The sequence below is a fragment of the Trachypithecus francoisi genome, unplaced genomic scaffold, assembly GCF_009764315.1.
Source record: "Trachypithecus francoisi isolate TF-2019V2 unplaced genomic scaffold, Tfra_2.0 Lachesis_group8, whole genome shotgun sequence".
Lineage (NCBI taxonomy): Eukaryota > Metazoa > Chordata > Mammalia > Primates > Cercopithecidae > Trachypithecus > Trachypithecus francoisi.
The window spans coordinates 79,168,862-79,457,219 of NW_022681473.1; the positions used below are offsets into that span (position 1 = coordinate 79,168,862).

Sequence of the window (288,358 nt, forward strand, 5' to 3'; positions counted from 1 at the left end):
CTGCCAGTTGTTTTTGTAAATGAAGCTTTATTGAAAAACAACCAAACTCATTCATTTACATTACTTATCATCTATTGAGGTTTTAATGCTACAATGGTAGAGCTAAGTAGTTGCAATAGCAACCATATGGCCCAAAGCCTACAGTATTTACTAACTTGCCTTTGATTGAAAATGTCTGCTGACCCCTGGCATAAACCAAATCAGAAAAATTCAGATTAGGTGAAGACAGATCAATGTAGGTAAAAAATCATGAAAGAGAACTTCACCTTAACAATTGAGACAACAATAGTTGATTCGGGTTTTATTATTCTATTGATTTGCTGGTTTATTTTAAAGATATAAAGTGCTTTGGTGCAGATATGTAGATACAGATATGGTAACAGATATACATACACACACAGACACACACTGAATTATATGAAAAAGGCATATGGTTTTTTTTTTTTTTTTTTTTTTTTTTTGAGACGGAGTCTTGCTCTGTCGCCCAGGCTGGAGTGCAGTGGCCGGATCTCAGCTCACTGCAAGCTCCGCCTCCCGGGTTTACGCCATTCTCCTGCCTCAGCCTCCCGAGTAGCTGGGACTACAGGCGCCCGCCACCTCGCCCGGCTAGTATTTTTTGTATTTTTTTTTAGTATAGACGGGGTTTCACCACGTTAGCCAGGATGGTCTCGATCTCCTGACCTCGTGATCCGCCCGCCTTGGCCTCCCAAAGTGCTGGGATTACAGGCTTGAGGCACCGCGCCCGGCCGGCATATGGGATTTTAAACATTTTTCTGCCAGCAAATCTACACACTTCCGAGATGTTTGTTTTATTCATCTTCTTTTTATTCCCTACTGTATTAGTCAATTTTCACACTTCTGATAAAGACATACCAGAGAGTTGGCAATTTAAAAAGAAAGAGGTTTAATTGGACTCACAGTTGCATGTGGCTGGGGAGGCCTCACAATCTTGGAGGAAGGCAGGGAGGAACAAATCACATCTTACATGGATGGTGGCAGGAAGAGAGAATTCGTGCAGGGGATCTCCACCACATGAAGCCATCAGATCTCATGAGACTTATTCACTATCACGAGAACAGCATGGGAAAGACCTGCCCCCATGATTCAATTGCCTCCCACCAGTCCCTCCCACAACACGTGGGAATTCAAGATGCGATTTGGGTGGGGACACAGCCAAACCATATCACTCATTGTTGCCATTAAGTGTCCTTCCTATGGAGTACCTGTCTCTTTGTAAGCTTAGGAACCCAACCCTTCTGAAATTCTTGAGTTTTTATTTCATTAGTTTTCCTCGTTCTTTCCCGTGTCTTCAACCCTTCCCATACTGTAGGGTCCTTAACACTTCAGCATTCAGATATGCTTAACTTAAAAAAGAAAATCACTCTCCATTAATAGCACATGAGCTAAAATGAGTTATGCACAGGTGAGAGTTTCTTTGACCAAGAAATGCCAAAATTAAAAAAGCTGAGTTTTCACTCAGCTTTTGCCCTATTTCTTTCGATAGCCAAGCTTCTTAATAAGGCTATTTGTATTTGTGGTATTTACTGCTTTGTCTCTTACTGACTACTTAACATACTTCAATTTGTTTTCTGTTCTGCCTCTCTATGGAAACTTTCCTTACCATGGTCACCAAAGCTGTCCATATTGACAAATTAGATGACATTTTTGGTACTCATTTAACTTGATTCTCTCTTCTACTTAAACACTCTTTCCTTATGGTTTCTGAGCAGTAACTCACCTGTAGGTGTTTTCTTCCTTTCCGCTTTTTCCTTCTTGGCATTTCCAAAAGATTCAACTCTTCTGCCTCTAGACGTTGAAGTTTTCTTAGTTGGGGTTCTCTAAGGCAGATGTTTGCATGGAGGTGGTATTTAGAAAGTGTAAAATTTGTTCTCACTCATAAGTAGGAGCTAAATAACGTGTACATATGGACGCAGAGTTTGGAATGATGAACAATGAGGAATCCACGGGTTGAGGAGTGGGAGGGGGTGGATAATGGCAGGTTTCTTGGTGGGTACAGTGCACATTGCTCCAGTGATGGATGCGATGAAGGCTCTGACTTCACAATGAAATATGTCAATGTAGCAAAAATTGCACTTGTATCCCATGATTATAAATAAATAAAAATTCAAATAAAAAAGGAAATAATAAAAGAAGAAAAGGTAAAATGCTTACAGAACTAATATCTCTAATGGATTAAGAGAAGTATGGAGTGGAAGGAAGAGAAAAAGCAATGTAATAGAGACTTCAGCCAACCCTTCAGGGAGCTCTGCAGCTAGGAGAAATATGAATATATATACAAACATATAAACATATATATAAGCATGTGTATAAACTTTTTATAAGAAATTTGCCTCACACAATTATAGGGGTTGACTAAACTAGTCTGAATTTTGTAGGACAAATAGGAAGGGAAGATAAGCTGACTGAAACTGGAACCTCAAGAACATGAGCTAATGCACAGGTGAGAATTTCTTTGGCAAAGAAAGGCCAAACCCCTTTTTAAAAGACTTTCCAATGGATTAAGCTCCAGATTTCAGCTTAAATTGTAGATCCCTTGGTTTAGAATTCATTTTAGTGATCCCTAAACTTTCATTGTCATTTTTCAGCATCAATATATCAATAGCACTCAACAAGAGCCACTTCCTTTGAACTTCCCAAACCCCTAAATATGCTTTAGTTACAGGTGCATTCAATTCTTCTATAAGCTCATTCCAGTTAATACTGTAAAGTTTTTAACAATTGCCCACTATAGCATGCTAGGAGCTATCCATATTCCAACTACTACTAGTGATGGAGTTTTCATTGCCAATTAACTGGTGGATTATCCAGCAGCAAAATCCTATTTTAGAGACTTCTTTGTAAGACTACTTTTGGCACCAGTAGTCTTCAGGTTCCCCAGAAGACTCAGGTGATCTGACAGTTATCTGCAGCTGGGATGGTCTTTTAGGACTGTCCCACATCAAAGCAGGAAGCTTCAGTATTTGTTTTCCCACATTGTCTAGTCATTGCATATAAGCTGCCCCAGACAAGAGACTCAGGCAAGAGACTGCCTTCTGTGAACACAGTTCCTGAAGAGGTACTCAGCTATGAGCAATCAGCAGCCAACACTAATAGTAGCTGGGGGAAATGAATGCTGTTGTCCTTAAGGAACAATCTGTTCAATACAGCAGAGCATCCACTACACGTGGATGATTTTATCACTCTCATCTTTTCATTCTACTCCCTGCTTAAGTCTCCTTTTCTAAAATTCCAGAATTGTTGACAACTCCCAAGCTTACATCTCTAGTCCAAGCTTCACCTTAGAGCTTCTGATTGATATATCCAATTGCTCATTTTAAAATTTACTTAAATATTTTACAAGAATTAAAATTGAATGCATCTAAAAGTGAACTCTTACTATCATTCTAAAAATCAGTTCCCAGTGAAATAATGTCTTCTGTAGAAAATGGATGGAGGTTATTATCTTAAATGAAATAACTCAGGAACAAACCAGATACCTTATGCTCTCACTAATAAATGAGAGCTAAGCCATATGCTATGCAAAAGCATATAGAGTGGTATAATGGACATTGGAGACTCAGAAGGTGGGAGGATGGGAATAGGGTGAGGGATAACAAAGTTACCTGTTGGGTATAATGTATACTATTTAGGTGAGGGGTACACTTAAAACCCAGACTTCACCATTATACAATTTATCCATGTAACCAAAAACTACTGTACCCCTAAAATTATTGAAAAAAAAGTTTCCTCTCCAAACTTCCACAACTTAATAAATGGCACCTGTACCCAGGTTATTTCTCACGAAATAAACTTGGAAGTCTTCTCTGATACAGTTTCCCCCACATCTAATCTATTTGCAGTAGTCCTATTTCTGCCTAAAATATGCAATGACTTTGGCATGTCTCCACTTCATTCTAACATGCCCTCACTGTCACATCACAGCAATCTCTCTATTTCAGTTCTAGACTGTCATAATCTTCTGTTGTTGAAACTACTGCAATAGCCACTTGACTTAATTCTAACCCCCTCACTTGCCTTCTTCTAATCCACATAGCAATTAAAGTGACCATTTAAAAGGATGCTTATAACACTTCAGAAGCTTAACATTTCTCTCCAGTTAAATTCTAAATCCTCAACGAAGACCTCCTTTTTTAGCCCCTGACTGCCTTTCCAGTTTATTTCATGCTATTCTGCACCTTAACTTCAGTACTTTGGCAAGTAAATTCAATGCATCCGTTTCCACTAGATAATAAATTTCATGAAGACAAATTCTGCATTAATTTTGAGAAATTATATTCCCAATGTCTGATCCCTAGTAAGAATAGGATAAATATTAAATGGAAGAATGAAAGTGAAACTCATCAAAAATTAAGCAAATAGAGAAAAGTAAAAACAGAATAAACATACTTTATGCTTAAAAAACAGTAAGATCTAGCCCTCACTTCAGTATTCAAAGACTTCCAAAAAGTGAAGATTGTTTATAGTTCTGAAAGAAGTCCAGGTTGCATTAAACTAGGTAATACTTCAACTAAAAGGAAATAGAGAACCCAAACTGGTAAACATAGTGACACTGAGAAGTGGGAGCTACTTATAGAAAAATCCTCAGTATGAGTTGAAGGCATTCTGATGTGGTAAATCTTCCAGTGACTCTAAAAGACAATGTTCTTAGATGCAGATGGTGAACATTTCCATCAGAGTTTCCATAGCATGATAGATCATAAAGAAAAGTTATTAATAATAGGCAATACTGGAATAATTCATAAAAATAGCTTGGTTCAAACAAAATCTTTTCAGGTATCAATGGATGAACATGAGTTGAAATTAGAATACCAGGCTATGTGGGGCTACAGAAGTAGCTAGAAAGAAGCTCTGCCCTTAAGATGGTTTCAGCCCAGGAAGAATATAATAAATATTTATACTCCCAAGCTATAAAAATATGATAGATTTGGCTTAGGGCTATAGAAGAAGAGTTATGGAAGATGAAAGATTTTATAGACTTAATACTTTGGGAGGATTTTGTAATATATGTCAAGATCTGGGTATTTTACAAATTTGATCTCATTGCATTGTCACTAAAATTTTGTGAATTTATTATTATCATCACTTGCAAGATAAGGAAACTGATGCGCTAAGAGGCTTAGTAGCATGCCCAAAGTCATGCTGCCACAATGAAATTGAGATCCAAACCTAAGGCTTAACTCAAAGTTGATAAATTTTCCAACATACTATGTTGGTATAGCTTACTGCCAGGTGTGTGTGATTGTTTGATGTGTGTATACATACCTGGTAGTAGCATCAAGGAAAAACCAAGGAAGTAATTACATTTAAACTGATCTTTCTGGTTATTCAAATGGCTGGTGCATCTTAAATCAAGGTTTGAAGACCAGTACCAAAAGTGTGTGTTGAGAATTTTAAGTTCGTGTCCTTTAGTAAAAATGTAGTTTTTCTAGGAAAAAAAAAAAAAAAACCGCTCTCCTGCCCTTCAAACAACTACAGGTCACCGGGGTGTGCATCTTCTAAAACTTCATTTTGGTACAACTTAGTTGATGTCTAAAAAATTTTTGAGTGCAGGCACAGACATTAAGTAAAAAAGAAGACTATGAGCTATAGATACTAAAATTTTTATGAAAACCTTTTTCAAGTACACACGGAAAAAAACATTTTTTATTGCTAGTAGCCTAATGTTAGTAGTCTTGAATTTAATGTTACTCTATATTAGAAAATGAATTAACTAGCTGGTGTTAAACTATCTCTAAAACTAGGATGGTGGCCATGGAAGGAGAAAAGGACAGATGTGAGAGCCTCAAAATGAGAAGATTAAGAGGACTTAGTAACATAAATAATACAGAGGAAAAATCAAAATTCACATTCAACTGAAAGTCTGTTTTTTCCCTAACTTTTCCTTTTTTTCTAACTAGACTAATAACTAATGTTCTTTCTCTAACTAGACTAATACCTAAATTCTAAGTACTAAAAAGTAATGTGTTGATCATATACATAATTGTTTCCTTTTAGTTTTTCTTTATAATATTTTCAAGGAAAACTATTAATATTATTTTTATGGTCCTAAGTACCCCTAACAATACTCAATATTTCCTATTAGACGTGGCTTTTAGGTATAACAACACAATGAGAATTAAATTTAATTTACCAGTTGCTGAGAACTTATTGAAAATCAGAAATTTTGCTAGGACCCAGGGGTGAGAAGATGATTAAGACTATAAAACCATGTACTACTTTGAAGAAATGCACACTTACTGGAGGTGACAGGCAAGCTGATAAATACCCATTAAATTATAATGAAAATGTAATCACTTCTGAAAAATATTTTAAAAACACACTTTTGTAAATAAGTTTATAATATAGAAAAAATAACAAACTATCCATAGTTCACTACCTTATTTCTTCCAGTTGGTCCAATTTCTTTCATAATTACTATAATAGATTCCTTTCTATCTTTTCTATGTTAGACATGATTCAAACACTATTACTATATAATTGCCATATAGTTGTCATATACACCCTGGACATGAGTATGTCATTTCAATTTTAATGAGGAGGACACTTGAAGAACAGAGAACTTCCCAAAGTCACACAACTAGTAAAATAGAGAGACCAGGACTTTTATTCATACATTCCTGATTTTACAACCTCATCCTTCCTGCTATCCATACTATGTCCTTAACTTTCAAATTCATCTTTGTCTAATTAGTAAAATTATCATTGTTATTAATAGCATTTAGAATTTACTTTGTGACCCTAGACACCTTACATATTATTGACTCATGTAACCCTCATTCTATAGATAAAAATACTAAAGCTGATAATCATTTTTAAAACATCGTGCAAGGTAACAGAGCTCACATTGGTGGAGGCAGGATTTTAATTCAAGCAGTACGACTTTAAATTTTAGAGAGTTTGTCTCAGAAGAAATTGTAACCACCACATTATATGATCAGTTCTGGAATTCAATAGGTCCGGAAAGATACGAATCTATAAAGTCAATTGAAAGAAATCATCAGCCGTCATTTTGACAGAAACATAAAAGCTCCTGGACAAGCAATTGAATCAGCATCACTGTGTCATGTATTGACCTTAAAATTGCTGTCTCAGGTAAACTGTTTATTCTGAATTAAAAAAAAATAAAGATAGGAATAAAAACTGGTCACTGGTAGTGTATAAAACCATCATAAAGAACAGTTGATGAGGTATATTCTGTTTTTCCTAGGAATATAACCTGTTGTTTAGGTTAAGGTTGGAATTATGACATTCAATGAAATGAGATAGGTTGGAGAATGCAAGAAAGATTACTAAGAGAAGAAAGAAGACTTTGGAGCTAATTCTACCAACACAGATGACATCTACCACAAGCCACTTTGGAAAAAGGCAGGAAGAGATGGGTTGAGTAGAAAAAGGAGGAGATAGACATTTGGGTTGATTAAATGATGAGTTAATGGGTGCAGCACACCAACATGGCACATGTATACATATATAACAAACCTGCACGTTGTGCACATGTACTCTAGAACTTAAAGTATAATAATAATTAAAAAAAAAAAGAAAAAGGAAGAGATAAAAAAGCAAGGAATATTAGGGCTTTGGTGATATTATAATGTTTTGATTCTGCCCTGCCAATCACCTCTGTTTTGTGTTAGGGAACTGACAGAGGAATATACAGTAAACGATATGCAAAGGGGAGAGAAGGATCTATTAACAGTGATGTCAGTGACTAACTCCAGTTTGGGGTTCTCTGCTAAAGCTAGGTTGGTGCACAAGACTTAAGTAATAGTCTCAAGTGAAACTTTCAATGGTTAGAAAAAAATGACTCCAAATCTGGGACACTTACCACCCTTAGTCTATCAAATTGAGAAAGGAAGGCAAGGAGAGAAAAGAAGCACAACAAAGATGACAGCAACATCACTGACATTCTAGCATATGTATGGCATAGAAGAAATGGAAGAGAGAATGAGAATGTGGGATAAGGTCCTGTATCCACTTTTCTCCCAGGAACAAAAGACAATGAGAGATCAAAGTACTAAGGGGCATGCAAATCGTGTCAGGGGTGCCCAGTATCACCTAGGTTTATTAATTCTCTAAGGATACTCAAGGTCTCAGTGTCTTACTCACAGCAATAATTTACTACAATGAAAGAATACAAAGCAAAATCAGCAAAGGGATAAAGTGTATGGGGTGAAGTCCAGGGGAAATCAGGCACAAGCTTCCAAAAGTCCTCTTCAGTGGAATAGCACAGGATACACTTAATTCCTCCAGCAACAAGTTGTGACTTGCATGAAGTGTTGTCTACAAAGGAAGTTTTTTAGATACTCAGTGCCCAAGGTTTGTATTGTAGGTTGATCACATAGGCATCTTGCCTAGCACTTATCGCAATTCCAGAGTCCCAGAAAAAAAGCAGGTGTTCAGTATAAACCTTATTGCTTGCACAAAAGTGTTGTAACATTCAGTCATTGTTATCAATTAGGACAGTGAGAATAGTCCTAAAATTTCAAGTTCCCAAATGCCAGCCAAGAGACAAGCTTGCAACCATACTTTTCTAAGAAGGATATCAGTCTCAGGCCTGGTATATTAACTTTTTTTCTGCACACAGATATATGCATAATCCTTTACACTCAAGAATCATAGCCCTTAATAAATGTGGACCAATAAAAATTTCACACCCTGTCCAAATTATCTTCCTCTCCTCTCTATTCTTGAAGGCAGAAGAAAGAAAAGGATGATAATAAAAGCCGACCAATCAAAATAGAAAAGCATCTCTGTCTCCTACAGAAATGCCCAAGTTGGTTCAAAACCAGTAAGTGAAGAATAAAAACTAAAAATATAAAAAGTCACAGAATTTTCCTTCCCATTTACCACACCCAGAAAAAATAGATATTGTCAAGCCTCATTATATGCAGATTCCATATTTGCAAATCATCTGCTTGCTAAAAAGTTTTGTGACCCCCAAATTAATACCTCCTGCACTTTCATAGTTATTTGCAGTCATGAGCAGAGCAGTCAAACATTTGCCTCTCCAGGTTGACATTCCCAGCTGAGTCCCAAGTGTAGTGAAGTTTTGTTTAGTGTTCCTAAGGACCTCCAATTAAAGTCTTTTGTCAGAATAAAACAAAAAATCTGTCTTCTTATCTTGTGGATTATATTTAGATATAGATATAGATAAAGATGTATATAGTAGATAAGCTTTGTTCAAGGATGAGTTCAATGTTAATGAATCGACAATATATATTAAATAAGGTGTCTTTAAAAAGAAACACACATATATAATGTTATATATTAAAAGGTTGATGGAAATTTGATCAGAGGCTCATGGGAACCTATCTGAGAGTAATGGTTTGCTATTCACTAATTCAGTCTGTGTGGCAACTTTATAGAACAAAACTATCATAAATAATGAGAATTGACTCCCCTTCAAACATCACTTCATACACAAAGAACCTCTGTCTACCATAAAGTCACCGGGTTCTGCAGCACATTGTGTATGTCAGGGAGCTATAGCAACCATGGGCACAGAAGGGGCTGTGATTGGGAAGGGCCAGTGCCTCAATGACTCCTCTGAGCCCTGGGGCAGAGAAAAACTCAGAATCAAGAATAATAGGCTAATTCAAGCACTGAACTGGGAACAGACAAACTCAGAGCTTGGATTAATCCAAAAACCCAAACAAATAAATTTTTGCCAAGTGTGGCATTGAACTTTGGGTCTTAAAGTCTGTAGGTGGGTTATTAACCAACAGCGAAAAACAAGGTTCAAGTTTAAAGTTAGGTTCAAGGAAATAGGTGAGGAAAAGAGTTTATATTAGAAAACAAAAGAAAAGATGTAATCATAGTACAACTTCAGGGTATAACTGTGGCTCTCAGGGCTCTCTGGCTGTCTGTTGGCTCTAATTTGACTCACTTTTCTTGTGACTGGCAGATATGGGTTAGAGGGAAGGGGCAACCACCCCAAAAGACAGGGCTTAACAATGCCCACATGGTTATAATATATATTACTAGATATTTTGTTTCAATCTGCTCTGGAACACAGGTACAAGGTAACTATGCCCTCAGTATTTCCCAAGTGTCCCATTAGATATTTAAAATAAATAACTAAACTAATCACTTCCTACCATCTCTATAAGAGAAAATCAAGGCACAGGGACTGCTATTTAAAAATCTTGAAATCTGAGTTTATTTACCAGTCAAAACCTCCATTTATCTTTTATCAAAATAAAACACAAATTTAATTTCAGAAATCACCTTGTCAAAATGCATGTGCATTTGAAATCTGTCATAATTAGTAGCTACTCTAAGTGTATTTTTTCACACAATACGTTGGGTCTATATCTGAAATGCAAAGCCAGTTCTGGCATGTATGCTTACATCTCCCAGTTGATTACACATTTATCAGCAAGTTACAAATTTGGCCTCTGCAACACAAGCTACTCGAATAGATTTCTCAGAGATTTTCTTGCCTAATAAAAAGTCTGATGAGAAACTTTTACTGTCACATATTTTCATATTTTTTAGCCCTAGCAAACACATTCTGATAGGTGAATCAATATGAATAAGGGAAGACATTTCATAGAAACTTTTAGTCTTCAGAACTGAGATTTGCATCAATGACTCACTGATTTGTGCATCCTTCAAATATTTTTTTCCCCAATTATCTTTTGTGTTCTTCTCTCGCTGGCTACTGCTGATGAGTAATTTTACACTAGTGCTATTAAAGCATGCACTCATGACCCCATTGTGACACAAAGCAAATAGTGCACATAGCAAATGCAAGCACACGACTGTTAATCTTGCCTTTTAAATGCATTTGAACTTGACCTGTTGAAATGCCCATTACAGAATGTATGACAGCTTGGAGAAATACAGGGGGCAAGACACCGTCTCAGGAAAGCAGACTCTTTGAAAATAAATCACTTAAAGGACTGCAATGTGGTAGGAATTGATTGAGAAAAATGCAGTACCACATAGTGAAATAACCTGCTTAAACCCTACAAAACTCACTACTTCTAAAAGCTATATAAGTTAGAGCTCAGTGGCATCTAATTTAATCCATGAATGACTCTTAAAGAAAATAATGACTAATAATTTAACGTAAAGAGCATAGATTTAGAAACAGCAATAATATAATGTCTTGTATTCTGAAGCAAATATATTTTCTTTTTCTTTTCTTTTTTTTTTTTTTCAGACGGAGTTTTGCTCTTGTCGCCCAGGCTGGAGTGCAATGGCACAGTCTCAGCTCACTGCAACCTCCACCTCCCAGGTTCAGTGATTCTCCTGCCTCAGCCTCCTGAGTAGCTGGGATTACAAGCGTGAACCACCACGCCTGGCTAATTTTTGTATTTTTAATAGAGGTGGGGTTTCACAATGTTGGCCAGGCTGGTCTTGAATGCTGACCTTAGGTGATCCATCCATCTCGGCCTCCCAAAGTGCTGAGATTACAGTCATGAACCACCATGCCCAGTCAGCAAATACATTTTCATACTGCTGATGCAGGAACGCATTTCAACTTGGTATAGCCTAGGCATATCTTAGGACCTAAAAGTGACCACAGTCATATATACTGAAGCATTTTTACTCATCCTATCCACTATAAAATTACCAATTCTACTGAGAGTCAAAGTCAACATAGAAACACAAGACATAATGATTCTCAGAGAGCATTTTTAGAAAAAAGTCTGATCTGCATTTTACTGGAAAGGCAGTTTTCAGATGGTATCAGAATACTGGTCTCTAGGACAGGGCTAATGGCAAATGGCTTATCTCCTACCTTGGTAAATGTCAGGCACACCTGACAGTAACTTTACTATTATTCTTTATTTTACATAATTTGAAGATTTCAAAAAAGGGAGATTGTGATGTGCTGGATAAAATAAACAAAAATCTGTAAGCAGGAGTTTTTACATGTATGTAAATATGTACAGTATACTCAATGTTTAGGTAAAATTGACTCCTCAATGATCAAACATAAAAACTCAACACTTAAACTTCATAATGAACATACTATGTTTTATTAATTTTCTGTGCAAATAGATGATTTTAATATTTTAAAACTATATGAATATTTAATGTTCCAATCTTACTGGGCACAATTACGAGATTTAAAAATAATAACAAAAAACAAACCAAAAATAAAACCCAAATCCCAAATCCAGCATGTTAAATTTAAAATATCAGAATTCTATCATTCCTAATTACATGTCCTGCTGTAAGGAAAATCACAAAGGTGTTGAATGGCTTGGAAATTGGAATATTTTCAAAGTGTTTCAAAGGAGCACTTCTTAAATACTACTTTTTTTATTATCTTCACATGTAAGACTGGTCCTTCTTTAGGATGAAAACAACACTATGCTGTTCTCAAAATCCTAGAGAAAATTCTTGATTATTATTGCCAAAACTGCATAATTCCCAATGAAAAGAGATTTTAAGTATGTTTGAACAAATTTTATTTTTTTCAATTGTAAGCACTGTGTCATGTTCCAAAACAATAAAGGTTTTCCTACATACTATGACTTTATAGCAATAAAATTATATATAAATGTATGTATATTTTCAATTATTTATGAATATTGAATTTGATTTAGTGCTCTCTCTTCAGCATTGTATCATGCCACACTTTCATTTAACTAGATAACAAGGATCAAATGCCAAACTTCGATTGCTGAGCATCTCACACTTGGATGGGAGGACTACACTTTCTCTAATTGCAAACCTGAAATTGTTGAATGCTCTGAAAGCTGGAGGGTGTTGCTACACATTATTCTAGAATTTCATTTTCACTCAAGAGATTTTTTTTATAATCCACCATAAAAATACACACATGCACATACACACATTATTTAAATATAAAAATCTAGAAAATACCACGAGCTTTGAGGAAAACCCATAATATAAAATATCTCCAGTAAGAGTAAGAAAACTATACATTTGCTTTATTCCCATCTTAAAAAAAAAGCAGATAAAATGTCTTGCATTTTTTGTAAATAGAAGGATTTCTAGTGCTAAGACATAGGTCTTGAATTTAATTCAGTAGAATATCTCACAAACACTGAAAGTTTCCTCCATCAAATATTAAATAAGTGGGATAACTCATGCTACCCTCCAAAATTCCTAACTTAATTTTCATAAGTCAATACAGCTATCTCTAGCCACACTGGGCCTGCCCAAAACTAGCTAAGAGGAATTCAGAAAACATATACTAGATTTCACAAAAGACTTTCTTTGTGGAGAGCGGAACAAAGACAGATAGTGGTGCTGGTTTGCTGTGGGTGTTTCCCTACTTGTCCAGAAAATAAAATTAAATAATCAATCTTTCAGGTACAATGGACTGCAACTCATAAAAGTCTGAGTTTTACTTTCTTACAACAGTGTTTGATATTTACTCTGTTATCAAAAGCCTACTAAGGGAGATTTGCCTAGGAAATCTCTCTCTTCACCACACTTCTCTTCCTCTCTTCCACATTTTTGCCACACTATATCCCTGTCAGTTAAGCAGAGGTAGATATTATTCCCATTTTTACGTAAGTGGTCTAATATATTTCATGGATGAAGGTTCCAAATTTTCTGATTTCTCTCTCAGAAGCCTATTTACTTCATAACCATTGAATGTGGCTGAACACAATGGTAACACTGGCACACTCTCAGGGTAGAACAGCATGTCATCCAATTGTATGCTTAATTTTTGAAGTGATTTCTACTTTTCTCACCTCTAATTTATTTTTTATTTTTTATTTTATTTTATTTTTTTTGAGACCAAGTCTCACTCCTGTCCCCCAGGCTGGAGTGCAACAGCACAATCTTGGCTCACCGCAACCTCTGCTTCCCAGGTTCAAGGGATTCTCTTGCGTCAGCCTCCCGAATAGCTGAGATTACAGGTGCCCGCCAACATGCCTGGCTGACTTTTGTGTTTTTAGTAGAGACAGGGTTTCACCATGTTGGCCAGGCTGGTCTCAAACTCCTGACCTCAGGTGATCTGCCTGCCTTGGCCTCCCAAAGTGCTGGGATTACAGGTGTGAGCCACCTTGCCCGGCCTTAAAACAAATTTTAATGAAAAGAGAAAAAACATATAATCGCCTGCTAATGCCTTTCGGTAAACAGATAATTGTTTTATTTAAACAAAGGTGTAATTGCACCTGGTGGGCACCCAGTTCTGCCATTAAAGATGCCATGCTGACTCAAGAGATTGTATTTTCCTAAACCTGTTAGTCTCTGGGAACCTAAAGAATAAACTGTGCAGCACATCTAATCACAGAGTGTAGGGTATGTCCCAGGCCATGTTCCAACATACGTGCAATAAGGTATTTTACATTTCTTTGAGGTTCAGCTGCAGACAAAAGCCTAGAAAATTTAATGGCTTCGTCTTTAGCCAATGTGTTGGCTGAAGTAAATTTTTAAGCAAGTAAGCAAAGCTCCTGTTTGATGCACTGTGGATATTTCTCACCACTAAAATGAATTACATAGTCATACAAAATTGATGCTAGGTTCAAGTGAATATGCTGATATAAGTAAATATATATACTTTTATGTTACAACAGAGATAATGTATATTTCTCAATGTCTGCAATTGTTAAGAAGGTTTTCATTCCCTGGGTGGAAGGATAAGGGTTGTGAAATATGACCTTGCAATGACAGAATCTTAATGCATTGTGTATGTGACTAAAGCAGTGCATGGCATCCTGGCCTTCTTTATTGCTGTATATATTAAAGTATTTTGCAGTGCTGGCTCTCATCTAAGTATCGGGGTCTTCTCTAGGTCAAACAGCAGCTCATCAATGCTTTATTTCTTAAAGAACCTAGATATAATTTTAATCTAAGATAAAGCTTCTTGCTAAAAATCTAATGTCAGTGAAAATGTGAAAGGTTCCCTAAAATCTAGCCAAACATCACATTCTTTTACATTCTTCCAAACCAGAGAAATAGCCAGTTTACCAAGTATTTGAGCATCTTTTGAGTTATAAAAGGAAAAACATTATTATGTCCTGATGTATTAAATGATTTTGCTTTCTCTGACAAGTTTTATTCCTCCTATGAGACATTTCTTGACCTTCCTAGTTCTGAAATGTGAATTTTAACACTTTGCATCAGGTTGTTGGTCTCTGTTCTAAAGCAACATTAAACTTCCTGTTAATTTTTATAAAAGATCCACATGGCCTTTTTTTCTCTTATAATAAACCCCTATTTGCTAATTATTAGATGTTTTCTGCTTTTTCTCTTTAGAAAACTTAGTTTAACTAGTCTCTGCAATTGTGTCCTTTGAGAATAAAGAATACAATAGTATAGAATAGAATAAAGAGTCTTACAGAATAGAATAATAAAGTTAGCACAATAGAGAGGATATTTAGAAGAGAAATAACAGTGAGTTCTCATTGTCCTGAGGTGGCTGAAGTAAATGTCAATCTCATTACGTTTGATTTCATTTATTTCCTGTCTCACTAGTTTACAAAATGCTGACTCTTTTCTCCTGGACAAAAAGTGAGTTATGAGCATGTGAGTAGTGAACAATAGTCATTTGTTTTGACACCAGCTTTTCCTGGGTGGTTAGAAACCTGGTGAAGTTATGATTTTCATCTATGAACTTGAATTTAAAATTATAGTGTTAGCATTTCCTAGAAACTACATTACAGATTTCTCCAATGCAAAACTCTGGAGAACACAATCCCTTTACCACAATTATCATACTTAAAAACAGGTATATGAAAATGTTTTTTAATAGGCAAAACATATAAGACTAACACATTTAGAATAAGAAGATAGATTCAGAAGATAGATTTTCTGAATCTGAATCTGGAATTAACACTTAGTATCTTATTTTCCACATGACACTAAATAGGGTTTAACAGGGAGATTCAAACTCACAGTGCAAGATATTTTTATTAGATGAAGATTTCATGGGGAAGTGAAGAGCCTTTCAGTAGAAGAGATTTAAAAAATTGAACTCCAGGCCGGGTGCAGTGGCTCACGCCTGTAATCCCAAAACTTTGGGAGGCCAAGGTGGGTGGATCACAAGGTCAGCAGATTCAGACCATCCTGGCTAACACAGTGAAACCCTGTCTCTACTAAAAAAAAAAAAAAAAATACAAAAAATTAGCCAGGCGTGGTGGTGGGCACCTGTAGTCCCAGCTTCTCAGGAGGCTGAAGAAGGAGAATGGCGTGGATCTGAAAGGCGGATCTTGCATGAGCTGAGATCACACCACTGCACTCCAGCCTGGGCGACAGTGTGAGATTCCATCTCAAAAAAAAAAAAAAAAATTGAATTCCAGGCTCAGCTCTGCTACAAACTCAATAGATGACTTGTAGCAATTTTGGTCCTCAGTTTTCCCAATTGTAAAATAAGACTACTTCTACCTTCAGCATTTTATTTTCAGTAATATAACTGTGTATGGAAAAAGTCCTAGTTAGCACAAGAAAAGGAAACTTCTTAAAGTGAATAGCAACTTAAAAATTTTCCCCTTGGTTTGTTTAGAAAACTCACTTTTTGGCTAGTATAACCATCCTTAAGAAACAGAACATTTTTTCTTAAAATTTATTCTCTTTTATATAATGAATATTCTTCATCACTAGCATTATCTGTTAATGACAACAGTCCATTTGCCGCCAGTGAATCTCTTTAACAATGGCTCATAATTTAAATCCATCACCCGCTGCGAATGCTCCAAGTAAACACTGATTTGTGGGTTTATAAATCACATGGCTGTGTAGATTAAATTGATTCAGATTGTTCCTTGTCTACATTGCTTTTATGCTGTTGTTTTAAATGCCTAGACTACCATAGTCACCCAATTGGCATTTTAAAGTCACTGAATGAAGAACTATCAAGCATTTCACTTTTAACTTGAAATTTTTAAAAAAGCAAATGAAGTCCCAAATGTGTGTATGTATATGTATGGATTTATGTAGTATATATGTATGAGTGTGTGTGTGTATGAATCATAGATTTTTAGAATTATTTATATGTAAAAATGATAGCTTTCCCTTGCATAAATCAGGTGGTACAGCAAAATTAAAAACCGATGGAAAGTCCTACTGAATTATTTGTTTGGTAACATATAAAGAGAACGCCCTTGTCCACAAAATAAGTGTCTTGGTATAATCCTATAGAAATTGGTAGTTTGGGCCAGGAGTGGTGGCTCATACCTGTAATCCCAGCACTTTGAGAGGCCAAGGTGGGAAGATCACTTAAGCCCAGTAGTTTGAGACCAGCCTGGTCAACATTGTGAAAACCATGTCTCTACTAAAAATACAAATATTGGCTAGGTGTGGTGGCCTGTGCCTGTAGTCCCAGTTACTTGGTAGGCTGAGATGGGAGGATCACTTGAGTTCAGGAGGTGGAGGTTGCAGTGAACTGAGATTGCATCACTGCATCCCAGTGTGGCTGGAAGACCCTGTCTCAGGAAAAAAATTAAAAAAACAGACAAGAAAAAGAAAAGAGGTGTATGAGTAGAAAGACCTATAGCAATAGCCATTTTGTTTAGAGGTTCTTAAACAGGTGTGCTTCTTTTTGGAGTGTGTTTCTAAGTTCCCCAAAATTGTAGGGATGTGCTGTATGTCATACTAAGCATTTTAATCAGATTCTCAAAAGGATACACTGTCCAAAAATTAACAAAATGATACATTTTAGTCTATGTATGAGAAGTAATTTGACTTAGTCACACCATTAGCCTGCAACAACATTGATAGTTCCAGAATTCAAATTCCTAAGGCTTCTCATGCTAGTGTACACTCAAATGCTAATTCTTTTTTTTTTTTTTTTTTTTTTAAGTCAGAGTCTCACTCTATTGCCAGGGTTGGAATGCACTGGTGCGATCTCGGCTCATTGCAATCTCCGTCTCGCCTCCCCGGTTCAAGTGATTCTCGTGCCTCAGCCTCTCGAGTAGTTGGGACTACAGGCACCCGCCACCATGTCTGGCTAATTTTTGTATTTTTAGTAGAGATGGGGTTTCACCATGTTGGCCAGGTGGGTCTTAAACTCCTGACCTCAAGTGATCCGCCTGCCTTGGCCTCTCAAAGTGCTGGGATTACAGGTGTGAGCCACCACAGCCACAGCCGGCGCAAATGCTAATTCCTGAAAAGCAGAGTGTGTTTCTTAAACTTGCATCATCTTGTGAACAAATGTTGCTGCTTTATTTGTTCCAAAGTTATAGTGAGCTTATAGAAATTTCAAGGACACCATTTCAATTTTAACATTTATTGCTACCAAAATTAGTGATTTAAGGCTTATATTTTAAGAATGATCCGCAGAGAATTAATCCCTCAGAATAAAGCAAAGTTCTCTTAAACATGCAAGATGAAACCCTGAAGAAGGAAAGATGACCTATGTTTAACATTTAACATTTGAACACCTACTGGAACTTAAATAAGCAAGGAGGCTCATCTGGAATGGCAGATCAACTTTGAAACATCATCTTTCTTTTGAAAAATCTTCTACCTGTTTTATTGAAATTAGGTGCCTTAATATAATCACATAAATAAATTATGATCAGTATAAAGTCAGTATTGCACATTAAGCCTGGATTAACCGAAAGTTTCTTTTTACTAGTTCTTTCTGTTCAATGTTTTCATGAAAATTCTTTTTAATCTAAAATTGTTGTCAAGACATACTAGTTATTAAATATACCTTCAGAGCTAAATCTGCATGAGCATTCCACATTTCGCATCCTTTTCTTGGATTCATCTGCTTTCCACAGAAAGGAGAATTTCAAGGAGAGGAAGAAATATCTACAAGTAATATCATTCGATATGGGTTAACATGCTTGATTGTTATTGGTGAATTACAGCAAAAAAATGACAGTAGCATCTATCATGTTGTTTTGTGTAACATTTTAACAATGGTAAGGTAAGTCACACTGCTGACTTCAGCAATGTGTTATATTTGAAAGCAATTGATAGCTGACTACTAAATAAAATCACTAAATTGTATGAATACCTTAATTCTTTTTTTTTTTTTTTTTTTTTGAGACAGAATCTTGCTCTATCACCCAGGCTGGAATGCAGCAGTGCAATCTTGGCTCACTGCAACCTTTGCCCCCCGTGTTCAAGCAATTGTCTGCCTCAGTCTCCCGAGTAGCTGGGATTACAGGCACCCACCACCGCACCCACCTAATTTTTGTATTTTTAGTAGAGACGGGGTTTCACCAACTTGGTCTGGCTGGTCTTGAACTCTGACCTCGTGATCCACCCGTCCTGGCCTCCCAAAGTGTTGGGATTACAGGCGTGAGCCATGAATGCCTTAATTCTTAAGATAGTAATGGGGAATATTGTTCTGAGCCAGGAATGTGATAGCCAGGGAACATAAGTTTATAAGATCACACAGTGTAGTTCCAACAGTGACTTTAAACCCAATAGCTTCCTATGGAAACTCAGGATACCAAAAAGTGCAACAGTAATATTCTGGATCCTAAACAAGTTTGAATAAGGATATCATATTTCCTCTTACTTAGAAGGTAAAATACAGGTTTTACTAATCAACAATGTGACTAGACTTTCAGTATCTCCATCATAAACCAATGTGTGACAAAGGAGATAAATCTTATATTCAGTCCCTACTGACAGACATGATGTCCTTTGGTCTCAAAGTGCAAATTAACTAAGTATCCCAAGAGGCTACAGCCTAAGACAAACTCTACCTGGGAAAAACAAAACAAAACAAAATAATAATAATAATAATAGAGACAAAAATACTGAAAAAAGCAAAAAGGTATTAGTATGTATATCCCTTTATAATTTATAGTAGGAATATTTTCATTACCATGCAATAGTGTTAAATTAAATAAAGATGAAAGGGACCTATTAAATCATTATGTCTAATGCATGCTAAAGGAAGGCATATTTCCCTGGAGAGAGGAATAAAAAGAAAAAATATATATAAAAACAGATACTATAATAACATTTGAGGAAGGTTCAGTTAGCATATAGTCTTCAGATATCAAATAGAGGTATTAGCATAAGTAGTGGAGACAATTAGATATTGACACAAAGTACCCGTATCAATACAGAGTCTTGTGCTGTGTTTTCAAACATCTAATATATTTGCCAGGAGTGCTTGCAAATTAAAGCTACTCTGTTTATACACAACATAGAAAATGGAATTTGAGCTTCAATGAATTTTTAATTTTGTTCAATCTTGCATTTGTTCAACCAAAAACAATTTAAAGAGGAACACGACGATCAGCCTTAGATTGAGCAAGTTCAGCTCCTCACTAGGGAGTTCTTGAATCCACCATAAAAATCAACAGTGTGCATCTAATAGTTTTCTTTTAATTTGAGAACTGAAAAGTGAATCATCACATCAAATATTCTTCAGGGTCTCTTTTGTTTCCAGATTAAACATGTAATGTGACCTGTCATCTTGCCACATTCTCACATTTCCATTTTAAATAATCATAAATAAGAAAACCTTACTATTCTTTGGCATAACACAGCTGTTTGATTCTGCTGAGTTCAAAGTCTTAGAAATTGCACTCATTCCTTCTTTAGAGTCCTGCTTCATGGCAAAAGTTTTCAGCTGAAAGACTCTTTATTGTATTCAAATCTTGTCCCATACGAGTTGTTCTGGTTACTTAGTTTATGAAGAGTCTTGGATAGTGAATTGGGTCCACAACAGAAAACACCAACTGTTTTCCTAGAACAAGAGAGGAGGAAATAGAAAATCAGGTGTAAAATTAGGCAGAACGTAACAAGAAATATGCTTTATTAGCATGGTTTAAAGTATTAACAAAGTCAATTTCTTGCTGTTTTACATATGGAAAACAATTTTCTAATTATTTCCAAATGTAAATGTCAACCAGGAAAATATTTCATTTACCTCATACTTTTCATTCAAGAATTTAGGGTAATTCAAAGAATGTACCTATGAGCACAAATATGCTTATTATCAGGCAGAGATTGATTAGTTTGCCTTAGTCTTTTCATGACTTGTCATTGGTGAAACCAGCAACCTCATTAAGAGCAACAATTGATAGATGTCAATTGCCAAACAGCTGACCTCTGAATAGATGTTCAGTTCACACTGGACAACGTAAATTCTTCTTTTATTGTACACTTTACACATAGTTATCTAAAATTCCTACATGGATTTGCAAAAACAGTGATGAATAAGGAAGGAAAGAAAAAAGATATTACCAATTTGAAATAGTATTTTTAACAACTAATTTATATTCACAGTAAAACAAAAAACATATTCATCTAGTTCTTTTTTATTTATGCACTGCAATAATGGTAACAAATGCCAAGCAGTTTTTATTATTCTCACACATAAAATTTTAGTACTTAAATAATACATATCTCTAACAGATAGACTAAATATATACCAGGAAATAAATAATATTTCAAATTGACCTTCTTCCCAAGTTTGATTTGCATTTGATTCTTCCTAGGATGTCAAAATGATTAATATTTCATCTCATATCTTGGGAAAATCCAGTATGTCTTAATTATCTCAGAATAACTCATGCTGAACAAAAGACACTGAATCCATCAAAATTGGTACCAAAAATTAATAGTAAATACTGAAAAAAAAAGTTATTAAAACTTTTTACCTTGAAAAGTGAAACTAAAATCTGTGAAAACAGAATTTTACTTGGAGCCATGATGGGGTAATAGGGATCAGATCTACCCTCTTACATTAAAAGTCTATAAAAAAGCAAACCAAATAGATGAAATAAGTATTTTCAGACACTGAATAATAGGTATATTATTATATACCTATTATACAGCTATATCTATTATTATACATTATATATATATATATATTATATATATTATATATATAGTTATATACTTATTATATGCTATTATTATATAGCATGGAACTATGATCCCTGAGAAAAGGGAAGAAAACATACTAAGACTAAGCACAGTCACTGTCTTTGCTTATTGCCTGGAGGCAATCTACTGGCTGCAGCACAGAGAGGGGAAACTCCAGCAAAGATTGGTGATTACACTGAGGAGACAAAGAGCGGAGTTCATTGAGGCCAAACAGTTGGAATTTGTGGAACAGAATATGGAAGGGAAGGGAGATCCACAGAAAGACGCCTTGGAGATCAGGAGACAAGAGTCCTCAAGTCTTTGTTTGATTAATAATCTCTTCATATATGAGAAGAAACTTCATGAATGTGGGTAAAGAGCTATCAGAGATCAACAGGACAAATAATTGCCAGAGTTTACACAGGACTGCAAATAATTTGCATTCACACACACCAGATAATTTGCATTCACACACACGAGAATAGAAAGTCCTATAAATACAGGGCAATGGGTTGTATTCTCAGAAAGGTTATCACCTTATTTGCAAGGAGTGGAGGGGATATTGGTAAAATTAAGCTTGGACCGAAGGCTGCTCTGGACCTCCACTAACAAATCTTAAAAGTGAGCCTTGTAAAGATTCAACTGAACCTGAGTAACTTAACTGCATGTCAGAACAAGTCCAAAACTATTAAAATAAATAAATCAAAATTTGGCACCAAACATTTAAACTTTAAAATGTACAGATATCAATAAAAAAGTACCAGGAATTCAAAAAGAAAAAAAGTATGAACTATAACTAAGAGTGTTATGGGCTGAAGTGTACCCCTCCAAAACCCGTAGGTTGAAGTCCTAGCCCTCAGTGCTTCAGGATATGACTGCATTTGGAGACAAGGCTTTTAAGGAGGCAATTTAAGTTAAAATGAGGGTACTAGGGTAGGCCCTAATCCAATCTGAATGGTGTACTTATAAGAAGTAATTTGAACATAAATAGAGACACCAGGGAAGTGCATGCACAGAGAAAAAGCCATGTGAAGAGGCATCAAGAACGTAGCCATCTGCAAGTCAAGGAGAGAGATCTCAGGAAACCAGTCCTGCCTGCATCTTGATCTTAAACTTCCAGCCCCCAGAACTATGAGAAAATAAATTGCTGCTGTTTAAACCACCCAGTCTGTGGTATATTGCTATGGTAGCCCTAGCAAACTAATTCAAGGAGAAAGAGCATTCAACAGAAACAGACCCAGAATGATAGACATGGTCATTGAAACAGTGATGATATACAGGCTTCATATATTCAAAGAAAAGCATAATCACGATGAGACAATAGATGGAATATTTTTAAAGGCCCAAACATAAATTCTCGAGATGGAATGCAATATTTGAAATGATAAATACACTAGATGAGTTAATAAAAGAATAGGCATTGCTGAAGAAAAAGTAAACTTGAAGAAACAGCATTAGAATCTATCCAAATTGCAACCCACAGAGAACAAAAACTGAAAAAAAAAAAAAAAAAGAAAGAAAGAAGAAGCACAGAGCATCAGTGGTCCGTGGGATAATACCAACTAGTCAAAAATACATGTAACTGCAGTCCAACATGAGAGAAGCCCAAGGGAGAAGAAATAAATAAATAAATAAAAATCTCATAAATCTCAAGGAGAATAAACACAAAGGAAACTATACTAAGGCAATTGATAATAAAATGTTAAAAACAAGTGACAAAAAGAAAAACACAAAACCAAACAGACTGGGGGAAAAGACACATTACAAATCATCAACAGAAAATATAAGAATGAAATATAAAAATGAAAGTGAACTTCTTGTCATAAACTATGCAAGTCAGAAGGCAATGAAGTGATATCTTCAAAGTACTAACATATAAAACATCAACTATTATGTATCAAGCAAATTTTATGCCAAACAAAAATGATTTTTCAGAAATTGAGATGGAATAAAACCTTTTTATACAGACAAAAGCTGAAAGAATTTATTGTCAGCAAACCAGCACTATAAAGTACACTAAAGAAAACTACTCAAGAAGTAGGAAAACAAAATTAGATGGAAATTTGAATCTAACCAAAAGAATGAAGAACAGCAAAATAGTAAAATCTGTAAGTAAATATAAAATATGTATTTTGTCTAATTTCTAATCTTTTTAATATGTGCTTGATGTTTAAAACAAAAAATACTAATAATGAGAATTATAACATTTGTATATGTAAGGTGAATGCAACAATAGCAAAAAGGATGGAAGAAATGGAAATACATGAAGTGTTATAATATTATTCAAAGTACCAGCCTGGCCAACAGAGTGAGATCCCATTCCTACAAAAAATTTTAAAACTTAGCTGAGCATGGTGGTAAGCAACTGTAGTGCCAGTTACTCAGGAGACTGAGGTTGGAAGAGCTCTTGAGCCCAGGAATTCAAGATTGCAGTGAGCCGAGATCATGTCACTGTACTATGGCCTGGGCAACAGAGCAATACTCTGTCTCTAAAAAATAAACATAAACATAAACATAAAAAATAAAATAGACTGTGATAAGCTAATGATGTATACTGTAAACTTAGAACAATGTTTCTTTAATTTTGGCTTCATCAGAATCATTTCAGAGACTTCATAGAACACAAATAGCTAGGTCTTCCCATCCCTACAGTTTCTGATTTGGCAGATCTTGGATAGGGCTCAAGAATTTGCTTTTCTAACAAGATTCCAATTGATGCTGGTCTGCGGAATCCAGTTTGGGAACCAACGACCTGAAGCAATTACTAAAAAGAAAAAAAAAAAAAATACAGAGGTATAGCTAACATTAGAGAAAAAACGTGGAATAATAAAAAATACTCAACTCAAATCAAGGTAAAAAAAGAAAATAAAACAAAGAAAGAACAAATAGGTAAGTGCAAAGCAATGGTGAACCGCTAGATTTAAACCCAACCATATTTTCATTAAATTGAATGTAAATGATTTAAACACTGAAACTAAAAACTTTCAACATAAAGCAAAAACTGATGGAACCACAAAGACAGATAAATTCATAATTATAGTTAATTATTTCAATACTCTCCTCTCAGTAATTAATATAAGCAGACAGAAATTCAGCAAGCATATTGAAAACTTGAATACCACTATCAACCTATTGGAACTAATTGGCATTTATAGAACACTTTATCTAACAATAATGGAATACAAATTATTTTTAAGTGCATATGGAACATTCACCAAGACTGAACATATTCTGGGCAATAAAACAGGTGTCAATACATTTTAAAGGATTAGAATCAAAAGGAGTTCATTTTTAGATCAAATAACAATTTAAGTAGAAATTAGGAACAAAAAGATACCTGGAAAATTTCCGCATATTTGGAAATAAAACATTTCTAAATAACCCATGGGTCAAAGAAAAAATAATATAAAAATAGAACATACTTGAATAAGATGAAACTGAAAACAAACAAGTCAAAATGTATATGAGTTAGCAGAAGTGATGTTTAGAGGAAAATGTATAGCATTAAACACTTTTATTTAAAAAAAAAGTCTGAAATCAATGACCTATGTTTCCATTTTAAGAAACTAGTAAAAATAAAAATAAAAAAGCTAATTAAACCCAAAGTGGGCAAAAGAAATAAAAACATATGAAACGAAATGATTTTATACTTAATGAAATTTAAATTACTATTCAACCATAATGTAGCTTCCATTAAAATAAAAAGAGAATTGAGTCATTTTGTTTCTTTGTGTAAACTTTCTGTCAACACGGTATGATGGCAATAAGATACCATTGTTTTCTTGCTTGGCTTTGACAGGGCAATTATAGAACTAGTTTGGCAAGTTTTTCAGATTTCCTAAAGGTACTTCTTAAATACTTGATAATAAAATCAAGTATTAATTATAAAATAAATAATAATAAAAATCATTATTTTTAAATCGCCCAGGATATTATGATCTTTGTGGGTTTTTTTTTTAACATTTTCTTTTGCAATTATTAACTAGCTTAACTCTGATAGCCTTTGTGTGTATGTGATTTGAGGAATTCCCTAATGTCACTCTCACTAACTTAATGAAATCTTACTTTTTTTTTTTTCGAATTCTACAAGCAATCTTTGCAATTCATTTGTACTAAATTTGCATTAGAGTGCTGCAATCCAACAATTATCTAGAGACCTCTCTACATAACCTTTGATGGAATGGGTGGAGGTAGATTAGGGTACTAAGTAGAAAATATGGTTTGGGGGTAGACATTAGAAACTAGTTCTACAAATGTTCATACTTGTTTTTTCATGTAGATTTGTAAACATAGAATCTTACATAATGAGAACTTAATCACTCCAGAGAGCTTATTCACTCGTTGCATTACAGATTCAGGAGAACTGAGTCACTTGACTCAGGGTCACAGGAGTAAATGTGATAGATTAAACCTAGTCTATTTATACTCTAGAATACTTTGAGGTACAATTACACAGAAATTGTCCATGACCAAAAGAAATACATCATTAAAAAGTTAGTTGGTTCTTCCTAGCAAAGCCAAGAAAAAATAAATAAATAAATAAATAACAAAGTAAGCTGAATAATTACTTGTCATAGATTCAATTTTTGTTAGAAAACTAAAGTTTAAATTTTAAATATATATAGCACACACACGCACAAACATATGTTTACATATACTTTCATAAATAGACACACATACTCTCACACAAACTTACAAAAGCTTCTGTGAGAATACATAGCAAAGAGTTACCAATCATTACCTCTGGCCCAGGAGTGTTTAATCCAATTTAAATTTGTATTCTACATAGTATACTAAACTAATGCCTACTGGTTTAATAAATAATCACTTTTTGAAAGTTAAAAAGTATTGCCCAAGGATATGAACAGACACTTCTCAAAAGAAGACATTCATACAGCCAACAGACATATGAAAAAATGCTCATCATCACTGGCCATCAGAGAGATGCAAATCAAAATCACAATCAGATACCATCTCACACCAGTTTGAATGGCAATCATTAAAAAATCAGGAAACAACAGGTGCTGGAGAGGATGTGGAGAAATAGGAACACTTTTACACTGTTGGTGGGACTGTAAACTAGTTCAAACATTGTGGAAACCAGTGAGGTGATTCCTCAAGGATCTAGAACATAAATACCATTTGACCCAGCCATCCCATTACTTGGGATACACCCAAAGGATTATAAGTCATGCTGCTATAAAAACACATGCACACGTATGTTTACTGCGGCACTATTCACAATAGCAAAGACTTGGAATCAACCCAAATGTCCACCAGTGACAGGCTGGATTAAGAAAATGTGGTACATATACACCATGGAATACTATGCAGCCATAAGAAAGGATGAGTTCATGTCCTTTGTAGGGACATGGATGCAGCTGGAAACCATCATTCTCAGCAAACTATTGCAAGAGCAGAAAACCAAATACCGCATGTTATCACTCATAGGTGGGAACTGAACAATGAGATCACTTGGACACAGGAAGGGGAACATCACACACTGGGTCCTATTGTGGGGAGGTGGGAGAGGAGAGGGATAGCATTAGGAGATATACCTAATGTAAATGACGAGTTAATGGGTTCAGCACACCAACATAGCACATGTATACACATGTAACAAACCTGCACGTTGTGCACATGTACCCTAGAACTTAAAGTATAATAATAAAAATATATATATTAAATACAAAAAAAGTATTGCCCAACATATGATATTTAAAAAGCTTAACGTATATGTCTGTCTTTCCTACTGTTATCTCTATATGTTTTCAGCAATTTATGTGCATGAGGTTAATCAAAATGTTACATCTTAAATGAAATCATTCATTTACGCAGTGCCTTTGTCCAGTTAAAGAGACCTTAAGAATGTTGAACCATTCTTTCCCTAAGCATGCTACATAAAAATCCTTCAAAAAAAGATGTTTAACACATTTCAGGCACCCGCCTGAGAACCAATACACAAAGTCAAAGTGTTGTACAAAATGTCAACAGCAGATGGTGCACATTTGCTCTTCTTAAATCAGTTTTCCATTTTTTCCAGAAAAAGAACAAACTACCAAATACACATACACACACACACACACCACACACACACACACACACACGCACACACACACAAATCGCTCTAAAACACAAACAGCCTAATGAATCAGACTTCTTGAGAACTAACTGTAGGAACCAACAGCGTCGATCTATTTCAATCTGTAAATAATGGGCTCTTTAGGGATTTGGTTTCTGAATTCAGCCAAAGAAACTATCAGTTTTCAGCAATATACAGTGAAAAATTGACAAAAGTTTCTTGTCAGAAGTCAGTAAATGGTATTAAAGAGGAACATGTTTGCAAAGCATAGCAAGAGACAGAGGAGTATGACAAGATTATCACATCTAAGATGGGTGATACTGGAGAAAGATGGGAAAGGAAGATAACCAAAAATGGGTTGATCAATTTTTCTAAATTTCAACTCTGAATATTACAAAGAACTTCTGCTTTGTAAATCATGCTTACATCTTATGCCAAAACTACTTCATCAAGAGAAGGGTAATACTACAAAAGTTTAAATATGGCTGTAATCTGAGTCACATGGGTAACTTTATTCCTTCTTATATTTTGCTTACCAGGCTCCATTCTATAATTTCTAAAACAAAATCTCTGAAGGTAGAGATAGGGATCATCTTGAACCAGTGATTTCTTCAATAAATAATATTCATCCATGAATTCCTAACTTGGATTTTTAAAAAAATATCCATTTAATAAGCTGGCCTGTGCATTTATAGTCATATATCCTTTTCATGTTTTTAAAAATATATTTTAAAAATTACGGAGTGTTCAACTATATAAAGTAATTGTAATGATAAGCCAGAAGTAAAAATTAACACCGGAGTCTTATGATTACAGGAAATTTTAAAATGAAATATTTAATTTATGTACATTCTTGTTGCAGAAGTATGATTAGGATTAGGTTAGCAATAAACATATGATTAGTTCAAATGTAAAAATATATTGAATTTTGATAAAATTATATGGGTTAATGGGACAGAAATATAACTTAAATGTAAGAAAAAGAATGATGTAAAACATCCAACTGCTAAAAGAAGAGTTTATGTATTTTTATAATAAATGATGGTATCATCTAGCTATATTTATATTCCAGTGGATATGTTTGAAGAAATTACATTAATTACAAAATGTCAATATCTGCAATATGTTAGAAATCACATCTTTTACAACCATGTAAACTCATGATGAAACTGTTTAGATGTAAACCTAAAAATATGTGAGTGGTTATATAGTTTTCAGTATCTTCTTAGAATTCTTATAGATCAGTGCTCTGCACTATGATAAATTTACAAAAGACAAATGGGCTGACTGGTCTGTGCCCTAAAATGAAAGCTTTCCTTCTATAATAATTTCTTCAAATCATAGACACATAGTCTATAAGAACAAGATTATTTATAAAATTATAGTTTCTAAATAATATGTTTGGAAATATTCCCGGTTTAAAGACTGCATATTACAAAGCAGAGCTTTTTTAAAAAACAAGCAAACAAACAAAAAACATATTCATTCTGGTAAAAAAAAGGTACAAAAATGTGATTTTTAAATGAATTCACTGTTAGAACTAATTGTAAATTTCTTTGTTTGCAAACATGCTTTTGAAAACTTTTCCTAGGATCACCTGATATATGCTGTGGGAGAGAATACCCATTTTTAATATAGGTCTTTACAAATTTATAATCAGGTAGGAAAGTTTATTCATAAATACATTATAGACTATTTCTAAGCCAAACTTTAATTATTTGGAATTACAAAAATGTAGGACGACACTTGCCTTACTTCCTCCGCTGATAGTGAAAGAGTGTTTCAGTGAATTTGTCATTTGTAAACTCATTGCCAATTCATTTTTAAACCTCACGTAATTATTTGAAAATATTTTAATTAATTGATTAGCCACATGTCAAATTTTTGAGGTATAGTACTTACCCTTTGTTATACTTTGCTATTTCATCAAACAAAAGTTTCCACCGAGGACGTCCAATAAACAGTCTTGAATTCAGTGCATGATATTTTTCTCCAATTATCTTCTGCCAAAAAGAAAGCACCACATTATTCGAGATTTAGTTAAGTAACCTAGTTCTCTAACATCATTTCTGCTGGTGCTGTGACTTCCCACTAAATTGCTGTGATATAAAGAATATAAGTATCAAATGGCAACCTATTATGTACAATTATTTCAAAATATCATTTCCTTTCTCCTTTCTTTTAAAATCCATTATCTCCTTGAATTCCATTTGTTTGTTTTTAAACAAACAAACAAAATCCATTCTGGTAAAAAGGTACAAAAATTTGATTTTCAATTGAATTAATTGTTAGAACTAATCTCCTTGAATGCCATTCTGACAAATGGCTAATTTTCCTGGACTTCAGTTAGTTGTTTCATCTTTAAAGAACTGCAATGTAAGACAAAGAATGAATTCTAATTGGTCACCCTCAAAAAGGCTCAGCACATACACTTCATTGAAGTATTTTTGCACCATAAATACAGTTGTCATATTTGGCTCATTATATAAGTAAAATACTACAAATTATCATCATACATTTGGGAAATGATCCTAGACAAGACAGCTCAAGACAGCAGAACTCCAAAATGGGGTTTATCAATAAATGGCTGTGAATGGGCTCCTGTTTGCAATTAACAGAGCATTAGATCTAAATCAATATGAAGAGTCAGAGTGAATTGCAGAGAAAGGAGGAAGTATCTGAGTACCAGGCAGGCAAACTGAGAACCAAATGCAAATCATGCTTCATACCTTCATTATAGCAATACCAGGAGGAAAAGTGATATTTACTTACTTCGTGAGAGTAGTAAAATGAAATACTTTTTACATACCAGATAGGGTAGAAATATGACTGGAAAAATTAGGGTTAGATTAGATTTGAGGTAACTGATAAACATTCAAATTTTGTATTCGAAGTATTGTGAAAATGTATGACAAAAAGTACTAAAATAAAATTTGTTAATACATTCATGCCTAGATTTATACACCAGTCCAGCTCTTCAATGTTGTCTTCAAATATCAGTTTCATCATTTGCAAAATGGGAATATCATTTACTGCTTGACTCTGTTTTAAACTAATAAACTAATATATGTGAAATTCTTAGCACAGTGCCTAGAAGAGTAAATAAATAATGCATGATGGTTGTCATCATGTTTTAATTTCCCTTGTCTAGAAATAAGCTTAATTGTATATGAACTCATCTTCTCTCTCCACATAAAACATCCCCTCAATAAAAAGAAATCACAAGGCTGTTCATGTGTAGTCTGAATTTTAGAAGAACTTAAGGCGATAGTGAAGAGGGGAGGGGTAGACTCAGACCTTTTGAGTCTGCCCCAGCTCCCTGTGAGGACAAATGGAAGGCATAATATGGTTGACTTCAAGGACAAGCTATGACTTTTCTGGACATATTCCAAAGGAGGCCTTCCTCTAGGAAACTTCTGTTCAAACCACCTGCAGGAATTTTCTTCCACCACAGCTCCTACAGTAAATCTATTATCAAGAGGCTTGTTTAATTTACGATAACATCAACCACATACCTGTATCCCATCTGTTTGACTGAGGTACAGCTGGATGTTGACATAGTCAGGTCTGTTCTCTTGCCAAAACTGGGAGGACAGAAAAAGGAATAGACTTATTAAAATTCTGTGAGTATACTCAGATTTTCTCCTATTCTAACATATGTGATTGAGAATTTAACATAACCTAGCTTATCATAATCAATATCTATAAGAAAATGAATACACACACACACACATACACACAAATATATATATAACAGATTCTAACAATAATCTGGCCTCTTGGTATGAATGAGGTCTGATGGTGCTAGTGGTAGGGAATAATTTTCTGTTATCTTCATAGATACAAAATTTAACATGCTAAATGCTATACAAATATTCTCAAATATTAGTCCTTCTGAAATATTCCTTATTTTATTCCTTAAGAGTCTCAAAATTGTACCAGTTTACTCATCAAGAACATGATTTTCTTGAGAAAAAAAGACAATAGTGATTTAACTTATGCATGCTAGCAAATACAAAACAAAACAGACGCTTTTTCCTGTTTCTGCCTTCTGCTTATTCAGCAATGGGCTCTGGTTTCTCTTGTGCAAAAATGCAAGACGCAAAAATATACCTGCAAAAATAAATAGTCTACAAAAAAATATGGAACAACAACTCCTCATTTCCCCCTTCCCAAAGGCTTTGGCAACCTGAGAGGATTTTACTGTACCTGAATTGTTGGAAATATTTTTAGCAAGGATGCATATGTAGAGACTATTCTACTTCCAGTCTTTACAAATTAAACTACTCTAGGGACCTCCTATAAGTGACAGCATAATATATTTGTGCTTTTTTGTCTGGCTTATTTCATTTAGCGTTATGTCTTCAAAGTTCATCCACATAGTATATGTCGTAATTTCCTTCCTTTTTAGAGCTGAATAGTATTACATTGTGTGCGTATATCATAATCTGTTTATCCAGTCATCTATTGATGAATATTTGGGTTGTTTCCATCCTTTAGCTATTGTGAATAATGTTTCTATGGGCATCTGTCCAATTCCCTGCTTTTAATTCTTCTAGGTACATACCCAGAACCAATCTTTTTATTTATTTAATTTTTATTTATTTATTTATTTATTTATTATTTATTTTGCAAATGTTTGGAGGCCTTATGTAATCCACCTCTTCCCCGAAAAGCACAGCCACCATCTCTCTAATTTCATCTCCTACTATTCTTTCCCTTGCTTACTGTGCTTCATCCACACAGATCTCCTTTCTCTTCTTTCATACTACTGCCTCAGAGCTCTTGCCTATGAAGTTAGGTTTCTCTATCTTGATTTTTTTTCTCCATAATATGTGTTTAGTCTGCTCATTCACTTCAGCCAAGTCTGCCCAAATGGCATTATAACATTTTGTTTGATGGGTGTTCCTGAACATGCAATATAAATTAACACACCCTCTACTGTTCACGCTTCTTTACTCCTACTTTCCCTTCCTTCTTTGTCCTAACCCGAATCTCAGAACCTGATGCTCGATGTATTTATTGGTTGTTGTCTATCTTGCCCCCTTAGAATATAAACCACGTGAGATCAGAAACTTGGTTTTATTTTTCCACCTGATGACTTTTCAGATCCCAGAATAGTTTCAGATTGATAGTAATCAGTTAATAAATAAATATACACTGAATGATAGAATGACTGAATGAGTGAACACATGCACAAAGAGGTATATATAATGATATCCATTTCAGCGTTCTTTGCGTTCTTTGTAATAAAAAAGTATCTAACATTAGAGAATTGTTCAGCAAACTAGATATATCCATACAACGAAATCCTCTAAAATAATCAGGTAGGTCCACCATCTCTAATTGTTGGCACCAGGGAAAACAATAAGGTAGCTCTATATGCACTAATATCAAAAAATAGTCAAGACATAGTAATCAATTAATAAAGGAATTTGCATAAACAATGTAAATAGTACGATAGGATTTATAGAACACTTAAGAGTTATCTCCGTTTACATAGATTAGGTAGGGAAGGTAGTAAAAGAGGATTTTACTTTATCAGAATTGTTTCAAATATTTGTAGCAAGGACACATATGTGTATCACTTGTATAATCTGAATAAAGATAAATAGGTCAAATGTTACAGATTGGATAGGAAAAGATGCCTGCTTTATCTCTGCAAAAAATAAAACACAGAATTTGGGGATTGTTGAGATTTTGTATCGTATACCAAAAAGTCTGGTGATTTGAAGTATTAAAGATGGCAAATCAAGGATAAGAGCTATCAGAACAAAGGATGGAAGGTGTTACAGCAGGTGCCTTCCGGTATTTCCCTCATTGTCTTCCCTCATCACCTTCAGCCATATGCATACATTTTCATGTGAAACACCATATGTTAAAACATAGAAATGAGGCCGGGCGCGGTGGCTCAAGCCTGTAATCCCAGCACTTTGGGAGGCCGAGACGGGCGGATCACGAGGTCAGGAGATCGTGACCATCCTGGCTAACACGGTGAAACCCCGTCTCTACTAAAAAATACAAAAAAACTAGCCTGGCGAGGTGGCGGGCGCCTGTGGTCCCAGCTACTGGGGAGGCTGAGGCAGGAGAATGGCGTAAACCCGGGAGGCGGAGCTTGCAGTGAGCTGAGATCCGGCCACTGCACTCCAGCCTGGGCGACAGAGCAAGACTCCGTCTCAAAAAACAAAACAAAACAAAAACCCCAAAAAACAAACAAACAAACAAACAAAAAACATAGAAATGAATGTTCCTATGTTAAAATATATTAGATATATATGCATACTCACAAATATCCATATCTGAAAAGATGTGTGCCTAATTGCTAACAGATATTATCTCTGTTTTTTTATGTTTAAGAGACTTATTTATTTCCTTGCTACTTATCTGCATAATTTCTATGATTTAATCTGTGGCAAGTATTTATTGCTTTTGTAATATAAAAGATATAACTATTTTAATTTGAAAAATTGCAAAACTAGAAACAACCCTAATGTTACCTTGTTATGCAACATACAGAGTAAGTCTGCAAACCAACGGAAAGACTGGATATCTCTGCACACCCAAATAAAGTACAGTCTTCTAAGCTTGTATGGTTTCCAGTCATCCCTTTAAAAGTAAAATAACATGATAGTGATTAGGATGGCAAACGCAAATATTAAGGAATTCCTATATTTTTGAAAATTTACTTTTCATTAGTAAGCAACCAATAGAAAAATCAGTCATTTACATTCTAGCATCTGATATAGCACTTACCATGAGACCTAAATGAATTTAATATGTAATATACTGACTCAAGGATATGACATACTTCATGAATTTAGGTGTTTAAGTGTTAAATGAATTTAAGTGTGAATAATATTCACAAGTATGCATATCATTCATTTCCAGTTGAAGGCCATAACTAAATTGGACCAGAATAACATCGGGCCTTGCATCTCAGAAAAAAAAAAAAAATTCAATTTTCAGTGAATTCTATCACAGACTGAGTAGGGTTCCAAAGGTCATCCAGTCTTGCCCTGGTTTTTTGGCAAAATGAGCCAAACCATTCCAGAAAGTTGGTTGTTTATCCCCTCTTAAAAATCATTAAAGAAAGAGATTTCACAATCCTGTACGACGTAATGCATTCCAGCAACTCATAATTCCAAGTTTGGATCCCCATTTATAAAAAGTAGGCTTGAGGTTAAGAAAATATTCTTCCTTTTTCATAACATTAGGTAACCAAATAACTTGTAATGTGTTGTCAGAAACAAATTATTTCTAGCTTAGAGCATGATCATTTTTGTAAGAACCACCAGAAAGTACCAAATTTACATCTAGTATTTAAAACTGAAATAAAATATCATTCAAACACATCACTTAAATTTATTATTTCTTTTTTGGTTCTGCAAAAAAAAAAAAAGTAAATGGAATAGATTTGAGAATAACTTTCTACGTTTATTTTGCTTTGTGTTTTCATAAGAATATCGATCAATCAACTTTTGCTTATAATCCTGAAACTAAAATAAGTTTTAGTTTAGTATTTCCTGGTCAGACAATTTCATTTCACCTTTCTTTTTTTTTTTTTTTTTTTGTCAGAGTCTCGCTCTGTCACCCAGGCTGGAGTGCAGTGGTGTCATCTCTACTCACTGCAACCTCCTCCTCCCAGGTTCAGGAGATTCTCATGCCTCGACCTCCGGAGTAGCTGGGATTACAGGCGTGCACAACCACGCCCGGTTGATTTTTGTGTTGTTAGTAGAGACAGGGTTTCACCATGTTGGCCAGGCTGGTCTTGAACTCCTGGCCTCAAGCAATCCACCCACCTCAGCCTCTCAAAGTGCTGGGATTACAGGCATAAGCCAATGTGCCCAGCCACAATTTCACCTTTGAACTTACTTTTCCTTAGTCTGTTGTAAATTTGCTAAGTGATAAATGAAGGAATGATGTGTTCAGCTGTGATCTCAGAAAATCCAGCCCTTTATTTCCATATCCATTAATGTCTACTTTTTGTCATAATTGTAATATTTTCTGAAACAATTTTATTTATATTTCTCATTGTTTTCTTTTTTACTTGCCCCATTTGAATGTAAGCTTTTTAAAGGCAGGGACTCTGTTTTCATTAATTGCTATCTTCCCAATACCTGTAAGATCTATTGGCAGATGGGTGCACAAAAATATTTGTTGACTGAATGAATGAGTAGAACCACTTACCACTGATGAGGATATAGAGAAATGAAGGATGGAGGCGAATTACTTTTAACAGAGGAAAAGGACAGAGGAGTGCACAACTGTGATATGACATCTTTCTACAAGAGAATATGCTGGGAATCACAGACCACATGTTGAGAATCACTGAATTATTCCCCTCCTCAATCAGTAAATGGAGGTCCTTGATCAACAAGTAGAATAATTCAAGAAGGAATTATTTTATACTAAAAAGAGATATATCTGAAATATTGACAGTTCTCTATTTGGATTAATAAATAGATCAAAATGACATACAGCAGGGTGTTGAGTATTGATGCAAATGGAGTTACTCCAATGCCTCCAGCCACACAGAGGCTGACCTCATAGTTCAGTGATTCCTCAAACGGACTTCCAAAAGGACCATCAATATACAGCCTGTGGAGCAGTCATACAAAGGTGGGAAAAAATGAAAATAAGTTAAATTAATTTTCTGTACCATATAATAAACACGTTGAATACAATCTCTACACTTTGTGATAGGACAGGCCTTATTTCACTGATTCTCATAATGATCAGCCTAAAGGAATAACAAATGTTGTTTATGAATTGTCAAGATTAAAACAAGTGCATCTGTTTCTCAGTATGCCTTTTATTGAGGAACCATTAATTAAAAGTATAGAATATTATAAATATGATCATGCCAGATAGCTAAGGACAAGTTAAAGGTCTGATCATATTAGATTACTATATGGGACTAAAATAAAATAACAATTGCTTTACTGTGTCTAAATTCAAAAAATATTTTTTTCCAATGGCAGTAGTAGAAATACTTATTTAAACATTTACTATGTGAACAGAAAAATAATAGGAGTAAGGAAAAGAATTTGGCACTGTTCTTCCTCTTGGCCTGGTTGTTCATAAGTATAGAACTTTACTTATAAACTGATAGTTCTTTACCTGTAAAGAACAGTCACAAAGGAAGCTCTGAAGTTCTAATTAGTCTGCTCATGTTTATATATTCAAGTATGTGTGTGTGTGGCGGGGGGGGGGGGGGGGGGGAGTGTGAGCATAGCAAAATCCTTCTTAATGCAATAGAAATGCTAATTGTTCATATAATAATTCATCCTCCCATTCTTTCTTAGTAACAGACAATTAATTTTATTCAGGGAAGCAAAATGTCCAGCCAAAACACTACATTTCTCAAATTCCCTGCATCTGTTTTGGCTGTGTGAATATATTTTGGCCACTGCCACCTCCTTCCTACTTGTCTGCTTTCTGAGCTACACACCCACACACACACCCTCCCCACTCCCCACAAAGCTACTCTTCGGTGTTGCAAATAAATCTGGACAGGACAACTAGAACTCAGTGTTCTAGTCATTTACTAGGGCTGGGATACCAGACAAGTTACTTGTCCTCTCTAAATTGGATTTCCTTCATCCATAAAAGAGTCAATAAGATGTGATACTACAGAAAAAAAAGTGTGCTAAGAATTGTAGAGGCCCACACAAATATCAGAAATATATTTTGTTCATGGCATCAATCAGTGCCTACAGTATACTGACAGGCCTTCTGGGAGGCCCAGCATTGATGCAAGAAATGGGCTAAGTCCAGTATGAGCTGGGAAATGTAGGTGGGAATTTGATTTTAAGGCCCCTAGAGAATCAGTTGTTTTTCATTTGAAATATTTTTTTTTTTGTACCAGGAGAGAGAAAACTTTGCTTTTCTTGGAGAAAATAAGAAGATAAAATTACTAGTAATTTATTATTTCGTGACATCCAGTTTTTTGAGGGAGATGGAAACTGAAACTGCTTAAATCACTTTTTTTTACATATTTAATCTGATTAATGTGTGAAATATACTGCCTTTCATTTATGAGCAGTGGCTTTCTCCCTATCAGTACACGGTCTTTAAAAGAATGCTATGTTGTTATTATCATAATATATGTAACCAGATTGTAGAAATTACAGGCAACTCTTTAAAGTCTTGCTATAACATAGTAGAGAGGAAATCAATTTGACACATTTTTAAACTTCAGTTGATAACTAATGAAAATAACATTTATGAAGGATTGTGGATCTAAGATAATTCTAAGAATAAGAGATATCTTCTTCCCTGACCCCCTCAGAAATATATAAACATTTTTGACATTTAAATTTTTCCCTTGAAAGCAGTATTTACACTTTAAAAAACTGATTTAATTCTTTCATTAAGATTAATGAGTTTCAAGCTACATTTCTATTTTATGTGGCTGAATGTAAATATACTTGTTAAAGCTTTTAACATGGTGCCTGAACATAGTGAGAACCTGATAAATATTAGATATTTAAGAATAATATAATAAATACTATATTATTATTAAAAGTAAAGGTTTGTAATTTATAACATTTAATGTTCATATAAGTGTAAAGTTTTGAAAAATATTTGCCTTTTAAAATCTTTTCTGATCAGCTGTCACTTTAAACAGTTCTTTTAATTAACAAAATAATTTCAAGGGTCTCGTGCAGTGGCTCACACCTGTAATCCCAGCACTTTTGGAGGCTGAGGTAGGACAATTGCTTAGGGCCAGAATTTTGAGACCAGCCTGAGCAACATAATGAGACCCTTGTCTTAAGTATTAGCTGGGCATGGTGGCAAGTGTTTGTAATCCCAGGTACTAGGGAGGCTGAGGCAGGAGGATGGCTTAAGTCCAGGATGTTGAGACTGCAGTGAGCTATGATCACACCACTGCACTCCTGCCTGGGTGACAGAGTAAAACTCAGTGTCCAAAAAAAATTTTCTTTTTCAAGAAATGCCTGAGCCTCTTACCACAGAAACCTAAAATAAGTTATAATAACAATGGATACTCTTCACCGAACATTTAATCCAGGGTTGGTACTGAATGTTCTATGTATACCTTCACTGTTAATTCACACAACAAATTTCATAGGAAAGTATAATGCCTATTTTATTACATTGGGAACTAAAACTCAAAAAGGCTAAATAATTTTCTTAAGGTCACACTTATATTAAGGAGGGAGGACTTTTACTAAATTCATTCTGAATCTAACTCCAAAGTTAGAGTCAAAGTTATTATTTTTTTTAATAATCAGATAATAATTATTACAATTATCAATTATTTGGGGGAGGGGTATTATATAAAGGTAAAAACAAAAAAAGGTTCCAGGACAATTACCATCTAACAATTCTCTCTTCATGTGGGAAAAAAGTGAGTGTGATTAACGATTCCTCCGGAGAGGATGGTATTGCAGTTTTAGACCATTCTAGTCTCAGGAGATAATCATATCAATAGAAACAACCAACAAAAGGAGTGAGTTTAAAGTGTGTGATGGTTCTCCCTTGATGGTTTTCAAATTTTACTGTGTAGCAGAATTTCCTGTAGGACTTGTTAAAACACAGAATGCTAGGCCCTACTCCAAGACTTACTGACTCAGAAGTCTGAGCATTTGTAGTTTCCACCATTCCCTCAGGAGATACTGATGTTGCTGACAGAGCAGGTAAGGAGGGTAAGGAGTGAGCTAGTGCAGGTGGTGATTTTACAGATGGTCCCTGACTTAGGATAGTTCGATTTAAAATTTTTTGACTTTATGATGGAGTGAAAACAATATGTACTCAGTAGAAACTGTACTCAAAATTTTGAATTTTGACCCTTTTCTGGACTAGTGGTATTTGGTACAATAGTCTCTCATGATGCCAGGCAGCTGCCATAGCTTCCAGTCAGACACATGATCATGAGCTTAATCAACCAATACTGTACTCTACAGTGTACAGCAGCATTCAATACAGGTAGGTAATTTTTCAATCCCTGCCCCTCTCCCTCCCCAGTGTCTATTGTTCCCATCTTCATGTCTCTGTGTCCCAATGTTTAATTTTCTGTTTTTGCACGTAAACAGAAATAAAAACAAATAACTTATTTTCATCTCAATAGATGCAAGAAAAGTTTTCGATAAAATCCAACATCCATTTATGATAAAAAAAAAAACCCTCAATAAACTAGGCATATAAGGAACATGTCTGAAAATAGTAACAGCCATCTGTGACAAACCTACAACCAACACCATCCTGAAATGGCAAAAGATGGGTGCATTTCCCTTGAGAACCAGAACAAGATAAGGATGCCCATTCTCACCACTCTTATTCAACATAGAACTGGAAGTTCTAGCCAGAGCAGTCAAGCAGGAGAAAGAAAGAAAAAGCATCCAAATAGGAAAAGAAGCCATACTGTCTCTCTTTGATGATGATTTGCTTCTATACCTAGAAAACCCTAAAGACTCTGCCAAGAGAACTGATAAATGACTTCAGTAGTTTCAGTATACAAAGTCAATGTACAAAAATTAGCAGCATTTCTGTATACCAATAACATTCAAGCTGAGAGACAAATCAAGAACCCAATCCCACTTACAATAATTTGTAATTATTATCTAATGCAATCTCATGTTAAAATAAAAACAACATTGTTTGAAAAAGCAAAAAACTCTGATATTTATCTCTTGGAATTCTGAATGATTCAGTTCAGTCAAGGCCTTACAAATTAATTAATTTAAAGTCTGCAAGGATAAAAATTCTTTGGCAAGGAGTCCCCATAAAATAATCATGCTATCAAAATTATTCTCTCATAACCATTATGAATTGTTACATTTAATATAAGATTTTTAACAAAGGAAGGACTTCAGGCTACTTTGTCGACTGACAATTTCTGCTTAAAAATAAAAAAAACAAACCCCAAATAAACAACAAAAATTTCTCAAACCTAAAAACTAAAGAGTGAAAACATGTATGGCAGCTGAATACAGGATGGGGTAACAAAGAAAGTAAACAGCTCTCAAAGGCACTAGATGGAGACTTACCTGTGCTTAATCTATCTCCAGAAAGTGGCTACTTCTCCAACTTGTTCTGTGATTTTGGCCACCTAACCTCCAGTTTTAGACATAGCTTGGCCCTATTCTTCAACCAATTCTTATCTGAGTCAGGAATGAGTTGTGCTCTCAGTCAGCACTAAGGCTTGTTCACTGCTTGCTCATTAGCCTTGCACTAACACAGCTTCTTGACTTACATCTCTGGGCCAAAATCTTTACAATTTAAGCAGTGCCTCAGTTTTACAGTCCTGATGACAGGGTTTTGCCTCGTGAATCCTAGCCCAGGGGTTGGGATCCACTACTTGCTGACAGACCAGCATTCTTTGGACATCCTACTTGCCTAGTTTTGCAAATATCAATAGCATTTGGCATTCTTATAACTACATTCCACACTCTAGTCAGAATACTACCTTTTAGATCTCTTGCCATCCAAGTATGGGAATTTCACATACTATATAAAAGAAAGTCTAAATGTAAGGATTAGAAGATGAAAGATAGTAATTCTTTTATGAAAGACAATATGCATACTGCGGAAAATCTTATGAATTATTGTGCTTGTGGAAACTGTACCGGAATAACCACTACCACAAATAGGCAGACACACAAGGGAAAGGGCTCCTTCCTGACTAATCCAAGCAGAGCATGTCACCCAGAGCCACCTCTACCAGACAGGACAATGCATCCCTTCTGACAGGATTTAGAATGGATTGAATATATAAAAGCAGCCCACATGACAGAGCCTTTCCCCCTGCCCTGAGGCAAGCAATCGCTTTGAGAAATGGCAGAACAGAGCTGACAATGAGAATGGTGATGAGAATTCAGTTTTGCAAGAGGCCAGGTGCTTTCTGATTTTATTTAAATATCACAAAGACTTACAAGAAACAATTATGTCATGCATTGGGCATTCCTCAAAGCAACATTAGAAGGAAGGTATCTCCATTATCATCATTTGTAATATAGAACAAAAAGTCAACATAAAGATGCTCAGATTGCCACTCTCCCTCAATCAAGAGGACTTAAACCAGAACGTGACTCAAGTGAAAAAGCCTGAAGTCACCCAAAGCTCTTTCCTTCTCCCTCTCTCTCCTCTTCTCCTTCTTGCATAATAGTCATCACATTCTGTTAATTATGCCTCCTAACACCCTTAGACATCTATCTGATCTTCCATATTACTATTACCACAGTACGAATCCATTATCATTTCCTGCCTGAATATGAAATTGCCAACAAGCTAGCGTGCTGGCCCCATATCACACCTCATGTACCTCTCTAGTTTCATGAGAATCTATAAAAATGTAAGTCTAATTATCTTTCTGCTTGGCTTAAAATACTTTCATGGTCTTCATTGTCTTTACAACAAAGTTCAAGGTCATTTAAGTGGCAGTCCAGGCCAGATGCAGTGGCTCATATCTGTATTCCCAGTACTTTGGGAGGCTTAGGTGGGATGATTGCTTGAGGCTAGGAGTTCAAGACCAGCCTGTGCAACAAAGACAAGGCCTGTGACAACAATGTGATAAGACCTATGTCTCCGGCCGGGTGTGGTGGCTCATGCCTGTAATCCCAGCACTTTGGGAGGTCAAGGCAGGTGGATTGCCTGAAACAGGAGTTCAAGACTAGCCCGGGCAATATGGTGAAACTTTGTCTCTACTAAAAATACAAAAATTAGCTGGGCGTGGTAGCACGCACCTGTAATCTCAGCTACTTGGGAGGCTGAGGCAGGAGAATCGCTTGAATCTAGGAGGCAGAAGTTGCAGTGAGTAGAGATCGTGCCATTGCACTCCAACCTGGGTAAGAGTAAGACTCCATCTCAAAAAAAAAAAAAAAAAAAAAAAGAAATCTATGTCTCTAAAAAAAAAAAAAATTATATCTATATATATATGCCAGGCCTGGTGGCACACACCTGTGGTCCCAGCTACACTGGAAGCCAAGGCAGGAGGTTCACTTAAGCCCAGGATGTTGAGGCTGCAGTGGGCTGTGCTTGCACCACTGCACTACAGCCTGGGTGACACAATGAGACCTTGCCTCAGAAAACAGAAGGTATTCTAGGCCCTGTCCATATTTCTACTTATACTTTGACTCCAAGTGTGTGTATGTGTGTTGCACATGCATGCACACACATGCTCCACACATACACAGTTTTCAGCCACCTGGAAGTAATCCCTCAATGACCCACCCACTTCTAAGTTAAGTATTATTTGAGGGGCCAAAAAAATGTGGATTGGAGACCCAGCTCTGCCATGTGACTTTGGGTAGGGCATTTACGTCTTGGAATCTCAGTCCTCTTATCTGTAAAATTAGGGAAATAGTACTACATAACTTAGAGAGGAATAGTAAGAATTAAATTAATAATGCATATAAAGCACAATTCCTGGCATGTGTAGCGTTCATTATGTGTTACTATTATAAATGAAAATAACTTGGGCCAGTCACAGTGGCTCACACCTGTAATCCCAGCATTTTGGGAGACCAAGGTGAGCAGATCACCAGGTCAGGAGTTCGAGACCAGCCACTATGGTGAAACTTTGTCTCTACTGAAAATACAAAAATTAGCCCGGTGTGATGGCTCACATCTGTAAACCCTTCTACTCAGAAGGCTGAGGCAGAAGAATCACTTGAACATGGGAGGCAGAGCTTGCAGTGAGCCGAGATCTCACCCCTGCACTCCAGCCTAGGCGACAGAGTGAGACTCCGTCTAAAAAAGAAAAGAAAAGAACTTGGCTCAGGCTCAGATGACAAGTACATTACAGACATGCAGATTGAACAGAAATTATTAAAGATGGATGATGTATTGAAGAGGAACTCAAAACGTGGCTAGGAAAGAGAAAGGAGGCTAAGCTGGAGAACAGACTGTTGAAAGGTCATCTGAGGCTTTGCATTTAAGGGTATTACCCAAAATCACCATTTGAAGTCATTTTTACGTAGCCCATTAGAAATGAGATTGAGTTAGGACATTGCTTTTATTGTCCAAACAATCAAGGTTGTTCTTTGGCAGCAAACCAAGTCAAAAAAGAACAGCTCTAAAATTTGTCATAAATGATATTCCTCTCTAAACAGTTCAGATATTAGGAAGCTCAGAGAACTTGATCTTTATGAGAACCTAGTAAAAATAGTTTATTCTTGTATTTTCACAATATTTTTACATACATTGTGGTTAAAACTTCCAGAGCCACTGGGTCATGTTTTGCTGGTTTAATTGCCAAAATGGTTGCAAGTAATTTGTGGATAAAATTAAACCAGATGCACTTAACCATTTTACATGTCCAAGCTGTATTTACAAGGATAAAAATAGATTATAACTACTCTCTAGTCTACATATGTCATGAACCTAAGTCCTTCAGAGTTAATTAGCAATAAAACTTGTTTCTTTATCTCCATTTGTTTCCTCCAACCTATAAATCAACAATATGCATTTTGTATTAGATGCACATTCTTTTTAAAATTCCTTTCCATTCATCTATCTCTTTCTGACAACTGTCACACCTCTTCATGCTCAGAGAATTTTCACGGAGCAATGTCTACAATTATATCCTGATGAGAATGGATGCCCTGGCTTTGGCAATGGGTCAAATAAGAGCTCACAAACATAGAAATTGATTAATGAACATTCTTGTATTTTAGAAGAGTGTTTCCAAGCACCATTGCAGGTGATATTTTTTAAATGCCTTTCCCTTAAACATATATATATACACCCATATACATTTCAGAACTAGTCAGTTCTCTTCATGAATATTTTTCACCTAAATAAAGGATACACATTTCCATATTTCATTATTTGTTAGATGTCTCTTGGTAACAGGAAGTTAAAGATTATAGGGACACTATGTTGACTAAATAGAAACCCCAGACCAAATCCAAAATACCACAGCTTACACTAACCAGTGCACAATGACTCCATGCTAGTGATGTTATGATCTATGTGGATTATGCCATGATCTGTAAATATCACTCTGTGACACGCTGTAATTTTATAGGGCAAGGAAGTTGCTTTGTAACCCATATTTTAGGTCTTAAATCACATTTCAACCAGAAAAATGAGGGGAAAATCTCAGTGTAGATATACATAACAGTGGTTGTGAATAAAATACATTCTAATTGTTTGACTTGTTTTTCAACTTTACAGAATTTTTTTAAGTTACAAAGATACAAATTCTTTGACTTTCAGTTATCTGCAATGATGAACAAATGTGTGTGTTCTGAGTACACCTACCAAACATTTCTCCTTCTCATTCCCTTACCTGGGACTATCCTATTCCCTGAGACAAAACAATATTGAATTTAGGCCAATTAACAACTCTAAAATGACCTCTTAGTTTCATGTGAAAGGAAGAGTTGCATGTCTCTCACTTCAATCAAAAACTAGACATGATTAAACTTAGTGAGGAAGGCATGTTGAAAGCTGAGATAGGCATAAAATTAGGCTTCTTGTGCCAAACAGTGAGCCAAACTGCTAATGCAAGGGAAAAAGTTTTTGAAGAAAATTTAAAGTGCTACTTCAGTGAACATATGGATAATAAGAAAGCAAAACAGCCTTATTGCTGATATGGAGAAAGTTTTAGTGGTCTGGATGATTAAACCAGCCACAACACAACATTCCCTTAAGCCAAAGACTAATCCAGAACAAGGCCCTAACTCTTTTCTATTCCATGAAGGCTGACAGAGATGTGGAAGCTGCAAAAGAAAAGTCTGAAGCTAGAATAGGTTGGTTCATGAGGCTTAAGAAAAGAAGCCATCTCTATAATATAAAAGTTCAAAGCAAAGCAGCAAGTGTTGATGGAGAAGTTGCAGCATATTATCCAGAAGATCTAGCTGAGATGATAGATAAAGGTGACTACACTAAACAACAGATTTTCAATGTAGACAAGACAGCCATCAAGTGGTAGATGCCATCTAAGGTGTTCACAGCTGGAAAGGAGCAGTCAATGCCTGGCTTCAAAGCTTCAAAGGATAGGCTGACTCTTGTCTATGGACTAATGTAGCTGGTCACTTTAAGTTGAAGCAGTGTTCATTTACCATTCTGAAAAACTTAAGGCCCATAAGAATTATGCTAAATCTACTCTGTTTGTACTCTATAAATAAAAGAACAAAGTCCAGATGAAAACACATCTGTTTATAGATAGCATAGTTTACTGAATATTTTAATCCCACCAGAAAAAAAAAAAAAGATTCTATCCAAAATGTTACTACTCACATAGGCAGTGAGCAAAGCTCACACCAGAACAATAAAAATGAAATGAATTCAACCTAAGTGTCCATCAATGGATGACTGGATAAAGAAAATACTGTATATATACATAATCAAATACTATTCAGGAACAAAAAAGAACAAAATAATGACTTTTGCAGCAATATGGATAAAACAGGAGACATTACCCTGAATGAAATCACTCAGACACAGAAAGTCAAAAACTTAATATTTTCACTTAAAAGAGGGAGCTAGATGATGTGTACACATGGGCATAAAGTATGGAATGATAGACAGTGGAGACTTGAAAGGTTGCAAGGGGGCTAGGAAGTAGGTGAATAATGAGAAATTACTTAATGGATACAATGTATGTTATTCCAGTGATGGATACCCTAAAAGCCCTGACTTGGCTACTATACAATCTCTCCATGGATCAAAATTACATATGTACCACATAAATTTATACAAATAAATTTTTAAAATTACTGCTCATTGACAATGCACCTAGTCAACCAAGAGCTATGATGTAGATGTACATGAAGATGAATGTTCTTTGCAGGCGTGCTAACATTACATCCATCTTGGAATCCATGGATCAAAGAGAAATTCTGACTTTCAATTGTTATTATTTAAGAAATACTTTTCATAAGGCTATAGCTAACATAGACAGTGATGCCTCTGGTAGATCTGGGCAATGTACATTTAAAAACATCCTGAAAATTATTCACCTTCTAGGTGCTATTAAGAACATCGTGACTCATGGGAGGAAGTCATATTACCAAAATTAATAGGAGTTTAGAAGAAGTTTATTTGAGCCCTCATGGTTAACTTTGAGGGGTCCATGACTTCAGTGGAGGAAGCAACTACAGACATAGTGTAAATAGAGAACTAGAATTACAAGTGGAGCCTGAATATATGATTGAATTGCTGCCATCTCATGATATAATTTGAATAAATGAAAAGTTGCTTATTATGGATGAGCAAAAAAAAAAAAGTAGTTTTTTTTTTTTGTTTATTGTTTGTTTGTCTGTTTTTGGAGTTTCACTCTGTTGCCCAGGCTGGAGTGCAGTGGCACAATCTCAGCTCACTGCAACCTCCACCTCCTGGGTTCAAGCAATTCTCCCACCTCAGCCTCCCAAATAGCTGGAAATACAGGCGGGGGCCATCACACTTGGCTAATTTTTGTACTTTTAGTAGAGATGGGGTTTCACCATGTTGGCCAGGCTGGTCTCGAACTCCTGCCCTCAGGTGATACACCTGCCTCAGCTTCCCAAAGTACTGGGATTACAGGAAGAAAGTAGTTTTTTTTTTTTTTTAGATAAAATCTACTCCTGGTAAAGAAGCTATGAAAATGCTGAAATGCCGGGCGCGGTGGCTCAAGCCTGTAATCTCAGCACTTTGGGAGGCCGAGACGGGCGGATCACGAGGTCAGGAGATCGAGACCATCCTGGCTAATACGGTGAAACCCCGTCTCTACTTAAAAATACAAAAAAAACTAGCCGGGCGACGAGGCAGGCGTCTGTAGTCCCAGCTACTCGGGAGGCTGAGGCAGGAGAATGGCGTAAACCCGGGAGGCGGAGCTTGCAGTGAGCTGAGATCCGGCCACTGCACTCCAGCCTGGGTGGCAGAGCGAGACTCCATCTCAAAAAAAAAAAAAAAAAAAAAAAAAAAAAAAAAAAGAAAGAAAATGCTGAAATGACAACAAAAGATTTAGGATATCATATAAATTTTCTTGATAACACAACAGCAGGGTTTGAGAGGATTGAGTTCAATTTTTAGAGAAGTTATGCTGTGGGTAAAATGCTATCAAACAGCATCACATACTAAAGAGAAATCTTTTGTAAAAGGAAGAGCCAATTGATGCAATAAACTTCATGGTTTTATTCTAAGAAATTGCCGCAGGTGCCCCAACCTTTAACAACCACCTTCCTAATCAGTCGGCAACCATCAACATCGAGGAAAGATCCCCTCCCAGCAAAAAGTTTGACTTGCTGAAGGCACAGATGATTGTAAGCATTTTTAACAATAAAGTATATTTTAATTAACGGATGTACCTAGTATTTCTAGACATATCTAGGCTACTGCAAACTTAAAAGGCTATAGAATACTGTTAAATTCACTTTTATATGCACTGAGAAACTAAAAGAAAGTGTGACAGCTTTATTGCAGTATTGACTTTATTGCGGTGGCCTAGAATGAAACCCATAATATCTCTGAGGTATTCCTGTAGCTGCAAATAGATAACCACCTGGGAAGCTACTTTGACTACCCTATCAAGCAAAGGCATTAGGCAAACTGTAAGCCTAAGAGTCAGAAAAGCAGGCATCATCAGCCTCTGCCAACAGCCACTGTAAGTAAAAATACAAATAGGCGTGCATCAATTCTTTTGGGCACATTCATGCTCCTGGTCAACATGTACATATAGACCAAAATATGCATTCAAGGCTGTATAGGCACATGTATGTCTTTGTGTGTGTTATCAGGGGATTGCAAGTTTATTGCTGAAAATTAAGCCTGGATTAAAAGTTGAAACAATGCACAAGCAATATAATTAGGATTCTATATTTATTTTTGTGATCATAATTAAGTGAGTATTACCAAAGGTAAGTATTAGAGGGAAAATAATTTCCCCAGAAAGCAAAGTTTATGAATACTTGAAAAAACTCTCAAAGAAATCAAAGAATTTGGCATAGTGATTAGATGAAATATGTATAAACCAAATTCTACTCCTTTAAGTTGATGGCGTTTGTTTTCTATTTCACTAACTATTAAAGAGAGCTAAACACTCACAGATGAGGCCCCAAGATGCCACAGGAATGATCAAGATTCAGCATGCATCAGTCTTTAGGGAAGGAAATGTGTTATAAGAGGCCTGGTATTTCCTTAACCTTCAGGAAGATGAAGGCATATTCCTTCAACAAGTACATATGCTTGGGGCATCTATGAGAAGGAAAGGTCTGCTTCATATAACAAAGCATTAGAAGATTTCACTTCCTCAGTTTTCAATATGATAAATAAGAATATATAGAGATTGTTAAAAATCGTATCTAGCCCGTGGCTATTTTGAAAATGACTTGCTACAATATAAATGAATCCTTGCATTTAAAGGATAGTAATAGTAAATCAGATGAAGTATCACCGACAAAATACTGTCCCTGTTGATACAGCATCAAGCAAAAAGAACCAGACATAGATGGACACAGCCTATTGTCTGCCCTGTGCAGTATCTCTTCAGTCAAAGTTGGGTTGCAATTACAAGTAAGTCTTTCTTCTATGACCCAGCTTCAAGGAGACTGAGACATTATACTGCAGAAGATGTCTTAGTTAGTTAGGGTAAGTTATTCAGGATTTTCAGAAATCTTAAGAAAGATTACATTTTGTTTTTGCCTGCCCAAATCTCTCCCAGCACTACGCCCACTGCCTTATCAAAATCCAGGGAACCCCTTTTGCTTACTTGGGATAATTTCTAGATTGAATGAAGGGCAGAATTTCGGAGTCTCGACTAGATGGAGGCAGTAGTAAATCTCGAAATCGCTCTGTCAAAAGAAAAATAAACATCAAGCTGTGAAAAGATAAAAGTCATGAAAATAATTTCGAAATGGAAGTATTTCCTATTGGGTTGTTAGCCATTTTGACTGTATATCCATCCTTTATTAGAAATTTACCCACCATTTTATGTATTACTAATATATATATATAGTGTATGTGTGCGTGTGTATATATCTATATATGGATGGATTATAATATTTTAATCATAAATATATATGTAGCCATTAAGGATAAATAGGTATAGATATAAATAATATATATTCCTATATTTATTTTAAATATATAAAATTAAGCCTGGATTAATATTTGAAATAGTTATATTTATCCTATAAATATATATAATATATACATTTCACACATACATATTTCTCATATATAAATATAAAAATATATATATTTTTCCTTAATGGCAACATATATCTTTATGATCAAATCTTATCATTGAAAGGTTAGGGAAAACATATGTGACCAATCAACATACTAAGAGATGCACAGTCTCATTAGTAACCTGTGCCATGTGAATCAAAACCAGACATCATTAACTAGCATTTATGTCATGTAGCATTCAACTGACAGAAATTAGTCTCCCAAAACCAAGTGTTGGAGAGGATGTTGATCAACCTAAGCTCTTATCTGCTGCTGGTGGGAGTCCAAATTGGTACAATAGCTTTTGAAGACAATTTGGCATTATCATTGAAGTTTTACTTTTGTATAGTCTGTGGCCCAATATTTCCCCTTTCAGGGATACACCCTGCAGAAACTTTCACATGTGTCTTAGCAAGTATGAGAATGTTCACAGTAGCACCACCCGTAGAACAACATAAAAGGAAGCAGCTCAGTTGCTCACTGACATGACAGAATGGACGTTTGTGCTTATTCACAAAATGAAGTATTAACTGAAGTGAAACTGAATGATTTCAGTTACAAATAAAAACATAATGAATCATATTAATATAATGTTGAGTGAAATAAAATCTCAGATTACATATAACAGAATAGAATTTTTATTGAGTTAAAAAAAAACTAAGCAATGTATTATTTAAGTATGATATATATGAAATAAATCAAACCAATTAAAAAAGAAGGACATGCACAATTCAGAATAATGATTATCTTTTAGGAAAGAGAGGGGGATGAAATACGAAAGAAGCAAAAGGGTAAACCTAAGTAACTGTTGGTGTTTCATATGTATTAATTGTCATATCATAAATGAATAAATGAATGAAGGAATAACAGCCAGGAAAAGACCAATAATGACTGCATGTCCTGAGCTAAGAATTGATTTAGTAAACTTCAGTGCATATGAATTCATAATGAAGAAAAGAGAGAAAATGGGGTGGGGGGAAGAGGAAGGGAGAAAGAAAAGGAAAAAAACAAAGAAGGACAAAGGAAAGAATCCTACATGTTACCTTGGAAATAGTTACATTGCATAGCTATCTGCATGGCACAGAGTATGCACATTTTCAGGAATAGATATGCATTACCTCCAGAGTCATACCTATGGAAAGGCTTCCTTGATCCCTCCATGACTTTTTTGTTCTCTCCTCCTGCCCTATTTGGAATAGGCTGGACCGACTGTGTACTCCCAGTACACCTTGTGATTCCACTTTCACAGAATTTATCACACTATGTTTTATTGTTATATGTATTTATCTCTCTATCCCTCTTTCTTCTAGTAGATAAGTATTGTGCCACCAAGGTACAGAACATTATCTGACACATAATTAAGGCGCTGGATAAATACTTGTTGAAGAAATATTTCCAACATCTATTTTTCCTGGACAGAGAAAACTGTTTGTTAAGGTTAATCATAATAACTCCCAGAGGAAACCAAATGGTCATACATCAACCATGAACAGCAAATGGATCCATACTCCCATCTTGACGAAGTCGCACAATCAGGCTCAGATAGTATGCAAAGCTAACACTCCCCTGCTGCAGTAAATCCATCACTAACTGAAGGTGAGCATTTCCACAAAATAATGAAAATATACACCTGATGACCATTGCCATTTCCTAGTTTATGGATAGTTAGATGTTAAATTATTTGGAATATGGCAGACACAAAGTGGCTTTTGCTTACTGAGAAGCAGAATGTATATTTTATCTTCATATTTATTAAAACATACTGAATCAGAGATACATAACTGGCTTCTACTGTTTTTTTCTTCCCCCTCTCAAAATTCTGACATTTCTTGCAATATAGGTGAGAAGGAACTAATGAGACCCAAATACAGATGTGCTTATACTCTGAAGTCTAGAAATCCCAAAAAAACTATGTGTTTTTCTCCAATTATACTCTTTAATATCAGTGTATATTTTCAAATATTAAATTATATTATTGGCTGGTATTTTGGGCTGATGTTACTATTTTTAATTTTTAAAATTAACATTTCTTTCAATCAAATTACTAGTAAACTTTCTGATAATAACTCTTGGTTTTCAGTCTACTTGCCAATTTATGGGGTACTCATTAAATGAGTAATGTGTAATGCTTTATCTTTTCAATTTTTTTCCCACTGAGCCTTTTCCTAAAACGGGTCTTGAAAAATCAAGCCAAAACCCAACAGCAAATAAGAACTTTACATATAAAGTAAAGAACTGTTAAATCAAACAACTATATGTGTTATGATATTCATTGAAAACCAATGGTATAAATTAAAATTTAGTGAATTTCTCCCAAACTTGTTAAAAGGAAACAAAAATCAGATATCTTAGTGCACACAACTATAATATAAGACATCCTTTTCACAGCAATAAGTTTTTCTCTTTTTACATAATCGTAAGGACATATGACTATAATTCTGGAGGAAAGAATCTCTGCAGATGACATATTGACAGGACTAAAAACACATACACAGATGCACACGTGTGCGTGCATACACACACACACAGAGCAAAAGCAGTATAAAAGACGTCACTTAAAAAGCTACAAGGAAATCTATAACTAATGTTCCTATATTTGGAACATCCTTTAATCAGATTATCATAAATACAAAGAATATCAAACAAACATATCTTGAATAGCTATCCTGGTTGTCAAAAAGAGTTCATAGGCAGGGCATGGTGGCTCACGCCTATAATCCCAGCACTTTGGGAGGCTGAGGCAGGTGGATCACCCGAGGTCAGGAGTTTGAGACCAGCCTGACCAACATGATGAAACTCTGTTTCTAATAAAAATACAAAAAGTTAGCCAGGCGTAGTGGTGGGTGCCTGTAATCCCAGCTACTCAGGAGACTGAGACAGGCAAATCACTTGAACCTGGGAGGCAGATGTTGCAGTGAGTTGAGGTCATGCCATTGCACTCCAGCCTGGGCAAGGAGAATGTAACTTAATGTCAAAAAGAAAAAGAAAAGAAAGGGTTCATATATACATAAACAGAAAACATATGCAGTACTTTAAAAGCATGTCTTTAAAAAATTTAATTTTTATCATATTAATAAATTATTAAATGTGAACAATTAATTTTATCTCATAAAAGCATATTGATTATTCACTTATTTCTTTATAAAAATAGATAAATGATAAAATATATCCTTAGCAAAGTTCAAGTAAATGGAAAAATTATTTATAATTATTTAGTCCTTTAATCTCACAGATTTTTGCCTATCGATTATTTAATTAGCATCCTATTATCTATTTGATTCTGAGGAAAAGGCCAAAATAATTTGATGCTTTATTTGTTAAGTAAAAAAAAAAAAAAAAAAGATATATTAATGCTACTTCTTTTGCAGCAAAATATCAAGCCAGATGATCTACTTTCTCAGCAGGCTCAAATGGTTTAAGAAAATGGCACAGTTATCCAAATACTACAGCTCAGGCATTTCACAGGACTTCTTAGAAGAAATTCATTAAAGCCACTGGAAAAAAAAAAACTTTTCTGCAAAGTGGTACTGTGATGAGCTGACTAACGATGTGATAATGTCTGAATATGATTTTCTACCAGTAGGTGATACACCTTAATTAACACAAGCTTTTGTAGACTTTCACCCACTCTTCCTTTCTCCCATTCAATCAATAAAAAGATTATGAGGCTGTTAGACCTGGATAACATACTGCACACAGTTACATTACTTTGCATTTTCTGGCTAATCAACTGTAACACAATATGGGTAATTATTTGAAAACAAAAATGAGAAAAATAAAATACTCTTTCCAATTCTAATTGAAGCTTTTTTGTACAGCTTTTTGTGGCCAAGGTGTTTCATGTTCTCCTTTGCAGAAAATGACCAATCTCTAAGCCACCCCAATATGCAGAATATACCAAATGCAATAAGGATTTACATAACAATAAAAAGCAGTAGGCTTTTTTTTTTTTTTTTTTTTGAGATGGAGTCTTGTTCTGTCACCCTGGCTGGAGTGCAGTGGCATGATTTCAGCTCACAGCAATTTAGCATTATGCAAATCTATTCCTGGGATGAGAAGAAAATAAAACCTCTTACCACTACAAAAAAAAAAAAAAGAAAGAAAAAAATATATAAAAGACGAAAGTAACACTGATTAATGCTATTCTTGTATAATCTAAAGATCCTTTGCATCTAGAGATGTGATCACTGTCATCTGTTTTTTGTTTTTGTTTTTGTTTTCAACAGTAACCTAAGAAAGAGCTATTGATTGCTAGAGGGACCCAGACAGGTTTTATCAATTTCAAATCATTGTTTTCCTTTAGGTAACCCCTCTTCCCTAACTGCCTCTCTATTACCTCCTCTATAAAAATGAATATTTTAACTGTTTTGAGTATTAGATTTTCAGGGCAATAAAAGAAGTCATATAAAATACTTCTAAGGGAGACAGTATTGCCCTAAAGAAAAGGTACTTGAATAAAAGTTCTTCACATTTTTATTAATAGGTAATTTTTTTATCTTTCTCTTAATGCTCACATTACACTAATTTGCCAGTTTTAATTTTTTTTAAATGGCACCAAAATGAAATCCTTAAGAATCATTAAAGATTAAGATTCTATTAAGTGTTTACCTTAGTTTTAAAAACACCTAGTATATTGTAACCTATTAATAGTATTAGAAGTCATATTGCAAGGAACCAGACAGTACCTCGTACCCCTCGTACCCCAAAAAGGGTCAATAAGATGATTGCATCATAATATTGATATTATTTCACATTTTTTGGCAATATAGGCTGAGGATTACTTCTTAATGTAGGACATATTATCAGAGAGTATACACGATAAAGGATATACCAAGGGACAAATCTTTCTTCACTCATACAGTTTTCATTATTTAGCAGCAACAAGTCATAAGAGAAAAGACACTGTTGCCAAGTAAATCTTAAGTATTCTTACCACACACAACAAAGGTAACTATTTGAGGTGATGAATATGTTAACTAGCTTGAGTGTGGTAATCACTTCACAATGCATATGTATACAAGAGATATGTACTCCCTGAAAATACACAATTTTACTTGTCAATTATACCTAAATAAAGCAGAAAAAAATTTATCTTGGAAAATGAAAAAATAAAATAAACAACACTCAACTGGTTGTCAGAGAGCCTGAGTTCTTGACCTATGTCTGCCTCTATTCTTAATTCCTTTTCTGAACTGACAACTGAGTCAGATGGGTTCAGTGATCTTTAAGCCATCTTTCAACTTTTAGTTGCTTAAAAAATATTTGCCTATTTTCTCAAGCTTTGCATCTGATAAAGGACTAGTTTCCAGAATCTACATGGAATTCAAGCAAATCAGCAACAAAAAACAAATAATTCCATCAAAAAGTGGACAAAAGACATGAATAGACATTTCTCAAAAGAAGACATGCAACCGCTAACAAACATGAAAAAGTGGTCAACATCACTAATCATCAGGGAAATGCAAATTAAAATCACAATGAAATGGTACCTTACTACTGCAAGAATGGCCGTAATTAAAAAGTCTAAAAACAATAGATGCTGGTGTGGATGTGGTGAAAAGGGAACACTTTTACACTGCTGATGGGAATGTAAATTAGCATAATGACTATGGACAATACATGGAGATGCTTTAAAGAACTAAAAATAAAACAACCATTCAATCCAGCAATCCCACTACTAGGTATCTACCCAAAGGAAAGTAAGTCATTACATGAAAAAGACACATGCACATGTATGTTTATAGCAGCACAATTCACAACAATAAAGATATGGAACCAACCTAAGTGCCCATCGACTAACAAATAGATAAAGAAAATATGGTATATATACAACATGGAATACTACTCAGCCATAAAAAGGAACAAAATAATGTCTTTGGCAGCAACTTGGAGGGAGCTGGAGGCCACCATTATAAGTGAAGTAACTCAGGAATGGAAAACCAAGTATCCTGTGTTCTCACTTATAAGTGAGAGCTAAGCTAACCTTTGCAGACTCAAAGACATAAGGAAGATATAATCAACTTTGAGAACTCCAGAGAGGGACTGTTGGAAGTGGGTTGAGGGATAAAAAACTACATATTGAGTACAGTCTACACTGCTTGGGTGATGGGTGCACTAAAATCTCAAAAATCACCACTAAAGAATTTATCCATGTAACCAAAAACGACCTCTACCTCAGAAACTATTGAAACAAAACAAAACAAAAAAGAATATTTGTTCAAGGAATGAAAAGAAATCTTATTAAAGTCACTGAAAGGGAGCAGGGCCACATGTCTTTGTTTGACTGGGACTATTCTGGTTTATGCCTGCTGTCCTAGCATCCTGCTCTATTTCATATTCACATGAGATTTTATTTTTAATTAAATATTAATAAGAAAATAAGCTAGGGGTCATGTAGTTGATACAGAGAAGTATCCCCAAAGTGCCTCTTCAGTGAAGAACTCGTTGCCCAGCTGTGGAGAGTGCAGTTCAATCTCCAGCTGTCAGTTCCATCAGGGTCGGCCTCAGATGCAAAGTAAGTACCTCTAACAGAGCAGCTCACATCCAGTGACTGAACAAGGCAAGGATATTTCAGCCCTACGCAGGCAACTCTGTTCGGCAATATTTGCTCTAGATCTTCCCACCTATTTGGCTGGACTTTGTTGAACCTGCCTTGTTTCAAATTCTTCCTTCACCTAAACCCTCTTTGTTCTCTTTCTTTGTTCTCTTTCTTGTCATGGGTATTGATCCCTAACAAGCATTTTACGTTATACACACACACACACACACACACACACACACACAGAGCTTCTAGCTAATCCAACCTGCAACAGAAGTGCTTCATAGATCTCCACTTCGTACTGAGAACTTCTACCAAGTTGTCAACTACAATGGGATGTGATGCATGTGCATGTGTTTAAGTAGAACAAAGATCAGCAATAAATCATTTCTCTTTTTCCAGAACTTTCCAGATGTTACATAAATAACACCTCTGTGGTATGTAAAGGTGGTCACTGTCAATCCATTTTGACTACTCTTTTAGCCACGCTGTCCAGCGTCTTGATCATGCCCATCTTGACTCTATCAGTTAAGTATTGCCTGATGGCTCTTAATCATATATAATAGTTTTTTATTTTATCTATATCTTGTTTGAATTTTTAATTTTTAGATTTGTTTGAGTTGTAATTTTTAGTACTTATCTAAAAGAAATCTACCAATCATCTATCTATACGTGTGTGTATATATATATATATATAAATATTTAAAGAGTAGATGTAGATGTATATATATGTGTGTGTGTGTGTGTGTGTGTGTTTAAAGAGTAGATGTAAGGCATGGATGTGCACATAACCACACATGAACATATCTTTAACAGTAGTTGTCATTCATACTCCCCATATTATAGATCTTGGAGTATTATCCCCTCCTCCACCTCCCAAGGAAAAGACCAAACCAATGCAGACACACAATACACACAAACAGACACATATGCTGCTTGAAATAGATGGTACAAATGATTTTTCTCACAACATTTAGGAATTACTATTTAAATATATAAACACAAAATGTGAACATCTAAAATAAGTAATTTCTCAGTAACATTTCTGAGCATGCACTGTAAGTCAGGCACCAAGTGAGGTTCTTAGTGGGCTAAAGGTCTAGTAGAGAAGAGGTCTAAATAATGTGCTTCTTTCCCTTTTTAAATAATTTTGTAATTACATTCTAAATTTTTTATCAAAAGATGTAAACACCACAAGTAAATAAGTGCTAAAGATATGCTCTGAGAGTTTGGAACAGAACGGTCTACTTAGCCTGGATATCCTGGTAATAAAAAGCAAAAGAAGTGGAGAGATTGTATAAAAAATAAACAAACCAACAAAGGAAGCCCTTTTGAGCCATCATACTAAATAAGCTGAATATTTTTGCTCTGTTACGTATATATCAATAATCTATAACGACAGAAAATTTAGAATTGAAAGTAAAATCAATATTTTGTATAATCAGAACTTCATCAGTTAAATAATGTTTTATTCACTTTTTCACTCATCTAACAAATTTTATTGAGTACCTATTATTTGTCACAGACTATGAATAAAACAAATTATTATCATCAAGGCAGCTCTATTTATTAAACGCACATACAAAAAAATGCCAAGACAACAAAAGAACTTCAATGCCATTATAGCTACTTGAAAATAATTTAGAATGTAATTACAAAAGTATTTAAAAAGGGAAAGAAGCACATTATTTCTAGGGATTTAAAGAAATTAATGGTTTGTCAAAATTTGGTGTTTTAGTTTCCTTAGAAATATGCATATTAATCTTAGAAAAACAAATTACTTCTAAAAAGAAGAATTAAAGAGGAGACTTCGAGTACATCCATACCAACTAGAAAGATATGGAGTATACATCTCCCTACTGAAAAGTTTGTTTAAATCAAGGGAATGTTCTTTATTACCATGGTAACTCAATAATAATACTTCGTAATACATAGTAATACATGGTAACTCAATAGTAACAATATTTATAATAGTAACAATAGTTGCTATTTAAACTATTGGTTTCAAATCAACATGAGAGGCACTCAGATTAGTACTACTTTACATAAACCAGGAAATCAAGTTGCAACTTATTAAAGATATAGGCAGGCCAGGTGTGGTGGCTCATGGCTACATTTCCAATATATGAAAGCTTGAGGCCAGGGATTTGAGACCAGCCTGAGCAACATAGCAAGACCCTGGCTCTTCAAGAAAGTTTAAAAAGTTAGCCAGTTGTGGTGGTGTACACCTGTAGTCCTCGCTACTTGGGAAGCTGAGGCAAGAGAATTGCTCAAGCCCAGGATTTTGAGGCTTCAGTGAGCATGATTATGCTACTGCACACCAGCCTAGGTGACACAGTGAGACCCTGTCTCTCTCTCTCTTTCTTTCTCTCTCTCCTATGTATATATATGCTTACATATATATATACACACACATACATATATACACACACATACATATTTGCCTATATATATTACATATGTAGGCAAATCTTGTGTCATAAGGTTCTAGGATTCAAATGAAAATGATTTATAATTCTAGAAGAAAATAAAATGATTTATAATTCTAGAAGAAAAAACCCTATCAGTTGCATGCTCTGGTTATATAAAACTATCTTTTTTTTTTTTTTTTTTGCAAATATTAAGGCCATGTCAAGGTAATACAAAAAACATAATTTTATATTGTCTTACATAAGGGGAAAAAAATCCCTAAACTCATACATGTAATTTTCAGATGAGATGTATGTACAACCAGAGCTAATGAATGAATAAGAACACCAATAGGAAAACAAAATAAGCAACATAAAAATCCTCTACTTGACATGTATTCTCCACAGTATTCCTGTATATTTTCTGAACTATACCAAAATTTATCTACTATCATTCACACGTTATGTGGAATTGAATTATCTGTACCTTTTAATTTATTTCTTTCAAAATAATTATACCATTTTACAGCAATAATGAACTGAGAAATTAGGAAACAACTCGCTCAGTTTGGTATGTTGTAGACAAGGAAACTGAAAACCAACCAGCTGACTGATAGTCTCAAGGTCACATGGCTAGAAAGAGGCAAAGATACTTAAACAAAAGACAAAAACAAAACAAAAACACTCACAGTCCAGGGTTCTTTCCACTGCCATCATACTGCCTGAATCTCTCCTGAGAATATATTGTACTCCCTTTTCTCCCCTCCCTCCTTTTACTTTCTTCTTGCCTAAGGATTACAGGATAAGAGAAAGTTTAGCAGGGTCATATGCCATCTGCATGCCTCAACACCTGGTACTTTTAAATATTGTAAGGTCTGAAGGTAGACAATGCAGTATTAAACAAAGGAAAATTATTTAATGAATCCTTTTATTTTCAGGGGAGCAGAGTGATAAAAGTCTATTTCTGTGATACTCATTATTTTGCTTCTTATTTGTTAAATGAACTATTTTAAAAAAATCAAAAGCAGTTTTTGAAAGAACTACAGATAGACTTCTTGGCCTCTAAATACATCAATGAATCAATGCCTAGAACTGGATTTATTACAAAATAGAAATTCTCTTTTATTGCCACAGAGGCTAAACTATAACAAAAAAATGAAAGAAGGTAGAAAAAAAAAAAAAACACTTTCAAAGAAAGTGAAGGCAAATAACAGAGATATTTTTGGATAAACACATTATTGCTACTAAGCTTTCTACAATCCACCTTTTAAGAAAACTGTTATATTTTCATTTGTCATATCAACTGTATTTTTTTAAATAGTGTTGGCTTTCATCAGAAGAAACACCTCAAACTGATCAAGACACAGCTCGATACTAATTCAGTTCCTAGTTTCTGCACAAACTGGATACCTCTTAGGTGTATATGCAAGAAAAAACAGGCCATTTTATCCAAGACCAAGAACCTCCCTGCGCCCCCCCCCCCCCCAAATAACAAGCAGGAGACTTTCTTTTATGTTTTATGAAGTTCAAATCTAAAGATCCGAGCAAATAAAATCAATGCCATGCAATATACGGGCCTTTAAAGCCCATAGAATACAGCCATGTTGTGAGTCTTCTCTGTTCTTAAATAGAGGATGTCTTGACCAAAGACCAAGACTATGAATCAGGGAAAAACAACAAACAAATACATAAAATTATTAGCAAGTGTATCAAGAAAATGAATACTTTAAAATGTTCCTGATAATAACTATAATGGCACAAAACCCTCGTCATTTTGCTTCCTTTGAAATGACTTAGTCCATTAACACTAGACTCATTTCGTAAACTGACACATGCCTTCTTAGCCATTCAGTACATTATGTCATGTTTTTTGACATTGATTAATAAATTATGTTACCAAGAAAATCCCTCATAATTCTTATTTTCTTGCATGTTACATAGTAAAATAAAGTAGAAAATACTGGATAACAGAAACTCTAAACAACTTTTACGAACAGAACAATTCTAATAAAAATATAGCAACCCATAAAAACAAACCACTTCACTATAATAACTCTACTTCCAGGTCAGCAATTGTATAATTTATTTTCAAAACTAAAAAGTAACATTTTGGCCAGGCACAGTAGATCACTCTGGTAGTCACAGCACTTTCGGAGGCTGAGGTGGGCTGATCGCTTGAGCCAAGGAGTTCCAGATTAGCCTGGGCAACATGGCAAAACCCTGCCTCTGCAAAAAAATATAAAAGTTAGCCAGGCATGGCGGTCTGAGCCTGTGGTCCCAGTTATTCAGGAGGCTGACATGTGAGGATCCATAGATCCTTCCATAGACCCTGGAAGGTCAAGGCTGCAGTGAGCCACGACCACATCAACTCCAGCCTGGGAGACAGGGCAAGACCTGTCTCCAAAAACCGAAAACAAACAAAAAAAAAGTAACATTGTGAAAATTGAATAGAAAACAAAAATTTGATATTTACTTCTATGCTTGGGTTTGTAAAATGGCTAGAATGAATAAAACTTAATGACTAGTGAATTCTTTATTTACTAAGCAATTTTTATATTTCTGTGGCATTTTAAGTGAGCTGTCCCCTACTAAAAACATGACAGCATATATTTAATGTTCATAAAATGAGAAACCAAGGGAAAAAAATGTATCCTCTTTCCTGAGAACAGATAGGCATTTAAATTGTAGTACACATGCAACGTGCTTCTCATTTTCCTGATAAAAAAGTTTCCTTGATGTCTGAGGCTGTAGAATTTATGCCCAGTTCACATACATTGAATGATTTATTATATTATGATAGCAAATAAGCCATGCTAAGTTTCATCATTATCTTAAATGATTTCCACATAGACTCACATGAGGCTAGAACTACAGTATTTCATTATACAAAGTATATATACTTTAAGCTATAAAAGGTTTATCCTCATCCTGACACAGATCCATCTAGATATATACATAGGTAGTTGCATCTGTATTTGCCATTTATCTTCCACTGCTAATCACAAGTCAGATCATTATAAAATCAATCATTCTCATAGTTCTGGGGAAATGTAGAAACAGGAAGAATTTAGAAATAGGCCCATTTGCTATGTGCCTCTTTTTGTACACTAACTCTCTCCACTTACTGGTCTCCAATGCACTCAGTAATTCACAGCAATATGTACCATCTCCAAACCTTTCCTTTGCATCTTCCTAATGACATGATTTTTATGAAGCTAACAGTATATTGTTTAGTCCTATTTATTTATTTATTTATTTATTGGCTTCTTGCAGCAACCATAGATCACTCCTCTCCCAAAACTCAAAAGATAAAGTCTTCCATTTGCTTGACATTAAAAAATCTTTAATGTGATGTATTTGCCTCCAGCCTAGTCCTCTTCCTTTTTATTTGATATAACACTGGCAGGGTGACCCATATAAAGGGCAAATTTGATTTCAGTTACTGTTTAAAACTCCTCAATATTTTACCAGCATCTTTTGGGAAAAGACCAAGTTTCATAGCAAGATCTACAAGCTCCTCCTTGGCCTAATATTTGGATGCCACCCCAGCCAGGCCACCAATAGCATGGCATTTTCCTGACATTCCAAGATATTTCACCCTTCTGAGCCACTCAAACTATTTTTTGTTCCTGGAATAATCCCCCACTCTAGGCAAGTTCCATGTATCTCTGACACTCAGTTTGGCCCAGAAAGCCTCCGAAGTTTTCCTCCCAGAAACTTGGACATCTTCTATTTGCCCCTGGAACTATATCCCACATCTCTCCAGCAATATAAAACTTCCTCTCTCCATTTCATTCTCATCATTCAAATACGTGTATAAATATATTATAATTAGTATATTGTTATAATTATTATAAAATAATCATATACCTTTAATTTATATCATCCTTGTCCTTATTTCCTCCTTTCAGCTGCTGACTTACTTCTTTATTTTGCTTTACATACAAACTTCTTAGAATTTGTCCATTGGTATTCTGGCAAATGTTTAATAGCCAGGTCTAATAATAGATAAATATATAAGGCCTACTTTATGGTTGCCTTTGTTAGAGAGCTGCTATAACAAAATACCACAGATTAGGTAATTTATAAACAACAGAAATGTATTTATCACAGTTCTAAAGGCTGGGAAGTACAAGATCAAGCCATCAGCAGCTGTGAGGCCTGGTAAAGGCTGCTCTCTGCTTCTAAGATAGTGTCTTATTGCTGTGTCCTTATATAACAGAATAGCAAAAGAACAAAAGGGGAGGAACACACATGGTAGAAGAGCAGAGGAGAGTGAATCAAATCCCTCAAGCCCTTTCAGAAGGCACTAATCTCATCCATGAGGGCTTTATTCTCATGACTTAATCATCTCCTAAAAGTCTCACCTCTTAATATTATCAAATTGGTGATTAAATTTCAACATACGAATTATAGGGGACATATTCACACCATGGGAATGATGTTGGTCAATTTCTGCGGAATAACTACGTCACTGTGAGTGATGGGAAGCTATCAGACATGACCTCACTGACCATAGAGGTGGGAAGACAAGTACCTCTCAAGCCCTGGGAGCTAACCCAAGCACACTGCCAGATTGATCTATATTTATCAGCTCCACATCCTCTCTTACTTTTATTATCTCTTAAATTTTTTAAAGATATATTTTTATAGATATAAAATACTCTCTTTCTTTTATTATCTCTTAAACTTTTTAAAGACATATATTTTTAAAATATCTCATTTATGGAGCTATTTTAAACCTGTTCTTTAGTCCCTGTACACTGCAACTGCAATCCCCCTATATATTTCTCCTCTTTATTCAGGGTTCTGTTCAGAGAGCTTTTCTAAACTTGTGTAACAGTGCAGATCCAGGCAGAAACATGACTGCATAATTTAAGCGGACGAAGTTCATTAGAGGGAACTAATGACTCAAGTGAGGGAAGAAGTGAGAAGCCAAATTGAGGATGGTGAAAAATTTCAGAGAGTAGAAGAAAACTACTACCATCCACAGGGGCTGGTAGGACATAGGGTACTACTCTAGTAGCACTATATCCTATACTATACTATAGTAGTACCCTATAGGTAGCAGTGAGGCTACTACAACCTATAAACCATGGCCAAATGGCAGGAGATAGAGTCACGCCAAAACATCTCCAAAAAAATGATAAACTCCCCATGGACTAAAACACAATCTCCATAAGAGCGGAGACTTAGTCACTTTTGTTCAATGCTGTATCTCCAGTGACTAATAAACAGTCTGGAACATAGTAGTTGTTTAACATACATTTGATTATTAGCCAAAGTTAATAGTTGAAATATTATCTTCCACAAATGACTAATCATTGTAATTCACTAGTCATGGCAACAGTAACAACAAAAAGAGTACTTCCAGGCACTACTTTGAGTATGTAGCAGTTGATAATGAATATTATAACCTTAAAGTTTACATTGTATTAATATGAATTATGTAAAATCTGTGAGATTCTATATATCCAAATAAGTTTTATTTATTTATTTATTGGCTTTTTGCAGCAACCAAAAGCCATTCACAGTGATATCTAGTGTAAGGCAGTTGATGTAATTGGCCTAAAATATGTTGTCAAAATAAAGTAATAACATTAATATAATTTTGCGTGGTCATAATTTGACTTTCAAGGAGTTTCCAAAAAAAAATACTTTAAACACATAACACATATTCTGTTTTAATCTTTTCATGAGAAATCTGAATAAAGCCTGAAACATGACTGGCTTCTACAGTGATATAGAAACAAATAAGAGAGTTATTAACTCTTTTGTGGCCCAGTCCTTAACTAAACCTATATTTAAGATTACCTTCACTGTGAGTAGTCAATATATTATGTGACTGAGGCAAATCCATAATAATATATGACCCTGTCTTCTCATTTTTAATCCTCAAAGATAACCATATCTTCTCACTGTAGAAAGCTTTTCCAGAAGACAATACAGGAATTTATACCCAAGATTCATAGAAACATCATGTGATACATGCTACAAGTCCTTTATTGAATATTTACTCACAATTATTGCTAATTCATTAACTGCTGAAGGGATCAATGGCAGAAAGTTTACATTAATTACACGTGGATGTTATGTATTTAATTCTGTTGTAGCACAACACAAACATCTGTGGAATAAGTGGCTATTTAGACCACCAAAATAAGCAAGAGTATAGCATTATCTCAGACATTAATCAATACTAATCATATGTAATGAAGAAATTAACAAAACATTTCTGTACACTTAAAATGATAATCAAGGCAATAATCTCTGACCATATGTTTGAAACTGGAAAGAATGGCTGCTTCTAGAAGAGTAATGGGGTATTAATTCAATTAAAAGAGAAATCTACTTGGGTTATCCACCCCATCTACTCTACTACAATCATTTCAAGAAAAAACGCTGAATCGTGTCTAAAATGTTTTAAGGGTCTTCTAAACTTAACAGGTCTTCCACATATTTAGGAGATGCAACTAGAGGTCTGGTGAAAATGAAAATCTAGACAAGAAATATGAGACTTTGGTGCTTCTTTGTCTTGTGCTGCATAGTTGCTTCCCTTGCTCCTCCGGCACTCTATAGTTGGTATAGTTTATTAGTCTTGGAGAGATCATTTATGGAGCTATTTTAAACCTGTTCTTTAGTCTCTGTATGCTGCCAATGCAGAACATATTTCAGCAACTAAAAAGTCATATTAAATATCTCTCAGTCAGTTTTTAAAAATAAACCTTTGATATTCAATCTCTTAGGTATCTCTTTGGTATTTCCTATACCTACTCCTCTTAATACCAAGTTTTAATCAATTCTTTTAGAATAAAAACCAATGATTCTTGATTTCAAAGGTAATGCTCCTACTTTTCCTTCAATAATTGTAATCTCATTGTAAGGCAGCTAAATCTCTTTGAACTAAAGTGTCCGACAGTGACATGATTATTTAGGTGTTCTCTGCATGACTGCTTACGTTTTTTTCCAAGTCAACAAATATTTCAAGTCAACAACAAAGAAGGTCTATTAATTGAAAAGCATCTGACTGGAACTGAACTCTCTGAATAGAATGATCTTGTTTCTCTCGGTGGCATAGTACATTAAAAAAAAGAGGATAAAATTAACACTACTAAGTGTTCATAATAGAGATGATTAAAATAGTGAGACATCATTTATTTTAATGAGCTACTGGTAATAGAAAATAACTGTGAAAAAACTCGGTAACAATAGCTAATAACAAACCATCAGGAGTTCTGCTTAATCTTATGAATTAAATTATGTTTTCATTGTATGTTTTCTTTCAGATATAGAATTCTATCAATTTACCATTCATGACTGAACTTAATTCCTACTATATTGGGATTCTCATCAGAAAATAACTTTCCTTATTCTTTATTTCCAGAACAGTGCAGAAAAAAAAACCACTGTGATTATATCAACTGATATCGAGCATATCGTGATTATTCATATGTTCATACTCCACCAGTGTATATCTATCAGAGGATGACCATGATCTTTTCAATGCTACCATCTGAAAATTATCCTTGTAAGCCTAGTTTTTCATTACTTTAAATGAGTCATTACTGCTCAAAGATCATTTTAATTCATTTAGATGTTTGCCCATTAAATCCTATGTTGCAGATTTCCTTCCTTTTTTTTTTTTTTAAGTCTCCAATTCTAAACTGGCTACCCTTTCTAAAGACATTACATTTTATACATACCTCTATTATTTTTTAACTATATGAAATAACCTCCTTATATCAACTACTGTTCTCCTCATTTCAAAACATGTCTTTCTTATTATCTTATCCTTCCCTGGTTTTTACAGAAATTAGGTTCTTCCTTCTAACGCTACCTTCTCAACTTGTGTTCACAAATTCACTACTTCGAGTTTCCATCCCCACCTCTCCACGGCCTCCTTCCCCTCTGCTTTTAAGTACCTTCAAGTCTTCCCTTGATTTTAATCTGTCCAACTAGCAACCTAATTAATACCATTTTCATCATAGCGCTTCAAATGCTTCAAAAATTCCCTAAAGTCCCTTGGTTGGTTACTCTAACATTTTGCTGAGGCATTCATAATCTTCACCAAGCTGGCCCTAAATGGCTTTTCTATACTACTACCCAGAACAAAGTCTTTGCTTTTGTTTGATTGACTTTGTTTTTGCTTCATTTTGTTTGACTGACTTTGCTTTTGTTTAATTGATTAAACAATTGGATTCATCCTTTCCAAAGAGAGTTTAATCATTGCCTTTCCTGATTTTTGACAACACTGTGACTTTCACTTAAATTACCTATATCTTTCTTCATTTACCTGACTTCTAAGCTTCATTTCAATTTCTGTCTTTTCTGTGAAGCTTCTCTTACAGCCCTAGACCACATTTAATCTACATTTTTCTGGTTCCCTACAGATTTTACATACGAACTCCTTGTTTAGCACCTAAGAATATTTAAATTTAGTTTTGCATTCATGTTTACATCTGCATTCTTTCCTGCAACAACAACATAACCAACCAACAAGCCAACATTTACTGAGTACTCACTTGTCAATTATTCTGGTGGGTCAAGGAAATATTAATATAAGAGTGAATAATGTTTATTTTATTTACTCAGAGCTCTTACTACAATGCATCTCTCAGGTAATAAAAGGTATTTGCTGAAGACAAGTAAAGTATCACCAATAGGCCTGCTGTCAAAATTATCTATTCCAAAGATACTGCTACATATACAGGAACACCACAAAAAATGTCATGCAAGAACTGGAAGATTTGTGTGATCTCAATATCAGGTGTTGATTACTTTGACTTATGTTTTCTAAAAACACATTTCAGCATTCTCACTATTGCCAGCACGTCTGACAAGTAGGTAGAAGCCTATGATTTGCAAGCACACTGAACAGTATATTATTAATAATTATTGATATCAAAGGTATTCTGATTGCAAAAAAAATGCATCCTAAAAGAGAAAACATAGATGTCAAAACTGTACAAGCCAAAAATAAATAAATAAATAAAACAGAACAGCTTGAAACACATACACATCTCTATACATGCTGGTAGTTATACTAAAACACATTCAAATTATTACATTCCATGATTTTCAAAGACCGTATCTTAAAACTGTATGTTCTACATACCTGTCCAGTCTCCTACTATTTTAAGATGAACCCCAAATGTTGCTTTGGTTTCAGTTGGACACTAAAAAAAAAAATACTAGAATCAATGGTGATTAATAATTACATAATATGAAACTATAATTCAATTACAACTTTTATCCTGATGGCAAATCCCCCAAATCAATATATAATAGGAAGGAACAGACCAAAATCTATATAGATCCTTATTAGTGGAAGAAAAAGAATCAATGTCAACAGGTCAATGAGACAATCTACATTCCTCTAAAACCCCAAAATACTTACATAAAACAATAAATTACACATGTTGACATTGCTAGTGTATTTTATTTAACCACAAATCTTGCTAAAACATCTTCTAAGTTAAAATATATATAAGAAACACCAGTTTTTAATCACAAAGGAAGAAACAAAAACTAATGCTTTTTTGTATCCTTTTCTCCCTAGATATTATATACTTATCCTAAGAAATTCCAAGGAGAAAAAATTTTTAATATGACACGGATTTTCCATGCCCAACAATTATGCTGCTACTGAAATAACTCTATTTCATTCCCTCCCTTAATTCTCAGAAGAAATCTGGAGTGGTGAGGGTATCTGGGGAAGGGAATGAGTTGTGGAAGTGTAAGTAAAAAAAGTGCTTGTAGTCCCATATTTAGGAAACCTAGAAAATATCCAGGTAGTCAAAATGAAAGAATAAAATTTAGTTTACATTAAGAAAAATGAAAAATTTCTTCTCGTTTTCTGGATTCCTACTCACTTATCCTCAATTCCAAAATTTGAATAATGGTTTTTTCATAACTCATTTGGTAACAATATCTGACTTGAATTAATGGGAGGCTAATATTTCTGTGTAAAAACTCATACATAAATATTGTCCTACAGAATTATCAACTTGTTTGAGCATGCTGACTAACATCCTGTTGGAGATATTAAGTACGATATGAAATATGCATACCTTTTAAAGTCCATAAAATCTGAATTCTAATAATGCACCTAAACTAAGGGCTATGGTTAAGGGACCATCTATCTGCCTGTGACTACCCAGCTTTTATCAAGTACCATGTGCCACGGGAAGTGTTAAGTGATTTATTTTCAAAATCTGCAATAAATTTACAGAATTGTCTTTTATAGATAAGAAAATTGAGTAATTGAGGCTTAAAATATTGACTTGCCCAATAAAAAGACAAGACAAAATTTGGATCCAGGTCTGTTAATCATTAATTATTGCAGGTCCCTGTCTCTATAAAGCAAAGATACATAAAATGGGTGAGAGTTGTGTAAGAAATCAAATGAAATAGGAGGAAAAAAGGCATGTGTTGATCATTAGTAGAATCGGTATGCCACAATATGAATTAAAAGGAAATACAGGCTGAAGTTATAGCACAGGTGAAAGAAAACAGCAGTGGAAGGGCCTTGTGATTAGTGATTGGGTTACATAGAGCAAGTCCAAGACTTCAGAGCTCACTGTGTTGACTAGTTAATGCAGGTCATTTAGGGATGGTATAAGAAGAGAAATAAATGAAGATAAGGTACCATATCTTATGTTAACAACTCATTAGGCAAAAAGGAAAGGTAGCCTGAAAAATCCGTGAAAACACTAAATATAAAGGTAGGTATTTGTCATTGATTCATAATAAATTATGAACAAACTAAAAGCACATAATCTATGTCCAAGGATTGGAATTAACGTACCATGGAATGTCCAAACTACTACTTTACAATCAGTGTTCCTTATAGGATTATTCCTGCTAACAGTAGTATAAAATATTAAAGTAAATTGAAATATTTTTAAATGACATTGTTTAAACATATTTATTATTAAAATTATATTGTTTTATTTATGTGTGATTCTGTACTTAATTGTTTTATTTAGATTATAACTTTTGTTGTTGTTGTTGATATGGAGCCTCACTCTGTCACCCAGGCTGGAGTGCAGTGGCTCGATCTCGGCTCACTGCAACCTCTGCCTCCCTGGTTCAAACAGTTCTCCTGCTTCAGCCTCCCAAACAGTTGGGATTACAGGCGTATGCCACCATGCCCAGCTATTTTTCTTGTGTTTTTAGTAGAGTTGGGGTTTCACTATATTGCCCAGGCTGAGCTCAAACTCTTGGCCTCATGTGATCCATCCACCTCACCCTCCCAAAGTGCTGAGACTACAGGCATGAGCTACCACACCCAGCCCACAATATGATTTTTAATAACTCTGAAAGCAAACAGTTTTGTCATCAGCAAACCTCCAAATAAAATATTATCTGCAAAAACAACCCACGATGTTACTATGTACTACTGAAGGCTGGCCAGAGTCTCTGTATAATAAAAGTTGTAGCTCTCAGAATGCAAGATACCCAACAGAGATCTGAGCTACCAATCTGATTGTCCACATGTCACTGGATGTCCTTCACTGTAAACTATATCTGAAATTATGAAAAGATGACTTATAGCCAAGAAGATCTCAGAATGGAAGGCAAAGAATGTTTGTCCTTGTGTGCCTGAGGGTACATGTGGCTTGAGTTAATCTCATAATGCATTATAAAATAAAATACATATTTTGTCAAACATTCATGTCTCTATTCAATTTTTTCAAAGCAGATATTGTAAAAGGTAATTACACACAATGTTTAACATCTCATTGGGTATCATAGGAGACTGTAAACTTCTCTTTTCTAAGTACCAGTCCAAGATATCAAAATATCTTTGAATGCCAGTCTGGTTTTGAATGGATAAAACAAAATATTGTTTCTCTCAACCTCTTGGAAATGAGGTCTTTGTAAGTCACTGATACTTCTCCAAGCTACGACAGACTGTAACAGTCTTTAAGCATGTGACCTCATATTTGCAAGGAGGCTTCAAAGAATAACATAAAGAATGAATTCATTGTATGTGGTTTGAAAACGTGAATGAAGATCTTGGAATCACATTTTAGTATCTTTGCATAAAAAATATCCAGATTCACTAATATTGGCTAGATCACATTGTGGTGATTCATTGTTTTCTCACTGTCTTTTTGTTTTAGAAAACGATGCAAAGGGAAGAAATAATACAAGTATTGATATCTATAGCTCTATTGCTTGTCCTAAAACATGAATAAAAATATATGCTTATGGCAATTTTTCAGTTAAAAAAGTTATAGAATAATATGTGTAGTTAAGCACATATTAATATTAAAATAAAAAGATGGCTGGGCGGGGTGGCTCACGTCTGTAATCCCAGCACTTTGGGAGGCCGGGGCTGGTGAATCACGAGGTCAGGAGTTCAAGACCAGCCTGACCAAGATGGTGAAACCCTGTCTCTATTAAAAATACAAAAAATTAGCCGGGTGTGGTGGCGGGCACCTGTGGTCCCAGCTACTCAGGAGGCTGAGGCAGGAGAATGGTGTGAAACCGGGAAGTGGAGGTTGCAGTGAGCTGAGATCACGCTACTGTACTCCAGCCTGGGCGACAGAGCGAGACTCTGTCTCAAAAAAAGTAATAATAATATTAATATTAATAATAATTAGCTAGGCACAGTGGCAGGTGCCAGTAATCCCAGCTACTTGGGAGGCTAAGGCAGGAGAATTGCTTGAACTCGGGTGGCAGAGGTTGCAGTAAGCTGAGATCACACCACTGCACTCCAGCCTGGGTGACAGAGTGAGATTCTGTCTCAAAATAAATAAATAAATAAATAAATAAATAAATAATAAAAAGACAGACATTTGTGCTTTTCTCATTGAAGAGATTATATAATCAAATTTTCGGAATACTAACTTGAGAAGTATAATTGAAGACAGAGAAAACAAGAACTCTCATAATCATTTCATACACAGCTATGCTTTAAAATTTATCACAAGGCTTTGCTATGATAATAATTTTAGGTATTTTGAAGTTTTAATTTAATTGTAAACATTAAAATGTTGCTGATTCTCTTTAGTTTCTTTGACATAAAAATAAAGCTTGGATCAGGTCGTCCTTAATATAAATTCTAGAATACACATTCACCTAAGTCTAAGGATAAGAAAAATAAAAAGTGACAATTTGACTGTAACAACAGATCTGGAGAAATGTGTGTTTTAATATCCTGGAGAAAGTATAATCTTTACCTTCCAATTATTTATTCAATATGGCATTGGGTTTTTAATGTGCAAAAATGACTAGTAATTTTATAACAGTCCCACAGTATATAAAAAGATGTTTGTAACTTATATGTTTGGGAATTAAATGTAAAAATGATGTCACTGCACATTATTTTTAAATAAATATGAATTTATTCAATATAAAACAAATAAGCTACATTTTTTGTTTATAAATCAAGAGCCTTTTAATAAAAATTAAAAATGATTCCAAAATAGCAACTTTTCAATAACTAAATGTGTTAAACCTGAGAAAGTGATCGCATAATATGATATTCTTTAATCATTTTTGTCAAGTCTTTCTTTTAACCCTTTCTTCCCAAGTTCTTGGCTTCATATTTTCTACTGCCTGTTAGACATTTATACCTGAAATTCACTCTAAATTTACTGTACCTAAAATTACTATTATCCTATTCATATTTCCAAAACTATCTTCTCCTTCTAATTCCCATGTGTTTGGAAATAGAACCTATATCCTTCTCAGAGTCTCAAATCTCTCTGAGTGATAGCACTTATTTCTCTTGCCAGCATTCAATCACCTGTCGTTTCCTTTCAAACAGGCTTCCCAAAGAAAACGTCTGATCACAGTGATCTCCTTTTGATTAACCTTTTGTATTCCCCTGTGTAAAAACACCTATATTCTTTCTGTCCTATTGCCTATGGCCAAACACATCTGTTTCAAATTCTTTCTGGCTTTATATTCCAGGTTTCTCCTTTATTTACTCTAATCGAGCTAAACGAATACTTACCAACTAACACATTTTCTCATTCCTTCATCTTCACACATACTAGCCTACTCATTTAGAGTGACTTCTTTTCCATTTCTTATGTTGAATCCCAGCAACTTTTCAAGGCTTATCTTAAAGCCATCACTTCATAAAGATATCCTGATTTTTCCTGCCAAGAAAATTCTCACTTCCCTGAACCCTTAGATTATTAGTATGACTCTTATACTCCTTATTACAGTCTAGCTCTTTATTTTTACATTATTTTTTCTGTATTAATAAACTGTAAATGTCTTGAGATCAAGAACTCTTTCTAAATCATTATTACATATTACCTTACACATAGAGGGTATCAGTTGAATAAATATTATAATATCAATTGAATAGTAAATAGTAGATGAAAAATATAGGAGAATTAACCTGAGAATGAATAAAAACGTCAAAGTGGGCAGCTCTTCGAGAATTAATTTATTCACTCAAGAAATATTTATTTAGTGTCCAAAATACTCCAGAGAGTATTATGCTAGGAGCTCATGCAATTTCACAACTGAAACTTGTTCTAAATGTCTGAGAGGAGATAACGTGGAGTATCGAATCTTCCACAATTAATGCAACATCATGACAGTAAACATTTTGACAAATTAAAACTTTAATGTTTTTGCATTTATATGAAAGAAAAAAGTGTTCAATTGTATATTTGAATGAAAAATACATTCAATATTAAAAAGAAAGTTTCTGGAAGAATATGTAAGTGGAATTGTTATTAACTTGGATTGAACATGTGCATTTATCTCAGGTCCCTTAGGCAAACAGAATACTAAAATAACAATTTAGAGATATAAAAACAGATGCCACAATGGCAAAAATAACATGGGGAGTGATAAGAACAATAAAGAGATGTCAACACATTTTTGAAAAGTGACAAGTGGATGAGGTGGCCGTTTAGGAACTGATTAAACAAAACATATGAAGCCAAAGTCCCACTGCCTTCAAACAGAGATTACCTTGAGAAGTAAACCCATCTTTTGATCACAACACTGGAAAAACCCAGGTATCAGTGTAATAGGAGGAAGTTAGAGTCAGGGTTCATCATTTAAAAGAAAAAATCTGTTTGTGCCTGTATATGGGGTAATTTTATACCCAGATTCACTTTGCTCTGATCACAAGCCATGCAACGACTACTCCACAAACCCAAAGACAAGGAGGGGTGAAATACAAAGGCTCTATGTATAGAAATAACTGATCATGGAAGGCAGGGCTGAGATGCCAGTCATTCACTGAATACATATTTAATGAAAGCACTCTAAGTGTCATCTCAAAATAACACTTCCTAAGTGGAGTTGCACAAATTTCCATCAGAACCTCCTCTCCAACCCCAACCTTCCCTATCTCAATTAATGAAATTCCAGTTGCTCAGACCAAAAACTCTAGAGTCAGCCTTGACTTCACTTCCCTTCACATTACATATACAATCCATGGAATACATTTTGTGAACTCTAATTTTAAAGTATATTCAGAATATGACCACTTCTCACCACTTCCACTATCACCACCCTGGTCAAAAAAATCATCATACCTCAACTGGATGACTGCAACAGCTCCTAACTGGACCCCCTGCTTCTGCACTTGCTTCCCCTCATCTACTCTTAACACAGCAGCCATAGTGACCCTGTTGAAAAGCAAGCCATATCATGTCATTTCTCCACTCACACTCTCCCACGACTCCTTTACCAATCAAAGTAAAAGCCAAAGGCCTAAATGTTCTGGATACATGAACCTGAATTACAGAGTTAAAATCTGGGCTAGGAATATAAACCTGGGACAGGAAAGCATATGGATGCATCAATAAGATGAGAGAGACTACCAGAGAAATGTGTACAGCTAGAGAGGAAAAGAGGCTGAAGAAATGGACACTGGTATATTCTAATACTTAGAACTTGTGGGGATGACAAAGAACAACAAAAATAGACTGAGCGAAAATAGCCAGAAAATGTGGAGAAAAACAGATAAGTAGAAAAAGTGTTTCAGTAAAGTGAATGATCAGCTGTACTAAGAACTGCTTGTTGGTCAAGCCCATTGAAGAGTGAGAACTGAACAATAACATCATCACTGCTGAACCTGGAAATGGTTTAGTGGTGTGCTGTAGGCAAACGTTGGTTGATTTAAGAGAATAAGAGGAAAGGAACTGGATTGCTGAGACAGGGAGCAGTAGCTAGAAGGGATGTGAGTCAGGAAAGAAACTTTTATTCATCATTTCCTTTTGGTACTTAGGTAAAAAGAGGCACCCAAAAATAAGGATTGAATAAATTAAGCTCGATATTCAACAGATTTACTCTAAATACATTAACCTTCTAAAGTTCATACTTATCATGCAGACTCTCATTAGACACTAAGGGAATATTTTCATTTCCCCTGGAAAAAAACTCAAACTAGAGCAATTAGATGATGTTTAAGTCTCAAGAAACTCAGATGTCCTATTAATTTTTCATGAACCTTAATCATCTTCTCTGGAAATTTTCACCACTCTGCTTCATCTATGGTTAAAATACATTGTTGCCATGCTAACCTATCATGTATCCCAGCTGATTTTTGACAAGCAATAAAATTATGAAACCATAGAGCAAAGCAATTTTAAAGATTTAAATAGATGAGAGCAAGACCAGAGATCAAAACTGCTGCAAACTTCCTGGTTTCATTTAAACCCATGAAATTAAATAAACAATAGCAATAAAATTTTGCCAGTCTTGGTGAGATCCATAGCAATTCTTGCCTGGTTTTCACTGAAAACTGGAAAAACTATTCCCATAGTGACCGGTTAAAAGATTAAAAACACAAAGTAGAAAAATGATGGCTAGTGCAGGCATGCTATGTAAAAGTACAGACAATAACAAACTAACAGCTAGACATGCCTCTGACTCACGGAAAAATATGTGAAATCAGGTTATTCAAGCTTAAAAACAATGAATCACACAACTTAGAATACAGATGTCAGGAAAGCATGTTTGTGTCAGGTCTTTGAGTCCAAGCCTCCATGCTAATGTCAGGCCTCTTAGCCTAAGCCTGCACATATACATCTAGATGGCCTGAAGTAACTGAAGAATCACAAAAGAAGTGAAAATGGCAGATTCCTGCTTTAACTGATGATATTACCTTGTGAAATTCCTTCTCCTGGCTCAAAAGCTCCCCCCACTGAGCACGTTGTGACCCCCCACCCCTGCCTGCCAGAGAACAACCTCCTTTGACTGTAATTTTCCATTACCTACCCAAATCCTATAAAACGGCCCCACCCCTATCTCCTTTCCTTGACTCTCTTTTCAGACTCAGCCCACACCCAGGTGATTAAAAAGCCTTATTGCTCACTCAAAGCCTGTTTGGTGGTCTCTTCACATGGGCACACATGACATTTGGTGCCATGACTCAGATTGGGGGAACCCCACCTTGGGAGATCAATACCCTGTCCTCCTGCTCTTTGCTCCATGAGAAAGATCCACCTACGACCTCGGGTCCTCAGACCTACCAGTCCAAGGAACATCTCACCAATTTTAAATCGGGTAAGCAGCCTCTTTTTACTCTCTTCTCCACCCTCTCTCACTATCCCTCAACCTCTTTCTCCTTTCAATCTTGGTGCCACCCTTGAATCTCTCCCTTCTCTCAATTTCAGTTCTTTTCCTTTTCTGGTAGAGACAGAGGAGACACGTTTTATCCATGAACCCAAAGCTCCAGCGCCGGTCACTGACTCAGGAAGACAATCTTCCCTTGGTGTTTAATCACTGTGAGGACGCCTGCCTGATTATTCACCCACATTTCAGAGGTGTCTGATCACCACAGGGATGCCTGCCTTGATCCTTCACCTTAGTGGCAAGTACCACTTTCCTGGGGGGCAAGTACCCGCAACCCCTTCTCTCCATGTCTCTACCTTCTCTTTTCTCTAGGCTTGCCTTCTTCACTATAGGCAACTTTCCACCCTTCATTCTTCCTTATTCTCTCTTAGCCTGTGTTCTCAAGAACTTTAAACCTCTTCAACTCACACTTGACCTAAAACCTAAATGCCTTATTTTCTTCTGTAATGCCACCTGACCCCAATACAAACTCAACAATGATTCCAAATAGCCAGAAAATGGCACTTTAAATTTCTCCATCAAACAAGATTTAGATAATTCTTGTTGTAAAATGAGCAAATGGTCTGAGGTGCCTGACATCCAGGCATTCTTTTACATATCAGTCCCTCCCTAGTCTCTGTTCCCAGTGTGACTCACCCCCAAATCCTTTTTTCCCTCCCACCTGTCCCCTCAGTCCCAACCTCAAGCATCACTGAATCTTTTCAATCTTCCTTTTCTACTGACCCATTTGACCTCTCCCCTGCTCCCCAGACTGCTCCTCCTCAGGTTGCTCCCCACCAGGCTGAATCAGGCTTCAATTCTTCCTCAGTCTCCACTCCCCCACCCTATAATTCTTCTATCACCTCCCCTCCTCATACCCAGTGTGGCTTACAGTTTCATTCCATGACTAGCCCTCCCCCACCTGCCCAGTAATTTCCTCTTAAAGAGCTGGCTGGAGCTAAAAGCATAGTCAAGGTTAATGCTCCTTTTTCTTTATCCAACCTCTCCCAAATCAGTTAGCATTTAGGCTCTTCATCATCAAATATAAAAACCCAGCTCAGTTCATGACCTGTTTGTCAACAACCCTTAGACACTTTACTGCCCTAGACCCAGAGGGGCCAGAAGGCCGTCTTATTCTCAATATGCATTTTGTCACCTAGTCAGCTCCTGACCTTAAAAAAAGCTTCAAAATTAGTATCAGGCCCTCAAACTCTACAATAGGAATTAATTCACCTCACCTTCAAGGTATACGATAATAGAGAAGAGTTGCAATTACTTGCCTCTGTTATAAGAGAAACCCCAGCCACATTTCCCAGCACACAAGAACTTCAAAATGCCTAAGCCACAGCAGTCAGGCATTCCTTCAGGACCTCCTCCCCCAGGATCTTGCTTCAAGGGCCAGAAATCTGGCCACTGGGCTAAGGAATGCCTGCAGCCCATGATTCCTCCTAAGCCATGTCCCATCTGTGTGGGACCCACTGGAAATCAGACTGTCCAACTTGCCCAGCAGCCACTTCCAGAGCCCCTGGAACTCTGGCCCAAGGCCCTCTGCCTGACTCCTTTCCAGGTCTTCTCAGCTTAGTGGCTGAAGACTGACACTGCCTGATTTTCTCTGAAGCCTCCTGGACCATCACAGATGCCTTGGGTAACTCTTACAGTGGAAAGTAAGTCCGTCCCCTTCTTGATCAATATGGAGGCTACCCACTCCACATTACCTTCTTTACAAGGGCATGTTTCCCTTGCCTCCGTAAGTGTTGTGGGTACTGACAGCTAGGCTTCTAAACTTCTTAAAATTCCCCAACTCTGATGCCAACTTGGACAACATTCTTTTATGCACTCCTTTTAGTTATCCCCACCTGCCCGGCTCCTTTATTAGGTTGAGACATTTTAACTAAATGATCTGCTTCCCTGACTAGTCCTAGGCTATAGCCACACCTCACTGCCACCCTTTTCCCCAGTTCAAAGCCTCTTTCACATCCTCCCCTATTATCTCCCCACCTTAATCCACAAGTATAGGATACCACTACTCCCTCCTTGGCAACCGATCATGCACCCCTTACCATCCCATAAAAACCTAATCACTCTTAACCCGTTCAACACCAATATCCCATCCAACAGCACACTTTAAAAGGATGAAAGCCTGTAATCACTTGCCTGTTACAGCATGGCCTTTTAAAGCCTATAAACTTTCCTTACAATTCTCTATTTTACCCGTCCAAAAAACCGGATGAGTCTTACAAGTTAGTTCAGGATCTGTGCCTTATCAACCAAATTGTTTTGCCTATCCACTCCATGGTGCCAAATCCACATACTCTCCTATTCTCAATACCTCCCTCCACAACCCCTCCACAACCCATTATCCTGTTCTGGACCTCAAACATGCTTTCTTTACTATTCCTTTGCACCCTTCATCCCAGCCTCTCTTAGCTTACACTTGGACTGACCCCGACATCCATCAGGCTCAGCAAATTACCTGGGTTGTACTGCCACAAGGCTTCACAGACAGCCCCCATTACTTCAGTCAAGCCCAAATTTCTTCCTCATCCATTACCTATCTCGGCATAATTCTTCATGAAAACATACATACTCTCCCTGCTGATCGTGCCCGGCTAATCTCCCAAACCCCAACCCCTTCTACTAAACAACAACTCTTTTCCTTCCTATGCATGGTTAGGTACTTCTGCCTTTGGATACCTAGTTTTACATCCTGACTAAATCATTATATAAACTTACAAAAGCAAACCTAGGTGACCCCATAGATCCGAAATCCTTTCCCCACTTCCCTTTCCATGCCTTAAAAAATAGCCCTAAAGCTGCTCCCACACTAGCTCTCCCTAACTCATTCCAACCCTTTTTCATTACATACAGTCAAATTACAGGGCTGTGCAGTCAGAATTCTTACACAAGAGCCAGGACCACACCTTGCAGCCTTTCTGTCCAAACTACTTGACCTTAACTGATTTAGGCTGGCCCCTACATTATTCCAGATACCACACCTGATCCCCATGACTGTATCTCTCTGATCCACCTGCCATTCACTCCATTTTGCCATATTTCTTCTTTCCTGTTCCTCACCCTGATCACACTTGGCTTATCAATGGCAGTTCCACCGGGCCTAATTGCCACTCGTTAGCAATGGCAGGCTATGCCATAGTATCTTCCACATCTATCCTGGAGGCTACTGCTCTGCCCCCCTCCACTATGTCTCAGCAAGCCGAACTCATTACCTTAACTCGAGCCCTCACTCTTGCAAAGTGACTATATGTTAATATCTATACTGACTCTAAATATGTCTTCCATATCCTGCACCACCATGCTGTTATATGGGCAGAAAGAATTTTCCTTATTAAACAAGGGTCCTCCATCATTAATGCCTCTTTTATAAAAATTCTTCTCAAGGCCGCTTTACTTCCAAAGGAAGTTGGAGTCATTCACTGCAAGGGCCATCAAAAGGCATCAGATCCCATCACTCAGGGTAATGCTTAAGCTGTTAAGGTAGCTTAAAAAGCAGCTAGCATTCCAATTTCTGTCTCTCATGGAAGTTTTTCTCCTTCTCATTGGTCACTCCCACCTTCTCCCCAACTGAAACTTCCACCTATCGATCTCTTCCCACACAAGGCAAATGGTTCTTGGACCAAGGATCTCCTTCCAGCCTCATAGGTCCATTCTATTCTGTCATCATTTCATAACCTCTTCCATGTAAGTTACAAGCTGCTAGCCCACCTCTTAGAATCTCTCATTTCCTTTCCATCATGGAAATCTATCCTCAAGGAAATCACTTCTCAATGTTCTATCTGCTATTTGACTACTCCTCAGGGATTGTTCAGGCCCTCTCCCTTCCCTACACATCAAGCTCAGGGATTTGTCCCTTCCCAGGACTGGCAAATTGACTTTACTCACATGCCCTGAGTCAGGAAACTAAAATACCTCTTGGTCTGTGTAGACACTTTCACTGGATGGGTAGAGGCCTTTCCCACAGGGTCTAAGAAGGCCACCGTGGTCATGTCTTCCCTTCTGTCAGATGTAATTCCTTGGTTTGGCCTTCCCACCTCTATACAGTCTGATAATGGACTGGCCTTTATTAGTCAAATCACCCAAGCAGTTTATCAGGCTCTTGGTATTCAGTGGAACCTTCATACCCTTTACTGTCCTCAGTCTTCAGGAAAGGTAAAATGGACTAATGGTCTTTTTAAAACACACCTCACTTAAAAAGGACTGGACAATACTTTTACCACTTGCCCTTCTCAGAATTCTGGTCTGTCCTTGGGATGCTACAGCATACAGCCCATTTGAGCTCCTGCAAGGATGCTCCTTTTTATTAGGCCCCAGTCTCATTCCAGACACCAGCCCAATTTGAACTGCACCCCAAAAACTTGTCATCCCTACTATCTTCTGACTAGTCATACTCCTATTCACCATTCTCAACTACTCAGAAATATTCTGCCCTTGTTTACACTGCCAGTTTACACTTTTCCTTCAAACCATCATAACTGATATCTCCTGGTTTTACCTCAAACCGCCACCCTTAAGTCTCTCTAAAAGTGGATAGATGATCTTTGCTGACAGGGTACACTCAAATAATAATAAAGTGGATAGATTATCTTTGTTGACAGGGTACACTTCACCTTGATGAAGTCCTATTCTTTATTTTTATATGCAATCTTAGTGTCGTTCCCTTCTTATGCCACCCTCTACCTCTCCCCAGCTATCTCCACGACACTATCAATCTCACTCACTTTCTCCTAGCCATTTCTAATCCTTCTTTAACAAACCATTGCTGGCTTTGCATTTCTCTTTCATACCAAATCGCCAAGGACTTGACTTACTCACTACTAAAAAAAAAAGAAGACTCTGTATTTTTAAATGAAGAGTGTTGTTTTTACCTAAATCAATCTGGCCTGCTGTATGATAACATAAAAAACAAAACAAAACTCAAGGATAGAGCCCAAAAAACTCACCAACCAAGCAAATAATTATGCTGAACCCCCTTGGGCACTCTAATTGGATGTTCTGGGTCCTCTCAATTCTTAGTCCTTTAATACTTGTTTTTCTCCTTCTCTTATTTGCATCTTGTGTCTTCCATTTAGTTTCTCAATTCATACAAAACCATATCCAGGCCATCACCAATCATTCTATATGACAAATGTTTCTTCTAACAACCCCACAATATCACCTCTTACCACAAAATCTTCCTTTAGCTTAATCTCTCCCACTCTAGGTTCTCATGCCATCCCTAATCCCGTACGAAGCAGCTCTGAGAAACATTGTCCATTATCTCTCCATACCACCCAAAAACTGTCACTGCCCAAACACTTTACCACTATTTCATTTGGTTTTTCTTATTAATACAAGAAGACAAGAATGGCAGGCCTCTGAGCCCAAAGCCTGCATGTATACATCCAGATGACCTGAAGTAACTGAAGAGTCACAAAAGAAGTTAAAATGATTGGTTCCTGCCTTAACTGATGACATTATCTTGTGAAATTCCTTCTCCTGGCTCAAAAGCTCCCTCACTGGGCACCTGTGACTCCAGCCCCTGCCCGCCAGAGAACAACCCCCTTTGACTGTAATTTTCTACTACCTATCCAAATCCTATAAAACAGCCCCATCCCTGTCTCCCTTTGCTGACTCTCTTTTCAGACTCAGCCTGCCTGCACCCAGGTGATTAAAAAGCTTTATTGCTCACACAAAGTCTGTTTGGTGGTCTTTTCACATGGACGCTCATGACAGTTTGTTCCTGAATAAAAATAATAACAGAAGAATAAAGAGGTATTCATGTAAACATCGATTAATTACTACTATTTAAAAGGCAGATTCTGCATTATTTCCATAATTGAGAATCTATGAAATTAATGTCTACCTCAGCTAAATATGAAGATACGCTACATTTTGTAGTAAGCACTAGGTTTCATGCTCTCTTAAGTTAGGACTTTTTCCAATCATTTGTAATTTATACAGGTAAATTAGGTGAGCATAAACCTTAATAAAGGATTTGATTTGGTAGATAGTCTTAAATTTGGTAATCACAGAGCACAGCTGGAAAATACTTGCAGACATCCATTGCATAGTTGAAGAACAAAATGTTACATTCTATACAGACTTCAAATCAATAAAGGTGTAAAGTGGGAGAAGAGTCAACAAATGGGTTCCGGCTATTGATTGTATTATTTTGGTTACTTTGGTCACTTCAACACTCTATGCTTTAGACTTCTCAAATGTAAATAAATTTGTAGTTTGGACAACAGATTTTTAAAGTTTAATTAGTGTAGATAAACTAGAATTTAGATGTACATCACATTTAATTTCTAGTTTTAAAAATGGAGAATTATCTCATAAAACATCCATGTTTTTAAAAGCTACTTAATGGACACTGTGTTGCACTGCTCAGACACTTTCCTTTCACACCCTCTGCCCAACTTCCAGAATCAACATACTCATTCACCATTCTTCCAGGTTCTGAAAAGGTTGCCTGGGAGGGCTCACTACTGAGACCTGCCCCAGGAATAGCTATCCACAGAACAAAGTTTCCTTGGTGTGTCTAAGTGCCTCACCCTGGAGGTATCTCAAATCCAATGACTGGTCAATTGGGGGTTACAAAGTTTGGCCCCCTGACTTCAAGACAGAACCGCTGTAAGGTATCATTTCATCAGCAGAACTCCCATCAGATCTTCTGGGACCTCTATGGACTTGTATCACATAGTTCAAGTACTGCCTTGCGTTTTTAGTTAATCGTTATTGATTGCTGTCCTAACCATACTTCCCAACAAATCTGCTGTATGCAATATGCCTGCCAGCCTGTTTCCAAGGAAACCTAACCTAAAACATCATTCATCCTTAAGGCTAGAAGACCATAAAAGGCAAATAAGTCATCAGTCCCCCCAAATGACTGTTTCTAAACCAATCTGTGGCCAAAGCTTAGTCAGTTACTACATACTGAAAAATGAGACAAAAAATCTTAATTTAATCCATGTCTTTGGTCCCTCAGTCATTATCTGAAACAACTATAACTAAATCCATTTATGGAGAGTTTACTATATTCCAAGCACCACACATACAACTTAATTATATGTTTTTGATTAATATTCAGAGTAACTCCATGGAAAAGTTGCTATCATTAACTACATTTTCATAAAGAAGTAAACCAAAGATTAAGTATGTTAATTTTCATCTCCACAGTCATAATATTAGAAAGTAGAGCATACAGGTATCCATCCCAAGTTATAGTATTCCAGAATCCACAATCTGATACTACACAAGGTCCTGTAATTTTCATCAATCTTGGCAGCAAACGTGTGTGAGGTTTTACCATGAGAAAATATGGGTGTACCACAGCAAGAAACAATCACAATTTTCTTGGAAAACTCATCAAATTAGGATATTGTTCTTGTGTAGGGAAGTCAATGTCATGTATGAAAAATAGTGAAGCATTTTAAATAATCAAAACTCCAACCTTTGCCTTCCTAATAATTCAGTGCTTCAAGCTCAGCTTTACCTTGACAGAAATAGTATTTCTGTGTCCTGTCTTTGGTACTTTGAACTTGTACTTTCAGTGTGAAAAGCTTAATCTCCATCTTAAAAAGTGAGCTAAAACTCAAACTACTGAATTTGTAATAGCTGTATATATTATCAGTTTGATTCTTTCTAACTGGCACAGTATATGAAAATAAGTATTAGACTTTTTAAAACAGGAGGATTTATTCAAATGTCACCACTTCACAATATTAGAAGAGTTTAGTAGTATGGACAATCCAAAGCTTTCACATTACTATAGAAAAAACATATATGTGTTTTCAATAAACCTCAGTTCTAAATGGTAATTTTAGACTTATTTTTGTTTTCTTACACCAGCAACATAGATGTCCAAAAGTAAGAAAAGTGTTAGAAATATGAAAGTCCTCAGCATGGACGGATAGTGTGGCAGAACAGAGACAGTGCAGACCAGTTAATAACACGCCTTCAGCCAGACAGGTCTGTGTTTGTATCTCATCTCTACCTCAACTAAATGTTTGACTTTGGGCATGCTATTCAGTCTCTCTGAGCCACATTCTTTTCTGCATCACCGAGTTAACAATACATGTCTCATAGGCATACAGTAAGAATTAAATAATATAATATTTGCAAAAGCTGTGAAAGAACCTCTTAGGCACTTAATTAGTAGGTGCTATTATCTTTGACAAAGATGTGATACTCACTTTTTAGTGGGAAACACCATATGGGAAATTGCTTTGTTTTACTTCAAGGGAACTCTTAAGACAACTGTGCAGTGAAAATGTTTGAAAGCATGCATTTTACATTTCTAAGTGCCAAATAGAAGTAATTGGACAAAGAAGGAAATGGCAGGAAAAGACTGTAAATTACCATGATAGCATAATGTAAAATTTAGCTTAGAAATATTTGCCTTACTCAAATTCATGTCTAGGCAGCAGCAAGGTTTGCCTATTTTCCACTTATGAAAACAAAAACTCCCTTGGGGGATAGTACAAATGAGCGAGTTTGTAAACTCCCAAATCTGGGAAAGCTATAAACCATTTCCTAAGCGTACATGATAAACAGATGGTCTGATAAAAATAATTTCTTTGCTTTAAAATTTTATTTAAAGTCAACTATTGTAACAATTTAAAATATCTATGAGATAGAGTGGTTTTAAGAAAACAGTATTTAGAATTGAGATTTAATAAGGCATAAGTAAAACATACAGAAACTGATGTTTACAATATGAATGAATGTGAATGCAAAACCTAACCTTGTAAAGTCAAGGTCTATTTCAATCTACAAGGTGATAGGTGAATCTAAGAAACATTGATAGCATTTGTCAGATATGCACAGAATTAGGAATAAGTAATTTTCTGTTATTGTTTGTGCTGAGAATAAGGGAGGTGAGGTGAAAAATGATTTTCTCATAGACCAGATATAATCCACTAATTGTGTCTATTTGTCTTTGGTGGTTCTTTCTAAAGACCTTTGCCATAGATACATTTTCCCCTCCGCTTTTGTTAGAGAGAAATAAGCACCATGACCTCAAAGATTAGACTTTAATTAAATACTCTATTCTGACTCAGTCTACTCCAAATGAGAGCCACTTTGGAAATAAGTATTCTGCTTTCTTCTTTATCCCTTCAAATTTCCTTTTCTGTAGTTGCACCCTCTAAGGAAGAGTGTGCTATAAAGAGATGAGGGAAGGAGGATCTATCCACAAAGCATCTCTCAAGCTAGGTCCTGAACTCTATATTAGGTGCTTTTTACTCTTTCAACAGATATTCATTGACTATGTGCCAGATACTGTGCTATGAATTCATCTTTCAAAGGGCTTTCAAAGGGCTCATGGAGGTTATGGTCTATGGTCTAAACAGATAATAATTAAACAAATAATTTAATGATTGATGTTGAAGAGGGCACATGGGTTGCTCATAAAAGGAAAGGTCAGGAAACTTAATCTAATAGGGAGGGTCAGCGAAGGCTGCTCAGCAGAAGTGATATGAAGATGAGATGTGAAGGATGAGTAAGAGTTTCCAGAGAACTCAAAGAGAATAGGTGGAGTTTAAGGTGTGAATATGTGGAATAAAATGAGGTTGGTTCCCAGGGTGAGACCCAAAAGTGGGAAGATGAGAAAGCATTAACTTAATGAGTGAACAAAATTTAATGGGATTGGTGGCATGGGGTGGCTCATGACTGTAATCTCAGCACTTTGGGAGGCTGAGGCAGGAGGATGGCTTGAGGCTAGGAGTTTGAGATTAGCCTGGGCAACATAGAGAGGCCCTATCACTATAATTTTTTTTTAAAATTTAGCCAGACATGGTGACATGTGCCTGTAGTCCCAACTACTCAGGAAGCTAAGCCCGGGGGTCCAAGCTGCAGTGAATCATGATCACACCACTGCGCTCCAGCTTGGGTGACAGATGCAGGCCTTGTCTCAAAAAAAAAAAAAAAAAGGAAGAAAAAAATTAATGAGATTATATATAAAGAACTCTTCAAAACCACTAATACATTAGTAGGCACTATGCATATTAAACTATATATTAAGCAGCATTTCCCACTGAAAAATTCCTTTCCTTCCCTTCCCCTTCCCTTCCCCTTCCCCTTCCCTTCCCCTTCCCTTCCCCTCCCTTCCCCTTCCTTCCCCTTCCTTCCCCTTCCCTTCCTCCCATGACCCCTCCCCTCTATCTGTGATAATTTTCAGAGAACAATCTTTTTTTGAAAGAATGGAAGAAGTGGTCTCCAATAACCTGCTTTACTACAATTATCCCTTTTTCTCCTCTGTCATTTTGGTAAAATATTCTTACAGAACCAGAAGAAATAAGACAATTTTTTTCTTTTTTTTTTTTTTTTTTTTTTGAGACGGAGTCTGGCTCTATCGCCCAGGCTGGAGTGCGGTGGCCGGATCTCAGCTCACTGCAAGCTCCGCCTCCCGGGTTTACGCCATTCTCCTGCCTCCGCCTCCCAAGTAGCTGGGACTACAGGCGCCCGCCTCGTCGCCCGGCTAGTTTTTTGTATTGTTTAGTAGAGACGGGGTTTCACCGTATTAGCCAGGGTGGTCTCGATCTCCTGACCTCGTGATCCACCCGTCTCGGCCTCCCAAAGTGCTGGGATTACAGGCTTGAGCCACCGCGCCCGGCCGACAATTTTTTTCTTAAATGAAAAAGTAAGAAAAGAAAAACTATGATGGATATAGACTGTAGACATTCAACTTCTTTATCTTCATCTCTTGCACTTCTGAACCTGAATCTTATGAAACAAGCCTGCAGTGGACTCAGAGCCTTCGTACTGAGGGCTCCCCGTGCCACCTCAAGAGTCAAGGCCCAGGGTGAGATGTCCTTTCCTGTAGGAGGCAACCCACAGGGAGGCTCCAGAGCCTCGTGTAACTAATGGAGCTTCCTTGAGGTGAGGAAAAGCTCTCTTGTCTTTTCCATCAACCCAAACATTATTATTTCCCGAAGTGGTCACTAAATCAATATTTGTTCTCCAAGAACAATGTACTGTTCTTATTTCCACACTTTGAGATTCCACAGGGGAAGAAAACAAACCTTTCATTTATATGACAAAAATATCAAGTACATGAGGGTATCTTCATGTCATTTTAATTATTGACGAACTTGTTAGATCTTTATACTGCTATCCCACTTTTCCTTTTGATTCATATCCAACTGTTATTTGGGCACTGATGACAGTGAATGTGAAAAAAAAAAAAAGAATTCTGAATTTTAAAAGTAATCAAATTCTCTTTCAAAGGTCTACATCACATGAAAGATTCAGGAGCTCGTGGTAACCAAAATAATTTTCATGGAATTCTAAAAAGGATTCTAGTTGAGTAAGCAAAATATGTTTTTAGATAATGATGTTTATATGAGTACTTTAGCAGAATCCTCATAACAGAGACCATTTGAAAATGAGCTGTTCTCACTGATATGATTGGTCAGAACACAAGCTAAGCACTCCCATCCCTCAAATTCTCTATTGTGTTTAAATTCTCCTTTCTCACAGTGGCTGCTAAAACAACATCCTGAAGCCCTTTAGAACTGGACCCTATTTTGGACAACTATTGATCTAATGTGGTGGTTGACAACTGTAGGTAATTTTGCCCCTCAAAAGGCATCTGGCTACATTTGGAGACACTTTTGGCAGTCACAGTGGGGACTATTGGTTGCTAGTGGGTTAAGGCTAAAGATGCTGCAAAACATCCTATAATACACAGGACAAAATCCCATCAAAGAATTATCTGATCCAAAATGTCAATACTGCCATGATTGAAAAATCCTGATCTAGCACAAAAATCCTTGCAAACACTTTTGTGAGATAGCTCTTCATAATTTCTAGACTGGTCTCATTGTTATAAATGTCTTTATTATGTTAAATAAAAATGTATTCTCCTAAAACTTTCTGCCTATTGGGATCCCAAAGGAAAACAAAACATCAAATCCTTCACCCACATGACAGATTTTCAGATAACTGAGACTGCTTTCATATTCCCAGTTTCTTATTTTCAAGTTGAAAAGCCACATGCTCATGTCTTGTACTTGCTTCTCAAAAAAAAGTGTAATTTCAGAAATAAAAGCAATAACCAAGTTAAAACCAGGTCTTTTAAGATTATGAATGTAGTAATAATATCTGTATTACCAAGTATTGACCACTAATGATGTGCCAAGGGTTTTATACCTATTATTTTATAAACTAATATTGACAATATCAAAGATGCCCCTCCAGGTAAGAATCACTAGCACTGTTTTGCAGATGATCAAACTGAGCCTTAGTAAGGTTGAGAGATACACTCACAGACACAGAAGTAACAAGTGAGGGAGCTGGAACTGAATTCTAAAGTTCTTGCCCTTTGTGTGAATAGTTATGACTACTTTATTTCACATAAAATTCAGTTTCCCTTTCTTAACTGTCTCCTACCACCAGTTCATTTTCTCTTGTCTGTACCTACATTCCCTTCTCTCCTTTTACTTTCTTCCCATCTTTGCCTCAAGCTGGCCACAGGGCTATCACATCTGTTAACATAAACACCTCTTAAGAAGCAGGCCAGGCCGCAGAAGGGACTTACTTAAAGCTCTTCCAGCTCTACACACTACTTCTTTTGTATTTTCCTTTTGCCTTGTGAAAAGGGCCTGGGCCTGCTGAAAGAAATTAGATCTAGAAGCCTCTCTTCAGTGTGAACATAGGTGAAAAATTATTTGATATACTGTTTTCAGGTGGCAAAAAGTTTTCAGTGATTGAGTATACACTAAAAAGTAAACTAACCTCTATATTTTTTATGAATACATAAGAGTTCATTATACTATTTTTCTACTTTTTTTTTTGAAAAATAGTTTAAAAAACAACAACAAAAAACCTCTTGCTGCTCTGTACTTGCATTCAGCAACTAATTTCTTTTCTTATTCCATATTTTCTATTTAATGCTATGGTGAAGAAATGATTTTCAGAATAAAGTTGCCAACACAAGGGAAGGTTAATTCCTAAAGTAAAATTTTTTTATTATTATACTTTAAGTTTAGGGTACACGTGCACAACGTGCAGGTTTGTTACATATGTATACATGTGCCATGTTGGTTTGCTGAACTGATTAACTTGTCATTTACATTAGGTATTTCTCCTAATGCTATCCCTCCCCCATCCCCCCACCCCACGACAGGCCCTGGTGTGTGATGTTCCCCACCCTGTGTCCAAGGGTTCTCATTGTTCAATTCCCACCTATGAGTGAGAACATGTGGTGTTTGCTTTTCTGTCTTGTGATAGTTTGCTCAGAATGATGGTTTCCAGCTTCATCCATGTCCCTACAAAGGACAGGAACTCATCCTTTTTTATGGCTGCATAGTATTCCATGGTATATATGTGCCACATTTTCTTAATCCAGTCTATCATTAATGGACATTTGGACTGGTTCCAAGTCTTTGCTATTGTGAATAGTGCCACAATAAACATATGTGTTCATGTGTCTTTAGAGTAGCATGATTTGTAATCCTTTGGGTATATACCCAGTAATGGGATTGCTGGGTCAAATGGTATTTCTAGTTCTAGATCCTTGAGGAATCGCCACACTGTCTCCCACAATGGTTGAAGTAGTTTACACTTCCACCAACAGTGTAAAAGTGTTCCTATTTCTCCACATCCTCTCCAGCATCTGTTGTTTCCTGACTTTTTAATTATCATCATTCTAACTGGTGTGAGATGCTGTCTCACTGTGGTTTTGATTTGCATTTCTCTGATGACCACTGATGATGAGCATTTTTTCATGTGTCAGTTGGCTGCATAAATGTCTTCTTTTGAGAAGTGTCTGTTCATATGCTTTGCCCACTTGGGGTTGCTTGATTTTTTTCCTGTAAATTTGTTTAAGTTCTTTGTAGATTCTGGATATTAGCCTTTTGTCAGATGGGTAGATTGCAAAAATTTTCTTCCATTCTGTAGGTTGCCTGTTCACTCTGATGGTGACTTCTTTTGCCATGCAGAAGCTCTTTACTTTAATTAGATCCCATTTGTCAATTTTGGCTTTTGTTGCCATTGCTTTTGGTGTTTTAGTAATGAAGTCCTTGCTCATGCCTATGGCTTGAATGGCATTGCCTAGGTTTTCTTCTAGGGTTTTTATGGTTTTAGGTCTAACATTTAAGCCTGTAATACATCCTGAATTAATTTTTATATAAGGTGTAAGGAAGGGATTCAGTTTCAGCTTTCTACATATTACTAGCCAGTTTTCCCAGCACCATTTATTAAACAGGGAATCCTTTCTCCATTTCTTGTTTTTGTCCGGTTTGTCAAAGATCAGATGGTTGTAGATGTGTGGTGTTATTTCTGAGAGCTCTGTTCTGTTCCATTGGTCTATATCTCTGTTTTGGTACCAGTACCATGCTGTTTTGGTTACTGTAGCCTGGTAGTATAGTTTGAAGTTAGGTACCGTGATGCCTCCAGCTTTGTTCTTTTTGCTTACGATTGTCTTGGCAATACAGGCTCTTTTATGGTTCCATATGAACTTTAAAGTAGTTTTTTTCAATTCTGTGAAGAAAGTCATAGTTAGCTTGATGGGGATGGCATTGAATCTATAAATTACCTTGGGAAGTATGGTCATTTTCATGATATTGATTCTTCCTATCCATGAGCATGGAATGTTCTTCCATTTGTGTCCTCTCTTATTTCATTGAGCAGTGGTTTTGTAGTTCTCTTTGAAGAGGTCCTTCACATCCGTTGTAAGTTGGATTCCTAGGTATTTGATTTTCTTTGTACCAATTGTGAATGGGAGTTCACTCATGATTCGGCTTGCTATTTGTCTGTAATTGGTGTATAGGAATGCTTGTGATTTTTGCACATGGATTCTGTATCCTGAGACTTTTCTGGAGTTGCTTATCAGCCTAAGGCGATTTTGAGCTGAGATGATGGGGTTTTCTCAATATACAGTCATGTCATCTGCAAAAAGGGACAACTTGACTTTCTCTTTTCCTAATTGAATACCTGTAAATGCCCCAATTAAAAGACACAGACTGGTAAATTGGATAAAGAGTCAAGACCTATCAGTGTGCTGTATTCAGGAGACCCATCTCATGTGCAGATATGCACATGGGCTCAAAACAAAGGGATGGAGGAAGATCTACCAAGCAAATGGAAAGAAAAAAAAAAAAAGAAAGAAAGAAAGCAGCGGTTGCAATCCTAGTCTCTGATAAAACAAACTTCAAACAAACAAAGATCAAGTGTGACAAAGTAGGCCATTACATAATGGTGAAGGGATCAATTCAACAAGAAGAGCCAATTATTCTAAATATATATGCACCCAATACAAGAGCACCCAGATTCATAAAGCAAGTCCTTAGAGACCTACATAGAGACTTAGACTCCCACATGATAATAGTGGGAGACTTTAATACCCCACTGTCAATATTAGAGAGATCAATGAGACAGGAGGTTAACAAGGATATTCTGGAATTGAACTCAGCTCTGCACTAAGTGGACCTAATAGGTATCTACAGATGTCCGCACCCCAAATCAAAAGAATATACATTCTTCTCACACCACATCACACTTATTCCAAAGTGGACCACATATTTGGAAGTAAAGCACTCCTCAGCAAATATATAAGAACAGAAATCACAACAAACTGTCTCTCAGACCACAGTGCAATCAAGCTACAATTCAGGATTTAAAAACTCACTCAAAACTGCACAACTACATGGAAACTGAATAACCTGCTCCTGGATGACTTCTGGGTAAATAATGAAATGAAGGCAGAAATAAAGATGTTCTTTGAAACCAATGAGAACAAAGACACAACATACCAGAATCTCTGGGACACATTTAAAGTAGTGTGTAGAGGGAAATTTATAGCACTAAATGCCCACAAGAGAAAGCAGGAAAGATCTAAAATTGACACCCTAACATCACAATTAAAAGAACTAGAGAAGCAAGAGCAAACAAATTCAAAAACTAGCAGAAGGCAAGAAATAACTAAGATCAGAGCAGAACTGAAGGAGACAGAGATACAAAAAACCCTTCAAAAAATCAATGAATGCAGGAGCTGTTTTTTTTTTTTTTTTAAAGATCAACAAAATTGATGGATTGCTAGCAAGACTAATAAAGAAGAAAAGAAGAAGAATCAAATAGATGCAATAAAAAATGATAAAGGGGGTATCACCACCGATCCCACAGAAATACAAACCACCATCAGAGACTACTATAAACACCTCTATGCAAATAAACTAGAAAATCTAGAAGAAATGGATAAATTCCTGGACACATACACCCTCCCAAGACTAAACCAGGAAGAAGTTGAATCTCTGAATAGACCAATAACAGGCTCTGAAATTGAGGCAATAATTAATAGCTTACCAACCAAAAAAAGTCCAGGACCAGATGGATTCACAACCAAATTCTACCAGAGGTACAAAGAGGAGCTGGTACCATTCCTTCTGAAACTATTCTAATCAATAGAAAAAGAGGGAATCCCCCCTAACTCATTTTATAAGGCCAGCATCATCCTGATACCAAAGCCTGGCAGAGACACAACAAAAAAGAGAATTTTAGACCAATACCCCTGATGAACATTGATGCGAAAATCTTCAATAAATTACTGGCAAACTGAATCTAGCAGCACATCAAAAAGCTTATCCACCAAGATCAAGTCGGCTTAATCCCTGGGATGCACGGCTGGTTCTACATATGCAAATCAGGAAACATAATCCATCACATAAACAGAACCAAAGACAAAAACCACTTGATTATCTCAATAGATACAGAAAAGGCCTTTGACAAAATTCAACAGCCCTTCATGCTAAAAACTCTCAATAAACTAGGTATTGATGGAACATATCTCAAAATAATAAAAGCTATTTATGACAAAACCACAGCCAATATCATACTGAATGGGCAAAAACTGGAAGTATTTCCTTTGAAAACTGGCACAAGACAGTGATGCCCTCTCTCACCACTCCTATTCAACATAGTGTTGGAAGTTCTGGCCAGGGCAATCTGAAGTAAATTTCTTATGAACCCAGGATTAGGCCAAATTTCTTAAATTATTTAAGTAAAGACAAACTTACTTGTATATTTTCTACCTTTTCAATTATTCCCTTCTATTTTCATGTTACCAATTTCATATATATGGGATGTATAGATGCAGACAGATGGGAACATGTTTTACAACATATATATATAATAGTTTTGCTATCTTTCTTAGGTATACATTTAAACATGCAGTCTCTGTTCTCTATTATCTTTCTTAGAAATTGAATAAAGTCCAAATATCCATCATCAATGAGAATATTAAATAAATTACAGTACTTTCCTACTGTGGAATATTATACAGTCATTAACATGAATAAGACACGTACAGTAATATGGGAAGATGTCCATCATATGTCGTCAAGTGCAAGGAGCCAGTTACAAAACAATATGATCCAGCAAACAAATGTTAGAAACTCATGTATGCAGAAGCATATGGGAAAATATCTGGAAAGATATATGTCAAACTGTAGAGAAAAGGATTGGGAAGTGGGGAACATTTTTTTTAAGTCTCTATATTATTTTATATCTGTGAATTTTCTAAATATTTATAATGAGTTCATGTTATTTTTATAATAATATTAAATGATATGCTGATTAGCTAATCATATTTGATGGTCTCCATTATTTAGCTAGATGCTCCCCACCCACATGCCATTATTTACTCTATTTGATTTTTCTAATTTTACTTCCCATTCTCTCTCCCATTACACTAGATTTACCTTTTCTAAACACTGCCTGTTTTGTTTAATGCTTCCACCTCAACCCAGAGTATCTGTATTTCCCCTAAATTGCATCTCTAAAGAAAACTGTGCAAATATTAGATTTCCATATACATTAAAATACTCCATAAAAGGAGAAAAGTAAATATTCAAGAAATTATATATATCTATATATAGACACACACATATATATAGACAGATATATATATTTCTTTTTTGAGACAAGGTCTCACTGTCTTGCCCAGGCTAGAGAGCAGTGGTGTGATCAAGGCTCAGTGAAACCTCAAACATGGGGGATCAAGCAATCCTCCTGCCTCAGCCTTCCTAGTAGCTGGGACTACAGGTGTGTACCACCACACCTGGCTTTTTTTTTTTTTTTTTAATTTACTGTAGAAATGGAGTCTCCCCTTATGTTGCTCAAGCTGATCTTGAAATCCTGGGCTCAAGCTGTCTTCCTGCCTTGACCTCCCAAAGTGCTGGGATTACAGGCATGAGTCACTGTGCTTGGCCTACATTTTGAATCAACAAGCTTTAATATGCTTTAATTCATTACTTCCTGAAACGTAAGGTGCCAAAAAATAATAAAGAATAGTTACCAAGTTCTTGAGCAGATAACTATTTTCCTTGTAAAAAGATGGCTTACTTAAACATCAAGAATACTATGATAGCCTTGAATACATTTTAGAATGAGATAGGACCCACAAAAAAAGAAAAAGATGCATAGCACCCTACAAATGTGAAAAAGCAAGAGATACATTTCTTACCATTGTGAGGGTAAATGGATGATTTTCTAATGCAGATACACTGGGACAATGTAGAATAATATACTAAAAAGCAACAAACAGATAAGTTTTAAATGACCAGTTAAGAATTTCAACTATCTCAATGATGCTATGTTTGCTAAATTTCAAAAATTACATAAGGATAAAGGCTATTTAAAAAGTTACTGACCACTGACTCACCTGACCAGGTCTTGCTTTAAAATTTTCTTTGACCATTCGGATTTCCATGACATCTGAGGGATGACTTATGACCGAAATGATGGTGACTGGCTTATTGCTCCGGATATACCTGTAAAGTCTTTCGGCACAGTACAGGCACAAAGGTCCAGAAATCCAAAGCCAAGTCTAAGATAAATTTTTGAAAATAGACTTCAAGAAATACTCATATTGTAGAAATCTACACCCCGCCAATTGTTTATTGCATACATTACAGTAGTAGTATTTTAATTTGTATTTTAAATAAGAAAACATAATAAATGAATAAAAAATAATAGATACTCACTATCATTCAAACAAACAAAAGTATAAAACAAAACAGAAAGTAATATCAAGACCTTACCCTCAATGTCATGCTCTGGATATAACTACCATGAACAAATAAGTGTATATTCTTTCCTATACCTTTCCATGCCTACAGATATGCAATATATCTGTAGGCATAGAAACAATATATTTAATAAAAGAATAAAGGGGAGTTAACAATCTCAGATAAACCTGGGGATAATTTTAGAAATAAAGTAACTGTCTAAAGTTTATTAAATAAGAAAACCCTAGATTTTTAATGTACATAAAATACATGCATAATATACATACATATAATATGTATACATATAGCACACGTGTTTAAAAATGCACTATTCTAGGCATGTTGTTTACCACTTACTTCTATATAATAAGAACATAAAATAATATTTATAATTTGGAAACCATGACAATTTTGAATATGTGCTGCATGGTTAACCCTGATCCCAGGATATGTGCAAACTTTGGGAAGTGCAGAAGCCTGTGGGGCTTACCGTTCTCCTAAAATTACACACTTTATCTCTCACATCCCTTTGATGCCTCCAATTAAAACTTGTCTTAATGGTCACTTTTTAAAGTCTCGCTTTAGTTGTTTCAAATCTTCCTTCTTTCATGCAGACAGATCATGCCTCTTCTGCATATAATAACATTTAGCCCCACACTGTTATGAGTAGCATTGCAAGACGAAGTCTGCAATGTAGCAGCCTCATACCTTTGAGACAATCACTTACCCTTTGAGTATTAGGTCCTACGTGAGCAAAACGGGAGTCACCATCCCTGCCCTGTCTAATATTTGTGAATATTATGTGAAACTCAGAAAAGTTCTGAAAATTATAGAGGCTAATAGGGATCTAGAGGATTATTATTAATAATAACAAACACAAGACTAATACACTATTCCAAAGTCATCTACAAATTCATTCTACCTTTTGACTTCTCTTTCTTCTCTTCCTAATAGAGACATTTGACATCACTGTTTCCTACTTCCACTTTTTATGAAGAATAAATGGTGTAATTTGCATGGGGGCAGTTCCCACAGGCACAGAGGAAGATAAGGGCCCTGTATTGAACTAACTGCTGAATACTTATGGACATTTACCAGGAGCAAGCATATTTGTCAAAGACCTGGGTTTACATGCTTGCTCTGCCACTTACTAGTTTGGAGACTTTGATCAAGGTAAACACAATTTCTTCATCAGAAAATCGAAGATGATATTAATTATTTCAAATAGTCATTGTGAATATTGTAAGAAACATTCTGTATGTCTAATAAATGTTCTGTATTAAGCATACAGGACATTTTAGCACAATGCCTAGCAGATAATATTAAGCATTCAATAAATTGATTTTGCTGTTTACTATTTACAATACTATACACAATATTATAATACAATTAAATAATAATTTGTGGTAGTAGTGGTAGTTTTTTTTTACTACTATTTTTATTATTCAATCAGCTTCTCTCAACTGATGGGAAAAATATTTGTCATCTCTTGACTGCAAGCACCAATGCTGTTGTATGCAAAGGTCATATGGTCAGTTAAGTAGAAATGTTATATATCCTCTAATATCATAGATCTTTTGCATTGAACTGTCAGGTACCTGTAATGGAATAATAGATACTAACTTACTATTGAAACATCCTGAAATATCCTATTATGAATGAACATATAGCTTGAAAAACACGTTTATATGTGATGTTGATCAGTCAAATGGAAATAAACTTTGTGGAGATCAAACACAAAATTAATCTGACCTGTGGAAAATTAGCTTGGAATCTGGGCTCTTCCATACAAATCTTCACAAATGTGTTCTGGGTAAACTCTTCTGGTTTTGAAAATTCTTCAGGGAAAGGTTCATGAAAATGTTCTGAGAAATATTCTGGTAAGGAAATATTCTGAGAGCTGGTTCGGTTAAGATTGATGCAGCCGGGAGGGTGGGTATCTAAATTAGTTTGATACTTCAGCAGCCCTCTAAAATTAAATTTAAAACAAACAAACAGAGAAATGAAAAGATTTGAGATCAGGGGACACAGTAAAAGAAAATAATGTTTTTTTTTTTTTTTTTTTTTTTCCGAACTTTACACAGCTTTTATCTAAAAAGTGTTGCTTATATTTTATGTTAAGGAGAAATTGAAAAATCTTAAAACATTTTAAGAAATTCTTTTCTATAGGACTAAAACAAAAATGTTGGCCCTCCAAACAAATGCTATAAATATATGGTAGAGAAGAATACATGCAGTCTCAACAAGCATTACTGAATTTGACGGCCTTTACTTCAAGACTACTAGGCATGCATACAATTGCAGACAAGCTTTCACTTCAATAAACAGTGTAATGATGAATTTTTTGCTAGATCTCCAAACATAAGGGAAAAATACAGGGATCATATTTAGCTTGGCCAAGCCTGGATAAAACAAGACTTGCTGATTTGCAGAGAAATGTTAAACAGAAATAACTGGAACTGGAAGTTTGTCTCTCTTGTGGTCTGAAAACAATGTATATACAGCAATCAGTCCCTAAATCTGCTCACTTTTCAATTTCTCTATAGACAGAACCACATAAAAAGTTCAAACTGATAAATCATGCAGGAGAACCCACACCATAAAAATCTTATTCTGATTGCTTATTATTTTGTTAGAAACCAAGACAAACCATTCAACTTTCTGTGTTCTGCTTCTCTTATTAAGAACTGGTTAGCATCTACCTCATAGGGATAATCCATAAAATGACAGATTGTACAGAGCATCAACAAGATCACTGCTGCACAAGCAAATATTGTATGACAAAGTAAGATTTGGAAATGCTTGAAATTTTTGCAGTGTATTTTATTATTTTAAAGAATACTGAGGAAAAATTTATTTCCAAGATTATCTGTTCTTGGTTGGCTTACAGTGCGTGATTTTTAAATTATCCTTCACGCTCCCAAATACTTAATTTTAGTAGCTTAATCACTGGAGGTCAGGAGTTCGAGACCAGCCTGACCAACATGGAGAAACCCTGTTTCTACTAAAAAACATACACAATTAGCTGAGTATGGTGGTGCATGCCTGTAATCCCAGCTACTTGGGAGGCTGAGGCAGGAGAATTGCTTGAACCCAGGAGGTGGAGATTGTGGTGAGCCCGAGATTGCACCATTGCATTCCAGTTTGGGCAACAAGAGCAAAACTCTGCCTCAAAAAAAAAAAAGAAAGAAAGAAAGAAAAAAGTATATTTTAGCTATGATGCTTTTACAAAAATAGTATTTTTAAACAAAAACTACATAATTATACTAACAGATCCATATATGAAGGTTAGGAAAGCAATGACCAAGCCAGTCCCTGGTGGTATTCACTATCTCCTCATCTTGATTACTTTCCTTTCTTCCCTCTTTGCTTATGCTCACTTCCTTTTTTAAATTTTATTTTCTTCCTTAAAATTAGTCATCATGAAGTCATTAGGGAGCATTCAGTACATGTCAGGGGCATGCATTACATGACACAATAGTAGACCACACACACACATACTTTTTTAAAAAAGCAATACAGTAGATATTGCCTATGTATGAGATAAATTGATAAATATTATACAAATATGAGACAAATTTTTGTCACTAATCATTTACAAGTTTCTAGTCACACAATACAGTTGCTGGGATATTATACTTAGACAGCCTATGAATTTGATTCAGCTTTCTTTACATTAATAATTTAGCCAAACCTTTTGTTCCTACTGACCATCTGAATGATAGTGACTGACAGTTAAGTAGGTAAAAAACCCCAAGCATTTATTCTACTGGCCAAAAGTTGAACAGACATGAGCATAATGCACTTAGCACTACGCCAATGGTTCTTCAGAATTCAACAAAGTCAAATCTGGTTCCTAACACTCCAGAAACTCATGATCTAGTTTGGAAGATATCTTCGAAGAAGCTGAACATAAGTGAAACTACAGATAGTAACTGGAGCAGTGTTTTAATACAGTTTAAAACACCAGGTCTAGCCCAGAGAAATTTGTATACATTTTACATTATCCTCACAAAAACTGCATGAACTAGGGTTATTATTCCCATTTTAAAATTTAAAAATTAAAGTATTTTAAAAGATGAAATAATACCCCAGGGTCACACAGCTGATAAGTAGCAGGTCAAGATTTGAATTCAGATCTGATTCAAATTCTACGCTCTTCACCTCTCATGATATATGACATTAGTTCACTGAATCCTCATAACATAACTCTGAGAAAGGTAAGGAAGGGGGAAGATTAATACTTGCTAAGAAAGCATCACATCAGTAATCTTTAGAACATCTGCTTCTCATTTAAACTTCAAAACAAAATAATCATACAAGGTAAGTATTTTTATTTCTATTACACAGATGAGAAAACTAATGCTTTCATTTAGGTAACAGATTAACTAAGTATAGTCAAAGCATAGGATTCAGAAACCTACCTAGCTCACTCCATGCCCCTATGTCACGCAAAGCAAATCAGATGGTTAAAGAGGTAGACATCGTAAAGGGGTTCAAAATAAACAAAAGTCAGTTTGTGTGTGTGTGTGTGTGTGTGTGTGTGCGCGCGCGCGCGCGCGTTGGAATGGGGATGCTTATAATTTAGGGTCCTAACACCAGGCAAATAAATGTCGTTAATCCCTTCTCCTGTCATAATAACATTCCAGTGGACATAACTCTACCATGTTCTAGGTCCTTAGAGTAGTGAATGTTGTTACTATACAGTAAAGTTCTTCAGGTCAGCCCAATCAAACAGTGGTGCTGTTCTTGGCACATAAAGTGGCACGTATTATTCTAAAATTCCTTTTAATTTTGAGAGCTTTGTGTTATTTTAAGCTACACTCAAGTTAAATAGCATAGGCTATCTCTGTCTTTAAAACCCATTAAAATTGTCCTTACTTTGTCTTCTTTTTTTACGTTCAGATTTCAAACTTTATTTCAAGACTATAGTAATAAAAACAATATGGTATATGCATAAAAACACAAACAACAAACAGAATAGAGAGCTCAGATTACTTTGGCTTAGTTGTAATTGTTGCCACCAAAGAAATATGGATAAGATCCAAAGACAGACAATGATAAAAAAAAAAAAAAATCATTCATCAAAAATCTCAAGTATGACATCCCAGGTCATTTGGCTCTAATTAGGTGGTGAGGGTACTGAAAGCTCACTGGAAGGCAGGTTTTTAACTCAGTATTGAAAGGCCATATACCAGTAAAAAAATTGTATGGTAAAGTTCAGTGGCCTCAGATTGGGAGTGCTTAAATATCTCCCAACACAATAATGTCAGTCAGTGGCAGAGCTGGGACTAAAAGCCCAGTTAGTCTGAATCCAAAGTCTATGCTCCTTCCTCTGTACCAGGCCTATTCCCCTTGCAGAATATCTATATTACTTTATGGACAATCTTTAAATTGAAGACCAATGTATATATTGAGTACAATTGAATGGCTTTATATGGCTATAGACTTAGAAAAGGAGGGAGTATATTTTATCAAACCAACAATTTTATGTGTCATTTTCAAGCTCAATTGAATGCAGCAACTTAATTTTTCATTGCATGAGTAAAGAATAAAAGTGCTTATTTCTTTGATATTAGTGCCGAATTTCTTAGAATTCTTACATTTGAAGGCCATTACAACAATCTTTTTCTAAAGAATATTGAAAAGGAATGTAGACTAGATATTATGGATATTTGGATTGATAGAAAAAATCTGATATTATCTCTCTAATGCATTTACTTCACTGTGGCCACACAGTGGAGTAATTCAAATTTATTTATTTATTAAAATTTGAGGCACGTGTTCTATATGATTTTTACGGTGTTTTAAATTCCTGATATCTTTATTTATTTTAGATGCATGCCTTTCTTTAAAATAGAATGCAATCTTCTCAAATGTAACAGAACCCACCTAAGATAACACAAAGCTCTGTGTCTATTTGCCAAACAATCTTGATCCTGCTTCTTGTCCAACACCACCACTGTAATATACCTTTCTAGACATATTATTTTATTAATTTTGGAACCTTATTAGTTTCAATATTATGGTCACTGTCTTCAAAGGCATGTACAATCTAGAGTAGCACTGTTCAATAGAGCTTTCTGGGATAGTGAAAATGGTCTAAGTTTCTGATCACCAACATAGTAACTATTAGAGAAATGTGGGCTATTGAGCAATTGAAATGGGGCTAGTACAGGTGAAGAACTGAACTCTTAATACTATTTCACTTTAGTTTAAATTGAATAGCCACAGCACAGATATAATGAGTCAAATCAAACATAAAACCAAAAACAATAATTAAAAAGGGCAAAATGATTAATGCCATATAAACATATGATAACCTCTTGAGAGTACAGATGGGTAATTAACTTTGATTATAAAATTCCAGAAAGACTTCAGAGAGAAGAAGGCAACTGAAGGATGTGGAGATTCCAGGGGTTAGAGAATAGGAGAATGGCATTCCAATATGAGGAAGACAGATGCACAAAGGTACTTGGTTTATTCCTGAATTAGTAGAAGGGATATATTTTATGCATTTATCCCTTATACATTCACACTCACTGCCAAACCTCAGCATCACTCTAATACCTTTCTTGCACATAATAGATCTCTAATGCATTTCTAGTGAATTGATTTTAAAAGCAAACAATAAACACATAATTTGTTTTAATACAGCAAGTGCATGTAGGAATCAAAAAGAGAGCATTCTTGTATGTATTGTTGCAGCTTTCATAAATAAATGCTAAATAATTTTAAAGCAAAAAACAAGAAGGGAAAAAGACATTCGTGAATGGTAAACTGAGAGTCTTGCCAAGTTATAACGACAGGGCGAGGGATGAGGAAAGGAGGTGCACAGACTATGTGGAAATATAAGTGTTTATTATTAATTTTTTAAGTTTCATTGTATGATGTTCCAAGGAGAAATTTTGAAGTATCTGTGAAATGTCTAGTGTTCTCCTATCATGAGAAATAAAGGATTTTATGGGGTTCCAAAATTGTTTCTGCATTCATAAGGATCTTAACATGTGGTATCAATATTCAACCATGTTTCAAAGTTATGGGTTTCTTTTTTTCCCCTTGTTTCCCTCAAGAGGCATTAGAGTTATCCTATCTGGGATTTTTGTTTGTTTGTTTTGCTTTCTGTTTGTTTCTTTGTTTTTAATATCCAGCTGTGACAAAGTTACATAAAATAATACAATACATTAAATGAATCCTACTAAGTAACAACATGATTTTATGACAATCAAAACATGATTTTATGGCAAAAGATAAATATTACAAAATACCACACCTGACAAAAGGACAATCACAGAATCATCCCTACTTTAATTTCATGTTAAAAATATTCCACAAATGCAGCATCACTTACGTGACCTTTATATTTGTGGTATTTTAATCTATTTTTAAGGAGGAGAAAAAAATTCTTGTCCCCTAGGGACCTACTTTTTTCCTAATATTCTACCACATGATTTTTTTTCTTTATGGTAAAAATATATATTGATTCTGGCAGCTATTTTTACTTTGCTTCAAGTACAAAGAAAGAGTTTAATTCAAAAAAATGAAACCAAGTTGTATATTTTAAAATTTATTGCAGTTCTCTAACTTCTGTGGACTCCACTAGAATGCACACTTCTTAAAGTCAAGGGTTTATCCTGCTCCCTTGTTATTTTGCTAGTGCCTAAAACAGTGTTTATAACTTACAATAAGTGCTAAATAAATATTCGTTGATTAACTTAGTGACCAGAAGTGTATAAACAACTTTTGTCGTGATTGTTGTTGAAATACGTGATTGGGGAGTCATCTGGTTTTAACAGATATTTGAGCTCATTTTCAACCTTGACAGTTATTAAGTAACAGACAGTAACATTAAGTAACAGACAATGATCAAGAGAGTCAAGTCTACTTGTTAGGTGCATTTAGAAGTAGAGTGCTTTCCTAAACTAAAAATCCAGTGTGCTTCAGGAAATCCTAACCATCTGGGTACCCACCCTACCAAAGATTTTACTCCCACCCCCATTTTGTTTATCTGGCCTAACAGAGTTCTTGCCTCTGCCTTCTTTCCTGGCTCTTGCCTCTGATAGCTAAGATAACTGCTATCTGCAGCTTAACCACAGCAGGAATTGTGTCTGGCTCTTACTGGTGGGCTTGTCCAAGCTTACAAGATAGGGATAAGATCATGTGTTTGTAATCTGTGCAGGTGCACTGGACCTTGCTCTTTAGAAAGACCCTACTACTGGTTTACTGCTCTGTTGTCATCATCTCCAAATGCTTAATAATTTTTTGATCAAGGAATCCCACATTTCATTTTGCAGTGGGTGTCGCAAATTAAGAGACTGATTCTGCCACAATATCTCTGCAGCTGACTAATGCATAGCCTAGGGTCTTAAGGGCTTAGGATCAACATTTATAACTTCCTTGAGTACCTGAAGTAAAATAGGTCATTCCCCTAAGTTTCCTTAACTGAAAGAGAAATTGTACCTGTTCCTCTCTACTTCCCAGGTATATAAAGGGAAGAGCTTTGACCCCTTGCAAAGAAAAAAAAAAAAAAAAAAAGTAAGCATCCATTACTTCTTAGTATTTCCTCAGCTTTCATGCTTTACTAAAATGACAGTGGAGGATAAAATAATTATTTCATGTTTCAGAAAAACAGTACTGTACTGAAAATATTTCTTAAAATAAATACAGTCCTTTTCCTTCTCCTTTCCCCCAACTTTCTCACCTTATAATTCCAGCTGTAAACACTTGCTAATATAAAAAAATTCCCTGGAGAAAAACTGAGATAAAAATTATTTGAAAAAGTATTTGGTCTAAGGTTCAATATGTCTGTCTCCAAAATTGGGGAAAAAATAAACTCGCAGTTTGGAAGTTTAAAAAAATCCATTAATATATACAACTTATAGCATAAATGACTTCATGTACATAAAAATGCTCTCTATATGCTATATCTAAGTATATAAGTAGACATATATGCATATAAACTATAGAACTATAAGGCATCTTTAATGGGAGAAAATATCACATGACCTCGATCCCTACTACCGACTGGCTTACAGCATAAAATATCAGCAAATGTGAATAAACCATAAGATCTTAGGCCATAATTACTATAGAGAAATACTACTTTTTACATAAAATTAAGAAATCCAATGAACAAAAAATTGGAAGTTGGCAAACAAAACTGGAAGTTAGCAAACAAAACTGGAAGTTGGTAAACAAAGGATATAAAAGTAAAAAAAAACTTTATATAGGACATTGTATTTATTAACATATTGAAAATATATAAATACCATGGAGGAGAAGAATTTGGATTCCATCTAAGAGACATCTAATTATTCAATAATATTTTTCACCTCATATATTTAAGTGAAAAATTGAAGAACTAAAAAGTGAAATAAAACAAATCAGGAGAGCTGAGGCTGAGCATGCTGGCTCATGCCTGTAAACCGAGCACTTAGAGGTTGAGGTGGGAGGATCACTTGAGGCCTGACTTTTGAGACCAGCCTGAGCAATACAGAAAGACCATGTCTCAAATAATAATAATAATAATAATAATAATAATAATAACAATAATAGGCATGGATCTTTTGTTCTTTCAGAATTTTTAGCTGCAGAGATACACAAAGACCCCCAACAAAACTGTGCCAGTCTATAGTATAATCAAAATAGTCAAGATTTAAAAGCTAATTCCTCTGACATGGGAATCAATATACTAATTGTCATAATAACTAATTACCTAGATAAGACTAAATATAAACGGTAGTTACAAAATGACAGTCCATGTTATAGTTAAACAAGTTTAGAGATTATCCTTTATTGTCATCTGTAATGCTTTGATACTTAAGGAAAATTGGAGGAGCCTAGAAGGACAACACATTCCTAGCTTAAACTAATTAATGCAATTCAGCTTCATCCAGTAAATATTGAGTGAGTGATATATGAAAGGGATTCCCTGCATAAAGATGGATAATAAACACTCCTATCTCCAAAACCACTATAGTTTACCTAGGATATGGCACAATGTTCTATTTTCTTTTTCTTTTTGGGGTTGGAACTCACAGATACATAAGGAGGTTAGGGAGAAGAGAACTCAGTGTTGCCCTACCACAATGAAAAGCAACACCAGGAAGAACTCAGCCAGAGCCCACAGAGGGAGCATTTAGACCCAGTTCTAGCCTAAAAGGAATTGCCCATTCCGGTAGTCAAAACCTAAGTCCCAGCAAGCCTTGTCATTTTGGGTTAAAGTGCTCTGGGACTGTAAATAAACTTGAAAGGCAGTCTAGGTCTAAAGGACAAAAATTCCTTGCAAGTCCTGCTGCTCTGCAGGGCTCACAGCCAGTGATGTGGGGGGGCACACATCCCAATGAGACTCTAGCCAGAGCAGCCAAGAGAGTGCTTGCACCACCTCTCTACCAAGCCCAAACAACACAGCTCACAGCTCTGGGAGAGACCTCTTCCTTCTGCTTGAAGAGAGGAGAGGGACGAATAAAGAGGACTTTGTCCTGCCTCTTAGATACCAGCTCAGCCACAGTAGGATAGGGCACTCAGCAGAGGCCTGAGGCCCTGATTCCGGGCCCTAACTGTTGAATGACATTTCTAGACACACCCTGGGCGAGAAAGAAACTTGCTGCCTTGAAGAGAGGAACCCAGTCCTGGCAAGATTAATCATCTTCTGACTAAAGAGCCATTGGCCCTTGAATAACCAGCAATGGTACCTAGGCAGTACTTGCCATGGGCCTTGGGTGAGATTCAGAGATGTTCTGGCTTTAGGTGTGACCCAGCAAATTCCCAGCTGTGATTGCTATGGAGAGGGACTCCTTCTGCTTGAGAAAAGGAGAGGGAAGAGTGAAGGGGACTTGTCTTGCAGGTTACATACCAATTCAGCCACAGTGGGGTAGAGCACCAAACAGGGTTTCCTGATTCCAGGCCTTGGCTCTCAGATGACATTTCTTGACCCTCCCTATGCAAGAGGGGAATGCATTATCCTGAAGTAAAAGTCCCAGGCTGGGAAGCATTCACTACAAGCTGACTGAGGAGCCCTTGGGCCTTGAATGAACATAAGTGGTAGCTACGCAGTACCTCACTGTGGGCCTGAGGTGGGTTATATTAGTTACAAGCCTCATTGTAACCACAAATCAGAAAACATACAACAGATACACAAAAAATAGAAAAAGAAGAAATTAAGACATACCCCCAGAGAAAATCACCTTCACCAAAAGGAAGACAGGATGGAAGAAAAGAAGAAAGAGAAGACCACAAAACAATCAGAAAGCAAACAAGAATATGGCATGAGAAAGGCCATACTTATCAGCAATGACATAGAATGTCAATAAACTAAACTGTCCAATCAGAAGACATACAATGGTTGAACGGAGAAACAAAAAGACCCAACGATCTGCTGGTTACAAGAAACACACTTCACCTATGAAGATACACATAGACTGAAAATAAACAGATGGAAAAACATATTCCATGCCAATGGAAACCAAAAAGGAAGAGGAGAAGCTATACTTAATATCAGACAAAATAGATTGCAAGACAAAAACTGTAAGAAGAGACAAAAAAAATCATATTGTGATAAAGGGGTCAATTCAGCAAGATGATATAACAACTGTAAATATTTTACACCCAAAAGTGGAGCACACAAAAATGTAAAGCAAATATTATTAGAGCTAAAGAGAGAGACAGACTTCAATATAACAACAATTGGAGATTTCAACATCCCACTTTTAGCATGGGGCCAATCTTTCAGACAGAAAATCAATAAATAAACATCAGACTTAATCTGCACTATAGACCAAATGGACCTAATAAATATTTACAGAACATTTTATCCAGTGGCTGCAGAACACATATTCTTCTCCTTCGCACATGGGTCATTCTCAAGAATCATGTTAGGTCACAAAAAAGTCTCAAAATGTTCAAAAAATTGAAATAATATCAAGCATCTTTCCTGACCACCATGGAATGGAACTAGAAATCAATAAGAGGAATTTTGGAAACTATACAAATACACAGAAATTTTACAATATGTTCCCGATAACCAGTGAGTCAATGATGAAATTACTGAGGAAATGTTAAAACTTTTTGAAATGCATAAAGGAAATACAATATAGCAGAAGAATTAAACTAGATCTCTATCTCTTCCTAAATTAAAAAAACTAAAATTGATTGAAGACTTACTCTAAGATCTGAAACTATGAAACCTCTAAAAGAAAACACTGGGGAAACTCTCCAAGAGACTGGACTGGGCAAAGATTTCTTGAGTAATATCCCAGAAGCACAGACAATCAAAGCAAAAATGAACAAATGGAATTACATCAAGTTAAAGAGCTTCTGCACAGCAAAGGATACAAGCAACAAAGTAAAGATCTAACCCAAAGAATGGAGGAAAATATTTCCAAACTATCCATCTGACAAGGGATTAATAACCAAAATATATAAATAACTCAAACAGCTCTATAAGAAAAAAATCTAATAATTGGATTTAAAATAGGCACAATACCTAAACTGACATTTTTCAAAAGACATACAAATGGCAAACAGGTATATGAAAAGCTGCTTAACAACACATCATCAGATAAATGCAAAGTAAAACTACAATGTGATATTATCTCACCACAGTTAAAATGACTTATATTAAAAACACAGGCAACAACAAATACTGATGAGAATGTGGGGAAAAGGGAACCCTCATACACTGTTGGTGGGAATGTAAGTTAGTATAACCCTTATGGAGAAAAGTTTGGAAGTTCCTCAAAAAACTAAAAACAGAACTCATATACGACCCAGCAATCCCATTGCTAGGTATATACCCAAAAGAAAAGAAATCAGTATTTGAAGAGATATCTGCAATTGCACATTTATTGTAGCACTATTCACAATAGCCACGATTTTGAAGTAATCTAAGTGTCCATCAACAGATGAATGGATAAAGAAAACGTGCTACATATAGCAATGGTGTACTATTCAGCCACAAAAAGAAGGAGATCCTCTCATTTTCAACGATGTGGGTGGAAATGGAGGTCATTGTGTTAAGTGAAATAATCAAGGCACAGAAAGACAAACTTCACATGTTCTCACTTATTGGTGGGAGCTAAAAATGAAAACTGAACACATGAAGATAGAGAGTAGAATGATGATTACCAGAGGTTGAGAATGAGATGGGGAGAAGTGGGGATGGTTATTGGTTACAAAAATATAATTAGATGACTACAGTCAATGATAATATATTGTACATTTAAAAATAATGAAAACAGTACAATTCGATTGTATGTAACACAAAGAGAAGATAAATGAGATTATGAATATTTCATTTATGCAAATGTTATCATTACGCATTGTATGGCTGTATCAAAATATCTCATGTATCCCATAAACATACACACCTACTATGTATTCACAAAAATTAAAAATAGAAAAGTTTTTTAAATGGAGAACATTATATAGACAACAATAAAAATATATGTGTGTATATATATATGTGTGTGTACATAGTGTCAATTTTATGTACAATAGCTAATATTTTTCGTCTAATAGGTCTGGGAAATACAATTATTTTTCTTTATTTCTAGAAAACTGATTTGTCCAAGATTATATTAGTGATTTTCTAGGAATCAATCCTGTTTCTTCACTATTATAACACAGGGCATTTGTTTCACTATATTTAAAGTCAAAATATCAAAATGTGTGGGATAGCAAAACTACAGTAATTCACAAATTGCATGCTTACTCGAGTTTGTTTATGTATTTACTTTGGAATTCCATTATGAAATTCATCCCTCATATTTGAATAATAACTTGACGGGTAATCTAATATTTAGAGAAAATTCATGGCAAAATTCTAAAAGGTATAGGTTTTTGAAATCTGTGGACTTAATGGATTTTTCTATATGATGAATAATGTCTTTTCCCCATTGCCTTCTTTGCTATGTTTTGACTTAATCCTTTTATAAAGACACTCTGGCAATAAAATACTGATAAGAATATCTCTTTCACAGCATTTTTATCTGCTCCAGTCTAAATCCTAGTTTTCTTCATTGTTATTTTCAGGTTACATGGAAGAATTCTGGCAAGTAAAGTATCACATAAATATAACTTTATTATTAGATTTATTATAAAGTGATTACATTATATTGTAAAGTTATTATATTATTATGTATCTTAACAAGGTCAAACATTTTAGGAAACATTTATAAGGCAGCACCATAAAGAAGGCATGTTCTTCTTACTCCATTTTCTCGGAGCTAGTTAGATTTCACCTTCAAAACTAAATAACCTGAATCAAAACTGAACTTTATATTCAAAACAGGCAAACATATATGTATATATACCCACCAACTTACATAGATAAATAGAAAAGGCCGGGCGCGGTGGCTCAAGCCTGTAATCCCAGCACTTTGGGAGGCCGAGACGGGCGGATCACGAGGTCAGGAGATCGAGACCATCCTGGCGAACACAGTGAAACCCCGTCTCTACTAAAAATACAAAAAACTAGCCGGGCGAGGTGGCGGGCGCCTGTAGTCCCAGCTACTCGGGAGGCTGAGTCAGGAGAATGGCGTAAACCCGGGAGGCGGAGCTTGCAGTGAGCTGAGATCCGGCCACTGCACTCCAGCCTGGGCGACAGAGCAAGACTCCGTCTCAACAACAACAACAAAAAAAAAAAAAAAAAAAAAAAAAAAAAAACTTTGAACTCTATATAACCTGAATCAAAACTGAACTTTATATTCAAAACAGGCAAACATATATGTATATATACCCACCAACTTACATAGATAAATAGAAAAATATATCCTAGATTTTTACATGACATAAATATTTTTCATTCATAAGCAGGGGTACCTTCTAAATGATGAATAAAGAATTCAATAATTCAAGAAAAGGGTAGAAGTTAAATTCAGGGGTCAAACTTCATGGGCTCAATCTTAGTTTTTTCAGGTATTACCTGTGTGGCTTTGGACAATTACTTTAATTTAATATTTTATGTTTTAACTCCCCATCTGTAAAATAGAAATGATAGAAGAACTTATAATACTGTGTGTATTAAAAACAAAAAACGAATGTCTGTGTGTTCACGTGCACGCGTGTGTGTGTGTGTGTGTGTATAAAGTGCTAAGAATAGTCCCTTTCACATATTCAACATGTCTCAAACTAGGGAATTGTTATGAATAGTATAATTATTATCCTCTAAAATGATAATGCAATTATTAAGTTGTTCATTATATTTGTCAAGTTCTCTTTCCAGTAGCCTTCATGGGAGAAAAAAAATGACCCAGTGGCTTTTATTTTCCCCATAATCCAGTGGTTTTAACTCTAAATAAAACTTAAGCAGGCTATATAAAATGTGTCAATGTGATATTAGCTATTATAGCTCTTTGGTTAAAATCTAGCTTTAAAAACTTCAGTTCCAAATTTTTAAAAACTTTTTTTTACCACACAAACTTTAGGGTGTCTAATGAAAGTTGAGAAACCTTCTTTTATACAAAACTGTACATATGTGTCTCAAAATTAAACATATACTTAAATACGCAGATATATGTGTGTATATATTTCAGGAATTAATGAATCCCTGAATCCATTCAATGATTCCTAGGGATTATGTAGCCACGTTAAAAACTCCTATCCTACGGAAGGAGAAGTAGAATTTTATGGTAAAAATAATGGGCACCAAACTGATAACGAGTATGCTAGAATCATTAGAAACTAGGCATCTAGGAAGTATTAGAACAGGTCATCTATATCAGTGACAGAGAGTTTATAAAAGATTTTAACCACTGTCCTGAACACCCAAATCCTCAGCCTTCTAATGACCATGATAATGAACATCTAATTACAATTTCTAAAGTAAGACAAAGCTAGGCAAACCTATAGTGTGTATTATTTGAAGGTTCTGTTTCTCAAATACACATGCAGAGCCCCTATTCAAGGTAAGGACTCCTTTTGTGGCTCTAGCTCAAACTCTACATTAAAACAGTGCATTAGCCTCTCTTAAAACTTCTCCCACTGCCTCAGAATAGGTAGGATGCCTATATGACCTGGTCTTTATATAGCCAATGCTGAATTATCAATAGCATCCCCATTCATTCTCAAAAGTATCTGGTTTGCACAACGAATTACATAGTCACTGCAAATGTACAGGCAAGAAATGAGAAACTGAAAAGAATGTAGAGGAAAGTAAAAATTTTCTCCCTCAGTGCTAGAACAGGATTGTTTAAAATACAACTAGGGGGCCTTCCATTCGAAATGTAATGTGAGTTTCTAAGAGGAGCAAGTGCCTCCCACCAGTAGTAAGATGACCAAACCTTTTCCTGTACCACATCAGTGCAAGTGAAGGGAGACTTCCGTGAAAGTGGCTTCTAAAAGAGAAGATACTTGGGAATCAGCAATTCTTAATGCTTCATTACATTGCATAAATATCTCTATCCCCTAACAGTATTTCCTTAATATCCTCCTCCTGAGGCCCGAGGCCATAATAGAGGGAGGTAATTTCCCAGTCAGCACAATAAGCCAACCCCCACAATATCTTTCTAACCCTGGTTAACGTCTTGAGTCTAAACTCCTGTAGTGCTCCCTGTTAAACTACCTGCCTGTGACACTGCCTGGGGTTCATTAATGCCACTGTTGATAAAGCCTGCCCACTGTGTTCCCCTGGCATAAAGAATAAATGTTTTTAAAAACATGCACATAAAAATACTCCTTTTAGATTTCCTAGGGAAAAAAATGATTCAAGTAGAATATAAATCATGCTCTATGATTAACTCTTGCTAACAAGTAGTACCAAATGGTAAGAGCTCTGCTTAAAAGAATACTTCAGGTATCATTCACATAATAAAAATGATCTGAGAAGAGCAGCAGAGCTAGCACAACAAATATTTACACTATTAATATGCTGTCATTGCCATCCAAACATTTGAGGAGGACCTTCCCCTATATCATTTCCAGAATTATCACATTATCGTCTCTCTCCCTCACTTAAATAAAGACATAAAATACAATCACCACCCACACAGCACTCTCCAAGCTAAAGCCAGTGGGAGTGTTGACTATGGTAAGATTGCAGACATTAAGGTGCCAAATCTCATTTACAATGCATTCTCTCCACATTTCTTTGAAAGGAGCTGGGTTAGGCTCTTAAGCAGAGGCTCTGTGACATTCATAGTTTATTTTCCCTCCAATATCCTTTTTATCAGTAAGCGAGAATAGCAGTATGCATCTCCTTCTAATGAGTTTTTCAAAAGAAAATGAGGAAAGAAATAGCCAGTTCTATACATTTGGAAAGAGGAAATGGTTTTGTTTTGTTTTGTTTTCACCAGGTATCTTAGGAATTGAATATCTTCAATGCAGCACACCAACAGCAACCTCCTAAAAAGGTATATTAAAAATTAAAGCAAAAAATTCCTCAGGAGGAAGGCTTGTTTTGCAAAGATAAACCCTTATTTCTAAAAATCAATAGAATTTTAGAGATCTTAGAATATTATAATTGTTGCCATATCAAGGAATATTCCTTTGAGCTGCTAAGCAGTTTTCACTATATGTTCATCAAATTACTTTGCTGATAAGAAAATCTGGACTTTTCAAAAGTGTTGTGTCTTTATCAAAAAATCTGGTTTTTCAAAGTTAAATGTGGAGTGTCATTCTTACAAAGCTATTAGTATTGGTACTGGTATAATTTGTTCTTGCTAAAATTTATTGCATATGTCTATATTCTACCTACTTTGCTGCATTACCTTATTTAAACCCAAGACAACACTATGATATAAGTGATTTTATTAATCTCATTTCATTGTTAACAAAAAGCAAGGACAAATTATCTGCCAAGTTCATATGGGTATTAAGTGATGTATCCCCTTTTAATCTCTATGTTATACTAACATCTTGGAGAAGAAAATTAATGTATTTTAAAGATGTATTTTAACACTAAAAAGAAACATCTGAGTTTGGTGTACATGAAATGTCATCTTTTCAGGGTGGCATGCAACAGATTTATTTATAAAAAATGAAGAGAATTGCTAAAATATACAACAAAAATGAAAACCAGGTTAAGACAAGGACACAGATAATCATGCAACAAAAAATTTTGATCCTAAATAATACTGATTACAATATTTGTAGCCAAGAAAGAGAGACTTTCACTCTGCCGAAATCAGATCACATACTCCAAGAACATTTAGTTTGGTTTACAGTTTTAAAGGGGATACAGAGAAGTGTTGCCAAACGGGGGCCACATAACTTAGTGGTTAAGAATATCAGTTTTGGTATCTGATACCTGGATTCAAACTAGAAATCTACTTACTAGCCACGACCCTCATCAACTCATCTCTCACTGCTCCTATTCTCTCAGCTGAACATTGAGAATAATAGTAATAATAATCATCATCATCATAATCATAATAAATTTACAGGGTTGTTAGGAGGATTTAATGAGAGCAAATGTTAGTAAGATAAAAGAGAAGCATTCAATTAATATTAATTGTTAATATATTCAGAGTTCAGAAAATTAAGATCTGAAATACCACAATGTAAGAAACAGATGAATCGAATTTAGGAAAGTGGGCAACTTAAATTCCATGGCCTCCAGAATCAGACTTTTAAATAGCTAGACAGAAATTACAGTAAAATAATTCCAACCAAAAAGAAAGAACATTGTGAGAATTAGAACTTTCCCTAAGACAGAATGGACATCTTCAAAATTAGGTATTGACTTAGTAGACATTATTGTAGAGGAGCTTAAAAGAGGTTTGATCAAGATATCTTTTAAACTTCCCTAAAATTTAAGATTCTATGAAAAAAATGACCTTAGAAAATCATATGAAGCAATTTCTCTTACTGTAAAAGTCTGCTTAGGTAGAAAAACCAGTCAACAACATCTAATCACCTCATCTTTTAAGCCTATTATTTTCTAAAATTTCTAGCCCACACTGGTAATTCTCTGAATTGCTAGCATTCATGTAAATAACATATGAAAGTTTACATTTTAAAAATACGCAGTTTTATAATATTTCTAGCTTTTCCAATTGATTTTTCAAAATTCCAAGTCAATGATCAATGCTGGATGAATAGAAATCATGCAATATATTGCTCTTCTTTACCTTATGGTACTTACCACATTGATGGACAGAGAAGTTAATGGTAAGCAAACAGTGATTTTCTGTTCAGACCTAAAGCATACTGTTGAACAGAAATTTCAATACAAATCCAAGAAATTTACTTTGAACAACTGTACTTTATTTGGATAACCAAAAGTTGAAGAACAAAGTTATCTAGGTATTTCAGAAGTAAAGATATGTCTGTTTCCAACATTTGCACAAATAAATAGACTTGATTACAAGCCAATCCTTCATCAATATAGAGTATTTTTTTGAGAAAATTGTAAACTGTTATCAGTAGTAACATTTCTCATACCAGAAGCATATCTATGTTGCTTTTTTAAAAATTAAATTTCCTGGAAAAATGTGCACTGTAGAATGCTTATTGTATTATGCATGGGTTATACGACATGATTCAAAATTAGAATAAATGCTTTCTTCATTACTACCTATAATAAATAAATATCTATTAATTTAGTTTAATGATTGATTATATATAATTAGTCCTATAGATACCTACTATTTTTCTATATAAATTAAAGTCACCTTCTATGACCCTTGTTCTACAAAAGTAAAATCGAAATTTAAATATGCATTCCTTTTACTTCCAAAGAAGTAAAGAACTCTCAATGTAATCCTCCTCTTTAAAAAGAAGTCTGTTTGAACTGCTGATCCTTTAAAAAAATTGACACTATTTTGATTAACAAAGAAATAGATTTTTTTCAGAGTTTTAATTTAGTAAAACATGAAGGCAAATATAATTATACTAATAAATGACTGCATTTTTTTCTGTATCTATCTGATATAGATACATAGATGAATAGACAGACCACAATCTCAAAGAAGTCAAGATAAAGGTATTTAAACAAATATTAAGATCAAATTCTCAGAAGTACCGACCTCGCAAAAAAAATAGAGCCTTGTCGTAAAAACTTAGGAGTTTCTGAATCAGAATGCCTAGGTTTGAATCTAGGATCCATCAGTTAAGGAAACTTCAACAAGCTACTTAATCTTTCTAAACATTAGTGTTCCCACCTCTGAAAGAGGTTTAACAATATTATTCTCATAAAATTCTGAGCATTTAATAACATAAAGTATCTGAAGCATTTTGAATTTATACTTAGCATATAGTAAGCATTATGTAACTATTTTAGATTACTGTTATTTTATCATGAGTAGTATCTGGTTATTCATACTGCTCTTAAGGAGCGTAGCCCTGGACAGGTAACCAATTCCATTTAAAGAGCAGAATGTAAAGCAGACTTTTCTCTACCAAGGGCCTTCTTGGTGCCCTGAGGCTCCAGAGAATTAATTATAATGTGTGGCTATTTTTCCAGTGCTCTACAACTATGTATTCTAGAACCTTGGGACTGAACAAAGCTAACCAGGACATATGGGATAAATCCATTTGATACTGCTGTCTTAACCAGCAGTCTCCAAAATCAGGGGAAAAAAACCAAAGCAACATTTTGAATATGTATCCTGAAATGAACATCTGATCAATGTAAATGACCCACTGTACTGATAAATTACATTATAAAACATTCTGAAGAAAGAACTAAACAAAGGTCTGAACCTTTCTTCAAACTGTTTCCCTGGAAATATTTCAGGTTAAGAAAAACAGGGAATGTCAGCTGTGTTACCAGCAACATTGTTTATTATCAGTGAAATGCATCTGGACGGAAAGGACTGTGATTGAACTATGAAACCATTTTGGGCCTCACGGACCTCAGCCTCCTTGTGTATGTTGTGTTCTTGATCCCAAGGGCATCCCTTGAGGGGACCTATGCTGTTCCCAAGATACAGCTTCCTGTGGAGTAGGAATGAGCCTTACCCAATGCAAGGTAGACTATGCCTACCCACACGGGTTCCTCATCTTAAAACAGAGTTGCTACATGAAGGAGTGGGGTAAATGCTTCCTGAGCAACTATAGGGACTCCTATTGAATAAGCACCTGACATTATCCTGTTGACATTCTGTGTGTCCTGCCCTGTATCCTGCTAAACCAAGTATACCTGCTGCCAGACCTATTATGTCATGCAAGTGTGAATGTCACACCAAAGCCACCAAGTTCACTGCTGGTGGCCATACAGACTTACACATGTACAAAAATACATTATTTTCTTCATCTATCTTCATGTATTGTTTTAAGCACCATGCTTTTGAGTATACTGCTTGGATACACATACTTTCAGAATATGTTATATATACTCTTTGTAATAAGCTTCAGATACATTATTTTTTCACTTTATGAATATTTTTTCCTTTGGTGATTTTGACAGATCCTTTTCTTTGGTTACTTTAAATCTTTGACTCTCTCTGCAAGTATTACTTCCTGTAGAACTTTTAAAATGAAAAACTGGAAATTCCATTGTTATAAATCTTGCTTTAGCAGGACAGTTTCAGGAAATACAAATACTAAAATATATTCCTGATGTTCTCCATTCTTAAATTTTTTCCTTTAGAAGATATTAAGATATATCCATAGGAAGATTTAGAAACTAAAAGGTTGTAGGAGAGGTAACTCTAGCTTTTAAATGTAATATACTTTGTATTGGTTTCATTACAATATGCTATGCTAAAAATAGAATTATGTCTTCCATTCTTGACACTATTCTCAGTTCCACTATTGACACTATCCCCAATAGTGGAGAAACTATTTCTTCCACTCTTGACATTTTTACACTTCCTATGAAATTTCCTATAGAGTTGTCTTTTATTACCCCATTTTGGGGTACAAATGGTTTTAAATACATATATTTGTAAACTTACCCTGAAACATGCAACATCAGCAGCATGTAGAAGACAAAGAAGAGGTTATGAGTATACCAGAAGATATCATAGTTAGAAACTCTGCAAAACAAATACATTCATTTTAATGCTACTTTACATTCCATCTTACTAAAAATATCAAAATATCATGTATCATTTCAAACATATCTCACAATTTAAGAAAGCTAAAATATGAGTACGTCTGATTTTCATCTACTAATACCAAAGTATTAACACACCTTATAGAAAGAACTGACAAAAAATATGAGTAAGAATTTATCATTTTGTAAGTTATTTGTATTTCAAATAAAGACACATGGAAATAATAAAAAAATAAGTTGTTTATTTTCAAGATATTACGATATAAGGCTAAGAAGCAGATAGCAGTCTGCTAATATGTACTTTGGCTATTATTTTATCAATATTGTCAATTTTCAGATAATTTCCAAAACAGCCAATGCTCCTCTTTCAATACATATTTTGAGAGTAGTTCAAGGGAAACTCAAAAAGAGAGAAATTAAAATAAATCATGGCCAAAGTGTTATATTCTTTTCCTGGACAGTGTAACCAGAATGATACCTCGATGTTATTCCTCTGAGGGAGGACAAAGACACTGAAAAGACAGGGAAGGTCAAGCATAATCTACAGAACACTTGAGAGAAGTAAAAGAATAACAGTTATTTTATTTCATATGTCCAGGGTGGATTTTACGTATTAGAATCTTGGAAGTAGAGGGCAGATATTTACAAAAGCTTCCTAGATGAATTTGATGTTTCCCATAGACTCCTAGAGAAACCCTTATTTAAGCAGCAGGCAATTGCTTGACATTTACTCCACTCATAGTATGTGCTATCATAAACAATATCATTACCATGCCTTGTAACATATACAAAGTTCTGTTTTTTTTTTCCAAGATGCAGTCTTGCTCTGTTGCCCAAGGTGGAGTGCAGTGGTACAATCTCAGCTCACTGCAACCTCCACTTTCCAGTTTCAAGCAATTTTCCTGCCTCAGCCTCCTGAGTAGCTGGGATTACAGGCGCTCGCCACCACGCCCAGCTAATATTTGTATTTTTAGTAGAGATAAGGTTTCACTATGTCGGCCAGACTGGTCTCGAACTCCTGACCTCGTGATCCACCTGCCTCAGCCTCCCAAAGTGCTGGGATTACAGGTATGAGCCACCATGCTTGGCCCTCTGATCCTTTTTTAAATCAAAACAATTATAATGTGAATTGCAAGATTAAGGGATACACTTTTCTAATGCTTTTAATACACACTACCCATTGCCCTCTAAAAATACATTTATTAATTACAAACCCAACCGTAGGCTACGAGTGCCTGTTTCCCAAAAAGACCAAATTTTGTAAGTTTTCATTATTTATTATAAGTAGGATGGGGTATTATTTCATATGTGTGTTACTCACTTTTAATTCTTCCGTGACCTTTCTGTTCATAATCATTAGCCATTTATATAGAGTATTTTAAATTAATATGTGTAATTTGTTACACATATAAGACCTACATTAAACTTGACTTTCCTCATAAACTTGTAATGCCACCTTTATTGTCTAGCAGGTTCTTAAATATAGCAAGGTCATTTTCAGAGCTTTTTACTGACTTTCTCCCTTGGTTCAATGTTTTGGTCATTTCTGCAAGTAAGTCCCATTCTCTTTTAAGTTACTGAAGTTTAATCATTTTAATGTTCAGTAAGGCACATCCCTCCTTTTACTCCTCTTTTGAAATATGTACTTGGATGTGCCCCAGACAAACTTTGGAATCACTTTGCTAAATTAAAAAAACAAACAAAATACCCTGTCTGAGAATGTTATTGAAATTGCAACATCCCTAAAAAAAAAAAAAAAAAATCGAGGGGTCAGGCATGGTGGCTAATGCCTGTAATCCAACACTTTAAGAGGCAGAGGTGGAAGCAGTGCTTGAGCCTAGGTGTTCGAGACCAGCCTGGACAACATACTGAGATCTTGTCTTTACAAAAAAAAGTAAAATAAAATAAAAATAAAATTAGGCATGGTGGTGTGTGCCCGTGATCCTGACTACCAAGGAGGCTGAAGTGGGAGGATCACTTGAGCCTAGGAAGTCAAGGTTGGGGCTGCAGTGAGCTTACCACAGTATTCCAGCCTAGATGAGAGAGAAAGATCCTGTCTCAAAAAAATAATAACAATATAATAAGGAAGAACTATATCTTTATAGTATACAGGCTTTATTTAAATCTCTATGTATTTGTCTCAGTGAACATACTTCTTTTGTCTCCAGATATTATGTGTTTTGCTGCAATTGTGAGTAGTTTATTTTTATTTTATTCAATTTTTCAAACTAATTATAGTTAACAGACAGAAGGATTTTTTTATATTTGTTTTATATTTAATTACCTTTTTCAACTCTTTTACTTGGTGTTAACACCAAATTTTTCCATAATTCTCTTCAATTCTCTTAGAAACCTAATAATTACCAAAATAATTACCAAACGTAGATATTATATCTACTTTTCTGGAAATAAAGAAAATAATTTATTGTTGCATTTTTTCTAATAATTCCAAATGTTTCATTTTTTACTCTATGTAAATATTGGTAGAATTAAAAATACTTTTGGTTTTTTCCTGATTTTCTTAGGAATACATCTAGTATTTCACTGTTGAGTATAACCATAATTCTGGCTTTTATATTTTTTAATTCTACAATGGAAATAATTTTAATTTTTAGTTTATTTACTCTGAGTATTTGAAGTCAAAATTTGAGTATTTTAAGTCAAAATTTGAGTTCATATTAGTAACTGCCATTTTAAAATCAATTGAGATGAGAAAATGTATTCCTGTCATCTGATAATAGGATACATTAATTATTTTAATAGATTGACCCATATTGAACTCTCCTTGAATTAGGAGGTTACATTTCACTATCAGACATCAAACATTGCGGGCTTATTTATTCACTTGATTTGTCTAATGCTTTAGTTTCTTACTGGTAAAAAGAAAAGGTAAAATAAAAGAGATATCTGTCTCCATGATTCATTTAAGAATTTCATGATTCTAACAATAATATTTACAGAAAAGCAAACTAGGTGTTATAATCTTGTTTAAACAAGTTTTAAACAAAGCATAAAACCACTGAAGATTAAGAAGTGCTTAAATTGCTTATGAGAGCAAATGCAAAAGCTCAGTTTACAATAGAAGCTGATCTTTTCATTCCATTTGATAAAATTGCATCTCAAAGATTTTAAAATAAATATGTCAGATGCTCTAATTTTCCTTCAAGAACTCCTAAAATTGAAAAAAAATAGTTTTTTTTAATGATTCCTCTATCTAAATAAAATAAAATTGCTCCCCACAAAATTGGCACCCTCACATACTAATGTTAGTGAGTTACCTTTCTGTAAACCAAGTTTTCATTCTTATGAAAAGCTTTAAAAGTGTTCTTACAATTTGACTCAGCTATTCTACATCTAAGAATTTTTCCTTAAGAAATCATTGAAAAAGGATGCAAAGACATATGGATGGGGGTGTTTGTTTCAAAATTGAAATACAAAAAAAAGAAAAACCCAAATCTACCCAAAACATTTAGTAATATGGATCTGGGAAAATAATGTATAAAGACCTATTTGGCAATGTGCTGTGCCATCAGTAAAGAGAATAATAACAAAATATTTATTAATGTAAAAAATGTTCATAATATAAATTTAGGTCAAAAGTAAATTTAAATCAATATTCTAATATGGTCCTGTTTTGGTAAAATACATAGGTATATAAGAAAGAAAAAATGATTTGGGGGTTGGAGGAGGGGAATTAGTGAACAAGAGCAAGAAGGATTTAATCTATAAAAATATACTACATATGTACAGTATTAATCTTTGGGTAGCAAGTAGACTTGTGAAATTTTGGGGTGTGTGTATGTGTGTGCACAAATGTTAAAAAGTATAAGGACAGATTCATTTAAGTTTATTGTTTGGCAATGATTTTCAAAGCTTACATACATATATATAGATATATTTCTGTGTTTCTATTGAATTTCACATCTCAACAAGTAGAACAATTGGAGATTTTTGAAGATTAGAGGAAATACATGTTATATGCCTTTTTTTTGCTTTCTTTAACTAAAAAGTTTATTCAGAAACATCGACACTATAAATATTCCGAAAAATTAAATGTGTCCATCAGAAATGACATGTGAAAGTGCTCCTGATAATGTACATCTGATTTTGCTCAAAATCTCTTAACTATAAGAATCAATATGAATGCAGATAATTTGTTATTTTAGCAGATACAAACCAACAATTTCTCCAAAGTTTTGTATAGAACATCATGTTAATTTACAGCAAGACAAACTCACATCAGGAAAATAGCTTTAAAATAATTTTAAGTCACATATTCCTAGGAATTCCTAAGGTCCCTGTATGTACACATTGCTTTCAATCCCATGCCCCATAGAGGTACACTACCCTTCAGAAAGATACTCAAATTCTGAAGAACTGTAATTCTTTTGGTCATCAAATGCAATCTCCATACACAATTTCTTACCAATCCAGAAAATCTGCTAATACAAAGAGAATTTTCAGAAGCAAGAAGTCATGTATAGAAACAGCTATACTTCACTCTTACTTACCCAGAACAGTCCATTAACCAGGACACTACAATGGTTAAACACTTTGATTACTCAAGACTTTTTCTAAATAACCTGACAGATAAACATCAAAACAATTGACTCTGACACTTACCTTATTGCATATGTAGAGGCTGTGATCATGAGGAATAGCACCACTACCATGCAGACCCCTGTCAGGCCAGGAACTATAAAAATGTACACAAGTACGTTTTTACTTAAATCATAGTGAGATAAAAGTATAAAACATGATTACATTAGAATCTAAAATACTATGCTGTTCTGAGGGAAGCCTAATTCAAACCCCATATCTACATGTATGTTCTACCTCAAACAAGCCTTTTACTTTTTTATTTTTTAAATTAATTTTTAATTGACAGATAATAAATGTACATATTTATGCAGTACATGGTGATGTTTCCATACATATAAAGTAAAAGTGATCAGATCAGAGTAATTAGCTCTCATCCATCATCTCAAACATTTATTATTATTTTGTGTTGGGAACATTCAATACCCTTCTTCTAGCTATTTGAAAGTATATAATACATTATTGTTTACTATAGTCATTCTACAGTGGTATAGAACAGAACACCAGAACTTACTAAAATCAGCACAGTTTCAAAGTCTTTCAGACAAATCAGGGTCTTTTATCTATTTTACAGATGATTCCGTTTTTTATTTCCCAAATATTCTACTCAGAATGGCAAATATGTACTTATTTCTAGAGGTATATACTAAATATCAGCAATTAATGCAACAGGACAGGGTTTTAGCCACCATAGTACTAAATCTCCCTTATGCTCTCCTTCCTCTTATGAAACTAAGTAGTGCCTTCAGTTTCAATTTCAATTAACTGCTTTTAGATTTCACTACCTAGCATAATTGTAAACAAAAAATAAAGCCTAAAGTGTTTTCAAAACCACAAAACACAGAACAAAAATTGTAGATTTTTAGAATAAACTATAATGTTGCTGTTTTAAAAATACTTGCAGACATGTTTCTTCTTAGTATGAAAATATGTTGAAATCAGTGCTTCAGCTATGGCATAAAGTTTCTTTTTTTTAAAGAAGAAAATGTGCAAAGATATTGTCAAAATTATAATGGCAGGATAGATTGCTACAAATCCAGCATTAGCATATATAGCATGTCCAAAATGAATAGCTAACTGGAAAACAATATCCTAAACAGCTAAAGTATCAATGGTTTCCTTTAGTATTGTATTATTATAAAATTAAATATACTGTTAATAAGTTACATTTGTTTACTCTCATAAGCAACAGTAAGTCCTGAATACCCATCTGAGATAATCTTAAATCTGACTACAAAGAAAAGCTATTGGGACAATTCCATCTGGAAAAGTGACATTCCTCCGCTTATTTTCTTGTCAAGAAACCTACTATGAAATAGAAGGGCTGTCATGGACTATTAGCCACCAGCAGAAGCAGACACCTTGAGTACAATGCAAGAGCAACACAGGTGTGTGTAATTAGGATTCCAGAGTTAGAATCACTGGAAAATAACAACATTCGAAATCTCAGTACAATACAAACAAATTTCACTTATAAAGCACTACATGAAAAATAAGAAAATTAGTCTACGGGTTCTTAGCACTTGAGTACTCGCACCTCCTCACTTTCCCAGTAGACAGTTTTAGAAACCTAATAAAAGGTGCCCTTCCCTAATGTACCTAATCCAAATCATTTCTTCTCTGCACTTCCTTCCCAGAGTACTTCCTTTCCCATTGATTTTTCCATTTCCTACTGTGAGTGCTTACTTCCCAGTTGTAAGAGATGAGCAAGATAACTAGTCTAGTTCACTCTAAAGAGCTAGCAGCATGAAAAATACACTATTTTGGAAAAATAGCATGCCTTCAAATTAACCCAGCCATTGCACTTCCAAATGTTTACTCAAAAGAAACAGACATACATCCATGCGAAGACTTGTTTAAGAATGTTCATAGTTATTTATTTTTAACAGTCAAAGTCTATAAACAACTCTGATCTTCATCAACAGATTAATGGATAAACAATTGTGATACTTATCCATACCTGGAAAATTAATCAGCAATAAAAAAACATAAACTGTTGATAGATAAGCAACAATATACATGAACCACAAAATTGTTAGACTGAATAAAAGAAGTTAAATCATCCCAGCCCTGAAAAAGTACAAACTCTATGATTCTTTGTATATAACATTCCAGAAAATTTATACTATTCTTCAGTGACAGAAAGCAGATCAGTTATTAGGAGGGGTAGAGGGCAAGATGCATTATAAAAGAGCACAAAAGTTTTCTGTGATAATAAAAATATTTATCATTTAACTTTTGATGATGGTTCCACTATTGTGTATGTGTGTATATGTGTATATATCAAAACCAATCAAATTGTATACATGTGTATAATTAGTGTACTTCAATTATAATTTCATAAATTTGAGAGAAAAAAGAAGAGGTTGATCTCACTGTTTTCAAGTATTAAAAAAGAAAACCTTCATTTGACCAAATGAATAACTAAATGATAGAATCCCAGATGGCTACAGAGTATGAAATTATAGTTAGAGGGGCTTTTCCAATATTTTATTGGGCCTTTACTAGTGTTCTTCTATGTCTGCATACAGTTTCCTATATAGTTCTGAACATGCCAAGATTAGTCATGGAATATCTGCGAATTACTTCATCGAAAGAACACCTGGAAAAATGGAGTATGTTTAGAATAGAGCCACAATTTCCAAAGTGTATTATTTGAAAATTAATTCCTTGAAATATTAATGTCTATTACCAAAAAATACTATAACCATCCCTTAAAAAGCAACAGGGTACATTAATGTATAAAAGTCCCTGAGAAATATTACATTTAAAAATCCTGATTAAACTTAAATATTTCCTTAAACTTATTAGACCAGAATATTCCTTTTAGGTCAGAACATGAAAACATATTGGAAAGACTTAGAGGAGGTCAAATAGTTTACTTCAGTCATTTGAGGATAAAGTAGAAGGCCCAGAAGACCCAGCCAATGATGTATATGGTCTGGGATTACACTCTTGTTACTGTCCCTCAGACAAAACTCCAATTTCACTGAATCTCATCTGCAAACTAAAGAGAATAAATCTGATGATTTTCTATGTTCCTTCAGATTTATAAAGTTATCTCTTTTATCTAAAGAATTTGTTTTTCCTTCTTATTTCCCAAAAGTAAAAAAGACCAAAGTGCATAATTTATAAAGTAATAGATTTCAGATCAATGAAGAAGAACTTAAAATTAGCAAGGGCAAAAAAATATACTATAACCAGAATTGTCAAAAAGTCAGGGGTAACTACCTTAAGAAGCCCACTGGAAGCAAACAAGCAGAGGCTGGCTAACCTATTATCTGGGATGTTGCAAGAAGATCTATGCATCAAATAAAAGAGTTAAACAAATGACTTATATTCATTCAGTGAACGGTTTGTAGGCACATACAATGTACTGTTAAATGCTAGAGATAAAATAAATTCTGCTCTACAAAAAATCCCAGTCCACTGGTGGAGACAGACAAGTTAAGCAGGCAATTACAACACAGGTCACTAAGTGCTGTAAAGAGAGCTAAGCACTGAGTGCTCTCGGGGCACAATAAAGGGCACCTGAAGCTAGGGTTGGTTGACAGCTCAGCTAAGTCCCAATACATTAGCCTTATTACAACACATTCCGAGAGTCTGAAAACACTGGCTGGAAATCATTGGGCTAATCTAATCTCACTGGGCAAAGTTAGGAAGCCAAACCTATGCATGTTTCCTTAGCAAAATACATGTTTACATGTTTATTCTTATTGCTTTATAATTATGCATATTAAATTTATTAGTCGCTTTTAAAATGAATAATTGCATGACATTGTAATTTCTAGAAGAAGCTGAGTGATTATTTTCATCCATACCCAGGTGTGGTCAGAAATATACCATTATCTATTCATTACCCTATTTTCCTAACATAATTGGAAACATAATTATATTTGTTTATGAGAGCTTTTAAAATTAAAATTAGACACTATCCATTTTATTCTCACCATGAAAGGTGCTAGCAAATTTGGAGATATGTAGCAAGCATTTTTAAATGAATGTTTGAATAATTCAATCTATTAGTCTTACCTTAGAAATCCATAATTGGAATGTTTTTAACATTTCTTATGTAGTAAGTAAGTTTAGCCACTATATTTTACATCACTTGTATAGCCAAAGACTTTATTTTCTACAAGACATTCTTAATTTGTCAGTACTAGATTCCAATGAAAAAAATTTCAACACACAGAGATAGAAGACTCTACATAACATTAAAAAAAATAAACTCCATGAAATCTATTAACTAATAAATATATTCTTTATCAGCTGGGCACAGTGGCTTATGCCTGTAATCTGAGCACTTTGGGAGGCTGAGGCGAGCAGATCACGAGGTCAGGAGTTCAAGACCAGCCTGGCCAACATAGTGAAACCCCGCCTATAGTTAAAAAAAAAAAAAAAAAAAGTACAAAAAAATAGCCGGGTGTGGTGATGGGCACTTGTAATCCCAGTTACTTTGGAGTCTGAGGCAGGAGAATCGCTTGAACCCGGGAGACAGGGGTTGCAGTGAGCCGAGATCATGCCATTGCACTCCAGCCCAGGCAACAGTGTGAGACTCTGTCTCTCTCTATACACATATTCTTTATCACTAGAACACCTAAAAACATACATGCTTTCCTTCATCAGGAACTTAATGTTTCCTAGCTGCTGTGCCTGAGAACATTCAGAGATGGCTGTGGAATAGTTTCAGTCAGTATCAGTGATACAAAGCTAGATTAAGTTCTTGATAGAAAAGGGTATCTTTCATCCCATTACCATCCTTAGACTCTACTTTGCACTCTCACCTGCTATTCTTCAGTGGGGACAAACAAATGCCTTAGGAGCTCCAGACTTACACTTAGGGATCCCTGTGTCTGAGCCCAGTTCTACGCTGATGACCTGGAAAGTGGATGCCTCCTGCTGGCCAGCATGGTATTTCTTTCTTGAAATTATGTGAGAGTGGGCCACCAAAATGGTACTAATTTGCTGAATTGGGTGACTCAAATTGTTTATATTGCCAGAGGCCATAAAAAAAATGTTTACCTAGGACCCTGCATACTGTAGAAGCAGCCCTTCCCAACCCAAGAGAAGCTCACCTAAAAGTGGAAAAGACAGTATATGTAAGGAAATAAACTATTCTACAACACAGTATTTTTACAGTCATCCTTCAGTATCCATGCGATTGGTTCCAGGACCCCTCACAGATACCCAAGTTTGAGAATGCTGAAGTATTTATACATAACCTGTGCACACCCTGTCACATTCTTTAAATTATCTCTCGGTTACTTACAATAAATAAGTAATACAAAAGGCAGGTAGTAGCACGATAGTATGCTCAAGAGTATGATGAGATGTTCAGTAGTGACAGGACAGCAGCTCCCGAGGTACCTGAGAAGATTAGTAACACACTTTGCCAAGTCTCTCCCAGAGACACACTAAGGTAGACCTGGGAAATTTGTATTAAGTGTCTTCTCTACTAAGTCCAACACCATTCATGGGGACCTCTGGGAAAGGACATAGGATGATGGGGTTGCATGCTAGATAGTGAGATTACCTGCTTATAAGAAGTATTAATGATACTAAGTGCCTTAATGTGATATCTTAGTCACACAATAAATTTTTTTGTATCTTTGTAAACTAAACTTTTCAAAGCATTTTAAAGGTTCCAAGGCTTCAATTAAACTTTATGTTTTAGAAAATAATATTAAACAAAGTTTTTCTTTCTCTCTCTTAAACAAATTAACAGTAAACCAAAAAATATGTTGGTTCATACATAAGGTTTTGTTTTTCTCTACTTGTGTTCTCATCTAATTCTTCAGGACTAAATGAAAACGCGTTTTCAATGAGCAAAGTTGTAAGCAAAACTAAATTGTGTTTCTAAAGAGAAAACTGTGAAATACATTGCGAGTGGCAAGTATTATAAATCTATAGACAAAAGCAAAATGTATCTTATAACTCTAAATATATAGCTGTGACATGGATGGGGAACGCACTAGAATTATTGCGATTTTTCATCATAAAATTGATTCAAAAGAAAAACAATGCATTTGCCAGGGTAATGTGCCTCAGTCCCATGTGCAATTCCAATACTTAATTGGGTATTACAGCCAACAATTTATGATAGATCATCTCGACTCTGCAATCATCCTTGTCCCTGAAATATGTGCTAAAAATTCCCCAAATGCATCTTTCTTCTTTCATTTTTATAAACGTAAGGTTGGGAAAAAGAAGAACTTCAGTAAAAATTGTTTAACATCAGGGGAAATTCTGAGATGTTCAAACGTGCTTTAACAAATTATTAGTCTAGACTGAGAGTTCATGGACAATAAGCTTGAAAAGGAAAAATAAATTACAAATGAAATAGGAGACATATTTCAAAGAAATAACTTATTTTAATGACTGTTTCTCCTCTTTGTTGTAGATTTTAAGATTATAAAAAGTTGCACTAAATGACTGAATTATAAGAACTCCACGGATACCCACAGTGCTTGTTTTTCCTTTCCAATACACTGAGGGTAGGAGCCTGTTAAACGTGCACTATCTCCGACAGCACTTGCCAGAGCAGCAGGCACAAAGCAGGCCCTCAATAAGCAAGCGGTTATTTTGTTTTGATAGGAAGACTATATGACAGTGAAATGTATTTGCTTATTTTTAATCTCCATTTATTCACACCCCAATGTTTGCATTGTCTCTCTGTTCTCATTGCAACCTTATCCTTTAGCTCCAAATACTTATTCTTATATGCAAATTGTCCATGTGTTATATTTGTAACATATATCTAATTGTCATGTAATTTGATAATGCTTACTTTTTTTTAATTTTTTTTTTTTTGAGATGGAGTCTCGCTCTGTCATGCCCAGGTTGGAGTGCAGTGGCGCGATCTCAGCTAACTGTAATTTCTGCCTCCTGGGTTCAAGTGATTCTCCTGCCTCAGCCTCCTAAGTAGCTGGGATTACAGGCACCCGCCACCCACCACAACCGGCTAATTTTTTGTATTTTTAATAGAGATGGGGTTTCATCATGTTGATCAGGCTGATTTAGAGCTCCTGACCTCAGGTAATCCGCTCGCCTTGGCCTCCCAAAGTGCCGGGATTACAGGCATGAGCCAACGTGCCCAGCCCGATAATGTCTACTTTTAAAGATGTTCCTGAATCTAAAGAAAAGGCTAAGAATAACAACTTACCAGTTGTGAAGAGAAGTTTTCTAGGATCCTGAGAAAAAGAAAAAAAAAAAAAATAAGTGATTAAAAACTAAAGCACTGATGACATATAATTCTATAAAGAGTATGCAGTATCTACAAGTCATATATTTGTCATGTAAAATACTGTTTATCCAATGGAAGTGACAAAGACTCGATTAAGTTTCATAGCATTTTCACAATGCTAGAGGAGATTACAACAAGCAAAAACCCAATTCACAGAAATCTATCCATCTGAGGCAAAATACTGGATGACTCAAAAGGCCTAGAAATTATTATTAATGGTTACCTAAAAGCTAGTGGCACTGGTTTTAAGCCTACCTTTAACCATTTTGAGCTCAATATCTTAGCCATGATATTAAAGTATTATTATATAATCTGTTCACCAAAACTGTGAAATTGCATCACAAGATGTGAAGACAGAATTAAAACCAATAAAATATGTAGGGGATTTGCACGTTGTAAGCTCAAGACAAAGAAGACTAATTTTCTATGTTTCAAAAATAGTGAAAAGTGGTGAGGATAAACAAAGATCAGTTTCTGCTACTTGGAAATGTGAAACATTAATATTGTTATAATATTGCATGATTTCCTTTAAACTATATCTCTTATGCTCTAATGGGTTATAGTCAATACCTTTCTACCTTCTGGAAAACCAATCCCTACTAGATTTGTGAGTTTATTTTTTATCCCCATGGTGCTTAATATTTCACAAGCTTTTGAATTCCTTTCTTTGTGCCTCCATTGAATCAGGGGTCAGGCCAGACTATGTACTAAGAAGGAAACAATTTATATAGTGTCATTTGGGGGTCTTTGAATAAGGACCACTTGCCTAGGAATAGCTCCTCACCTGGCTTAATTCAATTGACTTCTATTCCAACTATTACAAACATGGCTATAGGGTGATCTAAGAAAATTGAATGTATAAACAACCCATAAAAATATAATATGGGCTGAACAAAGTCGTAAGAATAGAAACGTGAATAAATACCTGCGGAAACCCAGAAGATGGAACAATTAATATTACTAGAGAAAGAAAAGGAAGCATGAGAGTGAGAGATGTTTTCACAGTGGCAAGGTGAGGTAGATTTAGCTGGGCTATCAAGAAAGGGCAGCAGTCACAAGCTGGAGGGCGAGTCCTTCCATGCATAGTACAAGCATAAAACAAGAACAATAGGGCATATGGCACAAAACCATCTTTTTCAAAAGCGGTTCACAAAATAACATATGTGTTGATTTTATATATATATATATAAAATATAATCAATTATCAATACAGCAATATATAATATATAATCTATATATAATAGATATGCCATATATATTTATGTATACATTTAAATATATGTCTGTATATATATACACACACTTATTTTCATCTACATCTAATGCATTGCCTTGTACCTATTAGATGCTAAATACATATTTATTAAAAAGAGGGAAAAAAACAAAAAGAGAGACATGAAAGAAGGAATACAAGAAGAAATAAACACAGGGGAAATACTAACTTAAAACAATGAGTTGCCATTTTCATCCATCATATTGGAAAAAAACAACAGAGATGAGTTGTAGAAATAGGCATTCTAATATTAGTTAGAAGTGTGAAAAAAGGAGAAGACTTTTTAAAAAGGAATTTGGCAGTGTCCATCAAAACTAAAAATGTGCCACCTTTTAAACCAAAATTCTCCAATTACAGATCTGTATAGAAGTGGACAAAGAAATACATTTATTGGAGTGTGGTTCATAACAAAAACTTAGAATCAACCTAAATGTCTGAATAAGAAAAAGACTAAAAATAAATTATGGCATAGTCATATGGAGAGAATGAGATAGATCAAGATATTTTGATACAATAAGCTATAAAATATTTGTGGAAACAAGTAAATTGCCAAGGAATATATACCATAAAATGCCACTCAAAATATCAGAAAAAAATGTAATACACTGTGGCTTGTTTTGGAGGAGAAGCTTTCACTTTTAACTTCATTTACTTGAGAGTTTTAAAATATTTTACATTGAGCATATATAACTTTTCAAAGAAAATAAATTTAATAACTGAAAACCTTGACATCACTAAAAATATTGGAACTTAAGCAAAAGTTTATTCCATTAAAATTAGAAAACCATTAAAGTTATTAAAGACATGAATTCTGAAAAGAGAAGAAAAGAAGAAAAAGAAACAAAGAAAATGTTGTAACAGGGGCAGAAAACAAGTAGCTAGTGATTTGAGCAAGGGCAGCAGGAGAAAGGGAAGCAGGTGGGAGTGAGACAAGGAGAAGTGGAGGCTGGGTCTGAAATAATTACATGTGAAGAGCCGTCACTGGCCTGCTAAGGAGCTGGAATTTTTCAGTGGTTCTCAGTGCTGGATGCACTCTACAAGCCTGTGAAACTTTTACAAATTATCAGTGCCTACCTCCCAACCAAGACCAATTAGATCATGTTGGTATTTTTTTTAAATACCAGTAGAGACAAGGGCTATATCAAAGGTTGCTGGCTATTTTGGTTTTGTGATTTGTTTCTGTATTTGTTGTTACTTTTTCATTAGTTTTGTTTTGAGGGGGAGGTCAAGCACATGATCACAACAGTATTAAACCTAGAAAACTCTGGTGATATGTGGAGGAGAAAAAGGAGTGGGGAAGATAGGAAAAAATTTTAATAAGTCACTACCAAACTTAGTCTGCACAACAGGAAAATTAGGGTGGGGGGATGCTGATTAAACGGCACAGAACTGTTTGTTTTTGATGTAGTCTTGGCATTGTGAAGCAAAGGCAGCCTGAGGACTGTATGAGAGCATCAACCAACAGAGACCTAACTGGCTGAGCATGTGCTGTTCATCAAGCTCTGGTCTTCACCTTGCACATATAATTTCATTTCATGGATGGCTTCACATGGAGAAAAGCACTATGTCAGATATTGCCTGCTACATAATTGAATTTAACATCACCTAATTCGAGGAATGTTTTTAAATGAATGAATCATGAAAACTCACTAACATTTTTTTAAGTAAAATACATTGATTTATCCAGGATTCACAAATAATCAATCTACTTTTCTTTCCTTTTCCCCAAAACCTAGTATGTGAGTTATAAATTATTTTTATCCTGTAACGGCACTGTCGACACTCTCAACTGAATGATAGGAATTAGACAAAAGCTGCTGGGAGTCAGAGGCAGACCTGAGTGGCAACCATTTGAACATTGCAGAATAAAAAAGTAGACATTCTACCAACTCCCACTTTCAGCAGGAGAGACTATGAAATAGTAATTACTTATATTTTCTATTGAAAAGGAATAAAACTCAATTTGACAACTGCATTTTAAAAGCACTCAAAAGGAGCAGTAAGGTACAAATATTCAGGGAAAAATCACAGACCCTCATTAGTCATCTCATGACAAGTGAAAGGAAAATGGGAAGACAGAGACCACCCACCTCATTTCGGTATCTTGCTGCATTCAGTTCAACAAAATCTTCACTGTAACTCACTGAGAAGTTGAGGGCATTCACCAGATGGGCAGCCACATGCACGCCTACAGAATCACACCAGGGGCAAGTTAGTGAGATTTTCATATATGCTCCATGTCAAGGACTCAGTTCTTCCTCCCCCTCAGTAAATACAGGGTCAAACTTTGACAGCTATATGGGCAATGAAATATTACATGGAAAGGTGAAGTTTTAAAGACACAAAAAACTTTACTATAAATAGTTTACCAAATGTTCAAAGGCTGTAATGAAACAACCCTAGCAATTCAGGGATAAGAGAAACACACACACACACACACACACAAACACACATCCTCCCCCTAACACACACATACACACATCCTCCCCCTAACACACACATACACACATCCTCCCTCTAACACACACACACACACATCCTCCCCCATCACACACACACACACACACATCCTCCCTCTAACACTAACACACACACACACACACATCCTCCCTCTAACACTAACATACACACACACACATCCTCCCCCTAACACACACATACACACATCCTCCCCCAACACACACACACACACACACATCCTCCCCCTAACACACACATACACACATCCTCCCCCTCACACACACACACACATCCTCCCCCTAACACACACATACACACATCCTCCCCCTAACACACACATACACACATCCTCCCTCTAACACACACACACATACACACATCCTCCCCCTAACACACACACATCCTCCCCCTATCTCACACACACACACCCTCCCCTGACACACACACACACATCCTCCCCCACACACACACACACATCCTCCCCCAACACACACACACACTCCCCCAACACACACACACACCCTCCCCTTCACACACACACACACACATCCTCCCCCAACACACACACACACACATATCCTCCTCCATCACACACACACACACAAATCCTCCCCCTAACACACACACACACACACACACTCTTACATAAATATGCATCTAATGATATGGGTATTTATTTATTTACTTGAGCACCTCCCTGATATTTTAGGTATTCCACATCTTTCACCTCTTCCATAGTTCCAAATCTGCTATTAATATGTATCTTGTATACTTCCCTACCCCATAAGGTAACTTATAGGCCACTGAAAGACTTTCAACTAGTGGAAACTTTTCACAATCCACAGATTTAAATCATAATATTCTTAACCCAACAGAAAAAGTGTTGGGAATCACTTCATGGGACAAAATTCAGGAAAACAATAATCACAGTAAACAAAGTGCTCAACTGACTCAGAGCTCACAGAAATAACAGCAGTGTTAGGAAATTACTAGAGATGTGAAAATGAATTCATTTTGGCAAAGCTAGTGTAACAAAAATTATCTTGAGGAGGCTGGGTAAGGAAGGAAAAGTGAGATGTGCATGGGCCCATCATGCCTTCCCCCTTGCTCAAGCTTTGCTTACAGGCAAAATAAGGTGTGAATTACCACCACATTTTAATGTATTGAAAAGCACAACAGGTAACTCACTGGAAAATTTGTGATCTTGGCCATATTATTTGCCTTTCAGGGGCTTTAATTTACTTCTCTGTAAAATTATGGTGACAGAAGCGAAAGGCTTAATGAGATAAATGATCTGATATTGCTTAGTAAACCATTACCGTTCACAATATGTGTAGTACAATGGTTCCAAAGAAGACATAGCCTGGAATCTAGGAAACTCCATAATTTCCTACAACCCATAATATGAGATATAGAGGGCTTAGAGTTCTAAGTTACTCACAAAAAAATGAAAGTGAGAGAGGACTAGAATGCTAAAACGCCTAAAAGTTTATTTAAAGGATTTATAAGGTCCTTCAAGTAATCAAGTTAGAAGTAGGGGAAGAGTCCGGACTTATTACGAAGTTATAGTCATTAAGAATGTATGGTACTAGCAAAAGAAAAGAAAAATAGATTAATGGAACAGAATAGAGAGTCCAGAAATCCACTCACATTAATACAGTCCATTTATCTTTGGCAAAAGAGCAAAAGCAATAAAAAGAAGAAAATGCCTTTGTCACAAATGGAGCTGAAACAAGGAAGAGTTCACATTTAAATAAATAAATCTAGACATAGACTTTACACTCTTCACAAAAATTAACTCAAAATGAATCACAGACCCAAATGTAAAGTGCAAAACTATAAAACTCCTCAAAGGAACCACAGGAAAAATGTCTATATGACTTTGGGTTTGGTGATGGCTTTTTAGACACAATGTCAGATACATGATAAATGAAAGAATTCATAAGCTGGACTTCCTTAAAATTAGAATTTCAACTCTGCAAAAGACGTTGTGAACACCGTGAGAAGATAAGCCACAGACTGGGGAAAAAGCATTTGCAAAAGACATATCGATAAAGGATTATTATAAAAATATATAAAGAACACTTAAAATTCAATAACAAGAAAACAAACAACCCAATTTAAAAAATGGGCCAAAGATCTTAATAGATACCTCACCAAAGAAAATATACAGATGGCAAACAAGCATATGAAAAGATGATCCACATTATATACCATCAGAGAAAAGCAAATTAAAATGATGAGTTACCACTACGTACCTATTAGAATGACCAAAATCCAGAATACTGACACCACCAAATATTGGTGAGATTGCACAGCAACAGAAACTCTCATTCACTGTAGGTGGGGGATGCAAAAAATGGCACAACAACATTGGAAGTGAGTTTGGTGGTTTCTTAAAAACTACACATACTCTTATCCCATGATCTCGCAATCACACTCTTGGATATTTACCCAAAGGAACTAAAAACGTATGTCCACACAGAAACATTCATATTAAAGTTAACAGCAGCTTTATTCATTATTGCCAAAATCCGGAAGCAACCAAGATGTCCTTCAATAGGTGAATAGATTAAAAAACTGTGGTACATCCAGACAAGGGAATATTATTTACCACTATAAAAAGATGAACTCTCAAGCCATGAAAAGACACAAAGGAAACTGAAATTCATATTACTAAGTGAAAGAAGCCCATCTGAAAAGGCTACATATTGCACGAGTCCAACTATTTTACATTCTAGAAAAAGCAGAATTACAGAGACAGTAAAAAAGAAAATCAGTGGTTGTCTGGGGTTAGTGGGAAAAGAAGGTCACAAATAGGCAGAGCACAGAGGATTTTTAGGGCAATGAACTATTCTGCATGATACAATAATGGTGGGTACAGGTCATAACCCATTTGTACAAACCCATAGAATGTATAGCATCAAATGTGAACCCTGATGTAAAGTATGAACTTTAGGATATAATGATATGTCGATTAATGTAAGTTTATAAATTGTAAAAAATTGTACCAGTCTGGCATGGGATGTTGATAATGGGGGAGGCTATACACGCATGAGGACAAATGATATATGAAAACTCTCTATATATTCCTCTCAATTTTGCTGTGAACCTAAATCTGCCCTACAGAAAAATAGTCTTTAAAAAAATTTTAAGAGAGAAAAAAATGGACAGGAAGCTAAAATGAGTTAATTAACAAGCAAGGACAAGTTTCCAAAGAAGTAAAACAAAGGATGTCTAGGTGTGACACAACAATGGCACAAGTATAAAATATTATTTAAACAAAACTCTCCGTGTCATATAGCTTCATCAATACCCAAATGTATAGTAAAATAATCCTTTGATATTAAATTAAAAGTTTATATATTAACTACATACTCTATGGCTACAAAATACAAAGTCATCTATAGAAGAATTACTATCCTTTCTAAATTTCTCTGAAAAAAAAAAAGTCATAGGTAACAGCTATAGAAAATACATCATTAAGGGATATATTCACCTTTTTAAAGGACCTCTTAGGTCAAAAGAATGTGGGGCTTCTAATTTTAGGCAGCAAGGAAGCAGCTAGCCCAAGCACTTTGCATAGATTTTCTCATTTGATTCTCAAAACGAAACAATGTGGTAGGTAGAGTCATCCCTATTTTACAGATAAGAAATCTGAAGTAAAGAAGGGTAATATAGCGAAAGTCAGACCACTAGTGACTGAGAGAATGCAAATTCTCTGTAATACAAGCTCATGCTATCTCAGTCGCTTGGTTGCTCTCCAGTAGAACCAGAATACTTGGACATGATTACAGTTTAGAACAAATCGAGTCATGAATACGCTGGTTTCCTGATCCTCCTGCATTTCTGACTTTTCACTCTCCCTCTCCCTAATATATCTCTAACCCTTACTACACCCTTGGTCCTTATCTCACCCTCACTAAAGTACTAATCCTATCCCTCAACCTCTCTACATCTATCACCTGCAGAGGTGGAACTATCAATTGGAAGAAATTCAGAGATAAAACAATGAAATTACCTGTTAAACAATGCTTGGCAATTTTTTACAAAGCTAAAAGTATAACAATTGCTTGGCAATAGCTGTATCAAAACATTCCTGAGTCAAAATGGCACTACTATCAAAACAGTTATGTCATCAAATAATGGTCAGGTGAAAATACCAAGTGCTATGCCTCTGAAATAATTAACCCTTGCAATTATATATTACAATTACTAATTCTATCCTAAGAATTTCTATTCATTTTTTCATTTTAGTCTTAAATCTGTGAGGTAAGTCCTGCTGTCAATCAAAACGGCAGGGGTTGCAATCCTAGTCTCTGATAAAACAGACTTTAAACCAACAAAGATCAAAAGAGACAAGGAAGGCCATTACATAATGGTAAAGAGATCAATTCAACAAGAAGAGCTAACTATCCTAAATATATATGCACCCAATACAGGAGCACGCAGATTCATAAAGCAAATCCTTAGAGACTTACAAAGAGACTTAGACTCCCACACAATAATAATGGGACACTTTAATACCCCACTGTCAACATGAGACAGATCAACGAGACAGAAAGTTAACAAGGATATCCAGGAATTGAACTCAACTCTGCATCAAGCGGACCTAACAGACATCTACAGAACTCTCCACCCGAAATCAACAGAATATACATTTTTCTCAGCACCACATCACACTTATTCCAAAACTGACCACATAGTTGGAAGTAAAGCACTCCTTAGCAAATGTAAAAGAACAGAAATTATAACAAACTGTCTCTCAGACCACAGTGCAATCAAACTAGAACTCAGGACTAAGAAATTCAGTCAAAACCGCTCAACTACATGGAAACTGAACAACCTGCTCCTGAGTGACTACTGAGTACATAATGAAATGAAGGCAGAAATAAAGATGTTCTTTGAAACCAATGAGAACAAAGACACAACATACTAGAATCTCTGGGACACATTTAAAGTAGTTTGTAGAGAGAAATTTATAGCACTAAATGGATACAAGAGAAAGTAGGAAAGATCTAAAATTGACACTCTAACATCACAATTAAAAGAACTAGAGAAGCAAGAGTAAACACATTCAAAAGCTAGCAGAAGGCAAGAAATAACTAAGATCAGAGTAGAACTGAAGGAGACGGAGACACAAAAAACCCTTCAAAAAAAATCAGTGAATGCACGAGCTGTTTTTTTTTTAAAGATCAACAGAATTGATAGACCACTAGCAAGACTAATAAAGAAGAAAAGAAGAAGATTCAAATAGATGCATAAATATGATAAAGGGGATATCACCACCGATCCCACAGAAAGAAAAATTACCATCAGAGAATAATATAAACACCTCTATGCAAACAAACTAGAAAATCTAGAAGAAATCAATGAATTCCTGGACAAATACACTCTCCCAAGACGAAACCAGGAAGAAGTTGAATTCCTAAATAGACCAATAAGAGGCTCTGAAATTCAGTCAATAATTAATAGCCTACCGATCAAAAAAAGTCCAGGACCGGACGGATTCACAGCTGAACTCTACCAGAGGTACAAGGAGGAGCAGGTACCATTCCTTCCAAAACTATTCCAATCAACAGAAAAAGAGGGAATCCTCCCTAACTCATTTTATGAGGCCAACATCATCCTGATACCATATCTGGCAGAGACACAACAAAAAAGAGAATTTAGGCCAATATCCCTGATGAACATGGATGCAAAATTCCTCAATAAAATACTATCCAACTGATTCCAGCAGTACATCAAAAAGCTTATCCACCATGATCAAGTGGACTTCATTCCTGGGATGCAAGGGTGGTTCAACATACTCAAATCAATAAATGTAATCCAGCATATAAACAGAACCAAAGACAAAAACATGATTATCTCAATAGATGCAGAAAAGGCCTTTGACAAAATTCAACAACCCTTCATGCTAAAAATTCTCAATAAATTCGATATTGATGGAACGTATCTCAAAATAATAAGAGCTATTTATTACAAACCCACAGCCAATATCATACTGAATGGGCAAAAACTGGAAGCATTCCCCTTAAAAACTGGCACAAGACGGATGTCCTCTCTCACCATTCCTATTCAACGTAGTGTTGAGGTTCCGGCCAGGGCAATCAGGCAGGAGAAAGAAATAAAGGGTATTCAGTTAGGAAAGGAAGAAGTCAAATTGTCCCTGTTTGCAGATGACATGATTGTCTATTTAGAAAACCCCATCGTCTCAGCCCAAAATCTCCTCAAGCTGATAAGCAACTTCAGCAAAGTCTCAGGATACAAAATCAATGTGCAAAAATCACACACATTCTTATACACCAATAACAGAGAGCCAAATCATGAACTAATTCCCATTCACAATTGTTTCAAAGAGAATAAAATGCCTAGGAATCCAACTTACAAGGGATGTGAAGGACCTCTTCAAGGAGAACTACAAACCACTGCTCAATGAAATAAAAGAATTCACAAACAAGTGGAAGAAGATTCCATGCTTATGGATAGGAGGAATCAATGTTGGGAAAATGGCCATACTGCCCAAGGTAATTTATAGATTCAATGCCATCCACATTAAGCTACCAATTACTTTCTTCACAGAATTGGAAAAAAACTACTTTAAAGTCCATGTGAAACCAAAAAAGAGCCCTCATTGCCAAGACAATAGACAATCTTAAGTCAAAAGAACAAAGCTGGAGGCATCATGCTACCTGACTTCAAACTATACTACAAGGCTACAGTAACCAAAACAGCATGGTACTGGTCCCAAAACAGAGATATAGACCAATGGAACAGAACAGAACCCTCAGAAATAATACCACACATCTACAACCATCTGATATTTGACAAACTGGACAAAAACAAGAAATGGGAAAAGGATTCCCTATTTAATAAATGGTGCTGGGAAAAATGCCTAGCCATATGCAGAAAGTTGAAGCTGGATCCCTTCCTTACTCCTTATACAAAAATTAATTCAAGATGGATTAGAGACTTAAATGTTAGACCTAATACCATAAAAACCCTAGAAGAAAACCTAGGCAATACCGTTCAGGACATAGACATGGGCAAGGACTTCATGTCTAAAACACCAAAAACAGTGGCAACAAAAGCCAAAATTGACAAATGGGATCTAATTAAACTAAAGAGCTTCTGCACAGCAAAAGAAACTACCATCAGAGTGAAAAGGCAACCTACAGAATGGGAGAAAAATTTTGCAATCTACTCATCTGACAAAGGGCTAATATCCAGAACCTACAAAGAACTCAATTAAACTTACAAGAAAAAAAACAACCCCATCAAAAAGTGTGCAAAGGATATGAACAGATGCTTCTCAAAAGAAGATATTTATGCAGCCAACAGACACATGAAAAAATGTTCATCATCACTCACCATCAGAGAAATGCAAATCAAAACCACAATGAGATACCATCTCACACCAGTTAGAATGGCAATCATTAAAAAGTCAGGAAACAACAGGTGCTGGAGAGGATGTGGAGAAATAGGAACACTTTTACACTGTTGGTGGGACTGTAAACTAGTTCAACCATTGTGGAAGACAGTGTGGCGATTCCTCAAGGATCTAGAACTAGAAATACCATTTGACCCAGCCATCCCATTACTGGGTATATACCCAAAGGATTATAAATCATGCTGCTATAAAGACACATGCACATGTATGTTTATTGCAGCACTATTCACAATAGCAAAGACTTGGAACCAACCCAAATATCCATCAATGACAGACTGGATTAAGAAAATGTGGCACATATATACCATGGAATACTATACAGCCATAAAAAAGGATGAGTTCGTGTCCTTTGCAGGGACATGGATGTAGCTGGAAACCATCATTCTCAGCAAACTATCGCAAGAACAGAAAACCAAACACCGCATGTTCTCACTCATAGGTGGGAACTGAACAATGAGATCGCTTGGACACAGGAAGGGGAACATCACACACCGGGGTCTGTTGTGGGATGGGAGGAGAGGGGAGGGATAGCATTAGGAGATATACCTAATGTAAATGACAAGTTAATGGGTGCAGCACATCAACATGGCACATGTATACATATATAACAAACCTGCATGTTGTGCACATGTACCCTAGAACATAAAGTATAATAATAACAATAATAAATTGAGGATCAGAGCGGTAACGTCACACATTAAAAGAGAAGGGCAGCTGGGGATAGAACCTATGCATGGACTCCTAAGAGTCCGTGTACTTCATCACTATGTTTCTTACTTTCTGCTCCAAAAATTTGAAAAGTATCATCTAAAAGCTCAGGATCAAAATGTATTTTAAAAGGATTTATAATAATACAAAGATCATTGTTTTATTTTTTAATTTAGAAAAGAGCAGGATAAAGCTTCGCAAATTTTGACATTAGTTTTTCTACCAAATATTAATACCAAAGAAACATCAATCACATATAATTTGGGATGGAATCCTAATCTACTAATGAGTATTTCACATTGTAATTTTCATTCATTTGGCCAGGCACAGTGGCTCCTGCCTATAATCACAGTGCTTTGGGAGGCTGAGGCAGGCAAATTGCTTGAGCTCAGAAGTTCGAGACCAGCCTGGGCAACATGGTGAAAGCCTGCCTCTACAAAAAATACAAAAATTAGCCAGATGTGATGGTACATGCCTGTAGTCCCAGCTACTCAGGAGGCTGAGTTGGGAGGATGGCTTGAGCCTGGGAAGTGGAGGTTGCAGTGAGCCAAGATTGTACCACTGCCCTCCAGCCTGGGCGACAGTGTCAGACTCTGTTTCAAAAAAATAAAATAAATAAAATAAAAAGGGTTCATGCATTTAAACTCATATCATATCATCACTTTCAGACCTGAAAACTTTTAGTCTGTTTCTTCCAGTATTTCTAAGTGAAATTACTTACTTTCAGGAAATAGTCATTATCAGTTTGGGAGCCAGCTTTTGGATATCATAATGTAAAAACCATAACACACATCCATTTTCTGTAGTTCCCCACAGACAGCCCTTTTTAAAAACATGGAAAGAACTGCTAAGCTATTCAATAAGAAAATATTAAGTTGCTGACAGTAGATAATGTACAGAACAATAAAATCACACATTTTCCATGTATAATTTTACGTGTGGTTTAAAACACAAACCATGCTATGATCTTACATTGTTCAACATTAATGGCATTATATGTTAATATATCTGCAGGCAGTTACCCCAAATTGTCATCACTGGTTGTTCTGGAAGAATAAGATTAGGGAAAACTTTCTCTGATCATTCTGCATATGTCTGGAATGTTTACATTTTAAATGTGTAATTCTAACAAATTAATTAATAACTTTGGCTTTCTCACCTGAGAAAATACAGATAGTAACACCACAGGTAATATGGAATGTTCTGCTTTTATCCAACAATCTCCTGGTTCTCCTGCTTGGAACCTAAACGAAAATCATTTATTATGGTAAAAATAATGCAACAAATGTGATAAAAATTCTTCAGGATAGCATTGTTCATTATGTCAAAATTTGTAAAATATGTCAGAAACCTATTAATCAAAAATTGGTGAGATGAATTAGGATCCATCTAGTTAATGGAAAACCTAAACCATTAAAAAATAAATGTGAGAAGGCTATATAATTGATATGGAAAGATGTTTAAGACACATTGTTAGGTAAAAAAAAGTTACAAAACATAAACTACACAGTGATCTTATATTGATCAACATTAATGGTATTATATGTTAGTGTATCTGCAGGCACTTTCCACAAACTGTCATTAGTGGTTGCTCTGGCAGAATAAAATGAGGGTAAACTTTCTCTGATCATTTTGCATATTTCTAGAATGTTTAAGTTTGAAAATCTATAGGATTTACTCTTGTAGTCAAAAAAATAAGATTATCCCAGCACTTTGGGAGGCCGAGACGGGCGGATCACAAGGTCAGGAGATCGAGACCATCCTGGCGAACACAGTGAAACCCCGTCTCTACTAAAAAAAAAATACAAAAAACTAGCCGGGCGAGGTGGCGGGCGCCTGTAGTCCCAGCTACTAGGGAGGCTGAGACAGGAGAATGGCGTAAACCCGGGAGGCGGAGCTTGCAGTGAGCTGAGATCCGGCCACTGCACTCCAGCCTGGGCGACAGAGCGAGACTCCCTCTCAAAAAAAAAAAAAAAAAAAGATTATTTTAAAATGAAGCAATCTCGTCTATAGTTTGAAATGCCTGCTTGATCTTATAACAAATTAAAATGTCAAGCACTTTGAATGACTGTTTCACACTCGGGGCAAATCTTTAAGAATTATTTAACACTGAGGGACTTAGGTGGGAACTTGTCATTCCCTGCCACTTATCTTCTTTTTCTCCAAGCCAAGCCAATAGCCAACCACAGGGATCAAAACCTAGCAGTTTAAATGGTAGGCAACCTAGAGAGAGTTATTTTCACAGATTACTGCATTAAAAGGAAAGAGTTTCTAAAAATAATTACGTAGAAAGGGTTGAGAAGTTTTCCTAGAGTAAATCTGCATATATTAAATTCATAGAACATCAAAGTGGTCTCAAGTTAACAACTCCTTTTAAAATATCAATATCTATCCAGTGGTGCCTTGCTTAGTGAATCTTACGGAAGAAGAATCAAGATGCATACACACATAGGCACACATATACACAAAAACAGACAAATACAAAAAAGAATTTTTGTTGAGTTTTAGCAGAATAACCGTTTTTCTGTTTTCTTACATACTTCATTTTACAACACTACATATAACAATTGACATCACTATTTAATCAAGACATGTTTCTCAAGCCTATTACACACTTCAGAATGAGTATGTGTGTTAAGCAGAGATAAGTCGTTGCCAACACCAGCAATCGTTTCGTGTATTGCTCAGAATCTAAAGGACTCTAGTTTGCTCACCTAGATTTAGCTAAGTGAAAATACAGAATCTCAGTGAGACATGCCATAATGGAAAGAACTCAAATTAGGATTGACCTTAGCTCTGCCATTCACTAGTCTCGAAGTTACTCAAAGCCTCTATGCCTGAGGTTTCTTGTGTGTGAAATGAAACTAACCATACCTGATTCCAGAATCCCTATAAGTATTTACCAGTGTGTATGTAAAATACTAAGCATAGTGCTGGAAATCCCTGTTAATAATATTACTATTATCCTCTGCCCTTATCTGGTGTTGCAGAATAATTCACAGATCAACTTGACAGGTGACATGGCTTTTACCATTATCTTAGAAGAAATCACTCCAGCCAAAAGTCAGACTATGAAAACTAAATAAACTAATATGCAACTGTTAACACTTGATTTTTATGCTGGAATTTGTAACTAGGACTGACTTTTCTTACCTTCTGTGATCCTCGGAGGTAAGCCAAGAGTGTTCGGCACATGGGCAAAAGGATAAGGCTGCAGTTGAGATTAAGAACAGATGCGAGGCTCTGCTTAGACACAATCCTAGCTGAACAAATAAGGCAAGGTCAGCACACAGTTGAGGACAATAGTAAAGCCCTGACCTGGCTCTACAAGCTACAGGTCTTACCCTATTGCTCTTTTTTTTTTTATTTTTTTTTTATACTTTAAGTTCTAGGGTACATGTGCATAACATGCAGATTTGTTACATATGTATACTTATGCCATGTTGGTGTGCTGCACCCATCAACTCGTCAGCACCCATCAATTCATCATTTATATCATGTATAACTCCCCAATGCAATCCCTCCCTCCTCCCCCCTCCCCATGATAGGCCCCAGTGTGTGATGTTCCCCTTCCCGAGTCCAAGTGATCTCATTGTTCAGTTCCCACCTATGAGTGAGAACTTGCGGTGTTTGGTTTTCTGTTCTTGTGATAGTTTGCTAAGAACGATGGTTTCCAGCTGCATCCATGTCCCTACAAAGGACGCAAACTCATCCTTTTTTATGGCTGCATAGTATTCCATGGTGTATATGTGCCACATTTTCTTAATCCAGTCTGTCACAGATGGACATTTGGGTTGATTCCAAGTCTTTGCTATTGTGAATAGTGCCGCAATAAACATACGTGTGCACGTGTCTTTGTAGTAGAATAACCATTATGGAAAACAGTATGGCAATTCCTCAAGGATCTAGAACTAAATGTACCATATGACCCAGCCATCCCACTACTGGGTATATACCCAAAGGATTATAAATTATTCTACCCTATTGCTCTTTTAAGAATCATGCCAAATACCAACTCCTTCAAGAGGCTTGAATAGTCTTCCCTTTTCCTCTCACTAAAACTCCCTATGAACAACTGTTTTCTTTCTGTTCTGCACTGCCTTAAAACTTAGTACTCCTCGCATTAATGATAGTGTTACAATCACCTGTAAACACTGTTCCCACAGAAACTCTGTTTCTTGTTCTGTCCCTAACCCACTGTTCTGGCTGTTAAGAGTCTTGAGAGTTTCTGTATATACTGCACCTCCACATGCACGTGGTGTTGGACCCTTTGTTCACTGACAACGTCACAGTTTTCAAGCAAGTTTTTCATGCGTGTTCTCTCTCCCTGGAACGCTCTCAGTCTCCACACAACCCACCCATTTACACACCACAGCTTTTCTGCAAGCTCTGCTTATCACTAACTCTATTCATCTTTCTGGTCACATAGTAAGCACGACTCTTCTAGAGTTCTTTCCTGGCCGGAAACTAGGCGAGAACCCACTGATATATATGCACTCATTGCTTTCTGTACTTCCCTAATTATGTCTCTAATCTTCTTTCTAATCTTTTAAAAAAATTTTATTTTGTTTTTAATTGACAAATAATAATTATATATGTATGGGTACAATATGATGTCTTAATACATGTATATATCATGAAATGATCAAATCAAGCTATTTTACATATACATCCCCCAAAACACATCATTTCTTTGTGATAAATTTATTTATTTATTTATTTATTTATTTAGTTTAGTTTAGTTTTTTGAGGCAGGGTCTCACTTTTTCTCCCAGGCTGAGCGCAGTGGTGCCATCAGGGCTCACTGCAGCCCTTTCCTCCTAGGTTCAAGTTATCCTCCTGCCTCAGTCTTATGAGTAGTTAGGACTACAGATGCATGCCATGTGGTGAGAATATTTAAAATCCACTCTTAGTCGGGCATGGTATAATGCACCCGTAGTCCCAGTTACTCTGGAGACTGGGGCAGGAGGATTGCTTGAGCCCAGGAGCTTGAGGCTGCAGTGAGTCATGTTAATGCCACTGGAGTCCAGCCTGGGTGACAGGGTGAAACCCTGTCTCAAAAAATAAAAAAATTAAAATTAAAATACACTCTTAGCTATTTTGAAAAATACAATACACTATTATTAACTATAGTCACCATGTTGTGCAATCGATTACTAGGCCTGTTTCTTCTAACCGAAACTTTGTACACTCTGTCCACTCCCATCCCCACCCTCTGGTAACCACCATTCTACTCTCTACTTCTATGATTTCAACTCTTTTAGATTCAAAATGTAAGTGAGATCATACAGTATTTGTCTTTCTCTGCGTGGCTTATTTCACTTAGCATAACATCCTCTAGATAATCCATGTTGCTAAAAATAACCAATCTTAAATAAGATGGTGCCTGAAAAAACTGAGATTCATATATTTGACTATGTCTTGGGAGGAGGATATATCCATTATTTTAAGCACCATTTTCATTTGGTGATAGCTAATTTAAAGCATTATCTTCATATGTTCACACTGAAAGCATTATGTTCATACTACAACAAATGAAGAATATAATGGAATAAAAATGCAGAGATGTTAGCAAAAGCACACCTATTTCTTATTATTAGCCACACATAGTTTGGATCAATTTATGCTTGTTAATACATTAAACCTCTTTCTGCAACCCTAGGAAGTAATTAAAAATATTATCTTTCTTTTTAAAAGAAAAGGAATATTGAGTCATAATGAAGTTAAGAATTTACTCAACATAAGACAATCAGAAAGTTGTGGAGCCAGAATTCAAACCCAGATATTCTGACTCCAGCATTTATACTATTAACCCCTACTTTATCATGCTGCTAAATTGCCTTTAAAAAGAAAATGTCCAGAAGGCACATATTAGGTAATAAACATTTTGTTGAATGACTTGATGAATGAACAAACATTTGAGGTAAGTGGTTTTAGACAACCATCCTAGACAAGACTTCTCTCCTAGTAACCCTCTCCAGCCCCAATAAGGTTATTGTTCTTGTTCTTTTATCATTAAAGGAAACTGAGGTATAAATATTTGAGAAGTACTAGACAAGGTCACAGCCTCATATACATTAAGGATTGCCTACACAGTATTATTAGGATGGGATTCCCAGCATAATTATTCTGTTACTTCCATTTAGTGTGTGACATGTTACCTTGAATTTTTATGTTTTAACCTTTTTCTGTAAGTAAATGTTAAACCCCTCAAGACCAGGGTAAGTATTTCTAAAATGTTTTAATATTACCCTACATTTTTATTTCAATTATCTGTTTATCAATTGCTTTTGAATATATTTTAATGTAATCATCAGATCTACCCTGACAAGTTGAGTAGATGTTATTATTGCCACGTCAGAGATGAAGAGCTGTTACAAAATAATAATAATTAGGTCCACAACAAGAAATCCTGATTCAATGACTTTGGGCAGTGCCTGAACATGGACATTTTTGAAAGCTTTCCAGATGATTCTAATATGCCACCTGGGTTGAACACCACTACCTAAGGCTATTTAGCCAACTGTACTCTTTACAAGTTATGAAACAATGGCAACCGTTAAATTATAGCAAGTAAATGTAATTGCATATTTCCAAACTTACTGGACAAATGTAGCTTTAAAAATACCATTTTTATATTAAAAATACAAAAGTAAATAGTCTAGGCATAAATAAAAAACAAAGCAAGAACAATAAAAATCTCATCTATAGAAAGCTGACACAGTAAGGTACAACAAACAGGTTTACCATCTCTTTATCATCCAATATAGAATAGTCGCTAGGCTAACTGTTTTTAATGAATCAAGAAAATATTTTCAAAAACCTTGTGAAGTAAGAACTATTATACTCATTTTTTTACAGATGACTTGTATAAGGATCTTAGAAGCTGTATACCTTGTCCAAAGTCAAACTAGTTGAAAAGAAATTCTGTACGCTGGACTCTATGACTCTTTTCATCTCAGGATTAAAACTAAGGCAAAAAATGTACTGAAGGATATGGAAGGATAAATACTAAATTGAGAGACATGAGAAAAGCCTACTCCAATGGCTCCTATAGGCCATATACATTATCCTTAGTTGCCAGTAAAGTATGTTAGTTAAACAGAGGTCTTGGGTTTCATCTTCTAGCAAGCATGACTACATTATTTATTACTTAGTCACAAGTTACCCCTATAGTCCTAGCCAGCACCATTTCCTCTTTAGTTGATAATATGAATTTATGTGTTTGTGTCTTATAAGACCTCAAACTTCTCTGACTTTCTATGCATTACCTTAATTCTTATATATTATCACAAGGACATTCCATGGAGAAGCAGATACCCCAAAGGTACCTCATTTCTCCTTATTACTGCCTCTCAACTCTAGGATCTGGCTTACTCCTCCTTTCTATTCTTTTCCTGCACCCAGGCAGTAAGTTTTTCAAAGGCAGCATCATTATTTATTTTTACAGCTATATATCCTCAGCCCTAACAAAATGGTAGTATTCAGTAAATGTTTGTTGAATTGAGTTGAATCTTTAAACACATATACCATGCTCTGATAAGCATTTTATTTGGTTACAACTCTCAAGTTAGTTCAAATATTTACAATCTTTGTGGCTATTTTATTCACAAAGCTTGTATGTCCACCAATAACTTTAAATTGCTCAGCTTGCAGTATCATGGAAAATATTATGAAGTGATCACTGAAAATTCCCCACTGTTATCAAGAAGATGAAGTCATATATATATATATATATACACACACACACACACACACTCACACATATATACATATACACACACACATACACACACACACACACACACACACACACACACATATATATCGAAAAGCAGGCACCTCAAGAAAATTCCTAGTTACATTATTCTTACTCCCAGCATCTGTAGGCAACTCTATCCATCAAATTGGGCAATCAATAAATCCTGAGTGAATACACGTATGGGAGCTGAAAAAAAAGAAATTGAACTGATGGAGACAGAGAATAGGCTGAGAAGAATAGTGGGAAGTGGGGAGATGAAGAGGCAATGGTTAATGGGTACATGAACTCAGTACCCATTAAAAGGAATAATATCTATTGTTTGATAGTACAATAGGGCAACTACAGTTAACAATAATTTACTGTATATTCCAAAATAACTAAAAGAGTGGAATTACAATTTTCCCAACATAAAGAAATGATAAATGGTTGAGGTGATAGATAGCCCAACTACTCTTACTACACATTGCATGTTTGTATCAAAATATCATGTGTACTTTATACATACATGCAATTACTATAATAATTAAAAATTAAAATTGTGTAAGAAGGTAAATCTAAGCAAGCTTCAAAAAGAAGTCTTGTGTGAATAAATGAATGGATGAATAGAAATAAATAATAAGTAAATTTAGAATACATATATTTTGACAAATATAAATGCACAAATGTTTTTATTAATAGATTTTGAAAAGACTAAAGACTTAGTCTGAAAGAAAGTAGGATGAGACCCAAGATGGCTGACTAGATACAACCAGGAGGAACATCTCACACTGAGAGACAGGGACATGGGGAAGACTAGCAAACTCTGAGCAGATCTTCAGCAGGAAAGCATTGAGAGTGGGTGAAGTGAGGACACAGACAGTGGGCTGAACTTGATGAGGAAGCTGGGAGCCCTGTAGGGGGCTGTTGAGCACTGGGTCTCGTTCCTGGACCCCAGCAACTCCTGGGGAAGGAGTGAGTTAAACAGGTGAGGAGTGTTGTGTCCTCACCAGGAACCTCCAAAAGTCCCAGCAGCAAGAGAGCCCATGACTCCTACAGACACTTGAGCTGACAGAGAGAGTTGGTAGAGCGGTGGAAGAAACAGGATTCCAGCCTATGCAGAGCCTAGAGGGTTTGGCACAGGAACAGTTGCAGTGGAGCATGGCCAGGGTGCCTATCCCCCAAGACTCTCCATGTCCTTCTAAGTGATGTCAGCCTTTGAGAGACTGTCGGACCTAAGGAGAGTATGGTGGTGTTGCAAATGGGATGGGACCAGTCCAAACTGCACATCCCCTGTCTTCTGGTCTCTCCTGGGTACAGCCTGATTGTATGTTCCTGCTTGAAGCATAGCCTCCAATGCCCAACCAAGTTGCTTCCCAGGGGTTATCATCATAGCTCCTTCACTGGAAGACTGTGCCTGTTTGTTGAAGAACTCCAGTAGACCAGCCCCTGACAATGCACACTAGCCAACCTGAAGCCTTGCCCCACTACAGTCTCCCTCTCCCCATGTGGGCAGACCTCACCTCCCTTACCCAGCCAGTACATGTGTGTGAATGCATCCCACTGTGCCACCACAGATGATACAGAGCTCACTATCTAACCCCTTGCTGACGCAGGAGTGCCCTGTTACACTACCACCAACAGCACAAATGCATACATGGACGCTGGCAACTCTGCCTCTGCCACCGCCCTGCACCATCCACACTGCCACTGCCATAGGCATGAGCATACACAGGACTACTTCAGGCTCACTCCCACCAGTGCACCACCCAAGCCTACAGGAGTGAACCCTGCCAGCACCAGCTTTGTAGAGTTGTGGCCAGTAGACTGGGACACCTGAGCCCTCCAGTGAATCAGATTCCTAACCTTAAAGGGCCAGAGACCGAAGCTGGGGGCCTAGTACAGCCGCCCAGAGTTAACCATGCAGCCCAGGAGTGCTGAGCTGATCCTTGGCCCCCTAAAACCTTCCAGAAATAGTCAGTCTACTGAACCTACCTTAAACCACAACCAGACTTCCAAAGGCATCAAAGAAAATAAAATTGTAAAAATCTCCATCCAAAGAACAGTAACTTCAAAGACTAAAGGAACATCAGTCCACATAGATGAGAAGGAATCTGGCAACTCAAAAATCTAGAGTGTTTTCTTACTTCCAAATGACCACATTAGGTCCCAAGCGATAGTTCTTAACTAAGCTGAAATGGCTAAAATGACAGAAATATAATTCAGAATATAGAGAGAAACAAACATCATAGAGATTCAGGAGAAAATTGAAACTAAATCAAAGGAAACTAAGAAATACAGTAAAATGATGCAAGAACTGAAAGATGAAATGACCATTTTAAGTAAGAGCCAAACTGATCTGATAGAGCTAAAAAACTCACTACTAGAATTTCATAATCCAATCACAAGTATTAACAGCAGAATACACCAAGCTGTGGAAAGAATATTAGAGCTTGAAGGCCAGTTCTCCAAATTAACTCAGACAAAAATAAAGAAAAAAGAATGAATGAAACCTCCAGGAAATATAGGATTAAGTAAAAGGGCCAAATTACTAATTGGCATCCCTGAGAGAGTGTAAGCAAATTGGAAAACATGTCTGAGGATATAATTCATGAAAATTTCCCCAACTCTGCTAGACAGGCTATCACTCAAATTCAGAAAATGCAGAGAACCCCTGTGAGATCCTATACAAGATGACCATCCCCAAAACACAGTCATCAGATTCTCCAAGATCAAAATGAAAGAAAAACTGTTAAAGGCAGCTAGAGAGAAGGCACAAGTCAAACTACAAAGGGAATACTTTCAGGCTAAAGTGGACCTTTGAACAGAAACCCTACAAGACAGTCAAAATTGGGGGACTATATTCAGTATTCTTAAGGAAAAAAATCCCAACCAAGAATTTCATATCCAGTCAAACTAAACTTCATAAACAAAGGAGAAATAAGATACTTTTCAGGCAAGCAATAGCTAAGGAAATTCATAACGACAAGACTTGCCTTATAAGAGATCATGAAGCGAGTGCTAAATATAAAGACAAAAGACCATTACCAGCCACAACAAAACAAACTTAAGTACGTAGACGATTGATACTATAAAGCAACTACACAATAAAGTCTGCATAATAACCAGCTAACAACATGATGATAGGAATAAATTCACACATATCAGTAATAACCTTGAATGTAAACAGGCTAAATGCCTTAATTAAAAGACAGAGTGGCAAGCTGGAAAAAGACACAAGAGCCAACTGAATGCTGTCTTCAACAGACCCATCTGACATGCAATGACATTCATAGGTTCAAAGTAAAAGGATGGAAAAAAATCTACCAAGTAAACAGAAAACAGAAAAAAGCAAGGGTTGCTACTCTAGTTTCCAACAAAACATACTTTACCAACAATGAACAAAGAAGACAAAGAAGGGCATTACATAATGGTAACAGGTTCAAGTTAATAAGAAGACCTAATTATTCTAAGTAGGTATGAACTCAACACAGGAGCACCCGGATTCATAAAAAAAGTTCTTAGAGCCCTATGAAGAGACTTAGATAACCACACAAAAATAACAGAAGACTGCAAAACCCCGCTAATATTATTAGGAATATCCTTGAGTCAGAAAACTAACAAAGATATTCAAGACATGATCTTGACACTTGACCAAATGGACCTAACAGATATCTACAGGACAATCTACCCCCAAACAAGTGAATATACAATCTTCTTATCTGCACATTGCATATACTCTAAAATTGACCACATGCTCAGCCATAAAACAATTTTCAGCAAAATTTAAAAACCTAAAATCATACCAACCACACTCTTGGACCACAATGCAATAGAAATATAACTCAACACTAAGAAGATTGCTTGAAACCATGCAATTACATGAAAATTAAATAACCGGCTCCTGGATGACTTTTGGGTAAACAATGAAATTAAGGTAAAAATCAAGAAATTCTTTGAAACTAAGAAGAACAAAGATACAACATACCAGAATCTCTGAGACACAGCTAAAGGAGTGTTGAGGGGGAAGTTTACAGCACTAAGCACCCACATCAAAAAGTTAGAAAGACTTCAAATTAACTACCTAACACCACAGCTAGGGGAACAAAAAATAACCAAAATCAGAGCTGAACTGAATGAAATTGAAGGAGGAAAAATCATACAAAAGTTCAGCAAATGGTAAAATTTGTTTTTTGAAAGAATAAATAAGACTGATAGACTGCTAGCTAGACTAATATAGAAAAAGAGAGATGATCCAAATAAACACAATCAGAAATGACAAAGAAAACATTATTACAGGCTTCAGAGAAGTACAAAAAACACTCAGAGACAATTATGAGCATCTTTATGCAAACAAACTATGAAACCTAAAAGAAATGAAGAAATTTCTGGAAACATAAACCCTCAAAAATTGAACCAGGAAGAAATCAATACCCTGAACAGACCAAATAATAAGTTCCAAAATTGAATCAATAATAAAAATCCTACCAGTCAGAGAAAACCCAGGACCAGATAGATTCATAGCTAAATTCTACCAGATGTATAAAGAAGAGATAGTATCATTCCTACTGAAATTATTCCAAAAACATGAGGAGACTTTCCTCTGACTCATTCTGGTACCAAAACCAGGATCATTCTGGTACCAAAACCTGGCAGAGATACTACGAAAAAAGAAAACTTCAGGCCAATATCCTTGATGGAAATAGAAGCAAAAATCCCCCCAAAATATTAATAAATCAAGTCCAGCAGCAATCAAAAAGTTAATTCACCACAATCAAGTAGGCTTTATACCTGAGACAAAGGTTGCCTCAACATACACAAATCAATAAATGGTATATATCACATAAACTTAAATATTAAAAAACCATGATCATCTCAATAGACGCAGAGAAGACTTTGAGTAAAAGTCAACATTGCTTCATGTTAAAAACCCTCAACAAACTAGGCATTGAAGTAACATAACTCAAAATAATAAGAGCCATCTATGACAAACCCACAGCCAACATCACTTTGAAAAGGGAAAAGCTGTTAGTATTCCCCTTGAGAACGGAAACAAGACAAGGATGCCCTCTCTCCTCTCACCACTCCTATTGAACATAATACAGGAAGCCCTAGACAGAGCAGACAACTAAGAGAAAAATATAAAGACATCCAAATAAGAAGAGAGGAATTCAAATGATCTCGGTTTGCAGATGTTATGATTCTATGCCTAGAAAATCCAATAATCTCTGCCCAAAGCTCCTAGATCTTATAAACAACTTCAGCAAAGTTTAAAGATAAAAATATTAAGGTATAAAAATTAGTAGCATTTCTATACACCAACAATGTTCAAGCTGAGGGCCAAATCAAGATCATAATCCCATTCACAATATCCACAAAAATAATAAAATACCTAGAAATACAAATAACCAGGTAAGTAAAAGACATCTGCAAGAGAATTATAAAACACTGCTTAATGAAATCAGAAATAAAACAAACAAATGAAAAAAAATTCCATGTTCATAAATGGGAAGAATCATTATAGTTAAAATGGCCATACTGGCCGAAGCAATTTACAGATTCAATACCATTCCTATCAAACTACCAATGCCAGTCATCACAGAATTAGAAAAAAACTATTTTAAATTCATATGGAACCAAAAAAGAGCCCAAATAGCCAAAGCAATACCAAGCAAAAGAACAAAGCTGGAGGCCTCACATTACCTGCCTTCAAATTATACTACAAGACTACAGTAACCAAAGCAGCATAGTGCTGGTACACATACACACAGTCTAATGGAACAGAATAGAGTGCCCAGAAATAAAGCTGCATACCTACAACCATCTGATCTTTGGCAAAATCAACAAAGGCAATCAATAGGAAATAATGTTGCTAGGATAACTGCAACTATATCCTCCTAGCAACAATATAAATGGTGCTAGGATAACTGGCTACCCATTTGCAAAAGATTTAATCTGGACCCCTTTCTTAAAGCAATATAAAAATCAACTCGAGATGAATGAAAGACTTAAATGTAAAGCAATATAAAAATTAACTCGAGATGAATGAAAGACTTAAATGTAAAACCTAAAACTATAAAAAGCCTGGAGGATAACCTAGGAAAAATACCATTCAGGACATAGACCTTGGCAAAGATTTCTGATGAAGGCAACAAAAGCAATTACAACAAAACCAAAAATGGACAAATAAGATCTAATTAAACTAAGCAGCTTCTGCACAACAAAAGAAACGATAAACAGACAACCTACAGAATGGATGAAAATATTTGAAATCCATGCATATGACAAAGACCTAGTACACAGATTCTGTAAGAAACTTAAACAAATTAACAAGCAAAAAAAAAAAAAAAAAACTCATAAAAAGTGTGCTAAGAACATAAAAAGACACTTTTCCAAACAAGACATACATGTGGCCAACAAGCATATGGAAACAATATTCAACATCACTAATTACTAGAGAAATGTAAATCAAAACCACAATGAGATACCATCTCACACCAGTCAGAATGGCTATAATTAAAAAGTCAAAAAATAACAGATTCTGGGAAGGTTGCAGAGAAAAGGGAACACTTACATGCTGTTCATGGGAATGTGAATTAGATCAGCCCCTGTGGAAAATAGTTTTGCAATTTTTCAACAAACTTAAAATCAAACTTTTATTTGATTCAGCAATCCTATGATTGAATATATACTCAAAGGGATATAAATCATTCTACCATAAAGACGCATGCACACATACATTCATCACAGCACTATTCACAAGAGCAGACATGGAATCAACCTAAATGCTCATTAATGACAGACTGGATAAAGAAAATATGGTATATATATACCATGGAATACTATACAGCCATAAAAAGAAACAAGATCATGTCCTTTGCAAGAAATATGAATGGGGCTGGAGGTGATTATCCTAAAACAGAAAACCAAATACCGAGCGCATGTTCTCACTTACAAATTGAGAGCTAAACATTGAGTAGACAGGAACGCAAAGAATGGAACAACAGACATGGGTCTACTTGAGGGTGGAGGGTGGGAGAAGCGAGATATTCAATAAACTATCTATGTGGTACTATGCTTATTACTTGGGTGAAAAAAATAATCTGTACACTAAATCCCCATGAAACACAATTTATCCCTATAGTAAACCTGCACGTGTACCACTGATCCTAAAATAAAAGTTTAAAAAAATATGAGAAGAAAATATTTAAATCCAATATTAACATTATGGAGCAGAAGAAAGTGAAATGAGGGGAACAAAACCTCATTACAGAGCATCTTATAAGTCACAGATCTTAAAGTAAAATTGACCAGTAAAATCCCACTATTAGCTCTTTCAAGTTATGAAAAAATTATTTGAATTTTCTAATGTTTGCATTACTCATCTGCCAAGAGAGAACATAATACTACTATGTGAGGAAATTCAGTCACAAACTACTTGTAACATGCCTCTAAAACGTTTTCTATTCAATAAATGCAATCCTTAGTAAACTTTTGTTTTATTCTGCTCCTTTTGGGAAGAAAGAATTTTAAAAAAAGAAGAAAGGGAGCAAGGGAGGGTAAGGATGAAAGAAAACTAGCTAACTGCATTAATATATAACAGCAACAAATATTTTAAAAAACATTTTAAAGATTTTATTTCATAAAAGTAATAAAAAATGTAAACTGTGTAGTAAAAAATTTAACAAAAAAAAACAAAACCACAAGACACGTGTAAAAACAAGAAACTAAAGGAATGTAAGAGAAGGGCTAAGTAGATAACTAATACGCCATGTTTCATGTAGGGAGATTTAATATTGTAAAGATGCCAATCTCTCAAAATTGATTTACAAACTCAATGTAACTCCAATCGAACTCCAACAGGTTTTCTTCATAAAACTTGGCAAGCTGACTTTAAAATGTATGCAGAAATGCAAAACAGCAGAAACAAAGTGAAACACTAAAAGAAAAGGAGACACAATTTGGCCTTCACATAATAGAACTTACTATAAAGTTACAGTAATTCAGAACGTGTTTCTTGCGTATAGATAGATAAACTGACCAATGGAACAAAGACCGGTAAACAACTATATATGTATCAACTATAATATGCGACAGAGGGGGCATGTCAGATTAATGGGAAAAGAGTCTATTCGATGAAGGAAAAAATGGGTTATCATATACAAACAAAATCACACAACATCCTTGTTTCAAACCACCCCAAAACATTAGTTCCTGAATAGTTAAGAACTTAAATATCAAAATCAAAATTCAAAACTTTTAATAGAACATAATATATTAATCTTTTGAACATTAGCATAGGCATTGGATTTCTCAAGACATAAAAAGTTGGAACTCAATCAAAACAAGTAATACATTAAATATACAGGCAAAATAAAACTACTTTTTCAATGTCAAAAAATGAGAAACTCAAAATTCACAATAGTGGTAATCTCTTGCAGGAAGAGAGAAGAAAAATATAGACATATGATGAGATAACCAAATATATAGATGTAAATTATGCATAATGTTCTAATTCTAGTTGTATGTACAGATATTCATTATATCATAAGTAATTTGTATAAAATAAATAAAGGAGGATCATACCTAAACTAACAAATTGGGATAGGAACTGAGGAATATTAGTAATCAGATTCTGTCCATCTAATATAAACAAATAAAAATAATTATGTATGTAAACTGTTTAATGCCTACCATATAGCAATAATTCCTATTAATAATAATAGGAACACTATTCTCTGGATTACCACTGAATTCTACATCCCAGATCAGCTGTGCTTCATACAAGCTAATTACAATCACATGGCACAATGTAATTTTCAAAGAATCAGTCCCCTTTGGTATTGATGCAATATTTTTTGGCAACAAGTTTGAATCATATTCTTGCTAGCTTGTTATCTGTTGTTGTCTGGTACTATCCACACTTTTTAGATGACCAGTGCACAAAAATATAACAAGAGATGGGGTCATATCTGTATATATTTCCTGAAGTAGGCCACAAAATAACTCTATTTTAATGACACTGACTAAGAATATGTATAAGACTGGTGCTTTTCTTATCTTGAATTTGTTCATGCACTTGATATTTCCAACTTAACTGTTGGCAAAATGTCAACTTTGTGTTTATTGTCAGCATATGAAATACAGTTCCTGAAAGGGAGACAGGATAACAAATAGTGTTTTCAGGAAAGCAGTAATTTTCATTGACTGATATAAAAAGTAATTAATATGTCCAGTTAGGCTATTTCTACATCTTAAGTTGGAACACCTTAGGGATACAGTTTAATGGATATACCAGTAAGTGGACAAATAGACATAATACTCTCTGGACTATCTAAAAAAGGTTAAATATAATTTTCTATCTCAATCAGTAAAATAATTATCATTTGAGAGTGACAGGTTTTTCTTGTTTATATAGAGTTCCAGAGAAATAGAATAATTATCTCTTTTGATCTGGCATTTGCATATGATAAGAACATTTTAATTCAAAGGATTGTATATGACAATTGTTTTTGTAGGTTTGATGTAGCTAAACAATAGTTAACTTAAAATATTTCAGAAAAAAACTATCAAAAAAGTTCAGAAATTAAGAGATACAAATAAATCATCCATATTTCCTTTGAGATTCAATGCTTTAAAGAAAATCTGTATACATCTTCATTGTCTAACTATGTATTGCATGTCTGAAAGTGTTTTATTATTGTGTTTATATTAAATTCCACAGTAATTTAATTCAAAGTGGCTTTAAGTATCCCCTTGGGATAAATAGAGTTTATTTTAGCATCAACTTCTTTACGATTCTGCAAAATCCAACTGGAAATTTACCAACAACCCACTTTCTCATACGTTTGCTCCTGAATATAGTTAGTTTTTTAAACTAAGAAGAAAACTTCTTTTTCATAGGTTTTCACAGTACAAAACGTTCTCATTCAGAAGCAGTGGAGTGAGGAAAATGGAGATAGACCCATTTTAAAGTGGCAAGATTATAAGAAAACATTTTATCTAGTTACTACATGGGCAATATTTTATTAAACAGATTATTTTCTTTAATCATTATTAATCCATAAGCTTCCTAAGCATCAGTTATCTCATGTGTTTATTTTTTTAAAAAATGACTGCTCTAAGTTATGTGTCCAGTCCATTCTATGTGAATGATTTGTTTTACCCTTCCCTGCTACTCCAGAGTTTTTAAATTTAATCAGGTTAGTTGTCACTAGATGGAAGTGTTATTTTCAAATTTGAAGTCTCACCCGTCAAGGTGTCTAAGATACATAATTAACTCTGGATTCCATATGTAATTTTTAAAACTACAAATAGATTTTAAATGAGGACATATAAATAAAACATAGTTTAGTTTTTGTTATGAACTAAATGCTGTTTCTCTCCAAAATTCATCTGTTGAAGCCTTAGTTGCCAATGTGATGGTATTTGGAGTTACGGCCTTTGATACAAAATTAGATGTAGATGAAGTTATGAGAATGGAGTCCCCATGATAGGATTAATGTCTTTTTTTTTTTAATTTTTATTATATTAATTCTGAGCTACAAGTGCAGACCGTGTAGGTTTGTTACATAGGTATACACATGCCATAATAATCCTACCTGTTAGGGCTTTTGTGAAAAGTGAAAACAGTCTAAAAAGTGCAGACAGTATATAGAGTTAACTCATTGCCATACGGTCACTGGATCACATCCTTTCACTGAACACTTTTTTCTATATTTTAAAGTAAGTGCTATCTGTTCCACTCACATTATTAATTGAACACATATTTATTGTGATCGGCACATAATTTGGGACACTATGAGTTCAACAGTGAACTAAAAACATAAAATTCCCTTTCCCTTAGGCTGCTTATGTTTTAGTAGAGGAAACACATTAATCAAATAACTTGATAAGCAAATACAATTTGTAACAGTGATAAATGAGAAACAGAGTATGAATACATGTAACAGGAAATCAGATCTAAATGGAAAGATCAGCAAGCCTTCCTGGATTAATGGAAAGTAAAAAGGAAACTGAGATCTGAAGAATAAAACCAGAAGTCAGCTAGAAATAAGGACATCCATGCAGGGAAAAAGCAGCATGAGAAGTGATGTGTAGCAAATGAAAACATGGTGTATATATAATACATAAATAGTAGGCCAATACGTTTGGTTTGGAAATGAAGGGTGAAGGAACATAAAGCTGAAGAAGCTGGTCAGGGCAGAACATGCTAGACTTTGCAGGTTACATTAAGAATGTGTCTTTATCGGCCGGGCGCGGTGGCTCACGCCTGTAATCCCAGCACTTTGGGAGGCCAAGGTGGGAGGATCACGAGGTCAGGAGATCGGAGATCGAGACCATCCTGGCTAACACGGTGAAACCCCGTCTCTACTAAAAAAATACAAAAAAATTTAGCAAGGCCTAGTGGAGGGCGCCTGTAGTCCCAGTTACTCGGGAGGCTGAGGCAGGAGAATGGCGTGAAACCGGTAGGTGGAGCTTTCAGTGAGCCAAGATCGCACCACTGCACTCCAGCCTGGGCGACAGAGCAAAACTCGTCTAAAAAAAAAAAAAAAGTCTTTATCTTGTGTTTGTTTTGTTTTGTTTTGTTTTGTTTTTTTGCAGAGCGTCTCTCTCAGTCTGCTCTGGATGTTTTAAGAAAATACCATAAACAGGGTGGCTTATAAACAACAAACATTTATTTCTCTCTAAAAATTCAAGATCAAGGCAGATTCAGTGCCTGGTTAGGGCCCACTTCCTCACAGACAGTGCCTTCTGCTGGCGTCCTCACATGGTTGCTAACTAGCGCTCTGAAGCCTCTTTTATAAAGGCACTAATCCCAGTCATGAGGGCTTTGCCAAGTCACCCAAAGGCTCCACCTCCTCATACTATTGCCTTAAGGGTGAGGATTTCAACGTATGAATTTTGGGGGGACACAAATATTCAGTCCATAGCACAGAATGATTGTGCTTTAAGCCAGGAAGTGGCATGAAGAGATTAGTATTTGGCAATGATTATTCTCAGTGAAGTGTGGACAACAGATTGTAAGGAAGTAATTTTGGCAATTACGTTACTTTGTGTAGTTAATCATCACACCAGTAAAATTTTGTTAGAAACAAGGACCACATTTCTTTTTTTTTTTTTTTTTTTTTTTTTTTGAGACGGAGTCTTGCTCTGTCGCCCAGGCTGGAGTGCAGTGGCCGGATCTCAGCTCACTGCCACCTCCGCCTCCCGGGTTCACGCCATTCTCCCACTTCAGCCTCCTGAGTAGCTGGGACCACAGGCGCTCGCCACCTCGCCCGGCTAATTTTTTTTGTATTTTTAGTAGAGACGGGGTTTCACCGTGTTAGCCAGGATGGTCTCGATCTCCTGACCTAGTGATCCGCCCATCTCGGCCTCCCAAAGTGCTGGGATTACAGGCTTGAGCCACCGCGCCCGGCCAACAAGGACCACATTTCAAGTTAATTGTGTGTGAGTTACATATAGAAGGGATTCTGTTGTGACTAAATATTTTACTTATCAGTAAATTTATTTTGCTAAATACTAAAACATATAATTCTAAAACTGGAAAACTGAAAGGGCCTAGCTCATATCGTACCTCCCACCCACTGTCTAAACTACTTCTCTGACAGTCCCCAACCAAAGGTAATTCACACTCTGTTTGAATTCTTCTGGATAACAGGCTATTCCACTGTTCTGTTTTGTTTTCTTACACTAGGATGAAATGTGTGTCTCTCTAACGTCCACCCACAGAGCTACTCCACATAATAATTTTCCTAAGACAGACATTCAAAAACTGAAGATAAACGTGGTATAATTTCCTAATCCAGTCTTGCTTTCTCCATGCTAAATACAATTAGTTGCCTCTACAATTCTTGATATAATTTTAAGACTCCATCATCTTTGTGCACCAAAATTCAGCACATTCTTGACAAAAGCTCATTGCACAGAGCAGTACTGAAGACTATCATCTCTGTTACTAGGGATGTTATCTGCTAATTTTAAGATTGTGTTATCTTTCAGGGAAATTATGTCACATAAAGGCTCATCTCGAGTTTCCAACATATAGATTTTCTCCACATGAATTTCCCATTAAATAATGATCCCTTTATCCTATACTCAAAAGAAAAATTGGGAGTGGGTGAGAGAAGGTACATAAATGCAAGAATTAACCTTTTCTATTATGTTGATTGTGAATCCTATATTCTTATATTTTTCCCTCTCATCTTTGCCTCAGCTGGAAATTTTATTTGATTGTCATTTATTTATTTATTTTTAGCGACAGAGTCTCATTCTGCCACTCAGGCTGGAGTACAATGGTGTAATCATAGTTCACTGCAGCCTGGAACTCCTGGGCTCGGCTGATTCTCCCACCTCAGCCTCTAGAGTAGCTGGGACTACAGGTGCATGTTACCACACCTGGCTAATTACTTTTATTTTTGTATGGCTATTTTGCCTAGGCTGTTCTTAAACTCCTGGCCTCAAGTGATCCTCCAACCTCAGTCTCTCAAAGTGCTAGTATTACAGGAGTGAGTCACCACACAAGGCCTGAAAGCTTTACATTTATGTTTTCCACATTTTCATCCAAATTCTTGGCAAAGCTATTAAAATGTACCAAATCCTGTGAAATAGCTGACTCTAGAGAGGACTCACAAACTATCTGTTTTGGTAAATTAACTTTCAAATGAACATGTTGCTCTCAACTGGGAATTTTCTCAACAAATTACGAGAACATAAGATGATATTCTACATGTAAATATGTACACTAAAGTATTGTTCAAAGGGATTTCAAAAGGCCAGAGAGGTTAGTTTGAATAATTGGTCATTTTTCTGGGTGCTTCAATAATTAGGAAAATAAAATTAAACATAATGAAACCTTAAAGGTGATAAAATATTTTAAAATTCTGATTTGGTATTGGTGTTTGTCTAAAAATATGTAAATGTGTGCTCATTGAGATCAATTTTATTGACTCTTCTATCCCAAGGAAAATTTTAATCAAACCAAACAATGCCTATACAAAGCCTAATTCTCTTGTGCTTTAGAATAAAAAATCTGTAGTTCTTTCATGGCACCTTACAAGTCATCCAGTTCAACCTTCTTTTTGCCTCTGTTTACACTGCTAGTTTATAAAGCTGCAAGAATGGGAACCCAAGTCTCCTCTCCATGATGTGTGTCACTTCCCTAGCAATACATCGCTCCCCAAAACAGAGTTGCAAATTCGGACACCTTGTCTAGTGCTCTTTCCATATCTTTACACTTTCTTACTCTTTCAGTTACTTATACTGTTACCCAATCAACAAATTTTCCTCTCATTTTATGTAAATCTTGACAAAGGCTTCTCAAATTGGACTATACATAGTTATTACCTGATGGGCTATTTTAAAATAAACCACTTTCTACTACTGCACTTCTGAAGTTCTTATTCCTGAGGTCTCAGGTGGGGTGAGTGCTCCAAATCAGCACTCACTGATTTATAGGACAATTTGAAGTCAGACAAACCTGAATATGAAGCCCCTTTACTAGCTGTGTGGGTTTAGGTAACTATGTGACTTTATCTCAGTCTCATTTTCCTCATCTGCAAAATGAAAAATATAATAATAATATACCTACCCCAAAGGGTTATTGTGTGTATCAAGTGAGCATATATACTATTTAATGCAGTGCCTGACATATAGTAAGAAGTCAACAGAAGTTATTATCATCATCCTGGTGTCCCTAGTCATCCACACATTTAAACTTGCTTCAGAATTTACGTGAACTTATGGCATGGCTTCCTGCAAATCTCCAGGCTACCTTTCCAGCTACAGCTTTGGAAAGTGACATTCTCATTGCAGTTATATAAACTGAGCTTTATTTCACTCACCTTATCTAAAGAAGTCAAAGAAAGTTCTAGGCAACTACTATGTGTTCTGTAAATATATGGTGGATGAATGAATGAGGCTAAGAGATGATCCTTCTATGCCCTCATTTTAGAAAAAGAGAATACCAAAAGTGATTACCCAGGAAATCTAGTTAAGATCTGGAATCAGAACTCAGGACATACTCTTTCCATCCTGTCGCTCAGGCTCAGCAGCTATGCCTCCACCCTCCACTCTCTATCCCACCACTTCAGAGGCTGGGATTTCCTCTGGAACAGCACCCAATTAAAGAAAATTTTCAAGGCCACTATAGCTTTTGCATGAGACTGTGTAGATGATCTAGTCCAACCTCCTTTTTTTGTCCCAACTTATATTACAAGTCTGTAAACAGGCCTAACTGATGATACCATTAGGCTACTTGGCTACATAGACTTTTACATTTTATGCCTCAGTTTAGCTCCCAGATGCATTATGAAGATTAGCCAACCCAAGTTGTTACTACCTAGCTCAGTTGACACTACAGATCCACAGCTCAGACTGCTGCTATGCCTTCTATTTGTATTGGCATTGTACTTCTTCCAACTCCCATGATAACTACCAGATGGACTCTTTATTAATCTTTCAGTTACAGATGAAAGTGCCCCCAGTGTCACTTTCTCTGTAATGGTTTGCTAGCGACTATATCCCTATCTCCACCCTCATTTACAGCTCTGCAAATTTCCCTTTCACATACATTTAGACAAATCGGGAGCATGTTTCTCAGTGTTTCCTTTTTGCGTTTCACCATATCTCTCCTAGAGCACTTAATTCTTTCTATTGTAATGGTTTACGTATTTATCTCCTTGTCTCCCACATAAAGCTAGCAAGTGGCTGCACAGGAAAGTGGCAAAGCCCAAACTGCCTCTTACCTTTGATGATCTCAAAAATACACGATTATTAATAAATAAAATTGTTTCTAATAAGTACTCTTTGGGGAAAACATGTTCTGAGCAACGAAAGTCAACAAAAATAGTCATGAGACAGATACATGAACAAAAAGAGAAACCACATAAAGTAGGCTATACAATTTTCCAAGGCTACGGTAAGCAATTTTTATTGTCTATATAATAATCAAAAGGTCTATGGCAGAAAATCAGAAAAAAAATATTTTTCCTATGCATATAAGTCAAAACTGTAGTCCTAATTTAAATGTTTGGTTAATATCATGAATAAATTATAATGGGGATATAAATTTTGAATATAGTAGGACATTCCATGGGAACAAGACTGCACTTAAGAATAAAAAATGACATTTCAGTGAAGGACTGGTTAAAAAGCTGATTACCTACCTTTTTCGATTGTTTTCGTTTGTTTGTTTGGCTTTTTGAGACAGACTCTCTCTGTCACCCAGACTGGAATGCAATGGCGCAATCTCGGCTCACTGCAACCTCTGCCTCCTAGGTTCAAGCTATTCTTCTGCCTCAGCCCCCTGAGCAACTTGGATTACAGGTGCATAGCACCACACCCTGCTAATTTCTTGTATTTTTAGCAGAAACAGGGTTTCACCAGTTGGTGAGGCTGGTCTTGAACTCCTGGCCTCAAGTGATCTGCCCACTTTGGCCTCCCTAAGTGCTGGGTTTACAGGCATGAGCAACTGCACCTGGCCTTTATTACCTAACTATTTTGATAAGGTTATTTTGATAAGGTTTCATATGAATATAATGATGAAAAACATGTTGTGAGTAACCAGAAAATGATTAACAATAACTGAAGCAATCAATTCTTTTAAAAAATTTCTGAAAATAAACTACCAATTCAGTGCTCCTGGGGTTTAACCAAAAGCTCATGTATGTACCTTAATGCCATAATAAACTATAACTCATTCCAAATGATCCCAGCTCATTTCTGTCAACTAGCTTCCCTGGAGACTTTTAACTGTGATGTAATTTTTGACTCAAGTTGACCTATCTTCTCATCTATAATCTGCTTTTCTTTTTCCTTAATACTGTCTCCAAAAGAAGCTATCAATTCTAAAGAAAAAAAATGTGTAATTTTTTTTCATAAAACTAAAGGGGCTACCAAAAATATATTGTTCATCCTGACTTTATATCCAGATTTCCTTATGCTTAACTCAAATCTTTTCTATCTGTTATATGTCATCATTTTTATCTACCCTTTCTAAAAATGACATTCTTCCATTTTCAGTGGGAATGTGGTTTTTCCCTAGAAAAGCTATTACAAGTCAGAAGGACTCATAGCTATTACATAAAGAGAAGAAAGCAATATTATAACATGATATTTTTGTCCCAATTTTGTCTACCTTGTCTTTCCTGTGCCAAAAGTACAGAGGGCAGAAAACATTTACTTCTAGACTCTGTGTCTGTCTGGCAAAGTTAAAGTTCAACATAAATGGGATTCAGAATTGCATATGAACACAGCCAGGGGTTTCTAAAGACAATATTGTCTAGTGAACAGTTCACCAGGTGAAAAGGATTATGAAATTTTAATCACAATTAATGCCTGTGACCTCTATCAAGGACACTTGTCTCCAGAACCTAGAGTTGAATAATTTATACAATAGTAAACACTGCCTTCACTTTTCCTTATAGAAATGGACCAAGTGAAAATGGTTTGACCTTGTTGGCTGAAAAACATTATTGAAGTGGAAATTTTTTTAGTTCATCTATTAAATTCCTATCAATATTTATGCCCATCCCTTATTCTATACACCTTTCTAAGGCTCAACAACAAGGTTTCAAAAGTTACAGAGCATTTGATTTTATATCACTCTTACATTTCCCTCCCTCTACAGAAATTATCTGTGCACAGGAGAAGGCATGGAGAAGTCGAAAGTGTTTTGCAGAGCATGGTTGACTAGATAGCTGAAACAGGCTTTGTGTCTCCTACATCATGGGTCCAGCACATCTGATCACAATTACTGAGTGTTTAGTTACCTCTCAGCTGCACCTCATCAAAAACAATCATTCCAAAATGTTGTCTCATTGCTCTTTATCTTTAAACCATGTTTAATTTTTCAACATTCCTCCGAAAATTAGAGGCCAAAACAGATATACTGGTGGCCTGAACAAACAAAAACAAATTGAGAGAAAACACACATAGCAATGATACCTCCTCATTGATTAGAATTTTAATCAGACTATCCATGATGATATATATTAAAACTCATATAGTGAATACAGGATATTCAGTATAAAGATTTTTTTCTCATGTCTGCTAAGCATAGCCTACTTAAACATATTGTCTATTTTGATCCTCCTGAACTTAATCCTGTTTCTTATTAACTCTTATTAATTGAATCTATAAAATTGTTTTTAAATTCTATCTCTGTCCTCAAAACACTAGCAATCTTAGCTAACTCGGCATGTCTTTTAACTATTACTTTCAACTTTTGAATGAAGTCGACTCATCCAGTCTTTCTTTGGGGAAAATAATTAAACACTGCCTCCAAAATAAGCTATCAATTCAAAGAGAAAGAACTCTGGATATAAAGAAAGAGCCAAAATGCCTAACACAGTAGGTACTCAGTTAAGATGGACTAAAATAATGGATAATTTGTGCAGACTATTTTCCTACATTTCCTGATATATGCATGTTAAAGCATTAGATTCTTCTGACAAACCCTTCACAGAGTTTAACTGTCCAACATGCAGTGGACCACATTAGTTCAGTTGTTGGGAAAATAATGTTTAGTTTGGTGCGAAACCAATTGCAGTTTTTACTTTCCATGGCAAAAACCACAATTACTTTTGCACCAACCTAATAAATTAAATGAAACGTAAGATGATATATTTGTAGTGCTCTTTTCTCCAATTGACAATCACTGCATAGTTTCCCAATGTTACAAATAAAAGTTTTACAACATCAGTGCCACGTTTTTACAAAGACAAAGGAAATGCAATTCAAATTTAATCTTTTGTTTCTCTAAAAATCTAATATTGAGTGAGACCACTACATCACGTCTTGGAATTTCTTTAAAAAGTAAAATGACATACAGAAACACTTTTCTAATTGTACAAGTAAATTTCCACAAGGATATTCACTGCCCTATGATTTGTAATACCAAAAAAAAAAAAAATTAAAGTTGTCCAACAATTGAGAAATGCAAAATAAATTATGGTGTACCTTATGGCATTATGGTGCACTATGAAGTGGTTAAAAATAAAATAAGGTAGCCTCACATAATAGAAATGAGATAGTAATATCCATCCAGATTACTGAATTAATAATATGCACATGTATATATGTGTATCTACATATACAGGCATTGATATATAGGCATAAACATAAATGAAAAAGATTCAGGTGGTTACTTCTAAGATGTAGAGGGAAGTTTCTATTCTTTTTCTATTGTATCATCAGTGTTTAATATACAGAATCAGGTATTTCTTTGGAAATTTAATATATTTTAATAATTAAGTACCAAGAATTAAATGGATAAATAACCAGTACAAATTCACAATAAAAAAATTAAATGGGTTAATATACTTTGAAAATCTAATAACATTTCCAAAGGACATATGAAAACAGAGGGGGTATTCTGCACAATCATGTTTTTCCTTGCAGTTTCTAGGTCAGTAAAATAACAGAAGTCAGTTACATTTCCAGAAATATGGGAGTGTTTAAGTTTTGTGTTCCATTTATTCAGTGAAATATTAAAAATAAATAAAATATTATTAACAAGATATGATAACAGAGATAAATCTAATGTGATATTTATGCTACATTTTACAGTAGGAAACAAAACTGCTGATTCTGAATGATCACACTGCTATATAAAAAAGTAAAAAATTGTACTGAGGAAATGCACCAAAATGTTAATAGTGGTTATGTGTGAGTGATGATATACAGAATATTTTTTTCTTTTCCTCTATTTTCTATAATAAATAGGAAAACAATTAGTAAATATAAAACAGTTATAAGAAAAATTATTTTTCTTAAGAAAATAAAGTGGGCAAGTCTTAAAAATACAATTTGAGGAATAATATTGTCCTCAAATATTGATAATATTTTAAAATTTTCCATTTCTACTTTTGTGCATTTTTCATTTTTCCATAATGGTTTGCATTATGTTCATATTGGAAAATGCATGATTAACTTTTAAAAATTACCCTGAAAATATTTAATGGCTTAGGATGGAATCTTTCAGAAGAAGGGTATTAAGTTGCTGATCCATTTTCTTTAGACTTTTGATAAATGAAGATATATTAATGTAAAGTGCAGGATTCAACAGAATAGGTTAGGATGAGATGGAACAGGATGGGACAGGACAGGACAGAATAGAATAGGAAAAGGGAAGAGACAAAATTATAATAATTGATATTATACTATAGCAATCTAAGAAATAAGAGGGGTTCCAGGTAATGTAGGGAAGAAATATTGAGGTACTGGGAGGGCATAAGGGACAAAAATTTCTGACCCTTTAACACTACTAATTGACCTCACACATTAAATATTATCTAACTCTGGTTCCCTGGTGATACCATATTTCTATACTATATTTCTTTTTTTTTTTTTTTTTTTTTTTTTTTTTTTTTTTTGTTGAGACGGAGTCTTGCTCTGTCGCCCAGGCTGGAGTGCAGTGGCCGGATCTCAGCTCACTGCAAGCTCCGCCTCCCGGGTTTACGCCATTCTCCTGCCTCAGCCTCCCGAGTAGCTGGGACTACAGGCGCCCGCCACCTCGCCCGGCTAGTTTTTTGTATTTTTAGTAGAGACGGGGTTTCACTGTGTTCGCCAGGATGGTCTCGATCTCCTGACCTCGTGATCCGCCCGTCTCGGCCTCCCAAAGTGCTGGGATTACAGGCTTGAGCCACCGCGCCCGGCCTCTATACTATATTTCTTATGGCTTGCTTTTCTTGTATGCTGTTAAGACATTTAGCAAACAATTTTGGAAAAAGTATTTTAACACATATTAAAATTTTAATTTAAAAAACCCTAATATCCTGCCATGTATAAAACAAAACATCTCCACTCATATTCCATCTCACAACCTTCCTAACCTATGATTGCTCGTTAGGGTTGGTACAAGCTATCTACTATACTGTACTTTGCCGTTCAGGCAGTTAGGGTAAGTTGTTTTCTACTTTTTTATTTACCTATTTTTTTAAGAAAATCCATTCCACTATTTGCACCTATGCTTTTAATGTTCTCTCTTATATTTTTTATTCTTATATATTGTTATTATATTTTTTATTTATATATTATATATATATAGCATTTTGTTGTTTAAATGGTTAATATTATGTGCAGTTCATAAGAAAGATATATAGAAGTTAAATCATACTTAAAATACTCACTACATTCATTCCTTATGTCATACAATATACTTTAGTTTTCTTGCTGAAAACTAGTTATTACAATCAAATATCTTAATATTTGTAAACTCATTCCATATGTTGATATTATTTTCATATTTATCCTAATCCGTCTAAATTCAACTGCTATAACAAGTAACTAAAAATATACTACTTTTTAGCAAAATGAACAACATATTTCTTTTTTAAAGAAAACCTAGTAGGCAAAACCAACAAACTACCATATAATATTTATATTACAACAGTATCCTTTATATTAATGATGATGCTATTTGAAACAGCAGGAAATTAGAGGTAATCTGAGTTTACGTGCCTGGAAGAACGGATATATAAAAAGTGGTAGATGTAAACTATGGAATACCGTGTAGCAGTTGGAAGCAAGAAACAAAAGAAGCACACAGCCACATAAATAGACTTCAAAAATATAATACCAGATGAGAAAAATTAGGAAACTAAATAAGTCCTATGATCCAATGCCATTTTTGTGAATTAGAAGATACATATACATAAAACACCCACAAAAGGATAAACATCAAGCACATTGGAGAGACTGCTATTGTCAGGAGGAGAATGCAGTGGTCCCCAAAGGTTTTGGCACCAGGGATCGGTTTTGGGGAAGACAATTTTTCCACAGATTGGTGGAGGGGGCAGTGGTGATTTCAAGATGATTCAAGTGCATTACATTTATTGTGTACTTCATTTCTATTATTATTACATTGTAATATATAATGAAATAATTATACAACTCACCACAATGTAAAATCAGTGAGAGCCCTGACCTTGTTTGCCTGAAACTAATTGGTCCTATCTGGGGGGTGATGGGAGACAGTGACAAATCATCAGGCATTAGATTTTCATAAGGAGCTTGCAACCTAGATCCCTCCTGTGCAGTTCACAATAAGGTTCACGCTCCTAAGAGAATCTAATGCTGCAGCTGATCTGACAGCAGGTGGAGTTCAGGTGGTAATACAAGCGATGGGGAGCAGCTGTAAATACAGATGTAGCTTTACTTGCCTGCCAGCTGGTCACCTCCTGCTGTGTGGCCTGATTCCTAACAGGCCAGGAACCAGTCCCTGTCTGTGGCTTTGGGACTGGGGAACCCTGGGAGAGTAGGATTGGATAATGGAGAATGATTAAATGGGTAAATTAATAAATGAATGAATGATGAAGAAAATAAAAGGGAGCCTTGCACAGAACCATGAGGATAGTGTGTTATGAATTGAGGTATATGTTTAATTTGAAATATCCTGTACTTGGTATCAAAAAAGTTTTTAAATTTTTTTTGTTTTTATGGAAATAATTCACTGTTACTGTCCTATAAAATGGGTCCTTTTCATGTGTGTCTCAATTTATGAGCTGCTTGACAGAAGGTTTTAAAAAGGCCAAGAATTGGGGAGCTAAAATGTGGAAACCACAGCCAACTGGAAAACAATTAACCATGAGCTTAAATATTTTTGAAATTCTAACTAAGAAAATAATATATACTGTCATTGGCAAAATATTTTTTCATATCACTTCAAAATGCATGCTTTGCTCTAAACTAGAAGGTATTTTCTTTCAGCTGTTGGAAATTTTTATAATCATTTTATAATCATTAACAAATGTTTATAAACAAATTTCAACTTCAAAGCATTCTTAACTCCAAAGACGTTTCTGAAATAAGTAAGTCTTAGCATTGTCATAAGTTTGTCTACTATAACCTGCCAATAGGATGAAGGGAATTAACACTTTCTGAGGACCTTACACTCATTTCTTCCTCACCTTGGTTAATCTTTTCCTCTTTCCCTGCCACTCTCTGCCCCACCCCCCACAAAAAAATCTTGTAAGTGATAGATCAAACTATGTTAAACTAAACGCAGGTTAACCTAAATTGTCATTTTTGTAAGTCAAAATGTTTCTATATTGAAATTTTCATGTGGCTCAATTAATAATATAAATCTCCATTGAAAACTGGGAAAACAGGCTTTCAAAGTTTTAATAAATCACTTACAGTTGTATTTGTTAAGAGTTGAAGTTGAGATTTCAACTTAAATCAATTTACCACAAAATCCATGTTCTTTTCATGATATCATGCCACTCCCATTGATATTCTCGACTTTTCACAGATACTACTATAGTTGATAATCGAGCTGATAGACACTATATGCTCAGGAAAAGGTGATAGCAGACACTTGATTTTAACAAGAATCAGAATGACAGTCATAAAGGACTTTAACAAATTAACTTTCATATACCTAAAATTTGTGTATTGCACAAAATGTATTTTCTTCAAACATGACACACTCAAGATTTAAACCCAATACAAGTCTAAGGTCAATTTTCTTCAAGTAGATCAAAGTTAAAGAAACCTTATAGATACATTCTCAGCCCATAAACTAAACTCTTCCAAGATTTACATTTGACTCATTCTTTCACTCTAATATTTTCTAAAAATGTACAAAATCAAAATAGTAAAATAGTTAGTTTAGTGATGGGTTTTACACAATCCAAGCCAATCTCCAACCCTAGGGAAGAATTACTTGAGCCAAGGAGTTTAAGGCTGTAGTGCACTATGATCATGCCTGTAAATAGCCACTGCACTCCAGCCTGGGCAACATAATGAGATCCTGTTTTGTTTTGTCTTAAAAAAAAAAAAGAAAGAAAGAAAGAAAGAAAGAAAGAAAGAAAGAAAGAAAGAAAGAAAGAAAGAAAGAAAGAAAGAAAGAAAGAGAAAGAAAGAAATGTGGCCAAGGAAAATCAGTGAAAAATAAAAGTATGCTCATCACCCTATCTCCTAAGTATTCTCAATAGGTGGTTATTTTCTTGTTCTACAACTTTCTCACCTTATAAGATCTTCATCCTCCTGGAAATCTATGCTTTCATATAAGGTGGAGTAGCAGGGATTTTATTTGGGATAAGATGCTAAAGGAAAAGCACATAAAGGAAGGCATATTGGAAGAAAAGGAAGCTTACAAAGAGAATCAAAAGTATAGGATAGCATAGGGATAAAAGAAACTTGTTTGGATCACTACCACTCCAGATCCTCCCACCAGACCTGAGCTTTCTATGATCAAGTTAATGACATTATTTGCAATTTGAAAATTCAATCATAAAGAAAAGAGATATAGTCAGAAAGGCATTCCATATAATCATTTCTTAATTATACCCTATTGTTAAAATGCCTCCATTAGAAAAAAAAACTCTCAGCTATATAAAATTATACTTTGGTTATGTCACTCATCTTTTCTTCCTTTAAAATATATTAGACATCTGAAAGTCTTGATATGGGTCTGGAGACCTTGAACAATCCTTTCATGGATTCCATGAAAACCTTTGATAGTTTCCATTTAGAGATGAGAGCCATTGTCAAATTCAACTTTCCAATTTCTAAAGATGAACACAATTTCTACTGATTGAACAAAGTCCTTCTTTTCCTTTATTTAGTTTTCCTTTAGTCTCACTGTCAGAACTGAAAGTAAACTACTTTTCACTAGACACTTTTTATCACATTGCTTGAGTTTTATTATATCAAAAAGTTGCAATAGGATGTAATTCTAGGAATTGCACAGACTCATTCTCTACCTACGTAATTTGCTCTTTCTGTCGTCCATTGGTATACATGGGGGATTGGTTCCAGGATCCCCGCATATACCAAAATCTGTGCCTATTCAAGTGCCCCAGTAGGCCCCGTGGAATTGGCCTCGAGGAAAAGTCAGTCCTTAGTATGTTTGGGTTTCACATCCTACAAATCCACATTTGGTTGAAAACAATCTGCATGTAACTGGACCTGAGCAGTTCAAATCTTTGCTGTTAAAGAGTCAACTGTATATACTTGTTTTACTATTAATTACAATATGTCACAGACTGTCATGATCCTACTTCAACAGTCACACTGCAAAGGTAAAGCGTATTGCGTGCTAAGGGTTGACTGCCTTTTTTTTTTTTTTTTTTTTTTTTTTTTGGCATGAAGACAAACGTCTCATTCCTTTCTTCAAACTTTCCTTAATGATGTCCAGGGAAGCAATGTTATGGCACCATGACTGGAGGTTTAAAAGCTTTGTGAAATGATAGGAGACAGAAACACAACATAACAACAATCTTTCACATCTGTGAAACTTAATTCTTCAAACTACTTTCTTATCTGTTAAGTCATAATGCTCAGCACAATATTCTGAGGTGAATAGAATATTTCCATCATGTTTTCCTGGGGTATAAAACAGCAAGGTGAATTATTCTATGAGGCTGTGAAGGATGAGAGCAGAGGGAGGAAAGAAGACGACTGACACTTTTAGAGCTCCTAGTATATAATAGATTCATGTTAGGTACTTATAATCAATAAGCAAATTGCTTACAAATTCTGTTCTTCAGCTTCCTCTTATGAATAGAACCTACCTTGTAGGATAGTGGAGACTATAGCAAAGAACGTAACAGGAACTTGGCACAATGTTAGGCCCATGAAAAGATTGCAATGGAAGCTAGTTCTAGCTATTATTATTATGTATTTTAATTTTCTTTAACATTTACAGTAATCTGAGATAGTTAATTTATCTTATTTATCTGTTGAAAATTCCAAGATTCAGTGAAGCTTAATAAAAACTATTAAATAATGTTTTGTTGAATGAAATGTGTTCCACCTCAAACTAAAATTCCACCCAACAATCATAGCCAAATTGCCACAAACTTTGTGCCAATAACAAATTGCAGCAAATAGCCTTCCTCTCTCCAGAGGATCAGGGAGGCAGCCAAAAGTCAACTAAAGGACTGAAGGTAACATGTTCCTACTGACCAGTAAACATACAACCTCATCATCAAACATCCATTTATTAAGCACCCTTGTGAGCAGTGAAATAATAGATCAAAGGGTAAATCTCTGTCCTAGATGTCATCTCATATGCTCAGCATCTGTATGCCTAGCAAATCCCTTCCATCTTTATGTCTCTGAATTCTTTTTAACATATTTGTGTGTGTATATATATACACATACACACACATACACACACACCCCACACAATATACAATATTACCATTTGGTCCTATTCATTGTATTGATGCCATTAATACTAATTACCATTATTTAATATTTATAGTAATAGTTACCAATTTGCTGAATGCCTATGTACCAAGTGCTAAGCACTTCACCTGCATTTTCTCATGCTATCCTTCCATCTAAACTAATAGTAGGGCTTAAGCCCTATTTTATGAGTAGGGTTTACACCTAGGCTGAGAGAATAGAATGTCAAAATCACAAATGGAGAGAAATGCTTAACCACAATTCAAACTCATATCCATATAGCTCCAAAGCCCATGACCTTTTCAGTAAGAAATTATAATTATTTTTCTCTCCAGAATTACCTAGCCAATTTTAAAATCAGTTTTATGATAAACACAATGCTTAGCATGATGGACACGAAGAAACACCGACCAGGAGTTAGAGGACCTACAATCCATATTCAGCTTTGCACTGAGTCCATAAAGAAAGCATTTAACTATATGAAATTCATCCATCAAAGTGGGTAAATGCACTAGAACAGTCCACAGTTCTACAGGCTCCTCTCCCTCCAGGCTGAGTGTTGCCCAGAAGAAAGTATACACAACTATGACTAGGACTAGGGCTACGACGACTGCTGCTATTATTGGCCTCAGTGGTGTGCAAGGTAAAGTAGTTCCTCAATATTCACTACTTCCTTTTCTGGGAGTCAGTTCCCTGAATTCATACTCTTGATGCCAAAATCTAAAAAATCAAAATAAAATATTGATGCTACTCCTCAGAGGTGCTAATTTATCTGATTTTCTTCTTCGAGGTCATGGAGGGAATAAAGGGTTGTGTAAGAGCATGTTTAAAATAGTTGAAGGGTGGGGCTAAGAATAAAGCTCTACAAACCTCTAAGGAGGAGCATTGCAACACCTTCCTAAAAGGTCCTGGGAAGCACCCTTGTGCTATGTCATTCTGGAATGCTAGTGCTCAGCTGGGCTTCTACAATTAAGGAGAAAAAAAACTACATTAACTTCAAATTAACTTCTCAAAATGCATGCTTAGCTTCCAGAGGAAGACTGACAAAGTTGGTAAATGTACCAAGTTGAATTTACCTCACAATGTGACTATATTTGGACACAATCTTTAAAGGGGTAATTAAGGTTAAATGAGTTCATTGGGATGGGCCCTAATCCAGGATGACTGGTACCCTCATAAGAAGAGATTAAGACATATACACAGAAGGAAGGGCATGCAAAAACATTGGAAGAAGAGAGCCCTCCATAAGCCAAGGAGAGAGGCCCTCAGAAGAAACCAACCCTGCTGACACCTTCATCTTGAACTTCTAGCTTCTAGAACTATGAAGAAATTTATTTCCTTTAAACCACCCAGTCTGTGGTAGTTTGTTATGGCAGCCCTAGCAAACTAACGGAGTAGGTATTAGTTATACAAGTCCACCTCAAATGTAAGTTATACAAGTCCACTGCATATATAAGAATAATGCATATATGCTTACATTTACTTCTGATCAAATACTTCTCAGCAGATACAAAAACACACTAACATGCAAACAGAGGGAAACACAAACAGTATATTCAGTGCCACCATGGCAAAATGTATAAGGACCTTAGATAAGAGTAGAGAATTTCAGGTTCTAACACTATCTGTTTCAGAACCTCACCTGGAAAGCAGAGTGATTGAGAGCATGGTCATCAGTTTCAGACAAGTGTGGGCTCAACCCGGGCTTATCTACTAGTCAGCTGTGTAACCTAACTACTCAGAAAGTTACCGAACCACTCAGAATCTCAGTTTCTCAATTCTGTAAAAAGCAAATAGTTCCTAATCTAAGCTTCTCAATTCTGTAAAAAGCAATAATTCCTATCTTCTACAGTTGTTACAAGGATTCAATTAAATATAAGGATTAAATGAGATTATAAAAGAGGCCAAGAACTGTGTCTGACACATGATATATAGTCAATAAATGGTAACAGTTGCTACTAGGTTGAGCCATATACAATAGCTGATATTTGTTTTTGATCTACCAAAATGGCAATTCTATATGATTCAACCTAATATTAATGTTGCAAAGAGACAACAGAGCACAAATGGCTCAGAATACAAATTTCGTCAACAGATAAATGGAAAAAGAAAACATGGTATATATACATAATGGGATACAATTCAGCTTTACAAAAAAAGAAGGAAATCCTGTCATTTGTGACAACATGAATGAACCTGAAGGACATCAAGTAAAATAAGTCAGGCACAGAAAGACAAATACCACATAATGTTACTTATATGTGGAATCTAAGAAAGAATGTAACTGAATTTACAGAAGTAGAGAGTAGAATGGTAGTTACCAGGAGCTGGTGGGGATGGGAGGGGGTTGGGTAGCTGTTATTCAAAGGACACAAAATTTCAGATAGACAGGAAGAATAAGTTCAAGAGATCTTTTGTACAACAGGGTTACTATAGTTTATAACAATATATTCTTGAAAATTGCTAAGACAGTAGATTTTGTGCTTTTATCACAAAAAAAGGTAAGCATGTAAGGTAATATGCATGGTAATTAGCTCGACTTAGCCATTTCACAGTATACACATATTTCAAAATATCATGTGGTACACAATAAATACAATTTGCATTTGTCAATTAAAATTTTATGAAACAAGAATACAAGTTCCGAAACCAGGATCTTTGGGCTAGAGTCCTGCCTCTGTCCCTCACTAGCAAGTTATAGAACCCCTCTAACTCGGCCAGGCGCAGTGACTGATGCCTGTAATCCAGGCCGAGATGGGCGGATCAACAGCTCAGGAGATCGAGACTATCCTGGCCAACAGGGTGAAACCCCATCTCTACTAAACATACAAAAAAATTAGTCAGGCATGGTGGTGGGCGCCTGTAGTCCCAGCTACTCGGGAGGCTGAGGCAGGAGAATGGCGTGAACCCGGGAGGCGGAGCTTGCAGTGAGCCGAGATCCGGCCACTGTACTGCAGCCTGAGCGACAAAGTGAGACTCTGTCTCAAAAAAAAAGCCCTCTAACTCAATTTCTCAGCTACAAAACAAAAACTTGAAAACATGCCCTCCATACTATAACTGAGAGTTAAGTAAATTAATCAGTGCAAAGCTCTTAGACTAATGTCTACTATTAGCCAGTTATCACTGATCTCAATCTGTTATTGATATTATTCATATCATTTATTAAAAAATAAAGATTTGACTATCTTTTAGATTCATTCTATCTTCCAATTCTATGCTGTTTGGGATGATATTGATAAAGGAGAATTATGCAGTTGGCATTTAGCTATATATCACAACGAGGTTAAATATTGAGCCTTAGAATTCTGATAAATATTGTGAAATCAGAAAAAAGTTAAATAAAAATGTCTCATAATTCCTTCACAATTTATCGACAAGTCTCAAACAACTATAATACTAAAAATATATTTTATTTTGAGAGTAAATCAATCATTTTCCCTAGCTTCTTAAATTGCTAGACATTTTAAAGGATCATTTCACCTAAAACGTAAAGCGAGTAGTCCATACAGTGTGGGATTTAAAATGTTCTTGTGTGTGTTCATACAGCTGTTCATTATAGCAGGCTAATATTGGACTAAGGAGAATAATAGACTAAATAGTGAACAAGTCACTAATTCAGTAGGTGATAGTGAACAAATCACTTCAATCTCATTTTTCCATTTTGAAAAATGAAAAGTAATCTAAGTAAAGATATCAAGGTTCCCTTCCAAGTCTAAAATTCTATGAATCAGTGTCTATTGTAAAGAATATAATTTCATCAAAGAAATATAACCCATTTCCTCTGCCAATAAACAAGAAGAAAATTGTTTTTAAATAGCAGAATGTGAAGAATAAAATAAGCAAAATAACACTCGTCTAAACATGTCCCCTGAATTGTTATCATAACGTGTGCCTGAGCAACTCTAACTAGTTACTTTTATGGTCTGTATAATTAGGAGTTAATGACCAAATCTTTTCTGAAAGTAACAGGGATCATATATTCATTATCAGCAGAATTAAAGCTGCCCAGGCCAGCTGTGAAACCAACGTTGACTTAAAGTCCTAGGTCCATTTGTCCAGAGACTCCAGCCTCTGACCTTAAGAAATTCACATGACATCAGATTTCTGTCTCTGTAAAATGTTATGATATAACTTCTAGGACTCTTGAGAGGGTAAATTAGTTAATGTTTCTAATGGATAATGATCGACTAAAGAAAGACAATCCCAGTGTTTCACTAGAAAGAATCTGAATGCACATGTATACCTGTGTAACAAACCTGCACCTTGTGCACATGTACCCTAGAACTTAAAGTATAAGAAAAAATAAAAATAAAAAAAGAAAGAATCTGAATGCTCATAACTTTCTTCCAGAGAACATAGGTATTCCAGAGCATAGGTATTCCACTTTTAAAAGTTTAAAAAAAAAAAAAAAAAAAAAAGCTTCATGATCATGCAGCAGAACTAAAACAATATTTGTGAATAAGAGCAAAATTAAAATTAAAATCTCATCATGACACCATGCAAATAACTAGTTTGAAATTGAATAGTTTGGAGGGAAAAAAATATGTATACATAACTAAGACACATTGAATATATGTATACATATATATATATAACTAAGACACATTGAATCTGATATCATAAAATCATTCTTCTTTCAAGTTAAAATGTTTATGGGAATTACATGATATTCTTTAATTATTAAAATGTAAAAAATGCAACTCAAAACAGGTAAACATGAATTCAGAAGCTCCTGTAAATGATGTTTTGAGTTAAACTGCCACAGCATTTCCAAAAAAAAAAGAAAGAAAGAAAACTACATTTCTGAGAGTTGAACACAACCTGTTACTACTTTCTATGAAGTACAAGCAACTACATTTTTCATTCCTTAAAAATAAATAAATAAAAATAGATTTAATCTTAAGCAGTCAATGACGTCCCTTATTTACCCTTCTTTAAAAAAGTTGCTATGGGGCAGTGGAGCAGGCTATTATTTGGTTTGTTTGTTTGCTTGTTTGGGTGCTCATTTTGGCTTCTCTCAATAGATTTTTTTTTTTCCTCTTAGCTAATTTTAAGATTCCGAAACTCACGACATGTCACAATTAAACATCTCCTAGGAAGTGCACAGTCTGACTAGCACATTAATTCAGGCATAAACCAGCCGTGACCATGTTGCCTCCAGTCTGGATCAGACCAGTCTGGGAAAAGATAATCATGATGAGAAGCCACAATAAAACATATTAATCCCAATGTTATTTTATCTTCCAGCAATTAAGATCTTATTTTTCCTGTCAATTCATATGTATTTTTTGGTCTTTAATTTTATTCTGAGAATGGTAACCCTGAAATAAAAGTGGATATTCTAGTTCTGAGAAGTAAATACTTTCATCTTCATTCTCAAAGGTTTTCACCTCCAGAAAAGTCAGAAGATGAGACAGAAGCCAGGGAGATTTTTATACTTCTATACCAATAATATTTACTTATTTATTTATTTATTTTAGAGGAAGGGTCTAGCTGTGTCACCCCGGCTGGAGTACAGTGACCCAATCATAGCTCACTGCAGCCTCAAAACTCCTGGGCTCAAGCAATCCTCCTGCCTCAGCCTTCCAAGTAGCTGCAATTACATGCATGTGCCATGACGCCCAGCTAGTGTGTGTATGCGTGTGTATGTATGTGTGTATTTTTTTGTAAAGATGGGGTCTCACTTTGTTGCTCTGACTAGTCTCAAACCCCTGGCTTCAAGCAACGCTCCCACCGTGGCCTCCCAAACCAATGATTTTTGTAGTTCCACAACTTCACATCTGTTGACAATTCCTGCTTAGTAGAGGAGGAGCAAGAGGACTACCCAGGTCCTGATGTCTCTTTTACTGCCTGGTTAGTTGGCTACATATTATTAAAATCAATGTCACTGGTTTCATTTTCTTTTTTAATGTGCTACTGGAAAACTTTAAATTATATATATATGACTTGCTGAATATCTCTGTTGGCCAGCACTGGTAAAAATTAATACTAACCAGTGGTATAAGTATCTGAGATGGGCCAGTGAAGTTGTTCAGAAAAGCTATGTAGTATGACGAAAAAGCAGAGGCCAGACAGGGATGTATTCAAATCCTAGCTCCTACACTGACCATTCAAAGGGATTTGAGTGAGTCATACAGCTTCCTCAGCCCATGTTTCCTCATAAGTAAAACAGAGAGAACAGTTTCCTAGCTTAAACAAAACATTTGTAAAATTCCTGGCATATCACAGGTATAAATAAACATTAGAATAAAAAGTCATTCTTAATAGAAAATAGAGATTTTCAAGCAGTTACCAAGAATTAACTGCTTCTCATTGTCTGTGTCTTCCAATAAATGGACCATATTCTGTAGGTCCTTCCTGCCTATAATACTAGTACGACTTTGTTATTACCTTACCTTGCACAGATGAACAACAGCAACTTTATACTCAATGCTATTACCAAAATGTTCAGCAATGAAAGTATTATTTCTATTTGTGTTTTAAATGGTACAATGAAATACATTTCCAGAGATAACATCGTGATTTTTACAAACCTAAAATCCACCTAAAAGAGACTTATACCTAGACTCTCTTCAGGAATCCCACGTCTATAGCAGCGGGACCAAGTGTTTGAAAAGTTCTAAGATGCACCACCCTAAGATGCTAAGTTCATAATATATAGTTATTAAAAATGTAAGACATGAGAGTCAGCAATATTTATTTAAAAACTAATTCTATCTCTTTGTTATACTACATTTCTTTGCAACTTGAAAAGTGCCTGCAAATTGTTACTCTATGAAATAATACAAGAGTCATTATAAGATTAGAAAAGATAAGCCTAGGACACAAAATTAAACACTATTTCATAAATTGTAAAACTGTAGGAGTTTCTTTTCCAATTAAAAGTAATATATGGCCGGGCGCGGTGGCTCAAGCCTGTAATCCCAGCACTTTGGGAGGCCGAGACGGGCAGATCACAAGGTCAGGAGATCGAGACCATCCTGGCGAACACAGTGAAACCCCGTCTCTACTAAAAATACAAAAAAAAAAAACTAGCCGGGCGAGGTGGTGGGCGCCTGTAGTCCCAGCTACTTGGGAGGCTGAGGCAGGAGAATGGCGGGAACCCGGGAGGTGGAGCTTGCAGTGAGCTGAGATCCGGCCACTGCACTCCAGCCTGGGCGACAGAGCAAGACTCCGCCTCAAAAAAAAAAAAAAAAAAAGTAATATACAGACTGAAAATGCCTATTCCAAAATAGCTTAGATAAATTAATGACTAGAAAATTCATAACAGGTAATTACTGAAAAGTTTATAGGTCATATTTCATCTCTCAGCATGTAGAAAGACCATTCCTTTCCACAATGATTCCTGGTAAAATGAAGAGTACTTACTAGATAGCTCAAATATCAGTTCACTATAATTATTCTTGTGTGTTCATGAAAACTAACTTATAACAACCTCTCCTTTCTTGAATCTGTTTCTTATCCTTTTTGCTCCTAGTCGTCTATTTGGTCCTTTTATCATTTTTTTCTTCATTCTCTTGATCAATATTTATTAAGCCTTATGTGCCAACAGTCCTTGAAGCTCATTAGCCTGTCTATTATTCAAGCAGAAGCAGTGAAGTGGGATAGAGAGGTGAAACACAGTTTTAAATGTTTTCCAAATTTGTTGGTTTATGTTTCTGTGCATATGTGATCTTAATCATATCTGACTTATCACCAAAATAAATTTGAAATTCTGTTATACAGTAAGTTCATAAAAATTAAAGTGTTGGTTTCCAAAACAATTATTTTTTTAAAAAATAAGATGTTATTTTAGTTTATACTATGTCACAAAGCTAAAATCCAAAGTTCAGTTATGGCTTTCTAGGTTATTGCAATAAATTTCCAATTCTTAGATTTTATATTAATACAAATACCTCATGACCCAGAACAAATTTTACTATTGTATATCTAAAGACTTTTCTCCAAGTTGTTCATCAAGTTATGTAACAGATGAGATAAAACTTCCACTGAAAAACGTCCTATTCATTAACTTACACCTAAGGGGGAAATACTAGAAAACAAAACTAAAAAGTTATCAAACGTCATGTGTTTATTAGAAGAAACCTTCACTTGTTTATTGAATTATAATTATTTACTTGTTGGTTTTTCCATTATATTGTAAGCAACTTGAGGAGCAAAGTTAGGTTTTACTCTCTGGGTGCCAATCTGAAAAGTATAGGTTTCAAGACAGTTCCTGGATTGGATGGATGAAAGAAATAAACATTCAAATTGAAGAGTTACCAATAAAATAGGTTTAGCTTTACACACTATTTTTTTCAACCCATTGGCTTAAAACCTAGAAGTTAAACTTTATAAAGTGTGTGATCAACAGATTATGATATTACTTTGTTGTATAAATATTAATTAATTAATTCAGCTGCAACTTGTTGCAGGCTTAATATGTGCCAATCACTAGTCTGGGTACTGAGAATTACAGATAAATAAGATTCGTCCATGTAAAGCACAGAAGGGAGAGCTGGTTCCACTGAATTTGTCTGAACTCATTTTAATTTTAAGTAGTCATGAAACCATGAAAAAAAAAAAAAAAAAAAAAGCAGAATGTGGCTTTTTTTCTCCCCTGACTCCAAAATGCAAAATCTATTTTTTCAGGTTCCTTAAGTTTTTGCAGTGTTTTACACTTTTTGCTTGTTGCTTAGAAAATGCAATCTCACCCGGGCTTGGTGACTCATGCCTGTAATTCCAGCACTTTGGGAGGCTGAGGCAGGCGGATCACTTGAGGTCAGGAGTTCTAGAGCAGCCTGACCAACATGGTGAAACCTCATCTCTACTAAAAATACAAAAATTAGCCAGGCAGGCTGGTACGTGCCTGTAGTCCCAGCTACTCAGAAGGCTGAGGCAGGAGAATTGCTTGAACCAGGCAAATGGAGGTTGCAGTGAGCCGAGATCACTCCATTGCACTCCAGCCTGGGGATTGCAGCAAGACTCTGTCTCAAAAAAAAAAAGAAAAAGAAAAAAAGAAAATGCAATCTCCTTGTACAAAGCAATATGCCTTCAGTGACACTATATTCTGTTAAGCAGTCAAATAAGAAGGAGATGGAATGGAAGAATAAAATCAGAAACATCATAGAAAAGAAAGAAAGAAAAATATTAACATAAAATAAATCAGAAAAAAAGTTTTGCCCAGTATCTTTCTCATATTATACTAGAATTCTGGAATATCATCAGCCACTAACCCAAAACAAGTACTGAGAACTGCCCAGAAATGAATAACCCCATTAGACCTACACTTTGTGAGAGTTGTCAGTAAAAGCAAACAGTGCAGAAATCCTCTAGATAAGCTCATGACCAGGCTAAAAGCACTGATAAGAGTAAATTAAAAGCTTGTCATTAGTTGGTCCTTCTAGTGAATCAGATCTTTCAGGATACTTAGCAGCTGGCAATAAGTAGCAATTTTTTTAAGGCACCAATAACCTGGTCTGGCAGGTTCATTCGTTTCACTTCAGCAGATACTACCTTTGGTTCTTGAGAGAGTCAGTCTTTCTAACTTGTACAAGCGTAAATGATAAATCAAGAAAATGTGACCACTTTAGAGAACAACAAATGTTTCTAAAGTGAAGAGTGCACATTTCTTTTAACGAATGGAACTGACCAAACCTGTGGCAAAGTCTGCCAATGTTAAACCCATTCCACCAGATCATCCAAGTTCAACTTACTTACCCCCAACATCTGGTGGAGGTAGTGATACTCTGGCCCTTGGTTATACAGCAAGAAGGTTTTCCAGAAAAGTAGGACATTCATGGACAGCCAGATAAGCTAAACCAATCAGACATGAGAGACAGAAAACAAAAATTGAAAATAATTATTACCTGATGAATAGAAACCACAGGTAAATTCTTGGCCACAGTGCTTTCAATGGAACCTAAACCAGTAACTGCAGAAAGCATTTTCAATTAACCAGCAAGCTGAAAACCACTCAGAGAAAAACAAATCTTACTTTACCCAGCCCTTTCACCTGAGACTAAGCATTTGGGTTGCAAATATGTCTCCTAAATGATTTACAGCTATCCCCTGCCATTCAAAATGAGATTAAGAAATTAATGACATCACCATACCCCAAACGAACAGAAGTAATCTGGGAAAAGAACAAAGGGAGCAAAAATGTTTAAAGGGTAAAGGAAAAGCTGTGTTCACTGAAAATGACCTCTCTTCCTCCACATCTCCTCTCCCATCAATGTGCAGAAAAATTCTCACGCGTTTTGGGGACAGGCGCGAGGTGGGGGAGTGTTCATTGTTATCTCCAGCATAAAGTTTTGTTAGTGGAGAATGTTCGAATTAAGGCAAAACTTCCACTTCCAGCTTCCCACCCGTGCACGCTCAGAGAATGAATCAAAATCGCTGCAGGACAGAGAAAATGCACGGAGAGCCTAGCCCGCCATCCTACCAGGCAGAGGTGTTTAACCCCTTCGTTGGCTAGCCAGTTCCTCCAGGACACAGCCATGCCGCCGGCCCCGCCGCGCTGCGCTCTGTGCCCGCCGGCCCCGAGAAGGAGCGGGCGGCGGCCGGGGCAGTGGTTACAGTTGCACGGCCTGCGGGGCCGCTGAGCGAGGACCGAGGGTCAAAGACTGAGGGGAAGCCCGAAGACTTGACGCCGAGCCAGCCCGGGCGGGGTCTGCTACCCAGAGCCGGGTTTTCCGGGTGTCCTGACTCCGACCCGCACCGGGTCAGCTCTGCCCACTCCGCTGCCCCGACGCCCAGCGCTCTGAGCTGAGCGCGAGGCCCAGGCTGCACCAGTCTGCTCCTCTGCGCCGGCCCCTTTGTCTAGGGGCAAGCCTGTTGTTGTGGCTGCTGCTGTTCAGGATGTCCCGGGTGGGAACTTGGAGGCGTCGCCCGCAGCCTCTAGCCCAGCCTGACAGGCTCCAAAATACTGGCAAACATGTGAACAATGCTACTCATACTAAAAGTGGGGACCCTCGCCGCCCCGTCATACTCACCACACACACACACACACACACGCACACACACACACACACATCCAGCTCTTTTGGACTGGTTGTTTTCCCCCGAAAGAGTTCTTCTCAAAGAGCCTTGGTAACGAAATTTGATCCGGAAACAGCCTTTTATGCACTAGCTCACATTTCTTCCACCCTTCCTCAGCAAATTATGCCACTCCCAAACTAAAGCCCCCCGAAAGCATTTACCTAAGGCTTCCCACTAGCCACCAGTTTCTTTATTCCCTTGCCCGCCCATCTCATACTGATAAAAAGGTTTTAAGACATTACTGAATAAGAACTCAGGGAATTAATGGTTAAAGCTGATGTAATTCTTAGGGGCTCTAGGGGAACTTAGATTCACTGCATTCGGGAATCTTTTTGTTTTACTACTCAGTCTGTTCAGTAAGTAATAGAAATCCTCTCAATCTTGTACCAGAGGCCCAGTGAAGAGTGAGAAGGGTGTGGAGGTGACCCAGGTACCTATCCGACACTGCAACAAATCAGTATTAGAAAAGAGAGAGAGAAAAAAAAATGTCATTCATGTAGAAAAATATCCAATGCAAAATAGATATCCAGTAAAGGTTTGTTAAACCAAAAACTTTTCCAAATTTAACAACTAATGAGAGACAGAAAAAGTTTACTACTAGTTGCCTAATCAATGGCTTTTAAACTCTTAAAAAACATCTTACAACATAGGCCATAGGATGTAATTAAAACTAAAATTTCAAAAAAATACTACTACTCTCACTATATGCAATATACTGATTGCAATTAATTTAATGAACCGATTGATTGCAGTCCATAGTTTGAAAAATCAAAATGAATTCATATGAAGTCCCTGTTAGACTTCACACAATTTTCTAATAGGCTGTTTTTCTTGTTTCATGCATGACCAAATCCAGAAAGCTGTCCTGAATCTTTCTAAAGTTAGAGAGCATATTATTTATAAATAATACTATGTTCTTTTTAACCATGTGACACCTAAAGGATCAGGGAAAGAGCACACAAAGAACCCAAGGAGTCTCACCACTGGAGGGAAGTCAAATTCTGGGATGCACTGGTGCTCCTGAGGTTTAATTTCAATAGATGGGGGCAGGACGTTCATTGGCAGAATAGGTTCTTGTCATGAGTTAAGAAGCGTGAAGCAATTCAACAATAGTAAAATAAGAGACCATTTTTAAAAGCTAAGCGACTTTCAGAACAACAGCAAAAATAACAAAAAGACAAAAGATTTTAAAAGTGGCTCCAATTCTTAATAATGTACCTACTAAGTCCCAGTCTCTGCCTTTGCTACTTCATATACAAAATCTCACTCCATTCTCATAGTAGTCCTCCATGTGCGTGTTAGCACTCTCACTTTAAAGATGAGAAACAGACTGCCAGGCACGGTGGCTCACACTTGTAATCCCAGCTCTTTGGGAGGCCGAGGCAGGTGGATCACGAGGTCAGGAGAGGTCACCCTGGCCAACATGGGAAACCTTGTCTCTACTAAAAATACACAAAGTAGTCAGGCATGGTGGTGGGTGCCTGTAGTCCCAGCTACTCAGGAGGCTGAGGCAGAAGAAGCGCTTGAACCTGGGAGGCGGAGGTTGCAGTGAGCTGAGATCACACCACTGCAGTCCAGTCTGGGCGACAGAGCAAGACTCTGTCTTAAAAAAAAAAAAAAAAGAGAAATGGAAGCTAAAAGAGATGAAGAAACTTGCTTGAGGTAATGAAACTGGGTTTGCTTACAGTTAAAAACAACCCATAATCAGGTACTTTTGTAAAATTCGTTAGTAAAATGATAGAATGCTTATATAAATGTTGGTTATTACCTATGGCTATTATTTCATAACTCTGTAAAAGGGGCCTGAGATTTGGTTATGTTGCTTTACCAGGAAACAGTACTCCAAGCCATCCCGAAGGGACAGAGCTAGTGTCCTGTTACGCAGGAACTCTCATTAATGAGATTCTTTGCAATACAATTTTCTCTAAGCCAGATTTATTATTTATTATTATTATTATTATTTTAGATGGAGTTTCACTCTTGTTGCCCAGGCTGGAGTGCAATGTCGCAATCTCGGCTCACTGCAACTTCTGCCTCCTGGGTTCAAGCAATTCTCCCACCTCAAACTTCCAAGTAGAGTAGCTGGGATTACAGGCATGTGCCAACCCGCCCAGCTAATTTGTGTATTTTTAGTAGAGATGGGGTTTCACCACATTGGCCAGACTACTCTTGAACTCCTGACCTCAGGTGATCCACCGGCCTCAGCCTCCCTAAGTGCTGGGATTACAGGCGTGAGCCACCAGGCCTGGCCAACCAGATTGTTTAATGACATAGTGGCTGTATTTTCCAAACTAGGAAAGGCCACTCTTGAAAGTAATGAGGAGAGCGTTCTACAGCTACATCAGTATTTAAAATAATATAAGGAGGGGCCAGGCGCGGTGGCTCACGCCTGTAATCCCAGCACTTTGGGAGGAGGAGGCGAGCGGATCACAAGGTCAGGAGATCGAGACCATCCTGGCTAACATGGTGAAACCCCGTCTCTACTAAAAATGCAAAAAATTAGCCGGACGTGGCGGCCGGCGCCTGTAGTCCCAGCTACTTGGGAGGCTGAGGCAGGAGAATGGCGGGAATCCGGGAGGCGGAGCTTGCAGTGAGCCGAGATCGGGCCACTGCACTCCAGACTGGGCGACTGAGCAAGACTCTGTCTCAAAAAAAAAAAATTATAAGGAAAATCACACTTTTGCCAGGAACAGACTTCACAATAAAAACTCAAATGGGCCGGGCTCAGTGGCTCAAGCCTGTAATCCCAGCACTTTGGGAGGCCAAGACGGGTGGGTCACGAGGTCAGGAGATCGAGACCATCCTGGCTAACACGGCGAAACCCCGTCTCTACTAAAAAATACAAAAAACTAGCTGGGCGAGTTGGCGGGCGCTTGTAGTCCCAGCTACACGGGAGGCTGAGCCAGGAGAATGGCGTAAACCCGGGAGGCGGAGCTTGCAGTGAGCTGAGATCCCGCCACTGCACTCCAGCCTGGGCGACAGAGCGAGACTCCGTCTCAAAAAAAAAAAAAAAAACTCAAATGACAGATACCTTTGATTTTTGGCTGAAATAATGGTATGCTAGTGGTATAACACTGATCTTCCTATGTTAATTATAAAACCTATTGGCGGTTAGAACTGTTCTGGATCTATTATATATTACTTAAACACAGAAACTTTTTTGTAGATAGTGTTTTTCAAAATATGAAATGCACAGCTGTTAAAAAAGAGAAAAAATACAATAGTCTTTGCACATAATCATTACTGCATTTTCCACTAATTAACTTAATTATATGTATATGTGTGTCTAATTCTACTCAACTGAACTTGTTAAGGACAAAATCTGGTCTTATTCCATTTTTATTCTAGGACTTAGCACAAAGCTTGACACATAGTAGGAATTTACACAATGTTTATTAGATTAAAGAATAGTGGTTAAGTATATCATCTTTCTTTCTGTGCCTTTCTCAGATCCCAATTTCTCAAGTGTAACTCTCTGGTAATGTAAAAATAGTTTCTGCTCAGCTTGGCAATTACCAGAAAAGGTAAAGAAACAGGGCAAGAGCCCCTTAAAATGGATGTCACCAATCCCACAGTTAAATGATAGGAATTTAAGACAAGTGGGCCTTTCTATTAGTTTCCTATGGCTGTGCTAACAAATCACTACAGACATCATGGGCTGAAACAACAGAAATTTACCGTCTCACAGTTCTGAATGTCAGAAGTCTGAAATCAGTATTATTGGTTCAAAATCAGGGTGCTCACCGGATCACAATCTTTTCTTTTCTTCTTTTGAGACAGGATCTCTCTGTGTCACCCAAGCTGGAATACAGTGGTACAATCACAGCTCACTGCAGCCTTGACCACCCAGGCTCAGGTGATCCTCTCTCCTTAGCCTCCAGTGGAGCTGGGACTACAGGTGCATACCACCACGCCTGGTTCATTTTTAGTTTGTTTGTTTGGTTTTGTTTTTTGTTTTTGTAAAGACAAGATTTTGCCATGTTGTCCAGACTGGTCTTGAACTCCTGGGCTCAAGTGATCCACCAGACTCAGTCTCCTCAAGTCCTGAGATTACATGCATGAGTCACTGTGACCAATGCAGCATCTTTTCTGACGTGTTAAAGAGAATGTGTTCCTTGTCTCTTCCAGATTCTAGTAGATGCTGACATTCTTTGATTTATGGCTGTATCACTCTACTCTCTGCCTCGGTGGTCACATTGCCTCCTTCTCTTCAATCTGTGTGGGTGTCAAATCACCCTCTGCCTCTCTTTTGACAGGACACTTGTGATTGTATTCAGGGTTCACCCAGATAATCCAGGATAATCTCCCTATGCAGGATACTTAAATGTAATCACTTCTGCAAAGTCCCGTTTTCCTTATAAGGTAACTTTACAAGTTCCTGGGATTAGGATAAGTTATCTTTAGGTGGCTATTATTTAGCCTAGGATAGCACCTAAATTAACCTAGATCATCTTAATTTTCTTTCTCTGATTGGATATGCTAGCCTTAGAATAGAACTTCTGAAGAAATTCACCTTAAGGAATAAATGTTTGAGATTCTTAGTAAGCATTTCCATCAAGAAGTCAAAAATTATAGACCAGGAAACATGCCTGATAGAATTCAGTAAGATTTCTTAACCATTATAACTTGATATAGTTTACCATTTTTGTTATTTCATGTCTAATTACCAGGAGGGATTAGTATTAAAATTCAACGTAAAAAGAGCCTGTGTGTTTTTTCAGGAAGAGAAAAGAGGAACCTAGGAAAGCTCCATCCCAGTGTGCAGCATAAACTGGTAGAGTGGATAAAAGAATCCTAAAGGTCTGAGTAACCAAAAAGAACATTAAAGAGAAAAGGAAACTCCATCATGTCCCTGAGGCCCTTGCAAGGAAGAAGGGCCCACCAGGGAGCCAGGGAAAAGTGGTCCAAAGGCTTAACATTCCCAAGTCAGGGGACAAGTTCCAGACAGTGACTCATTCTCATTTCTATACAAAAACAAGTGTAGACCATCATCTGATTCAGTCATTTAGGAATGTCTACCGTGCACCCACATGGCTAGGTTAGCTCCTTGAGAAATTCTGAAAAAGTTGGAGAGGTCCTTATGCCCTTAAGGACCAGATACTTTGTTGGAAAATAAGACTTACAAATGTAAAGGCTATTTAAGAACTTCAAAATGAAGATGATCAGTGAAAGCTTGTCAAATAAAACTGAATAGTAATGATTTTTTGTTTAGAATTGCCCTGCATCAAACACTTTTCCAAACTTCCGGATTTCATAGACCAATAAAATTTCAGAAAGAAAAAAACGTGGTAATCATTTCACAGTGTATATGTATAGGAGAACATTAAATTGTACACCTTAAATATATAAAAATTCATATACCAATGATAGCTCAATAGAAGTGTTTTTAAAAAAGAAAAAATAAATAGAAACCAACACAGACTAGTCAAATTTTGCTGCAATTAGGACAATTTTTAAACTGAAAACTAAAAACAACAGTCACAAAAATACCATTCACTTCTGTTTTTATTAAACAAAATTCATTTTTTACAAAATAAATGTAAGAAATACTGACTGCTTTCAGCTTCCAAAGAAACTCTCTCTCTCTCCTCTCTTTCTGTTTCTCTCTGTCATTTCACAGCAACCATCTTATTGTTTTTCTTTATTTGTTCCTCAAGTCTATAAGGTAGGAAGGTAGGTAAGGCCACTATTTTCTTCATTCTAATATTTTAGATAACAGAACTGAGGCATATGGACAGTAACTAACTTGAACTACCTTGCCCAAGGTAACCATGATATTAAGTAGTAGATTTCCAGGAGTGAATACCCCTGCTCCTTCCTCCACTTCATGTAGTCATTGTTGAACCAGGACTTCTACCTGTTCTTAGTTCTAATGTTTAAGGCCACAAATGCAGTTGTGGTTGGCAACTTTCCCCAGTCATCCCAGGTGTGTAGAGATTTACCAGAAGGCCTTTGTGTTGCCAAGACAGTGCACACTCTCAAAAGACTGTTGTGTCTATTATATATGATATCATTTGTGCTTTATCTTGCATGGCATTTCCTGAACACAGCTATGAACACAGTAATTCCTGTACGTGTGTGAAATGTTACTGTTCTTAAAGTTTTAAACAGAAGTGTCTGAAAAAATATTCTTAATACCTGAATCCATGTGTTCTGGTTGCATCTTCAAACAACTTTAAAATATTGAGGAAATATGATTGGACTTTTATAGTCTCACTTTACTTTCTGAATATACTATGAAAATCTTAAACCCAAACTATTAGAATCCCTGTTAAGTAATATGAGTTTTACAGCCATAAAAACACTGGAATTGAAAGAGGCTTTGGAAAGCCTCATAACTTTTAGTTATAGAAAGGAAATTAAAGCCTTTTTCTCAGCTCTTTCAGCTCACCAAACACCTTCATGCTACTGCATTTTTGCACACTTGGAGAGTGTTTATTTATATATTTATTGATGAGATTATTTGATTAATGTCTATATCAGTTTATATCTGACTAAATTGCTAACTTCCCAAAGGCAAATCCCATGTCTGTTTTGTTCATTCTTATTTTCCCAGAGCCACACACAGGGCTTGGAACATCAGTAGGGGGCTCAGTAATGGTTTTAATGAAAGAAATGAAAGAAAGTAGGGGAATCTAAATTTCCTGACTTCTCTTCCAATAATTACTTCACATTGATATTTTCTATTTTACACTAATATGATATTCTGTACTTCTTTAATTCTTTCTATTTCCCAAACATATCCTGTTTTCTCACATTTTCGTTTATGTGCATGCTATTCTTGTTTCGTGGCACACCTTACCTGGAGATGCTTACTTAGTCTCCAAACTCAAGACCAGTATCTTCTCCTGCTAGTGGCCCACATAGACTCTTCCCAGCTGCGTCAGGAACCTCTTGTGTCCACTGTGTGCCACTCTCTCTCAGAGCATTTATTGTGCCACATTTGTTGGTGCATTTTCTAGGCTGTTTCTCCAACTAGACTACAAGTACTTTGAGGAAAAGAAGTTTTTGTTGTTGTTTAATGTATTTTAATAACAAACCTGTGGGAACAGCACAGAAGACAGATACCATTAAGAACATGTATTTGCACGTGGGACAACTTAGAAAAGTATAGTAAAAAGAATCTAGTATATGATAAAAATTATACAAACATCATTTAGTTGCTGTCAGTAAAAAATTTACTTGACAACCCAATGCAAATCCAAATGTCCAGAATAATTTAACAGGTTTATTTATAATTGCTATAAGGTTGAATTGTTGAAACTTGTTCACCGAAGTATGTTGACTTGCATTAATGCTTCACATCCCCACGTTTATATTAAAAATTCACATACAAATGAAAATAGAAAAACTGCAAATAACTGATTTCTATACCCTGTTTTTCCATTTGCAAGCATATATTTGAGTGCCTTTTGACTCCATGGGAAAAAAATAATGTTCAGAATGACTAATTATAGGAAGAAAAGAATTTGGCAGGAGGGTCGAGGGATATGAAATGTTTCCCATCACAGGGGATTCTTAAGCATGCTTTCTATGTTTGTGATGTGCTAGGTGAATGTCCTCTGGCATAATTGTTACATATTTGGCATGGATAACACACAAGATGGTGCCTTCGAAAAAGGCCAACTAGATAGGTCTTCACTTGCCTCTTGCAAAGCACCGATAGCTACATTCTGGAAGGACAGATCTATTTTGAAGTCTTGAGAAATTTTTCACACCACATGCTAGAAAGAAGTTTTTGAATCACAAGTTCAATGGGCTTTTGATAATGTCTAACTTCATGAAGCACTACAGTATAAGGCTTGTCTCGGTGAGGTTTCTTCACCTCTCCAATAGAGGGTGCACTTGCAAGAGGCATTTGTAGCTAGTTATTTGTAGCTAGTTGCTTCCTGAGCAGTTTACTATGGGTCATTTGCAAGCAGTCCACTTTGTAGGAGCCATGGAATAGAGATTTCCTTACTTACACCCCTTGTCCTTTGGCTGCAGTTCAGTGTACTAGAGGCTGTGTTGGCATTAGAGCAAGAAATTTTTCATTACATAAATCCTGGCACATAGTAAGTGTTCAAAATATATTTAATGAACAAATGAATAAATAAATTAATGTCTAACATATGAAAACAGTTTAGGTTATTTTCAAAATGAAAACTCAGCATTCATCAAATATTCTAATTGCCAACAGTGTGGCAAATGTTTTAGGTTAGAACTTGTTAAAGAAGAAGTTCAGGAATAAGAGAAATAAATAAATAAACAAATAAACTTGACATTTGTCTTGTCTTCTTCCTCAACAATCTAGCATGGAATTTAGCCTTCAGCCAAACTTTCCTTCTCTCCAAAAATTTAAGACTGGGAATTTCACAGTATTTTTTGTCTTCATTTCCATTCTCACAGTTGGATCATTCTTATATCCATATAATAGCTTAAATATCTCTAATGTTAGTGCATATCACACTGTATAATACATTGGCTTATCTGTCTTCCTCATGGGAATCAGACAACTGGAGGTCAAAGAAACTGTGGAATTAATCTTTGTAATCCCAGGGCCTAGCACAATGCCTGGTTCATTATTTAATCAATGAATATTTAATTTTTAAAAAATAATACTTGAGCACTTCTCTTAATTATCTATCATTCTAACCCTGGACTTCAATACTGTGTTACATTGAGAGAAAAACTTTTATGGGAATAAAATTCTATTAGAAAGGTAAATTACCTACATCGTATAGAATGTAATATCTGTACTTCAGATGTTATGCCTGTCATATTTCATTACTGTTCCTCCTAAGAATTCACTCCCCTAAGTAGCATATTCTATTATATGTAGCCTAGCTTATCAGGACTATTCAACATCTTTGAAAGATTACTGTGTAAGATCAAACATTTAAAAGGAGAATAATCTTGCATCTTAGGGTTCTACATTCTTTTCTACTATTGAAATTTTTGGTGAAGAAGAAAGTTTTGTATCTTATTCCTTTTTACCTTTTCTCTCTGTTCTGTCAATTTTTTACCTGGAGACCCTTTTGATTCAGTCTCCTACAGAAGGCTGCACTATGCCTCCTGTGGTCTTTCATGGTGCTTTGTTAAAATTTACATATGCTCAATTATTACATGGTGATGCAATTATTTGTTAACCAAATGTCTTCATATGAGTGGAATCTCACTGGAGTAGCACATAGCCTGCAAGTTCTCCATCATTCTGCTCTTCTTTCTTTTAGCAACAAAACACCCTGAGTTTCAGCTGGATTATACCTGTGAACTAGCCATTACTTGTTTTAGCCTCTCTTTCAGTCACGATTAGACACTGACCATGTTTCTACAAATGAGATGTGAGCAGAAGAGATGTGTATGTCCTTTTACAAAGGAAAGTTCTTCCACATTTTCCTTTTTCTGCTTTCTCACAGGCTGGAAATATGCTTTAAGCATGATTTAAGGACAATGAAGGATAATGAAAGATATTATCTGAAGAATAATGAAGAAATAAGATATTAAAAATTTAGATGACCTTGTAAATGAGTTGTAGTTACCCACTTATATGGTTCACTTCTTTACTGTTATGAGAGAGAAATAAACTGCTTTATTCAAGGCACTGTATTTGAGATTATAGCTGCTTAACTTATTATAGCCTATTATTATAGAAATTGGTTCCTGGAAGTGGGGCATTGCCATAATAAAAACAAAAATACATGACATTAGTTTAGCACATTAGGTAGCAGGTAGAAAGGACCTGCAGGCTAGACAGTGATGTCCTTTGATATGCCATTACAAAACATATGGCAACTTGGAAACATACTGCATTATTACCAAGCTGTAGCCCTAGGGGAACAGGATTTTTTTCAATGTCGTATTTCTGGTATGTTTTGGCTGCTACTTGGAACTTTCAGCAAAATGTTACAAGAGACACGAAATAAAGTTAGGCAAGAAATGGCCCATTTGCAAATGGCAATGAAAAGAAAGCTCTGCTAATGGAAAATCTCTCTGCCTGTGATCTGCAATTTAATGGAATAAAATTCCCCTAATTTGAGACTTCAGAGGGTAGAAAAGCTAACTGTTTCTGTATCCCAGACAGCATGATACTAGATTGTCCCTCAGAATCAGCTCAGAGGTAGAGTGGTAGTTTTGGATGACATTAAGGTAGCTTACATTAAGTTAAGGGAAGGAAAGACGAGCAGAGAGAAGATAATAAAAAGGGAAGCATCTATAGACTCTATAGACATTGCTCAAAGGATGATTTTTGCTGTGGTTACTCCACATGGAAGTGATTGGAAGCAAATAGGCAAGAATCCTACTAAGGGTCTGAAAGAATTTTATTATCTTAAGAACAAGGCGGGTATACAAGGACCTTTATTGTTAGAGATCTAACACAATCCTCTGTCCTTCAAAGCTGAACCAAGGAGAGAACACTCACTCTTGCCACCTTCTGATGTGGACAGTGGATGAAGAAAAGCCTCCCAAATACACAAAGTCAAAGCTGCAGGGGGCAATGGACGAAGAAAATACTCATTGAGATCAAAACAAGAGGTTGGTTAACCCAAACAACTAACATACCAGCAGGTTAGAAAGTATTCACGATTTCTACCCAGGAGAATTTAAGATTTACTGTGAGCCAGAAACAGCGGGGTGCTTTTCAGTTTTTACATTTCTGAATGGGAGTTTTTGTTGCAATTATCCTGTCCCTACTCCACTATTATATATCAGGACCGAGGAAGACATGTAACTTGTGTTTGTAAGTTTGTAAGTTGATGCCAGAGCACAAGGAGCCACTTCCAGACCTGAAAGAGAAGACTACATTTCACTCCAGTCCTGGATTTTCAGCTGCAGCAGTAACTGAATGAGATTTTATGTGGACCCCCTTGAAGAGGATTTGAGTGTATTTATGAAGAAAGATGAGGGTGCATGGATACCTGAGTTGTTAGAAGGGCAAACTGACAGACTGATACCTATCCATTGTTATTAATTCTCCCCTAGTCCAGTTACTAATAGAACCCCACAAGTCTTACCTGAACACAGAACTGCTCAGCTAGATGCACTTTGCAGCCTACATAGGCAGGTGTGGGCATGAGACTACATTAGTAGAAGTAATGTGTTAAACTTTCTAATCATATCTGTTAAAGAGAAAATTGCTTATATTTCATTTTCTCTCTTTCCCCATTTATGAGATTGGAACACAAATGTGCTGATGAACTCTCTTTGACCAAGAGAAAGAAGACCATGTTCTAGGAGATAGTTGAGCAACTCAATAAGAAACTGGATTGCTAAATGACCTCCAGGAGCAAAGGTCCCTGCTAGCCAAGATTGGATTGACTCTCAGAGAGAATAAAACTATCAACTTGATGAATCCACCATCACTTTTGGAATTTTCGTGTTACAGTAACTTAGTCAATACTCTAAATTCTATAATTGAATTATAACAATATGAATTGATGACAGAAGAATATTTTTGATGTTGAGAAACACAGCCATATTAACATGCTAAACGTTTGCATCACATTTTAAGTTATTGATAATTCAGGGAATATATCTTCATATTCATATTCCTAGACTTATCTGACTTGGTAATGAATCCATATTTCTTTCATTAACTAGTCAAATAATTCAAAAAATGACAATAGCAAAATAAGAATGGTTGTATGATTCAAATGTTTCAAAAATGAACATAATTCTGTTCCCTATACTGTTAACTGTAGTTGTCACATTAGGGTCTAGATTTGTACCTTCTCCTCAAGAGTTGAATTGAATGATTACTCATCACATCTGACCTATCTAAATGAAAAATACCCTTGATCTTTATTTCTTTGTCCTAGACTATTTAAATCATTTATTTTAACAGCAAATTTGGAAGAACAACAGTAGACTAAGTGCTTGATAAATGTGGAGATGCACTTGTTAGCAAAATATGTTAAAATTTCTCTTTATATATTTGGAATCCCATAGCCGAATTTTCAGTTGCAAATTCCATACTACTGAGCATTACTCCCAAATATCATGAGGTCACAGAGAGATAAGTCCTCAACTAGACTCTCCCACACAGACTAATTTAAACAACAAAAGAGTCCAGTTCTATTTATGATAATTATCTGAGTCATGATACTCATTAATAAGGTCTCTAGCAGAATATAAACAATAAATATGCATGGGGAACATTGGAATAACAAAACTGTAGCATAATATTCAACACAATGGTAAAAAAATAAACTGCCATTCATTTTGCTGCTGATGATCAAATTACGTTTCCTCTTTTCAGCTCATTAATACTGGACATGGTGTTGTTTTTCTCAATAAGTAAAAAAATCATGTTGTGAGATTGAAAATGCCATGTTAGGGAGGTATTCTGATATATTGGACAGGGCAGTGAATTCGTAGTTGGAATTCCTGACTTGCACTGAACCTGACTCTGCCATTAATCTTTTTATTAACTTTAGACAAGTAATTTAATACTTTCAAGCTTCAAATTCTGAATGTATAAGATTAATGGGATGGACTAGACAATATCTAAGGTATTTTCTGGTTCAAAAGTTTTGTGATTCTACAAATTTTCTAATCCAACCTATAACATTGAAATCTCATGCAACATATATTAATTACACAACACACTTTGGGTTAGACATCATGCTAGATCAAAGCTGAGATGAATGGCCACCATAGACATGATCCCTATCCTTCTGGAACTTACCATCAAGTGGAAAGACAGAGGCTATAATAATTATAACACAAAACACTTAATTACATTTGTGGAAAGTTCCACACAAAGGGTACACAATGTTGTGGGTACAAAATAACAAAACATTCATAGTCTAGAGTGCTATGGAATCATATCTGATTAATAAACTTTTAAGATGAGATCTGAAGGACAATAGCCAGACAAGGAGGAGTGGTAGCAGAAGGGATGTCTGGACAGAGGAAATCGCATGAGCAAATTTGTTGTGGTGGCAGAGAACTCTTGGCCCAATTAAGCTGCTGAAAGTAAGCTAGTGCTGCTGGAACACACAGAGTGAGAGAGAAAGTGGTATAAAATGACACTGGGGAGACAATGTCACTTCACTTGGAGCTTTATAGCCCAATATACATTTTGGACTCCATACAAAAATGTAATATATGGGACAAGATAGACATGTTTTAGGTAGGGATGCAATGTTATCAGTTTTCTTTTTAAAACATCACTCTATCATGGATGAATACATAGGATGTGGCAATAGTGGGTATGGGGAAACCAGAACAGAGGCTACAGAAGTAGATAGGTAATAAGGGACAGTGACTTTATCAGAGTTGTTATAATTACAATTGAAAGAAATGGATATTTTTACATATTTGGAAACTAGGGTCTAGCAAAATTGTGGGGAATCAAAGATGATTCCATATCCAACTGCTAGTCTAAGTCCCATTGTGAATTGTATATCAGGATATTTGTAAATAGAATATTACTTTATGAATTAATACAGACATCTATTTTACTGCATCTTTAGGCAGTGATCACACAAACTTTGAGCACCTCCAGTTTCAGAGGATTTATTGCATTTTAAAGAAGACAATTGGTTTTTGGACAATTCTGAATGTTAGAAAGATCTTGATACTATGTCAAAATTCCTTGTTGTTCTAATTCCCTTGTCTCACCTCGGATCCCCAAAGCAATAGAGAATAGGATGAGTTCTTCTCTGGTATGGCAACAGTTCAAACATGTGAAGCTAGCTACCAGTTGCCACCTTGCCTTCTAGCCCCATCTTTCTCTCTTACCAAGCCTCTTTTCTATAAGCTAAGTGTAGGAATTTCTGCTTTCTTGCCTTAATCACTCTTTGTTAGCTATTACTTACCTTTTAGGTCTCAGATGAAGGACTGCTTTCCCAGAGAACCCTAACACATGAATATTAGGTTCCCTCATTATAAACTCTTACATATCATTCGTTTTCTCCTTTATAGCACTTTTTAAGTTAGAAATCATTAATGTCTGTCTTCCCTGCTAGACACAAAACACGTTAAGAGAATTTGGTCTGCAGTGGGGAAAGACAAGCTAAGTCACTGTCTATGAGGAGATCATGTTCTAATGAGCTCGATAAGTTGTTAAATGAATAAATTAACATATAATTCAAAACAGTATAAATAATATTAGTCGGCACAAAAGTTATGGCGGTTTTCGCCATTAAAAGTAAATGTAACTTTAATGAGAGTGTGAGGACCAGGAAAGACCTTTCTAAGGACCTGATACATAAGCTGAGACTCAGAGGAGTAGAATTTAGTTAGTATGGGAGAGGTCTCTGAAATTTAGCATGCTGATATGGTTAGACGGCAGTTACTGAGGGAACAACTGGAGGAAATGTGCAGCAAAGAGAGTAAACATCTTGTGGTATTTGATGGAAGTGTAATGTGAGGAGAAAACAGGAATCTTAGAGCTGGATAGTGTGCTAGGGTAAAAGAAACTTGACTGATATCAGTTCTATGAAAAAAGTACATTATTTGTAATTACTATAAAATATTATGGTACCATTAATTGGACTTTTGCTTCCAGATAAAATAGTAAAGCCAGAAATATATTTAGTCTTCCTCGTGAATTAACTATAAAAACAGACAAAATATGTAAAACAATGGCTTTCAAGATATTGGACATGAAGTCATGAAGAATAGTGATCCCTGAAAAATGGAAAAAAAAGTAGAGTGAGCTTCATGATTGTCTCTGCTACTGTCTTGAGAGAGTTTCTACGTTGAGGCAATATGTATATTTATGATATTGATAAACATAGATATAAAAATAAGTATAGATAAACAAACCAATAGAACTGATTAAAGACTGCAGAAATAGATCCATACACATATGGAAACTGATTTGTGACAATGTTTAATGTCAGTTCAGTGGAGAAACTGTAGTCTTCCTAAAAACAGTTTTAAAACATTTGGATGTCCATATGAAGAAAGAAAGAAAGGAAGAAGGAAAGAAGGAAGGAAGGAAGGCAGGAAGGCAGGAAGCAGGAAGGCAGGAAGGCAGGAAGGCAGGAAGGCAGGAAGGCAGGAAGGAAGGAAGGAAGGAAGGAAGGAAGGAAGGAAAGAAGGAAAGAAGGGGAGAAAGAGAAAGAGAGAAAGAAAGAGAAAAAGGGAAAAGAGGAAAAAGGAAAAGGAAAGAAGAAAAGAACGAAGGAACAAAGGAATGAAAGAAAAAGATAGAGGAAGAAAAATATTTTCATCCATATCTTATACTACGCACAAATATTAACTCAAAATGGATCATAGACCTAAATGTAAAGCCTACAACTATAAAATATCTAGAAATAAATGTAGGAGAACATTTTTATAACCTTGAATTAGTCAAAAAATTCTAAAATATGACACCAAAATCATGATCTATAAAAGGAAAAATTGATAAGTTAGAGTCATTAAAATATATAATTTCTGTTCTCCAAAAGTTACTGTTAAGATAATAAAAACAAAAGCCATGGACATGAATAAAATATCTGTAACTCACATGTCTGATAAGAACTTGTATCTAAAATACATAAAAGGCCTTTACAACTTAATAGTAAGAAAACAAATAGTCCAATGAAAAATACAGATACTTTACCAAAGAAGATATATGGATTGCAAATAAACATAGGAAAACATAACTAAACACCATTAGTTATTAAGAACAAGTAAATTAAAACTACAATGCGATAGCACTACATACCTATCAGAATGGCTAAGATTAAAAAGGCTTTAAATGGTGTCAGGGAATACCATTTAAATGGTGTCAGGCAAACTGTGGTATACTCATGCAATGCAATACTATTCACCAATAAAAGGAATGAACTCTCGATACATACTACAACATGTATGAATCTCAAAGTAATTATTCTGGGTGAAAGAAATCAGACATAAAAATATGTAATACATGATTCCATTTTTCACAAATGCCTAGGGAATAAAAACTATATTCTATATTTATAGAAAGTAGATGAAGATTTTCTGTGAATGAGGTGGGCTGGGATAGCAACAGATGTTAGAGAGGGATTACAAAAAAAGATTGAGGAATCCTTTAGTAGGGATGGATGCGTGTATTATCTTGATTGTGGTGATGGTTTCATGGGTGTATCCATATATCAAAATGTATCCAATTGTACCTTTTACATAAATGCAGTTTGTGAGATTATTTTTTTTTTTTTTTTTGAGACGTAGTCTCGCTCTGTCGCCCAGGCTGGAGTGCAGTGGCCGGATCTCAGCTCACTGCAAGCTCTGCCTCCCGGGTTTACGCCATTCTCCTGCCTCAGCCTCCCCAGTAGCTGGGACTACAGGTGCCCGCCACCTCGCCCGGCTAATTTTTTTTTGTATTTTTTTTTTTTAGTAGAGACGGGGTTTCACCGCGTTAGCCAGGATGGTCTCGATCTCCTGACCTCGTGATCCGCCCGTCTCGGCCTCCCAAAGTGCTGGGATTATAGGCTTGAGCCACCGCGCCTGGACTGTGAGATGTTTTAATGTTAACTATGACTCAGTAAAGTTACATGTGTATGTATATGTACATGTATAGATATGCTATATGTAACATATACTACACATAATAGATAATACATACCATATATAATAATACACAATACACATAATATGTAATGCATATCATATAATATATAATAATACACATATACACACAGACTTACATAAAACACATTGCAATATATACATATATATTGAATGAAGATTAAAACTGTGTGTGTGTGTATGTAGGTATATAAATGACTTTTTGCCAAAAGATATTCTCAAATCTACCCCATGGGACAATTCAGTATCCAAAATGAATGTGGTTATTCCACTTTAGAATATCTCTTGTGTAGAATTCTGCTTCATTGTGGTTATTTTCATCTACTCTTTTACTCTTATGTTTCTGCAGTACCCAGCTTAGTACTTTGCATATGGTAAATATTAGCTAATTCAAAGTTGAGTTGAGGATAGGTAAGCTTCTAAAAGGAATCACTGTTTACCACCAAGAATAGCAGTAATGGGTCTTTAAAAATATAAGAATTTCTTAGAAAAGTCACAGTTTCATTTAAAGGTCAAAGCATCTAAACAAATAGGAATTAAAATCCAAATAGCCAAACACTCTCTCAGCTAGACACATTCAAAAATTATATTTGCCTTCATAGTTTATATAGAGGGAGATTTATTTTTATACAAAGTGCCCATTCATTGATAATATATACAACCAGAAAGATCAAATAAATAAACATGCTTTTAAAAATAATATAATGTAAAAACTATTGGTATATAAACTAACTTTCCTGTAACCCTCCAAGATACTGTTAGCTATGAGAATCTTAATATCATTCTGGTGTATAGGCTACCTAATTCATACTTGCATTCGGTAGAAAAACAAACATTTTCAAAAGTGACGTTCCCAAAGCACCACACTCAGGATGTCTGTATTAAGGTGTGACGTCCTGTAAATGAGCACCAGCTCTCTGACAAGTGTCACTCTTTGGCTAACCTGTGGCCAGACAGCCCAGGTCAGAAGTGTACTTTTGTTCAGAGTTTACCAATACACTCGATGGTAATTTTAATCATCAGTAACTCTGAACTATTTCTTTTCTTGAGCCTTTCTAAGATTACTCATATTGAGAAAATAAAGGCAGTTATATCTTTAAAAACGATTTATGGTGTTTTAAATGTGCCAGATTCTAAGCAATGAGATAGAACATAATCATGTGACAAATGACATGTCATAACTTTTCATATTCTTGAATATGGTGAGAGACTGCCCAAACAGGGACATTTTTTGGAGGAGATGGATATGAGGAGGAAGTCAGGGAGAGAGGATGGGAGTAAAAAAGAAACTAATATTAACTCTGTGCCTACAATCGCCCTGGCACTGTGCCAGACCTGTTCTCGATGCTGCGTTATGTAGTGTTCACAACACTTTCTCAGGTAGCTATAACTAACCCCGTTTTGCAGATTGAAAAACTGAGGATCTGAAAGGTGAAGCCACTTGTCAAGTTCACGAAGCAACAAAGTGACAGAGTTGTTATATAAATCCAGGTCTGTAGAGCTGCAAAATTTCCATTGCACACAGCTGTCCAGTCAGAAAGACTTAGCACAGAGATTTTTTTTTTTAATGGTGTTTTCCTATTATTCAGGAAACATAATTTGGTTCCCAATTCAAATCATGATGTCACTGAGAACTTTATGAAGATATGACTCTCAAAATGTTTTTATTTTTTGAATAATGAATATCATAATTCTGTTCCTCAAAAAATAGAATCAGAAACAATAAGCACAATATACTTGTAAATAATAAATCATTCTGAGCAAATCTAATTACCGTTTTTCTTCCAACAGAATTTCATGGCCAAAAGACAATGGAAGTTCAAAAGAAACAATATATCTTGATTACTAATATAATAGATAGTGTCTCTTAGACATTAACTAGCACAATTAATTGAAAATAGTTTCAATCTGGAATATGAATTGACTTCATTGGAACAAAAGGGCAATGTCATATACTGTCAGGGGTCTCTCTGGGTTCCCTGTCCTGCCAAGCTTCAATTGCCATTTATAATGGTACTTGTAGGGGCAGCAATTGTCCAAAATTACAAAGAAGACAAATCCTTCTGTCCAGTGCTGCCTCTGCCTATCTCTAAGACTCAACTTACTTTAGATACAGATAAAAGCTAGGAACCATCAACAAGTTACACACTAGGAAAATGAGTAGTGATTGTAAGATAAACACATAAAGATTTAGGAAAGACATGTGCAAAGGCACCTTAAGGAGCCATCATGACCTTTAGAATGGCATTTGTTAATGAATTTAAACTAAATTTTTCCAAACATCTGACAAAAGAGTATATCAGAGGGGAAATTAATCAGCCTTGAAAGCACAGAAAAAAGAACCACTGGGGCAGAAACTAAACCATTTAGATTTAGCAAGGTGCAATAACCTGCCCTGTAACATACATCTATTGGGGGTTGGAAGGAAAACCAAAACACGATGTGTCCGTGTCCACTGATTGTAATCAACTCAAGGGCTCTAATGGCACTCTACATAAAGATGAAAAATGTCCACTCAAACTTCTCTACCTCCTCTATGCCAGGCACTGCTATGCGTTTCAAGATAAAGAGATGACTGGGTGATGATGGGTAATAGGAATATACACAGCCTCTGTTAATGGAGGTAATTTTAACCCACAGAGAGGTAAATAGATGACTTCCTGCTTCATTCTTTGGAATCTGTGGATTCTTTTGAAAAAGTTAGATATTGGTTGTATTATAAGGCATAAAAGGCAACTATGCAGTACACTTGTTGGACATCTAGGCAGGAAGGAGATGGTCAGGCTTTCCAAAGTGATAGCACTTTCAAGCTTAACCTAGAAGGCACCCTGCTCATTCAGATCTTACAGAGTGACAGCTTGAGTTACCTATTTTATTTTTTTGTTATACTTTAAGTTCTAGGGTACATGTGCATAACGTGCAGGTTTGTTACATATGTATACTTGTGCCATGTTGGTGTGCTGCACCCACCAACTCGTCAGCACTCATCAACTCGTCATTTACATCAGGTATAACTCCCAATGCAGTCCCTCCCTCCTCACCCCTCCCCATGATAGGCCCCAGTGTGTGATGTTCCCCTTCCTGTGTCCAAGTGATCTCATTGTTCAGTTCCCACCTATGACTGAGAACACGCGGTGTTTGGTTTTCTGTTCTTGCGATAGTTTGCTGAGAATGATGGTTTCCAGCTGCATCCATGTCCCTACAAAGGACACAAACTCATCCTTTTTTATGGCTGCATAGTATTCCATGGTGTATATGTGCCACATTGTCTTAATCCAGTCTGTCACTGATGGACATTTGGGTTGATTGCAAGTCTTTGCTATTGTGAATAGTGCCGCAAGAAACATACGTGTGCATGTGTCTTTATAGCAGCATGATTTATAATCCTTTGGGTATATACCCAGTAATGGGATGGCTGGGTCATATGGTACTTCTAGTTCTAGACCCATGAGGAATTGCCATACTGTTTTCCATAATGGTTGAACTAGTTTACAATCCCACCAACAGTGTAAAAGTGTTCCTATTTCTCCACATCCTCTCCAGCACCTGTTGTTTCCTGACTTTTTAATGATTGCCATTCTAACTGGTGTGAGATGGTATCTCATTGTGGTTTTGATTTGCCTTTCTCTGATGGCAAGTGATGATGAGCATTTTTTCATGTGTCTGTTGGCTGTATGAATGTCTTCTTTTGAGAAATGTCTGTCCATATCCTTTGCCCACTTTTTGATGGGGTTGTTTGTTTTTTTCTTGTAAATTTGTTTGTTTGAGTTCTTTGTAGGTTCTGGATATTAGCCCTCTGTCAGATGATTAGATTGCAAAAATATTCTCCCATTCGGTAGGTTGCCTGTTCACTCTGATGGTAGTTTCTTTTGCTGTGCAGAAGTTCTTTAGTTTAATTAGATCCCATTTGTCAATTTTTGCTTTTGTTGCCATTGCTTTTGGTGTTTTAGACATGAAGTCCTTGCCCATGCCTATGTCCTGAATGGTATTACCTAGGTTTTCTTCTAGGGTTTTTATGGTATTAGGTCTAACATTTAAGTCTCTAATCCATCTTGAATAATTTTCATATAAGGAGTAAGGAAAGGATCCAGTTTCAGCTTTCTACTTATGGCTAGCCAATTTTCCCAGCACCATTTATTAAATAGGGAATCCTTTCCCCATTTCTTGTTTTTCTCAGGTTTGTCAAAGATCAGATGGCTGTAGATGTGTGGTATTATTTCTGAGGACTCTGTTCTGTTCCATTGGTCTATATCTCTGTTTTGGTACCAGTACCATGCTGTTTTGGTTACTGTAGCCTTGTAGTATAGTTTGAAGTCAGGTAGCGTGATGCCTCCAGCTTTGTTCTTTTGACTTAGGATTGTCTTGGCAATGCGGGCTCTTTTTTGGTTCCATATGAACTTTAAAGCAGTTTTTTTCCAATTCTGTGAAGAAACTCATTGGTAGCTTGATGGGAATGGCATTGAATCTATAAATTACCTTGGGCAGTATGGCCATTTTCACGATATTGATTCTTCCTATCCATGAGCATGGTATGTTCTTCCACTTGTTTGTGTCCTCTTTTATTTCACTGAGCAGTGGTTTGTAGTTCTCCTTGAAGAGGTCCTTTACATCCCTTGTAAGTTGGATTCCTAGATATTTTATTCTCTTTGAAGCAATTGTGAATGGAAGTTCATTCATGATTTGGCTCTCTGTTTGTTACTGGTGTATAAGAATGCTTGTGATTTTTGCACATTAATTTTGTATCCTGAGACTTTGCTGAAGTTGCTTATCAGCTTAAGGAGATTTTGGGCTGAGACGATGGGGTTTTCTAAATATACAATCATGTCATCTGCAAACAGGGACAATTTGATTTCTTCTTTTCCTAACTGAATACCCTTGATTTCTTTCTCTTGCCTGATTGCCCTAGCCAGAACTTCCAACACTATGTTGAATAGGAGTGGTGAGAGAGGGCATCCCTGTCTTGTGCCAGCTTTCAAAGGGAATTTTTCCAGTTTTTGCCCATTCAGTATGATATTGGCTGTGGGTTTGTCATAAATAGCTCTTATTATTTTGAGATACGTTCCATCAATACTGAATTTACTGAGAGTTTTTAGCATGAAGGGCTGTTGAATTTTGTCAAAGGCCTTTTCTGCATCTATTGAGATAATCATGTGGTTTTTGTCTTTGGTTCTGTGTATATGCTGGATTACGTTTACTGATTTGCATATGTTGAACCAGCCTTGCATCCCAGGGAGGAAGCCCACTTGATCATGGTGGATAAGCTTTTTGATGTGCTGCTGGATCTGGTTTGCCAGTATTTTATTGAGGATTTTTGCATAGATGTTCATCAGGGATATTGGTCTAAAATTCTCTTTTTTTGTTGTGTCTCTGCCAGGCTTTGGTATCAGGATGATGTTGGCCTCATAAAGTGAGTTAGGAAGGATTCCCTCTTTTTCTATTGATTGGAATAGTTTCAGAAGGAATGGTACCAGCTCCTCCTTGTACCTCTGGTAGAATTCAGCTGTGAATCCATCTGGTCCTGGACATTTTTTGTCTGGTAGGCTATTAATTATTGCCTCAATTTCAGAGCCTGCTATTGGTCTATTCAGGGATTCATCTTCTTCCTGGTTTAGTCTTGGGAGAGTGTAAGTGTCCAGGAAATTATCCATTTCTTCTAGATTTTCTAGTTGATTTGCGTGAGGTGTTTATAGTAATCTCTGATGGTACTTTGTATTTCTGTGGGGTCGGTGGTGATATCCCCTTTATCATTTTTTATTGCGTCGATTTGATTCTTCTCTCTTTTCTTCTTTATTAGTCTTGCTAGCAGTCTATCAATTTTGTTGATCTTTTCAAAAAACCAGCTCCTGGATTCATTGATTTTTTGGAGGGGTTTTTGTGTCTCTATCTCCTTCAGTTCTGCTCTAATCTTAGTTATTTCTGCTAGCTTTTGAATGTGGTTGCTCTTGCTTTAATTTAGAGATTAAAACATGCCCCAAAACATAGCTTCTATTTGTCTTAGCTGAGATAGGTGAACACACCCTAGGTAAAAATATGAAACTTACAAAATACTATTCCATATTTCTGAGATCTTCTCTGGCTTAACTATGAATATGATAGAGTGAGACTACTACAGTTCCAGATCAATGGTTCTCAATATTGCTCAGATGGGACAGTAACACAAAGTGACAGATACGCTTGCAAAAGAATGCGGAATACTATGTTTTTAATTACTAACAAATTAAGTAATTTTTACAGAATCAGAAGACTCTATATACTTGAGTGTAGAATAGATAAATAATAGCAGACATCAATAGTTTCAGAAGAATTCAGAGAAAACAAAAAAGCAAGATCTTTTTATAAACTTAAAATGTTTGATAGTTTTTTTTGAAATAGGATTGTTTTCCAATTTAGCAGCAACATGCTTCTGGCTTACGTGGTACCTATGCATATTACTTGAGAAATATAGGTTTAGATCCAGAAATTGCTTAATTTATAAAATTCTATTCTAGCATTTAAACTGTGTCCATTCCTAAAACAAATCTACACAAGACCACCTACCTCTGGTCTTGTAGTACATCCTCCTCAGTATCTAAGGACAGATGATGTCTTTTCTCCTAATTTTAACACACTGTCTTTTCCTCCTGCTTCAAAAGTCCCAGATAAACATTTTCTGAAATATTAGGCATTGTATTATTTTTTCTAAACATAATTCTTTGTGTCACGCTATATGTAGGTATGCTACCATTGTTTCTTTGGAGTTCTTATAAATTGACAAATAATCATTATTAATATTACATTTATGGAGTACAATGAGATGTTTTGATCTATGCACTCATCATTAAAAGATTCATTTTTTTGGTGAGAACATTAAAAATCTATTCTTTTAGTAGTTTTGGGATATACATTATTATTAACTGTGGGCATTACAGTGCAATAGATCACTGAAACTGATTCTTCCAGTCTAATTAAAATTTTATACCCTTTTGTCAACATTTCTCTTTTTTTCATCCCTTATTCTTCCCCCTATCCTCTGGTAACCACCTTTCCACTCCTGTTTCTATGAAATTTATGAGATTAACATCTTCAGATTACACATATTAATGTATAGTACTGGGGAAAGTTTTACTGGTGGGGTATTTCATAACTAGAGGTTATTGTTGAAGGCTAGTCTTTTCTGGACAGTCAAATTGCTAACAGAAATTCCAATGACAAAAATAGGATCCTGATTACAAATATCTGTGTATCAGAGACAGTCTATGTCCTCCTTTAAATAATATCAGATGTAGTCAACTCTTGAAGCCAGAGTGGAAGCTTCCTAAAATTGCTTCTTTGGAGTGTAGTTAAAGGTTTAGAACCACTTAAACTATTTTTCAGGCTTTTTGTTTTCAGAAGCTTTCCTTCACCTGAATAAAGTAAAGCTTTCCAAAGAGAAGAGCCACTCTCCAGATTTCTCATGGAGTCCACACATACCTCACACAATATTTGTTTAAAAAAGGCCTACGTCTTTTAAGACCAGAACAATTTACTGAAATAATAAAAATACTGAAGAAACACATTTCTCACCAGGACCATCAATCTTCTCTGTTTGCAGATTACAGATGTAATTAGTAGGTGTTTGTATTGCTGAATTTGGCTCTGAGCTCAATAGAAAATTTTTATTTAAATTTTTTACCTCATATGTTATCAGCTTGCCTTATATATTGCATTGTTTCCTCTTAATGAAGCCAATACATTAATCTTTTTTTAAGTAGACAACTACATTTTTTATCATACATTTTAATAGGATAAACAAAATAAAAGGATGTAATTTCTAGCATATTGTAAATACTGCATTGAGATTCCAAAATATAATAGCCCCATCATTCTTTTAAATGTATCCAATGGAATCTAGTTACCATGGTGATATATTATCCTCAATTGTTCACTTTTAAAAGTATACAAAGTCCTCCTTAACAGTTAGAAATGTTATAATGTTTATATTTCTTCCTTGAATTTGTATTTCCATTTCATATCTACCATAAATTATGTCATCATAGTATGTATTTTTTTTTTTTTTTTTTTTTAGTTTGAAGCAGTTTCTTTTTTATTTTTAAATAATGTAAGTCCTCTTATATCCATGTGCTTAATAAGGTATTTGGGTTTCTTTTATTTATTTATTTATTTATTTATTTATTTATTTATTTATTATACTTTAAGTTCTAGGGTACATGTGCATAACGTGCAGGTTTGTTACATATGTATACTTGTGCCATGTTGGTGTGCTGCACCCATCAACTCATCAGCACCCATCAATTCATCATTTATATCATGTATAACTCCCAATGCAATCCCTTCCCCCTCCCTATGACATTTGGGTTGATTCCAAGTCTGCTATTGTGAATAGTGCCGCAAGAAACATACGTGTGCATGTGTCTTTATAGCAGCATGATTTATAATCCTTTGGGTATATACCCAGTAGTGGGATGGCTGGGTCATAGGGTACATCTAGTTCTAGATCCTTGAGGAATTGCCATACTGTTTTCCATAATGGTTGAACTAGTTTACAATCCCACCAACAGTGTAAAAGTGTTCCTATTTCTCCACATCCTCTCCAACACCTGTTGTTTCCTGACTTTTTAATGACTGCCATTCTAACTGGTGTGAGATGGTATCTCATTGTGGTTTTGATTTGCATTTCTCTGATGGCGAGTGATGATGAGCATTTTTTCATGTGTCTGTTGGCTGTATGAATGTCTTCTTTTGAGAAATGTCTGTTCATATCCTTTGCCCACTTTTTGATGGGGTTGATTGTTTTTTTCTTGTATATTTGTTTGAGTTCTTTGTAGATTCTGGATATTAGCCCTTTGTCAGATGAGTAGATTGCAAAAATTTTCTCCCATTCTGTAGGTTGCCTTTTCATTCTGATGGTAGTTTCTTTGGCTGTGCAGAAGTTCTTTAGTTTAATTAGATCCCATGTGTCAATTTTGGCTTTTGCTGCCGTTGCTTTTGGTGTTTTAGACATGAAGTCCTTGCCCATGCCTATGTCCTGAATGGTACTACCTAGGTTTTCTTCTAAGGTTTTTATGGTATTAGGTCTAACATGTAAGTCTCTAATCCTTCTTGAATTAATATTCGTATAAGGAGTAAGGAAAGGATCCAGTTTCAGCTTTCTACTTATGGCTAGCCAATTTTCCCAGCACCATTTATTAAATAGGGAATCCTTTCCCCATTTCTTCTTTCTCTCAGGTTTGTCAAATGTCCATCTGTGACAGACTGGATTAAGAAAATGTGGCACATATACACCATGGAATACTATGCAGCCATAAAAAAGGGTGAGTTTGTGTCCTTTGTAGGGACATGGATGCAGCTGGAAACCATCATTCTTAGCAAACTATCACAAGAACAGAAAACCAAACACCGCATGCTCTCACTCATAGGTGGGAACTGAACAATGAGATCACTTGGACTCGGGAAGGGGAACATCACATTAATCCTTTTTAACACATTTATTAAAGTGTTACTGACACACAAAAAAAAGTGTATGTATTTAATGTGTACATTTTAAAGAGTTTAGACATATACAAACGCCTATGGAACCACGAATCATAATTAAGGTAACAGACATATCCATCATTGCCAAAATTTGCTGTGTCCTTTTTCTTTTCCTTTTTTATAATAAAACACTTAATACACGGTCTACTCTCTTAAAAATTGCTAAGCGTACAATACAATATTTTTAACTGCAAGTGCTATGTTTTATAGCAGATCTCTGGAATATGCTTATATTGTACAACTGAAACTTTATACAATTTGACCAACTCCCCATTTCCCCTCCCTCACTCTAGACCCTGATAATTAACATTCTATTTTCTAATTCTATGAGTTTGACCTTCTTAGGTGACTCATGTAAGTAGAATCATGCTGTATTCATCCTTCTGTGACTGATTTATTTCACTTAGCGTAACATACTCTAGGCTTATCCAGGTTGTCGCAAATGGCAGAATTTCCTTCTTTTAGGCTGAGTAATATTACATTGCATGTATTTACCATATTTTAACTCCATTCTTCTGGCAATGGTCATTTAGGTTGTTTCCATATCTTGGCTGTTGTAAATAATGCTGCGATGAATCTTAATCTTAGGTTAAACATCACTTGACCATTAAATTCTTCCCTCACCTTTGCCATACACTTCTAAAACATCCTGTGATTCTTGCCTACTGATTATACTTGCAGTTACTGGTCTGTGTGTAGCAACACAGGTAAGTAAAGACCTTCAGAGTAGGATTCTATCTTGACTTGTACAGCACTGTATGAGTAGCATCTAGCAGAGTGCTGAGAACATACTCAGTTCCGAAAATATGTTGAGGAAGTTATTTAATTGAAGTATTTGGAGGAATATTTGTGAAACTCTTTGAAACTACAATATTTTCACATTTGGGCAGGTGCAGTGGCTCACTCCTGTAATCCCAGCAATTTGGGAGGCTGAGGTAGGCAGATGACTGGAGGTCAAGAGTTTGAGACCAACCTGACCAACATGGTGAAACCTCATCACTACTAAAAATACAAAATTAGCTAGATATGGTGGTGCATGCCTGTAATCCCAGCTACTCGGGAAGCTGAGGCAGGAGAACTGCTTGAACCTGGGAGGTGGAGGTTGCAGTGAGCCAAGATCCTGCCATTGTAGTTCAGCCTGGGCAACAAGAGTGAAACACTATCTACAAAAAAAAAAATCACATTCATAGGAGGAATTCCCACAGAGCTTTGTCTTAACTCACTGGATCCTACAGAATACTTGACTTTAAATCTCACTGAAAGCCAAATAACAAAAATCCAAAGCAATGAAAAAATCCCTAGCTATAGAGAATGTGTAATTATATGCCACATAAATTAAAGTATTTGTTTACAATATAATTTTTCAAACATAAGCAAAATAATCTCTGCAATGCAGTTGGTTCAAACAAAAAAAAAAGTAGCCTCCAGAAGAAATACAGATTAAAAACTCTTGTTTTTAATCTATCCTATTAGTTCTGTGCCTCTAGAGAACCCTGACTAATACACTTATATTTGACATAAAATAAATGTAGCATTTTAAAAATTATATTTTATTTAATCCTCAGAACAAATCTGTGATGTATATATTATTATCTTTATTTTTATAGAGAAGAATACAAGTTTGGTATGGGTAAGTAATCTGCTGAAGATCACTGAATGAATGTGCAAGGAAACCATAACATAAATCCATATCTCTTTCTACTAGTCAATTTTTTCCTGTTACTCATACCATTTTTTAAAATAATACTTATGGGGTTATAATTTATGTTTAATAAGCTTTACCCATTTTACCATGTTATGCCCCAACAAGAAAGCCTTCACCAGATGTGGCCACTTGATGTTGAACTTCCCAGCCTCTAGAACCACAAGCTAAACACATTTCTGTTCATTATAAATTACCCAGTCTATGGTATTTTATTAAAGCAGCACAGAACGAAATAAGACAGAGAATATTGTCATTTTAACATATTAATTATTTTGCTTCCTGATCATGGGGTGACTTTTCAATTATTTAAATTTTATTTAACTTTTCAACACTCTTATGTAGTTTTAGCTCATGAATATCGCACTTTTCAAATAAAATTTATTTCTAAAGTAGTTTTTTCTTTTGAATGCTGTTGTAAATGGAATTGTGTTCTTAATTTAATTTTCACATTGACATTACCAGTGTATAGAATTACACTTAATTTTTGTAAAGTGATATTTTATTCTAAAAATTCAGAATTTATTTAACTCTAACAGTTTTACACAGATGCCTTAGGATTTTCAATATACACAATCAGCTAATGTACAAAAAAAGATAGTTTCCTTCTTTCTTTATAATTTGTATTTCTTTATAATTTTTATTTTATCTTCATAACTAGTTTTTCTGACTACAAATTCTAGTAAAATATTTGTTAAAATTAGCAAGAACAGATAACCTTGTCCTGATCATAGTGGAAGAGCATTGAGTACTTCTTATGATGTTAGCTCTGGGTTTTTCATAGGTGCCCTTAAGTTGAGGGTTTGTTTGTTTGTTTTATCATGAAGGGGTATTGAATTTTATAAAATGCTTTTTCTGTGTCTCCTATGATGATCGTGATTTTTGTTCTATTTTGATGATGTATTACATTGATTTTTGTGTGTCAAACTAACCTTGCATTCCTTGGATGAATTTATATGTTAATTTTGCCTATTCCTGAGTGTCATATACATTTAATCATTCTATATGTTATCTTTTGTTTCTGTTCTTTAGGTCAGCATAATATTTTCCAAACTCATGCATGCTCCTCCATATATCAATAGCTCATTTGTTTTCACTGCTGAGTATTATTCCATGGTATGAATATGACATGACATCTGTTCATCCATTCACTTGTTAATAGACATTTAATTTGCTTCTATGTTTTGGCTAGAATAAATAAAATTTTTATGAATATGTATGTGCAAGCCTTTGTGTGAACGGTTATCTTCATTTATCTTGGGTAAATATCCAGGAGTGCCATTGCTAAGCCATCTGGTTCATAAAAATTTACCTCAATAAGACACTGATAAATTATATTTCAAAGTAGTTGTACCCTTTTAAATCTTCACCAGCAGTATATGATAGTTCCATTTGCTCTACAACTTTGCCAATTTTTTTATTGTGAGTTTTTTTTAGCAGTTCTAATAAGTATTAATAAGGCTGAGCATCTTTTTCATATGTTTATGGCTATGTCACTCATATAGCTTCTTTTGTAAAATATCTGTTCAAATTTTTCTCCTTTTTATTGTTCTGTTTAAAAAAATCTTTTTATTGCAGTGTGTCTGTTATACATTAATATATTTTGGATTCAAGTTTTTTTTTTTTCAAATACATGCATAACAAATTTTTTTTCACATTCTATGTCTTGTTTTTTCATTTTCCTAATGATATTTTTTTAAAAGAGTGTAATATTTGTAAATCCAAGTTAATTAATATATTTAATAGTTATGTTTTTCTGTTGTATTTAAGAAATATTTCCCTATACCAGGATTGTAAAAATATTTTTTATTCTAGAAATTCTATAATTTTAGCATATATACTTAGGCCTATGATTCATGTCAAATCTATTTTTACATATGGCATGGGACGATTATAGAAATTCATTTTCTTCCATATAGAATCCTGTTGTTCTAGCAATATTTGCTTAAAAGTAATTTGTTGAAAATCAGTTGACCATATAAATGTGGGGCTGTTCCTAGACTTTTTATTCTGTTACAAAAAAATTACCTGAAAATATCCCAAATTTCTTGAAAAACATTTATTACTTTGACTACATCTTCTTCCATCTCCATTCCCCTGCTGAGTTCATCCAATAAATTTATTGTTACACCTAACAATTTGCATTGGCTTTTTGTTTGTTTTCCTTTCATTTCTACAGTGATATTTCTTATGTATTATATATTTACTTTTTATTTGGCATCTCTAATGTTCTTTATTAATTTCTTTAGATCTGAGTTGCCATATGATGTTGTTCCTCTTCATCCTTAAAAAAAATCAGAATCTTTCAGCAGTACAATTCTATTAACTTCCCTATTAGTACTGTGTTATCACATGTATTGCATCTATATACATTATAAACCTCAAAATATAATGTTACAGTTTTGGCTTTAAACCGTCATATGTCTTTTAAGAGAACCTCAAAGAAGTAAGATATTTAGTAAAATTGAATATAGATCAATAAAAATTAGAGATTTGATATGCTTCACAAGCCCTAATCAGATGAACACAAAGAAAAATGCTGTCAAGGTATACTATCATCAAACTAACTATGGTTTCCTGATTCTAGATTCCTCTCTAAATTTTAGCTACTTTGACAACCTCAGGATTTTCTTTTTTGATATCTCAAGACAAGATGCCTTCAACTTTCCAAACTCCATATTGCTGAGGAATCTACTCAGTTAAAAGGTAGCAAACTCATACCTCACCTAGTTCAGCACTATTTTTCAACTGTAGGTTCCTCTCTGATCTCTGACTGCATTTCTTACTAGGATCCTTAAGGGTCTTATCTGCATGAAAAGTCTGGTTATCGAAGTGGTAGTTGTGCAGGGTTTATAGTCATATTTTGGGTCTTAATCCTGAAATTCTCTCAATGCCAGGTTTTTCTCGTTTGAACTTCCAGCTGTTATTTCAGTCATAAACATGATTCTCTGGTACTTTGAGCCAGTAACTCTAGGGATGTCTGCTGTTCTTGCCTGATAGTGTCGTGTGTATTTGGGGAGTGCTTTCTGTCAGAAAGCCTTAAACATGCAATCCTTGCCCTTTCAGCTACAGCTTTCTGAAAACAAACTCAATGGCAGTGACGGCTGTGGTTTCCTCCTCTCTTCCTCCTCCTCCTCCTCCTCCTGCTCTTCTCCTCCTCATTCTTCTTCTTAAGATGTTGAATAATTATTTTTAAAATTTGGTTCAATGCATAATTGAAATATGCAAAGGACTTAAATGACCACTCTCCACCATTACCAGAAATACTCTCACTTATATCACTTTGATGTTACTCAAGCTATAACTGTATTATATCTAAGAGTATAAGTCAGACATATTTTAAAATGTGCTTCTAACAAGGACCTTTTTCTAAAAACTTTTTATTTCATTGGCCAGGATTATTAAAGGTAAGGTAAAATCTCCTGCTACATTTCTTAAGGTCTGGATTTTCAAGTTTTTAAGTTCATCAAGCTTTTAAGTTATTTGGTTGAGCAGTCATCAATATATTGATATCTGGTTAAACATTACTTGACCAAGCAATCCTTCCTTTACTTTTTTATGTGCTTCAAAAGCACCCTGTACCCTTTGTTAATGCTTATCTCCTTTATTATTCATTCATTCATTCATTCATTCATTTTTAGAGACAGGGTCTTGCTGCATCATCCAGGCTGGAGTACAGAGGCACAGAAGCACGATCATAGCTCACTTCAGTCTTGCATTCTTGGGCTCAAGTGATTCTCCTATTTGTTTTTTGAGTAGCTAGTTGTATGCCACCACAGCCAGCTGTATTTTTTTTTAATTTTAAAAACATTTTTGTATAAACAAAGTTTAACTATGTTACCCAGGCTGGTCTCAAACCGTGGCCTCAAGCAATGGCAGACCTCAGCCTGCCAAAATGCTGGCTTTATTTCCTCATGATTTCGTTAATAAATACTTTTCTCATGAGGAAATAAATACCATTAAATAAGGATTATGTTGATCTTGTGTACCACTGTAAGGCCAGCACCCAGTGTGTAGCCTGGAAAATAACAAGTACTTAATAAATGTTTACTGAATAAATAAAGTGAAATCTATGGAGGAATATTTGTAAAATTCTATATTAACTAGACTTAATTTACTTAAAAAAAAAACTCTATCTAGCCTTAACAAAGCAATTTCAAAAAAGCACAATTAGTATAGAAATTTTTACTTTAAATCTCTTTGGAACACAAATTAAATCCAAAAATAATGAAGATTAAATAAATTGGCTAAACAGAGCAAGGGTTTTTAAACTTTGAAAAACATTGACATAAAAGTTGAGACACACTTAAGAATTTGCAGTTAGTAATAAGTAAAGAGTAGAAATAAAAAGAAAAATTAAAACAAACCTATTTTTGGAAGAGACAAGCATTCAATCAAAACAAACTGCTTGTACTTTAACAGGAACATACCATAATTCATACCAAGCAAAGTTTCGTAAAGTTTTATGGATAGCTAGAGAAAATGACCACAGGAATTCAATTATCAAAGTTCTTACAATGACTACAGAAAGTCTTGAGGAGGGGGGCAAAGATACTACTTGCTTGTAAAGAAAACAATAAAATCAAGAAAAACATAATCAGAATTAGTATCTATTCAGACTAAAATAATGTGATTATGTAGGGATTCTATCTTAGTAATTCCTATTTTTAAAAATGATCTGCAATAGTCATCTGAGTGTTCTTTGCAAGAGTATGTCAGAGGCATTTGGTCTGGATGAACTCTATTCTTTTGACATTCTGGTAATTAAAACCTGAATCTACAGCAGCTCCTCCTCCCTTAAGGAAAAATATGTGAAAAATCACTGCTCTACACTTTTGCCAAACTGTATAATCCAATACTAATAGAAAAGTTGTATGGTATAATAAAAGAATAATGGAAAGGAAATAAGGTTGGTCCTTAATGAACCATGTGACATGGAGTAATCCAGACCTCTGATCCTCAGTGCTCTAAGGATGACACCTAATATATATACTATTTTTTATAATTTCTTAATTTCTAATTTAATAATTTTTCATTTAAAGATCTATCTGTGATTATGATTTAAAAAATTCACTGATCAAGCCTGTAATCCCAGCACTTTGGGAGGCCGAGACGGGCGGATCACGAGGTCAGGAGATCGAGACCATCCTGGCTAACACGGTGAAACCCCGTCTCTACTAAAAATACAAAAACTAGCTGGGCGAGGTGGCGGGCGCCTGTAGTCCCAGCTACTCGGGAGGCTGAGGCAGGAGAATGGCGTAAACCCGGGAGGCGGAGCTTGCAGTGAGCTGAGATCCGGCCACTGCACTCCAGTCTGGGAGACAGAGCGAGACTCCGCCTCAAAAAAAAAAAAAAAAAAAATTCACTGAAAAGATGAGTAATAAAGTTAATATAAAAAATTAGATAGTAAAGAATATTTTATAGTCCTTACATAGGGCTGCATTACATTGCATTTATTCATAAATTCAAAAAGTACTTACTCAGTGTTCATTATGTTCCTAGATACTGTGTTAGGCTGTTGTTATCAAATAATAAACATCACATGTAAAGTCTTCAATTACATTATAAAGAAATAAGGAAGATGGATGAACAGAAAAATTCTAAACCATGTGAGAAGGGCTATGATTTAAGTAAATGAAAAGTAGTCTGAGAGCATAAAAGAAAATCACTTCACACGGTTTTCAGGGAGTTAGGGAAAGTTGTTCAGGTAGAAAATATCTTGTATTTTTAATTTTTGATTAATTTATTTTTGACTCCATTTACTGAGTGCTTCCTATGAATATGAACTTGTGCTGTATACTGTAGAGAAATTTACAGATATAATCAAACAACCCTAGGTTTTAAGATGATAATAGTTTTGAACAGAAGATAAAATGCAGGTAAATGAGGTATTGAATAAAAAGTTTAAAAATATATAAGAAGTAATGTATTGATATATATAAAATTATTTTGTAAGATCTATGAGAATGTTTATCATTTTAAAAGAGGTGAACATTTTTTCCAACTAAGGAAATTAAGGGTATCTGTAAGGAGACAATCAGTATATAAGTTGGTATTCACAGGATAAGAAGAAGCCGTTCTGAAAGAAGAGATCAATGAAGGCAAAGTTTCAAGAGCTAGGGAGCGGCCAATAATGTCACTGAAATCCTCCAGCAAAGAACAGAACTACATTAGCTTACATATATAAGGAGTACAAGAGTGTGTCTTTCAAATATATAACATTTACATTCAGAGGCTCACCCATATCAGGGTTCTCTGATTCTCTTTTCATTCCTTGATTTTCATTATGTCTGCCCTCTGTGAGTGTTGACCTAATTCTTTTCTGCTACAGCCAGAACCAAGGCAACATTTTTAAACCCTAACAACACAGATAAGAAAGCATCATTCTCGGCCGGGTGCGGTGGCTCAAGCCTGTAATCCCAGCACTTTGGGAGGCCGAGACGGGCGGATCACGAGGTCAGGAGATCGAGACCATCCTGGCTAACACGGTGAAACCCCGTCTCTACTAAAAATACAAAAAGTAGCCGGGCGAGGTGGCGGGCGCCTGTAGTCCCAGCTACTCAGGAGGCTGAGGCAGGAGAATGGCGTAAGGAGGCGGAGCTTGCAGTGAGCTGAGATCTGGCCACTGCACTCCAGTCCGGGCGACAGAGCCAGACTCCGCCTCAAAAAAAAAAAGAAAGCATCATTCTCTCTCTCTCTCTTTCTCTCATAATATTTATATATAGTATATAATAAAGTACCATACCATTTCTATGTTCATTACTTGGACCAACTACTACGAAGTGTAAAATGAAGTAGGCTGCTTGACCAGGCATGAGTTAATACCATTGCGGTCAGGGAGCAAACAGTGTTTGACAGTCCCTTTAGAACTGAAAGGGCTGGGGAAGGCATAGCTCCCCAATATGGAAGAGGGATATTGGGTAAACAATAAGACATGCACTACAGTTATTGCCCTGAAGGGGCTAAAAAAAAACTGGTAAAATGTGTTATCCACCCCCCCACACGGTGCTATATGCAAAGATGTATAATGTCATGTCATTTTTATTGAATTTATAAGAAATATACTAACGATTCCCACTAATTTCCAGATTCCGTAATGTTTCTTTGCATAACCTTGCCAAAACAAAATGTTTAGGAATTATACTTCAAAGCATGTATCCCTCACTCTATCAGCAAACACAAACACACATTCAAGGAGCAAAAGAACAGTTTGAATTCTCTAAATAAAATATAATATGAAGATGCTTAAAAATGCTAAAAATAAAAAGTTAGTAGAACTTTTGAATGTGGATCTTTAAAAATGCTTGAAATTCAAAGCATTTTTGAGCCATTTGTGAGAAACCCACAACCAACACCACACTGAATGGGCAACAACTGGAAGCATTCCCCTGGAGAACTGAAACAATACAAGGATTCCCACTCTTACCACTGCTGTTCAACACAGGATGGAAGTGCTAGCTAGAGCAATCAGGCAAGAGAAAGAAATAAAATCATCCAAATAGGAAAAGGAACAAACTATCTCTCTTCACTGATGATATGATTCTATCCCTAGAAAACTCTAAAGTCTAGGCCAAAAGGCTCCTGGAACTGATAAATGGCTTTAGTCAAGTTTCAGGATACAAAATCAATGTACAAAAGCTATTGGCATTTCTATTCACAAATAACATTCAAGCTGACAGCCAAATCAAGAATACAATTCCATTTGCAATAGCCACACACATAAAATACCTAGGAATACATCTAAGTAAGGAGGTGAAAGATCACTACAAAAAGAACTACAAAACATTTCTAAAAGAAATAATAGATGGCCGGGCACGGTGGCTCAAGCCTGTAATCACAGCACTTTGGGAGGCCGAGACGGGCGAATCACGAGGTCAGGAGATCGAAACCATCCTGGCTAACACGGTGAAACCCCATCTCTACTAAAAATACAAAAAAATTAGCCGGGCGAGGTGGCGGGCGCCTGTAGTCCCAGCTACTCGGGAGGCTGAGGTAGGAGAATGGCGTGAACCCGGGAGGCGGAGCTTGCAGTGAGCTGAGATCCGGCCACTGCACTCCAGCCTGGGGGCAGAGCAAGACTCTGTCTCAAAAAAAAAAAAAAAAAAAAAAAAAAAGAAATAATAGATGACACAAACAAATGGAAAAACATTTCATGACCATAGATTGCAAAAGTCAATATTATTAGAACAGCCATATTGTCCAACAGTTTCAATGCTTTCATATCAAACTCTTATTTTTCACAGAATTAGAAAAATCTACTCTTAAATTCATATGAAACAAAAAATGACCCTGAATAGCCAAAGCAATACTAAGCAAAAAGAACAAAGCCAAAGGCATCACAATATCCAACTTCAAACTATACTGTAAGGCTACAATAACCAAAATGGCATAGTACCAGTAGAAAAACAGACACATAGACCACTGGACCAGAATAGAGAACAATAAAATAAAGCCACTCACCTATAGCCATTTGATCTTTGACAAAGTCAACAAAAATAAGCAATAGGGAAAGGGCTCCATATTCAATAAATGGTGCTGGAATAACTGATTAGCCATATGCAGAAGAATGAAACTGGGCCCCCACCTTTTACCACATACAAAAATTAATTCAAGATGGATTAAAGATTTAAATAAATGGTTTCAAACTATAAGAATCCTATAAGAAAACCTAGGAAACACCATTCTGGACATCAGCCTTAGAAAAAAATTATGATTAAGTCCTCAAAAACAATTGCAATGAAAACAAAAATTGTCCAATGTCACCTAATTAAACAAAGGAGTATCTGCAAAGCAAAAGAAACAACTGATAAACAGACAACCTACAGAATGGGATAACATAATCACAAACTATGCATCCAACAAATGTCTAATACCCAGAATCTATAAGGTACTTAAACAACTGAACAAGCAAAAAACATATAACCCCATTAAAAAACAGGCAGAAAACATGAACAGGCACTTCTCAAGAGAAGACATATAAGCAGTCAACAGACATGAAAAATGCTCAACATCACTAATCATTAGAGAAATGCAAATCAATACCACAATGAGACGCCACCTCACATCAGTCAAAATGGTTACTATTAGAAAATAAAAACAGCAAATGCTGGCAAGGCTGTTAAAAAAGGGAAAGCATATACACTGTTGGAGGGAATGTCAATTGGTTCAGCCACTGTGGAAAACAGTTTGGAGATTTCACAAAGAACTTAGAACAGAACTACCATTTGACCCAGCGATCTCTTTACTAAGTATATATCCAAAAGAAAACAAATTGTTCTACCAAAAAGACACATGCACTTGCAGGTTCATTGCAGCACTGTTTATAACAGCAAAGACATGGAATCAACCTAGGTAAATTTAGTAAAGAAAATGTGACTCATATATACCATCAAATACTATGCAGCCATAAAAAGAAATTATAGGCCGGGCACGGTGGCTCAAGACTGTAATCCCAGCACTTTGGGAGGCCGAGACGGGCGGATCACGAGGTCAGGAGATCGAGACCATCCTGGCTAATACGGTGAAACCCCGTCTCTACTAAAAAATACAAAAAACTAGCCGGGCGACATGGCAGGGGCCTGTAGTCCCAGCTACTCGGAAGGCTGAGGCAGGAGAATGGCGTAAACCCAGGAGGCGGAGCTTGCAGTGAGCTGAGATCCAGCCACTGCACTCCAGCCTGGGTGGCAGAGCGAGACTCCGTCTCAAAAAAAAAAAAAAAGAAAGAAAGAAATTATATCCTTTTAAACAACAAGAATGCAGCTGGAGGCCATTATGTTAAGTAAATTAACAGGAACAGAAAACCAAATACCACATGTTCTTACTTATAGATGGGAGCTAAACATTAGGTACTCATGGACATAAATGGTAGCAGTAGAAACTGGGGATTACTGGGAGTGGCAAGGTTTGAAGAAGCAGCTACTGGATACTACACACAGTAACTGGGTTTATGGGATCATTTGTACGGCAAAACTCAACATTATACAATACACTGTGATAATATACCTGCACATATACCCCCTGAATCCAAAATAAAAATTTAAAATAAAATAAAATGAAATAATTTAAGAAATGTTTGAGGTTGATTCACACGATTTTATAAGTTTATTCATAAAATAGAACTAAACTTAATTTTTTTCAATATAAAAATTGTATCTACCAAAGAAAGTAGAATTAGTCTTCAGGAGTTTATCTACAGTTTATTGCAGGGTACTTCCCAGGCAATCACAGTTATTCAGAAGGCAAAAGGAAAACAAAGCCCTTTAATAAATCAAACTTAAGTATTCCTAGGACTCATGGTAGAGAGGTCTCACAACAAACTTCATTCACTTAGCTATATGAACTCCCAGAATAATAGATTAGACCCAATAGGTGGAAAAGTACAGAACGCTTTTTGTTGTTGTTTGTTTTCTTTTTGAGACAGTCTTGCTCTATCACAAGGCTGAAATGCAGTGGAACGATTTTGGTTCACTGTAACCTCCGCCTCCGTATTCAAGTGATTCTCCTGCCTCAGCCTCCTAATTAGCTGGGACTACGGGTGTGTGCCACCACGCCCAGCTAATTTTTGTATTTTTAGTAGACACAGGATTTGACCATGTTGGCCAGGATGATCTCGATATCTTGACCTCGTGATCCTGCCGCCTCGGCCTCCCAAAATGCTGGGATTACAGGCTTGAGGTACGGCGCCCGGCTGGAAAATATAGAACTCTTAATAGCAGGTATATTGATAACTTCACGGAAGGGCAAAATAAAGCTCAGCAATGAGAGAATAAAAATAAATGAGAATATATAAACGTAAAGTAGTCTGAGGGTGAAAGGATGGTACACAAACAGATGGATTAAAAGATGCCATCTAAATGACCATATTTTACTGTGTAGAAGATACATAACCAGGCTTTGTTATTTAGCTTTCATTATTTGGACCTACTCTGTTTTTCTTCTCTGTAGAAATTGAACTAAAAGAGATTCTTATCGCGCATTCCAATTCTAGTTATGTAATAGAGAGAAAATGAAAACATACGTCCACATTAAAAAGTTACACATAACTGTTCATGGTGGCTTTCTTCTCAATAGCCTCACATTTGAAGCAATTCAATAATCCATCAATGAGTGAACAGATAAACATGATGTGCTATACTCATACAAGGAAACCTATTCATCAGTAAAAAGGAACTAACTACCAGTACCTCCAGCAGCATGGATGAATAATCTCAAACTCATTATATGGACAAAAGAAAGTAGACACACCAACATATATATAGCGTGATTTTATTTACATAAAAATTTAAAAATACAAGCTAATCCATAGTGATTTAAAAATAAAACAAAACAAAACAGATCAGCAGTTCCCTGGGCCCAGAGGCAGGAGGATGAACTACACTGAGGTTATGGAAACTTTTGGGAATGGGAAAGAGGGTGGGATGCAAATGTTCTGTTTTTGTTTGCTGTGGTGGTTTATGGATATACAAATCTGTCAAAATCTTTCTAATGCACACTTTAAGTAGATGCTGTTTATTCTCCATAAGTTCTACCCTCAAAAAAGTCAATTAAGAAACAAACTGTTTCTGCAAATTTATTAACCTTAAATACAAAGTAGAGCACTGTTTAATGCCTAGTTACTACAAATGTCAAGTAGGTTTAAGTTAGCATCCTTTCCGGAATAGTTTTGGAAAGGATTCTTTTAATTTAAGGCCTATCAAAGTCAAACTATGTAATTATTTAAAATAATGTAAGGGGAAAGGAACTCATAAGTACTGAGTACCTACTAGGTATAATACCTTAGTTACATCATTTATTTCAATATGACAGTTGAAAATGAATCCACATTATAAGTGAGAAACATCAAGGCTCAGAAAACTTACCTAATTTTCTCTGGCTTTTAGACCATATCGGACCATTGATTCATACTCCTATGTAAGATTTGAATTATCAACACATGGAGGTTCACATAACATTAAGTAAAATGCACACACTTTAAGTGCACATTCCAAGAAGAGTTTAAATTTATTCACTCATGAAACCACCATTACAGAATATTTTCTTTCCTCTTTTTAAAAAAAGTCAATTTTTTAAATTGACAGATAAAATTATGTGTATTCATTGCATGTACAACATGTTTTGATATATAATTGTGGAATGGTTTAATCTGAGTAATTACCAAATGCATTACCTCATATTAACATTTTTGCAGTAAGAACACCACACAAACATTTCCCTGTGCTATTTCCAGTTAATTGTTCCCACCCCAGCTCTAGTCAGTAACTAATTTGTTTTCTTTCATTATAAAATAGTTTCCATTTTCTGCATTTTTATGAGTAGAATCATATTTTATGTGTATGGCTTCTTTCATTCAGCTTAATGATTTCAAGATTAATACAAACTGTTATGTATATTAAAAATTCCTGCTTTTGAATTGAGCAGCTGTTATATGAATATAATGCATGATTAAAAATTCAATCACCTAGTGAGTGATATTTAGATTCATCCCAGTTTCCAGTTTGGGATTATTACAAATAAAGCTGTTAGGAACATTTGTATACAAATCTCTAGGTGAACATCTCTTTTTATTCTTTTCTTTAAATGCCTAGGTGTGGAATAGCTGCCTAGATGTGGAATAGCTTGGTCATATTATAGATGTATGCTCAACATTATAAGAAACTGCAAAGGAGTTTTCTAAAGTGTTCATATCATTTTAAATTTCAAGAGTAGTGAATAAGAGTTCTAGTTGCTCTATCTTCTAGTCAGTATTTGGTATTATTATTTTTTTAATTTGGCCCTTCCAATGGATATGTAATGTATCTCATTTGTAATGTGTAATGTATCTCATTTGCACTTCCCTGAAGTCGAGCACTTTTTATATGCTCAGTAGCCATTTGTTTATTTTCTTTTATAGTGTTTCTTAAAATATTTTGCTCATTTTTGTTTTGGGTTGTTTCTCTTCTTATTGGGTTATAACAGTTCTTTATGTATCGCGGATAAAGGTTATTTGACAGATACATATTTTATAAAACTCTTCTCCCATTTTGTACCTTGTCTTTTTATCTTCTTAATGATGTCCTTTGTAGAGCCAAAGTTTTAATTTTTTTAAGGTTAAATTTATCCATTATGGAGGATTATAATCTTTGTGTGCTAGATAAGAAATATTTACCTACCTGAAGGTTTCAAGACTTTGTCTTACATTTTCTTCTATAAATTTTATATTTAGATTTTATATTCATGTCTATAATCCATTCCACTTTAATATTTTCTGTATTGTATGAGGTCTAGATTGAAGTTCATCTTTTTCCCATATGGATATTCAGTTTTCTAGAAATATTTGTTGAAAAGATTCTCTTTATTCAGTTACATTTACACCTTTTTCCAAAATTAACCATATATATGTGAGTCTATTTCAGCTGCTATCTATTCTTCCAATTAATCTTTATGTCAATAACACATTGTCACAACTAATACAGCTTTCTAGTAGGTCTTGAAAGCAGCTTGTATAAGTTCTTCAGCTTTGCTTTTCTTTTTAAAATTATTTTGACTAACATGGGCCTTTTGAACATTCATATACATTTTAGAATCTGTCAAATAATTTAAAAAATTACTGCATTTAAACTTTTTAATTTTATATGTACATAATAGTTGTACACATTTATGAGGTACTTCCAGTATATTTTGATGCAAGCATTCAATGAGTAATGATCAAACCAGGATAACCGGGATAAATATCAACATAAGCATTGCTACTTCCTAGTATTGAACACGTTTCCCTGAATTTTGATCTCCTTCTTTATAAAATAGAGATGAAAATATCAATTTTCAAGTCTTATATAAGGAATATCTATGATACGGTTAGGCTTTGTGTTCCCACCCAAATCTCATCTAGAATTGCAATCATCATAATCCCCACATGTTGAGGGAGAGAGCAGCTGGAGGTAATTGAATCGTAGAAGAAGTGTTCCTCATGCTGTTCTTGTAATAGTGAGTGAGTTCACATGAGAACTGATGGTTTTATAAGGGGCTCTTCCCTGGCACTTCTGTTTCCTGCTGCCTTGTGAAGAAGTGCCTTGCTCCCCATTTGCCTTCCACCATGATTATAAGTTTCCTGAGGTCTCCCCAGACATGCTGAGCTATGAGCCAATTAAACCTTTTTCCTCTATAAATTACCTAGTCTAAGGCAGTTCTTTATACCAGTAAATTGGGACTGGAGAGAGTGGGGTGTTGCTATAAAGATGCCCAAAAATGTGGAAGTGATTTTGGAACTGGGTAACAGGCAGAGAGGCTGGAACAGTTTGGAGGGCTCAGATGATAAAAAGATGTGGGAAAGTTTGCAACTTCCTAGAGACTTGTTGAATGGCTTTGACCACAATGCCACTAGTTCTATGGACAATGATGTCCAGGTTGAGGTGATCTCAGATGGAGATGAGGGACTTCTTTGGAAATGGAATAAAGGTGACTCTTGCTATGCTTTAGCAAAGAGACTCGTGAAATTTTGCCCCGCCCTAGAAATCTGTGAAACTTAGAACTTGAGAGAGATGATTTAGGATATCTGGTGGAAGAAACTTCTAAGTACTAAAGCATTCAAGAGATGACTTGGGTGATCTTAAAAGCATTCAGTTTTATGAATTCACATAAAGATGGTTTTGAATTGAAACTTATTTTTAAAAGGGAGGCAGAGCATAAAAGTTCAGCAAATCCACAGCCTAGCAATGCAATAGAAAATAAAATCCCATTTTCTGAGGAGAAATTCAAGCCTACTTCAGAAATGTGCATAAGTAATGAAGAGTCAAATGCTAACCAAGACAATGGAAATAATGTCTCCAGGGCATGTCAGAGGTCTTTATGGCAGCCCCCACATGGCAGACCCAGAAGCCTAGGAGGAAAAATTGGTTTTGTTTGCTGGGCACAGGGCCTTGCTTCTTTGTGCAGTCTTGGGACTTGATGTCCTGTGTCTCAGACATGGCTAAAAGGAGCCAACATATAGCTCAGCTGTTGCTTCAGAGGCTGCAAGCCCCAAGCCTTGGCAGCTTACATTTGGTGTTGGGCCTGCTGGTGTACAGAAGTCAAGAATTGATGTTTGGCAACCTGTGCCTAGATTTCAAAGGATCTATGGAAATGCCTAGATGTCTAGGCAGAAGTTTGCTGCAGGGGTGGAGCCCTCATGAAGAACCTCTGCTAGGGCAGTGTGGAAGGGAAAGGAAGGGTCAGGGAACCCACAGAGTCTACACTGGGGCACTGCCTAGTGGAGCTGCGAGAAGAGGATCATCATACTCCATACCCCAGAATGGTAGATCCACCAACAGCCTGCACTGTCTACCTAGAAAAGCTGTAGGCACTCAATGGCAGCCTGTGAAAGCAGCCAGGAGAGGGGCTGTACCCTGCAAAGTCACAGGGATGAAGCTGCCCAAGACCATGGGAACTCACTTCTTGCATCAGTGTGATCTGGATGTGAGACATGGAGTCAAGGGAGATCATTTCAGAGTTTTAAGATTTTAATGCCCTGCTGGATTTCAGACTTGCACGGGTCCTGTAGCCATTTAGTTTTGGCCAATTCCTCCAATTTCGAATGGGTGTATTTACCCAATGCCTTTACCCTCATTGTATCTAGGAAGTAATTGTCTTGCTTTTGATTTTACAGGCTCCTAGGTGAAGGGAACTTACCATGCCTCAGATGAGACTTTGGACTTGAACTGTTAGGTTAATTCTGGAATGAATTAAGACTTTGGGGGACTGTTGGGAAGGCATGATTGGTTCGAAATGTGAAACAGACATGAGATTTGGGAGAGGCCAGGAGCAGAATAATATGGTTCAGATTTGTGTCCCCACCCAAATCTCATCTTGAATTGTAATCCTCATAATCCCCATGTGTCAAAGCAGAGACTAGATGGAGGTAATTGAATCATGAGCTGATTTCTCCCATGCTGTTCTCAGAATAGTAAGCGAGTTCTTGTGAGATCTGATGGTTTTATAAGGGACACTTCCCCCCTTCACTTGGCACTTCTTCTTGCTGCCTTGTGAAGAAGGTACCTCGCTTCTATTTTGCCTTCTGCCATGATTGTAAATTTCCTGAGCTTCCCCAGCCATGCTGAATTGTGAGTCAATTAAATCTTTTTCCTTTATAAATTACTCAGTCTTGAGTAGTCCCTTTTAGCAGTATGAAATTAGACTAATATAATTTATCCATGCATCCGTCAGCCAATATATCTACTTATTGACTGATTGATAAATCAACCAATTTATCTATCTATCTTTATCACTATAACTTGAATGATGCTGGCTACTATTATTATGTGATAGGACAAAATATTAAGCAACAATTCTCACAATTCCCTGCTCCATCCTTTTCTATGATGAGTGATATCCAATAAAAACAACTTCTGTTTTGTGAACAGGTAGAAGATAAGAATACAAACAGAGGAAATCAAATCTCCAGGAAATGTAGAAAGAAAAAGAATAACGAACAAGGAAGAAATATGTGTGACTGTCATAAATTTGACTTTTGAGGGGTAGGAATGAATAGACAACTGGGATTGATAGAAAATTCTGTGTCTGAGGTTCCATGTAATCCCTCTCTCAGTGTCCTCAAGACAAACTCAGTAAACATTTACATTCCTTTTCAAGGGTTTTTGCAGGTATATTTGTGTTTATTTTTAATATGACGTTGTAATAAGACTAGCTTGAAGGAAGGAAAAGGGAAATATAAATGTGTTCAATTTATAATCATAATCAAGTTGACTAAAATCAAACTGTGGATGTTGGAGCAAGCAAAGAAAGGGATGCATTGAGAAACCCAGTGAAGTAGTCTGATTACACAAGACCTTCACTGTACCATATAAGCAATAATACTGGAAGATATTTAAGCAGATAAAATACCTGGGAGCAGATCCTAGACAGCCCTGAAGCCAAGGTTACTTGTTAAAAAACCACACATAGGATGTTTGTATACTTTATTTCATTTTAATTCCAGGGTATATCCTGAGATGTTTACAAACTCAAGATTCTTGAAGAAGCTATCAGAAGAATAGAAGAAAAATTATCAACCAACAATCACTTTTTAAAAAGGATAAACTGTGGCCAAAGGAGATATACAAATTCTTAAGTTCTGTCTCCAGACAGTTTAATGCTTTCATTCTTCAATTACACACTGGAAAGCTTTCACTCGTAAATATATCCGAGACAGGAAAATAAATCAGAGCTGTTTATCAAACTGCACACAATGTACAAAGATTGGACATGATGAAGAAATTATGTGGATAATACTCATAGGATAATGGCTCCCACTTCACTCAATTTTGAAGTTATCATGTCTAAATAGTTTTAGGGGACAATGAAACTTGCTTTACACATAGATAAAACAATTAGAAGAAACAAAAGCACAAGAGAAGAACTATAATGGCAAATATCAGTTTTTAGCATCCACTGTGTCCTAGCTATTTTACATATTTTATTGTTAGACATCACAGTAGTTATGAAAAGTAAAAATTATACAGTATCACAAATAAAAAAATAGATCTGAGTTTATGTTAAATTGAGCTTAAATGATCTGTGCAAGGTTAGACAATATCCAAATCCAGATTTTCTTGGCTCCAAATCCCATGTTCTTTCCAGTTGTAGGCTGTAGGTATTGTCAATGTACTAGATGTCTTCAGAGTGTCTATCTAACTCACAAGGCTCCCATAATCGCCTTTTCCTCACTCTCTCTGTAATACCCCATTCTTAGCTGATCTTCACTGGTTCTAGATGTCTATTTTTTTTTATTTCTTTTTTTTGAGATGGAGTCTCACTCTATTGCCCAGGGTGGAGTGCAATCGCATGATCTTGACTCATTGCAACCTCCACCTCCTGGGTTCAAGTGATTCTCCTGCCTCAGCCTCTCAAGTAGCTGGAATTACAGGCATATGCCAACACATCTTTTTTTTTTTTCTGTATTTTTAGTAGAGATGCGGTTTCACTATGTTGGTCAGGCTTGTCTTGAACTCCTGACCTCAGGTTGCCAGCCTAAACCTCCACTCACCTCAGCCTCCCAAAGTGTTGGGATTACAGGTGTGAGCCACCTCACCTGGCTTAGATGTCTATTTTTAGGATATGATTCACCTCATTACCTGAAGTACACCACTTCTCTTCTTCCTGGCCAGGGTTAATACATCTAGGGGTAGGTTCCTGATACAAGCTGAACTAATTGGAGTCTTTTCTCTTGGTATTTAAAATTGATGACAAATAAATAAAATTAAGAGCAATACACGTGCCTCTGTAGATAGGGGTGCAGAGGAAGCTAAACTGTAGAGAAAATAAGAAACATAGGTACAGAGAAGGGTGAAGGTTAAGAGAGATTCCTCCTGCGTTCTTGATTATTTCTGTTCCCAGAATATAATTCCAATCCCAGTGACCCAGCTGCAATCTTCTCACTGGGCTCCATGACACTCCCTTGTTACTTTATAATTTGCTGTCCTGTTTTGCTCGAGTTAGCTCCAGCTGGCTTTCTTTACTTGCAATCTAAGAGTTCTAACACCAAATATGCCAGGATTTATTTTCATCAAGAGGATAAATATGCAAAATTTTTCCAATCTCAAAGATCAAGTTGACCCCAGAGGCTTATGTTTTTCTTACAAAGATCTACATAGCGCTGGGTAGGTCTTTAACTCTGCATTTCTTTCTATGAGGCCCCCTAAGGCCATTAGACTCTCACCAACACATTCAACCTCACCCACAACCTGAAGACTGAACCTCTTTCTAAGCAACAGTGATTTTAAGACACCTAGATCACCAGCTCAAATGAATCAACATTAAGACACATAACTTTAGGTCAACAGTCCTGAATTTGAATACCAAATGCTAGCTGCCTGAGTGAAGCTGGTAGTCATTTAGTTTTACTAAGTGACATTGATATGGTTTGGCTTTGTGTCCCCAGTCAAATCTCATCTCAAATTGTAATTCCTGCATGTCAAGGGAGGGGCCTGGTGAGAGATGACTGGATCATGGGGGCAGTTTTCCCCCTGCTGTTCTCATGATAGTGAGTTCTCATGAGATCTGATGGTTTAAAAGTTTATGACAGTTCCCCACTCACTCTGCTGTCACCATGTAAGACGTGTCTTGCTTCCTCTTCACCTTCTGCGAAAATGTTTCCAAGGCATTTCAGAGACACTCGTGGCAGGCCCTCCCATCACAGGCCCAGAGACCTAAGAGGGAAAAATAATTTTCTGGGCCAGGCCAAGGGCCCTGCTGCTTTGTGCAGCCTGGGGACATGATGCCCTGTGTCCCAGGCACTCCAGCTCCAGTCATGGCTAAAAGGGGCAAAGGTACAGCTCAGGCCATTATTTCAGAGAGTGCAAGCTCCAAGCCTTTGCAGCTTCCATTTGGTGTGGGACCTGTGCACATGCTAAGACAAGAGTTGAGCTTTAGGAGCTTCCACCTAGATTTCAGAGGATGTATGGAAATGCCCGATGTCCGGGTCTCATGGAGAACCTCCACTAGGACAATGCAGAGTGGAAATGTGGGGTTTGAGCTCCCACACAAAAGTCCCCACTGGGGCACTGCCTAGTGGAGCTGTGAAAAAGAGGGCCACTGTCCTCCATACCCCAGAATGATAGATTTACTGACAGTTTACCTGTGCACCTGGAAAAACTGCAGGCACTCAACACCAGCCTGTGAAAGTAGCCATGGAAGCTCTACCCTACAGAGCCACAGAGGCAGAGGTACCCAAGGCCCTGGGAGCCCACCCCTTGCAGCAGCATGACCTGGATGTGAGACATGGAGTCAAAGGAGATTATTTTAGAGCTTTAAGATTTAACAGCTACCCTGTTGGGTTTTAGAATTTCATCGGACCTGTAGCCCCTTTGTTTTGGCCAATTCTCCCATTTGGAATGGGAGCACTTATCCAATGCCTATACCCCCGTTTTATCTAGGAAGTAACTAACTTGCTTTTGATTTTACAGGCTCATAGGTTGAAGGGACTTCCCTTGTCTCAGATGAGACTTTGGACATGGACTTTTGGGTTAATGCTGGAATGAGTTAAGACTTTGGGGCACTGTTGGGAAGACACAATTGTGTTTTAAATTTTCAGAAGGACATGAGATTTGAGAGGGGCCGGGGCGGAATGATATGGTTTTGTTCTGTGTCCCCACCAAAATTTCATCTCAAATAGTAATCCCCACATGTTGATGGAGAGACCTAGTGGACCATAATAGGATCATGGAAGTGGTCTCCCCCACGCTGTTCTCGTGATAGTGAGTTCTCATGACATCTGATGGTTTAAATGTATGTGTCATTTCCCTGCTCACTCTCGCTCTCTCCTGTCATCATGTAAGATGCATCTTGCTTCCCCTTCACCTTCTGCCATGATTGTAAGTTTCCTGAGGCCTCCCCAGACATGTGGAATAGTGAGTCAATTAAACCTCCTTCCTTTATGAATTACCCAGTCTCAGGTAGTTCTTTATAGCAATGTGAAAACGAACTAATACAGACAATTTTGAAAAATGGAGATAATACTATGTGTCTCAAATTTGGTTGTATGTATTGGAATCAAACTATATAAAGTGTCTAGCACAGCATGTGACATAGAGTGGACACTTAATATGAGGTATATTCTGATTATCTGCCACAATTTTGACCTTGTTTTCTTATTGTTAGTAAGTGACATGCTCATGTACTTGAATTTCCTAAATTGGTATTTTATATATTCTTCCTTTATATCAGTCTTTCATCCTTTTTTGTTCCTGCCCCAAACATTTTTGACTACCTCTAACACAAACTAAAGATATAGTTGCTGCCTTTAGGAGTTCACAGTATAGTGGGAGAAATCTCACTGCAATGCAACACCACAAGCCAGGTGTATTAATAGAGGACAGTTTGGGGTTCCACAACATAAGGTCATCTAACTGGGACTGCAGGTTCAGAAGAAATTTACTGGTGCCATAGTTCCCTGAGTTGCTGCTTGAAAAAAAGCTGCTCTAGTGGGCTATTAAATCTGCTTCACATGCATTTTGAGGGAGAACGAAAATTCTTTTCTGTTAAGCCTTTAAGATTTGTGAGTTCTTTGTTACAGATAACAGCTAAAGGTAATTATCTCAAATAACTTAACTCCCAAGAACTAGAGCCACATCTCTGAACAAAAGACCCCAGGTTATGGCTATCTGCAGTAGACTCAGGAACATTTTCCTGCACAGATCTTTGCCTATTGTTTTCTGTAAAGTCTGTGGATTCTACACAGCTTGTTCTGAATGTTTTCTTTTGCATCTATCCCAGGTTGTCTCTGCTCACCACTACCCACATCCCTTCCCCGACAGAGACGCCTATGTTGATGACGCCTTGAAGTAGAGCATTGTCTTAAGCTTGTCTCAGGCTTGTCTCAAGTCTCTGTCTTGTCTCATACACAAATGTGTTGAGAGGTCGAATAGAACAAAGTTCCTATTACAAAAATGATAGCTTTAATTCCTTTCCCACTTACTCCAAGTCTCAAATTTCTGTTTTAATCCTTTTTCTTATTCTCCATTGGGGCATCAGTCATGCTCACTCTCAGTGGCACTGCTCTGTAATTAGACAAGGCAGGAAGACTCCTAGACATTCTGAAGAATGGCTTTTTTTGTGCAGATAGGCATAGACTTTGTTTTCCTGCCTTTGTGCTTCCTGATACTTTGAGATTGGCCTTGACAGGTCACACCTGAAGTTTATGACCTGGCTTCAGGTAATGTCAGAAACAAGAGATTTATCCAGATGTTGTAATGTAAAGGATAAACCCTGAATATCCTTGTAGATGTTTCTGACTCACAATATTTTTTCTCTCTGCCTGGCTGGCACAATCTATAGGCTTGACCCTTGTCTTTACTCTCCACATCTTCTCTCTCCACTTCTCCTCCTCTTCAACATACATTACCTGCTCACCACATACCATAACTAACATGATTCATTCTCATGATAGTTGAATTTCCCACAGAATCTTGTTTTGTCCTGTATCACATCCCACTGGGCCAGGTTCAGGTTCTTCTGTACAGCTCTTGCCAGGTCCTTATCCCTGGGACTGAGTCCACTTCTCTGAGTGAGTGAGAGTGCTGTTAGAAAAGCAGATCAGCTTAGAATGGACTCAGAGTTCTGCCAGATTCTCCTCTATTAAATATCCTTACCCGGTAGATTGGACTCCCCTGCAATCTTGCCTGAAACCATACCTGAGCTCGATGAACTTCTGGGATGTGATGCTTTGGCAAGCTTGGCTGTCCTACTGAATTCTCATTTCACTCTTTTGGTTTTACTGTTCATATTCAGTATAGTTTGCACATAGGACTGTTTACACTGTGACTGCTTGTGTCTAGTAGTGGATAACTATCGATTCTGAGAAATAATTCTCTAAAAGTCGGAACTTTTTTCCCCAATTTGAATGCCTTGAATTTGAAGTTTAATTTCACAAAACTGAAAAGTGACTTAAAGTAGAGCTTTATTCCAAGAAGTTAATCTGTCTCTGCAATCTGAGAATTTTTAATTTTTTTGTTCTTGTTACATTTTTCTTATCAAAGTAATACAAACACATTACAAGGAAATAAAAGGAAGAATATAAAAGAACCATTAAATCTCAGTACCCTAAGATAAAAAAAGTTAGCATTTTTCTACTGTCCTCCAGTCACTTTTTATGAATATGTATTACAGACATATTTGTGATTACACTTAATATTCTTCCTAAATATAATTGTAACTAATTATCCAACCCCATTTGAGGTTCAGTTATTTGACTATGTGCTCTTTAACTGTTTCACTCAAGAGACACATAAATGTGTTCCCCATGGGACTTTCACTGATTTTTCAGAGGCACCCAAGGCCAAATAATTGTCCAAGAAACAGTATTAATTTACACACTAAAAGAATTTTTCTATCTCCCTCAGAAAAATAATCTGAAGAACGTCAGGTGTTGTAGCAAAACTCTGCATCAGATCATTCATGTAATTTATTTTAATCAACCTCTCCTCCTTTCTGCTTTTTGCTTTCCCTCTTCTGTCTCTCTCCTTTCCTTTCTCTACTTCTTTTTCTCTCTCTTCCTTTCTGTTTCTCATCTTCTAGATGTAGGCACTGTGCTCTGGGATACAGAGTTTAAAAAATTGAATTTATACAAACTTTTAACGAAAGAGTACAGTATGTATACATATTCCAAATTAATAATTATAAACTTTTTTGAAATTAGATAATGAATATAAAAAAGTAATTACAGCCACACTGTCATAATATATTACAGATTAATTATTCTCCTAAAACCTAGTTTAAAAAGCAATTGAAAATAAAGCAGTATATTTATTTCAGCCATGGAGAAGGGTAAATTTCGAAAGATAGAATCACTGAGTAAAAAGGAAATCCCACGGTCTCTGCGTTAGTTCAGGCCTGCACTTTTTCTTTCCTGGAAAATTTTACTAACCACTGCTTTCAATCTGCTCCTGGGGTTATCTTTCTGATCATGTTAGCTTTTTATTTAATTATCTTTGGTAGATCCCTGTCACCCATTCAGTAAAGTTCAGGGTTCTCAGCAATCTTTCTTGATCTGCAGTTCCATATGATCCTTCTGCCTCCTTTTCCCAGTTCTACTTCAGTTACCTAAAGTGTTGCATAGTTGCTGCAATAATTAAATTGATTTAGATGTTCTAATACTCCAAATAGTGCTAGTGCATCAGCAGTGACTCAATAAATGTTACTGTAAATATTATTAACACTACTTCCATTGCTGCTAGCACTATTACTGCTACTTCTCCTTCTACTGTGGCTACTCCTTTTTCTTCTCCTCCTCATGATTATGATTATGGCTGTGATTATGGTTATGATTATGAATAGCAAGATACTATGCCTGGTGTAAGGTGAATATTACCATTCCCATCTTTTACTCAAGAAAATAAGATTTGAAGAGGTTAAGTCTATTGCCCAATGTATGAAGCCAAAATTCAACTCCAGACTGATTCAAAACTTCTACTCTTTCTTCCACAGCAGAATCATTTCCAATGAGAAGTGTGTGTTGTGCCAATATTCATTTTGAAAACAACTACATAGTTACTGGAGAACTTCAGGTCGTACATCGGAACTGCACTGCACAAATGGGATTATGCCCACTTCTTTTTTTTTTTTTTTTTTTTTTTTTTGAGACGGAGTCTCGCTCTGTTGCCCGGGCTGGAGTGCAGTGGCCGGATCTCAGCTCACTGCAAGCTCCGCCTCCCGGGTTTACGCCATTCTCCTGCCTCAGCCTCCCGAGTAGCTGGGACTACAGGCGCCCGCCACCTCGCCCGGCTAGCTTTTTGTATTTTTTAGTAGAGACGGGGTTTCACTGTGTTAGCCAGGATGGTCTCGAACTCCTGACCTCGTGATCCGCCCGTCTCGGCCTCCCAAAGTGCTGGGATTACAGGCTTGAGCCACCGCGCCCGGCTTATGCCCACTTCTGAAAGTAACAATCTAAAAGTAAGCTGCACTGGTGTCAAATTTTTGACTGAAATCCAAAAAGCAAGGCATATCCAGAGCCAACAAGAGCAGCTTGGCTCTTCATATTTTGAATTTTTGCCATTGTTTAAAAATATAAAGACAGAATGTAACATGTTGGAAGTAAAATGTCAGCCAACGTCCTTAGTCAAAACTAGGAATTGCTTTATTTTTATAATGTTCTAAAATTATGTTACGCAAATATTATGACCTATTCAGTATATTATTTGATTTTTTCCCATTGGTCATTAAAATATATAAGGTGTTTTAATTTATAAAGCATATCTGTTTATAGTCTCTCTCACATAGTTATACATATCTATAATTATATTATAATTATATATACATATATAATATGTATAGTTATACATACATATATATGTATTGTTATACATACATATATAATATGCATAGTTATACATACTATATATGTATAGTTATACATATTATACATATAAATCTCTCATATAGTTATTATACAATGCTTGTAAACACTCTTTTATATATGTTGTATAAAAATTGTACTAAAAACAGACATATTTCATTTGTTCTGCTCAAGTTTATGATAAGATAGTTAAATTTCAAAATGCAAGTATTAAGAAAAAACAAAACATAGATACTCATGCCCCCCAGGCCAAACTGCTCATTTTTAGATCTAGTAATGTTACTTATCTAATGTTACTAGTATCTTATACTATCAAATTGAAAAAATAAATCGATCACACATATTAACTCTTCCATTTGAAGGCCAGTTCTCAATCCTGGATTTGACTTTGTACAACATTATGATGTTCTCTGCTAGACTCACACTTTGTCCAGATTTTTAACACTAATTCCAGGCAAGTAAGCACATATGACATAGAAGATGGCAGTAGCATGTCAGTTTTTCATATCTAGCTCTAACTCAAATCTCTACTCCATCTTCCTTTTGAGTTTCCCTACACCAACCACATACTTTGATAACCCCTCTTTTACTTTCCTCATCCAATCTTAAACTAGAATATGGTTGGAACAACTAGTGCTTTTTTGCCCTATTTCTCTGGTCCCTGACTCTCTGCTTTTTATTTTCTTTTATTTTTCTGCTGTCTTGTTTTGTTTTAACAAGTTAACATGTCTTTTAGCATGGACTGGAATCTGCCCTCATGCTGAAAACCATAAACATGGGGAAACGCACGCAACTGCAGTTCCATTCATCTATGTGCCAAACAACTTCCAAAACCTGGCTGCATTTGTTTGTTCTTCATAGCCTACATGTAGTTGTTTCTTTCAATATTTTGTATAGAATTTGTAACTTTCATCTATAAGCAGTTAATCTGCTCAGATCTATTGTTCATGTCCTGAATAGAAATCTCCACAATATGGTTTTAATTTTCACTTTTTTAAAATCTAATTTCTGACAATCTTCTTTAAAATTTAAAATTGAATTACTTCAATAATATTTGAAGTATCTGATAACACTGATATAAAATTGTTTTTGAAATTCTGCTTCTGTTAATGGAGGCAACATGTTAACAGCTAGAGCTTCCCTTTTCATACATGCCCAGCAAAACTTGGAATTGAAATACAATTAAATTAATTCGGAACACTCATTTGATCCAAATAGAAAAGGATGCTTCACAGAATGATATGTAAATGACCTCTTTACATCTTCTGTTTGGGGTTTGATTATGTATTACTAAATAATTTCTCCAAAACTCAGTGCTTAGTGGCTTAAAACACCTATTTTTTGTTTTTTTTTTAATTTTGCAATTTCCTAGATCATACGTTGAGAATAAAGTATAGCAGGGAGAGCTTATCTCTGCTGCATGATATATGGGGGCCAGATGTTATGGACTCAATGTTTGTGTCCCCCTCAATTTCATATACTGACCCCCAATGTGATGGTGTTATGAAGTAGGACCTCTGGGAGAAATTAGAGTTAGATGACATAATGCTGTGGGTGAGGCCAACCTGATAAGTGCTCTATAAGACACCAGAGAGCTTGCACTCTCTCTTTCCACAACTCCCAACCCCAACACTTGAAAAATACAGCAAGAAGACTGCCTTCTGCAGGCCAAGAAGAGAGCTCTCACCAGAAACCAAAGTGCCTGATACATTGATCCTGGACTTCCCAGCCATCATAAATATAAGAAATAAATTTGTGTGCCAGACGATGAAAACCCGTCCCTACTAAAAAATGCCAATATATATATATATATTTTGGTGGTGACTCGCATCTGTAGTCCCGGCCACTCAGGAGGCTGAGGCAGGAGAATTACCTGAACCTGGGAGGCTGAGGTTGCAGTGAGCTGAGATCATGCCACTGCACTCCAGCCTGGGCAACAGAGCAAGATTCTGCCTCAAAAAAAAAAAAATTAATACAATAAATAAATAAATTTTTGTTGTTTAAGCCACCAAGTTTATGGGATTTTGTTATGGCAGACCAAAATGACTGAGATAGAAGGCATTTCTCTTTTCCCGTTGGCTCTGTGTCCCTTTCTCTCTCCTTTTTTGCCTTCCCCTCTCTTTCTTTCCCTTCTTCCTTGCCCACCCTCTTTCTCTTTCTTTCTTTAACTTCCTTAGAGAATGAGTGCCTTAAGTTTCATGTTTTACAAGGTGACTCAGGACTTCAAGAGTCTTTTAAGAGACAAGAAATAGAGACCTATAGACTCCTAAGTCCTGATACCAGAACTAGCACAGTAGTATTTCTGGAGTATTCTTTCATTCAAAACAGCCATAGATCCCACCCAGGACAAGGGGAGCAGTCATGTACCCAATCTCCCCATTGGAAGAGCGTCAAAGAATTTTCAGCCATTTTAATTCACCTTAATCTACCCTCTGGTCATTAATTACTTACATCTTCCCCTGCAGAATATACCCTCTCCCTCCCATGTCTCCCCAGATTGTCAACTAATTATAGAAGCAGACTCAGGCTTGAGGTTCAATATCTCATCATTTAAATCTAGTCTAAGAACAGATTAGGCACTTCAAGTGTCAGCCTTCTCACTGTGAAAAGTTGTGAACTAAAGGAACCTCATACCCGTGTCCTCATACATGCAACATAAAATACCAAGACAACCATGGGACATCCACAATAGATGCTCCTATTCAAAAGAGAGAAAAAGAAGCCATATAGAAATACTTAGTCCATAACAATTCTGAAACCTAGTTAGTACATATTATCCGTTCTTTTATTAGGGTATGGTTTTGTTCCCTGAGAATGATTCTTCAGGTCTCTTAGCTTTGCCAGCTGGGTATTTCTTTCATCCTCAGAGTCATTCTTCCATTCCTATAAGAAATTACCTGTACTTACAGCTAAGTAGTTCTCTCATGGTGAGAACTACTTAGGTCTCATGCTCATATATTAGGTGTCCAAAAGCCATTTTTTTTTCATTTTAAATTGTTGCTGCCCCTTTTTCTGCTATGCTCCTAATTTCTTTAAAAATTCTGAAAGCTTCTTGGCCCACCAAGACCCTGTTTCTTTCTAAGATAGGTTCCGCTCTACCTGAGGTCCCTTTTGAGGAGTTCTATTAATTAACAAACAGAATCCAAAAGGTAAACTCTTAAGACACTAATAATGGGCTTTTACTTGAAGAGTCAACAAAGTACATTTTTCTGAGAACTTACCAAGCTGTTTTATAGTTGTTTACTCCATCTTTAGCCCGAGGCAATGTTTTACTTAGAGAAACTTTTGTTGACTGGAAACTCTGCCATAGACCCTCAAAATCCTCTTAAACTCTCTTTGAAAACTAATAGTTTATTCTTCTGTAGTTCATTTCTCCACATTATATTTTATCATAGAAAGTTAGAAGAAGAAGTTAAAACTTTTAAAATTCTGTCTGAAACTGTCTATGGCTAGATCCTTCACTTAGTGGATACATTTCCTATTTCCTACCTTATCTCAGACAACAATGTTGTCAAAAGTTCCACCACTCCCTAAGAAGAGATTTTTTTCCCCAGCCTCCAATAATATTTTTCTCACTTCCCTTCAAGTTTTACCAACTACTTGCTCAAAGTCCTTTCAGTCTCTTCCAACCACCAGGTCTCAATGCCAACATATGTTTTAGATTTTATTATAGCAGCAATATACTACCAGGTATTAGATTCTTTTTAAGTTAACAAATAACTTTTAAAGCATATACTAATGTTTTTTTCAGGAGATGTGTATCTTCTGGTTTTCAGCATAGTCGATGTTGAATGCAGACAAATATTTTATTAGTTATAAGTGATATATTCATCATTAGCTTTCTTCAGAAATATTTAATATCAATTTTTATTAAATATACAGAAAATTCACTTTAAAAATTTCTTGAAAAGTTTTTACTATAAAACAAAAGCATGTTACTAAACCAAAAAAAGAGTAAGTATAAGTCAACATCATTTGATAAGTGACAAAAATCTCTGTAGCAAGAGTCTTCAAATTATACTATTTATTTATTTATTTATTATTAAGATAGGTTCTCACTATGTCACCCAGGCTAGAGTGCAGTAGACGTGTACACCACCACACCCAGCTATTTTTTTGTTGTTGTAGATATAGAGTCTCACCATGTTGCTCAGGCTGGTCTCTAACTCCTGGATGCATGCAATCCTCTTGCCTCAGCCTCCGAAAGTGCTGGGATTACAGGCATGAGCCACCACACTTGGCCCAAACTACTCTTTAAACAACTCATGGTTGTTCTTCATCTACTAAAAGAAGGGCAAATATTTCTCTTTGTACTGAAAACATAATGTCTTTGTAATACATTGGGTTTGTGCACAACAGAAGTTGATTCTGCTTCCTAATTATTGTCTAAGAATGCGTCAAAATAAATAATTATAAAATGAAAATATTGTATCTAATATTTATCTGGCTTTTAGCCAACAGTTCTATATAACTGGTCAATCATTCAGATACCTCAGGGCACTCTGCTCAACTAATTTATGATAACCTACTTAGAATTTACCCTGTTTAAAGTTCGAAGTTATGTGATTTTTTTAGGTTTTATTAATTAAGGCTATGGCAAATCTTGTTGATCTTTACTTGCAAAGCAATAAAATATTAAGCCAGGCAGATTCTGTCCAGAATACAAATCCTGTTCCCCAGCATGCCCTAAAGCTGGATGTGGCCATAAGAACAGTCTGTGTTTCATAGGGTGATTTTTATTGGTGTTCTTTGTTCTCTCCCTTTTTATCCCTTTCTTTACTGCCTGGAACAAGGATACCATCACCTTGCTCCATGCAATAAGCATTGCATCCTGGGGGCAGGAACCCAGGTCTCTAATTACTAAAATTAAAGTGTTAAGGCAAAATAAAAGCATTTTCAATTTAAAGACTGAAATTTTTTTATTTTCTCGTACTCCTTAGAAAAATAGCAAAAGATGCACTCTGACAAAATAGGAAAAATAATTCAAGGAAGATATGAGATTTAAGAATGCTAATAACTAACTTCGTGGTAGGGAAGTATTTTGAAATTCTGATGGAGGAGCAGAACTTTGCTGAAGGAGGAGCTCTAAAGAAATGCCATGGCCAGGCGCGGTGACTCAAGCCTGTAATCCCAGCACTTTGGGAGGCTGAGACGGACGGATCACGAGGTCAGGAGATCGAGACCATCCTGGCTAACACCGTGAAACCCCGTCTCTACCAAAATATACAAAAAAACTAGCCGGGGGAGGTGGCGGAGGCCTGTAGTCCCAGCTACTCGGGAGGCTGAGGCAGGAGAATGGTGTAAACCCGGGAGGCGGAGCTTGCAGTGAGCCAAGATCCGGCCACTGCACTCCAGCCTGGGCGACAGAGCGAGACTCAGTCTCAAAAAAAAAAAAGAAAAAGAAAAAGAAATGACATTATGTAGAAAATTAAAGCTCTTTAGAAACGCCATCATGTAGAAAATAGACTCCATAGTTTCAACACTATAAGATAGGAAAGCTATGTGATAGGATGAAAGTAATGTACATTATTTGGGTGACGGCTACACTAAAAATCTAGACTTCACCGCTATACAATATACCCACGTAACAAAACTTTACTTGCACTGTCTAAATCTATATAAAAAATGTTTGAAGAAAAAAATAAATAAGCAAATTAGTGAATCTGGTTTTCAAGGACTGACAAGATGGAAGAAAGATTTTATGTGATCTCGACAGTTGGAAGTTGTTTAAATGGAAAGGATTTGGTGATATAGAATCACATATATGTTACAATTTTCCATCTTGTTCTACATAATAATTGGTTCCTCAATAAACAACATTTTGATTATACTTATCAGTTTTTTCGTTCACAGATTTAACATGGAAACAAATTAGAGAAGACTGGATTTTAGCTAGAGAAAAATATAAGTATTCTCTACCCTCAAAATAAAAAAGCAATATATATTCCTGACAGAAGTTTAAAGAAGGGTGTGAGGAGGAAAAATGATAGAATGATCTTCATTTTACATTTAAGGATGCTGTCTAAAATTGATGCAACAAAGATTTAGTATATTACAAATTGATAAAAGAAGTTAGTATAGTTCTAATAGAATCATCAAAAACCAGCAAAAGTATGAGGATGACAGATAGTGTAAGTCCGCTAACATTAACACCTCAGTTGTCATTGTGGAAAGTAAATAGATATTCTCTGAATTCGATAGATCAAGAAATAGAATTATACACATTTTATTAATAGTTGAGGTGACCACTGAAAGAACTAAAATTAGATATGCTTATAAGTAATTGCTGGGGAGTAAAAGTGGGGAAGAAAAGAAAAGGGGAACCTGTTCCTTTTCATTTATGTAATCCTGTGCTCTTTTTCGTAACTATATAAATATATTACTTTGAAAATATAGAAGTATTAGAAGTCATTTTCCTAATACTGTAGACTCTTTCATAATATTAAACCTTGTGATGCTAAAATTTCAGGCTCAGGCATGGGCAATGATTTGGTCTGATTTATCTCAATGCATTTTAACCAATATTTGTTAAGTTTCTACACTGCTAAGCCTATTCCATTCTTCTTGAGGTCTCTGCTTAAATGTTTGGTTTTTTTTTTTTTCTCCAAGAGGCTATTTCTAGCTTTTTAGTTTAAGTTATATCTTCCTAATCTCTGTTCCCATTTCATGCATTTAATTATTGCCTGCCTTCCCTCCTAGACTTTAAGCTCTGTAAAGGTAGGGACCACCACTTTGAGTTTTATCCTGCTCCACAATAGATTTAAATCATTTTCTGAAGTACAGTATCAAATAAATGCAGAACTGAACACTGGCAAGTGTCTCAGAGATTCAGTGTTTTAGCAAAAGAAAGTGAAAGTCATGAAGTAAAAGAGGCATTTAAAAATGGTATAGGCAGCACTGTATATTAGTATACTGACAATAATAATAGATGGACATCTTTTAAGGATTCCTGCACTGAGGAAATGTATGCTGAATACCTAAGAAGTTTTAGAAAAGATGAATCTTTACTTAGAGTCTTTCTTCATCTTTACAACACTGTTAGCTATGTATAACTTTTCAAATTTTGCAGTAAGGCCATGCTGCGCTGAGAGTGGCTCAGTAATTTGCTGTGTGTCATGTAGCAAAAAAAATTTATAGTCTGATTTTCAATTCACATGTATCTTATTTCAAAGCTATATTGCCCTTAAACTTTTAAAACTCATACCACTTTATAACACTCTAAAATTTGCCCTTAAAGAAAATATATATCCTATGACCCCACCCAATTACTGAATGTACCAAACAACAAACAAACATACAAAAAACTCAGTAGTAGCATCACCAAGTCCAGATACTCAGTCTCTTTTGAGTAACAGGATACTTATTTAGCAAAGTCTCATGAACTTTTATATTTAGATTAGCTGGTAATTTGTGTTCTTGCTATTGGGGTCTGTAAGTTGAATAGAAGGAAATTAAAATAGTTTTCATTTTTGTCCCATTTCTGTCTGTACTTAACATGACAGTTACTGCAGAACAAGTGCTGTTCCAAATGATTTTTCAGCAAAAGGTCATCTTATCAGGTGCTAGGCATTTAGTTCTGTGTATGTTTTGCTGCTTTGACTACGATTGTGAAAATGAGGCTGTTTCTGTCCAGTAGAAACCTTTGAAAGACTGTGTTCTAAGTCTGAACTTGACAATCTACCTGTTAAAACAGTAAAAATGACTTTCCTGGTTTTTAATTTACAAACCTTTTCTCTGCCATGACTCTTAAATAAAAATCCTTGACAAATACAATTTCAGAACCTTCAAAATAACAATTCTAACCTCTGCAGATTATAAAAATAATACATGATCTTTGTAAAAAACTTACAATACACAAAATATATAAATAAATTTTCAGTGGTTTTACAAATACACCTTTAGTATGTTTTTAATAAACTTCAATGTAAGTATTTATAATGTCACAATAGAGAAATTTACAGATGACAATACATCACCACAATTACATTTAGATACCTCAAATTTAAATATGGTTGAGGCATTGTAGCCCCTGGACTGGAAACAGTTTGATAAATACTCAAATTTGGATAGCAGAAGTACTGTTTAAAAAAAAAAAAAAACAACAACTCTCACCATCATTATTTTATTGATGATAAATCAAAAAAATGATTATATTTTCTCTCTTCCTGCAGCATTATTCCATTGTCATGATGAAACAGAGTGTCAGATTTAACCAATGTCATATACCTACTCCTGAAAAAGAGACTTGACACCAGTCCTCTGACTTCAGAATCAGTGTTTGACCCCACATTCTCTAATCTGTACAGCACTTGTCTGATCTGGAAAATGAGTCTGCCTACATTGTATGCCTTATGGGACACCCATCAGCTCCTGTACGCCTATTACTTCCTTTTTGGTCTTCCAGTGGCAAATGATATTAGAGTTAGTCCTTTGAGTTAAAAAATATTTTAAAATCCCTCCGCATTTTAAACATTGTGGCTGTTAAAAGTAACATCAGTTATTAGCCTATTAGAAACTTCTTTTCGAACTAGTTCTTTATTTCATTTCAACTACTATTCCCACTGTCACTGCCTTCGTTCAAGCTCTCAAAATTACTCTTCTGCATAATTATAATAGCAATCATTTATTCACTTAATAAATATTTATAACTACTACATTTCAGGCACTGTGTTTGGTGATAGCAATTTTAAAAAAAGACATGTTTCCAGTTCTTAAATTATATTGATAAGCCTATGAAATTTCAGCAACTTAGAGAAGGAATCATAAGTAGGATCTAAGCCTCCATTCTTGCCCTACCTATATCCTTCATGCTGCTGGATCATCTTTCTTTTTTGTTTAAAAGCTGTCTGTGACTCCCCATTTAAGTTTGTTGCAGGATTAGGGCAAGGACTCAGGAGAGAGATAGAGGCTTGGCTGTTATCACTTATTAGCTATGGGATCTGAATACATTTATACAAACTTTTCAGTTTTTTATGGTTTTTGTCTTAGTCTGTTTTGCATTGCTATAATATAGTACCACACACTGGGTAGTTTATAAAGAAAAAAATTATTTCTCACAGTTCTGGAGGCTGGAAAATCCAATGTCTAGATGCTGGTACCCGGTGAGGGTCTTCTTGCTGCAACTTCTCATGGCAGAAGGCAGAAAGGCAACAGAGCTTGCACATGAGAGAGGAAAGAGGAGGAACTATTTTTTTTTTTATAAGGAACTCACTCCTGTGCCAATTAACCCACTCCCGAGATAACAGCATTAACCCAATTACAAGGGCAGAGACCTCATGAACTAATCACATCTTCAAGGTCTCACCTCTCAACACAGTTGCATAATGAATTCTTTCCAACACACAAACTTTGGAGGACACATTCAAACTATCGCAGTTTCTAAGCTACCTCATCTATCATTTTAATCAGTATTTTCTTTTTGTACACTGGGTGTGGGGACTAAATTAAATAAAGTATATAAGGCACATAACAAAGTGTCTGAGAAACAGTAAGCGTGTAATGAATGTTCAACATTATTTTCATTTTATGAACCGGTCATCCTCTCTGCAGCCTTGCCTCTCATCCCTTCCCTAAATGCCCCCTACTACTGACTATACTAAATTACTTGTAGAATTAACATACAGACTCCCTCATGCCCCATATATTGCCACAGAATCACATGAGGGGGACAATCAACATCATTCATTTAGTTAATTGAATCAGTTACTTGATAATCTGTGGTAAGCAAAGATTAGTGAGATACAATAAATTTTCTGACACAGCAAGATGTCCTTTATTTATCAGCATCTAAAACTAGAATATACTCATGGAATAATAATTTCTCCTTCTTGAGACTTGAGTAGGAAAGAGCATATTTCAAAGGCAATAAACTGGTGAGATAGAATTAACTTCAAATATCCTAAGATTCTGCTATTCAAAATGTAGTCCCTGAAACTACAATATCTACATCTCTTGGGGGCTTATTAGAAATCACAATTTTATGTCTCACCCTAGACCTACTGAATTGAATCTACATTTTAACATGATATTCAAGTGATTAATACAACATTAAAGATTGAGAAGAAATACTATCTGGGACAGTGGTTGCCAAACTTAGCCACACAATAGAATCAGTTGAGCAGCTTACAAACAAAACAGACACATGATTTTCAGGACCCAAGCTCAGAGGCTCTACTTTAATTGAGAAGAGATCAAGCATGGTATTGTTTAAAGCTTTTCAGGTAATTCTAATGTACAGCTGTGGTTGAGAATCAGAGCTGGGAAAGTATAGCTATATCACACAGCAATAGACCCCCAATATTTCCCTAGAGTACTTTATGCATAGACCCAATAATTTATGGACCCTCTCACCACATTCTATCCCCATACGACAGGAGTTATGAACAAAGAGACATGGCCACTCTTCTGCAGAGCAACAGTAACTAAAAAGAAAAAAAAAAAAAGCCTTGGAAATACAATTAAAATTGATTATTTTAGGAGATACTAGATGAGATGGAGGGAGGCTACATATGTATAATTTTTGTAGGAAAAAAAGTGACTGATTCTAGAGAAAATGAAAAGATATAGTGCAATGGGTTGAATGTTTTTATCTTAAAATTCGTATGTGGAAGCTGTACTCCCAATGCGATGGCATTTAGGAGGAGGTGCCTTTGGAAAGTAATTAGGCAATAAGGGTTGAGCCCTTTTTAATGGAATTAGTGTCTTTATAGGAAAAGACCAGAATGCTAGCGAGCTCTGCTTTGACCATGTGAGGACACATGAGAAGTTGGTCATCTGCGAACTGAATGAGAGCCCTCACCAGAAGCCAGCAATGCTGGCAGCCTGATGGGACTGCCACTTCCAGAACTGTGAGAAATAAATTTCTATCATTTATAACCCACTGAGTCAATAATACTTTGTTGTAGTAATCTGGACTGACTGAGACATGTGGACATTTGATAGCAAAAAAAGATCTAAAGACTGCAGGATGTGGATAAAGGATCAGAAACTTGGAGAATGAGGAAGGTGTACTGGGACCTTCACAATGAAGCCTAGAGAGTGAGGCCTTTCCTCTAATGGGGTAAAAAGGAGTGAGATATTTGACTTCCTGTGTATCTACTTGTCTCAATTCTCCTTGCTTTCACCTGCCATGTCACCCCAGCAGATACTTGGAGATAATTATTTGAGTATCTTAAGAATCTTCACCAAAATCTGGTATTTTATAAAAAGATGGGTGAAATGGTATCTGCACTAGAGAATAGTATTTCTTTCTTTGCACCACAGACTGGAAGCCACTTCTGTGTTTGCTACCTGGAGACACCAGCAGCAGAAACCATAAAGCTTATCTCCAGACTCACCCTGCCCCACTGGAAATTCAATCAAAGTTTCATTCCCTATCAAACAGGGAAAAAAGTCTCATAAAGATTTCATGTGTTCCATGTAACTACCATATATAATAAATCTCAGACCTTTTCTTAAATTGGAGAATGTTTCAAAAGCAATAAAACTTTAATGTAACTATTTTATCTCCTTCCAGGGAGCAAACTGAAAGGCCCAGAACTGCTTTTCATTGTTCATTTTAATTCTTGTGCGGAAATCATCTTGCATATTTCTTTCTTTGACTAGATTTTTTAATATTATTTACTATCATTTAGCATTATAAAACAATGTTACTGTGTGTTATTACTAATAGCTGCAGACTAAATTCACATTTAATTTTCTATAAGTTACTTATTCTTAAAACAAACCTTTCCTCAGATTTTATCCTCCGTGTTCTATGTTCAACACCGTTAATTAGCCCATCCTTGAACCTCTCCTCCCTTGATTTTTGTGACACGCCTTGTTTTCTTCCAATGTGTTAGTATCACATAAAATACTTTATAGGTATTGTAGAGTGCTGCTTTTTCAAACTTGTTTAAAGACAATTCATAGCAATAAGTACATTTTAATTTTATTATACTTTAAGTTCTGGGATACATGTGCAGGACGTGCAGGTTTGTTACATAGGTATACACGTGCCATGGTGGTTTGCTGCACCCATCAACCCATCATCTATGGTAGGTATTTCTCCTAATACTATCTCTCCCTTTGCCCTCCATCCCCTAACAGGCCCCGGTGTGTGTTGTTCCCCTTTCTGTGTCCATGTGTTCTCATTTTTTAACTCCTACTTATGAGTCAGAACATGCGGTGTTTGGTTTTCTGCTCCTGTGTTAGTTTGCAGGAAATGATGGTTTCCAGCTTCATTCATGCCCCTGCAAAAGACATGAACTCATGAACTCATTCTTTTTTATGGTTGCATAGTATTCCATGGTGTATATGTGCCACATTTTCTTTATCCAGTCTATTATTGATGGGCATTTGGGTTGGTTCTAAGTCTTCGCTATTGTGAATAGTGCTGCAATAAACGTATGTGTGTATGTGTCTTTATAGCAGAATGATTTATAATCCTTTGGGTATATGCCTGGTAATGGGATTGCTGGGTCAAATGGTATTTCTTGTTCTAGATCCTTGAGGAATTGCCACACTGTCTTCCACAATGCTTGAACTAATTTACATTCCCAGCAACAGTGTAAAAGTGTTCCTATTTCTCCAGAGCCTCCCCAGCATAGGTTGTTTTCTGACTTTTTAATGATAGCTATTCTTTTTTTTCTTTTTTTTTTGGGATGGAGTCTTGATCTGTTGTCTAGGCTGTAGTGCAGTGCATGATCTCGGCTCACTGCAACCTCCGCCTGCCGGGTTCAAGTGATTCTCCTGCCTCAGCCTCTCGAGTAACTGGGATTACAGGCACCAGCCACCACGTCCAGCTAATTTATGTATTTTTAGTAGAGATGGAGTTTCACCATGTTGGCCAGGTTGGTCTCAAACTCCTGACCTCAGGTGATCTGCCAACCTTGGCTTCCCAAAGTACTGGGATTACAAGCATAAGCCATAATGATAACCTATTCTAACTGGCATGACATCCTATCTCATTGTGGTTTTGATGTGCATTTCTCTAATGATCAATGATGATGAGCTTTTTTCATATATTTGTTGCCCACATAATTGTCTTCTTTTGAGAAGTGTGTGTTCATATCCTTCACCCACTTTTTGATGGGGTTGTTGTGTTTTTTTTTTTTCTCGTAAATTTGTTTAAGTTCTTTGTAGATTCTGCATATTAGCCCTTTGTCAGATGGATAGATTGCAAAATTTTTCTCCCAATCTGTAGATTGCCTATTCACTCTGATGACAGTTTCTTTTGCTGTGCAGAAGCTCTTTAATTAGATCCCCATTTGTCAGTTTTGGTTTTTGTTGCCATCGCTTTTGGTGTTTTAGTCATGAAGTATTTGCCCAAGCATATGTACTGAATGGTATTGCCTAGGTTTTCTTCTACAGGTTTTATGGTTTTAGGTCTTATGTTTATGTCTTTAATCCATCTTGAGTTAATTTTTGTATAAGGTATAAGGAAGGGATCCAGTTTCAGTTTTCTGCATGTGGCTAGCCAATTTTCCCAACACCATTTATTAAATAGGGAATCCTTTCCCCATTGCTTTTTGGTGTCAGGTTTGTCAAAGATCAGATGGTTGTAGATGTGTGGTGTTATTTCTGAGGCCTCCATTCTGTTCCATTGGTCTATATATCTGTTTTGGTACCTATACCATTTTGTTTTGGTGACTTGTAATATAGCTTAGTTATAGCCTTGTAGTATAGTTTGAAGACAGGTAGCGTGCCAGCTTCGTTCTTTTTGCTTAGGATTGTGTTGGCTATATGGGCTCTTTTTTGGTTCCATATGAAATTTAAAGTAGTTTTTTCTAATTCTGTGAAAAAAGTCAGTGGTAGCTTGATGGGGATAGCATTGAATCTATAAATTACTTTGGGAACTATGGCTATTTTCATGATATTGATTCTTCGTATCCATGAGCATGAAATGTTTCTCCATTTGTTTGTGTCCTCTCTTATTTCCTTGAGCAGTGGTTTGTATTTCTCCTTGAAGTGGTCCTTCACATCTCTTGTAAGTTGGATTCCTAGGTATTTTATTCTCTTTGTAACAGTTGTGAATGGGAGTTCACTCACGATTTGGCTCTCCATCTATCATTGGTGTATAGAAATTCTTGTATTTTTGCACCTTGATTTGCATCCTGAGACTTTGCTGAAGCTGCTTATCAGTTTAAGGAGTTTTGGGGATGAGATGATGGGGTTTTCTAAATATGCAATCATGTCATCTGCAAACACAGACAATTTGATTTCCCCTCTTCCTGTTTGAATACCCTTTATTTTTTTCTCTTGCCTCACTGCCCTTGCCAGAACTTCCAATACTATCTTGAATTGAAGTGGTGAGAGGGCATCCTTGTCTTGTGCTGATTTTCAAAAGGAATGCTTCCAGCTTTTGCCCATTCAGTATGATATTGGCTGTGGGTTTGTCATAAATAGCTCTTATTATTTTTAATTTTTAATCCAATGATTCCCCTACACACACACACACACATACAATCACTAAAGTGTTACAAAAATACTTATTTTTACCATGAGTGATGTATTCTACTTTTCTCTTCCAAGTCTTTCTTATTAAAATGCTGTCTGTTCCTCATTAAATTGTAAAGTTAATTTCTCATGAAAAAGGCACAACCTGTAGTTTTAAAAACACTAACTTTATAATACATTTCTGAAGGAAGTACTGTTTGTTCTATTTTACACAAAAGGAAACTGAAACTGAGAAGAATCATATAACTGTTGAATTCCAGACAATGTCAGATTTGGGACTTGAATTCAGTTCTCATAGACACCGAAATCCATATTTTTATCTGCTGTGCTATCTTGTGTCAATCATTGATCATTTGTGTCTCATTTTAATTTAGCCTTTGCAGAGGAACTTATCAAGCTCCTTTAATTCTTTTTGCAGTTTATCTTTCTGCCTCTTTTCATCTCTATTATGGAAATCTGCTTATAATTCATTGCCTCACATTTAGACTATTACAACAGATTCCCTAACTTTTCTTCCTTTCTTCAGATCTGCCCACTCCCATTCATCCCCTAGGTAAATTACCATCTAGATCAAAGAGATAGAACAATGCCTCAGTTAATTTATTTATGTTCTTTCAGTCCCAGGCACAGGTCTGAACACAGAATACAGGCTTAATAACTACTTAAAGGGTGTTCTGTTGAGTTCTTTGGATTTAGTTCAGTCTTTGGATCAAAGTCTGCAGAATCCAGACATTCCATCAGATTTACTGGGAATAAACTGAAAGAAATCTAGTATCTGATCACATAGTAAGAATTCTGCTGAGAAGAAGTGAGCCTGTAGGACAAACTTTATCAAGTAACTTACTGTTGAGTCAAAATCATAGTGGAATTCTCAAGACTCACATGTGTTTATTATACAACTTACTATTATTCCAATACCAGTTAGGCATGAGATCATGCCCCAAAATTATCACTAGTAATAACATTTTCATCCAGGTCAAGCGGTAAGAAATTCTGGAAGCAATGTGCTTGGTTTTAATCCCAGCTGATAGATATCTCCTGTCACTCACCCCAGAGCAAATCAGGTTAGTTAACCTGCCCCATCTCCATCCCATAGTGTGTTTTACCCGACACAGGGTCCCAGTCAGAATTCCAACCCACGCAAGAGAACCAATATAAAAACAGGGCTGATATGGTTTGGCTGTGTCCCCACCCAAATCTCAACTCCAACTGTAATCCAAATTGTAATCCCTATGTGTCAAGGGTGGAGGGGGCAGGGCGCAGTTCTAGTAAGAGGTGATTGGATCGTGGTAACAGTTTCCCCATGCCCATGCCATTCTCATGATGGTGAGTGAGCTCTCACAGGATCTAGCTGTTTTATAAGTTTCTGGCAGTTTCCCCTGCCTTACTCTCTCTCCTGCTGCCACGTAAGAAGTGCCTTGCTTTCCCTTCTGCTATTGTTGTAAGTTTCCTGAGGCCTCCCCAGCCATATGGAACTGTGAGTCAATTAAACTTCTTTTCTTTACAAATTACCCAGTTTCAGATTACATTTTTAAAAACCAAACTGATGTATTTTTAGAGGGCTGTAATTTGAAGGCATAAACACAAATGATCAAACTTATCAAGTTATCAGTGTACTGAAATGAAACTTTATGCTTTATTATTCATCTGGATCTGCTGTCCGTTTAAATTTTGTGAAAAAAACAATCCAAATTAAAATAATTTGATGAGAAATACCACAGAATACCTAGTATACTTTTGATGTAAGCATATAGAGCTTTTAAAATTTATCTTTTTAAAAATCAAAATGGCATGTACATGATTTTAGAAGCTTAATAATGGTACAAGAGCTATAACAGTTTCCTGTCCCAGTTCTTCTTACCCTGAGGCACTCTCCCCAGAAGAAATTAATTCCATTCTGTTTGCTGTTTCTGATGAATTCACTTCCCGAGTTGTTTAAAAAAAAAAAAAAATGCTTTTAGTCTGGGAGCAGTGGCTCTAGATTGTAAATCCCAACAGTTTGGAAGGCCGAGGCGGGAAGACTGCTTGAGCCTAGGAATTTGAGGACCAGCCTAGGCAACATAGCAAGACTCCATGTCCACACACACAGAAAAATTAGACAGGTGTGGTAGTGAACACCTATAGTCTCAGTTATTGGGAGGCCAAGGCAGGAATATCACTTGAACCCAGGATGTTGAGGCTGCAGTGAACCATGATTGCACCACTACACTCTAGCCTGGCCAACAGAGCAAAAACCTGTTTTTTGTTTTTTAAAAAAAGAGTTTTTAGTGTAATTTCTTATTCTTTATTCATCCTGTTATTGATTTATCTTATTGTTATATAACACTTCATAAACAAAATGATACTTGAATTGAATTTTTAAAGATGAGGCCCTCTCCAGGTCTTCAGTAGGAATTTGGGATGGGAAAGGCAGGCTAAGTGTAAAGAGCAATATGAACAGAGGCACATACAGAAGTACCATGGACACCATTTGAAACTTCTATAGGAATCTATCTCTAAATGCAACGCTTAAATTATTGATCAATGAGGAACCTTGTTTCTTACTGTGTGTATGTAAGCAGAGAAAGAGAGAGAGTTGCTATGTATTATATGATATTTAATAGCCAGTAAAATCTCCAAATAGATATATGCAGAACAGGAACTGTTCCAGCACTTCCTGGTTGTTGGTTTATTCATTCCAACCTTTAGCTCAACAAAATAATGTTTAAACAATGACATGGAAACAAAAAGTAAACTAGCATTGTTTGCTAATTTATAGGACTCAACAAACAGTTTGTGTGCTCAAAAAAAAAACCTTTGTGAAGGTATCTGCTGCATTGAAATACAGTTTGGCCAAGAACACGGTAGACAGCAAGAGCTTACATCTCTAATCAACTAATTGTTGCCCTTGCTTACTTGGGATCTAGCATCTACCCTACAACATGGCAAACCATAATAAATATTTATTAATTGAATAAATAAATGATCATATAGGCAAATAAGTATAATCAAGCCCTAAACCAAAGGAAACATAGTGGAGGTTCTGGGAAGAAGGCCTAAGGAGAATAAAAATTCTAGCGCGAGTGGATTACCTGAAGTCAGGAGTTTGAGACCAGTCTGGCCAATGTGGCGAAACCTCATCTCTACTAAAAATACAAAAATTAGCTGGGCATGGTGGCACATGCCTATAATCCCAGCTACTCGGGAGGCTTAGGCAGGAGAATGGCTTGAACCTGGGAGGTGGAGGTTGCAGCGAACTGAGATCACGTCACTTCACTCCAGCCTGGGTGAAAGGACGAAACTCTGTCAAGGGAAGGGGAGGGGAGGGGAGGGGAGGGGAGAGGAGGGTGAAACCTACATCTTCAGGAGTAATAGCAACACTACAAATCCATGAGGAGTTATTTGAAGAAACATACCCTAATTTGGGAAGAGGCAAGACAAAGAAAGTAATTAAAACCATTCACTAAAAGAAATGGGAGAGTTACTTCAATTCAGGGGAATGGTAATCACCAGGATTAACCATAGAGATATACAGTCATCCCTCTATTCATATATGTTAAGCCTTGAATCCAGGTCAACTTCTATCTCAGAGGGATCAATAATGAATGCTATAAATTCTAACAAGTTTGAGTCTGAAATATGAAATCTCTTGGCATCATTATGAGATGGGGTGGAGAAGTCAATCCAGCAACAATGGTCTGGGTAGAAGTTCATGCAAATATGCATGATGTTTTAATGAAAATGTGATGCTGCCAATGCTAACTTCACACATGCAGTCTTATTACCATGACAACCGGTAGCTCTCTAGAGTTCAGATATGGAGTAATGACTTGCTTATGCCTGAACATTTAACTTAACAGTTTTTCATGCTGCTAACAATGATTAAACTGAAAAAGAACTCTGAGCCAAATCTGACAGATATGGGAAAAATTCATTTCTGAAAGCAATATCTAAAATAATTGCTGGCTACATTTGCTTCCTAATTCCGAGAAAAAAAAAAAAAAAAAAAAACTGCGTGGCAATACAAAAGCCTTGCTTATGAGTTTTTGGGTGGTGAATGCTAGAATTGTTAAGTGAAGATGATTTTGCAGCATGAACTTGAATAATAATTACAACCAGGGCAGTATTTGAAACACTTCACTGACAACTACTTCTCTGGGAAAGGAGGGACCCAAGCCAGGTCAATTAATTACATCTCTAAAGAAATCTTTTCTCCTGGAAGACTTCTTGTTTTTAATACATGCCACATCACTGGCACATTGCTGAGTAGTAAATCACATCCTTTAAACACTTATCATGTTCCCTGGTCCCTTGACTGCCTTCTGTTGACTTTTTAAACATAAACAACTGCCAGGTACTGACATAATTTAAGGGACAAGAGAAAAACAGGTTTTACTTGTTTGTTTTTTACAGCTGAGACTGAGCAGGTTTATTGGCACATGGAGAAAGGTAGCAGTATTTCATGCTCCTCAAATTTAATCTCCATCAGCACTTACTCAGGATACCTCATAAAACAAAATACACTGTATGATTAATTACATGGGGTGGGGGATACATGGGGTAGAGCAATGAGAAAAGGGTAAATGACTCTCTGTTATCTATTCAGGGTCTGAAAAAAAGATACTTGTAGAAAATTAAAGTTTAACTAACTTGTCTCTGAGGGCAAGGAAATCCAACTTGATAGTGGTATGGGGGAGATAGGAAAGAAAAGAAAAGGAGGAGAGATTTTTGGGAAAGAAACTGACATTTGTGACAATGGTTAAGGTTTCAAACACAGCTCAATGTTTTAATATAAGATCTTGTTTAATCTTTACCTCAACCCCAGGACCCAGAATGATTGTACAGATTGCTTGCTTCCTGTATTTGGAGGCCAGTAGTCTTGTATCCTGAGTATGAGCACCAGAAACAAGAAACTATCTTTTTACTTATGCAAACGAGTCACTTTCTTGCCAAGCCATTAGCTAAAGCGACAGCATTAGCTCAGAGTGGATGCCCTTTACTAATTCATGCAAAGCTTCCTTAAACGTTAGTAGTGGTCTCCTTTCTCCAACAGGTTTGTACTGTTACCCCATTTAACACATAGAGAAAGCAACTACAGAAAGATAAGTACATTACTGAAAGTCATTTAATAAACTAAGAGTTAATTTTAATATCTCAATATGTCTACTTCCAAGAATCTTCCTCTGACCATTTGGCCTTGTTTCCTAAGTCTGGGCCTATGGTAACCAAGTCTAGGGATGGAATGAATTGTTTCCTAATTACAGCTGATACTGCCCATATATAGGTGTTTAATTAAAGCTTGGAAGTCAACACTAGTGTCTACCTTTTCTGTCCCTAGATTATTTCCCAGGCTCAATAGTACCCCAGAATACTTCAAGTATGTTGACCTATCCTCCCATTGAAGGCATTTATTATTTTTATTTCTACATTGAGCCCATCTTTATCTCATGTAGCTCCTTATAGTGAAGTCACCCAAGGATTTGTTGGCACAAATGGTAAGTCGGTAACTATGCCATAGGCTAGTTTGCATTCCTTTCTTCAATTCAGATTCTTTTATTAGAATAAATTTACTACATTCTAGGAATATCTCACGGGATATATGCCATACACATCTCTCTTTACTTCAATTGTCCCATGCATCTGATTAGATTATTAATGTTTACCATCACAAATCATAAGTGCAAAGAAGCAGGAAAAATAGATACCAAGGAATTAACACTCTCGGTTTTCACCTAAATTTAATTACACATCTTAGCAGGTAACTTGAGACTCAGTGCCTTTTGACCATGCTTTAACTTTGCCTGATCACCAAACCTAACACACTATCTCATAATTTTGATTTTCCATTTATTTCTCAAATGCATCATAAATATTTAACAAATATTTATTAAGTGCCTATCATATGCTGAATGCTATATTTCTGTGCTAGAAATAAGCAGCAATAAAAAAGCCATGGGTCCTGCTCTCAAGAAATTCAATTTAGTGAGAGAAACAGATATTAAATAAATGCATATATAACTGCACAATTACAGAAAAGCATTTTCAAGAAGAATAGATAAAGGAATTCAGAAAGAGAATAGAGAGGAAGGAGTCTATTTTAAATGAGTGTTATGGAAAGTTGGTCTGAGGAGATGAAGATGAGGCCTAAAGGACGTACAAAGAATTAACCAGTATATGTGGTAAATATTTAACAACTACTTTTCCAAGGATAAAAAAAAATAAGACTTGCTTTGTACTGGTAGTTGATTTCTGTATTATAAACATATCCACTCTGTGGCCAATTTTAAACTACCAAGGTGAGGTCACTGAATATGGATTTAGGGTGACATATTGAGAGGTAACAGTGTGCTGGCAGCCCTCGCAGCCCTCGCTGGCTCTCAGTGCCTCCTCAGCCTCAGCGTCTGCTCTGGCCACGCTTAAGGAGTCCTTCAGCCTGCCACTATACTGTGGGAGCCCCTCTCTAGGCTGGCCAAGGCTGCAGCTGGCTCCCTCTGCTTGTGGGGAGGTGGGGGGAGAGGCGCAGGCAAGAACCAGGGCCAGCACGAGTTCCAGGAGGGCGTGGGCTTGGTGAGCTCCACACTCAGAGCAGCCAGTCAGCGTCACTGGCCCCAGGCAGTGAGGGGCTAGGCCAGCAGCTGCAGAGGGTACACCGGGTCTCCCAGCAGTGCGGGCCCGCCAGCGCTGCACTCGAATTCTTGCCAGGCCTCAGCTGCCTCCCTGAGAGGGAGTACAAGCTCTAGCTTTAAGCTTTCCCACAGGACAAAACTTCTCTTTATATGTCACAGAGAAAGCAGGGATAGCTCTTGGAATCCTTACTCAGTCTCGTGGGAGAACCCAACAACCAGTGGCATACCTAAGTAAGGAAATTGATGTAGTAGCAAAAGATTGGCCTCACTGCTTATGGGTAGTTGCAGCAGTGGCCGTCTTAGTGTCAGAGGCTATCAAGATAATTCAAGGAAAGGATCTAACTGTATGGACTACTCATGATGTAAATGGCATACTAGGTAGCAAAGGAAGTTGATGGCTATCAGACAACTGCCTACTTAGATAACTGGCCCTACTCCTTGAGGGACCATTGCTTCAAATATATACATGCATGACCCTCAACCCTGCCACTTTTCTTCCAGAGGATGGGGAACCAATCGAGCATGACTGCCAACAAATTATAGTCCAGAATTATGCCACCCCAGATGATCTCTTAGAGGTCCCCTTAGCTAAACCTGACCTTAACCTATATACTGATGGAAGTTCATTTGTGGAGAATGGGATACAAAGGGCAGGTTACGCCATAGTTAGTGATGTAACCGTATGTGAAAGTAAGCCTCTTCCCCCAGGGACCAGTGCCCAGTTAGCAGAACTAGTGGCACTTTCCCAAGCCTTAGAACTGGGAAAGGGAAAAAGAATAAATGTGCATACAGATAGCTTGTATGCTTATCTAATCCTACATGCCCATGCTGCAATATGAGAAGAAAGGAAATTCCTAAACTCTGGGGAATCCCTATTAAATACCACAAGGAAATCATGGAGTTATTGCACTCAGTGCAAAAACCCAAGGAGGTGGCAGGCTTACACTGCTGAAGCCATCAAAAGGGGAAGGAGTGGGGAGAACAGCAGCATAAGTGGCTGGCAGAGACAGGGAAAGACCAGCAGGAAGGAAAGAGAGAAAGGGACAGGAAGTCAGAGAAAGAGAGAGGAAGAGACAGAGAGACAAAGTCAAAGAAGGAAAGAGAGGAAGAGACAAATAGGGAGTCAGAGAGAGACAGACAGGGAGAGACAAAGAAGTCAAAGAGAAAGAGAGATGGAAGCACTGAAGAAAAAACAATGTACCCTATTCCTTTAAAAGCCAGAGTAAATTTCTGTCCACCCAGTCAAGTGGAATATAGGTGGAATGTCGACCTATATCTGCCTCCCTACTAAATGGACAGGCACCTGCATCTTAGTCTTTCTAAGTCCCAACATTAACATTGCCCCAGGAAATCAGATCTTATCAGTACCCCTCAAAGCTCAAATCCATCAGCACAGAGCCATACAACTAATACCCCTACTTAATAGGGTTAGGAATGGCTACTGCTACAGGAACCAGAATAGCCAGTTTATCTACTTCATTATCCTACTACCACACACTCTCAAAGGATTTCTCAGACAGTTTGCAAGAAATAATGAAATCTATCCTTACTCTAAAATCCCAAATAGACTCTTTACCAGCAATGACTCTCCAAAACCGCCAGGTCTAGACCTCCTCACTGCTGAGAAAGGAGGACTCTTCACCTTCTTAGGGGAAGAGTGTTGTTTTTACACTAACCAGTCAGGGATAGTATGAGATGTCACCCAGCATTTACAGGAAAAGGCTTCTGAAACCAGACAACGCCTTTCAAATTCTTATACCAACCTCTGGAGTTGGGCAACGTGACTTCTCCCCTTTCTAGGTCCCGTGGCAGCCATGTTGCCGTTACTCACCTTTGGGTTCTGTATTTTTAACCTTCTTGTCAAATTTGTTTCCTCTAGAATCAAGGCCATCAAGCTACAGACGGTCTTACAAATGGAACCCCAAATGAGTTCAATTAACAGCTTCTACTGAGGACCCCTGTACTGACCCGCTGGTACTTTCACTGGCCTAGAGAGCTCCCCTCTGGAGGACACTACAACTGCAGGGCCATTTCATCACCTCTATCCAGCAGGAAGTAGCTAGAGCGGTCATCAGCCAAATTCCCAACAGCAGTTGGAGTGTCCTATTTAGAGGGTAGACTGAGAGGTGAAAGTGTGCTGGCAGCCCTCACAGCCTTCGTTCACTCTCAGTGCCTCCTCAGACTTGGCGTCTGCTCTGGCCATGCTTAAGGAGCCCTTCAGCCCACTGCTGCACTGTAGGAGCCCCTCTGTGGGCTGGCTGAGGCTGGAGCTGGCTCCCTCTGCTTGCAGGGAGGTGTGGAGGGAGAAGTGCAGGCAAGAACTGGAGCTGTGCAGGGCACTCACGGACCAGCGTGAGTTCTCGATGGGCATGGGTTCAGCGGGCCCCACACTTCAAGTGGCCAGCCGGCATCGCCAGCCCCAGTCAGTGAGGGGCTTATTACCCAGGCCAACAGCTGCAGAGGGTGTGCTGGGTCTCCCAGAAGTGCCGGCCCACCTGCACTGTGCTCAAAATTCTTGCCAGGCCTCAGCTGCCTCCCCGCAGGGCAGGGCTGCAGCTTGCCGTGCCTGAGACTCCCCCACCCCCACCATGGGCTCCTGCGTGGCTGGCGCCTCCCCGACGAGCACTGCCCCCTGCACCGCAGCACCCAGTCTCATCAGTTGCCCAAGGGCTGAGGAGTGCGGGCACGCGGTGCAGGACTCGCCGGCAGCTCTGCCTGCAGCCCTGGTGCGGGACCCACTAGGTGAAGCCAGCTGGGCTCCTGAGTCTAATGGGGACTTGGAAAACCTTTATGTCTAGCTAAGGGATTGTAAATACACCAATCAGCACCCTGTGTCTAGCTCAAGGCTTGTAAATACACCAATCAGTACTCTGTATCTAGCTAACTTAGTGGGGACTTGGAGAACTTTTCTGTCTAGCACTCTGTGTCTAGCTAAAGGATTGTAAACACACCAATCAGTACTCTGTATCTAGTTAATCTAGTGGGGACTTGGAGAACTTTTCTGTCTAGCACTCTGTGTCTAGCTAAAGAATTGTAAATGCACCAATCAGCACTCTGTGTCTACCTCAGGGATTATAAATGCACCAATCAGCACCCTGTCAAAATGGAGCAATCAGCTCTCTGCAAAATGGACCAATCAGTTCTCTGTGAAATAGACCAATCAGCTCTCTGTAAAATGGACCAATCAGCAGGATGTGGGTGGGGTCAGATAAGGGACCAAAAACAGGCTGCCGGAGCCAGCTAGTGGAAACCCTTTCAGGTCCCCTTCCACACTGTGGAAGCTTTGTTCTTTCCCTCTTTATGATAAATCTTGTTTCTGCTCACTCTTTGGGTCCACGCCGCCTTTATGAGCTGTAATACTCACTGCAAAGGTCTGCAGCTTCACTCCTGAAGTCAGGGAGACCATGAACCCACTAGAAGGAAGAAACTGTAGACACATCTGAACATCTGAAGGAACCAACTCTGGACTACCATCTTTAAGAACTGTAACACTCACTGTGAGGGTCCCCGGCTTCATTCTTAAAGTCAGCGAGACCAAGAACCCACCAATTCTGGACACAACATGAATACCAATATTTTATATTTCTGCTATGTAAATATAATAGATGCAAAAAATCTAAAGAGTATAGATCATCAAATGCAGCAAAATAGCTAGAAATTGATGAGTTTTTAGAATGTAGTACCATTGCTTTAAATGTAATTATGTTTATATATTTAATTTTTAATAATTGCTGTGTTTGGCAACTGGCTTCTGAAAATTTAACGATTGACCCTCAGGAACTGGTGTGAGATATCTCCAGTACAATACCAGAACTTGAGCAAAGAGTGGGCAGAAGAGTAATGCAGACAGAGGAGACAATACCTGGGAAGTCTCTGAATTGAGAAAGAGCTTGATACATTAAACCCATTATTAGCAATCCCATCGTGCTGATGCTCTCATCTGCTATGGGTTGCATTGTGTCCTCCAGAAAAATATGTTGAAGTCCTATCCCCTGGCTTCTGTGAATGTTGGGTCTTTGGAAGTTGGGTCTTTGCAGGTATAATCAAGTTAAGATGAGGTCAGTTAGGGAGAGCTCAAATCCAGTATGACTGTTGTCTTCGTAAGAAAAGAGAAATTTGGACACAGACATACACACACATACATAAAAGATGGACACATGAAGATAAAAACACACAGGGAGAATGTCATGTGATAACAGAGGCAGAGATTGAAGCGATGCATTTGTAAGCCAAGGAATGCCAAGGATCAATGAGCTCCATCAGAAGCTAGGAAGAGACACAGAAGATTTTCTCCTACAGGTTTCACAGGGAGCATGGACCTCCCAGTATCTTCATTTTGGGCCTTTGATTCTGGCACCTTTGATTTTTTAGCCCCCAGAACGGTGAAACAAACAAAAATTCTGTAGTTTTACATGAGTTTTATGTCTGTAGTTTTGTGGTATTTTGTGACAGCAATTGTGATGCTTAATTTTAGATGTCAACGTGACTGGATTAAGGAGTACTTAGACAACTGATAAAGCATTATTTCTGTGAGGAATGTCTGCGAGGGTGTTTCTGAGGAGATTGGTTCATGAATTATGAGTTGGTTGACTGAATGGGGAAACATCTGCCCTCAATGCGTGTGGTTAACATCCAAACGGCTGTGGACCCAGGTAGAACAAAAAGGCAGAAGAAAGGCAAATTTGCTCTCCCTCTTTCTCTCTCTCTTCTGGAGCTGGGACACCCTTCTTCTCCTGCCTTTGGACATCAGAACTCTAAGCTCTCTGGCCTTTGGACTCCAGAACTTACACCAGCAACTCCCTGAGTTCTCAGGCCTTTAGCCTCAGATTGAGTTACACCATTTGTTTACCTGGTTCTGAGGCTTTCAGAGTTGGACTAAGTGATGCTATCAGCATTTCAGCGTTTCCAGGCTGCAGAAAGCCTGTCATGAGAGCTAATTCCCCTAAAAGAATCGCATCTCCTCTCTCTCTCTCTCTCTCTCTCTATATATATACACACACACACACACCACACACACACAGGCGGCAGCAGAAAAAAAAAAAAAAAAAAATATATATATATATATATATTCATTCTATCAGTTTTCTCTCCCTGGAGAAACCTAACACAGCAGCTCTAGGAAACAAATACACACCTACTATTTTTCAAAGTTTGCTCTAGCCTATCCATAGTATCTCTTATGGTAATTTCATAAAGGACTAAAATACATTTACTCAGTAGGCAAATATATAATAAGTCTGTACTTCTTCAATATATAAGCAGAAGGTGGAAGAAAGCTAAGGGATACAAGGCAGATGAAGTGCAACCCAGCAGAAAAATTGCTAGGAAACATGGATTCCACCAAATATAACAAATCACCATTTTGTAAGAAAATTATTCTTCTATCCATTAACTAACTGACCTTGAACAATCTATACAACTGTCTGCAATATCTATCTTACAGCATTGCTGTGATGACTGGGGCTAATTTTTATGTCAAAGCATAAGTTTGTAAAAATATTACTAAAATGACAGTGATAACAATTGCTAATGTTAAGTTACATTCAGCAAGTTGTTGAATTTCTCTACACTTTAATTTCTTCATGTGAATTCTTTTCACCACATTTTATAGGAATATTATTTACTAATTCATTCAATAAATATCACCTAAGCATCTACACCGTGCCAGACACTGTTGTTGGTGCTGGGGACATACAGCAGTGAACAAAACAAAATTCTTGCCTTGTGGAGCTTCCACTCTCGTGGGGGAGGCTGACCACAAACAAGCAAATCCATAGAATGTCAGATGGCGATTAATGCTGTGGAAAAAAATGGGAGCAGAATTGGAAAAGCAGAATTGGAGGTGGTGGGAAAGTGAGCAGCGGCCTTTGCTATATTATATACCGTAGTCAGAAACAAGGTGATTTCGGAGATCATACATGAATATGCCCTGTAGATATTTGAGGAAAGTGCATCCCAGGGTAGGGGAACAGCAAGTACAAATGCTATGAGCTGAGGCAGTGCCTATTTTGTTAGATAAATAGCAATAGGGTAAGTGTTACTGAGATCAGAGTTACCTCCAAAAACCTCCAGGCTTTAGGACACTGTAATGCAAGGCATTAATTAATAAGCACCTGTATTCACTTGCTGCATGCTAAATATTCCTAACATTAGATTAATTGTAAATATTCTTCTTTATAATATCTAATGAAAACCATATCAATGCAGTTGTAAGTTCACATGAGATATATAAATTAAAAATGAGAAAACAGAATTGAGACTTGGGGGAATTAGAAAGCAGTCAAAGAAAAAAAGGAACCTTAAGAAAAACTATCTCCTGCCTAAATTCCGTGGAAGCTTTTTGTTAGATAATAAAACTATGGTTTATCCTCTCCTCTCCCTTCCCTTCTCTGCCCCTTCTTCTCCTCCCCACCCCTTCTATCCAATCTATCCCACCCACCGATGCCAACATAAGTAACCTGCCCATATCTCTCTCTTCTGTTTAAAAATCAGCTGATTTATTACTACTGCCTTCAGCCTAAAGTGCTTAATATGGCACATAAGATAAATCAAAATTTGGTCTATTTCTGATACTGGTTTTTCGTCCTCATAAGGCTCAAGAGCTAACCATATGAGACTAAGTATTTGTCATCTGTCAAGACCTAGCTCAAAGATTCTTTTCTGAAACTGTTCCTGACATTCCTTGAAGAATGGGCTCCTCCTTCTTCCATAAGTTTATGGTGCTAATGCTATTATGAAACTTTTAACCTATGTTTTGCTTATTTATGATTCTGTCTCACAATGAGATCATATGATACCATTTGGCTCTGTATCCCCAACCAAATCTTATCTTGAATTTTAATCCCCACATGTTGAAGGAGGGACCTGATGGGAGGTAATTGGATTATTGGAGGGGTTTTCCCCCATGCTGTTCTCATGATAATGAGTGAGTTCTCACGAGATCTGATGGTTTGAAAGTGTGGTGCTTCCCCTTCACTCACGCTCTGTCTCTCCTGCTGCCTTGTGAAAAAGGTGCCTGCTTCCCCTTCACCTTCTGCCATGATTGTTAGTTTCCTGACGCCTCTCCAGCCATGCAGAACTGTGATAAATTACCAAGTCTTTTGTTTATAAATTACCAAGTCTCAGGTAGTACGTTTGTAGCAGTGTGAGAATGGACTAATACATCATAATATTCTCAAAAGAGGCCCTACATTTCATTTTCAACATTCCATTGTCAATTTGCAGAGTACCTGAAACTGTGGTTTAGCTTTCATACCTTTGTTAACAACTCATAAATACCGCTTGTTAAATTACCAGAAATTTCTACTGTTTAGATGGATAGGAGAGGTAGTTTGCAGGTGGTAGGGAGATGATTTTATGCCACTCTTTTTTGGTTTCTACATTCCAAACCTGAGAAGTGGCTCCTTGAGAGATTGATATACTCCAACCATATCACTTATCTCTGCCTCTGAATCTCAACTCCAACCCCATTGATCTCTCTCCTATATACTTTCGCCTTTCAAATACTTTCTGACAAGACCTTTCAAAAAAATTCAGAAAAACATGTTTTTTTCAAAAATTCCCTGAACTCATTAAATGAAACCAAATCTTCCAGAGTCTTTAAATTTTTTATGCCAAATTTAGTAACTTTGATAGACAGTTGATCCCTGCTTTCACCTCTAAATTTTGAATATATAATTTTAATTTTCCTCTGATTATTGTAGAAAATGAATTTATATGAGTGAAATTACAGTTTTGAGTGTTTGTTATATTATTTGTCTTTCTTAACATAGCTTTTTTAGTAATAAGAAGCTTGTATTTCTAATATTAAACTTTAAAATAAATAAATAAATTTTACAATATTTTGGAAATATAGAAAATGACTCTTGCAAATTTGTAATTTCAACTTTTCAAAACAAAAGCCTTCATTTTTCAACTTTTATTCCTTTACATATAATTTAAATTTCTTCTAATGGCATTCTAATTTAGAGGTGTTACTGAACAGTAGCCTTGCCTTCGACATGACAAGACCATTTAGATAAATAAAAGCCTCTGTGGTTGGGGAGGAACACATTGGAAATGTACAATATTGGCCGGGCGCGGTGGCTCGAGCCTGTAATCCCAGCACTTTGGGAGGCCGAGACGGGCGGATCATGAGGTCAGGAGATTGAGACCATCCTGGCTAACACGGTGAAACCCCGTCTCTACTAAAAAAAAAAACACAAAAAACTAGCCGGGCGAGGTAGCGGGGGCCTGTAGTCCCAGCTACTCGGGAGGCTGAGGCAGGAGAATGGCGTGAACCTGGGAGGCGGAGCTTGCAGTGAGCCGAGATCCGGCCACTGCACTCCAGCCCGGGCGACAGAGCGAGACTCCGTCTCAAAAAAAAAAAAAAAAAAAAAAAAAAAAGAAATGTACAATATTATAAAAGATCTACTAATAATAGAGTATGATAGACTGCACCGTATGTTTACTTAAATTGCAAATCCTGAACTGTATTAGTCCATTCTTACAATGCTATAAAGAACTACCTGAGACTGGGTAATTTATATAGAAAAGAGGTTTGATTGGCTTGCAGTTCTGCATGCTATACAGACAGCATGGCTGGGGAGGCCTCAGGAAACTTACAATCGTGATGGAGGGGCGAAGTGAAAGCAGGCATGTCTTACATGACAGGAGCAGGAGGAAGAGAGCAAAGGGGAAGGTGCTACATATTTTTACACAATCAGAACTTTCTTTCCACCTCACACACAATCACAAGAACAGCAAGGGGGCAAATTCGGCCCCAGGGTTCAATCAACTCCTAGCAGGCCCCTCTTTCAACATTGGGGATTACAATTAAACATGAGATTTGGGCAGGAACACAAATCCAAACCACATCCTGAATCTTAATTCTAAGAGTAGTGACAAAGTAGGTAACTGGGTACCCTTTTCATAAAAACAGGGTGAAGCTTATTTGTTAGCAACTCAGAACTTGACACACTTGCCAAAAGATCAATATTACATTTCTTCAGGGAAATGGAAATTTTGGTTTTCTGACTAATTTTGGAGGAGTTTTTTTTTTTTTTTAATTTCCCATCCCAATGTACATAGTGGGCTCTTTCTTCCCTTTGTAGCAGTTTTGCAAAGCCTTCAACCAGCATTAATAGCCACTCATCTAGAACCCGATCTTCCAATTGCAGTTTAATATTTCTGTTCTGGAACTTGGAAGATCCAGTCATGGAAATATCCTGTAACTTGGCTCAGTTGTGTGAAGTGAAAATTCATCCCCCAGTTTTCTTGGCCATATTCTGAAATAAAAGCAAGATAACTTAAAAGTCTGCTTACTGATATCTAAAAATACCTGCTGGGATTTTGACTGGGATTTAGCCAGTGAACATATAGCTCAATTTGAGGAGAATTTACATCTTAAAATATTGAGTCTCACTATCCATGAACATATATTCTGTTCTCTTTATTTAAGTCTTCCTTAACTAGGAACATATATAAAAGATTTCTCAATAATGATTTACAGTTTTCTCTGTTAAGATTCTTGCAAGACTATATTTTGGTATATGATATATCAATGATATTATAATATTATGTTTTAAATTTTATTTTCAATTGTTTATCACTGGTTTATAGAGAAAAAGACAGTTTTGATATATTACCTTGTACCAACATCCTTGCTAAACTTCTTAATAATCCAGATAACTCATCTGTACATTCATTGGATATTATAGACACATAATCATGTATTTTGCAACTAATGAGCATTTTATTGCTTTCTTTCAACCCTTGTAACATTTTTCCTCGTGCCATGCTGTTTTGACAAGAATGTGTAGTATAATTTGAAAGAGAAATAACATTAGGAATATTTTTTCTAATTTCTAATCTCATTGGATAATATTTTAATAATTCATAATAACATTTGCTATAAGTTTTTGCAAAATCCTTCTATTAGAATAAGAAAAATTTCATCTGTTCCTACTTTGCTAAATACTATACCATAAATGATTATTGCATTTTATCACTAGCTTTTGATTTTTATTATCAATAGTCTTTTCTGTACATGATTTTTTCTGCTTTTTTTGATATAAAAGTAAATTACATTAACTGATTTTTCATTATTAAGCCAACCTTCCACTTCTGGAATGGAGCCTGCATGACAGTGATATACTGTACTTTTTATGTATTGCTGGATTTGTGCACTAATGATTTAAGATAGCTGCATCTCTGTATATAAATGAAATTAACCTATTATTAATACTTTCTTTCCACATAATATACTTGTTTACTTTTAGCATTATGTTTATGCTGCCCTCATAAATTGAAAATATTTCCAAGTTTTTCTATTCTCTAGGAGGTTTTATATAATAGTTATCTTGAATATTTGGTAGGATTTATTAGTGTAGGATTTCTTATTGAAATATTTGGTAAGATTTATCAGTGAAGTCATCTAAATTTGGTGTTTCTCTGTAGATGATATATACATAAATATACACATGCAAAAAAGTGAGAGGAGTCAAAATAGCTATATAGACACAGCAAGGAAAAGCATCTCCCATGGTGTGACCAGATCATCATGTAGTCCAGTATACTCTAAGGAGACCTCTAGAAGGAAATCATTAAGAGTGGAAAGAGGGAGCATACAGACACTGGGCTAAAGGGGGAGGAATCTGGGAACCCTGCATGAGACTGCCAAACACCAGGTCTTATTCCCAGCCCCTAGTGACTCCTTGGAAGGAGTGAGTTAAATAGGTGAGAAATGGCCCATGGACTTACCATGGACCTCTAGAGTATTTTTTTTTTTTTTTTTTTTTATACTTTAAGTTCTAGGGTACATGTGCATGACGTTATATCATGTATAACTCCCCAATGCAATCCCTCCCTCCTCCCCCCTCCCCATGATAGGCCCCAGTGTGTGATGTTCCCCTTCCCGAGTCCAAGTGATCTCATTGTTCAGTTCCCACCTATGAGTGAGAACATGCGGTGTTTGGTTTTCTCTTCTTGTGATAGTTTGCTAAGAATGATGGTTTCCAGCTGCATCCATGTCCCTACAAAGGACGCAAACTCATCCTTTTTGATGGCTGCATAGTATTCCATGGTGTATATGTGCCACATTTTCTTAATCCAGTCTGTCACAGATGGACATTTGGGTTGATTCCAAGTCTTTGCTATTGTGAATAGTGCCGCAATAAACATACGTGTGCATGTGTCTTTGTAGTAGAGTAATTTATAATCCTTTGGGTATATACCAGTAGTGGGATGGCTGGTCATATGGTACGTCTAGTTCTAGATCCTTGAGGAATCGCCATACTGTTTTCCATAATGGTTGAACTAGTTTACAATCCCACCAACAGTGTAAAAGTGTTCCTATTTCTCCACATCCTCTCCAGCACCTGTTGTTTCCTGACTTCTTAATGATTGCCATTCTAACTGGTGTGAGATGGTATCTCATTGTAGTTTTGATTTGCATTTCTCTGATGGCGAGTGATGATGAGCATTTTTTCATGTGTCTGTTGGCTGTATGGATGTCTTCTTTTGAGAAATGTCTGTTCATATCCTTTGCCCACTTTTTGATGGGGTTGATTGTTTTTTTCTTGTATATTTGTTTGAGTTCTTTGTAGATTCTGGATATTAGCCCTTTGTCAGATGAGTAGGTTGCAAAAATTTTTTCCCATTCTGTAGGTTGCCTGTTCACTCTGATGGTAGTTTCTTTAGCTGTGCAAAAGCTCTTTAGTTTAATTAGATCCCATGTGTCAATTTTTGCTTTTGCTGCCGTTGCTTTTGGTGTTTTAGACATGAAGTCCTTGCCCATGCCTATGTCCTGAATGGTACTACCTAGATTTTCTTCTAGGGTTCTTATGGTATTAGGTCTAACATTTAAGTCTCTAATCCATCTTGAATTAATTTTCGTATAAGGGGTAAGGAAAGGATCCAGTTTCAGCTTTCTACTTATGGCTAGCCAATTTTCCCAGCACCATTTATTAAATAGGGAATCCTTTCCCCATTTCTTGTCTCTCAGGTTTGTCAAAGATCAGATGGCTGTAGATGTGTGGTATTATTTCTGAGGACTCTGTTCTGTTCCATTGGTCTATATCTCTGTTGTGGTACCAGTACCATGCTGTTTTGTTACTGTAGCCTTGTAGTATAGTTTGAAGTCAGGTAGCGTGACGCCTCCAGCTTTGTCCTTTTGACTTAGGATTGTCTTGGCAATGCGGGCTCTTTTTTGGTTCCATATGAACTTTAAAGCGTTTTTTCCAATTCTGTGAAGAAACTCATTGGTAGCTTGATGGGGATGGCATTGAATCTATAAATAACCTTGGGCAGTATGGCATTTTCACGATATTGATTCTTCCTATCCATGAGCATGGTATGTTCTTCCATGTGTTGTGTCCTCTTTGATTTCACTGAGCAGTGGTTTGTAGTTCTCCTTGAAGAGGTCCTTTACATCCCTTGTAAGCTGGATTCCTAGGTATTTTATTCTCTTTGAAGCAATTGTGAATGGAAGTTCATTCCTGATTTGGCTCTCTGCTTGTCTGTTACTGGTGTATAAGAATGCTTGTGATTTTTGCACATTAATTTTGTATCCTGAGACTTTGCTGAAGTTGCTTATCAGCTTAAGGAGATTTTGGGCTGAGATGATGGGGTTTTCTAAATATACAATCATGTCATCTGCAAACAGGGACAATTTGACCTCTTCTTTTCCTAACTGGATACCCTTGATTTCTTTCTCTTGCCTGATTGCCCTAGCCAGAACTTCCAACACTATGTTGAATAGGAGTGGTGAGAGAGGGCATCCCTGTCTTGTGCCAGTTTTCAAAGGAAATTTTCCAGTTTTTGCCCATTCAGTATGATATTAGCTGTGGGTTTGTCATAAATAGCTCTTATTATTTTGAGGTACGTTCCATCAATACCAAATTTATTGAGCGTTTTTAGCATAAAGGGCTGTTGAATTTTGTCAAAAGCCTTTTCTGCATCTATTGAGATAATTATGTGGTTCTTGTCTTTGGTTCTGTTTATATGCTGGATTACGTTTATTGATTTGCGAATGTTGAACCAGCCTTGCATCCCAGGGATGAAGCCCACTTGATCATGGTGGATAAGCTTTTTGATGTGCTGCTGATTCCGGTTTGCCAGTATTTTATTGAGGATTTTTGCATCGATGTTCATCAGGGATATTGGTCTAAAATTCTCTTTTTTTTGTTGTGTCTCTGCCAGGCTTTGGTATCAGGATGATGTTGGCCTCATAAAAAGAGTTAGGGAGGATTCCCTCTTTTTCTATTGATTGAAATAGTTTCAGAAGGAATGGTACCAGCTCCTCCTTGTACCTCTGGTAGAATTCAGCTGTGAATCCATCTGGTCCTGGACTTTTTTTGGTGGGTAGGCTATTAATTGTTGCCTCAATTTCAGAGCCTGCTATTGGTCTATTCAGGGATTCAACTTCTTCCTGGTTTAGTCTTGGGAGAGTGTAAGTGTCCAGGAAATTATCCATTTCTTCTAGATTTTCTAGTTGATTTGCGTAGAGGCATTTATAGTATTCTCTGATGGTTGTTTGTATTTCTGTGGGGTCGGTGGTGATATCCCCTTTATCATTTTTTATTGCGTCTATTTGATTCTTCTCTCTTTTCTTCTTTATTAGTCTAGCTAGCGGTCTGTCAATTTTGTTGATCTTTTCAAAAAACCAACTCCTGGATTCATTGATTTTTTGGAGGGTTTTTTGTGTCTCTATCTCTTCAGTTCTGCTCTGATCTTAGTTATTTCTTGCCTTCTGCTAGCTTTTGAATGTGTTTGCTCTTGCCTCTCTAGTTCTTTTAATTGTGATGTTAGAGTGTCAATTTTAGATCTTTCCTGCTTTCTCTTGTGGGCATTTAGTGCTATCAATTCCCTCTACACACTGCTTTAAATGTGTCCCAGAGATTCTGGTATGTTGTATCTTTGTTCTCATTGGTTTCAAAGAACATCTTTATTTCTGCTTTCATTTCGTTATGTACCCAGTAGTCATTCAGGAGCAGGTTGTTCAGTTTCCATGTAGTTGAGCGGTTTGGATTGAGTTTCTTAGTCCTGAGTTCTAGTTTGATTGCACTGTGGTCTGAGAGACAGTTTGTTATAATTTCAGTTCTTGTACATTTGCTGAGGAGTGCTTTACTTCCAATTATGTGGTCAATTTTGGAATAAGTGCGATGTGGTAGTGAGAAGAATGTATATTCTGTTGATTTGGGGTGGAGAGTTCTATAGATGTCTATTAGGTCCGCTTGGTGCAGAGATGAGTTCAATTCCTGGATATCCTTGTTAACTTTCTGTCTCGTTGATCTGTCTAATGTTGACAGTGGAGTGTTGAAGTCTCCCATTATTATTGTATGGGAGTCTAAGTCTCTTTGTAGGTCTCTAAGGACTTGCTTTATGAATCTGGGTGCTCCTGTATTGGGTGCATAGATATTTAGGAGAGTTAGCTCTTCCTGTTGAATTGATCCCTTTACCATGATGTAATGGCCTTCTTTGTCTCTTTTGATCTTTGATGGTTTAAAGTCTGTTTTATCAGAGACTAGGATTGCAACCCCGCTTTTTTTTGTTCTCCATTTGCTTGGCAGATCTTCCTCCATCCCTTTATTTTGAGCCTATGTATGTCTCTGCATGTGAGATGGGTCTCCTGAATACAGCAGACTGATGGGTCTTGACTCTTTATCCAGTTTGCCAGTCTGTGTCTTTTAATTGGAGCATTTAGTCCATTGACATTTAAGGTTAATATTGTTATGTGTGAACTTGATCCTGTCATTATGATAGTAACTGGTTATTTTGCTCGTTAGTTGATGCAGTTTCTTCCTAGCTTCGATGGTCTTTACATTTTGGCATGTTTTTGCAATGGCTGGTACCGGTTGTCCTTTCCATGTTTAGGGCTTCCTTCAGGGTCTCTTGTAAGGCAGGCCTGGTGGTGACAAAATCTCTAAGCATTTGCTTATCTGTAAAGAATTTTATTTCTCCTTCACTGATGAAGCTTAGTTTGGCTGGATATGAAATTCTGGGTTGAAAATTCTTTTCTTTAAGAACGTTGAATATTGGCCCCCACTCTCTTCTGGCTTGTAGAGTTTCTGCCGAGAGGTCTGCTGTTATTCTGATGGGCTTCCCTTTGTGGGTAACCCGACCTTTCTCTCTGGCTGCCCTTAAGATTTTTTCTTTCATTTCAACTTTGGTGAATCTGGCAATTATGTGTCTTGGAGTTGCTCTTCTGGAGGAGTATCTTCGTGGCGTTCTCTGTATTTCCTGAATTTGAATGTTGGCCTGCCCTACTAGGTTGGGGAAGTTCTCCTGGATGATATCCTGAAGAGTGTTTTCCAACTTGGTTCCATTTTCCCCCTCACTTTCAGGCACCCCAATCAGACGTAGATTTGGTCTTTTTACATAATCCCATACTTCTTGCAGGCTTTGTTCATTTCTTTTTCTTCTTTTTTCTTTTGGTTTCTCTTCTCGCTTCATTTCATTCATTGATCCTCAATCGCTGATACTCTTTCTTCCAGTTGATCGAGTCGGTTACCGAAGCTTGTGCATTTGTCACGTATTTCTCGTGTCATGGTTTTCATCTCTGTCATTTCGTTTATGATCTTCTCTGCATTAATTAGTCTAGCTGTCAATTCTTCCACTTTTTTTTCAAGATTTTTAGTTCCTTGCGCTGGGTACGTAATTCCTCCTTTAGCTCTGAGAGGTTTGATGGACTGAAGCCTTCTTCTCTCATCTCGTCAAAGTCATTCTCTGACCAGCTTTGATCCGTTGCTGGCGATGGGCTGCGCTCCTTTGCAGGGGGAGATGCGCTCTTATTTTTTGAATTTCCAGCTTTTCTGCCCTGCTTCTTCCCCATCTTTGTGGTTTTATCTGTCTCTGGACTTTGATGATGGTGATGTACTGATGGGGTTTTGGTATAGGTGTCCTTCCTGTTTGATAGTTTTCCGTCTGACAGTCAGAAGGAGTGTCTGTTGGTCTGTTAGAGATTGCTTGAGGTCCACTCCAGACCCTGTTTGCCTGGGTATCAGCAGCAGAGGTTGCCGAAGATAGAATATTGCTGAACAGCGAGTGTACCTGTCTGATTCTTTCTTTGGAAGTTTCCTCTCAGGGGTGATGCCACCCTGTGAGGTGTGGGGTATCAGACTGCCCCTAGTGGGGGATGTCTCCCAGCTAGGCTACTCAGGGGTCAGGGACCCACCTGAGCAGGCAGTCTGATGGACCTCTAGAGTATTAACCGTAGGAATCCCCATGACCCCCATATACATTCGAGCTGGCATGGAGAGCTGCTTGGAGAAGTGTCAGGGATAAGACTCCAGCCTTTGGGGAACTAGGGGGTATTGGCAGAGCATGACTACAGTAGAGCACAGCCAGGGATGCCCATCCTCCAAGGCTTACCACACTCTCCTAGGTGGCTTTGACCTTCGTTGACTGTCAGACCTTAACAGAGCAGAGCTGTCTTGCCCATGGGACAGGGTCAGTCTGATCCGAGCACACCCTGTTTGCTGGTCCTTCTCTGGGGCCCCTCCCTGGCCACACCCATTTGTGCTGCAGCCTGAGATCCCCAACAGAGGCATTTTGCAGCAGTTGCCACCATAGCTACTTGGTGTGCACCCTACCTAACCATCAGAGAACTTTAGCAGACAGGCCTGGCTGACATGCAACTGCCAGCAGCCTCCTACCACTGCTTTGTCCCCAAGCACCTGCCCATGGCCTCTTCCTACTACTATGCTATGGTATGCACACTGTGAACCTCACAACCCCAGTCTATTAGTTCATTCTCACACTACTATAAGGACATACCCAAGACGGGGTAAGTTATAAAGAAAAGAGGTTTAGTTGACTCCTATTTTGGATGGCTGGAGAGGCCTCGGGAAACTTACAATCATGGCGGAAGGGGAAGCATATCTTTCTTCACATGGTGGTAGAAGACAGAATGAGTGCAGAGTGAAGGGGAAAGCCTCTTATAAAACCATCAGATCTCATGAGAACTTACTCACTATCACAAGAACAGCATGGGGGAACTACTCCCATGATCTAATCATCTCCCATGAGGTCCCTCCCCCAATTACAATTCAGATTTCAATTCAATATGAGATTTGGGTGGGGACATAGCCAAACCATATCACCTAGTACCACAGATGCATGCATGTGGAACTCACCACCACAACCCAGCCCCTGCCGGTGCCTATGTGCATGGAAACCCAGCCACTCCACCACCACTAGCATGAACATGTGTACACAGACTCCATCACACTGCCATCACACTGTTGTCAGTGTGTGTGCATGTGTGGACCCTGATGCCACTATCCTGATGAAGTGCTTTTTCCGGCACCCCTTATCAGAGTGTTGGTGTCTGTGGACTGGGAATACCTCTAGTACCTCCAGCATAGCAGTTGCTTAACCTCAAGGGGACAGAGAATGAAGTTATGGGCCCAGACACCGCACCTCATGGTTAGAGCATGCCGCTGAAGAGTGCTCAGCTGAGCCTGCCCCCTGAAATCATCCAGAAACAAAGTCACTCAACTGAACCCAACTTACAGCAAATCAACCCCAAAATTAGCAGAAGAGAAATACCAAAATCCAAGCTGAACTGAATGAAATTGAGATTAAAATAAATACAACAGATTAACGAAACAAAAACTGCGTTCTTTGAAAGAATAAGATTGATAGACCACTAGTTGCTGTAATAAAGAAAACAGAAGATCAAAATAAACACAATTTACCAACAAAATGCAAGCTGAGAGCCAAATCAAAAATACAATCCCATTCACAATAGCCATACACATACAAAAACACCTGGGACCAGAGAGGGGAAAGATCTCTAAAACAAGAATTATGAAATGCTATTGAATGTAATCAGATATTAAGCAAACATGGAAAAATAATCCATGGTCATCTGTAGGAAGAATCAATATTGTTAAAATGGTCATACTGCCCAAAGCAAATTATAGATACAATGCCGTTCCTATCAAACTATCAACAACATTTTCCACAGCATTAGAAAAAATGTATTCTAAAATTTATAGGGAACTGAAAAATAGTCTGAATAGCCAAAACAATCCTAAGCAAAAAGAACTAAACCAGAGGCATCACATGCTACTACAAGGCAACAGTAACCAAAGCAGCATGATACTAGTATAAAAACAGACACATAGACCAATGGAACAGGATAGAGAACCCAGGAATAAAGTCACACACCTACAACAAACAGCTTCTGACAAAGTTAACATAACAAGCAATGGGAAATGGACTCCCTATTTAATGAATGGTGCTGGGGTAACTGGCTAGCTATATGCAGAAGACTGAATCTGGACCCCTTCTCTTTACTATAAATGAAAGTCAAGATGGGTTAAAGGCTTAATGAGCTAAATGAAAAATGTAAAATGTAACTCATCTTGAGGGCTAAAGACTTAAATGTAAAACTTTTAACTATAAAACCCTAGAAGAACACCTAGGAAAAAACATTCTGGACATAGGTCCTGGCAAAGATTTCATGACAAAGACTCCAAAATTGAAACAAAAACAAAAATGGACAAATCAGATCTAACTAAAGAATTTGTGCACAGAAGAAACTGTCAACAGAATAAACAGAAACCTAAATTGTAGGAAAACATATTTGCAAACTGTGCATCTGACAAAGGTCTAATATCCAGAATCTATAAGGAACTTAAACAAAACTGAAATAACCCTATTAAAGATGGGCAAAGGATATGAATAGACACAAGCATATGAAAAAGTGCTCAACATCACTAATCATTAGAGAAATGCAAATCAGAACCACAATGAGATACTATCTCATACCAGTTAGAATAACTTATTTAAAAGTAGATGCTGATGACATTCAGGAGAAAATGGAATGCTTATACACTGCTGGGAGGAATGCAAATTAGTTCAACCCCTGTGGAAAGCAGTTTGGAGATTTCTCAAAGAACTTAAAATGGAATTATCAGTCATCCCAGGTATTGCATTACTGGGTATATATCTAAAAGAATATAAATGTTCTGCCAGAAAGACACATGCATGTATATGTTTATTAAAGCACAATAGCAAAGATGTGGAATCAAGGTAGACACTCATCAATGATGAACTGGGTAAAGGAAATGTGGTAGATATGTACCATGGAATATTATGCAGTCATAAAAAAGAACAAAGTCATGTCCTTTGCAGCAACACATGTGGAACTGGAGGCCATTATCCTAAATAAATTAATGCAAGAACAGAAAACCAAACACCACATGTTCTCACTTATAAGTGGGAGCTAAATATTGAGTATACGTGGTTATAAAGAATGGGCACGAGGGCCTGCTTGAGGGTGGAGGGTTGAAGGAGAGTGAAGTATGAAAAACCATCTCTCAGGTATTGTGTTTATTACTTGGGTGATGAAATAATCTGTATAAGAAACCCCTGCAACATGCAGTTTACCCATGTAACAAACCTGTGCCTGTACCCCTCGAACCTAAAAAAAAAAGTTGGAAAGAAAAAAAGTGATTTTGTAAATATATGTGTATATTTTTAAAAGGCCAAATACTGTGGCTCATGACTGTAATCCCAACACATTGAGAGGCTAAGGTGAAAGGATCACTTGAGCTCAGAGTTCAAGACCAGACTGGGCAACATAGAGAGACTTTGTCTCTATGAAAAACAAGAAATTCATCAGGTGTGGTGGTGCATACCTGTAGTCGCAGATAGGAGGCTGAAGTGGAGGAACACTGGAGCCTAGGAGGTTGATGCTGCAGTAAGCCATGATTATACCACTGCACTCCAGCCTGGGAAAGACAGGAAGACCCTATCTCAAAATCAAACAAACAAAAAATATGGTTTATTGTGTATGGCTCAATACTCTCTCTTGGCAACATGCCACACCCAATGGGAAGGAGAATTAATCTCTATCTTGACCTCCAAAACCATAGATTAGGTTCACTTAATTTTATACTTTATGCAACTTAATCATAGAATATGTATACCTTTTATGTAACTGCTTTTGCTCAGTTATGTTAATGAAATTAATCCATGTTTTCACTTGTAACTGTACATTGTTTATTCTCATTTCTGAAGAGTATTCAGTTTAGCCATTCCAGCGTGGTGGCTTTACTTTACATTTCCATAGTGACTAAGGATGTTAAGCATCATTTCTTATGTGTTCTTGATCTAAATAATTGGATATTTTCCCACTTTATTGGTGGCATTTTTACTCTCTTAATGGCATATTTTTGATAAACAGTAGTTCTAAATTTTAAAATAGTCTGATTTGTTACTTTTTCTTCTATCATTTATGCTTTTTTTTTTTTTTTTTTTTTTTTTGAGACGGAGTCTTACTCTGTTGGCCAGGCTGGAGTGCAGTGGCATGATCTCGGCTCACTCCAACCTCCGCCTACTGGGTTCAAGCAATTCTTCTGCCTCAGTCTCCCGAGTAGCTGGGACTACAGGCGTGTACCACCACTCCTGGCTAGTTTTTGTATTTTTAGTAGAGATGGCATTTCACCACATTGGCCAGGCTGGCCTCAAACTTCTGACCTCGTGATCCGCCCACCTGGGCCTCCCAAAGTGTTGGGATTACAGGCGTGAGCCACCGCACCTGGCCTATACCTTTTTTAAATAAGCAAAATTACTGCTTACTCTAAGAGCAATAAAATGTTTTCTTACGTTTTCTTTGTAAAATATGTATTGTTTACCTTTGTGAAAGAAAAATAAATCTCAGGACCCCCACATTACTAAGCCAAGGGAAAATTCAAGCTGCAAACTATGTCACCCAAACCTGCCTCCCATTGCATTCCTAAATAAGATAGCTACAAAGATAAAAAGCTACACACTTCCCCCACAGGAAATTTCCTTGTGGACAAAGGACAGACAGAACTCAAAGTCATCCCTCTGAGGCTTACCTGAGACAAATGCATATCTGATTGCTCTCTCCACCGTATTGTTTATGTACAAATGTAGATTCACTGAGCCAGACCAAATTGTGTATTTGCGTATTCAGTGGAAAGTTGATCAAGGACTCAAAAGAATGCAATCTTTTGCCTCCACCCCCCTCTTCAAGTTGTCCTGCCTACTGTACGTAACTAATGGTTACACATATTGATTAATGTCTCACATCTCCCTAAAATGTATAAAAGCAAACTTGAATCCTGACCACCTTGGGCACATGTCTTCAGGACCTCCTGAGGCTCTGTCAGGGGCCATGTCCTTAACCTTGGCAAAATAAACTTTCTAAATTGATTGAGACCTGTCTCAAATACCTTTTGGTTTACACCTTCACATTCAGATCTGCAACCCACCTGGAAATGATTTCTGTATATATATGAGCAGTTTTTAGTTTTAATTTTGTTTTATTTTTTTCTTATTTTGGCTCATTTTTGCTATTGACCTCTAGCTCAACTAAATTGTGGTCAAGAAACATTCTGTATGATTTCAGTCCTTTGAATTTTATGAATATGCATTATGACCAGTGTATGGCTAATTGCTATTAAGTATTCCTTGAGACAGTAAAAATAATGTGCATTCTGCAGAATTACATGTTATTCTATTAAGCCTTATATTCTATATACATATCAACGATGTTAAGTGTTTTCATGCCTTCTTCCCCATCTTTTTTCTTTCCAACCTTTCTGTATTTTCTTTTTACATATATCTCTTAAATAGTGTAAAATCGAGTTTCGTTTTTTTGTCTCGGCAGATAACAACTCTCTTTATTTACATTAAATATTTTAAATATTTGGCTTTAAATCTATAATGTTGCTCTACATTTTCTGTTTGTCTTATGCAGTCTTATACTGTTTAATCTCTTTTCTTGCCTTCTTTCATATTAAAATTCTTTTCTCTTTTCCTCCAAATTAACTCAGCATTTATTCTTCTTTTACTATAGTTTACTGGTTTTCCTGAGAAACATGTACTAGAATTAATTGATGCTCTCTTCCCAGACAATGCAAGCACTGCAGAACACCTTTCCCTTCAAAGTATATGCATTTTAAAATTAATTTTAATTATGTACATATTATAAATCCCCTGAGACAATATATTATTATTTTTTGCAGTCAGTATTCACTTAAATTTGCCTGCATATTTTATCATTTATTTTGCTTTAACCCAACTTTAAGAACTGACTTTTTTTTTTTTTTGGTCACACACATGACTCAAACTTTTAATAGCTGTTTTTCTTCTGATGCACCCTTAGACCTGTTACTGGTGGCAGGTATCTGAGTTACCAGCCGCGAATCTGTACGGGTCTGCAGCAACCTGAATTCTTAGCTCCTCAGAAGAAAGAATTCAACTTAGGGGCATAAGGCAAAAAAAGAGACAGAGGAAGTTTCAGAGGAGGAGTGGAAGTTTATTTAAAAAGGCTTTAGAACACGAAAAAAAGGAAAGATCACTTGGAAGAGATCCAAGTGGACGACTTGACAGAACAAGTGTTGCATTTAACTGTGATCTTAGGACTTTGTAGGCTGGTATCTTATGCCCCTTTTTGTGATTCTTCCCTTAGGGTGGGCTGCTCGCATGCGCAGTGAAGTGAGCGTGCGCACTGTCTTTGGGAAGTGGTACACATTCCCAACTGAGGCTTTCTTCCCTTTTCCGGTGGAGTGGTCCCAGATGGTCATACTCTGACATTTTGTCTCTTAATGCACACGCCTGGGAAGTTGCTTCTTCCTGGCTGCTGCATAATTTTAACACTTTAATGTTAATAGCTTTGGATGGTAAGGAGGTTGTCTCTCCCTGATGCCCTGGCACAGGCTGCCAAATTATCATTTTTAGAGAGACAGTGTGATGATTGTTAAACCATCACCTGACGTTGCTAGTGGGTAGGGGTGAAGGCATGCCATGCTCATGCCTGTCTAACTACCTGTAACAGACCTAGCTTACTCTTGTCTGATTCTAACCCAATCACAAGGGATTTACCAGAGCCATACTATTTGGTGACATTTGTTTCCAAGGTAATTTTCTAAGGACCCAGGAATCTTCCCAAAGTACTGCCCAATCTGTCAGATACCTATTCTGGGCTGCCAGTGCCTACAGAGCAGACGAATTCCAAAAACCAGATTTTTTCTCTAGATTTCTGCTTTCTTCCAGGTATTGGTGCTATAATTATTTCTCTAGATTTCTGCTTTCTTCCAGGTATTGGTGCCATAATTATTTCCTACTTTATTAGTTATCAGATGACATAAGGAAAATGTTTCATATATTTTGTTTAGTTCTTTTGTTATGCTCTTCAGGAAGTCTGGTTCAAAATATTCAGTTTGCCATTACCAGAAATCTATAATGACCTTTTTCAAGTCTTTTTCTCTCAACTGAACTAGTTCTCTAAGAATTATCTTATCTTCTGTTCCACTTCTACGTACCTGCCTGGCACTTAGTAGGCAAATAGTCAACATTGTTAAACAAATTATTCACTTTACTCAAATAGCCCCAAAGAAAATACTACAATACATCAATAGTGCTATCTCAAACATCCATACATTTAGAGATGAATCTGGCTGAAGACAGACACATTTTTCTATGACTGTGTTTTAATAATTTATGTAATTACCTACTGTACCAAGGCGTCATTAAAGATATTGTTAGTGAGGCCAGGTGCAGTGGCTCACGCCTGTAATCCCAGCACTTTGGGAGGTCAAGGTGGGTGATCACCTGAGGCCAGGAGTTCAAGACCAGCCTGACCAACATGGTAAAACCCCCGTCTCTACTAAAAATACAAAAATTAGCCAGACATGGTGGCACATGCCTGTAATACCCGCTATTCCGGAAGCTGAGGCAGGAGAATTGCTTGAACCCAGGAGGCGGAGGTTGCAGTGAGCCAAGATTGTGCCATTGCACTCCAGACTGAGCAAGAGCGAGACTCCGTCTTAAAAAAAAAAAAAAAAAAAAAGACATTGCTTGTAAAAGCTCAATTTACATTTCTAACGAAGCTTAGTGCCTATTAAGAAATGGAGGTACATTGTAGTAAGTGTTTAATTTTACACTGATATTTTAAACTAGGCAGAACTAAATAATAATTTTTTTGTGTGATGATGCCAAGAATTTTTTTCACCCAGGAATCAGTTTTATGAGAAACAACCTACAGATCTGTAGATAAAAGGGAAGATGAGTGAAAAATCAAAATGGGAAAGCACATCTATTGCAAAATTGAGAGAAATTGAGTAAAATAATCTGACAATTTAAGCCAAATATAATCATTTATTGATTCTACTTGCTATATATACTACTTAAGTCATGGTTCATTGCCTATAATGGGCAAGTATGGCATTGTTCTCCAACCACTTTATAATACAACCTCTTCTCCCACTCACTCCATCAATAGAATTACAGTAGGAGCTGCCCGATTTTGTTTCCATTTTTTACTTCCTTTCTTTCCCTTTTATTTTCTTTATCCATTTCAACCTTCCTTCCATCTTTCCTTCTTTTTTCCTTCTCCCTCTCTTCCTCCTTCTCTTCTTCTTTCTTCTATTTCATTTCCTTCTCTTCCTTCTTCATGTATTCTTACTGTCCTTTTAATAACCTTAAGTATTATAAAAACACTAGCCACTTATTCAAGTTTTGTCACTTGGTCAAGTCTCTGAATATTTGTTGTCACAGTTCACTAATCTACAAAACAAAATTATTTGAAAAGTGATGTTTAATGTGTCTCCTAGTTGTAACAGTTCATAAGTCTATGAATGCTCCATGTTGCTAACAAGACCATATCTCTCTGGCCACAGTTGTTTGCCCAGTTTTGGGCATATGATCCAAGCTGAACAAATGATTCTCTTCTCTGCAATTTTTGGACTTGGAACCAGTGATAGCAGCAGTTAGTAATCCTTTCTCTTTGGAGGTTAAATTGAAAGGTATACAACTTTAAAAGTGCTTGTAGTCAACTTTACTGCTAAGTTGAGAAAGTTTAAAAAGGAAGGGAAAAACAATGTGAGCATTCAAGAAGAAGCAGAGATGAAATCCCAAGTCCCTGATGTCATGTGAGTTCTAGTGTTCACTACCTGTCACTAGATCGAGTATCCCTGGGGTACAAATATAGCCCTCTCTTTTTTCTGGTTTGGTTTCCATAACATGACCTAGCATCCTTCCAATAAATTACTTTTTTCCCTGAGATCATTTTAATTGGATTTCTGTGTCTTTAAACTTGAGAAATATTAAAAATTATAAGATAAAAAAGTTACATTTTAATCATTGTGGCTATATTTTTCTTGAGAAACGTTATTTAAATCTAGCTTCCTCTTACATTTTTATATCACCTTATGATGACTGTCTGCTCACATTTTCATATGCTATCTGCCATTAACTCCATATAGTCAATGCAAAGGGGAGATAATCCAGCTTTGTCTTTAGTGTGACATTATTCAATTTTCAGGCAAATGGCAAATATTTCTTTAAAAGCTTTTGGTTTATACGACATTCCTTCAATCTTTAATGTCACATTCATATAATTTCATACTCAGTTCTATTAATATGCAGAGTAAGAATTATTTCTTTAGCTTTAAAAATATTTCCTGAACATTTGGTGATATAATGGAGCGATATGCTATTAAAATGTAGCAACTGCAATCATATTAACACCAGTTATTTGTTTCAAAACAAATTCTTTAACTTCATATGTACACGAAATTATGCTATTGGTAAATTTAAAAGTTAGAGACCCAACACGATGCCATTTATATAACATGTGAAGAATGCCAGAGGCTGAGATGTCTTGTCATAGCACATCTAGTATTGATTATGTAACTTAGATTAAATCCTTTTACCTTTCAAGGGTTCCAATTTCTTTTCTTCTGCAAGGTGGTATTAATAATATCACCTATCCCCTTCAAAAACTTTTTGTAAAGGAGCTCAGGCAGCAGTGGAATATGATGGAAAATTTATATTATTAATTTTTTACTAGCATAGAGAGTTACCCAAATATTTTAAATTTCAATAATATAAAAACAATTCTGTAGTTCTGATAATCTATTCTTATATATTTCATTCTCAATGATGATATATAAGATAGATCTAGAAGATTAAGTCACAGGATACACAGGAAAATTTGATTTAAAAATATCTAATGTATGAGCCAATTTTCTTAAGCCATTTACATATCTTGCTGAAAAATAGAATGCTGGAAAGGGCTCAAATAAAGGATTTAGATAAAGAAATCCAAGCAAGAGTTACTATTTGAAGATCTTTTATTATGATTCAGGAGCTTTACAAATATTGCTTGCCATTTGACAAATAACTCAGAAAGATAAGAAATATTATCTCAACTTCACACAGAAGGAAATTGAGATTAGAAAGATTAAATCATTTGCCAAATTTATATAGCTAGTTAATCACTGACCTGGGATTCAGCTCCTCTCCAACTCATTATGGTACAGAGAACAACTTTTTTCTATTCTGCAACACAGTACTGCTTCCCTAGACATCGCCAGCTATGCCTTATTCTCGGAAATGAGTTTATAATTTTTTTGGAGTACATGAATGATTAATGAAATAATTCATATGTACATAAATTAATTGATATATTAATAAAGTATATAAAAACAAATCCAGAAAGTTTTTCTATTCTAAGGATTATACAACACTCTGAGAATCAAGGAGTGTGTATGATTTTGTAATCAGTACATTGCACATTTCTAAGGCAAAGTTTAAAATTATGTATTAATGCACATCTGTCAATTTTTTGGAACTTTGCATGGTGAAGTTTGGATTTTTTTAGGTATCCAATACCATATGTTTTCTTGGGGCCCTAGGAGGTGAGTTTTTGTGGCTCATGTCAGTTTTTTTGAGTTAGACAATCTAAGCTTGCTCTTTCAGGAGTATATGTTGGGAATTTTTACATGTGCATTATTTTCCAAGTTATTATTTAATTTTTTTTTTTTTTTTTTTTTTTTAGATGGAGTCTCACTCTGTTGCCAGGCTGGAGTGCAGTGGTGCAATCTCGGCTCACTGCAACCTCTGCCTCCCGGGTTCAAGCAATTCACCTGCCTCAGCTTCCCGAGTAGCTGGGACTACAGGTGCCTACCACCACGCCCAGCTAATTTTTGTAGTTTTAGTAGAGAAGTGGTTTCACCATGTTGGCCAGGATGGTCTCCATCTCTTGACCTCGTGATCCTCCTGCCTTGACCTCCCTAAGGAGGCCTCCCTTGGATTACAGGCGTGAACCACTACACCTGGCCCATTTAAACCATTTCTAATAGATAAAGCTACAATTTACCATTAATACTCTCAACAATCCTAAAATATAGTCACTTTACATATAGATAAACTAATATATGGAAAGCTTATTCTACATGAGATAATATAGCTTGTAAATTAAATCAGTTAATAAGACAAACTTTCTGACTGCAAGGTGAAGTTTCCATAGCCACAAACAACCTCAGTTAATCTTGAATTCATAGATATACTGAGGTCAACAGGAAAAATGTGTAAAAAAGATTCAAACGCATTAAATCAGATTTAATAACTATTTCTGTGGGTATAATCTAGCAATTGTATATATTACATTGTAATATTAATATGTATTTATTTGAAAAACTATGCCCGTACAAGAAACTTCACATGAGTATCTTTAGCAGCTTTATTCCTAATTGCCAAGACTTAGAAACAGTCAAGATGTCCTTCAATGGGTGAATGGATAAACAAATTGCAGCACTTACATACAATGAAATGTTATTTAGCAATAAAATAAATGAACTATCCAGCCATGAAAAGACATAGAACCTGAGTTTCATATTTTTTAGTGAAAGAAGCCAATCTGAAAAAGCTACCTACCATATGATTACAACTGTACGACAATCTTGGAAAGAGCAAGAAATGGAGATAGTAAAAAGACAATTGGTTTTCCAGAGTTCATGGAAGAAAGGGATGGAGGAATAGGTGGAGCACAGAGAAGTTTTAGGACGTTAAAACTATTTTGTAGGATACTGTGATGAATACATGCCATTATTCGTTTATCAAAAACTCATAGAATGCACAATACCAAGACTAAATCCTGATATAAACTATGGACTTTGGGTAATAATGGTGTGTCTGTGTATGTTCATCAATTGTAGTGAATGTACCACTCTGGTGGGGGATGTGGATAATTGGGGAGGCTATGTATGTGTGGGGACAGAGAGTGTGTGGGAAATCTCTGTACCTTCTGCTCAATTTTGCTGTGAACCTAAAACTGCTTTTAAAAAAAGTCTATTTAAAGAACAAAATAGCCATAGAATATACTACATAAAGAGTGAACCTACCCGTAAACTAAGGACCTTAGTTAATAATATATAAAATTAGTTTATCAACTGTAACAAAGGTATCATACTAATGTAAAAGATTAATAATAGGGGAAACTGTAGGGAGTGAGGGGGTGTAGGGAACTTCATACTTCCTGCTCATTTTTATCTGTAAATCTAAAGCTGCTTTAAAAAATAAAGCCAATTAATTCAGAAATGCAGTAGATGCATATGATGTTGATATGAGTATACACCTATAGAAATTGCCTTTGTCTGGACAATTCAGTAAATGCTCCAAGGTCAAATGAAAAAAAAAAAAGACTGTTTGGAAGATATGCAAATTGATTATGTCATGTGAAATAAAATTTCCAGAGACTGTAAGAATCACATATTCAAAAACACTTAGATTACAGTGAAGGTGATATATCCTGGGAAATGATCATGATGACTTTAAATGTAGCTCTAGAGAAGATAAAGATCTTGATGGGGGGTTTTGTGTAAGAATATGAGTAAGTTGTATCATGTATTAAGAGTGAGATGAAAAAACATGCTATTTCTTAATAATTTTGTTATTTGAAAAAATATACTATTTATTTATGCACTTATTTTGAGATAGGGTCTCTGTCACCGAGGCTAAGTGCAGTGACATGATCATAGCTCACTGAAGCCTTGACCTCCTGGGCTCAAGTGAT

At 36.2% G+C, this 288,358-nt stretch overlaps 1 protein-coding gene across 1 annotated transcript; it reads right to left on the reverse strand.

Annotated features, from left to right (window-relative positions):
- Positions 1-20,079: 20,079 nt before the first annotated feature.
- Positions 20,080-185,960, reverse strand: NOX4 (NADPH oxidase 4). The gene is given in 19 exon segments (XM_033205707.1): positions 20,080-20,617; positions 29,726-29,826; positions 31,339-31,407; positions 34,321-34,429; positions 36,302-36,421; positions 49,479-49,560; positions 68,001-68,061; positions 94,890-94,952; positions 95,088-95,252; positions 97,186-97,402; positions 117,270-117,350; positions 121,994-122,066; positions 129,132-129,159; positions 132,576-132,673; positions 142,263-142,347; positions 144,257-144,342; positions 144,345-144,366; positions 184,680-184,775; positions 185,404-185,960. Coding segments are annotated over 19 exon segments (1,734 nt in total). The 5' UTR covers positions 185,461-185,960; the 3' UTR covers positions 20,080-20,496.
- Between the last annotated feature and the right edge of the window lie 102,398 nt (positions 185,961-288,358).